Source organism: Somniosus microcephalus, chromosome 6, assembly GCF_052327205.1.
Source record: "Somniosus microcephalus isolate GS21.2 chromosome 6, FLI_Smic_1.0, whole genome shotgun sequence".
In the NCBI taxonomy this organism is placed as follows: domain Eukaryota; kingdom Metazoa; phylum Chordata; class Chondrichthyes; order Squaliformes; family Somniosidae; genus Somniosus; species Somniosus microcephalus.
Genome location: NC_140992.1, coordinates 94,948,528 through 95,212,738, shown reverse-complemented (window position 1 = coordinate 95,212,738; position 264,211 = coordinate 94,948,528). Strand labels below are relative to the sequence as shown.

General features: G+C 44.1%; 3 protein-coding genes across 8 annotated transcripts; 1 reads left to right on the top strand and 2 right to left on the bottom strand.

The window, feature by feature from the left end:
• Positions 1-25,311: 25,311 nt before the first annotated feature.
• Positions 25,312-67,582, bottom strand: snorc (secondary ossification center associated regulator of chondrocyte maturation). Its single transcript, XM_085989467.1, has 3 exons — positions 67,483-67,582; positions 41,226-41,399; positions 25,312-25,421 (listed from the first exon to the last, which is right to left on the bottom strand). Exons 1-3 carry the CDS (start codon positions 67,553-67,555, stop codon positions 25,312-25,314), a joined length of 357 nt encoding a protein of 118 aa, XP_085845593.1. The 5' UTR covers positions 67,556-67,582.
• Positions 67,583-107,087: 39,505 nt separating this feature from the next.
• Positions 107,088-263,825, bottom strand: gigyf2 (GRB10 interacting GYF protein 2). Of its 6 annotated transcripts, none has more exons than XM_085990565.1 (30): positions 263,674-263,823; positions 242,076-242,141; positions 239,050-239,179; positions 236,852-236,947; positions 235,846-235,954; positions 226,195-226,303; positions 221,130-221,170; positions 220,271-220,354; positions 205,160-205,336; positions 195,799-195,998; positions 189,506-189,650; positions 188,241-188,345; positions 186,042-186,208; positions 185,442-185,601; positions 169,173-169,339; positions 159,664-159,776; positions 152,591-152,728; positions 145,971-146,071; positions 139,436-139,536; positions 136,097-136,255; positions 134,686-134,844; positions 132,994-133,257; positions 126,874-126,996; positions 124,889-125,071; positions 123,624-123,737; positions 118,301-118,509; positions 116,556-116,710; positions 115,339-115,511; positions 113,026-113,173; positions 107,088-110,709 (listed from the first exon to the last, which is right to left on the bottom strand). In XM_085990565.1, the coding sequence occupies exons 2-30, from the start codon at positions 242,114-242,116 to the stop codon at positions 110,642-110,644; spliced, it is 3,939 nt and encodes a 1,312-aa protein (XP_085846691.1). In that variant the 5' UTR covers positions 242,117-242,141; positions 263,674-263,823; the 3' UTR covers positions 107,088-110,641. The 6 variants fall into 6 exon arrangements, 5 of the variants coding, with proteins under 5 accessions (XP_085846691.1, XP_085846690.1, XP_085846693.1 ...); XM_085990564.1 differs by having other exon boundaries at positions 188,241-188,408; positions 263,674-263,822; XM_085990567.1 differs by having other exon boundaries at positions 188,241-188,408; positions 205,235-205,336; positions 263,674-263,821.
• Positions 212,805-214,502, top strand: kcnj13 (potassium inwardly rectifying channel subfamily J member 13). Its single transcript, XM_085990569.1, has 2 exons — positions 212,805-213,282; positions 213,713-214,502. The coding sequence occupies exons 1-2, from the start codon at positions 212,805-212,807 to the stop codon at positions 214,327-214,329; spliced, it is 1,095 nt and encodes a 364-aa protein (XP_085846695.1). The 3' UTR covers positions 214,330-214,502.
• Positions 263,826-264,211: the final 386 nt, after the last annotated feature.

Below are 264,211 nucleotides of genomic sequence, written 5' to 3'. Positions count from 1 at the left end.
GCACGTGACCCCAGCCTCCATTCCGCCCCGCCAGCCTTCACGTCAGTCAACACTTTCCCCTGTACGATTGGTCAACCATCACGTCACTCAACGCTAATGAGCGGAGTTGTCCGGTTTTTGAACGTTTGTATACTGTCCGAACAATTTTTGTCTGAACAAAAAGTAAATATGCCTATGATGCTCCCCTGATCATAAGCTTTCTTTTGATACAACATATGCGTAGGTACGCTTCATAACTTTTGAGTGTACAGCGTACATATAGACAGACAGATAGACAGACAAACCACCGCTTTATTATATAAGCTGAAGTGCCCGGCGGTGCCGAGGGGATTTTTGAGGGAATGTGTTGTTGGAAGAGAGAGAGAGAGCGCAACTGGGGGGAAGAGAGAGAGAGCGATTGACTTGGGGGGAGAGAGAGAGAGCGAGCGACTGGGGGGGCAAGAGAGAGAGAGAGAGAGCGACTGGGGGGGAAGAGAGAGCAACTGGGGAAGAGAGAGAGCGACTGGTGGAAGAGAGAGAGCGACTGGGGGGGAGGGGGGGGGGGGGGGGTGGGGGGGGAGGGGGAGGGGAGGGGGTGGGGAGGGGAGGGGGTGGGGAGGGGGTGGGGAGGGAGGGGTGGGGGAGGGGAGGGGGTGGGGGGGGAGAGGGGAAGGATGGGGGGAGGGGGGGGAGGGGGAGGGGAGGGGGAGGGGGGAATGGAGGGGAGGGGTGTGGGGAGGGAGGGGGTGTGGGGGGAGAGGGGGCGAGGGGAGGGGGGAGAGGAGGGGGAGGGGAGGGGGGAGGGGAGGGGGGAAGGAACGGGGGAGGTGAGGGGAGGGGGGGTGTGGGGGGAGAAAGGTAGGGGGGAGCTAGCAGACCCGATGGCTCTGCGGAGCTCGGTGCCGCCCCACGCACTGACATGGCTCAGCCTGAGCCCTGCCCTCCTGAGCACCGGCGTCCGGAGCCCCACCCTCCCGCTCTCCGGAGCCTCGCCCTCCCGCTCTCCGGAGCCCCGCCCTCCCGCTGCGCTCTCCCGACCCCAAGCCCCGCGCGCGTGCCCTCCCGAGCTCCATCTTCCCGAGCCCTGCCCCCTGCCCGAGCCGGCTTCAAGACCAGAGAGACGCCGCCGCGCAACCTACCGCGTGAGGCCCGGCCGGACTCAAGTCGCGCTCTGGGCGGAAGATGACGCGGACGCTGATTCCCGCCCCGCCCGCCTTTACTAAGATGGCGGCGGTGGCGACGCTCGTCTCAGGCCCACCCCCTCCAGCCTTCACAAAGATGGCAGCGATCGCTGGCCTTCTGTCGATCGTGACGGGAGGCGCCTAGCTCGGGTGTGGCTGGTCAACAAATGCCCAGGCTTGAGGCCTGGAAAAACGGTGAAAGGTAGAAAAATTATAGCGGTTAGACAAAAGATTTACAAATGAATTAACTTTTTTTTTTTTAAATTTGTCTTTTAAAAGCAACTTTTTTTTTGCTGGAAATGTAGATTTGAAAAGAAACACGCAGAAAGCGGGAAAAAGAAATGAAAAGTTTGGAATCAAGATAGCAGCGACTCACCTCGGTTCAGAACGATAAGGCCCGCCCACACACGCACCGATTGGTGGACCGTCAGGTCACCGAAGCGTAGGATTGGTCAATTGTCCCGTCACTCGACTGTAGGAGGGCCCAGCCCGCACGCGCCAGGAACCCGCCGTACGATTGGTCGACCTCGACGTCACTCTATTGCTAATGAGCGGCTAATGAGCGGAATGTTGAAAGTTTTTTGGATACCGCGGGCGCAATTTTTGTCTTGCCGAAACGTAAATACGCTTATGACGGTTCTGGAATCGTAAGCTTTCTTTCGATATAACACACGTGTAGGTACGCTCTATAACTTTCGAGTTTATTCAATACAGACAGACGGAGTGACAGACAGATCGATCCTTTTATATATATATATAGATAGTGAAGTGCCCGGCGGTGCCCGAGGGGATTTTTGAAGGAATGTTGTTGTTGGACGAGAGAGAGAGAGCGACTGGGGGAAGAGAGAGAGAGAGAGAGCGAGCGACGGGGGAAGAGAGAGAGAGCGAGTGACTGGGGGGGAGAGAGAGAGAGCGAGCAATTGGGGGGGAGAGAGAGAGAGCGAGCGACTGGAGGGGAGAGAGAGAGAGAGCGAGCGACTGGGGGGGAAGAGAGAGAGAGAGCGAGCGACTGGGGGGGAAGAGAGAGAGAGAGAAAGCGACTGGGGGGAAGAGAGAGAGCGACTGGGGGGAAGAGAGAGAGCGACTGGGGGGAAGAGAGAGAGCGACTGGGAGAAGAGAGAGAGCGACGGGGGGGAGGGGTGGGGGAGGGGGTGGGGTGGGAGAGGGGGAGGGGGTGGGGGAGGGGGAGGGGGAGAGGTGGGGTGGGAGAGGGGGAGGGGAGGGGGGAGGGGAGGGGGAAATGGGGGAGGGGGTGGGGAGGGGGAGGGGGTAGTGGTGGGGTGGGGGGGAGGGGGGAGGGGGGAATGGCGGGGGAGGGGAGGGGGGGAGGGAAGGGGGAATGGGGGGAGGGGAGGGGGGAATGGGGGGGAGGGGAGGGGAGGGGGGTGTGGGGGGGAGGGGAGGGGTGGAGAGGAGGGGGAGAGGGGCGAGGGGAGGGGGGAGAGGGGAGGGGGGAAGGGGGGAGGGGAGGGGGAGGAAGAGGAGAGGGGAGGGGAGGGGGGTGTGGGGGAGAAAGGGAGGGGGGAGCTTGCAGACCCGATGGCTCTGCGGAGCTCCGTGCCACCCCACGCACTGACATGGCTCAGCCCGAGCCCCGCCCTCGCGAGCACCGGCCTCCGGAGCCCCACCCTCCTGCTCTCCAGAGCCCCGCCCTCCCGCATTCCGGAGCCCCGCCCTCCCACTCTCCGGAGCCCCGCCCTCCCGCTGCGCTCTCCTGAGCCCCGCGCGTGCGCCCTCCCGAGCTCTGCATTCCCGAGCCCCACCCCACGCCCGAGCCAGCTTCAAGACCAGAGAGACGCCGCCGCGCAACCTACTGTGTGAGGCCCGACCGGACTCAAGTCGCGCTCCCGGGCGGAAGATGACGCGGACGCTGACTCCCGCCCCGCCCGCCTTTACTAAGATGGCGGCGGTGGCGACGCTCGGCTCAGACCCGCCCCCTCCAGCTTTCACAAAGATGGCGGCGATCGCTGGCCTTTTGTTGATCGCGACGGGAGGCGCCTAGCTCGGGCGTGGCTGGTCAACAGATGCCCAGGCTTTGAGGCCTGGAAAAACGGTGAAAGGTAGGAAAATTATAGAGGTTAGACAAATGATTTGCAAATTAATTAACTTTTTTAAAAACAATTTGTCTTTTAAAAGCAACCTTTTTTTTTGCTGGAAATGTAGATTTGAAAAGAAACACGCAGAAAGCGGGAAAAAGAAATGAAAAGTTTGGAATCAAGATGGCGGCGACTCACCTCTGTTCAGAACGATAAGGCCCGCCGACACACGCACCGATTGGTGGACCGTCAGGTCACCGAAGCGTAGGATTGGTCAATTGTCCCGTCACTCGACTGTAGGAGGGCCCACCCGCACGCGCCAGGAACCCGCCCCCGCCACGCAGCGATTGGTCGACCGTCGGGTCGCTCGACCGTACGATTGGCCGACCTCGACGTCACTCGATGCTAATGAGCGGATAATGAGCGGAATGTTGAACGTTTTTTGGATACAGCGGGCGCAATTTTTGTCTGGCCGAAACGTAAATATGCTTATGACGGTTCTGGAATCGTAAACTTTCTTTCGATGTAACACACATGTAGGTATGCTCTATAACTTTCGAGTTTATTCAATACAGACAGACAGACGGTATGACAGACAGAAGAACCGCTTTTATTATATATAATATAGATAGATAGATAGACTAGCTGAAGTGCCCAGCGGTGCCGAGGGGATTTTTGAGGGAATGTTGTTGTTGGAAGAGAGAGAGTGAGCGAATGGGGGAGAAGGGAGAGAGAGCGAGCGAGCGACTGGGGGGGAAGAGAGAGAGAGCGATTGACTGGGGGGGAGAGAGAGAGAGCGAGCGGCTGGGGGGGAGAGAGAGAGAGCGAGCGACTGGGGGGGAAGAGAGAGAGAGAGAGAGCGACTGGGGGGAAGACAGAGAGAGAGCGAGCGACTGGGGGGAAGAGAGAGAGAGCGAGCGACTGGGGGAAGAGAGTGAGCGACTGGGGGAAGAGAGTGAGCGACTGGGGGGAAGAGAGAGAGCGACTGGGGGGGAGGGGGCGGGGAGCGGGAGGGGGAGGGGGTGGGGGTGGGGGTGAGTTGGGGTGGGGGGGGAGGGGGTGGGAGTGGAGTGGAGGGGAGGGGGGGAAGGAGGGGAGGGGGGAGGGGGGGGAGGTGGGAGGGGGAAGGGGAAGGGAGGGGGGAGGGGAGGGGGGAATGGGGGGAGGGGAGGGGGGGAATGGGGGGAGGGGAGGGGAGGGGGTGTGTGGGAGGGGAGGGGGAGGGGGGGAGGGGAGGAAGGGGCGAGGGGAGGGGAGGGGGGTGTGGGGGAGAAAGGGAGGGGGGAGCTAGCAGACCCAATGGCTCCGTGGAGCTCCGTGCCGCCCCACGCACTGACATGGCTCAGCCCGAGCCCCGCCCTCCCGAGCACCGGCCTCTGGAGCCCTGCCCTCCCGAGCACCGGCCTCCGGAGCCCCGCCCTCCCGCTCTCTGGAGCCCCGCCCTCCCGCTGCACTCTCCCGACCCCTGAGCCACGTGCGCGCACCCTCCCGAGCTCCGCATTCCCGAGCCACGCCCCACGCCCAAGCCGGCTTCAAGACCAGAGAGACCGCCGGCGCTCAACCTACCGCGTGAGGCCCAGCCAGACTAAAGTCGCGCTCCGGGCGGAAGATGATGCGGACGCTGACTCCCGCCCGCCTTTACTAAGATGGCGGCGGTGGCGACGCTCGGCTCAGGCCCGCCCCCCTCCAGCCTTCACAAAGATGGCGGCGATCGCTGGCCTTTTGTCGATCGCGACGGGAGGCGCCTAGCTCGGGCGTGGCTGGTCAACAGACGCCCAGGCTTTGAGGCCTGGAAAAACGGTGAAAGGTAGGAAAATTATAGAGGTTAGACAAAAGATTTACAAATGAATTAACTTTTTTAAAAAACAATTTGTCTTTTAAAGCAACTTTTTTTTGCTGGAAATGTAGATTTGAAAAGAAACACGCAGAAAGCGGGAAAAAGAAATGAAAAGTTTGGAATCAAGATGGCAGCGACTCACCTTGGTTCAGAATGATAAGGCCCGCCCACACACGCACCGATTCGTGGACCGTCATGTCGCCGAAGCGTAGGATTGGTCAATCGTCCCGTCACTCGACTGTAGGAGGGCCCGCACGCACCAGGAACCCGCCGTACGATTGGTCGACCTCGACGTCACTCTATTGCTAATGAGCGGAATGTTGAACGTTTTTTGGATACCGCGGGCGCAATTTTTGTCTCGCCAAAACGTAAATATGCTTATGACGGTTCTGGAATCGTAAGCTTTCTAACGATGTAACACACGTGTAGGTACGCTCTATAACTTTCGAGTTTATTCAATACAGACAGACAGACAGACAGGCGAATGACAGACAGAAGAACCACTTTATATATATAGATACTAGCTGGAGTGCCCGGCGGTGCCGAGGCTTTTTTGAGGGCATGTTCTTATTGGAAGAGCGCGAGAGAGAGCGACTGGGGGGAAGAGAGAGCGCGACTGGGGGGGAGGGGGAGGGGGGGTGGGGGAAGGGGCGGAGGGGGTAGGAGGTTGGGTGGGGGGAGGAGGGAGGGGGGAGGGGAGGTACGGGGAGGGGTGGGGGTGGGATGGGGGGAGGGGGGTGGGGGGGAGGGGAGTGGGTGGGTGTGGGGGGTAGGGGAGGGGGGCTGGGGGTGGGGGGGAGGGGAGGGGGGAAGGGGAGGGGGGAGGGGAAGGGGGGAGGGGCGGGGGAGGGGGGAAAGGGGTGGGGGGGAATGGGGGGGAGGGGAGGGGGGAAATGGAGGGGGGGAGGGGAGGGGGAGAAGGGAATGGGAGGGAGTTGGGGTCCACTAGAGGGAGGTCGCACGAAAGATGAGCTGCTGAGTTTTAATGTTTTTTAGTGTTTAAAGGGGGAAAAAAAGTTATATTTCAAGTTTTAAGAAGTATAAATTCTAGCTAAGTTAGTTCAGTTTAGTTTAGTTTAATCTAGTTTAAGTTTAAGGTTAGTTTAACTTAGTTTAAGCACAGAAAGAAAAGAAGAAAAAGCCTGCAAAAAAAAAGAGCGCCAAAGACTGGACCCCAAAAAAAAAACCAGAGGAAAGTAGAAAACAGAAAGAAAAGCCAAAGCAAAAAGACAGAAGGAGAGGAATATACAGACCAGGGAAGAATCCGAACGGAGGCCGCACGGGGCCAGAACGGAGGCCGGACAGCGAGACTCCTCAACAGAGGCCGCACGGGGCCAAAGCAACAACCGGAGCGCGAGGTCTGAACAGCGGCCGCACGGGGCCAAAGCAACAACCGGAGCGCGACTCCTCAACAGAGGTCGCACGGGGCCAGAACGGAGGTCGGAGCGCAAGTCCTGAACGGCGGCCGGAACACATACCGTAAACCAGGGAAAGGCCAGAGGAGCCGGGCCGAGACAGAGGTCTGGAGACCTCTGAGGGAGAGGGGAGCAGCCCGAAGGCACCGTGAGGCAGCGGCTCCCAGACGCAGACAGTGAGTACGGGTCCTGGGGAGGGAGCCTGAAGCCAGGGAAAGGCCCGAGGAGCCGGGCCAAGACAGAGGCTCAGAGACCTCTGAGGGGGAGGGGAGCAGCCGGGAGATACCGGGAAACAGCAAATCCCAGACGCAGACCAGGACAGTGAGTACGGGGCCTGGAGAGCGAGCGAGTCCGGGGCCTGGGAAAGTTCGCGAGCCGGGAGAGGGAAACACCAAACCCGGGGCCCCAGAAAAGCATATTCTAAGGTCAACAATAATTTCTACCTCAACAATACTAAAAATGAGCGAATCGGAGGAGCCACAGCAGCTCCCGAGGCACACTGAGAGCAACCTCTTCCAGATTCCCCCCAACACCAAAAAAAATGCTAAAAAAATCGCTCAAGCAACACCAGCTGAGAGAAAAAACAGAAACTCTGTTTGCTGACTGGTACAGCACTGGGAAAAAGTGTAATCTCATTTTTTACTCAGATCAGTCAGCGGCTTGGATCACAGCAATAAAATCACACTATACCAGGGTTAAGCAGGAAAGAACCGCTAATGGGTCCAAACTGAAAATTAAGAAACCAGGGGACCCGGACAGTGCAACCACGACTGTCAACATGTACGATAATGGAACAAAATTGGTGCAAGGCAACCTCGACGACTTTGAAACGGCCTTCAAGACACTGAAAGAAATAACTGAGAGGGGAAGGAACAGCCCCAGAGTGGCTAACAGGGGAAAAGCGACTCACACGCCCCCCACCATTGACAACTCACCAGGAGTAAATCAGCCTGGTCAGGAGGTGAACGAGCCACACAGTTCTAACCAGACACTCACCCCGGGGCCCCACAGCCACATGGTACAGCTAACCAACCCCAGCGTAATTACCAGGGAGGAAGCCACACATACTCCCCCTACCACTTCCAGCTCACCAAGAGAAGAGCAGCCTAGCCAGGAAGTGAGTGAGCCCTCCAGCGCCGACCGGACACACACCCCGGGATCACACAGCCAGATACAACTAAAGGATAAATTTAACCAGTTGGAGACAGAGCTGGTTAAACTTAGAGAGGAGGTCCTTAAACTGAAACATGAACAAAAGCAAGAGAGGGAGAAATACAGGAGAGAGCTGAATCTACTTGGGAATCAGGTGAAAGAGCTGCAGAAAAACAAAGAGAGCCATAGACGAGAGATAGCACCATTAGACCAGCAGCCAGAGGCTAGAGATAAGACAATACAGAGCCCGACTGAACAGCTGCACTCCCACACTGAACAACAGCAGCAGACACACAATACAAGGGGTGCCACACAGACCGACCAGCATACTGAAGCTCAGTCTTCCCCCACCACTGTGGAACCACAAGCGAGCCGCTCACAAGAGGAGCGCACACACCAGACACAACCACCCCAGTCCAACACACACCCTATGAGTCCAGGCGAAAGCCACCAGACAGTAAACACCAACAAGGCTGACATCGTAATACTCGTAGACTCAAATGGGAAATTTCTATGGGAGAAAAAGCTCTTCCCTAGACATATAGTAAAAAAGATCCGGTGCCCAACAACAGACAGAGCCCTGGAATGGCTGACCAAAACCCGATTAGGCTCCCCCCAACACATAATAATACACACTGGCACAAATGACCTAAAGGCCCAGCAGAAAGGGGTAGCAACATCGTTCAGAGCAGTGATTGAGAAGGCAAGCAATACATTCCCAAACACTAGAATCACTGTTTCCACAATATTGCCGAGAACAGACTTTAACAACAAAACAATTCGTGAGATAAATGCCAGCATAGCAAGAGACTGTGAATTAAAACACAACGTGCACCTGGCCCAACACCCCACCCTCGATGTGGAATGTCTTCATGACCGCGTCCATATCCACAGGAAACAAATACCGATCTTTGCTAAAGCCCTGAAGGATGTCGCTTTTAACCGGGTCCATACCCAGACTCCAAGAGGACCCCCCCTGACCACCAGAGATCAGCGGGGTACATACCAGGACTACTACAGAGACCACCACCACACCAACCGGGACCAGAGAGGATCCCCATGCACAACAACAATATCAGACCTGCACCACTCCTGTCCTTCAGGGGAACAGGACCGCCCCCAGCCAGACAGAGGGAGAGATGCACAGGGCGTACGCAATACCTCAGGCAGAGACAATCCATTAAGAGACACTAGGCAGACGTGCAGCATCATCTACTTCCGCCTTATGATCAGAAAATGAAAAAAAAAATTTAAGGACTAATTACTAGAAAGAGTTGTAACCAAATAGTATTAGCATTTATAGACAATTGAGATGATCTTTTTTTCCCCCATTCAGACACAACAAACACATATCATTCTTTTAAACTATCATAGTAAAAGATCAAACTTAACATGAAATCCTTATATATTTCGACCTGGAATATCCAAGGTCTACGCTTTTCGGTTCTCGACGTGAAGAGTAGGACCCCAGAGTTCATAGATGAAACTAAAGATCTGGATATTATCATTTTACAGGAAACTTGGTATAGAGGAGAAGGACACACTGGCCGTCCCCAAGGGTACACAGAGCTGGTGGTCCCCTCCAATAAATTGCCAGGAGTAACCCAAGGCAGAGACTCTGGAGGCATACTGATTTGGTTTAAAACAGAGCTTAAGAATTGCATCAAATTTATAAGAAAGGGCGAAAACCACATGTGGCTCAAAATTGAGGGGGGGATTATCTCTAACACTCAAGATGTTTTCATTTGCGCACTCTATATCCCCCCCAATGGAATCCCCGTACTTTAAAGAGGACACCTTCTCCAACATTGAGAGGGAGATTACCCAATTCCAGGCCCAGGGGAACATGTTGATCTGTGGTGACCTCAATTCAAGAACTGGCGAAGAACCAGACTTCACCAATAATCAGGGAAACAATTACATATTCGGGAATAACCACTTCAATATCCCTTCCCATCCATACAGGCATAACTGCGACAAACAGACAAATACTAATGGAAAACAGCTCCTGCAGCTCTGTCGAAGCCTGGGTCTGTACATTGTCAATGGTAGGTTCATGGGAGACCTCCTAGGAAGATCGACCTATTGCTCACCTCTTGGCTGCAGCACCATAGACTATATGATTACGGATTTGGACCCATCCTCTTTCAGAGCATTCACAGTCAAACCACAAACAACACTGTCAGATCACAGTCAAATTACTATGTATCTTAAAAAGACAGAAACAAACAACACAGAAGCACAACCCAGTAAGCTGTACAACACCAAAAAATCGTACAGATGGGCCAAAAACGACACGGAAAAATACCAGAAAGCAATTAGCAATGAATCAACTCAAGCTCTCTTGGACACCTTTCTGGATAACATATACACTCACAATAAAGAAGGCGTGAATAATCTAAACAATATTTTTGATAATTTGGCAACAAGGTCAAAATTGAAAGCTCGCAAGAACAAACCCAAAACAAAAAACTATGAAAAATGGTTTGACCCAGATTGCCATAACATGAGGAAAAAACTTAGAAAAATATCAAACCAAAAACACAGACATCCAGAAAACGAGGAATTACGCCTTACTTATTGTCAGACACTAACACAATACAGAAACACACTCAGAACCAAAAAAGAGCAATATATTAAGAATACACTCAGCTCCATTGAGGAATCCATTGATTCCAATTGTTTCTGGGACAACTGGAATACATTACACAAAAAACAACACGATGAATTGGCCATTCAAAATGGAGACACATGGGAAAACCACTTTGAAAAATTATACCAGTAAAACACACTAAGGCCAGAGCAACACCAAATATGCAAAAAACTGGAAAAGCTCAAAATGGCCATAAAAGTTAACCAAAACCCGCTAGACTCCATAATAACAGAAAAAGAACTTTTTGAAAAACTTAAGGACCTGCGACCAGGAAAAGCTTGCGGGGCAAACGGCATACTAAGCGAGATGATTAAACACACAGACGATAAAATGAAACTGGCTATCCTAAAACTCTTCAACTTGGTTCTGAGTGTCGGTTACTTCCCTGATATCTGGAACAAAGGACTCGTAACACCCATATACAAAAGTGGGGACAAAGTCGACCCAAATAACTATCGAGGCATCTGTGTAAACAGTAACCTGGGGAAGGTATTCTGTAGTATCATAAACAAAAGACTTATAAACTTCCTTGAGGAGCACAATGTCTTGAGTAAAAGCCAAGTTGGATTCCTGCCAAACTATAGAACATCAGATCATATCTTCACCCTACAGACCCTAATTGACAAACACGTTCATCAAAACAAAAGCAAAATCTACGCATGCTTTATAGATTTCCAGAAGGCTTTCGATTCCATCTGGCACGATGGTTTATTCCTGAAACTTATCGAAAGCGGGGTAGGGGGGAAAACATATGATGTAATTAAATCAATGTATACAAACAACAAATGTGCAGTAAAAATTGGAGACAAACAAACAAAATACTTCCCACAGGGGCGGGGGGTGACGCAGGGCTCGCCAATCTCACCGACACTCTTTAATATTTACATAAATGAATTGGCAAAACTACTTGAACAATCTACAGCACCCGGCCTCACCCTATATGAATCCAAGGTTAAATTCCTCCTCTATGCAGACGACCTGGTTCTGCTGTCACCAACTAAGGAGGGTCTACAGCAGAACCTGGATCTGCTGGAGTCGTACTGCCAGACTTGGGCCCTGACAATAAATCCCCAAAAAACCAAAGTCCTTGTGTTCCAGCAAAGATCCAGACATCAGGGACCCAAAATAAATTTCACACTAGGAACAACCAAAATTGAACAAACCACTAACTACACATACTTGGGCTTAAAAATCAGCTCTGCAGGAAATTTCAAACTGGCTGTGAATGAACTGAAAGAGAAAGCAAGAAGGGCTTTCTATGCCATTAAAAAATCAATCCAAATAGAAATCCCAATTAGCATTTGGCTCAAAATTTTAAAATCAGTAATTGAACCAATTGCACTCTATGGCAGTGAAGTGTGGGGACCGCTAACACAACAAGAATTTGCAAAATGGGACAAACACCCAATTGAGATCCTACATGCAGAATTCTGTAAAAGTATCCTCCGGACTCAAAGTAAAACCGTAAACAATGCATGCAGGGCAGAACTAGGCCAATATCCATTAATAATCACTATCCAAAAAAGAGCCACCAAATTTTGGAAACACCTAGAAATGAGCAACCCCCAATGCTATCATTACGAAGCCCTGAAATGCCAAGAGAGGACCATAAAGAAGAATACCCTCAGTCAACTAGTCCTGGGACTCAGTGAAGTAACTGCTAACACTACTAACAATAACCAGCCCCAGGACAGTGACAGCATAACACAAAGAATTCGACCCAACACAATCGTCACTAAGCAAAAGGAAAAATATCTGTCATATTGGGCAGAAACAACAAAAACCCAAAACAAACTCAATTGCTACTTGGCCCTAAACAGACAATACAACATGGCTGATTACCTGACCATGGTAAAGGATAGCAAACTGAGAAAAACCTTGACAATGTACAGACTTAGTGAATATAGCCTGGCGATCGAAAAATGTAGACACAGGCAGACCCGGCTACCAAGAGAGGACAGGATATGCTCTCACTGCAGTCAGGGAGTGGTGGAGACAGAGATGCACTTCCTCACAGCTTGTAGAAAATATCAGGGAATAAGGGAGAATTTCTACCCAAAATTCACAAAAATATGCCCGGAATTCAGAAATTTGAATGACGACCAAAAACTCCCATACCTACTAGGGGAAGAGAGAAATTGTGTAACACTAGCGGCACACTATGTTACAGCTTGCCATAAACAGAGGGACAACCACTAAATATAAGAAAAGAGTATATATAAATTATATGAAAATATATTTGTACACTCAGGGATATATCTGTTTATACACTGTATGGATAGAGCTGTATTTTTGTGTACAAACATGAATGTTTTTTGATGCTTTGGCAACATAAGATGTAATTTCTCATGCCAATAAAGCGATTTGTATTGAATTGAATTGAATTGAATTGAGAGAGCGACTGGGGGGGAAGACAGAGAGCGACTGGGGGGGGAAGAAAGAGAGCGACTGGGGGGAAGAGAGAGAGCGATGGGGGGAAGAGAGAGAGCGACTGGGAGGAGAGAGAGAGCGACTGGGGGGAAGGGGGAGGAGGGGGGAGGAGGGAGGGGGGAGGGGGGGAGGAGGAGGGAGGGGGGAGGGGGGGAAGGAGAAGGGGGGAAAGGGGGAGGGGGGAAGGGGAGGGGGGAGGGGGAGGGGGAGAGGGAGGGGGGAAGGGGGAGAGGGGGAGGGGGGAGGGAGGGCGGGAGAGGAGGGGAGGGGGGAGGGGGAGAGAGGAGGGGGAGGCGGAGGGGGGAGGGGGGAGGGGGGAGAGTGTGGTGTATGTAACCGTTCCACCTTTAAGAGAACTATTTTAAGAGATGCACTACTTTATCTTGGCTGCTGTATACTCTAATACCGGTGGTGACCACACCGGTATATAAGTGCTGTGTAATGATTTATTGGGCTAGTAAAGACCTGTTGAATTTACTCTTGTGGTCTGTGTGCAGTGATTCTTATTAACAATAACTAGAACACACAGACTTAACAGTGGCGACGATGACGATCTTACCCTGCGGCAGAGATATATCCAAGGCAGTTTAATGGGCGTCGCGAAGAGGCATCCGCCCTCATCATTCTGCTGAGAAAAAACTCGGGTCTGAAGAGCAAGGAAGAATCCTGACACGAAGCCTTCCATCAGCAACAGGCAGTGATCATCCCTTCTATCACGGTGGTGGGTAAGCCGATCAGCGACGAGCAGCAAGTCGGCCACGTTGGCTGTGAAGTAGGGGAGGGAAAAACGGAGGATGTAAGGGCGGAGAACTCGACCACGGCCGGGGAAAAGAGCCGGACAGAAGTCGGGGCCAGAGGCGCTGAGACTGGGGCAGCGTAAGGCACGGGAGCCGCGGTGAATGCAAACGCAGCCGGTGTAAAAGACCGGGCTGCAAGCGGGCTGGGAGACGCAACAGCGTCGAGAGAGAGCTCGACCGCGACTGGGGAAAAAGGCCAGGCAGCTACCGAGGCTGCGAGGCGCGGGATAAAATAAAATAAAAAAACCACGGAGAACTCAGCCGCAGCCGGGGGAAAGGACCGGACTGCAAGAGGGGCTGGGAGGCACGATTTGAGAACCGCTGGGGAGGGCGAACGCAGCAATACAGCAATCGCCATTACAGCCAGCGGGGGAGAAAGGCAAACGCGGGAAGCTGCCATTTTCGTAGGCGGGGGAAGAAGACAAGCGCGGGAAACCGCCATTTTGAAAAAAAAAATAGAAGAAAAATTTCTTTTTGTTTCTCAAGAAGATTGCGAGGATGCCTAAGCGTGGTAACATCAACGATTTTGATCCCGATGTTGAAGATTGGGCCACGTATGTAGAACGCATAGAGATTTATTGTAAGGCAAATAAAATATCAGATGAAGATAAAGCACAAACCTTACTAAACTCAATGGGTGCGAAGACATACGGGCTATTGAAGCATCTTCTATCACCAGCTAAACCGGCAGATCAGGCTTTCGCTAATATTGTTGCTGTCCTGAGAAATCATTTGAACCCCACACCGCTGATGTTAGCGGAACGATTTAAATTTTATGCGAGAACGCAACTGAAAGAGGAAAGCAACGCGGAGTATTTAATTGAACTGCGTAAGCTAGCGAAATACTGTCAGTTTGGGGAAAGACTGACAGAGGCACTGAGAGACAAATTCGTGTGTGGATTGTCGAAAGAAGGAACACAAAAGCGGCTGCTTGAAGAGAATGATCTTACATTTGATAAGGCTGTCACTATTGCAGCATTGCACAAAGCCGCAGCGAGAGGCACTGCGGAAATGCAGCTGAAGGCAGCGGTACTCAGCGTAGATCAAATGGCTTTGGGTACAGCGAAATGTTATCGTTGTGGAAAGACAACACACGATCAGAACCAATGCTGGTTTAAAAATCAGGAATGTAGAAAATGTGGCAAGCTTGGTCACATAGCTAAAGTATGCCGGTCAGGAAAGAAGACCAGCAACAAAAAGTCACCGCAGGAAAAGTGCAGAAAGGTACATAAGGTGGCTGAGAAGAGTTCGGATGAACAGAATTCGGATTCAGACTCCAACAGCAAGGAACTGGGTAGTCTGAGAATTCACAATGTGAGTAAGGAAGCTGACCTACAAACTATCTGGGTCACACTTCAGATAGCAGGAGTCCAAGTGAAGATGGAATTGGACACCGGATCGGCGTTGACGGTCATGAATAAGCAAGATTACAAAAGGTTATTCACACATATTCCCCTACGGGATACGGAGATAGTATTGCAGACATACACGGGGCAAAGAGTATACCCCATCGGAAAGATAAAAGTCAAGGTGGTACACAAGGGCAAAGAACACCAAGGAATGGACTTATATGTACTACCTGAGGGAGGTCCACCACTTCTGGGATGGGAGTGGATCAGGAAAATAAATATAGACTGGCACTCCCTAAAAGCAATAACGGTAGATTCCGGGAAAAAAGATGTCAAACCTGAACGATTGTCCAGAATATTGGATGAGGCTAAAGAGGTGTTCCAACAGGGACTGGGAACACTGAGAGGAATTACGGCAAAAATCAAGATTGCAGAACATGCAAACCCGAAATTTTTCAAAGCCAGACCGGTACCTTATGCGATACGACCTGCTGTGGAAGCTGAGCTGGAAGAGCTAGAACGTTCAGGAGTACTGTCTAAGGTGGACTGGAGCGAGTGGGACACGCCCATTGTTCCCATCATGAAGCGTTCATCGAGTAACAAGCCACGGGAACCGGGGAAGGTCCGCATCTGTGGAGACTTCAAGATCACGGTTAATCCGGTGCTTCACACGATGCAATATCCGCTTCCGCGGATTGAGGATATCTTTGCTTCATTGTCTGGCGGGAAACACTTCACCAAGATAGACCTGGCGCAAGCGTACTTACAGATGGAAGTTGAGGAAGAGTCGCGCCAGTATCTCACAATCAACACGCACAGAGGCTTGTATCGATATAATAGACTGGTTTTTGGAGTGGCTTCGGCTCCAGCAATTTGGTAGAGGGCCATGGAGCAGGTATTACAGGGAATTCCAAGCACTCAATGTTACTTGGACGATATCCTGATTACAGGAGATGACGATGAGGAACACCTTGCAAATTTGAAACTGGTGCTCACCAGATTGAAGGAATATGGACTTCGAGTTAATCGCCAGAAATGTGAGTTCTTTCAGAAATGGATCTCGTACTGTGGTCATGTCATTGACCAGGAGGGGCTGCACAAGTCACCTGACAAGATCGAAGCTGTTGTGAAGGCTCCCGCTCCGGAAAATGTATCCCAGTTGAGGTCGTTCCTAGGGTTGATTAACTATTACCATAAGTTTCTGCCAAATCTATCCACGGTGCTGCACCCGCTGAACGCTCTTTTGCAGAATGAAGTACCATGGAAGTGGAGCGAGGACTGTAAGAAGGCCTTTCGCAAAAGCAAGGCATTGATCACCTCAGAGGAAGTGTTGGCTCACTTCAACCCAACGCTACCTATTCGTTTAGCTTGTGATGCTTCTCCTTATGGTATTGGAGCAGTACACTCACACAAGTTGCCAAATGGCTTGGAAAGGCCAGTCGCATTTGCATCCAGATCATTGACCTCCGCTGAGCGCAACTATGCTCAGATAGATAGGGAGGCTCTCAGCCTTGTGTGGGGAGTAAAGAAGTTTAATCATTACCTGCAGGGCCAGAAGTTTACACTGCTGACAGACCACCAGCCGTTGGTATCCATTTTTAACCCTAAGAAGGGTGTTTCGGTGATGACAGCACAGAGGCTCCAGAGATGGTCCCTTTTCCTAGGGGCACATCAATATCAGATAGAATTCAAAGGTACAAAGCAGCATGGTAATGCTGATGGGCTGTCGCGCCTGCCACTACCTACTGAGGAGGAGGCACCGACGGTTGACCCGGTGGAGTTATTTCACTCGACCATCATCGAATGTTTACCTGTCACCAATGCAAATATTGAAAGGGAGACTAGGAATGGCCCGACACTGTCCCGGGTCTACGAATTGACAGTAAAGGGATGGCCAGCCCATGGTGATCCACTGTTACCGGCATTCTCAGCAAGACGAGAACAGCTGTCCATCTGTCAGGGAACATTGATGTATGGAACAAGGGTGATTATCCCTCCTAAGCTAAGAGAGAGAGTTCTAAAAGAACTACATGAAGGTCATCTGGGGGGGAGTCAAGATGAAAAGCCTTGCTAGGGCTTATGTGTGGTGGCCGGGTATCGACCAACAGATAGAGGATCTGACGAAAAGCTGCTCAGGGTGCCAAAAAGTCCAAAATGCACCTCCAATTGCACCGCTGCATCCATGGGAATGGCCTTCAACCCCATGGCAACGTGTACATATTGACTTTGCTGGTCCATTCATGGATTCCATGTTTTTAATTGCGGTGGACGCCCATTCTAAATGGCCAGAAGTGATTAAAATGACTACCACTACCTCAGAGAAGACGATCGCGGTGCTAAGAACGATATTTGCAAGAAATGGATTGCCAGAGCAAATATGTTCAGACAACGGACCACAGTTCGTGTCAGAGGAATTCTAGAAATTCCTGAAGAAGAATGGGGTGAAACATTGTACCTCTGCCCCATATCATCCAGCTACAAATGGGCTGGCCGAGAGGTTTGTACAGACGTTCAAAAAGGCAATAAAGGCCATGAGTGAAGATCAGATTCCACTGCAACACAAGGTGGACAATTTCCTACTGGCATATCGAAACGCCACCCATGCAACAACAAACCAAAGTCCTGCCATGATGTTCTATAACAGGAGGTTGCAGTCCAGGTTGGACTTGTTAAAACCAAATGTGCGGAGGGAAGTCAAAAACAAACAGTTCCAGCATATCAATAACAAGCCCACTCAGAGTTTTGAAATAGGACAACCGGTGTTAGCCAGGGACTATAAAAACGAGAAATGGCAATCTGGAACAATTTGGGCCAGACAAGGACCCCTGATGTACACGGTAGATGTTGGTGAAAATGTAATGCGACGTCATGCTGACCAACTGGTGGGATCGAGAACAAGGGTCGAGCCCATGGTTACGACAGAGACAACCGTGGAGGAAGTTAGTGAACCTGAAGCATCTACCTCAGAAGTGAATATACCTGATGATGATGTCCTATCCATAGGGGATCAACTAGATGAGTCACCCCAGCAACGAGAACCAGAGACCCCTGAAAGGTGTTATCCATCTCGGATCAGGAGGCCTCCTCAGAGACTGAATCTGTGAACTGTTTTTACATGAAGTTGTGTATATATGTTATTATGTTATGTTAATGGGGAATATGTACTGTTAAGCTAAAAAGGGAGGATTGTGGTGTATGTAACCGTTCCACCTTTAAGAGAACTATTTTAAGAGATGCACTACTTTATCTTGGCTGCTGTATACTGTAATACCGGTGGTGACCACACCGGTATATAAGTGCTGTGTAATGATTTATTGGGCAATTCAGCCTGACCTCCGACTAGTAAAGACCTGTTGAATTTACTCTTGTGGTCTGTGTGCAGTGATTCTTATTAACAATAACTAGAACACACAGAGAGGAGGGGGGAGAGGAGGGGGGAGGGGAGGGGGAGAGGAGGGGGAGGGGGGTGGAGGGAGGGGGAGGGGGAGGGGGGAGAGGAGGGGGGAGGGGGGAGGGGGGGAGGGGGGAGGGAGAGAGGGGGAGGGAGAGGGGGGAGGGAGGGAGAGAGGGGGGAGGGAGGGAGAGAGGGGGGAGGGAGAGAGAGTGGGGGGGAGGGAGGGAGAGGGGGGAAGGGAGGGGGGGGCAGGGAAGAGGGGGGCAGGGAAGAGGGGGGAAGGGAGAGGGGGGTCAGGGAAGGGGGGCAGGGAGAGGGGGGTCAGGGAAGGGGGGCAGGGAGAGGGGGGGAGGGAGAGGGAGGGGAGAGAGAGGGAGGGGAGAGAGGGGGTGGACAGAGAGGGAGGGAGGGGAAGGAGAGAGGGAAGGAGGAAGAAACCGGGCAGCCCAGACTAAAGATGGCGCTGTTTGGGCCCACATTGTAGTTCCGCCATGATCAAAGATGGTGTCACGAGGAAATTGCTGTGCCGCCAGGATCAAATATGGCGCTGTGGTGTCGCTGCATTGAACTGCTGCCAGGATGAAAGATGGCCGGGCCCAGTTGCCAGGGTAACCCTCCTCCCCTCCCGATCTCCAGAGCCGGTTGCCGGGTTAACCCTTGAGAGGGGGGGGGACCAAGGAGAGGGGATAGGGGGCGGGGGCAGAAAGAAAAAAAAGCTGTCTGCCAGCCTTCAGGGCGGGTGCGGCCAGCCTTGAAGGTGCGTGAAGAAGCCGGCGGCCATTTTCTCATGTCGGTTGGAAGCACGGGAAAAAAAAATTCTTAATTAAAAACTGCAACATTTCTTTACTTTTAAAAAAAAAAGTAGCTGCAAGGTACAAAATCGGAAATCTTCTAACTTTATATGTTCTTTTCTTAAAAACTTTCGGCTTTTGTATATCTTCTAACTTTATATCTTCTTTCGTGAAAAACTTTCGGTTTTTGTATATCTTCTAACTTTATATCTTCTTTCCTTAAAAAACTTTCACCTTTTGTATATCTTCTATCTTTATATCTTCTTTCCTTAAAAAACTTTCGCCTTTTGAAAACCGAAAGTTTTTTAAGGAAAGAAGATATAAAGTTAGAAGATATAAAAACTGAATTATTTATTCTCTATCTCTTCACTTACGTTGCAATAGTTGCTGCAGTCACTCCAGTGCTCGCGAAGACTAAAGTAACTTTTATTTATTCCGTCTTATTAAGCATCAGGCCCCGGCCACACACGCCATAGGATTGGTCAACCATCACGTGATGGGGGAGACCGAAGGGGTGGGGGGTGAGGGGTGGGAGGAGCTTGCCACAAAACAATTGCCTAGGGTCCAGCATGGCTGGCAACAGACGCCCAGACTTAGAGGCCTACCTGCAAAAACGGGGAAAGGTAGGAAAATTAATGAGATTAGATAAAAGATTTAGAAAGTAATTAACTTTTTTTTAAAACAATTTCTGAAATTAATTAACTTTTTTAAAAAAGAATTTCTGTTTTAAAAGGAACTTTTTTTTTTAAAGACGCAGAAAGCGGGAAAAAGAAATGAAAAGTTTGGAATCAAGATGGCGGCAACTCACCTTGGTTCAGAACGATAAGGTCCGCCCACACAGGCACCGATTGGTGGACCGTCAGGTCACCGAAGCGTAGGATTGGTCAATCGTCCCGTCACTCAACCGTAGGAGGGCCCGGCCGCACGCGGCAGGAACCCGCCGTATGATTGGTCGACCTCGACGTCACTCGATGCTAATGAGCGGATAATAAGCGGAATGTTGAACGTTTTTTGGATACCGCGGGCACAATTTTTGTCCAGCCGAAACGTAAATACGCTTAGGACGGTTCTGGAATCGTCAGCTTTCTTTCGACGTAACGCACGTGTAGGTATGCTCTATAACTTTCGAGTTAATTCAAGACAGACAGACGGAATGACAGACAGAAGTATCCTTTTATATATATAGATAAGATAGATAGATAGATAGATAGATAGATAGAATAGTATAGATAGATAGATAGAATAGATAGATATAGAAGATATAGATAGATATAGATAGATAGATAGATATAGATATAGATAGATAGATAGATACATTATTATTATATATATAGAAGATATAGATAGATAGATAGATAGATAGATAGATAGATAGATAGATAGATAGATATATATAGATATAGATATAGATATATAGATATAGATATAGATAGATAGATGGTGTAAATTATATTGGCCCGGATTTTGCCATCGGCACCGAACAAACAGCGCTCGCTGTTCATTACTCTTACACTTGGCCACAGAAATTCTGTGGGGTTTTACACTGAAATTTGCAGTTATCAGGCAGTTATCCCACTACAGGGGATCTGGGACCTGTATGAACAGGGAAACCAACTGCGCGTCTCCTCAACCATCTTTCACTTGGAAATGTACTGTTAATAAGGTGATTGCCGAGAACGCTCCACCTATTCTTTAGACCCGACCTTCGGCCCGCTGGTGATGTTACCGCCGTAAAAAGCATGTTGCACGGAAGCTTCTGCAGTGCGCTCATTTAAATCAGCAGGCAGCACCAAAATGCCGGTGCTGCCTGCGCTCTTTTTGCAGGTGGCCGTTAAGCTTGGCCTGCGGTGGCACCGCCCGTTTTCTGCCTTAATTAAATTTCTAGTCCGCAGGGTCTAAACCAGGAAGTGTCAGTTCAATGTAATTCAATGTAAAATCATATACAGAAAGCGAAATAAAGAGAGAGGGAAAGTAAGATGGGATTAAGAGGGGGATAAAAGAGACTGAAAGAAAAAGTTAAAAAAAAGTTATTTTTTTAATTTAAGTTTTTTTAACAATCTCCAACACTAATTAAAATCTGAAGGAATGAGACTCCACACTTGTAAAATTTAATTTTTGGTGCCAGAGAGGTTGTTTGGCAGTAATTAAGACTTACCACTCCATTAAAAATCCACTTACACTTGAATGGACAAGCCCTAACTTTTTTGGTGCATTTAGTGGGGATCTAGGGGGTAAGTACAACAACTTCAAGCCCTTCGAGTGTTTGAATGCCGAGTCTCTTGGTGAGGTATCGGTGTAGCGAAGTTTATGGAAGAGCAGGGCAAATCGGTCAGCAACTTCCCGATTTCCGCATTTAACTGCACATGTGCGGACGCCAGATTGTTGCTGTCCAATTTACTCTTTAATAACAGTGAGCACTGATAGCCTCACCATCAATCTTACTGCAAAATCCAGACCATTAAAATGTTTCTATGAAGTTAAATTTAGCTCACAAGGGGCCAAATTCTAAGACCCAGAAAGAATATATAAATTTTTAATATGCTCCCCTTGTCATTGAGTCAACTTTTGATTTAACAAAGTTTAATCCATTAAAAAAAATTGTGTTGCTGTTTTAAAGTAGTTCAAAAGCATTTCATAGGAATGCATCAACTATTTTTTCTATTAATATCACAAGGCACAATTTCAATCCCAAAGACTTTTTTGAGGAGTGTTAAAATCCTAACAGTATTCCACTCAGCTTGTGCAAGTTGAGTTAGAATGCATTTTAGATTATGCAACTGCAATATGAACCTCTGCACATCTCACCTGGGAATATCCTGTGACATGTTGTTTGAATCTCAGTAGTATCTGTAAAGAATGCTTTTCATTAGCAGATCGACAGTTTCACAGTAAAGACTGTGTTCTACTAGAAAACTGAAACATTTTAATGGGGGGACCCCCCAGCTCTGTCTAGACAGTAGACATTGTAAATCGGACAGACCTACACAAATTGGCATTATAGTATTTGGATATTAGATTACTACAAAGGGGCAAGGCCCTTTGAGGTCATTTAAAATTGTTTAGCAAAGATTCTTTTTTGTTTGTAAAATACTCAATGCGATGACACAACGCACTTTGTACAAATATCACTGAGAAACTTGGGCAAAGGACCAAGTCCCATAGTGCAGATCACCAACAGGATTAAGATTAGGAGAGGAGAGTAGCGGAGCTAAATCAGGATGTAGTGATAAGATGGTGCCAAGCCTGGGTTTTAAAAGCTTGAATATTATAGAAGGAAGGGAAGAATCAGGCAGTAAGGAGTTCCTCAGTTTTGAGTTACTCGAAAAGAAGGATGCATGTGATATACTGATAACAAAGTTAATGCGACTCTTCTGATTAATCTTCCCATCCAGTTTTAAAACAGATTTCCCCCTTTAACCAAATTAGTCACGTTGACTAATTACTGCATAAGAAATTATACAGTACCACAGAAAGGAAGTCACGCTTGTCAACATTTACTATCGTGTTCGATGACAGTTCAACCCTGCATAAGATAGTCAATTATAAAGTACATCACAGGGCATGACAATTACATCTGTGTGTTTAATCACTGTCTTTACTGTTCACTTGCATATTATATGTAACAATATTTACAAACATATAAAAATGACAAGCAGGGAAAGACCAGATGGTCCATCAAAGCTGCCCCAAACTCAAAGATGGCTGAAGCACCATGACCAGACATTTCCAACCACCCGCAGCGCCCGCATTCCCGCTCCAACCCCCCCCCCCCCCCCCACCATCCCCATCCACAGACAGGTAACCTCTGGGGAGAGGCAAAAGAAACAGAGAAAACCCAGAGCCAGTAAGGGTAAAAATAATCTGGAAAATTCCTCTGACCCCCTCAGGCGGTGGAAACCAGTCCAAGAGATCACATGGACCATCTAATTACCAGTCACATGGTTGGATAATCACATGATCAGGACAGAGATTTTGGTTTGTTGAATACCCACTAGAAACATAGAAGATAGGAGCAGGAGTGGGCTATTCGGCCCCTCGAGCTTGCTCCGCCATTTAATGAGATCATGGCTGATCATCCAAATTCAGTACCCTGTCCCTGCTTTCTCCCCATATCCCTTGATCCCTTTAGCCTAAGAAATATATCTAATTCCTTCTTGAATATATTTAATGAATTGGCCTCAACTGCCTTCTGTGGCAGAGAATTCCACAGGTTCACCACTTTCTGGGTGAAGAACTTCCTCCTCATCGCTGTCCTAAATGGCTTACCCCTTATCTTTAGACTGTGACCCCTGGTTCTGGACTCCCGCACCATCGGGAACATCCTTCCTGCGTCTAGTCCTGTTAGAATTTTATAAGTTTCAATGAGATCCCTTCTCATTCTTCTAAACTCCAGCGACTATAAGCCCAATCGACCCAATCTCTCCTCATACGTCATTCCTGCCATCCCAGGTATCAGTCTGGTGAATCTTTGCTGCACTCCCTCCATGGCAAGAACATCCTTCCTCAGATAAGGCGACCAAAACTGCACACAATACTCAAGGTGTGGTCTCACCAAGGCCCTGTACAACTGCAGCAAGACATCCTTGCTCCTGTACTCGAATCCTTTCGCTATGAAGGCCAATATACCATTTGCCTTCTTAACCGCCTGCTGCACCTGCATGCTTACCTTCAGCAACTGGTGCACAAGTACACCCAGGTCTCATTGCACTTCCCCTTCTCCCAATCTATTGCCATTCAGATAATAATCTGCCTTCCTGTTTTTGCCACCAAAGTGGATAACTAGCATGGCTGTTGCCTTTATTTCCTCTATTTTGCAGACATTTTTTCTCCTATCTTTCTTTTGAAGTCCTCTGACAGCAAGATATTCATCAGCCAACCTATTCCCATTTTATCAACGGCACTCTGGACTTGGTCAGCAGGAAGTGTGCAAAAATGTTGTATGTTAAGCCATCTTCCAATGTTTCAGGGAGGTACTCCAGATCATCTCTAAGTTTCTTTCAAACGTTCTTTCTGAAATAAGGGCTCCACCATGGGAAGAATTATAAGTACAAGACAATTTCCAGTACACTGTCAAAAACCACCACCATCAAATGGCGTTGCATTAAATTATAAACTTGCTTTAACATATTCCTCTGTCTCCTTCAAATCCCTACCTCAGATGACTCTTATCTTTTATATTAAGATTATTTTTTACTGGGGGGAGAGAAAGATAATTTAAGCACCAAAGAAAGCTTTGGGTATGCAGGGAGGTTATACTTCAACTGTATAGAACACTGGTTAGGCCACAGCTGGAACACTGCGTGCAGTTCTGGTCACCACATTACAGGAAGGCTGTGATTGCACTAGAGGGGATGTAGAGGAGATTTATGAGGATGTTGCCTGGGATGGGGAATTTTAGCTATGAGGAAAGATTGGATAGGCTTGGGTTGTTTTCTTTGGAACAGAGGAGGCTGAGGAGAAATCTAATTGAGGTATATAAAATTATGAGTGGCCTAGATAGAGTGGATAGGAAGGACCTATTTCCCTTAGCAGAAGGGTCAATAACCAGGGGGCATAGATTTAAAGTAATTGGTCGGAGGTTTAGTGGGGATTTGAGGATAAATTTTTTCACCCAGAGGGTGGTGGGGGTCTGGGACTTACTGCCTGAAAGGGTGGTAGAGGCAGAGACCCTCATCACATTTAAAAAGTACTTGGATATGCACTTGAAGTGTCGTAACCTACAAGGCAACGGACCAAGTGCTGGAAAGTGGGATTAGGGTGGATAGCTCTTTGTCAGCTGGCATGGACAAGATGGGCCGAATGGCCTCCTTCTGTGCTGTAAATTTCTATGATTCTATAACTCTCTATTGGATTGAATAGCAGACACCTAATATAAATTAATTACATAGATCCAAGGAAGCATGTCTAACAGACTGAAAAAAACTGTAAAATCCATAATTCATCCAGCCTCACTGGAGCTGCTATTGTGCAGCAGAGGCTCAACCAGTAAAGGAAATTATTACAACGTTATTAACAAATCAAATAGTAATCTAATAATAACAATGAACTCAAAAATTTGCATTCCTTTTGGGTTCTAATAAATGAGTGCCTGTTTTTGTGCTGCGCTTCCCTCATACCTAATGATCCTTTGTGTACTAAAATCTATAATGAGCACATCGTTTCTGCTCATTACTGTCTGTTAGAAATATAGCTATGAAGAAATATGTTCTGAAAGCAATTGGGTTATTTCAGTTAATAAAACGAGAAGTAAAGGCCAATAAAGTAACGGCAGTGTCTATTTTTAATCATTTATTAAGTCTAAGACGCTGACAGCTTTCTCACGGTGATTATGACCAGGCTGAACAATACAGACACTCCAAGAACAGCAGCAATTACAATGGCAGATATTGCTCCAGGTCCCAGTGATCCTGCAACAGAAAAATCAGTGTATCAGTATAAAAGAAAGAACATGCATTTATGTAGCGCCTTTCACAGCCTCAGGACGTCCCAAAGTGCTTTACAGCCAATGAAGTACTTTTGAAGTACTTTTGAAGTGTAGTCACTGTTGTAATGCTGGATACTCAGCAGCCAATTTATGCACAGCAAGCTCCCACAAACAGCAATGTAATAATGACCAGATCATTTGTTTTTAGATGATGGTTGAGAGATAAATATTGACCAGGCCACTGGGGATAATTTCCCTGCTTTTCTTCAAAATACTGTCACGGAATCTTTTGCGCCCAGTTGAGAGGGCAGATATGGTATCGGTTTAACGTCTCATCCAAAAGACGGCACTCTGACAATGCAGCACTCCCCCAGTACAGCACTGGAGTGTCAGCCTAGATTTTTGTGCTTAAATCTCTAAAGTGGGGCTTGAACCCACAACCCTCTGATTCTGAGTGCTACCCACTGAGCCACGGCTGACACATAACATAATGGCCCTGAATTTGCGGTCAGAGGCTTCCTGCGGAGAAATGCCTCCGATCCACAAATAACATCCGCGCCTCCCTGGTGGTCCGGGAGGTACGGACACTTGCGGTTCTGGGCCTCTCTGGGTACCCACGGGTAGAGGCCCATATACCCCAGGGCCGCAGGATCACGTGGGCTGGTCCAACAAATGACAGAAGGGGGATCCCCATTTATGCTTACAGGGATTCCGTATGTATGGAAACCCCATAAGTATGAATGGAATACCCCCAATAATACTTCTACACTTCAAATTTTAAAAAAAGTCACACATTTAAAAATAATTAAAATGGCATTTAGTTAAATATTTAAAACAAAAATTAACTTTTTTGATCAATATATTTACATGTTTAAAAGGGACTAAAAATAAACTTACAAGTTTTTAAATGCATAAATTATTGATAACATTTTATTTTTCTGTTTTTAAAAATTCTTACACTGGTAAAGCAGGCCTTACACCTGCTTTTACCAGACGTAAAAATTTCACGGGCATTCTCTGGCAGAAGCCCAACTCTCCGCCCGTGGATGCCCTTTCCCTGGGGATGCGGATGATCAGATCGCCAGTTCTAGGTTTTAGCGCATGTGCAGCACATGCCTAAACCCGGAACTTGTGCGGCCATTACGGGCGCATGCGCACCTCGTACGCACTCGTCGGGGCCGCAATTTACGGCCCAATAATCTTGATAAAGCTGCAGGACTTTGAGGATTATTACATTTGTGCTTTGATCAGTCATGGAATTTTTATTCTGTTTTCTATTTACTTTCTCCCAACGCATTCCATTTGCAAACTGTTTCATTACACGTTGCATTCTCCACCTTGGAGGCCTGGGCCATGTATGTTTCGATGCTGCTCTGCAATCAGTCAGTGAGAGGCAAGATTTGAGCAGGACCAGTCAGGCAGGTTGTTTTCTTCCCTTCTGCATGGTGTTCCTAAAGGAACTCCTTCCCAATTTCAGTTGACAAAATACCTTAAACCATCTCAGCGACTGCAACTTCAAGAAGTAGAGTCTTTATGAAAAACTTTGTAGCCATCTATTTTTCCCCTAAGGGAAGGGGAGCAATAGAGATGTGCATCATTTTGACAATGACATTACTCACAAGGAACATGCCACGTCAGTGTGATTACTATCGTAATGATACGTATTTGGAATCAGATAATTACAGCTTTACAAAACAATTTTTCATGACGATAATGAATGCCCTTTTAACTATCCAACAGGCATCTCTTCAACATCACCATTGCATCAAGGGATTTGTAAAACATTGCCGTATTTTTATTACTCATATCAAGATAAAGACCAATCATTTTTCTCTAGTGTGCCAATCACTAATTTATATGATTTAATCATGATTCGGGACTAAGACTAATTTCAAACAATCATTCAGTCGCCAGAACTGCCTCGGTTAATACTCCAAAAAATAATGGGCCAGAATTAGCTGTAGGAGTGAATCTAACGGCATCTGCCATTGGTTAGACTTGCCCTTGCATGTGTTTGTTTTTTACATTTTTGCGTGACAAGCTGCTGAAAGTGCAAGCTGATAACATCGCAGCGAAGGGAAACAGCGCCTGGGACCGGATACATAGGATACGCAACTGTGTATCTCCATAACTAATCAGATTGAAGGATTGTGAAATTAACAGTGCAAGGACTGAGAAGGAGGGTGAATTCAATAACAAATCAGATAAATAAAGAGGAGAAAAGAAAGATTGGAGTGAGAGTAAGAAAAAAGAGACAGAAAGGAAATGTATTAAAAAAATGTTTTAATCTTTACATTTTTTAAATCTCCAACAACAATTAAAACCTGAAGGAATGAGACTCCACACTTGTAATAGTTAATTTTCGGTGGCAGAGAGGTTGACTGGCAGTAATTAACATTTATCACATTGTTAAAAGGGTGCTTAGACTGAAATGGACAAGACTTAACTTTCTATGGCGAGTTTAGTTTGTCACTACCATGCAAATACAGTAACTTCACACCGTTCAATGCATTTCAATGGTGAGGCAGGTGGCGAGATGCCGTTTTTGCAAAGCTAATGATGGTACAGCACAACTTGGATACTCTTGGCTAACTGCACATCTGCCCTCATCTGAAGTTGCTGTAGCATTTGTGCATAAATAACCCTAACCCTAACCCTAAATAAGCTCAGGTTATCTTGACAGCAAATTATGGGCCATTGTGTTCTACTAATTTTATACTAGTTAGTCTAGATCTGTATCTCAACTTATTGCCATTAAAGAGGTAATTTTACAAATTAGTGCAGAAATGCAAATTTGTAAAGTTACCCCTTGTAAATATACATGGAATTGGCAGTTCATGAAATATTTTAAACAGGAGTATGTCTCTGTAACTGCTGATCACATGCGGACACCAATCAAGCTCATTTATAATCTTGTTAATAATTGCAGGACTGAGTGCTGCAGTGGGTTAGACTTTCAGGGTTAAGGACATCTCCTCTGGGCTGGAGAGAAACTTGGAGTGGGAGGGGGAGGATCCAGTTGTCATGGTCCACATAGGTACCAATGACATAGGTAGGACAAAGAAAGAGGTTCTGCTGAGAGAGTATGAGCAGCTAGGAGCTAAATTAAAAAGCAGAACCACAAAGGTAATAATCTCTGGATTACTACCTGAGCCACGAGCGAATTTGCATTGGGTAAATAAGATCAGAGAAATGAACGAGTGGCTCAAAGACTGGTGTGGGAGAAATGGGTTTCGATTTGTGGGGCACTGGCACCAGTACTGGGATAAGAGGGAGCTGTTCCATGTGGACGGGCTTCACTTGAACCATGCGCGGGCTAGAGTCCTGGCGAATTGAATAACTAGGGCTGTAGAGAGGGCTCTAAACTAAATAGTGGGGGGAGGATCCAGGTGAGCGGGAATTTAAAAAGTCAATGAGAAATGAGAAAGCAATAGAGCAGGATAGAGATGGGGGAAATAATAACCAGAGTGACAGGAAGGGACAGAATGTTTAAAAATAAGAGTGCAACAGAAAATGGGGCCAAAACAAGGAGGAATGGTAAAATGACAAAGTTAAAAGCTCTATATCTGAATGCATGCAGCATTCGTAACAAGATAGATGAGTTGACGGCACAAATAGATACAAATGGGTATGATCTGATCGCCATTACAGAGACATGGTTGCAAGGTGACCAGGGCTGGGAACTGAATATTCCAGGATATTTGACAATTCGGAAGGATAGACAGAAAGGAAAGGGAGGTGGGGTGGCTTTGTTGGTAAAGGATGGGATCAGTGCAGTGGTGAGAAGTGATATTGGCTCAGAAGATCAAGATGTAGAATTGCTTTGGGTGGAGATAAAAAATAATAAAGGGAAAAAGTCTCTGGTGGGCGTAGTCTACAGGCCCCCAAACAGTAGCAATACTGTTGGACAGAGTATAAATCAACAAATAATGGAGGCCTGCAAAAAAGATACAGTAATAATCATGGGAGATTTTAATTTCCATATTGATTGGACAAGTCAAATTGGCTATGGTATCCTTGAGGAGGAGTTCATAGAGCTCATCTGGGATGGTTTCCTAGAACAGTATGTAATGGAACCAACCAGGGAGCAGGCTATCTTGGATCTGGTACTAGGTAATGAGACAGAATTAATAAATGATCTCATAGTAAAGGATCCTCTAGGAAAGAGTGATCATAGCATGGTTAAATTTCAAATTCAGTTGGAGGGTGAGAAAGTTGCATCTCAAACCAGTATCCCGATTTTAAACAAAGGCAATTACAGTGGCATGAGGGCAGAACTGGCTAAAGTGGACTGGAAAAATAAATTAAAAGGCAAGACAGTTGAAATGCAGTGGCGGACATTTAAGGAGATATTTCATAACTCTCAACAAAAATATATTCCAGTAAGAAAGAAAGATTTTAAGATAAGGGAGCACCATCCATGGCTAACTAAGGAAGTAAAGGATGGTATCAAATTGAAAACGAAGGCATACAGGGGGAGAAATTCAGTTGGTTGCGCCACCCATTAGTGCCTAAAGAGGCCAAGAAGTGGGGCGGTAACTAACTAGCGCCCGGGCGCAGCGAACCATGCACCTCTTCCCATATTGAGCGGACATTTAGCGCCGGCGCCAAATCTTAGCGCCCGCTCACGGGCGCAGGCAGATCATGACGTCATTTCAGTGTGCAACGCCTTTTGGGCGCCCCGGACCGGAAATTCAGTGGCGCCCCCCTCCGTTCCGCCTGGCGCTAACAAGGACAGCTTACCTGGCACGTTCCCCAGTTGCTGTCGGGCTGGGGTGACGTTCTTTAAAGGGGACTGCTGTGGTATAAAAGCGGCAGCCATTTTTGGAGTACAACTTCTTCGAGAGTTACAGAGAGTTGCTGAGCTGCACACTGAGAGCCATTTTACCACTGAGCCAGCGCTGGCAGAAGAACTTCAGCCTTCTGACCATCACCTTGCTGTTGGTGAGCATTTCAAACGGGGAAACTTTCTGTGCACACTTATTATGGGGGCTGGATTGGAGGGGAACGTCCTGCTGCTGAATCATCTGGAAAGGGCACAGAGATGCAGGGAGAGAGGGGCAGGCATGGCCAGACGGAGGAGGGCCAACAGACGTCGCCACACCAGACCTTATGCTGCCAGGGTTTTCCGACAGCAGTTTTCCTACATGAACATGTCGGAGGAGCAGTGTATCAGAAGGCTGCGCTTTAGAAAGGAGGTGGTGACTGAGCTGTGCCACCTGCTTCAGCCAGATCTGCAGCCTCAGATAAGATGCAGGACATCTCTGTCGGTGGCTGTGAAGATGACTGTTGCCCTAAACTTCTACGCAAGCAGCTCCTTTCAGGCCGCAACTGGGGACATAGCCAACATCTCGCAGTTTGCGGTGCATTGCTGCATCCGTCAAGTGACTGATGCCCTGTTTAAAAGGAGGCGGCAGTACATCTCCTTCCCAATGACCCCAGACAAGCAGCGGGAGTGCGCAGAGAGCTTCGCAGCAATAGCGGACTTCCCCATGGTGCAGGGTGCCATTGACTGCACGCACGTGGCTTTGCGGGCGCCTGTATTGAATCCGGAGGAGTTCCGCAACTGCAAGGGGTTCCATTCCTTGAATGTCCAGCTGGTCTGTGACCACTGACAGCTGATCCTCGCAGTGAATGCGCAGTTCCCAGGCAGCAGCCATGACGCCTTCATCCTGCGCCAGACTTCTGTTGCAGACCTTTTCGAGGCCCTGGCTCACCCAGGAGGCTGGCTTCTCGGGGACAAGGGCTATCCTCTGTGCCCGTGGCTGATGATCCCGCTCCGTTCGCCCAGCACCCCTGCTGAAGAACGCTACAATGCGAGCCATCAGGCGACGAGGAACATTGTGGAGCACACAATTGGCGTGCTGAAGCAGCGGTTCCGCTGTCTGGACCATTCCGGAGGAGCCCTGCAGTACTCGCCTGAGTGAGTCTCCCACTTCATGGTTGTATGTTGCATGCTGCATAACCTCGCTATCCTACGTACCCAGCCAATGCCACCAGACATTGAAGCACCAGCAGAGGAGGAGGAGGAGGACCAAGATGGGAGGGAGGCACAAACTGGAAGGGCCGTCCATCAGAGGCTGATCAGAAGTTGCTTCTAGGCCCCTCTCACGGAATGCTTGCTGCCATTCCAAGAACAGGAATGGAACCGTTCTGATATCCCAAAGCCTGTGAAGGGCAAAATGCATGTAAATAGCAGACATGGCCATTGTAAATAAAGAAAGTTGTTTATTGTACAAAATGTGCTTCCTTCCAACAAGACAAAGCAATGGCAACAGAAAGCAAAACTAACACACTGACACATAAGTGCATCGCACACCCGGGAGACTGTCCAAAACATAACTAACATTCAGACCAGCATCCTCGGCCTTGATTTCTACAAATAAGACGTTTCAGCAGCACCTTCTACTCTTTCCCCCTTGATGGTGATCTGCTTCTCTTGCGAGATTGGCCCCTTCCCTCCCTGCAGCTCCTCCGTAATGTGACCCCAGTGGCTGCAGCAAGGCTGGGGGAGGCCTGCTAACTGTCCGAAAGCGCAGATGCCCCTGAGGGACGGCCTGGACGACCTCTGGGCCTGGAGGGCCCGGCGGCTGACTGCTCCAACTGTGCATGGGTGGAAGCAGTCTGTTCTGCAGGTGCTGGCAGCTGCAGTGGAGACGTGCCAGCGGTGGCATCAGGAATGCTGTCATCCTGAGAGCGGACAGCAGCTCCCTGGTCAGCTGACACATTGGCACTCTGACGGGGCAGCACCGCAGCATGCACAGCAATCGGATGGTCCACAGATTGCTGGCCTGCTGTGGTGCTGCAAGGGCCCCGGGTAATCCTGCCTGATCCAGCGAGGGTGGCAGCAGTCAGTGGTCGCGTGGCCTCAATCTGTGTCTGCATGAAACCAGCGAGTGACTGCGTGGCAGCACTCAGCAGTTGCGTGGCAGGTGCCAGTGCTTCGGTGAAGCCCTGGACAGTCCTTTCCAGTGCTGTCCCGAAGCCCTGGACAGTCCTTTCCAGTGCTGTCCCGAAGTCCTGCGCGCTCCTTGCCTGTGCTGCGTCGAAGTCTTGGACACTCCTTGCCAGTGTCTCGATGGATTCAGGCATCCTTGCCACTGCAGCCATGAGCTCAGTGTGCCTCAGCCCAGCCTGGGCGCTCATTTCTGCGAGGGCACGCGCCTCTTCTGCGCTCTGTGCAGCAGCACTCGCGGCCTGACTCGCCCTCCGGGGAGACGGCCCCCGAGCTTCCCTACCCCCCTTGCGTTGCTGCAGCCCGCTGGTTCCTGGAGCTGGTTCCTCCTCAGAGCATTCCCCCCCCGCTCCCCTCCAGGGAAGTAGTCTCCCCAGTATGCAGATGGGCTGGCTCGCCTGAGGGTGGTAGGGATGGTCCGGATTCCTCCTGCTCATCGCCTCCAGAGTCAGTGGCAGTGGCAGCTTGAGGGCCCGGCTCCCGAGCTGGTGATGCAGCATCTGAAAGCAGGGAGGTTGAAGAGTGGCTTTAGCGAAAGGACAGGGTGGCAGCAAGGGATGCATGAGTGCTGCAATGCACTGACTTGGGTCCAAAGTGAAAAAGCATGCTGGTGGGGGGAACAAGTGGAAGGAGTGAGTTCAAAAAGGTGATGACCTTACCATCGCTGTGCACAATGGGGTCGGCAGCTCCAGAGGTGACAGGACCACTCATCCGGCTTCCAACAATCTGGTGGACTCGCTCTTCGAGGTCTGTGAGGGTCTGCAGGTGAGGCCGGCCTCCTCCGGTACGAAGCTGCTCCCTACGGTTCCTGGCCAGCTTGGCCTGCAGGAGAAAGGACGGGAAGTGATGAAACATGCCCCCCATGGTAGAATAGCCCTTACATTATGCACTGAGCTGAATGTGCATGTGTGTTTCCAGAAAGGGCCATGGGTGCTGGCTGGCAGATGGCCATTGGGGCTTCGCGCACTCTCTGGCCATAAAGTCAGGTGCAGATGGAGGGATGAAGATGATTGTGAAAAAGGCACTCACCCTAACGACCCGAGTGAGGTCGTTGAACTTCTTCCTGCATTGCGCAAGAGTCCTGGGCACCATGCTGCTGGAGGTGACTCTTTGGGAAACATCCCTCCAAGCTCTGCGGTATTCGCTCTGATGAGGCCTCCTGCCATTCTTGGTGTACAGCACAGCTCGCCGGCACTCCACTGCGCCAACCAGATCATCCAATGCCCCATCGCTAAAGCGCTCCGCTCTCTGCCTGACCCTCTCCATGTCTTGGAAGTTTTGAACACCACAGGTAGGTCACTGCCGATTTTGAGGCTTACAAGGCGCAGAGTGTGACTGCTGATGTTAATTGACGCGTCCCTTTAAAAGCTGGCCGGCGCCAGCGTGTCTCGGGGAAATTGATTATTAACAGCACCTGCGCTGCGCCCGGCCGCCGAGAAATTGAGAAGCGCCGCCGGGTTAGCGCCTTAAGAGTACCGTGCAGCGCCTGATTTAGCGCCGCAATCACCTTCAGGGGCGCTGCAACCCAATATCGCTCGAGGTGGCAATAAATTGCGCCTGACGCTAAACTTTGCGTACCGCCAATACTAGCGCCCCAAACGGGGCGATACCGAATTTCTCCCCCACAATGTTGCCAAGATTGGTGGGAGACCAGAGGATTGGGAATTTTTTTTAAAAACCAGCAAAGGATGACTAAAAAAATAATGAGAGAGAAGATGAATTATGAGAGTAAACTGGCAAGAAACATTAAAACAGATAGTAAGAGCTTCTACAGGTATATAAAAAGGAAGAGGGTAGCTAAAGTAAACATTAGTCCCTTAGAGGATGAGACTGGGAAATTAATAATGGGGAACGGGGAAATGGCAGAGACTCTGAACAAATATTTTGTATCTGTTTTCACAGTAGAAGACACTAACAACATCCCAATAATGGATAATCAAGGGGTCACAGGGAGGGGGGAACTAAAGACAATCACTATCACTAAGGAAATAGTACTTGGTAAAATAATGGGACTAAAAGATGACAAGTCCCCTGAACCAGGTGGCCTGCATCCCAGGGTCTTAAAAGAAGTGGCTGCATTGGTTGCAATATATCAAAATTCCCTGGACTCTGGGTATTGGTGAGACTACACCTTGAGTACTGCATACAGTTTTGGTCTCCTTATTTAAGGAAGGATATACTTGCATTGGAGGCAGTTCAGAGATGATTCACTAGGTTAATTCCAGAGATGTGGGGGTTTGACTTATGAGGAAAGGTTGAGCAGGCTGGGCCTATACTCATTGGAATTTAGAAGAATGAGGGGTGATCTTATTGAAACATATAAGATATTGAGGGGGCTCGGCAGGGTAGATGCAGAGAGGATGTTTCCCCTCATGGGGAAATCTAGAACATGGGGACACAGTTTTAGAATAAAGGGTCGCCCTTTTAGAACTGAGATGAGGAGGAATATCTTCTCTCAGAGAATCATAAATCTGTGGAATTCTCTGCCCCTGAGAGCTGCGGAGGCTGGGTCATTAAATACATTTAAGGTGGAGATAGACAAATTTTTGCAAGATAAGGGAGTGAAGGGTTATGGGGAGCGGGCAGGGAAGTGGCTTTGAGCCCAAGATCAGCCATGATCTTATTGAATGGCGGCGCAGGCTCGAGGGGCCAAGTGGCCTATTCCTGCTCCTATTTCTTATGTTTGTTAAGTATGTGTATTGTATTGAACAATTAACACAAAGACTTAAACGTATAACTCAAACAGGTCTTTACTGGTTGGAGGTAGGGACTACACGTAGGTCTTTACTTCATGCCCACAGGCGGGAACTGAGGGGAGATCAGTACCCACAGTACTATTTATACCCCTATGGCCAGGAGTGGTACTGCGTATCACTACGCCCTACAAGTAGTGCAGTCCTGTCCATAGGTTTAAAGTAGCACACATATTACATACACAACATTCCTCCCTTCTTAGCTTTACAGTCATCTCCCCATTTAACATAACGTAATAACATATATACATATATAACTTCAGGTTTACATAACAGAATAACATAGATAACTTCATGTCAAAACAGATCACAGATTCAGTCTCTGCGGAAAACAGTTCACAGATTCAATCTCTGCGGAAAATAGTTCACAGATTCAGTCTCTGTGGTGTAGTCGGTTCACGTTGCTGGAGTGACTCATTCAATAGTCCTTCCATGGATTTAACAGCTTGAACTTCCGAACTGATTTGGCTCCGTTCGGAGGGACCACGTGTGTGATCTGGTCGGGGTGATAATGGTTCAGATGGTTATCATCTTCTGCTTCGTCTTTTCCTTTTCTGCTTCTTAGAGACTCTCTGGGCTCCCCTGTCAGCTGCCAGCTGTAGCGCCACCATCTCCCTATGTTCCTTAGACTTTAAGTGATTCATCCTGATTTCTGCACTTTGGGAGTTTTCATCACAAGCTGGGCAGACCAGGTCACTATAATATTCAGTGTCACTCAATAGGTCATGGTAATATTCGGTGTCGTCCTGATCTAGGCCAGCGAGAGGGTCTTCTATTTCCTCCATACCCAGCTGGGCGTTAGCCAGCTTTTGTTCCAAGTCCAGACATCTTTCCTGAAGAGACTTCTTCATGCGTACCTCTTCATCCAGCTTTTTCTGGGCTTTCAGCAAGTCGTTTACTAATGACCTCATTTGAGATTTTACTACTTCAACTTCTTTTGGAGATTGATTGATCGGACTATTCAATCCCTCTACCGTAGCAGCTGTTTCAGCGGTCTGTTGTTCTACGTTGACGTGAGTCAGCGTACTTTTGGCATCCAAGGGCTGCTCTGTTGCAGTCATCTCAGTCTGTGTTGCCACCTCAGCTCTTCCAATAACCTTTGAGAGCTCCGAACCCCTTTCGTTTGAATATTGAAGTTCGTGTTCAAGTTTTTCCCATTTCAGAGTCCTGTCCTTCAGCATATGCAGGAGTTGGCTGACCGTTAACTCCTCTGACATCAGACGTTTTGTGTGCTCCTGCTCCATTTGCTCCAGCAGCTGCTTCTGTTGTCTTTCCAGATGTTCCCACTCTATATCAAAGAACTCTTTCGTCGCATTCATCTCTTGCTCAAAACGGCAAATCATTTGTTCTAATTGCTGTTGCAGTTTGAAATGGAGTTGAGTTCGAGCCCGGTGTCCCTCAGAAATGTGCATGTCAGTAGACTGGACAGACTCAGAATTCTCTATCTCAGTGGAATTCTGTGCTGAAACTTTGTCTTTTGCACACGGGTTGGTCTTACCATCATCAGTTCCAGAGTCTGGGTTGATTATGTTCACCGAGTTCTCACTCGTTATTGTTTGTAGGAAATGCCAGTCGATATTCATTTTCCTAATCCACTCCCGTCCTAGTAGTGGAGGACCTCCTTCAGATAGCACATATAAGTCCATTATTTGACTTTCTTCGCCCTTGTGGACCACTGTGACCTCAATTTTCCCAATGGGGTACACTCTTTGCCCCGTGTATGTTTTCAATATGAGCTCCGTATCCTGTAGGGGAATATGTTGGAATAACCTTCCATAATCTTTCTTATTTATGACCGTCAATGCCGATCCAGTGTCCAATTCCAGTTTTACTTGGACTCCTTCTATCTGAAGAGTGACCCAAATTGTCTGGAGGTCTGCACCCTTACCCACGTTGAGTACCCTTAAGCTAGCCAGTTCAATACTGCTTAAGCCAGCCAGTTCATTACTGCTAGCATCTGAATCGGACTCCTGTTCGGCCACCTTGTGTACTTTTGCGTATTTTCCTTGCGGTGACTTCTTGTTGCTGGTCTTCTTCCCTGACCTGCATACTCTAGCTATGTGTCCAAGCCTACCACAAGTTCTACATTCTTGGTTTTTAAACCAACACTGGTTCTGATCATGCGTTGTCTTTCCACAACGATAACATTTGCCAGAACTCACACCCAATTTGTGTGCACTGAGCTCCGGTGACCGTAGCTGCATTACTGCCGTGCCTCTCGCTGCGGCTTCGTGTGCTGCTGCCATAGTGACCGCCTTCTCAAGCGTCAGCTCATTCTCCTCGAGCAGTCGCTTTTGTGTATCCTGTTTAAATAAACCACACACAAATTTGTCTCGTAGTGCATCTGTCAGTCCCGTTCCAAACTGGCAATATTTCGCTAATTTACGCAATTCCAGCAAATATTCAGCATTGCTTTCATGCTGTAGCTGCCTTCTGTCATAAAATTTAAATCGTTCCGCTAGCATCAGCGGCGTGGGGTTTAGATGATCTTTCAGGACAGTAACAATCTCATCGAACGTCTTATCCGCCGGTTCATCTGGTGATAACAGGTGTTTCAATTGCCCGTATGTCTTCGCACCCATTAAATTTAATAATGTTAGAGCTTTATCTTGGTCACGAATTTTATTGGCCTTACAATAATTTTTTACTCTTTCAACATATATGGCCCAATCTTCGAGGTCACTATCAAAGGTGCTAATATTCCCGTGTTTAGGCATTGTAGATTTGCAATTTCTCAGATTTTCTTTTCTTTACTTGTTATCAAAGATGGCGGCTTCCCGCTCTTGCCATCGTCCTCCGCCCACAAAATGGCGGTTTTCCCGCGCTTGGCGGTCTTCACCCGTCCCCCGACGCCGTCTCCCTTCAGGCCCGAGTGCGGCCCTTATCTCCGCCGCGATCGATGGCCCGCGCTTTTCACCGCGGCTCTCGCGCCTTCAGTGTCTGCCGACGCTGCGCCTTTCAGCCCGAGTGCGGCCCTTATCAGGGATTGCGATCGATGGCCCTTATCTCCCGATCGCGATCGCCCTTGTACCTCCGACTTCCCCCAGCCCTGTCTTTGCAGCCAACGCTGCTCGGCTTACCCACCACCGAGGTTGAAAAAGAAGCTGCAGGATGTCTTCTGTCCTCCAGTTTTCAGTCGCTGATGGAGGCTTCAGGGTCCTAATGCCTGTCGCTTCCAGTGGGGTGGTGCGGTTTGAAACCTCTCTTCAACGTCCTGTCTGTGGACGAAGCCGCCGTGGAATAACTGCCACAGGGTAAGAATCTGACTCGTCGCCAGTGTTAAGTATGTGTATTGTATTGAACAATTAACACAAAGACTTAAACGTATAACTCAAACAGGTCTTTACTGGTTGGAGGTAGGGACTACACGTAGGTCCTACACGTAGGTCTTTACTTCATGCCCACAGGCGGGAACTGAGGGGAGATCAGTACCCACAGTACTATTTATACCCCTATGGCCAGGAGTGGTACTGCGTATCACTACGCCCTACAAGTAGTGCAGCCCTGTCCATAGGTTTAAAGTAGCACACATATTACATACACAACAATGTTCACCTCTGAGACCTGGGTTTAAAAACAGCACAGAGTGTTGAGATAAAGTCTCCTCTGTGTGCTAACTTTAAGGATCCTATGTAAAAGGAGTTCCTACTAGGTAAAAGAGGGCAGCACAAAACTGCTCCTAATTGAGCACTAAATTGGCAATCAATGGTGTGTGCAGTAAAGTGGAAAAACATCACATCAGGACTGTAGGGAGCGTGCTTCTGAGGTTGAGCCGTGTTATTGAATAAAGCAGACAGATCTTTATTAAGTGTCTAACTATACTACACCTGAGCTGACAGTGTTTGATGTTGATACTGAATTACCAAAATGAAAAGTGAAATAGACCTTTACTATCAGCCAACATATTGATGAGCACTAAAATTCACAAATATACTGTTAATAAATCCCAAAAAATCATAGAATTAGAAGTCATCAAATATGAATAATAAGGCAACTAGAAGTTTAAATTAGCTCCTCAGCAAATTATTGATATTTAGGATTTTCTGACTTTAACCAGCAGAGAATTTTAAATTTGAATCCCATCAGTGGGATTCTCAAGATGGCAAATAAATCATCTGGAGAGAGGTGAGAATTGCACACATAGAGATATGGGAATATATGTCAATGGTTGTAGGGCAGGAGGAAGTGACAGATGGGCAGGAGGAAGTGACAGATGGGGAGGAGGAAGTGACAGATGGGCAAGAAGAAGTGACAGATGGGCAGGAGGAAGTGACAGATAGGGAGGTGCAAGGCCATGAATGGATTTAAACATGAGGATGAGAATTTTAACATTGAGGCATTGGGTGACTGGGATCCAATGTACAGTAGATCAGTTTGGGTGAGGGACCAGTAGGACTTGGTATGGAATAGGATACAGGCAGCAGAGTCTTGAATGAACTGAAGGATACCTAGGGTGAAGAATGGAGGTTGTCCAGGAAAGCATTGGAATAGTCAACCCTGGGGGTGACAAAAGCATGAATGAGGGTTTCAACAGCAGATGGGCTGCGTCAGAGGTGGAGATGGGTGATGTAACAGAGATAAAATTAACCAATCTTTGTGATGGAGATGATATGGGGTGAGAAGCTCAACTCGGGGTCAAATAGGATACCCTGGCTGTGAACAGTATGGTTCACAGAATCATAGAATGGTTACAGCACGGAAGACGACCATTCGGCCCGTCGAGCCCATGCCGGCTCTCAGCTAGACCCACTCCCCTGCCCTTTCCCCGTAGCCCTGCAAATTTTTTTCCTTCAGATACTTATCCAACTTCCAACATTGAGTCTGCCTCCACCACCCTGTCAGGCAGTGCATTTCAGATCTTAACCACTCATTATAAAAAACCTTTTTCTTACGTCGCCTTTGGTTCTTTTGCCAATCACCTTAAATCTGTGTCCTCTGGTTCTTGACCCTTCTGCCAATGGGAACAGTTTCTCTCTAGCTACTCTGCCCAGACCCCTCATGATTTTGAGCACCTCTATTAAATCTCCTCTCAATCTTCTCTGCTCCAAGAAGAACAATCCCAGCTTCTCCAGTCTATCAACGTAACTGAAGTCCTTCATTCCTGGAATCATTCTTGTAAATCTTTTCTGCACCCTCTCTAAGACCTTCACATCCTTCCTAAAGTGTGGTGCCCAGAATTGGACACAGTACTCCAGTTGGGGCCGAACCAGTGTTTTATAAAGGTTCATCATAATTTCCACATTTTTGCACTCTGTACCTCTATTTATGAAGCCCAGGATCCCATAAGCCTTTTAACCGCTTTCTCAACCTACCCTGCCACCTTCAACGATTTGTGCATACATACCCCTAGGTCTCTCTGTTCGTGCACCCCCTTTAGGATTGAACCATTTCGTTTATATGTCCTCTCCTCATTCTTTCTACCAAAATGTATCACTTTGCACTTTTCTGCATTAAATTTCACCAGCCTGCCTATGTCTTCCTGAAGTCTATAACTCTCCTCACTGTTCATTATACTTACAAGCTTTGTGTCATCTGCAAATTTTGAAATTTGAGGCAGCGGCCAGGAAGAGAGATAGAATTGGTGGCCAGGTGATGGAGTTTGTTGGGAGGGCTGAAGATGATGGCTTCAATGTACGTGTGCCAGTGCATACGTGAGAGACAGAGAGGCCGAACATACACACCCTGATCCAAATGGTGAGTACCAGAGATGGAGTTAAACTCTTTTTAAAGTATTTGGGGATTGGATCCAGGAATGGACTCTATATCGAGACAAGAGCCAACACAATCTTCTTCAGTTACATAATTTAACAAATCATTTGGTGGATGGGCCTTTACTTGCTGACATCTGTCCCTTGCGTCCTTTTGGCATCTTTTTCTGCTAGCCTAGCTGAAATTAGGAACTCACAAGTGAGGTTCTATTGGCACAAACTCATGCCCTACCACAGTGATATGGCACGTTGGATCAGCAATTCACTCAACATGAGTGTAGGTTCTAAAGCAAAGTGTATTCCATTACAACAAATATAGGTTACAATCATTAACCAATTAAAAAAATTCAAACTGTGATTTCCCATTTTACCTTTCTCCACAGGTTCCGAGTCATCTGGAAAATAGCCATAGTCTGAGGTCATTGAAGTGTCCTCCACTGAGGTTCCAGCTGTGACTGTCTCAACCGCACCTCCTCCTGAGGATGTCTCCAGAGCTTCACTGGGCGGAGCCAGAACAAGAGATCCCTGTATTTCAGATGCGAGACCTGCAAACACACAGTTTTGCAAATCCAGTTCACCATTTTAAAGATGCAATATCCTCCTGTCTCAAACCTTTACCTGGCTATATTGAAAAGTGCAAGCTAGCATCAATTTGTATTTATCACTGCAAAAAATTTATTTTTACATTTTATATTAATTCAAAAATAATGACTACATTTCCCTATGGCAAGCAGACTGCAAAGACAGGGGCCACGATTGCGCCTACCGAGGCAGGTCTGGTGGGGCCGGGGTCCGTGGCGGGGTGTGACCCCACTGCTGGCTCCAGCCCGCTCTGTAGAGTGACCTTATGATGATAGGGCTTGTTAAGCCCGCCCGGCGATGTTCCCAGCCAATTGAAGGAAGTGGGTCTGATGATGTCACTTGATGACCCGTCATCAGCCGGTTTCCTTAAAGGGATCATGCACAAATTGATTTTGACAGATCTGCTGTCAGTGTTCTATAGCAATAAGATGCTGCAAATACTGACAAGCACTGCACAGAGGTGCACGGCTGTACCCAGGTTCTCCCATGACTCCCTCCATATGCTTATGGAGGGAGTCACAGCACGCAGGGAGGTTCTCTTCCCTTCCAATGAGCAGAAGAGATTAACATGCCTGGTTGCATATTGCACAGGAGGACACAAGCAGGGATGTCATTAGAAAGACAAGGCTGCAATGGCGCAAGCCTTTCAATTATCTCAGTAGATCACGAAACGTTACTGCAAAGCCACACTCAACCTCATCCTGCTGTGCCACTCATCACATCCCCAACACTCTGCCTTCCTTACCCTACTCCTGCACATCCTTATTCACACCAACTTACCTTGCACCTCCACCCATCCCTCTCTATCTACAATTTCACTTCCTCATCTCACTAACAACCCCTCACACTCACCATCATCCTAGTGCAATCATACCAAGTAACAACACACAAGGGTAGGCACTTGGCTGTTTTAGCCAATGTTCATGTGTAGTTTCTGTTAATGAGCTGTCAAACATTGAAATCTTTATTTTCAACACTTTGCATTCTTGGACAGATTTGTGTGCATCTTTGGAAGTGGCTTAGTGAGTTGCAGTGAATAGTGAGACATAACGGTACCCTCCGCAATGGTGATGAGTGTGAAAGGAATGGCTTGGTCATTGTAGGGATGCTTTATGGTGTTGGTGTGGGGTGGTACCTGTAATGTATATACCTTTAAGGGGTGAACTACTTTTTACAGCTCATGTATACTGTAGTACCGGCAGTGACCACACCTGTATATAGCACTGAGTAGTAATCTGTACAGGCAGTTGCAGTGTGAGCCACGTTGAGTAAACACCTGTTGTACCGTTCTCCGCAGTCTGTGTCTTATTATACACGGACGCAACATTGGCGACGAGGCAGGTTCGAACCTACCTGCAACCCTGCATCACCTCCCGGGGATTCGTTCCTGGAGATCAGTGGATTGGAGGTCAAGGCCAGAGACTCGGGCGTCGACCACGGGCAACCGCCCAGTCATCCAGCAGAGACTCGAGAATTGCGGGGGAGGCTGTCGAGAGCCAGGCTTGGCTTTCCAGCCGAGGTGGTCCAGCGAAACGGGCTGGCAACAGGTAGTGCGCAGACCCTTCCCGGACAGCGGCGGGCTAGAGCCCAACCAAGCGGCACAGCAAAGGGCCGAGCAGCGTCGACGGGGAGAGAGAGAGAGAGCAGAGCGCACAGGGCACAGCCGGTGTTCAGGGGCCGAGCAGCGTCGGAGAGAGGGAGAGAGACGCGAAACCCGCGAGGCGCCACCATTGCCACGAGGACCGCCGAGAGCAGCATTGGCAGCAGCGCTGGAGAAGTGCACGAAACCTACAGGGCACCGCCATTGCCACGAGAACCGCCGGGAGCGGCATTGGCAGCAGCGGGGGAGGAAGGAAAGCGCGGGAGATGCCATTTTAAACCATTGGGAGACGCCATTTTAAGCCATACCCAAAATGCCGAAGAGTGGCAGTATCACCGCATTTGACAATGAAGTCGAAGATTGGACTACATATGTCGAATGAATAGAGGTGTACTGCAAGGCAAATGAGGTGTCAGATGGCAAGAAAGCGTCGGTATTGTTAAATTTAATGGGTGCAAAGACGTATGGTTTATTACAAAATCTAGTAACCCCAACGAAGCCAATGGAAAAGAGTTTTGAAGACATAGTAACGATACTTGTAGTGTATGTAACTGTTCTACCTTTAAGAGAACTATTGTATGTAACCGTTCACCTTTAAGAGAACTATTTTAGGTGTGGCACTACTTTATCTTGGCTGCTGTATACTGTAATACCGACGGTGACCACACTGGTATATAAGTGCTGTGTCAGGATTTATTGGGCAGATTCGCCCTGACCTTCGAATAGTAAAGTCCTGTTAAAGTTACTCTTGTAGTCTGTGTATTAATTCGCCATAATACCTACAGACTTTACAATACTAAAGGAACATTTAAACCCCACACCGCTGCTGATAGCAGAAAGATTAAAGTTTCACAAACGGAACCAGCATCAGGATGAAAGCAATGCTGATTATTTAACAGAACTGCGCAAACTATCGAAACACTGCCAGTTGGAGCGGGACTGGCAGATACCTTGAGGGGCAAGTTTGTGTGTGGGCTTCAAAGTGAAGGAACCCAGAAACGGCTTTTATCTGAAAAGGACCTTACGCTGGAAAAGGCTTTCAACATTGCGGTATCATATGAAGCAGCAGCACGGGGCGCTGCAGAGATACAACAGAGACTGCAAGAATATGGCACAAACGAAATGTCATATGGAACAGAGAAGTGCTATCGCTGCAGCAGAACAACACACGACCAGAATGATTGCTGGTTCAAAGACAAAGTGTGCAGACAGTGTGGAAAAGTAGGACACATAGCACGAGTCTGCAGGTCGGGAAAGAAAACCAGCAATAAGAAACCTACCAAAGAAAAGTACAAGAAGGTACATAAGATGACGGAGAATAGTTCAGACGAACAAAAGAGTGATAACGACTCCGAAAGCAGGGAACTGAGTTGTCTGAAACTACATAATGTGATCACAACGGAGGATCACCGAACCATTTGGGTCACTCTCAAGTTAGCAGGAGTCCAGGTAAAGATGGAATTGGACACAGGATCAGCCCTGAACCGACGGGACTATGAGCGGCTATTCTCACACATACCCTTGAGAGACACAAAAATTATTTTGAAGACGTACACAGGGCAAAAAGTCTACCCCAAAGGAAAAATAACGGTGACCGTTATATATAACAGTAAGGAAACACCAAAACTAGACCTGTATGTATTGCAAGATGGAGGACCACCATTACTGGGACGTGAATGGATCCGGAAAATACAACTGGATTGGCATTCCATACAGGCACTGACTGTGGCTGACAAAAAGGATGACGACGTCACACCTGGGCGTCTGTCAAAGATCCTAACTGACGTGAAAGAAGTGTTCCAGCAAGGACTCGGAACACTAAAAGGCATGACAGCGACGATTAAAATTGAAGAAAACGCAAGCCCAAAATGTTTTACGGCCAGACCGGTACCTTATGCGATCCGCCCAGCCGTCGAAGCAGAGCTGGAGAGTCTGGAACGTTCAGGTGCACTGTCCAAGGTAGACTGGAGCGAGTGGGCTACACCCATCGTCCCTGTGATGAAAAAGTCGTTGAGCAGCACGCCTGGGGAACCAAGGAAGGTTCGCATCTGTGGGGACTTTAAGGTAACAGTGAACCCGGTCCTTCACACCGTACAATATCCACTTCCGCGGATTGAAGATATTTTTGCCTCGCTATCTGGAGGGAAACACTTCACTAAGATTGATCTGGCCCAGGCGTATCTGCAAATGGAGGTAGAAGAAGCATCAAAAAAATACCTCACAATCAACACCCATGAAGGTCCCTACCAATACAACCGGCTGGTATTCGGGGTAGCATCAGCTCCGGCTATTTGGCAGAGGGCAATGGAACAAGTCCTGCAAGGGATCCCAGGGATCCAGTGTTATTTGGACGACATCCTGGTCACGGGCGAAAATGACAGTGATCACCTTGCCAACCTGGAGCAGGTGCTCACTAGATTGCAGGAATATGGGCTCCGAGCTAACCGCCCCAAATGCGAGCTTTTTAGAAAACAGATCTCGTATTGTGGCCACGTTATCGATAAAGAGGGGTTACATAAGTCCCCAGAGAAGATTGAGGCAGTAGTCAAGGCTCCAGCACCGGAAAATGTGTCACAACTGAGGTCGTTCCTCGGGCTGGTAAACTACTACCATAAGTTCTTGCCAAATTTGTCTACAATACTACACCCACTGAACACCCTACTGCAAACTGGGGTGCCATGGAAGTGGAGTGACGAATGTAGATGAGCTTTCCAGAAGAGCAAAACACTAATCACATCGAAAGAGGTATTGGCCCATTACAACCCGGCATTACCAATTCTGTTGGCATGTGATGCGTCACCCTACGGCATTGGAGCGGTGCTGTCGCACAAATTCTCGGACGGCTCAGAGAGGCCAATAGCCTTTGCGTCACGATCACTAACCTCAGCCGAGCGTAACTACACCCAGATTGACAGGGAGGCCCTCAGCCTAGTGTGGGGAGTGAAAATGTTCAATCACTATCTGCACGGGCAGAAATTCACCTTGCTGACTGATCACCAGCCTCTTGTCTCCATTTTTAATCCGAAGAAGGGCGTTCCGGTGATGACTGCGCAACGACTACAAAGATGGTCACTTTTTCTAGGGGCGCACCACTATGAGATTGAATATAAGGGCATGAAACAACATGGAAATGCTGATGGGCTATCACGCCTGCCACTGCCTACTGCGGAGGAAGCACCAGCAGTGGATCCTGTCGAAATATTCCATTCGACTATAGTTGAATACCTACCGGTAACTAACGCTTGTATCGAAAAGGAAACCCGAAATGACCCGACACTGTCTCGGGTATATGATTTGATGGTGAAGGGATGGCCAGCACATGGCGACTCACTGTTGCCAGCATTCTCGACAAGGAGAGAACAGCTGTCAGTGTGCCGGGGGACCTTGATGTGTGGATCCCGAGTGGTAATTCCACCCAAGTTAAGGGATAGAGTGCTCAATGAGCTTCATGAGGGTCATCTGGGAGGGATAAAAATGAAAAGCCTAGCCAGGGCTTATGTGTGGTGGCCGGGAATCGATAAACAAATCGAGGACCTGACCAAGAGCTGCTCAGGATGCCAGAAAGTCCAAAATGCACCACCACAGGCCCCTCTACACCCATGGGAGTGGCCCTCATCTCCATGGCAACGGGTGCATATTGATTTTGCTGGTCCATTCATGGACTCAATGTTTTTAATAGCCGTGGATGCGCACTCGAAATGGCCTGAGGTCATCAAAATGTCCTCCACCACCACGGAGAAAACTATTGCAGTCCTACGGACCATTTTTGCCAGGAATGGCTTGCCAGAACAGATTTGCTCCAACAACGGACCACAGTTTGTGTCCGAAGAGTTCCGGAGGTTCTTGAAAAAGAATGGGGTAAGGCATTACACATCCGCCCCGTATCATCCAGCCACAAATGGATTGGCTGAGAGGTTCGTACAAACCTTTAAGAAGGCAATAAAGGCTATGTACAATGACAACATTCCACTGCAGCACAAGGTGGACAATTTCCTGTTCACCTACCGGAATGCGACACATGCAGTCACCAACCAGGCCCCAGCCATGATGTTCTTTAACCGAAGGTTAAGATCTCGCCTGGATTTCCTCAGACCAAACGTACGAAGAGATGTTGAGAGTAAGCAATTCCAGCACATCCATGAGAAGCCAACAAGGAGCTTCAATGTAGGGCAACCAGTCTTGGCCCGCGACTACCGAACAGAAAAATGGCAGCCAGGAACGATATGCACACGGCAGGGCCACTAATGTACACAGTGGACGTTGGGGAGAGCATCGTGAGACGCCATGCTGACCAGATCCTAGAGTCATAGGAACAAGTCAACCCCATGCCTCGCCCATACGTACCTGGTGATGAACCCGACATTCAGGTCGCATCTACCCCAGAAACAGTAGCATCGGAAGCTGATGAACCAACCGATGACAGGGGGCCAGAATCGCCTCCGCACCAAGAGCAAGACACTCGGGAAAGGCGCTATCCAGAAAGGATCAGGAGGCCTCCCCAAAGACTGAATATATAAATAGACTATTTTCAGCTAATGTTGCATTTTAAAAGTGTTAATTTTAATTAGTTTGATATTTAATTGTTAAATGAGTGTTATGGTACTGTTAATCTAAAAGGGGAGGAATTGTAATGTATATACCTTTAAGGGGGGAACTACCTTTTACAGCTCATGTATACTGTAGTACCGGCAGTGACCACACCTGTATATAGCACTGAGTAGTAACCTGTACAGGCAGTTGCAGTGTGAGCCACGTTGAGTAAACACCTGTTGTACCGTTCTCCGCAGTCTGTGTCTTATTGTACACGGACGCAACAGTACCAACCTGGCGCATCATGTGGCAGCCAGGGTGTACAGCATCAAGTGGAAGTAAATCTGGCCATGGTCAAATCAAATCAAATCAAATCAAATCAACTTTTATTGTCATTGTTAGTGCACAAGTGCAGTACAACGAAATGTAGGCTTGCGGCTCCCGAGAGTGTACATTTAGATTAAGACATTTAAACATTCAACATACATTTGGCTTGTAATACATTAACATAAACATAACCATAATAAAGTGCATTGGCAGATGTGCAGGCTTTAGAGTTTATTTGTGGAGTTCAGTAGGATGACAGCCCTGGGAAAGAAGAGGCCATCCCTGGTGTCCTGGGCAGCAATGTGGTCGGGTGTTGATGCCCTGTGTCCTGTGTAGCACCAGCTGATTACGGAGAAGGTTGGTGTTGTTGTTGGTGCTGTTGGTGTGCCTTGTGCTGCTGGTGTTGGGGCTGATTGTGGTGGGATTCTGAGGACTAAGGTGAGATATTTTCAAGGGCACTGATGCTGATGGAATAGATGGCAGGTGAGGTTGAGATGACAGAAGCAATCTGTCAATGGTGAGAGAGGTTGTTCCAATGAGGTGTCACTGGATAGTGAGTTTGCTCCAAACACTTGCAAGCAGCATAAAGCTCAATCTGTCTTCCAAATGCAGTAAGTAACAGCTTCTAACCTTGGAAAGTGAACAGCTATGAAATGGGAGCTTTTATAGCTGTCAAGTTAAGAAATCGTCCCATGTTGACACAACGCCCGACCTCCTTACCTGACGTGATCTCCGAGCAGCGGGAAAGCCGTTGGCGAACTCTAAAAATCTAACGGTGAACTTAAAATAGTTTTTAAGTGCCTGTTAACAAGCTCTTAATAATCTAAATTGCCTCCCCCGCCGCTTGGTGTCGGATCTGTTCAGCGATGACAGACCCGACATCTGGGAGACTAGTGTGGAGGAGGGTTGACAGCAAGTTCCTTACCCACTGTCAAAAATAAATTCCCAGCCGACCTGCCACCAAACACGTCTGCTGACCCCCAAAAAATTCCCCCCAGATTATTTGCTGTTAAACAGAGGGGGCTCTCATAGGGATGAATCAGTGCTGAAAGAAAGTAACATTATGAGAATCCCTCATTGGTCACTAAAGAGGTTCATCTCTCTTTATTGCGCTGAGTGTGTGCTAAATGAGAGTTAATTTTTTCTCCCTTGGTTTAGCGCACTCACAGCCGCCCACAAGCTTGCTCGGTGTGTTTTCTTCAAAGGTGATATATAATGTGGCTGGGCAGCCAATCAAAACACATCCGCAATAATGTTACTGAACCCCTCGTTAATCATGCATAGAATTATACACATGCAATCTACAGCACAGAAACAGGCCATTCGCCCCAACTAGTCTATGCCAGTGTTTATACTCCACACGAACCACCTGCCACTTTAATGACCTCGAAACACCCTCTCTCTGTATCCGTCTATTCCCTTCTCCCATATGTATGCATCAAGCCTCCCCTTGAGTGCATCAATGCTACCTGCTTTTATCACTCCATGTGGCGGCGAGTTCCACATTCACACCACTCCTTGTGTAAAGAAATCCACCTAAATTCTTTATTTGATCTGTTAGTAGCTATCTTATATTTAACCCTCCTTGTCCTGGACTCACCAACAACTGTAAACAGTTTCTTCACAGCCGCCCTATCGAACCCCTTCATAATTTTAAAGACCTCTATCAGGTCTCTTCTCAGTCTTTATTTTCCCCCAGAGTAACGAGCCCCATCCTGCTCAATCTTTTCTGACAGTTGCATCCTCTCATTTCTGGTAAGATCAATAGGGATATGGAACAAAATGTAGTCATCATTCGAACCAAATTATTCAATTTCTCAGTACTTTTGAGTGGTATCAAATAATTAGGAATTCCACTCCCACAAGATTCACTCTCAGGTTAACAAAAAAAATGAATTTGTGCCACACTTCCTGGAATCAGTATCCAGGGTCATTCACAACCTTGGTCTCTCAGTAAAGCTCACTCACTACCACAGTGTACCACATGCACTATGCACTGTACACTGTATACTAGGAATGTAATGTATATCAGCATATTGTAGCCAAAGAACAAATGCAATAAAAAAAACATTTTTGCTATGCCACCGACAGTTGAACAACAAATGCGCATGAGCAGCAGGAAACTAGGCTTGGTGTCATCACATCCTTATGCATACAGCACAGAAGGAGGCCATTTAGCCCATCTTGTCTGTGCCAGATCTTTGAAAGAGTTATCCAATTAGTTCTACTCCTCTGCTCTTTTCCTACATCCCAGGTCTTCCATTCATTTTAATCGGGAAGGAGAGGGGAGTCATTTGAAATGATTACTAACAAAGTGATTTCACTGGATTTTTGGTGCAATGATCAGTCATGAATGATTTACTCAGTTCACACAAGGAACGATAAAGTAGGCCACAGGAGGCTACTCTCTAGATAAAATCTACGTCTTCGGTTGATTTGAAACACTCGCACAAACAACAAAGGCTAACACTACTAACACTGCTGACTCTGTTAAGTGCCCTATTTCACCTGGCCTCTTGCATGGGGACGGAACTGAAACAAACAATTGGCACATCTTCCTGTTCACAGATTTCTCACTGAAATCGCTTTTATTTTATTAGAAAGCATACACAGTTTTGTGGAAACTGCGACGTTTCTGTGACAAACTTGCAAAAAATTATTTCAAGTCATGTTCAACTACATATGGCCTTTACTGCAAGAGATCTGGGGAGGGCGATTACACAGATATAGGAAGTCACATCATAGTGAGAGGGCAAAAATGTATGTAGCAAAACAGGATATTGGTACAGGACATTTGCTTTGTTACTTTTGCATCGCTTCTGCAAATTAAAAAACTTAACTTGTTTGATGTTCAAACTGAGTAACACACGGAAATCCTCAAATTTCTACACCTGTTTTGCTAAAGTGTATCAAAGCTAGCTGTTCTGTTCATGTGTCAGCCATTCTTGAGTTAAAGGAACACTCCACAGTAAGGTCCAACAATGACTTCATCCTTGAGTATTCATTCAAAATATGCATCCCTGCAATTTTTTTATACACTTATTTAGAAATTTGAAAAAATAGATTCTGGGGGCAAAATTCAATTTTACTTGAACAAAGTTGCTTTTATGATTGATGGCTGAACTGCCAGATTGAGATTTTATTTCTGAAGCTGGGTTCTGATGTTCTGGGTTCATTTAATTAGCTTCTGATATCTGGAGTAACAAAGCAGTGAGTTTAATAGCACAAAAATAAGAACATTCCACTTCCTATGCTGTTCTATTCTTCTCTGTTCCTAACCCCTTGCTATCTGAAGGAAGTACCCCCTCTACTTTCAGTGAGTCCTGAACTAGCATTATAATGTCATGTATTAGCATAGTCCCATAACCTGAATAACCCTGCAGTTCTACAGGGCTGTAACTGTTTGCCGGTGGTGTATTACCATATGTTAGGAGAACTAAATATGGGCCCGGATACGCGTGCGAAAACATGGAACTTGTGATCTGTCAAGTTTCAGCTTGTTCACATCCCCAAGAAATGGACATTCGTGGGATGGCCAGCTACTGCCCAGCGAGTGCCCATGAAACCAGGTAAAGGCGGACGTAAGGCATTCTTTTACCAGCGTAAGGGTTTAAATAAATAGAAAAATAATTTTTTTTAACTCATTTTCACATTCAAAAACCTTTAAAATTAGTTTAGGTTATTTTTGACACCCTTAAAAATGTTTACATTTATTTTTCAAAAAAATTACAATTTTGTTTTAAATGTTTAATTAAATTGTATTTTAATTAATTTTTAACATGTGATGATTTATTTTTATTTAACTGGTGTGTAATTGTGTTTTTTATGTCATTCCTATTATACTTATGGGGATTCCGTACGTAAATAGAATCCCCATAAGCATAATAGGAATCCCTCTTTGTGATTGGTTGGGCTGGCCCACGTGATCCCAGGGACGCTTGCGGACCGCATGCACCCCTGGGATAGATGAGCCTTTACGCAGGCGTACACCTGCAGACCCAGGACCGCAAAAGTCCAAAGATACGGGGGCACCAGCTAAGTGTGTACTTTTCTTGAGGATCGGAGGCATTTGCCCGCGGGAAGCCTCTGACCGCAATTTCCTGCCCATGGATTTTTAGACGTCCCGAGCAGATTGCTTACAGTCGAAACTGCTCTCTCCAGCATCACTTTGCAGATACCTAATGTGAACAAATCCACGTTGCTCTGCAAACCTATCAAACTCCAGAGCTATGAGATCCAGTATCTGAAATGACCCTTCTGGTGTGGCACTATGTGCAAATGGCAATTTCAGCTGGTCCACAATATCTTGAGATGAAGGCTGAGTCAGCTGTGGTACACATATCAAATGCGAGAAGTATTCTACAACCAAAAACTAAGTGGTACCTTTCCAGTCGAACAGGTCTGTTGCAATTTTCTTGCAGGGTCATTTGAGCAGAGCAGTTGGGATTGACTGAAATTGTCTTGTCCTCAGAACATTCAGATAGTTCTGAACAATGTCTTCAAGTTGTTTACTGAAGCCCGGTGACCATAAAGCTCATCAAGCATGCTGCCTAACATTCCTGATACCTCTCCCTGCCCCTACACTTGCTTAAAAATCTGTAACATCGCTAACTTTTTCCAGTTCTGACGAAGGGCCATTGACCTGAAATGTTAAGTCTGTTTCTCTCTCTACAGATGCTGCCTGAACTGCTGAATGTTTCCAGCATTTTCTGTTTTTAATTCAGATTTCCAGCATCTGCAGTATTTTGCTTTTGTATTCCTGAAACTCGATGCTCAGTGCGAACTTTCCTTAGCATCTTGGGACTCATCGCTGTGAGAGTTACTAGTTAAAAGCAATCCATCTTGTAGCAACAACTCACTTTTCACAGACCAATGCATTCTTTTCTAGCCAGCTCTCCATGTATTTTCCATAATTGGACTATACATTGCATTATGGTACAGCTAGGCCTTCAGTTCATAGCGGTGATTTTCACTTACTCAATAATAAGGTTGACAGGGGCATACACATCTCTATGGAGACTCTGAACTGTTTCAGACACTCCTAATACTTGATGCTTGTGACAGACAATCAGCCAGTACCAGGCCCTTTCCTGGCGAACAAGAGTGATGTGTGGGTTAAGTGAACCCTCTGTATTTGTGGTGCCAATTCATCCACATTTTCAATATCAATAATGATGTGGGTGGCTTTTTATTAGGCTCAGTGTGGAAAATCATCCTGATTGGGCACTTGTTGAATCTCTGCCTTACATCCAAAGTGTCCTTTTCTATTTGTGTTTACCTTAAGTAAATGTTCATTCACGTGTGAGGTGAACATGATAACCACTAGAGTACAGAAACCAGGCAGTCTCCCATCCGAGTACTAACCAGGCCTGACTCTGTTTAGCTTCTGAGATCATATAAGATAGGCTGTTTTCAGATTAAAATATATTACAAGCAGCAACCTGTGTTCTACTGCAGCTTGACCACAACAAAGGTAATACAATAATAAAAACAGAAAATGCTGGAAATACTCAGCAGGTCAGGCAGCATCAGTAGAGAGAGAAACAGAGTTAACGTTTCAGGTCGATGACCCTTCGTCAGAACTGGAAAAAGTTGGAGATGTAACAGATTTTTAAGCAAGTGTAGGGGCAGGAAAAGGGGGGAGGGGAGGAAAGAACAAAAGGGAAGGTCTGTGATAGGCTGGAAGGCAGGAGGGATTAAGAGACAAAAGGGATGATGGTGCAATGCAAAAGGAGATGGTAATGGGACAAGTTAAGAAACAAAAGATGACTCTAGAGTTGTAAATAGCAATGGTAGAGTGATCGACAGCTGTCACGTGAGAGAAAAAAAAAAATTAAATTTAAAAACAAATAAAATAGGGGCAAGGTTATAGTCTGAAATTGTTGAACTCGATGTTGAGTCCAGAAGACTGTAAAGTGCCTAATTTAAAGATGAGGTGCTGTTCCTCGGGCTTACGCTGAGCTTCATTGGAACAGTGTAAGAGGCTGAGGACAGAGAGGTCAGAGTGGGAGTGAAGCGGAGAATTAGTGACAGGCGACTGGAAGCTCGGGGTCACGCTTACGGACTGAACGGAGGTGTTCCGCAAAGCAGTCACCCAATCTGCGTTTGGTCTCCTTGAGGAGACCGCATCGTGAGCAGTGAATACAGTATACTAAATTGCAAAAAGTGCAAGCAAATCGCTGTTTCACCTGGAAAGAGTGTTTGGAGCCCTGGACAGTGGGAAGGGAGGAGGTAAAAGGTCAGGTGTTGCATCTCCTGTGCTTGCATGGGAAGGTGCCATGGGAAGGGGAAGAGGTGTTGGGGATGATAGAGGAGTGGACCAGGGTGTCATGGAGGGAGCGGTCCCTTTGGAATGCTGAAAGGGGAGGGGAAGATGTGTTTGGTGGCGAGATCATGCTGGAGGTGGTGGAAATGGCGGAGGATGATCTGTTGAATGTGGAGGCTGGTGGGGTGAAAGGTGAGGACAAGGGGAACCCTATCGTGGTTCTGGGAGGGAGGGGAAGGGGTGAGAGCAGAAGTGCGGGAAATAGAACGGACACGGTCAAGGGCCATGTCAACCACGGTAGAGGGGAATCCTCAGTTGAGGAAAAAGGAAAACATATCGGAAGCACTAGTATGGAAGGTGGCATCATCAGAGCAGATGTGGCAGAGATGGAGAAACTGGGAGAATGGAATAGAGTCCTTACAGGAAGCAGGGTGGGAGGAAGTGTAGTCCAGTTAGCTGTGGGAGTCAGTGGGCTTATAGTGAACATTTGTCAATAGCCTAACCCCAGAAATGGAGTCAGAGAAGTCGAGGAAGGGAAGGGAAGAGTCAGAGAGGGAAGGGTGGAAATTGGAAGCAAAGTGAATGTAATTTTCTAGTTCAGGGCGAGAGCAGGAAACAGCACCGATACAGTCATCAATGTACTGGAAAAAGAGGTGAGGGAGGGGATCTGAGTAGGACTGGAACAAAGAATGTTCCACATATCCCACGAAAAGGCAGGCATAGCTAGGACCCATGCGGGTTCCCTTTAATTTGGAAGAATTGAGTGGTATCAAAGGAGAAGTTGTTCAATGTGAGAACAAGTTCAGCCAGGCGGAGGAGGGTAGTGGTGCATGGGGACTGGTTGGGCCTCTGTTCAAGGAAGAAGCGGAGCACCTTCAGGCCATCCTGGTGGGGGATGGAGGTGTAGAGGGATTGTACGTCCATAGTGAAAAGGAAATGTTTGGGGCCAAGAAACTGGAAACTGTTAAAGTGACGGAGGGCGTCGGAAGAGTCACAGATGAAGGTGGGAAGTGACTGCACAAGATGAGAAAAAATAGAGTCGAGATAGGAAGAGATAAGTTCCGTGGGCAAGAACAGGCTGAAACGATGGGTCTACCAGGGCAGTCCTGTTTGTGGATCTTGGAAAGGAGGTAGAAGCGGGCTGTGCGGGGTTGGGGAACTATGAGGTTGATGGCCGTGGAGGGAAGATCGCCAGAGGAGATGAGGTCAGTGACAGTCTTGGAAACAGTGGCTTGATGTTCGGTAGTGGGGTCATGGTCCAGGTGGAGGTAGGAGAAGGTGTCGGAGAGTTGGCATTCAGCTTCCGCTAGGTAGAGGTCAGTTCACCAAACAACAACAGCACCACCCTTGTCAGCAGATTTAATGACAATGTCGGGGTTGGATCTGAGAGAATGGATTGCTGCAAGTTCAGAGGGAGGTAGGTTGGAGTGAGTGAGGGGAGCGGAGAAATTGAGACGGCCGATGTCACGCCAGCAGTTTGCAATGAAAAGATCGAGAGAGGTTAAGGGGTCAGAGGGAGGGGTCCAGGTAGAACGAAAATTCTGAAAGCGGGAGAAAGGGTCGACTGTATGGGGGGAAGACTCCTGGCCAAAGAAGTGGGCACGGAGACGAAGGCGGCGGAAAAAGAGCTCAGCATCGTGCCGAGCTCAAAATTCATTGAGGTGGGGGCGTAAGGGGATGAAGCTCAGGCCTTTACTAAGGACTGATCGTTCGGGGTCAGAGAGTGGAAGGTCAGAGGGGATAGTGAAAACACAGCAGGGGTGAGATTTGAAGAAGGGATGGGGTCAGAGGAAAGTGAAGAGGAAGAAGGTTCCGGAGGGGCGTTGGTGTCCAAGAGTTGATGAAGCTTGCGATCTTTGACACCTGAAAGGAACAAAAAAAAGTTTTTTGTTAAAGCGCCAGATGAGGCGAAGAATGAAATGGAACTGCGGACCAGGACAGCTTTGAGATAGAGTGAGTCGGTGCTGCTGAAGAGAGAGGTCAAGAACGTGCATGTGGCGGCACATGGCGTTGAGCGTGGATCTCAGGATACAGCAAGAACAGTGGTTCAAGGAACACTGAATATCTTGGAGATATCTGTAATCCTGGGTGGATCCAAAACATGAAGGGTGGAATTTCAGTTGGAATCCACGTGAAATAAGTCGGAGTCGGAGACAGTTGCTGAGGAAAGAGATGTGGCTGTGAAAGCGAGTTTTGGTAGATACCTGATCAAACACAAGAAGGGAAACAGAAAGTAATGAAGATGAACAAGGTAAAAGAGACAAACAGAATAATACAATGACTGTCTGGAGCACCCCAGCCTCCTCTATTTGGTTTCTTTATGATGAAGCACTAGTCAGAGATGTATAAACAATTTGAATTTCGAGTCCTCTTTAAAAGTACAGACCATTCAGTAATTGGGCATTGCACCTTATTTTGGTTCTTGACAGTGAAATAGTGCCATCTGCTGGCACTCCTGTGTAACACCATAGAATGACAAGCATCTTTGAGATTGTGCAAGCTCGCACTGCCAACATTGGAAGCCTAGCCTGACTGCAACACCTATCAGAAATTCGGGGCATGCTTGTACCATCCTGACTGCACCCACCCCTTTGTCCTGCCTCCACATCCTCCCCGCCCTCCCACTCAAAGAGGGCAGAATAAATATGTTAGCACTATAAAATGGGACCACTCCCAACAATTTAAACAAAGGAAAAGCCACTGGTTGAAAAATAGTGTGCCGCACATGCTTGAATTGCCAATAACTGTTGCCAGCAGGTAAGGTTCACCATCAGTAGCATGGGCTCTAAAAATTACTCCTCCCCTCATGAATGGAGCAACCTTCCTTTTTTTAAAGTGAGAAGCATGCTGTCTATTTTCCCCCAGATTTTACTTGAAATGCAGAATAGAACAGCTTTCACTAAAGTAGAACTCATCTTGAATTTTGTCACTTGTTCTGATGAGGTGACTCACCCTCAGTGAGAGTGCTGGTCACTGGCAAAATAATGGAACTGATCATTCGGAACAAGCTTGAAGATTGCCTGTATGAAAATAACCTATTAAGTGGCAGCCAACACAGTTTCAGAAGGAGAAAAGGAAGTGAAATCATAAGTGGGTGTTGGAAAGCCCTACGGTGTGATGCACCGAGACTTTGATCAAGAAGTTCCGTGTGAAAGCCTGCAACACAAGTTTAAGGCAGTCCTGTTTGTGCCATGAGAGGCCATTCTGATCAGTCACTGGGCTGCAGGACACTAATTTTACCAGGGTCTGGGCTTGGGGGGGACTGTGTGGGGTGGGGGGGGGGGCGGTAGGTGGGGTGCAGAGATAGCTTTAACCAGGCACTTGGTCAAGGAAATTGGGACACCCGAACCAAGCATTGGTACACAGGGCGTACTCAGCGGGCACCAACCCTAAAGTGAATCATGGCACCATGCAGCTAACTAAAGTCAAGCTTATCTGAAGGTAGAATGGAGGATGATCAGACATTGCGGAGAGCTGCCACATTTATCCTGCTTTAAGTACAACACATGCAGAGCCAAATTTGTGAAAGCTCAAAACAACTACTCAATCCGTTCAGAATGTAGCACGTTTAGAATAGAATTATTTCCAAATTCGGTCAGTAGTGTGTGAAAAACATTCGATTTTCAGATATCACCATCCTGAAAAATGTTTTTCAAGGATTGCTCCCAAGATTACAGAAAATACCACTCGACAACATTCTTTTCCATCTAATAGCTTGTGTATACCAAAGAAAAAGTTTACAGAAAATTAATTTCTTGACACTAATCTTTCTCATGCGCCTTCCCCAGGAGGTACCCCACTGTACACCAGGGCAATAAATGGGAGTCACAGGGGAAATTAGCAGATTAGAAGAGGACAAAATAATTGCATGCTACCTGGCATGCTATCAGTTTTTACTTCTCATTTTTAGCACAGAAGTTTAGACCAAGTTGTTTATCTGTTTATTCAGTCCAGCTGCTCGAAGCAGAATGAAAGCCTCGGTGACAAAAGCAGGTCTGTCAAAGTTCCTGGCAAAGATTGCCTAACGTCTTGAGGTTAGATTCCTTGGTACAGACTGGAAACCTCAACATATTTCACACTCACACAGTAGCCATCAGACGCAGAACTGAAAAACAGCCATTCAGTTCTGCTGCTCTTGAAATTGGTATAGCATGACAGGTCTGGAACCGAGGACCTTAAAACTACCAAAAACAGCCAGCACTTATACACAGTCCAAAAAAATATATACTTAGGATATATGCTAGTCTATATGAGTAAGTCACAGATTAAGCCTGGAGCTGGAAATGCGCCGGAATGTGTGGGCCCCCTTCCTGTGTACTCAGTCTACTCAACTATCCCATTCTCCAGTGCTCCACCTCATCTCAGGAAGTCCAAAAGTTACACAGAACTGCTTTACTTGCCCAAACACCACAGTAAACTTCAAACAGTTTCTCTGGCACTGACTCCCAGTAACCACAGTACCCCGATCTCATCTCTTGTTGGGCCTGCTGCCAAATGGAGACCTCAACCCTCGTGTAGCTGTGAATGTCTTATGACTTTATGGGTACCTTGATTTAACCAGGTATTTGAACTTCACAGGCAACAATAAAATCCTTTAAAAAAACATTTTACAAGATTAGAATTTTCCATTTCTACAGACCATTTTTGCAGCAGGAATCTGATGCTCATGACTTCATTTTTGCTGTATTCAATATTACATATCAGAGAAGTATATGACAATTGGTCCACTCCATTCCTGTTTGTGAAGCACCTTTTAAAAAGTAAAAGTGGCCAATCTTTGAAGGTTCCACTGTGTAACTGCAGCCTGTGTAACTGAACAACTAGTTCCCTTCATTTGGAAGGGACGTTTTTATTGCTGAACTTAAATTAAATGGATGAATATAGTTTCTTCAGGGCTCTGAAATACTTTTCTTTAACACTACACTTGACTTTGGAACTGTGAGAGTTTTTTTTGTATCTTACATTTGCATCAAAAATATAAATAGATTTCCTTTGTCCCACCAATTTTCTCTTCTCCTCTCCTGAAATTGGTGGCTGATGTTGGAGTCAGGCTGTACAGGTACTGGCAGCCCTCTGGTACCTTGCTCAAGTGCCCATCCTTTACATGAGCTTAGACATGGAAAGTTGGCAATTGAACTATCTAAGAGGCATCTGAGGACACTGAACTTCTCAACACTGTGTTCTAATGAAGACCCATTGCCTTAGAATTTAGTGTATTGATCAAACCAAAGTAAAGATGCACCGCTATTTTTACAGCTGCTTTCTGAAGATTGCAAGTCCCATTCAAGATTTTCGCATTGGAAAAGGGCTCAAGTAGATAAAACAATAACCTGGCAAATCACCTCAAGGACAAATATAAACAAAGGCTGCAGTTACATTGCAGCTCCCCAATGCATTCGGTAGAGTGTGGTGCATAACCACCAGACGGAAGTTATACTGCTAGCTGTACATCCATCCAGGTCACAGTAACCACAGCCACAAAGGAGCTCTGTACGTACGTGCTTGAAGATATGCCCAGAGCTCTTCTCCTCAGGTGCCTAATGTTTAATTTTAGGGAAGCAAGGTGAGAGATTCCATTCTCTCATAACATTAAAACTATTCCATACAAAGTTTAAAAACCTAACAAACTGTCAGACACCTATGTGGCTTCAAACTGGGCTGGGGTTATACGCACCTGGTGCAAACTCAGCGCAGTGTCAGAGGGCCTCACAGAGAGGGAAGATACTGCTTGGCTTCAGTGTGTTCAGGCATCAGTTTAGGATCAGGCTTGTGAGTTATACTATCACTTTTGCTTCAATGTGTACCCCAAACCATTTCACACTGACATGAAAGTAGCAGTAGAACTGCAGCCCAAATGAAACTATACATCATTCCCTATAGTCACAATTAGCTTTGCATAATTTATAAAAAAGAATGTCGTGCATTTTATAATGCAGAAATACCATTCCAACCTGTTATAATGCAGAAATTCCATTCCAACCTGTTATAATGCAGAAATACCATTCCAACCGGTCAAAGGCTAATGTCAACAAATTCCATTTGTATTGTTGTGATAATCCTCTGCAACAGATTAACCTGCCAGCATGTTAGTCACAAAAGCAAAACACTGCGGATGCTGGAAATCAGAAATAAAAACAGAAAATGCTGGAAACACTCAGCAGGTCAGGCAGCATCTGTGGAGAGAGAAACAGAGTTAACGTTTCAGGTCGATGACCTTTCAGCAGAACTGGAAGATGTTAGAGGAGAACAACTTTTAAGCAAGTGTAGATCAAGGGAAAAGGGGGCAGGAATAGAACAAAAGGGAAATAAAAATAGAAAATGCTGGAAACGCTCAGCAAGTCAGGCAGCATCTGTGGAGAGAGAAACAAAAGGGAGAGGTCTGTGATAGAGAGGAGAGCGGGAGTGATGAAATGACAAAAGTGATGATGGTGCAAGGCAAAGGAGCTGATAATTTCAAATATTGCCAACCCATCCACCACCTTAAACATTCACTCCCTCTTCCACCGGCATACCGTGACTGCAGTGTGGACCATCTACAAGATGCACTACAGCAACTCACCAAGGCTTCTTCGGCAGCACCTCCCAAACCCGCAACCTCTTCCACCTAGAAGGACAAGGGCAGCAGGCGCATGGGAATACCACCACAGCCAAGTTCCCCTCCAAGTCACACACCATCCTGACTTGGAAGTATATCGCCGATCCTTCAGTGTCACTGGGTCAAAATCCTGGCACTCCCTACCTAACAGCACTGTGGGAGTACCTTCACCACACGGCCTGCAGCAGTTCAAGAAGGTGGCTCACCACCACCTTCTCAAGGGCAATTAGGGATGGGCAATAAATGCTGGCCTTGCCAGAGACACCCACATCCCATAAAGGAATAAAAAAAATATAGAAACAAAAGATGTAAAGAAGAGGTGTAAATGGTTACAGCAGAATAGCAGAGGAGGAGGGAACACATGGAAAATCTGGCAAAGAGCAGGCTCCCATGGCTCAGGAACGGTTGCGTTTAGTTCCAACACCAGATTTCTGATTGGTCACCTTGGAGGACAAGGCCTGACTTCTGATTGGTCCCCTTGGAGGTCAAGACACACCCAGCAGTTTATCTGGAATGTGTAATTAGATCCTGCTTCCCTAAGTAATCAAGTGCTTTGCAAAGTGTAATTCGGCTCCAGGATACCGCATGCATGCACAGAAGGCCGCAAAGGTGCTCGTACAGATAATCACAGTGCTCAGGGATATGGCAGAAGAAAGGCAGATAAACCCCAAGGGTGCGGACCACCCTGCCGGCCATGTACCGATACGGGATCCCCATTGTAAGTACCAGCCCAGACCTCCGATACTTCCAGTGGCTCTGGTGCAGCCATCCTCCATTACCAGCACCTGCTGTCTGAGAGAAAATGGGAGCGTTGGTTAAGGTATAGCATATTAGTCACTTCCCTTGCAAAAATCTTTCCCTGGCTATGGTTTCTCTCTCCTCTCCTTTGTCCAATGCCCGCCCCCGCAGAACAACCAGGTAAATCATGTGTAACTTGCAGATACAGCAACATTGGTTGTTTTAACTGTGTAACAGGTATAATACATTCAACTTTCAAACTACTGATGTACAGCTACTGCCAAATTAACCTGTTATAGGACGTAGTGATTTTCCAACATAGCTTATTGGTTCCCAGAATGCATAGAGCAGTGCGAAAAAACAGAAACTTCACATTGGAAATCATGCAATTCCCACGTCATTGGCAATATCAAGTCAACTCTCCAAGTGTCCATTTTGCTCTTCAAGCTGTCTGCTGCTAAGATGTAAAATTGAATTATCACACTGTTTGTATTCAAAGTAAATGAATCAAAATAGTTTGAAGTGTCTGGAGGCAGCTTGTGGAATGGTGTGCCAGGTACTTTCAGCCATTCAAAGACTTGAAGCATGACTACTACATTCTGCCTAAAGTGAACAGACGTCGAGTTGTTTTTTCAGCAGGTTTCACCAATGTCAATTGATATCGACATGAATAAAAACTCCACTGCTGAAGTAACCACTTCTGCTCTCAGAAACACAAGAACAGAAAGGAGTGGAATCAAACACCTCCTGGTGAGTGTGCAGCCCATTAATCAGTGAGGGAAATCAGTGTAAGAAGCCCCCGAGAGAGAGAGAGAGCTTAAGTTTGAAACTGTCACCACATGTTACTTTGTTAATCTGTGTAACAAATTTTCTCTCACTCAGGAATATTCTTTCCAAGATTCAGATAGGAGCTGGGAGGCTAAAAGGCACAAACTGTTGTGATCAATCAATGCTGCAATTCGATCTTAGCACTCAAGCGCAGTAGTTGATTTCCTATTGATCGCTACATTTAATTAATTAAAAAGGGCCTTGCTAGATTGCAACTGGACTATGTGCCCTAATTAATCCATCGCCTGTACTTTGTGATTTTCTGCTGCTGCTAATCCTGTGTTCAGTTATCGAAATTCCCATTAATTATCACATCACCACTAAACTAACTTTCTACCTTCCAATTTGATAATGGTATCCATGTTTTGTGAGAATTTACATTTATAAATTCTGTCTACTTTAAGATTATACAATATAACATCCCAAATATCTTCAGTAACTGAGAACAGTTTTCTTTCCCAATGGTTGAAATTTGACAGGGTGGGTGGGGGGCACCAGGATGTAGCATTAGAGAGGAGATACCAGGTGCACAGAAGACTGGGAGTGATAAACAGCATTAGAATAGAATAGTTCAGAAATAGGAGGGATCAGACAGGGGGAAAATGTGAAACAGACTAAGATGGGTTTAGAGTGCATGTGCGTAAATGCCTGGAGCATGGTATCAATGTGAAGGGCAAGGAGGGGGAGGAATGCAAGAGAACTTTCTTGATCAGCATGTTTCCAGGCCAATGAGGAAGGAAGCAGTGCTGGATCTAGTTCTGGGGAGATAAGTGGGGCAAGTGGAGCAAGTTTCAGTGGGTGTGCATTTGAGAAATAGTGATCACAATATTGTTAAGTTTAGAGCAGTTACGGAAAAGAACGAGGAAAAATAAAATGTGATGGAGGCGGGCTAATATTAGTGAGTTAAAAAGGGATCTGGCCCAGGTAGATTGGAATCAAAAATTGGCAGGTAAAACAGTAAATGAGCAATGCAAGGCCTTCACAGAGGAGATAGTTTGGGCACAGACTAGACACATTCCCACGAGGGGTAAAGGAAGGGTATCCAAAGCTACAACTCCCTGGATGACTAAAGATATAGAAATTAAAATAAAACATAAAAAGGAGCCTTATGATAAATGTCAGGTTCATAATTCAGTAGAGAACCAAACTGAATACAAAAAGTATAGATTTTTTTAAATTCGCTTATGGGATCTGGGCGTCGCTGGCAAGACCAGCATTTATTGCCCATCCCTAGTTGCCCTTGAGAAGGTGGTGGTGAGCCGCCTTCTTGAACCGCTGCAGTCCATGTGGTGAAGGTACAGTGCTATTAGGTAGGGAGTTCCTGGATTTTGACCCAGCGATGATGAAGGATCGGCAATATACTTCTAAGTCAGGATGGTGTGTGACTTGGAGGGGAACTTGGAGGTGGTGGTGTTCCCATGCACCTGCTGCCCTTGTCCTTCTAGGTGGAAGAGGTCGGGGGTTTGGGAGGTGCTGCCGAAGAAGCCTTGGCGAGTTGCTGCAGTGCATCTTGTAGATGGTACACACTGCAGCCACGGTACACCTGTGGTGGAGGGAGTGAATGTTTAAGGTGGTGGATGGGATGCCAATCAAGTGGGCTGTTTTGTACTGGATGGTGTCAAGCTTCTTGTGTGTTGTTGGAGCTGCACTCATCCAGGCAAGTGGAGAGTATTCCATCACACTCCTTACTTGTGCCTTGTAGATGGTGGAAAGGCTTTGGGGAGTCAGGAGGTGAGACACTCGCCACAGAATACCTAGCCTCTGACCTGCTCTTGTTGCCACAGTATTTATGTGGCTGGTCCAGTTAAGTTTCTGGTTAACGGTGACCTCCAGGATGTTGATAGTGGGGAATTTGGTGATGGTAATGCCATTGAATGTCAAGGGGTGGTGTTTAGACTCTCGCTTGTTTGGAGATAGTCATTGCCTGAAGACCTGAAAAAGGAAATAAGAGGGGCAAGGAGAGAGTTTATGAGAATCGATTCATGGGTAATATAAAAGTAACCCAAAAGTCTTTTATAAACATATAAATAGTAAAAGGGTAGTCAAAGGAAGGGTGGTGCCGATTAGAGACCAAAAAGAAGATCTTCTTGTGGAGGCATGGCTAAGTATTAAATGAGTGCTTTGCATCTCTCTTCACTAGGGAAAAGGATGCTGCCAATGTAGCAGTAAAGGAGGAGGCAGTAGTGATATTGGATAGGATAAAAATAGATAAGGAGGAGGTACTTAAGAGGTTGGCAGTGCTCAAAGTAGAAAAGTCACCCGGTCTGGATGGGATGCATCCTTGGTTGCTGAGGGATGTAAGGGTGGAAATTATGGAGGCTCTGGCCACAATCTTTCAATCCTCCTTCGATATGGGAGTGGTGCCAGAGGACTGGAGGACTGAAAATGTTACACACCTGTTCAAAAAAAGGGAGAGAAATCAACCCGGCAACTACAGACCAGTCAGCCTAACATGGGTGGCGGGGGAACTTTTAGGGACATTAATCCAGAACAAAATTAATTGGCACTTAGAAAAATATGGGTTCATAAATGAAACCCAGCACGGATTTGTTAAAGACAAATCGTGTTTGACTAACTTGATTGAGTTCTTTGATGAAGTAATGGAGAGGATTAATGAGGGTACTGCGTTGATGTTGTGTATATGGTACTTTCAAAAGGCGTTTGATAACGTACTACCTAATAGACTTAATAGGAAAATTGAAACCCATGGGATTAAAGAGCTGCGTGGATACGAAATTGGCGAAGGGACAGAAAGCAGAGAGTAGTGGTGAACAGTTGCTTTTCAGACTGGAGGGAAGTGTGCAGTGATGTCTCCCAGGGTTGGTGTTGGGGCCACTGCTCTTTTTGATATATATCTTAATGACCCAAACTTGGGTATATAGGGCATACTTTCAAAGTTTGCAGATGCCATGAAACTTGGAAATGTAGTGAACATTGAGGAGGATATTAACAGACTTCAAGAGGACATAGACAGACTGGTGAAATGAGCAGACATATGGCAAATGAAAGTTAATGCAGAGAAGTGTGAAATGATTCATTTTGGTGGGAAGAATGTGGAGAGGCAATATAAACTAAATAGTACAATCTTAAAGGGGGTGCAGGAACAGAGAGACCTGGGGGTATAATTGCACAAATGTTTTAAGGTGGCAGGACATGCTGAGAATGCTGTTAAAAAAGCATACAGGATCTTTGGGTTTATAAATAGAAGCATAGAGTACAAAAGCAAGGAAGTTATGCTAAACCTTTATAAAACACTGGTTATGCCTCAGCTGGAGTATTGTGGCCAATTTTGGGCTCCACGCTTTAGGAAGGATGTCCAAGCCTTAGAGAGTGCAGAGGAGATTTACTAGAATGGTACCAGGGAGGAAAGATTTCTGTTACGTGGTGGGACTAGAGAAACTGGGGTTGTTCTCCTTAGAGCAGAGAAGATTAAGGGGAGATTTGAGAGAGCTGTTCAAAATCTTGTAGGGGTTTTATAGAGTAAATAAGGAGAAACTGTTTCCAATGACAGAAGGGCCGATAACTAGAGGATAGAGATTTAAGGTAATTGGCAAAAGAACCAGAGGTGACATGAGGAACAAAATTTTTATGCAGCCAGTTATCATGATCTGGAATGCATTGTCTCAAAGGGCGGTGGAAACAGATTCAATAATAACTTTCAAAAGGGAATTGGATAAATACTTGAAAAGGAAAAGTTTGCTGGGCTATGGGGAAAGAGCAGGGGAGTGGGACTAATTGGACAGCTCTTTCAAAGAGCCGATATAGAGCCAAATAGCTTCCTTCTGTGCTGTATCATTCTATGATTCTATAAACTGCTTCTCCATACCCTGTTAATGGCCCAGGCCAGTATCTGGGCATTGCACATGCACTGTTAATGGGCCAGGCAAGAGCAGACAGTATCTGGGCATTATACGTGTCACATTAAATGACGAGCAAACAGTAGCTGGGTATTGCACAGTTCCACCTAAAAACAAATTTGCATCAATCACTAGGTGAATTTTTTTTAAGTGCCAGCTATGGCAAACTATACTGCATGCATTAATCCCATTTGTTGGCCAACAAAAATGTAAGAAGAGGGTGCACTTCATTTAAAAGAGAGTGAAAATTCAGATTTGTTTTACGCCTTTAATTACATCCTAGCAGAAATATACTGGAGGAAGGAGAAGTAACAAGCTCCCTCCAACTAAAATAAGTACACTTATCCCTCCATCTCCAGCCTTCACAGCTTTCCTTCTTTGTGGTTTTCTGCTGCAGCTAATCCTTCGTGACTAGTTTCACCCCTTCCTCAGCTATACCAAAAGCTGTATTCTGTTCCTATTTGGCAATCATTCCCTTGGCTTGGATTAAAGGTTTGAGAGTGAAAGTTTAATTTAGGATAGTTTGAAAAAATTCTAAATTGTTGTGCAACTTGCAAAACATTTCCTCAGCGCTGCTTCAGGTCTGTCTCTAAGTGTGTAGCTCTGGTTTATCCTTTGCATTTATTTGGTATTCTGTGAATGGTCTATACATAAAACAAGTGGAATGCGTTTTTAAAATGTTTATAAAATATCAAATAATCTTTTAAGACATCTACAGTATTGAAAGTACCTAAGCACTTTTATCGTACACATTTTATCTAAAGTTATTGAATTCATTCCCCCCCACCTCCCCACACACACACTTTCACAGATGATGACCTAAAAATAAAAGGAAAATTCTTATTCAGATTAAAGATTAAAATGTATTTGCTGTAAGTGGTTAAATCATTAAAAAAATTAACTATAAGATTTCTAGCTGTGGAATTAGTGACTGCCCATGTATAAACAGCTAAAAGTACATACACACACACAAACCCTGCTCTCTGAAAGCCAGTCCCAATAGCTAGCACTCAGCCCTATTGCTGGATTTCAGGTACATCTGCTGTAGCAAGCCTTCTGTTGCCTGGAAAATTATTTTCATTTTTGCACCCACTTCTATAATTTTATAATTTTCTGTATTAAATCAAACACATGTTTTGATATATTATATATTATACATATAAACACAAACATACTAGAGCAGGTAATATAGGAACATCAATCAATGCACCATTATCTATAAAGAGAAGTGAAGGATGGTGACTCCATGAAGTAATTTGAATCCCCTGAATGGATCAATGTACCTGAAATGGAATAGTAATCCTACCTGTTAATGCTATAAGAATGGTGGTCCCAAAAATTGTCCATGGAAGCAGGTTCCAACGTCTGCACTGAGCCATTTTGTTTGTGAGACTGGAACTATCTGATGTCTTGTGTGGTCTGCGAAGAAAAAAAAGGTCTGGGAGATGCTTACTTCTGAACACACACAAGGGAGGCTTTCTACTGCACCTAAAAGAGCAGCGAGCATCTAACCCTGTCGCCCTAACTGGAGCCAACACCTACCTCCCACATACTAGACAAATATGTTGATATATGAAGTGAAAGGAAATTATGACATGCTATTTGGTGAATTTCCTACAAAGACATAAAATCATATCCTCTAAAATGTTGTAGGTGAGATTTTATACAGGATAATGCTGAATTACAAATAGTGGATTATTTTATTTTACTACATCCCTGTACACAATACCTTTATAATGTACAGTAAGTAGTAATGCTGCTTGCCTTTCATTACTGTCAGCAGTTATGCCCTGTGCCCCACGGCTTTGCAACACTGTCTGAGGTATACACTTGACAGAAGTACTTTACAACAAAACTGTTCTTTCTATATCTTCCTTTCTCTTAAAATCGAGAATACTTAACATTTAGAGTCTCCTTCTCCTTTCATGTATCCCAATAACCCTACCTATAATTGAATGCTTAAAGCTGTTTCCTAAAATAAATTGAGGAACCATATTATTTACATTATCTAAGTTGTATCTTGGAGAGGCTCTATTAAGGGCTCATATGCAGAGACTATTTTGCTGACTGACATCACATGAGCTTCGCCAGCGCTCCTCAGTGTTAGCACCTTAAGAGAGGTGTGAAGTGCCTGATTTAGCGCTCCAATCACCTCCAGGGGCGATAGAAGCCAAGTTTGCAGTCGGAGGCGATAATTAGTGCCAGGCGCTAAACTTTGCGCCCGGCCGATAATTGCACCCCAAACGGGGCGATACCGAATTTCTCCCCCTTAGTTCCTAGTCTTAGCTTTGGGGGGTTTTTTATTCTCAAATTGTTGGGATGATTAAGTCTCAAGGAAAAAAATATATAATTGAATGTTTAGGTTTTGCTTTCCACATTTTCATTTTAGTATTTGCAGGATTATTGTTCAAAATTTATGTTTCAATATTCCCTAATTGTTTTCACTTCTCACACAACGCAGAAGGCCACAAGAAAGAGAGAGAAGAAATAAACTAGTGCTTGAATTATGATTTTTTCTGTTTCAATTTCCAATACCTGTTCCAAAAGTTGTGGGCTACTGATCAGTGTTGTTTTGAGTCCTAGAAACAGTTCTAGTCTGTTCACTTGATCATGAATTTTAGGTCTTTATAAAAATGTGGTTGCTGAAAATACAATCATTTTAGTATTTTCCTCATTTTAATTGACTATAACACTGACATAAATGGTACAAATGCTGCTTTATCATATTTTTCCCAAACAAGACATGGAACTGTTATCTGAGATAGAAAGCCCCAGTTCACTTTAACAATACAAGTGGCCATATTTTGGAATTGTTAAATTAGTAACATGCCAAACAAATCACCAGTAATTCACTCAGCCTCTGTTACAGCTCTATATTATGCAAATTGCCTTTTGCCTCCATTTTAATGGGACATTAGATGGTAAAACAGTGGGATTAATATTACCTTTAAAATGCAGAAAGCAGCATACCATCTGAGGCCAACAATTTTAATGCAGCCAACAGCGATCCAATTATGTACTTAATTTGCTGGTGATGGTACTCAAGAAACTTCATAGGTATATAATAATAAACAACTTTGCAGATCCAGGTCACTTTGTACAATAAGTATAAAACACAAAAAGAGAGAAACAAGAGCATCAACTCACTCAGAAAATTAGGGATTTTTGAAAATGCAGTGCAAGAAGGAAGCAATCTCAACACCTCCAATTTTTGATCTTAGCTCCGAAAATCAAGAAGTAGAATCAGTTTGGGTGGAGCTAAGAAACAGCAAGGGGCAGAAAACATTGGTGGGAGTTGTTTATAGGCCCCCAAACAGTAGCTGTAATGTAGGGCAGAGTATAAATCAGGAAATTAGAGGTGCATGCAACAAGGGTAATATAGTAATCATGGGAGACTTTAATCTACATACAGACTGGGCAAACCAAATTTGCAGTAATAGTGTGGAGGGCGAATTCATGGAATGTATGCAAGATAGTTTTCTAGATCAGTATGTTGAGGAACCAACTAGGGAACTGGCTATTTTAGATCTAGTATTCTGCAATGAGAAAGGGTTAAGTAATAACCTTGTAGTAAAGGGGCCTTTGAGGAAGAGTGACCATAATATGATAGAATTTTATATTGAGTTTGAAAGTGATTTAGTTAAATCCAAAACTAGGGTCTTAAATCTAAACAAAGCAAACTATGTAGGTATGAGGAGCGAGTTGGCTAAGGTAGATTGGGAAACTACATTAAAAGGTATGATGGTAGACAAGCAATGGCTAGCATTTAAAGAATTAATACATAATTTACAACAAATATACATTCCTTTAAGGCACAAAAACCCCACAGGAAAAGTGGCCCAACCGTGACTAACAAGAGAAGTTATAGTATTAGATCAAAGGAAGAGGCTTATAGTGTTGCCAAAAAGAGTAGTAAGCCTGAGGATTGGGGGGATTTTAGAATGCAGCAAAGGAGGACCAAGAAATGAATAAAGAAAGAGCAAAGAGAATATGAGAGTAAACTAACAAGAGACACAAAAACAGACTGTAAAAGCTTCTATAGGTATGTAAAAAGGAAAAGATTAGCTAAAGTAAATGTGGGTCCCTTACAGGCCGAGACAAGAGAAATTATAATGGGGAATAAGGAAATGGCAGAGAAATTAAACAAATACTTTGGGCTCGATTTTCCAAGCCCCGATGAGGCGGGGTTGGAGATGGGAGTGGTGGGAAAATTGCAGAATCGGGGGGCAGGAACCCATCCCACCCCCAACTCGCCTCCATGCCAATGTCCCAGGAGGCGGGTACCCGACCTGTGCTGGGAGCCGCCTCCCTGAGGCGGGAAGGGGATTAGTGCCAATTAACTGCCTGTTAACAGGTAGTTAACAGGCAGTTTTTTGCCTAATCCCTATTTTTAGCCCTGAAGTGTGGGCTGTCCAACGGCTCCAAACCACGCCAAGTTAGCAAGGCGGGCCGTCGGTCTGCAAGGATTGGAGGGGTTGAGATGTCCATTGTGCAGGTGAGTGATTGGTACATGTGTGCAGAGGTAAGTGTGTGAGGTAAGTGTAAAGTGTTTTAATAAGTTTTACTTACCTTTACTTTCTCCTGCAGGCTTCCTCCCTTCAGGTCTCAGGAGTCCCTCAGCTCACCGGCACAGAAAGCAGAATGGCCGCTGAACTGTCAAAAGCTGCAGCCTCTGCTTTCTGGTCTGGAGAGATCTCTAACTGAGCCTGAGTAGAAGGACTCAAGTTAGAAGACAGATTGTCAGCGTTTGACAGCTTCACAGAGCTGTCAAATGCTGATTTTTCATCTGTCAAATCAAATCAAAATCAAATCAACTTTTATTGTCATTGTTAGTGCACAAGTGCAGTACAACGAAATGTAGGCTTGCGGCTCCCGAGAGTGTACATTTGGATTAAGACATTTAAACATTCAACATACATTTGGCTTGTAGTATATTAACATAAACATAACCATAATAAAGTGCATTGGCAGATGTGCAGGCTTTAGAGTTTATTTGTGGAGTTCAGTAGGATGACAGCCCTGGGAAAGAAACTGTTCCTAAATCTGGTCGTACGGGTGCGAATGCATCTGTAGTGTCTCCCAGATGGCAGGAGGGCGAACAGACTGTGGCTGGGGTGGGTAGGGTCTTTGATGATGGACCGTGACCTCTGTAGACAGCGTTTCTGGTATATGTGCTCTATGGTCGGTAGCCGGGTGCCGGTAATGCGTTGGACAGTTTTGACTACCCGCTGCAGGGCTTTCCAGTCATAGTAGCTACAGCTGCCATACCATACTGTGATACAGTTTGTCAGGATGCTCTCTATAGTGCAGTGGTAAAAGTTAGAGAGGATCAGGGGTGACAGGTTACATCCCTTCAGCCTCTTTAGGAAATATAGGCGTTGCTGGGCCTTCTTCACCAGAGAGGAGGTATTGAGGGACCAGGAGAGGTCTTCCGTGATGTGGACTCCGAGGAACTTAAAGCTGTCCACCCTTTCCACCACAGCCCCATTGATGTGGATGGGGCTGTGACTTCCGCCTTTGGACTTCCTGAAGTCCACAATGATTTCTTTGGTTTTCTTGATGTTAAGGGCCAGGTTGTTATCGGCACACCACTTCACGAGATGCTGGACCTCCTCCCTGTAGGCTGACTCATCATTGTTGGTGATCTGGCCTACTACCGTGGTGTCATCCGCAAACTTGATGATGGTGTTGGAACCATTAACAGCCACACAGTCGTGGGTGAAGAGGGAGTAGAGGAGGGGGCTCAGCACACATCCTTGTGGGGCCCCCGTGTTCAGGGTCAGGGGGGGGGAGAGGTGTGGTTACCTAATTTGACAGACTGGGGTCTGTTTGTTAGGAAGTCCAGGGTCCAGTTGCAGAGGGAAGTGTTCAGGCCAAGAGTTTGGTGGCCAGCTTGTTGGGGACGATAGTGTTGAATGCTGAGCTGTAGTCTATGAACAGCATTCTGATGTAGGTCTCCTTACCATCTAGGTGATTCAGTGCCGAGTGTAGAGCAGTTGTGATTGCATCCTCCGTTGATCTGTTTGCACGATAGGCAAACTGGTGTTGGTCAAGAGAGGCAGGAACACTGGCTTTGATGTGGGCTAAGACCAGTCTCTCGAAACACTTCATTATGATGGGTGTGAGTGCGACAGGTCGATAGTCGTTCAAGCACGTCACAGCCGTTTGCTTTGGCACAGGAATAATGGTAGCGGTCTTGGAGCATGTAGGGACTACTGCCTGGGCCAATGACAGATTGAAGATGGCGGTGAAGACATCAGCCAGCTGATCGGCACATTCCTTGAGCACCCGTCCGGGGATGCTATCCGGTCCAGCAGCCTTTCGTGTGTTCACTCTGCGTAGAACACCCCTTACGTCGGAGGTCGACAGAGTGAGCACCTGATCTTCCGGGGGTGGCAGTGCTTTGGTAGACGGCTCCCTGTTGTCCCTGTCGAAGCGAGTGTAGAAGTTGTTAAGCTCCTCCGGGAGGGAGGCATCGCTAACCGGGGGGCTGGTGTTTTTGCCCTTGTAGTCAGTGATGGACTGGATGCCTTGCCACATGCGCCGGGGGTCCGAGTTGTTGCGGAAGTGATCCTCTATCCGCAGTGTCTGTTTCCTTTTGGCAGTCCTGATACCCTTTTTTAGGTTGGTCCTAGCTGCACTGTAAGCCGCCGCGTCGCCAGATTTAAATGCTGCGTCGCGTGCTTTCAACAGTGAGCGGACCTCTCCGTTCATCCAGGGTTTCTGGTTGGGGTATGTCCTGATATATTTATGGGTCGTGACGACCTCGACGCAGCTGTTGATGTAGAATAGCACTGTGGATGCGTATTCCTCAATGTCATTATGGGCAAACATGCCCCAATCAGTGCGTTCGAAGCAATCCTGTAGCTCCGATACTGCCCCCTCTGGCCATACTTTCACTGCTCTCACTGATGTTCTCCCTCTTTTGATGAGCGGTTTGTATGCCGGGGCTAGAAACTGGGAGAGGTGGTCAGACTTCCCAAGGTGGGGGCAGGGAATGGCCTTATAAGCGTCTACATGCTCGTGTAGACTTGATCCAGTGTGTTCTCCCCTCTTGTGGGGCAGGAGACATTCTGGTGGAATTTCGGTAGTACAGTTTTTAGGTTTATGTGATTGAAGTCCCCCGCGACGATAAAAGCTCTGTCTGGGTGCGCAGTTTGTTGTTCGCTGATGGCCCTGTAGAGGTCCTTCAGTGCTAGTTTGGCATTAGCGTGTGGTGGGATGTAGACCGCAGTGATGATAACAGCCGTGAATTCCCGAGGCAGGTAGAAGGGTCTGCACCTTACCATGAGGAATTCCAAATCAGCCAAGTAGGATCTATCGATTATGTCAGTGTTAGTGCACCAGGCATTGTTAGTGTAAATGCAGAAACCGCCTCCCTTGCTCTTACCGGAGTCTGCAGTTCTGTCGGCGCGGAAGACCGTGCGTCCTTCTAGTTGGATGGTGGTGTCAGGGATGCCGTTGTTCAGCCAGGTCTCTGTGAAGATCATGGCGCAGCATTCCTTTGTCCTTTTCTGTGTGGAGAGATCCAGTTTGATCTCATCCATTTTGTTTCCCAGTGACCTGACGTTGGCCAGGAAAATACTTGGGAGGGAGGGTTTGTGTGGGGCCCTCTTCAGCCTGTTTTGGATACCGGCCCTCTTACCCCGCTTCTGCTTGCGTTCTCTGCGCGGTCTGCGTCGACTTCCGGCTGGGGAAGGACGCCACGCTGGTCCCGGGGGTCGGGCGATGTCGGGAGGCAGATCGATGCCGCCGAGTGTGAGCCGCACGCAGTCGGCCCCGATGTCTAGGAGCGTCTGCTGGCTGTACGGTAGGTCAGCCTTTAATTCCCGAATCAGCAGAGTCCAGAAGAGACTCAGAAGGAGGGTGAAAACGCTCAGTCTCGGGAGAGACAAAGCCGCTGCGTCCGTGCACGCCGCCATCTTGGATGTAAAAAAAAGTTTCTGACAGATGAAATGTCAATCGCTGACATCACCAGTAACCAGGTGTCCTTTAATTGGCTTGCTGAGCCCGCTGGGCGGGCTTAACAAGGTCAATCAAGGGAAAATAGCGTGGGTTGGCCACAAGTCGTTGGAGGCGGGACTACAACCCAAAAAGTGGGAGACCCGCCTCCAAAAGCTCCCTATTGGCAAAATCGAGGCAACAATTTCATTATGAGTTAGGACTGAGATGAGGAGGAATTTCTTCACCCAGAGAGTGGTGAACCTGTGGAATTCTCTACCACAGAAGGCAGTTGAGGCCAATTCATTAAATATATTCAAGAAGGAGTTAAATATATTTCTTAAGGCTAAAGGGATCATGGGATATGGTGAGAAAGCAGGGACCGGGTACTGAATTTGGATGATCAGCCATGATCCCATTAAATGGCAGAACAGGCTCAAGGGGCCGAATGGCCTACTCCTGCTCCTATCTTCTATGTCTATGTCTATGAGTTACCTTAGTAACTCATAAATATAGTCTATATTAAATGAGAAACTTTCATGTCCGGCCATTGCTGAAAATCGCAGCTTTCAATGTTCCATTCTACTGTTTAGTGCATATATTACCATCAGGCTGATAATGTTTGCTTTTAACTGATAAACACTATGACAGATGTAACAGTACAGTGGAATGTCGTAAAGGTTTTCTACAGAGCTCTGACATACATATGCCAAAAAATGTGCCTAAGGTTGCATCCGTGCTGAAAGGTTTAAACTAGCTCTAACCTGACTAGCCCATATTTTTACTAAAATTATATGTAACTAAAGAATGAGGAATTAAGCAGCTGATGAATGCTGGAAATTTTCCTTAACACTCCCATTGCTCAATTTGGATATTGAAATTTAGCGCGAGTGAAGACGGGAGGAAGAGGGATGCCAGCAAGGAACGGATTCTTTTGTCTTTGTTAAAGCCCCAACAATCTAATACTGGATTGTATTCCCTACCCACCCCCAAAAAATGCAGTTTCCATTTAATTCTATAGATGCCAAAGTGCGAAGTGCATGTATATTTTTTAAAGGATAAAGCAGATTACTTAAAAGGCTGTGTGCCATGGTGAGAACAGTGGAATGTATGAAGTGCCGCTTGTAGGCGCACCTGAGTAGGGCTCAGGATGAATACATTTTCACTGCTGAGTCACTACATTCAAGCAGCAGAACGTGAGAAGCACCTCATTACATTAACTACACGGGCTGGGAAGACTAACCATTCCATAGCAGGATGAGCCTGGATGAGGAAGGAAAGTCGTTGGAGAGGATGACAGAAGAAGGGGAAGGTGTAGTCAGGGTGGGAGCGCGGACTACACCTTCTGGTTCTCCTCCATTTTGGAATTTGAGAATCAGTCGCTGGAGCTGCAAAAAAAAAAGCATCGGTGGACAGTATGTGGACTACAGCCCTGTGGACCATGTTACTACCAGTGAGCAAATGAGGACACAATTCTTAGTAGTAGGAGATGCATAAATAGGCATGTCTATGGATGCAACTACAATCCAGAACAATATGTTGCCTTCCTGGTGCTAGGGAAAGGACAGCAAGGAGTGTGCAGGCAGGCTTTTGGGAGGACTTGGGTGGGGGCAGCTTGTGGTCGTGATCTATGTGAGACATTGGTAGGACTGAGGAAGAGTCTTAAGCATGGAATATGAGAAACTTGATAAAAAAGGTAAAAAGCTAAACATCAAGGCTAGTATTTTCAGCAGTACAACTTGTGCCATGTGCTAAGCTAGATAGGAACAGGAGTAGGTCATTCAGCCCTTCGAGCCTGTTCCGCCATTCAGTTAGATCATGGCTGATTTGTACCGGAACGCCATTTCCCTGCCTTTGCTCCATATCCCTTGATACCCTTACCCGATCTAACAATCTCAGTCTTGAAAATTTCAATTGACCCAGCATTTGTATCCTTTTAGGGGAGCAAGTTCCAGATTTCCACTACCCTTTGTGTGGAAAAAGTCCTTTCTGACCTCACTCCTAAATGACCTAGATCTAATTTTAAGATTGTGCCCCCTTGTTCTGGATTCCCCCACCAGAGGAAATAGTTTCTCTGTATCTATCCTATCAAATCCATTTATCATTTTAAACACCTCAATTAGATCACCCCTCAACGTTCTAAACTCAAGGACTACAAGCCAGTTATGCAATCTGTCCTCATAATTTAACCCTTTAAGCTCTGGTATCATTCTGGTGAATCTGCACTGTACCCCCTCTCCAAGCCCAAAATATCCTTCTTGAGGTTCGGTGTCCAAAACTGAACGCAACACTCCACTTGGTGTCTGACCAATGCTCTGTACAACTGAAGCATCACTTCCTCACTTCTGAATTTCAACATCTTTGAAATAAAGGCCAAGATCCCAATAGCCTTTATTCGTTACTTTTTATCCCTGTACACTAGCTTTTAGTAATTTATGTTGAACACCTAAATCCCTTTTGCTCCTCCACAGTTCCTAGTTTCTCAGTATTAAAAGATATTCAGATTTGTCTCTCTGATCCAAAGCAAATGACCTCACACTTCCCCACAATGAACTCCATCTTCCAAAGTTTTGTCCACTCACTTAGTCTGTCTATGTCCCTTTGTAACTTCCTACTCCCATCTACACAACTTACTGTGCCTCCCAACTTAGTGTCACCTGCAAACTTGGGTTTACAACCCTCTATTCCTTCATCTAAGTTATTAATATTTATGGTAAAAATTGAGGTCCCAGTACAGATCCATGGAGAACACCACTTGTCACATCCCACCAATCAGAGAAAGTTCCCTTTATCCTTACTCTGTATCCCCTACCTCCCAACCAATTATTGACAAACATCACAAAGTTACCTCCAATTCCATGTGTTCTAATTTTTGCTAATAATCTCGTAGATAATTAGGCAGCTGAATATGTCGTGTCAGAAGGAGAATCTCAAGTTTGTCAAACATTTGGAACAGAAGGTGGCTTTATAGCAGGGCGATTTCTATAAGAACCGAACTGGCACCAATAACAAATATAACTGTGAGTGTGAATTTAAACTAATAACTTATTTAAACTAATAAACTCAGGATGTGGAATGGAAACACTTACCTTAGACCATATTGGAAAGGGATTAAGAATAAGTATAATGAAGGGGCAAAGCAATTTAAAATAGTACGCTCAGAGGTGGAGATATAGCGAGATGTACTTTAGGATAGGAGAGAGGTTAAGGAAGAAGATTGGAAAGGTAAGAATATGGGGACAAAATTGATAAGTAAAATATGAATGGATCAGGGTTGCAATATTCAGATGGCAATCTACAAAGTATTAGAAATTAAGTTGGGGAACTAAAGGCACTTTTTCTTTTAGAATGGAGGGACATGATGGAGCGTTGACAACATGGCCTCAGCTGGGTTGAGAGTGAGAATTAAATATTCACAGCTTTAAAATTTTCAGGAGAGGCAAAAGGGAAAAATTGAAAAAAGGGGAGGGTGGTCTCATTAATTAAGAACGTGATTGCAGCCATAGAATTTGTTTTATTAGTGGTGCTGCTCAGATAGGGTCTGTCTGGGTTGAGTGAAGAAATAATAAGGGATCTATTACAATATTGGGAATCTCCTATAGATTGTCAAATAGTGGGCAAGAAATTGAGAATGAGATTTAATTGCAATTTAAAGAGGTAAGAGAGTTGTAATAATGGAACTTTACCTATTCTGTGGGATGAGACAAGATGTTGTGGGTTAAAATAGGGAACAATTCTTTGAATGCATCCAGAACAGTTTCTTTAAGCAGTATGTATGTTACATGCCCAACATGGAAGGATGCAGTGCTAAATTTGGTTCTGGGTAATGAAGCAAGACACATCAACGGTAGAGGCATACTTGTGAAATAGTGACAATAACCCACGTATGTTTATATTGAAAATAAAGAAAAAAAGTCAAGTGAACTGGAAATTAGTTAATTTCACTGAAAGGATAGATAACTGTCCTGGGGGCTATGCCAAACTGTGAGGAAGAATGCAGGAGGACATAGACCGACTAGCAGTGTGGATAGATGGTTGGCAGATACAGTTCAATGCAGAGGAATGTGACTTCATGTACATTTTCAAAGGAACAGTAAAAGTAAATAGTATGATTTTTTTAAGAGGAACAGATATATTTTTTTTTATTCATGTGGGTGTTGCTGGCAAGGCTAGCATTTATTGCCCATCCTTAATTACCTTGAGAAGGTGGTGGTGTGATACCTTATACAACTGAATGGCTTGCTAGGCCATTTCAGAGGGCAGTTAAGAGTCAACCACATTGCTGTGGGTCTGGAGTCAGACTGGGTAAGGATGGCAGATTTCCTTCCCTAAAGGACATTAATGAACCAGATGGGTTTTTACAACAATCCGGTAGTTTCATGGTCACTATTATTCCAGATTTATTTAATTAACTGAATTTAAATTCCCCAGCATGCCGTGGTGGGATTTGAACTCATGTCTCCAGATCATTAGTCCAGGCCTCTGGATTACTAGTCCAGTAACATAATCACTATGCTACCATACCCCTATCTAGGGCTACAAATACACAAATTTACTGGAAAATGCAATTAAAAAACAAATGAGATTCTGGGTTTTATATAGAGTCAATGGATATAAAAGTAAGGAATTTGTACACATTGGTTGGACCACAACTGGAAAATTGTACAGTTCCAAGCACCCCATTATAGGAAGAATATCAGAGTCACAGAGAGAATACAGCAAAAGTTAATTAGAATTATATGAGGAATAAGTTGCTAAAAAGACTCAAAAAGCAGGTTATTTTTTTCACTGGAATGGAGAAGGTTAAGGGGTTATCGAATAAAGGTTTACGAAATTATGAAAGGTTTTGAGAGGGTAAATAGTAAAAGAATATCAATGGTTGAGTAATCAGTAACAAGGAGTCACAAACTCAGGATCGTCACTGGAAGAACAGCAGAAAGAACAGATTCCCCCCCCCCCGTCAGAGTGTTAGAACATGGAATACTTTACCACAAATGGCAATTCAAGCTGATACTACATCATTTATATTACTTGAAAGTGAAGAATGTAATAAGGTACAGGGAAAGGAACTCAAAATGGGATTAGAGCTGATAGCTCCAATTGAAGGGCTGACACTGGAAAAGACATGATCAGCCAAATGACTTCCTTCTGTGTTGCAATTTTTATGATTCTATGAAGATTTCAGAGAGATTGAGCATACGAATGCAGAATATTCATCTCAAAATAGGTCTTTTATTGTCTTCTCAATTGATGTTTACTCACTGCGGTTAAAAAAAGAACACGTTAATAGCAATTCATATGAATGAAACTACAACAGGATGGTAAAATCCAATATTGAGCTGCAGCAGTGAATTAGCAGACATTGCTATCTTTTTTTTAATCCATTTATTGTGCTTTGTCTCTGCTAAATGGAACCACTGATCTGTTTAAACCTGACGTTAGTAGGTTATTCCAGGCATGTGCTTTAACACCTTTTGTAAATCTCAAAGCCTAGATTTGCAGATATTAACAGACAGTAATACTAATAGAGTTTGAGAAAAGCACCATGTTTAATAGTTTCAAATAATTTTACCCAATGGTAACATGACAGTGACACTACCAAACTAGCAACCTACATTTCCTTATGATCTCCAATCCATATATTGGTTCTAATGTCTTGAAGCTACCATGATTACTCATTTTGATATTGATCAAGATGGTAATATTCTACAGCAGATGATAAGAGGTTATTACTGTAAAAGGAATCAATTAATAAACAATTCTGTCAAGTACTGTAATTTTACTTATACAACTTTCATTAAAATATGCTTATTTCCAGTTTTCGTTCAGATTAAAGACAATTTCAGGGCAAATATATCCCTATCTGGTACACGTATGTACTCATATCTCAGTTTGGGCAAGACAATCTCTTTCTAAACCATTTCCCCACTTTCTTCCACAATTATGCTCTCCACGCTATATACATATATGGGGTGAGAAACCTACTACCACACAACTGAAGATGCTCACTTGGTCAACTTGCTCTTCAAAAGAGATTCCTCCCTCTAAAAGGTCAATAAATATGAGATTCTGATTCTGGCTTGCAAAAAGAACAGGATATCCTGGGCTACAGCTTGCCTTATCACTTTGAGGTAATCAACTGCACATTGATTTGGTCTATGTTAGTTTTTTTTTAAATTTATTCATTCACGGGATGTGGGTGTTGCTAGCAAAGCCAGCATTTATTGCCCATCCCTAATTGCCCTTGAGAAGGTGGTGGTGAGCCGCCTTCTTGAACCGCTGCAGTCCATGTGGTGAAGGTACTCCTACAGTGCTGTTAGGTACGGAGTTCCAGGATTTTGATCCAGCGACGATGAAGAAACGGTGATATACTTCTAAATCAGAATGGTGTGTGACTTGGAGGTGGTGGTGTTCCAATGCGCCTGCTGCCCTAGTCCTTCTAGGTGGAAGAGGTTGCGGGTTTGGGAGGTGCTGCCGAAGAAGCCTTGGCAAGTTGCTGCAGTGCATCTTGTAGATGGTACACACTGCAACCATGGTACGCTGGTGGTGGAGGGAGTGAATGTTTAAGGTGGTGAATGGGATGCCAATCAAGCGGGCTGCTTTGCCCTGGATGGTGTCGAGCTTCTTGAGTGTTGTTGGAGCTGCACTCATCCAGGCAAGTGGAGAGTATTCCATCACACTCCTGACTTGTGCCTTGTAGATGGTGGAAAGGCTTTGGAGAGTCAGGAGGTGAGACACTCGCTGCAGAATACCCAGCCTCGGACCTGCTCTTGTAGCCACAGTATTTATGTGGCTGGTCCAGTTAAGTTTCTGGTCAATGGTGACCCCCCAGGATGTTGATGGTGGGGGATTCGACAATGGTAGTGCCATTGAATGTCATGGGGAGGTGGTTAGACTCTCTCTTGGAGATAGTCATTGCCTGGCCCAAATGTTACTTGCTACTTATCAGCCCAGGCCTGGATGTTGTCCAGGTCTTGCTGCATGCGGGCAAGGACTGCTTCATTATCTGAGGAATTGAAAATGGGACTGGAAAATGTGAAATCACCCACTTCTAACCTTATAATGGAGGGAAGGTCATTAATGAAGCAGCTGAAGATGGTTGGGCCTAGGACACTGCCCTGAGGAACTCCTGCAGCGATGTCCTGGGACTGAGATGATTGACCTCCAACCACCACAACCATCTTCCTTTGTGCTAGGTATGACTCCAGCAAATAGGGAAGTTTTCCCCCAAGTCCCAGTGACTTCAATTTTACTGGGGCTCCTTGATGCTACACTCGGTCAAATGTTGCCTTGATGTCAAGGGCAGTCACTCTCACCTCACCTCTGGCATTCAGCTCTTTGTTCATGTTTGGACCAAGGCTTTAATGTGGTCTGGAGCTGAGTGGTCCTGGCAGAACCCAAACTGAGCGTCAGTGAGCAGTTATTGGTAAGTGCCACTTAATAGCACTGTTGACGACACCTTCCATCACTTTGCTGATGATTGAGAGTAGGCAGATGGGACGTGATTGGCCGGATTGAATTTGTCCAGCTTTGTGTGGAGCACCTACCTGGGCAACTTGTCGGGTAGATTCCAGTGTTGTAGCTGCACTGAAACAGCTTGGCTAGAGATGCGGCTAGTGAGAATAAAAATATATGTTTTGTATGTGTGATGGACTCGAGACTATTAATATAAGATGTATGTAATAAAGATGAATTTGATGTTTATGGATCTCACCTGGGTAAGGCAACGGCGCGAAACTTAACAAAGGAAACCTGCATAACAGGATATCCCCCCACAGAGACACCATCGAAACTCACCATCAAAAGTCAAGAGCCACTAAAAGATGTCAACAAACAATTAACTTAAGCAAGAAATGGCACCAGCCACTGCAGATAGACACATGTTCAAAGGAAAGCCAATCAAGAACTGCCATGAATCTAAGACCCAATCATGGGTTCTTAGCAATTTAGAGTAGAGACAATGGACTTAAACAGATATAAAACAAGGAACCCAAAGGCTCGCTCTTTTTCTCTCTCTGGACAACCACGCGGAAGAACAAGAAGCCCTCCCTCTACAGACCAGATCAAGAAGCAAGGAAAAAGGCCGCATGCATTGCTTGACTCAAGGAAGTACCAGTCTGTGTAAATCTAACCCATTACCTTACGTGTTGTAATCGAGTAGAGTCCATAAATACCAGTAGGCTATTGTTTTGATGTGCATGAGTTTGTGTGTTAAATAAACTTATTCAAAATTGTTTCAAAAGAATTGGTCTTGCTGTCAATGTAATGCCAGTCAAAATAAAAAGCTTACAAAACTGAGGGCTCGTCCGAGATCTGGCGAGACAGCTTTAGATCACTCTTTTAAACAATTGGGAATTTTGGGAGTTGTAATTCTAACCTGTGGTGCGAAGTTTAAAAGTAAATTCAAAAGACACAGGATGAAGGGATTGGGGGCATAAAAAAGCCACAAAAAAACGTAGCTGTAGCCTACCATGAAAAAATATATGAAAAGGTATCCATAAGGGACTTACAAGAGTTACGGCCACAATGCATCTGTAAAGGCCAACATGCGTCCTTTGGGGTGCTCGTGGCAGTTATCCAGGAGAGGGTAGATGAGGGAAAGCTAAGGCCCAAACTGGCAAATGGTCTCTTGGCATTCGGGGCACATTACTGTGCTCGGAGAGATGAGGAATTAATGAGGCAGGATGAAAAGAGATTCGAGATTTAAAGGGAGAGATACAAGATTTAAAAGAACTAAAAGTCAAAGAGATTCAACTAAAAGAAAAGGAGATTCAAAGTATGAAAGAACAGAAAGAAGATGGCATCCAGCTTGTTAGTCAGTTAAAGGAGGGAGAAATCCAGCATTTGAGACAAGAAATCGATCGATTAGGCCACAGTATCAGGCAACTAAAAAGAGGAGCCGAGCAGGCAGCTTCGTTGCTACAGCAACAAAGCCTCTCAAATTTAAATGCAGGAGCAGCAGTCGCCGCAGCAAATGAAACAAGGTTAGAGCTCACAAAATATAAATTGGAAAACCTGGGGCTCCGGCAGGAAGTAGAAGATGTTAGGGGAGCATTAAGGGAAGCAATTAAGAAGCCACATAGGGAGGCAGACCACTCCTGGTGCCACCTAGAAATAGTGCAGCTAAAGAGTAAATTAGAGCAGCAACAGGTTCTAGTATCCGCAGTAACACGGGGAGCCATAACAGAGACAACAGAAGGGGACGAGGGGGAGACAGATTGGGAAGAGGAAGGCAGTCAATATAATCCCCAGGAGGGCAGTTAATGATGGGATACCTTGGAGACACAATGGCCAACCGTAGCAGTAGTGACCACCTCTTTACGGCGTAATGTGCATGGTCATATCACTAGTAACCATACCGACTCATGGCCCATATCTGGAGCTGATGCCATGGCGTGTAGCCACGAGTTGGGGCCCATTAATGATGGGGATGACCCATTGGTAGTTAATAGGAGGTGAGCAGATTTCAGGAGGGGTCACCCCGAGTTAGAAGAGGGAGACTTAACACGAGTCCTCCTCTTGGCCTGTTCCACTTCTTTAAATAATAATCTGCCAGACGCGATCCTCCAGTGTGGCACAGTGACCGATGCAGTCATGACCGAAATCCTAAACCATTTAGAGATTCAAAACTTAAACTTAGTGGCTATGCTTAGTCAGACCAAACAGCGCCCAGATGAGACCCCTAGAGCCTTCAGTAATCGCCTGTACAATATCTATGAACATACCCAGAACCAGGCAAATGCTGCAGCAGGAAAGAATCAGGAATAATTCAAAAGGATGTTCCTGACCCAACTCCACTCTTTAGTTAAAACCACCCTGGGCATAGCCGTGAGACCTGCCAATCAGTGGACAGATATAGAGACTAACGTTCAAAGAGCCTGGGAGATGGTAAAAGACCAGTTAACGGTGAAGTCACCACCCACCGCAAAGAAATCAGTGTCAGCGGTGGAGGGATCTAGGTACTACCCCTTTAGGGGACAGTGCTTTAATTGTAAGAAGAAAGGTCACCTCGCAAAACACTGCAGGAGAACCAGACAGGCACCGGACCACAATGCAACGCATAGATACCTCCCGAGAGACGAACCCAAACCCTCTGGGATGGAACAACAATTGGCTCAGTTAGTTACCCTTCTAAAAAAGGATGAATCCAAGCCCTCTGGGACGAATCAACGATTGATAACCCTCATGAAAGCCCAAATTGTCATGGGGGAGATCCAAAATAATTTACCAGTGCATGCAATCGTCCATGCACAACCATTGGAGCGACACCTCCAAGGATCCACCCTATGACGGGGTTTGGCCCCCAAAGATTGGTCGGAAGTGGGGTTCCGACGTGATGGTAACGGGAGACCAGTAGTCCTTGTTGTCTTAAAAGGGGGCCGGCAGCAGATTATGCTTATAGACACTGGCTCAGCTGTTACCATCATCCACACCCCATACCCTGAACGCCATGCAGCGGCGGGCAAGGGTTGTGCGGCCCTTAAAGGGTTTAATGGTGATACAACCACCGCGTATACAGGGAGGGCCTCTGAACTTCAGTTGGGAGGCCTCACCTGTATGGTCCCAGTGCCGATGCTGATGACCACCCCCGATGGAAGGGGAATTTTAGGGACTGTTGTGTTGGATCAGTATGGCGCGGTAATAGATTACAATCGGGACTGTGTTTGGATGGAATTGAGAAATAATGCAAAAGTAATAGAAATTTCAGATGCTCACTCTGTTTTTGCTATTAAAAAGCCATCCGAGTATGACCCTCCAGGGAGCGAAAATGAAGCTGTGGCAAAACTAATTCAGGAACACCTAGCGGTGTTTGCCACGTGCAAGCACAATTGTGGAAAAATGGCAGGTGAAGAGTCGATTGAGGGACCCCCCCACTCATTCACTAAACAGTACCCCATCCCACGGGAGAGTTACCCTTACATCCGAGACACCATAAAATCCCTAGTCGAGCAGGGTGTTGTTAGGACAGGCACTTTCACAACCAATTCACCCACATGGCCGGTTAAAAAGCCTGATAGCAGCTGACGACTGACTATTGATTACAGAAAGTTAAATTCTGTAACGCCAGCCTGCTCACCGGTGATGAGAGAAGCTCCCACCATATTATCTCAAATTCCTGCTGGTTCCAAGTGTAGGGGGTGGTGGGTGGCACGTGCGCCCAATCAGTTATGCCCCTGACTGCCTGTGAGCGGTTCGAACTGCTCCCACACCCCTGGGTTCTAGACACCGGACTTAGGTACAGGTGGCGATACAGAAAACTCGAGTAGACAGGTGGTTTGGTGTAAGAAAACCAGGATTTTATTAAAACGGAAATGAAAATGCAGTCTTGTGAGAAATTACTGGTAGAAAAATTACAGGCATATAACAATAATTATACTTATACAGGGAATGGGGAACACACGGCACATCGAGGGAAAAACAACTGCTTTAACAATCCCCTTAACCTTATCCCACCCCGATACCTAACTAGATTAAGCTATGAGGGACAAGGAATTCATGCTCACCAATACAAAGCAAAGTCTGTTGTTTTAGCAATTGCGAGTTTTGAGTTCTGGTCTCCTGTCCTTTGGGGTATTCCGTCGCCACGTGGTCTCAGGGCGTGGTGCTGGAGCTGTTGCTGTGACACACCTTTCTTCTCCTCTGCTACCGTCGTCTCGTCGCGATGGGTTCTCTTCTTCTTCTCCCTCGGACGGTCGTCGGCGGTAACGTTGCGGCAGCGAGACGGTTGGCAGTCTTCACTGCTTAGATTTTACTACCCAAGCGTCAAACGCCGGTATGGCATGGACACCTGCTTTTAACACCTGCTTAATCAGTGTTTAACTAGCCAACTTAGTCTCACTGTTCATATATTTTCTTCCCCCAAGCGCCAGCTTATAACTAGGTGCTCGGTCTTAATTAATCCGTCTTCTGCTGCCCTTCTCTGCTCTTGTCGGGTCTTTACCTTTTTCTTCGTTTCGTCTCGTTTCATCTGCCCCTTTTTGGTGGCCTGGGTGTTCTGTATAACTTTGGACTCGAGTCTCGTTCCCCTCTCCTGCGTTTGGTATGGATGTCCTTGGCTGTTAAACCCAATGTGGGGAGCGAGAAGAGAACCTGCCACGAGGCCAGGGCACGAGTACGGGCGGCAGCAGCCCAAGACTAGACAAGAGGTCAGAGTGAAGAGAAGAGCAAGAGCGCACAGTTGCTACTGAGGGCCTACAATTATACCCATTTCTTCAATCTTTAGCTGCACGCCAAATCAGGTCAGTCCATTGTTTGATTTTGCCGGGCTGTTTTAAACGATTATACCAATCTAAGTTAACTGATGGCCGTTTATCGCACCTGATGGCCCGATGTCCAGGCTGTATTGTCAGTAATGCATTTTAATCGGCCTGTTCAGCCTTGGTGGCTTCCTTAAGCTGTTTCCGATTATTTATGCGGACAAACTAATGGCCTTATGCTTAGGCCTAACTGGGTTGATCTGTTTCAATCTGACGTAATGCATAATCAATCTTTGCTTAGCTGTCTGGCCCTTCAAACACAAAGTCCTTTTCACAGAAATGCATTTTAAGTTTCAATTTCCCAAAGCTGCCTGTTCTGTGCTGCAGAGTCCAAGCTTATAAAATTTTACAGGCTTTTGGTCACGAGGTGCGGACGCCATCTTTTGGGTACCCTTTTTAAATTGTCCATACAGGGTCCCTTTTATTAATAACCTTGGGGGAATGTGGGAATTTTGCAAATCCTACACTCCCCCGTGATGCTAAAACTTGCTTGAAGTATCATCCTTACAAGGTGAGCAAAATTTTCCGACCCTCCATAGTCAACCTTCCCCTGTAATTACCTATCTAATATACCCACGACACATGCACTTCCCATTCCGCGAAAATGTAGTGTACAGAAGCATACACAGAATAACTACAGTCTTTTACACACATCCAAGCATGGAGGGGGTCCAACACCCCTGCACCATTTGGTACACACACATCTTTATTAACAATGCGTCGCAATAACTTTATTAAAAACAACAAACACAAAAGAACAACAATCTCTAATCAAAAATACAAGGAAAACTCAAACAGGGGTATCTCCCTCCACCTTCACATAATGTTCCTTCCAGATCCTCTGGTTTCGGAACTCTAACAACTGACCTTTTCCCTTGCACTGGATGCAGACTAGATACAACACTATCCCTAACTGGCAAACCACGAGAATGTGGGAAGCCAGTCTGATCCACGAAGCGACCTCTATGTTATTGAAAATGTCCCACCAGGGTGGAATCACAATATCCAATATCTTAGCCCCTATCTCTACTGTTTTCTGCTCTAGAGTGTAAAAATGTTTCTGTGAAACTATAATGGCCTTGAGTATTTTGGTAAGGTGTTCAGGGAGAGGGGGAATTTCGTAGCCAAAATGCACTACATACTTCTGCAAATTGGTGAAATTCTCCTTCACAGTGAGGTGAACAGTGGAGGGTTCAGGAATGGGGACAATTCGCTCCTGGGCCACTCGAACTTCTGCCTCAGGTTTAAAGCAGAAACTGCTGTCACTAACCGGACACCAGCTATGCTGTCCATGCTGGTAGTGGGACGCACCTGTGGTGACACAATATGTCCCACCTCCTATATATGCTACCTGCGGGGGAACATGGCCTTGTGCCATTGTCTCCATGGTAAAATTTATAGGTTTCGCGCCAGCAGCTCTGAACCCACACTGTGGTTTTGAATAGGCATTCAAGTGCTGGGGACACAGGATTATGTGTGCTCCCCGGCTCCGGCACCCTGAGAGGTCAGTACCTGTCATAGCGTGCTCCCACTTTATGACGTAAGGTGGGACCGCTGTGAAACGAACGTGTGCACCCCCTTGAATGACTCCAATGTTCTCTACCCTGTATCCCGGCACGGGTCGGGCTATCCTACCCATGACCGGCATTCTAACTACTACTCCCATGATCGTGTGGTTGGTCCGCCCACAATCCACTGGGACTGGGTAGGCTTCGGAAGCTAGCCGGAGTTGGCACGGGCTTAATGCATTCTCAAATGGATGGAGGGCTGCGAGGTGTTTGTTGCTGATCCAGGAGGGGACTAAACCCTGTTTTAAATCCTCCAGATTACTGTGGCCCTCGCCCAGAAACCATGCCCCGTATAGCACGCACACCTCGTTCTGCGCAGCCTGGTCAGAAGCATTTCTGTCCTCCCTTATGAGGGCATTTACCATCTTTGCCTGCTTCTCCAACTCCGCTATGATCTCCGTTAAATGGACCGTCATGGCCTGGCCCTCATGCAACTCCGAGCCCACTACTTTGACTACTCCCATTAATATCTTCCTTAACTGTTTTTAAACCGTTTATCTGGGTCTGCAGCGCTATGTCAACCAAACTGTTGATGACAGAGGACCCAGTGTTAAACACAGTAAAAACATCATTCCATACTCCCCTTCTTTGTCTCCCTGCATTACCCAAAAACTCGCGGTGTGTGGTGTACAGTTCGGTTTTGTCGACATTGGCGAAATCGAACTCATAAAACTCCCTGAACATGTCCTTCAATAGGACCTGGTATAGCTGCTCTGTTTCTTTGGGACTCCACTCCGGTAAATATACCTCGGTGAGATTTAAAATCACGGAGGCTACCGCGTAGCGTACCCCCTGGTACAGCACCTGATCTGTAGGCACTAGTACCAGCCCATTCCCTGGTCCCTTGGTGGTGGTGGGGCACCCTTCCCTGTGTATCCTCACTGCCGGCGCTGTGGGCGGGGGCTTACGGGGGCGGGTTACAAGCTCAGTGGCATTGACTGGGATCGGGGTGAATGGGACTGCGCATGCCTTCAGGCTGATATCCCACTTCATTCCCTCCCCGGCGCCTTGCCACTGTTGGTGGAAAATAATGGATATGCCTGCGGGGCAGACTCTCTCTGACCCCCACATACAGATATAAATCCCTTGGTCCGGTTCCCACCACTTGTCTCAACACACACTTAATCCTCCATGAGTCCCTGTAATCGTCCGATGGGTATTGTTCCCCAACCGTTCCCACTCGACTGCGGGGTTTCTCATATCCTTGCTCAGTTTTCTGAGCCACCACCACCTATCCAGAGGAATGTGTCCCTTGCACGTTAGACATATACGTTTCCCTACGGTGACGCTGACCCTTGTGGTAACGACCCATACCCTGGGGCACAGGAGGGAGGCCTTCCCCTACGTGAATCCGGTTTGGCTGGAGTACTGAGACGAATTGGACCCCAGCCATCCTGGCCACCTTCCCTCGTGGACGTAGACAGCGGTCTCCTCCGCATCCCGTTCGCCGCTTCCGTCGGTTGCTATAGGTACCCTATCTCCGGAGCGCCCATAGATGTGAGATTCCTCTACGTCGCCCCTCTTTCCCAGGCTCAGTCCCATCAGGGCGAGTAGGATTACGATCCCCTTCATCCCGACAGTCTTTCTGTAACAGATGCAAAAACATACAGCCAGGTCCCCAAGAGATTCACTGGCTTGGGTGAAGCATGGTCGGGTCTCGCGACCTCGGCCCAAATACACACACTCTTAGCAGATTACTACTTCTCTCAAACAACCCATCACATTGCTTAACTTAAGCTAAAACACCCGAACTTAAGCTAAATACTTAAACTTAACAATAACCTTACGTTACCTAAACTATATACATCCGCCGCCCGTCTCCAGGCAGCCAGGCTAATTTCTGGTTGGGCTGCGGCACACCGCTTCCTCCGGCGTGGCCACACCGTCCTACACTGTTGGTCCCTCGCCGCCTGTGGCGGCTAGCTGGGGACCTCTGTCCTTTGACTTTCCCCTGACTCGGGAGGCTGTCCCTTTAAACTGGGGAGCTGGTGACCATGGCTTTTTCGTCTGGGGCGTCCGTGGGGACCTTCTAGGGACTTTGGCGGGTGGGGCTTTCTTGCCCGATGGGCCATTAACCCGGACCGCTGTCCCCTCCGGTGCGGCCTGTGAGCTAACCACTGCTGCTGGCCGGGGATGATTTTCCTTAGGCTTGACCTCTCCCGAACCTGGGCTAGGGGCAGGTAACTCTTCGCAGCCTGTTGCTGTAGGCTGAGAGTCTCCGCCCCCAGGTCCCAAAACTGGGTCCGGGGCGCGGTCTTCGCCCTCAGGTCCCTCCTCCTCTACACCTGGGTTAGGGGCAGGGTCTTCATCCTCAGGTCCCTCCTCATCTGGAGCCCAGAAGAGTGGGGGGGGTGTCCCAATTGATGGGTGGGATGGCCCCTCCCTTTAAGCAAGCCACAGTGCCTGTCTGTGCTGTCCGTGAACTCGCTTCTGCTGCAGGCTGAGGATTTTTATCCTCAGACCCCACCCCAACTGGCTGTTTTCTCTTTCAGGTTGAAACAGTTTGCACTGGTTGATATGAAACCATTTGGTACGCCGGGGCATCATCACGGCGTATACCATGGGGCTGGCTTTATCTACAATGCTGTAGGCCCCATGTATAATGGTTCCAAACTTCCTGCTCGGGCATAGTTCCTCACCATGACCTGATCTCCTACCTCCCACTCGTGGTGCTTTCGGGGTTCGAGCAGCAATCGGTTACTCCGATGCTGCTTTCCCATGTTCCCAGCCGCCTGCTCGTGGACCTGTTTAAGGTGCTCAAAGAGGTTTCGGGCGAACCTGTCCCGGTTCACCTCCCTGAGCTGACCCTCCGTGAGCACCGGGGCTAGTACATGGGTGGGGGTCCGCATAACCCTCGTGCTTTTCGACTGGCTGGCCCAGATTCCCATCAGAACAAACGGTAGGACCTCGGCCCATTTACGGGGCGAGTCCACCGTCTCCTTCCTCAACCTTTCTTTTAGGGTCCTATTCATTCTTTCCACAATCCCTGAGGACTGTGGGTTGTGGGCCACGTGCCACTTCCCCTCAATGCCTAGCAGCATAAGGGTGTTCTGCATCACCTGTCCGGTGAAGTGACTCCCTTGGTCGGACTCCACATACTGTGGTAGTCCCCACCGCGAGAACACTTCCCGGACTAGGATCCTGGCAGTACCCAGAGCTGTGGCTGTTCTGCAGGGGAAGGCCTCTACCCATTTGGTGAACACATCCACCAGGACTAGGCAGTACTTATAGCCTCCCTGGGCGGTGGGCAGGGGCCCGATGTAGTCGACATTTATCGACTGCCATTGTCCCTCTACCCTCCTGACGTGTCCCATAGGTACCTTCCTTTTGTAGGGGTCGGGGTTATTCGCAGCGCACACAAGACAGCCTGCACAGAACTCGCGGACATATTCCCTGAGTCCTGGCCACCATCCCGCCTGCTCCACCCGCTGCCAGGTGGTCTCAGGCCCGGGGTGTCCCGCTCCTGGACCAGTTGAAGGAATTCCCTCCGGTGCTGCTGCGGCACGACCCACTGTTCCCCCCGGAACAGCATGCCCTCTTTTACGGAGAGGGTTGCTGTGCCATACGGACTCTGTACCCTTTTTCCCTCAGTCACTGCACTGAGGACTGCCTTGAGGATGGGGTCTTGGGCTTGGACCATCTTAAGGTCCCGGGCTAAAGCTACCCCTCCACCCCCTTGGGTCCCGTCCCTACCTCTGACCGCCGCCATGGGTCTGGACCCAAATGGGTCCCAGAAAGTGCTTGTGCGGGCACCCTCCTTGGCGAGCAAGTCAGCCTGCTGGTTGCCTTGGCTGTGGGGTTCTGTGGAGGAATGGGCCTTCACCTTGTGGATGAAAACTTCCCCTTCCTCCCCCACTGCGGCTAGGATCTTTTTCAGCAGGGGTTTTACTGTGAGGGGTCTCCCATCAGCGGAGGTGTATCCGTGGCGGGACCAGATGGCCAGGTACTTCGTACACGAACTGCACGTGCACATGCTGTCCAAGCAAATCGTGTAGGGGATGGGGAAGGTTTCAGGGTGTGTAACAACGTACACCACTGCAGGCAGTTCAGCCTGCTGGGCGCTCATGGTGCTGGGTGTTAAGTCTGTGTGTTATATTGCGAATTACTACACAGACCACAAGAGTAAACTTTAACAGGTCTTTACTGGTTGAAGGTCAGGGCGGAACTGCCCAATAAATCATTACACAGCACTTATATACCGGTGTGGTCACTACCGGTATTACCGTATACAGCAGCCAAGATAAAGTAGTGCAACCCTTAAAATAATTCTCTTAAAGGTGGAACGGTTACATACACTACAATCCTCCCTTTTTAACTTAACAGTATATATATTCCCCATTAAACATAACATCATAACATATATATACACAACTTCATGTAACAACAGTTCACAGATTCAGTCTCTGAGGCGGTGCCTCCTGCGCCTCCTGACTCGGTCCGAATAACGCCTCGGTGGTGTAGTAGTTTTCAGTGGTGTAGTAGGTTCTTGTGGCAAGGTCGATTCGACTTGAATGCCAGTGTCGGGTTCATCTGATTCCAGTATCGCCGGATCGGAGGTAGATACTATGGGTATCTCTGCTTCATCATTAGGCGTATAGAGTTGTGGAGTAGGTTCTCCCTTTTTGGATGACTCTATGATCTGGTCAGCATGGCGCCTTTCAGGGGTCTCTGGTTCTCGTTGCTGGGGTGACTCATCTAATGGTCCTTCACTGGACTTAACAGCTTGAACTTTCGTAACTTCAGAACCAGCATTGTTGACTTCTAAAGGCTCGAGTACCTTGGGAAGTTTTTCTACTTCCAGACTGATTTGGCTCAGTTCGGAGGGACCACGTGCGTGACCTGGTAGGGGTGATAATGGTTCAGATGAGTCATCATCTTCTGCTTCCTCTCTATTGTCTTCTATTTCCTCCATCACTTCAGCTTTTGCCTCTGCCACCAATTCCCTGAGTGGCTTATTACTGTTGACACTGCTCACAACAGGGTGCTCTTTCTTCTTAGCTTTCAACTGATCGATGAATTTGACATATTCCCTTTCTTGCTCAGCTTTGATTCGTTTGGCCTCATCGCGCAGACGGTTTGTGTGTTCCTGTTCCATTTTCTCAATCAGCTGCTTCTGCTGTCTTCCCAGATTCTCCCACTCTGTGTCAAAGAACTTTTTCTTTGCATTCATCTCTTGCTCAAAACAGCGAATCATTTGTTCTAATTGCTGTTGTAGTTTGAAATTGAGTTGAGTTTGAGCCCGGTGTTCCTCAGAAATGTGCATGTCTGTAGACTGGACAGACTCAGAATTCTCTGTCAAACTATGTTGTTGTTGTTCAGTGGAAGTCTGTTCTGATACTTTGTTCTCTTCTGCAGCATTTATGCACTCCTTCGTTTTTCCATCATTAGTCTGCAAATCCATTTTAGACTTGTCTTTTGCACATGGGCTGATCTTACCATCATCAGTTCCAGAGTTTGAGCTGATCCTGGGTAGGCGGCAATCTTCCTCGCCGTCAAAGAAACTGCACGGCTCGAGTCTTCCCTCGCGATCAGACGTGATGACAGTTCTGGTGAAATTGTAGTAGTATTCCATATCCTCATCAGAAGACGTGCTTGGATCATCGGCTCCGTCTACCTGCCCTTGAGTTGACTGCTCTCCTCTTTTCTTCCCCGAAGGATCTCGGTAGAATGGAAAATCCTCTTCACCAAATGACTTGCCACCATAAAAGGGAGTCAACCCGAAAAATGTAGTTGAGCGGGCCCGGGCACTGCATTGGGGGTACCTCCTTTTGTTTGAATCATTATCCTGGGCTTTGTACCCGTCACCATCCTCCTGTGAAGTCTGGTTTCCGCACTGCAGCACGTGCTTCTGAAACAGGTTTTTCACCCTTTGTTTGTAGACTTTGTTGCACATTGGACACCTCAGGACTTCCCGCTCATTTTCTGGACTTTCCGTCATTGCTTTTAGGGGGTGCCAGTCCATATTTATTTTCCTGATCCACTCCCGTCCCAGAAGTGGTGGACCTCCCTCAGGTAGTACATATATGTCCATTCCTTGGCGTTCTTTGCCCTTGTGTACCACCTTGACTTTTATCTTTCCGATGGGATATACTCTTTGCCCCGTGTATGTCTGCAATACTATCTTCGTATCCCGTAGGGGAAGATGTTTGAATAACCTTTTGTAATCTTGCTTATTCATGACCATCAACGCCGATCCGGTGTCCAATTCCATCTTCACGTGGACTCCTGCTATCTGCAGTGTGGCCCAGATAGTTTGTCGGTCAGTTTCCCTACTCACATTGTGAATTCTCAGACTACCCAGTTCCTTGCTGTTGGAGTCGGAGTCCGAATTCTGTTCATCCGAACTCGTCTCAGCCACCTTATATACCTTTCTGCACTTTTCCTGCGGTGACTTTTTGTTGCTGGTCTTCTTTCCTGACCGGCATACTTTAGCTATGTGACCAAGCTTGCCACATTTTCTACATTCCTGGTTTTTAAACCAGCATTGGTTCTGATCGTGGGTTGTCTTTCCACAACGATAACATTTCGTTGTACCCAAAGCCATTTGATCTACGCTGAGTACAGCTGCCTTCAGCTGCATTTCTGCAGTGCCTCTCGCTGCGGCTTCGTGCGATGCTGCAATAGTGACAGCCTTATCAAGTGTAAGATCATTCTCTTCAAGCAGCCACTTTTGGGTTCCTTCTTTCGACAATCCACACACGAATTTGTCTCTCAGTGCCTCCGTCAGGCTTTCCCCAAACTGGCAGTATTTCGCTAGCTTACGCAGTTTAGTTAAGTACTCCGCGTTGCTTTCCTCTTTCCGTTGCGTTCTCGCATAAAATTTAAATCGTTCTGCTAACATCAGCGGTGCGGGGTTCAAATGATCCTTCAGGACAGCAACAATATTAGCGAAAGTCTGATCCGCCGGTTTAGCTGATGATAGAAGATGCTTCAATAGCCCGTATAGCACCCATTGAGTTTAGTAAGGTTAGTGCTTTATCTTCATTTGATATTTTATTAGCCTTACAATATATCTCTATGCGTTCTACATACGTGGCCCAATCTTCAACATCGGGATCAAAATCGTTGATGTTACCACGCTTAGGCATCTTCGCAACCTTCTTGAGAGACAAAAAGAAATTTTTCTTTTATTATTTTTTTTTTTCAAAATGGCGGTTTCCCGCGCTCGTCTTCTTCCCCCGCCTACGAAAATGGCGGCTTCCCGCGCTCGTCTTCTTCCCCCGCTGGCTGTAATGGCGATTGCCATATTGCTGCGTTCGCCCTCCCCAGCGGTTCTCAAATCGTGCCTCCCAGCCCCTCTTGCAGTCCGGTCCTTTCCCCCCCGGCTGCGGCTGAGTTCTCCGCGGTTTTTTTATTTTCTCCCGCGCCTTACGATCGTGCCTCCCAGCCCCTCTTGCAGTCCAGTCCTTCCCCCCCCCCGGCTGCGGCTGAGTTCTCCGCGGTTTTTTTATTTTCTCTCGCGCCTTACGATCGTCCCGGTCGCTGCGCCTCGCGGCCTCGGTAGCTGCCCAGCCTTTTTCACCAGTCGCGGTCGAGCTCTCTCTCGACACTGTTGCGTCTCCCAGCCCGCTTGTAGCCCGGTCTCTCACACCGGCTGCGTTCCCGCTTGTAGCCCGGTCTCTCACACCGGCTGCGTTTGCATTCACCGCGGCTTCCGTGCCTTACGCTGCCCCAGTCTCAGCGCCTCTGGCCCCGACTTCTGTCCGGCTCTTTTCCCCGGCCGTGGTCGAGTTCTCCGCCCTTATATCCTCCGTTTTTCCCTCCCCTATTTCACAGCCAACGTGGCCGACTTGCTGCTCGTCGCTGATCGGCTTACCCACCACCGTGATAGAAGGGATGATCACTGCCTGTTGCTGATGGAAGGCTTCGTGTCAGAATTCTTCCTTTGCTCTGCAAACCTGAGTCTTTTCTCAGCAGAATGATGAGGGCGGATGCCTCTTCTCAACGCCCGTTAAACTGCCTTGGATGTATCTCTGCCGCAGGGTAAGATCGTACTCGTCGCCACTGTTAAGTCTGTGTGTTATATTGCGAATTACTACACAGACCACAGGAGTAAACTTTAACAGGTCTTTACTGGTTGAAGGTCAGGGCGGAACTGCCCAATAAATCATTACACAGCACTTATATACCGGTGTGGTCACTACCGGTATTACCGTATACAGCAGCCAAGATAAAGTAGTGCAACCCTTAAAATAGTTCTCTTAAAGGTGGAACGGTTACATACACTACACTGGGGAGCTTAATCGCCAGGGCAATGTTCGCCGCTGGGTCATAAACTCCGCACTCCGTGAGACGCTCGCCAGCAGATATCGTGCTGGAATCGTCTACATAGATCTCACGGCCCATAGGATGTATCCCGGCCCGTAAACCTATGTTCACTTCCCAAACCCCTTCAATGGAACACCAGTGGGCTGTTCCAGGATATACCAGGTTGGCTGCGAGCTTTGGCTCACTAAGGCCCTTCACTCTAAGCTCCATCTGTGAGAGGAGCAAGGTCCAGCGGGCAATGCGTGCACTGCTCACTGTTCCATCCTTGATCCTCCCATCCAGAAGCATCTGGGCGGGTGTGTGATGGGTGAGGAGGGTGATGGGAGAGGTGCCTGTGAAGATCAACAATCTTTTCACAGCCCAATGTGTGGCCAAGAGGTGCCGCTCACGGAATAGCTCCTCTCCACATTCGTGAGTATCCTGGAGGAGTAGACCACTGGCCTCAGCCGGCCATGCCGCTCTTGGAGCAGCACAGCACTCAGGCTGTCCCCGCTGGCTGCTACCTCCAGGAAAAACTCTTTCCCCCCATCTATGGCCCCTAGAGCTGGTGTGGTCTGCAAGTCTTTCTTGAGCCTGACAAATGCTGCCTGGCAACCCTCATCCCAAAGTCACTCCACTCCCTTGTGTAGGAGTCGGAGCAGAGGAGCTGCGGTGGCTGCATAGTCCTCAATAAAGTCTCTACAGTACCCAGTTAGCCCTAGAAACGACCTCACACCCGTTACTGTGTTGGGGACTGGTAATTCTTGTACAGCTTATCTCCTAGCCTTATCTATGGCCCTTTCTCCAGCGCGTACGGTCAGACCCAGGAATTTCACCTCCTGCTGGCCGATCTGCGCTTTCTTGGGGTTTACCTTAAAACCCTTTTGCCCAAGCAACTCCAGCAGTTCGGCCAACAGTGGGCCATGCTCCTCTTTTGAATCAGTGAACAGGAGCAGGTTATCCACATATTGAACCAACTGTCTGGGCTGGCTAAAATCCTTTAAACTGTTTGCCATGCACTGATGGAAAATGCTGGGGCTGTTGTGGAAGCCCTGAGGCAAGCAGTCCCACGTGTACTGTTGCCCTTTAAACGTAAAGGCAAACTTGTACTGATCCTCCCTCCTTAAAGGGATGGACCAAAACCCGTTGGAAATATCCAGCACTGTGAAAGTGGTCGCGGATGCTGGAATACTCCCTATCAGGTTGGCAACTGCTGCTACTGTGGATGCACAGGCTGGGCTGTTACTATTTAGCACCCGATAGTCCACCGTGGCCCTCCAGGAATTGTCTGGCTTTCTAACCGGCCACAATGGAGAGTTTTCGTGGGTGGCTATCGGCCTCAGCACACCCTGCTGTACTAACGAGGACATGGCTGCTTCCATGTCTGGCTCCGCTTCCCTGAGGAAGTTATACTGTTTCTGTGGTCGGGCCATGGGGTCCCCGTCTATGCTGACCTCAAACCTGTTGACCCTCCCGCAGTCGTGTTTGTGCGTGGCAAATGTGGCCAGGTGCGCCTGCACAAATGCCTGGAACTCCTGTGGGGTGTTACTGACCATAAGCTCGAGGTTGTAACCCTCTTTGGGCTTCATGGTGCATAGGGTCCCCTTCCCTTCCTTTCCCGGGATCACTACTATCTCACCATTCTTTACTTTACCTGCCCCCCATAGGCAATGATTTCTCAAATCTACTAGGATCCCGTGGCCTACAATAAAGTCGGCCCCCAGGACCCCTCTTCCACCCTCCACTTCCCATTTCATCAGGACACAGGTCCACTTGGAGCGGAGCGGAGCGGTCCTAACCGAATGGCGAGCGGGATGGAAAACGAGCCTGCCTGTTCTTTGCCTGTGAACCCCGACAGACTGTATGGGACCCCGTTAGATAGAGGCGAGGTGGTGGGGTTAGCTGAGTAGACCACGGTGCATGATGCCCCCGTGTCCAACAGCTAGGTCCCCGTCACCTTTTCTACCTCCATCTCCAAGAGGGGTCTTTTCCATTCATCATACCGGAGAGAACATAGGTAAGCAGGCTGCGCTGGCTCTAGTCAGGGCTGTGGGTTGGATGGGGCTGACGGGGTCAGAGCACTGGTAGCAGCTGCTACTCTCCCCTGGTCAGTCAATAAGGACCTCATGGTGTCCAAAAGTGACTCGATCTCTGCGGGAGGGATTCCTGCCCCCGCCCTTTGGGCTGGGGCTGTGGCATTCTTTCCCTTGTTATCTTTCCAAGGGTTTTTGCACTTCTTCCGCCAGTGACCATCCTTCCCGCACCCGTAACAATTCGTCTTTGTGTTGGGGGGGTTATTCCCTTCCTGGTGCCACTCTTTCCTACCCGGTCCGGGTTTTACCTCGTGCACCTTCCCCTTGGGTGGATGTGCATCGGTTCCCCTACCGTTTTTATAGGCTAGAGTCAACTGTCTGATCACCGTAAGCTCGGTGGTCTGGGGATTCTTGGGGTCGAACCAGACTTCTGCCTTGGCCCGGACCTGTGGCAAGCTGTTCGCCACCAGGCAACGGAGCCAATGGGCCAGGGGATCCCCGTTGAGGAACACCCAGTTCGGCGCCCCCGGGCAGGCCCTTCGGTACACCGGCCATAACCGGTCCACGAAAGCCTGCGGGATTTCCCCTGCGAGCTGGACCATCTTCTCCACCCGGGAGAAAGGACTTCCCTCATTCATCCCCATGGCCTCCAGAACTGCATCTCTGAGCTCCTCATACCCACTCTGCCCCCTCTTACACTCGTCAGAGAGGGATTGGAGGAGACTACTCTCCAGGGAGAATAGCAGCATCTTGGCCTGCTCAGCGCCATTGCAGTTGTTGACGCTGGCTGCCTGCTCTATGTCCCTGAAGTGGATCGAGGGGTCTCCCTTTTCGGAGAGTTTTGGGATATGGTTGACCATAGCCCTAAGCTGTTGGGTGCTATAGGGTAATACGAACTGGTTTTGGAGGGGTCCCTCATCGTCGCCATTGACGGGTGGGCCAAACCTCTGATGCCGTGCTGGGCACATCGGTCCCGGCTCCGACCTCTCTGGCGGGGGTTGCTCCACCTCCGCTCCCACCTCTGGCTCCACCCCCCCTTGCTGCCAAAGCTCGCTGAAACTTGGCGCTACGGGTGGTGGTTGTGAGATCTCCTGTCCCTCAACTGGGTCGTCCCTGGGCACTACCAGTGACGTTGGAACTGTCCTCCCCTTAAAATCCGCCTGACCTGCCTTTGAGCTTATGAGGCATACCATGCCTTTTGCCTTCTGGAGGGCCCGGCTCAGATTTTCTATCTGCTCTTTACAGGGGCCGTGGTCTGCCTCCTCAAACCCCTGCTCGCTCGCTAGCTTGTAAGCGGCCTTTACCTCCTGTACTTTCTCTTCCTGTTCCCTAATCTGCCTTGCCAAGCAGGCGTTCTTCTCCCGCAACCTTAACTCATTTCTCTTGGCTTCGGTGACTTGGCACCGTAGGTATTCCAACTGGGCCTTGTGTTCTCCCATTAAATGCACTCTCTCCTGATTCAAGGCCTGCAATGCTACCAATAACTTCTCCCCTGCTAGAGCCTTATCCTGGATCTCCAGGGCTGACTCCCTTAACTCGACTGCCTGTGCTGCAACGAGCCTGTCCAAAAGCTGGGCCTGCTTTTTGAAACACATCAGCCAAACTGCCTTCTCTAAGGACTTCTTGTGTTCCTTTCCCTCTGTCCACTTAGCTGCTGCATCTACTGGACGCCCAGCCCTTAACAGAGTGGTGGTCCACTTCTTAGTGATATTCACCTTGCTAAACACATAATCAGAAATCCTTTCCTCCATCATGGTTTGCTCATTGTCTACTGTATCGCATCCCTGTTGCCGGTGTCCTGCCGCGGTCGCCATTTTCTGTAGGGGGTGGCAGGTGGTGCGTGCGCCCAGTCAGTTATGCCCCTGACTGCCTGTGAGCGGTTCGAATCGCTCCCACATCCCTGGGTTCTAGACACCGGACTTAGGTACAGGCGGCGATACAGAAAACTCGAGTAGACAGGTGGTTTGGTGTAAGAAAACCAAGATTTTATTAAAACGGAAATGAAAACGTAGTCTTGTGAGAAATTACTGGTAGAAAAATTACAGGCATATAACAATAATTATACTTATACAGGGAATGGGAAACACACAGCACATCAAGGGAAAAACAACTACTTTAACAATCCCCTTATCTTTATCCCACCCCTATACCTAACTAGATTAAGCTATGAGGGGCCAGGAATTCATGCTCACCAATCCAAAGCAAAGCCTGTTGTTTTAGCAATTGCGAGTTTTGAGGTCTGGTCTCCTGTCCTTTGGGGTACTCCATCACCACGTGGTCTCAGGGTGCAGTGCTGGAGCTGTTGCTGCGACACACCTTTCTTCTCCTCAGCTACCGTCGTCGTCTCGTCGCGATGGGTTCTCTTCTTCTTCTCCCTCTGGCGGTCGTCGGCGGTAACGTTGCGTCAGCGAGACAGTTGGCAGTCTTCACTGCTTAGATTTTACTACCCAAGCGTCAAATGCCAGTATATTCGTTATGGCGTGGACACCTGCGTTTAACACCTGCTTAATCGCAGTGTTTAACTAGCCAACTTAGTCTCACTGTCCATATATTTTCTTCCCCCAAGTGCCAGCTTATAACTAGGCGCTCGGTTTTAATTAATGCGTCTTCTGCTGCCCTTCTCTGCTCTTGTCGGGTCTTTACCTTTTTCTTCGTCTCGCCTCATTTAGTCTGCCCCTTTTTAGTGGCCCGGGTGTTCTGTATAACTTTGGACTCGGGCCTCGTTCCCCTCTCCTGCGTTTGGTATGGATGTCCTTGGCTGTTAAACCCAATGCGGGGAGCGAGAAGAGAACCCGCCACGAGGCCAAGGCATGAGTATAGGCGGCAGCAGCCCAAGACCAGACAAGAGGTCAGAGTCAAGAGAAGAGCAAGAGTGCACAGTTGCTACTGAGGGCCTACAATTATACCCGTTTCTTCAACTCCTTATCTGCGCGCCAAATCAGGTCAGTCCATTGTTTGATTTTGCCGGGCTGTTTTAAACGATTATACCTATCTAAGTTAACTGGTTTTAGATGGCCATTTATCGCACCTGATGGCCCGATGTCCGGGCTGTATTGTCATTAATGCATTTTAATCGGCCTGTCCAGCCTTGGTGGCTTCCTTAAGCTGTTTCCGATTATTTATGCGGACAAACTAATGGCCTCATGCTTAGGCCTAACTGGGTTGATCTGTTTCAATCTGATGTAATGCATATTCAATGTTTGCTTAGCTGTCTGGCCCTTCAAAGACAAAGTCCTTTTCACAGAAATGCATTTTAAGTTTCGATTTCCCAAAGCTGCCTGTTCTATGCTGCAGAGTCCAAGCTTGTAAAATCTTACAGGCTTTTGGTCACGAGGTGCGGACGCCATCTTTTGGGTACCCTTTTTAAATTGTCCATACAGGGTCCCTTTTATTAATAGCCTTGGGGGAATGTGGGAATTTTGCGAATCCTACACAAGTATTTCTCGACCTTCGACATCGCCTATGGATTCTGGAGTATCCCTGTTAAAAGAGAGGACCAGTACAAATTCGTGTTCACATTTGAGGACCAGAGCTACACCTGGACATGCCTGTCTCAGAGGTTCCACAATGCCCCCATGATCTTCCACAAAAGAATGGCTGCAGTTTTAAAAGACTTTTCCCGCCCTACCTGCTTGCTACAGTTCGTAGATGATCTACTGCTGGCAACCGATAGCATGGAGGAGCATCTGTCCCGTTTGCATGAACTGTTGACATTGTTGGCTCAGGTGGGACTAAAAGTGAATCCCCGTAAGGCTCAGTCGGTAAAGGAATGGGTCACCTTTCTGGGAGTGTTCATTTCTCCAGAGGGATCATCTCCCAACTCCCACAAGGTGGAGATAATACAGCGACTACCATTAGCCACTTCCAAAACAGCCCTACGATCATTCTTGGGTTTGGTGGGGTACCAAAGGAACTTTATCCCAGGCTTTGCAGAGTGTGCAAGGCCCCTGTATGATTTGATAAAACTACAGGGTGATGACATACGCCGGGCATGGACTGATGCTCACACCCAGTCCGTGGCCAAATAAAAAATTGCAGTGATACAGGCTGCATGTCTGATTCCACCAGATTCCACGCAGCCCTTCCATTTGGAGGTTGGGGCCACAGAACAAAGCCGCGCCGCAGTTCTTTGCCAAACGCAAGCTAATCGACTCTTCTTCTTCTTAGGCAGTCCCTCGGAACCGAGGATAACTTGCTTCCACATTAAAAATGAGCTCGCAGGTGATTAGTCCAATGCGGGACCTACAGTCTCTGTCACAGGTAGGGCAGATGGTGGTTGAAGGGGCGGGTGGGTGGGGTGCTTGGGTTGACGTGCGCTCCTTGCGCTTGGCTTCCGCTTGCTCCCGGCGAAGAAACTTGTGTTCGGCGCCTTCCCAGATGCTTCTCCTCCATTTTGTGCGGTCTTGGGCCAGGGATTCCCAGGTGTCGGTGGGGATGTTACACTTTTTCCAAGGAGGCTTTGAGGGTGTCCTTGAAGCGTTTCCTCTGCCCACTTGGGGCTCTCTTGCCGTGCCGGAGCTCCGAGTAGAGCACTTGTTTTGGGAGTCTCGTATCGGGCATGCGGACAATGTGACCCGTCCATCGGAGCTGATTGAGCGTGGTCAGAGCTTCGATGCTGGGGATGTAGGCCTGAGCAAGAACACTGACATTGGTGCGCCTATCCTGCGACTTCAGCCCATTGCATATGCGTCTCGAATCCTGCAGGGGGCAGAAAAAACATATAACGTGTGCGAGCGCCACCTGCTGGCCGCCTTCTGGGCAGTACATCATTTTACCTTTATTTCTGGGCTACAAGCGACCATCCTTCACAGCGCTCACACACCTCTAAACCTACTGCAGTCTATATGTGGCATGATGCCTACCGTGCCTGCAGCACAATCCTCCCGCATGCACTAACCAAACCTTGCTTCAAAGCACGCCCCCACCTCAAGGGCCATGGACTCACCTCCAGATAGACTTCATTGGGCCACTTCCACAGGCACAAGGCAATTTTCAGCATGCCCTAGCGGTGGTGGATCAATTCACTAAATGGATCGAAGCATTCCCCTGCCGCTCCAACACCGCAATCACAGCAGCCAAAACACTATTAAATCATGTGTTTTGTAGGTGGAGAGTACCGGTACAGGAGAACGGTGATCAAGGTTCGCAACATTTTTACCCACCTGCAGGAAATGTTGGGGATAAAACACAAACTACACATTGCTCACCACCCCCAGTCATGCGGCGGGGTTGAAAGGGGTTAACATTTAAAAAATTGTGTGCGGACCACCCCACTCAATGGGCTAACATGCTGCCAATGTGCTTAACGGCAATGAGGTCCACACCTCATTAAACAACAGGAGTCTCCCCATATCAGGCCATGATGGGGAGACTCCTGAGAATGCCAGGCCAGCTAACACTAATGGGGATGAGCCCCTTGACAATGGAACCATGTAGTTTCAAATGGCTGGAACAAGTGGTAGATCACACCGATCAGATGAATCAATTTGTGGTCACGAAATTGGGGAAGGCAAAAAGACAAATTAAAAGGTACTTTGACAAGAAAGTACGTCCCTTTGAGTATCAGGTGGGGGACACTGTAATGATTCCAAATTATGGGAAAAAGCAGCGTGCCTTTGAGCCCAGGTAGTGGGGACCGCATATGATTATAGACCAATTGAACCCTGCGGTTTATTTGATTCAGTTACCGGGGAAAAAGGGTGTTAAGTACAAGAAATAGTATCATATTAACCAGTTAAAAACTGCCAAAGAGTAAATACTACACTGATCTTGTTTCCCACAGGACCATGATACGGATACAGGTGACACAGAACAATGCCATAAACAGCAGAGCTATGCAAAAGCTAGGAGCCAGCCCATGGTGGGAAACAATGTATAATGTAGGACAACACCCCTGGCTCAGAACCCCCTCAATGCTTATGATACTGGCACAAGCCATAATTGTAGTGGTGGGGAATCATCATGAGAAAACTCCTTAAGAAACTGAACCACCATATGCGAGCCCTGAGGAGATAAACCAAATGTGGGGTCAATAAGGATATTTCCCCCTCAAGGCATGGAATCTGTAAGAATAAAAATATATGTTTTGTATGTGTGATGGACTCGAGACTATTAATATAAGATGCATGTGATAAAGATAAATTTGATGTGTATGGATCTCCCCTAGGTAAGGCAACGGCACAAAACTTAACAAAGGAAACCTGCATAACAGGATAACCCCCCCACAGAGACACCATCGAAACTCAAGAGCCACTAAAAGGTGTCAACAATTAACTTAAGCAAGAAATGGCACCAGCCACTGCAGACACATGTTCAAAGGAAAGCCAATCAAGAACTGCCATGAATCTAAGGCCCAATCATGGGGTCTTAGCAATTTAGAGTAAAGACAATGGACTTAAAAAGATATAAAACAAGGAACCCAAAGGCTCTCTCTCTCTGGATGACCACGCAGAAGAACAAGAAGCCCTCCCTCTACAGACCAGATCAAGAAGGAAAAAGGCCGTGTGCATTGCTTGATTCAGGGAAGTACCAGTCTGTGTAAATCTAACCCATTACCTTACGTGTTGTAATCAAGTAGAGTCCATAAATACCAGTAGGCTATTGTTTTGATGTGCACGAGAGTGTGTGTTTAATAAACTTGTTCCAAATTGTTTCAAAAGAATTGATCTTGCTGTCAATTTAATGGCAGTCGAAATAAAAAGCTTACAGCTAGTTCTGTAGCACAAGTCTTTAGCACTACAGCCGTAATGTTGTCAGGGCCCATAGCCTTTGCTGTATCGAGTGCGCTTATCCGTTGCTTGGTATCATGTGGAGTGAATTGAATTGGCTCAAGCCTAGCAACTGTGATGGTGGAGGCCTTAGGAGGAGGCCGAGATGGATCATCCACTGGGCATTTTTGGCTGAAGATGAGAACGCTTCAGCCTTGTCTTTTGCATACAAACCCCATACATGAGTAAGTTTCTATGGCAACAATCTGCACCCTTTCAAGTGTACCACAAGCAGTGAATAAAGTGAACTCACTTGGAGGATTCCTAGGCTCATTCCCTTCCACAACACAAGGCATCCAATGTTTTGGACTCAAGAACACAGCCCTTTTCTGCTTCACTTACACTCGAAATATGACAGAAATTTATAATAGGTGAAGTAAAAGGGGCGTCTTTTGATGAAATAGAGGCTTCTTCCAACCTGGTTGGAGCCAAGGGAAATTAACCTATTTCTTTCAACACTTTTTCATTGTAGATGTATTGGGGGGGGCGGCAGAGGGTGTTGGGGAAGTGAATAACTTGCATTTATATAGCAATTTTAATGTAGAACAAAACATCCCAAAGTGCTTAAAAGAAGCAAGTACCAGGAAACTAGAGGTGAGGATGGTGTCTTAGCTCATGGCCTCATGAAAGGACAGTGATACTCTACAGAATGTGGAACTATATTTATGAGTGGATTTACCACTGAATGGTGGGCAGGGACTGAATTGTTCCCTTCCTTCCTGTGGCTGCAAACTTCATTATCCAATTCTGATTCATGTGCTCGTTTCACTGAATTTGTAACTTTAGTATGGTCTGAAATTTATTTATATGGCAGACAGCTGCTAGCAGCAAGAGTTGATGGAAAGAATACAGTAAAAGACAATGCACTGCTCCAGGATGGCAGTGAGTTTCAAGATCCCCAATGATTAGTTAAAAGCCATTCAACATTTTTAGAAGAGGGGAATTCTCATCTAACATTCCACTGGACACTGGTCATGATGTGCTCTGGTGTAGTTCAATGTGAGTCAAGACAAAGTATAGGATAGAAAGGAACGACCTTGATGTTTGGAGCCACTGAATTGGAGCCAGACCTTAATTGGTGCCATGCAACTGGTGGAGGCACTTGAAAGTAACATGGCAACAGCTGAAGTGGCTTTTACTGTTCGCCCAATATACACATCTGCATCCCAAGGAAGACTGAAGACTACTGCTCTGGGGCCAGAGCTATTCCATCAACAAATTACTTTTTGCTAAACTTGGCTAAAAACAGCTATGACTGCAGTGGATCACCCAGCTCTTCATTGCCTCCCACGACATGTCATTTGAAGCAATTTGACTCATCAGCAATCAATTATTAGTCTACAGTCCAAATTTAAAACCTGGGATTACTTTGAATAACGTGCTGGAAATAATTCTATAGTATGGAGTGAATGTTCCTTTTGTTTTAAAAGTACAATTGAGACAAGCTCTACATTAGTTCATGGGACCAGCAAGTATCAACCTTTTCCACAACCTGGCAGGCTTTTCCTGGCTTGTTCCCCAAATCTTTGCCAGACAGCCCTGGTGCCATGTAGTGTTGGATCATGTGTCTGTATAGCATCTAGGTCAAGGGCACTTGTAGGTCTTCCAATTTGCACCTTGGTTAGGAAGTTGTGTGTCAAAACATGAACCTATGATGACTAGTTAAAATCCTCTTTCAAAGTTTTTAGAAAAGGGAACTCAAGTGACAGAAATTTAGCTACTCCAACTGGCACTTAATTGATACCCATTATATGCTATGGCATGACAAATCACATATTCCCACACATATTTCCGGATGTCACACAGGCCATTTGAGACAGCAAGTTCAGGTGAAACATTCATCTGATCAGAGGGAGGGAAGAGCTCACCTGTTTCAAACTCCTTACTTCCCAGCAGCTGTTTCAAGAGCAGAGACTTAGGAATGGATTACCCATCTACCACTACTTCCACCTCCCCCAAATTCCTGTCATGGAATGCTTTATTGTGCAGGAGATAATCGAAGGAAGTAGGAGAAAATTGTTTACAACACAGCACAAGATAGCAATACCATCGAACAAGACATTAAATATGTCAAATTAAAGATCAAAGCATTATACTCTTAGAATTCATTTGTTTATTTTTTGTAACTTATTTACACATTTTTGCATCTTAATGAAAATACCAATCTACGATTGTAAATTCACTAAGACCCCAAGAACAGGAAAAATGACCTCTTCTGTCTTCCATCACTTTCACGCAGTTTGGCTTGAAGAAATGAGTGATCTTCTCTGATATAGTACAAACTATATATTTAAGTTTTCACACTGGTTTGTTTGAAAGTCTGGTCTTTTATCACACCCTCCCCTCCCATTTGCACAGCAGCTGTACAAGAAACTCAATCCCAACCAGTATTCCTGGGTCAAAGGGATCACAAATGTACGACTCATTTTAACTGTACATATTCAAAAAACAAGTCTGGGCTCTTTGAGACAGTATGCCTTACAGAAAATTAAAATGTGAAAAATCAAACCACTATTAATGATTCTGTTTTGAGGGACTATTTTCAAAAATAGGTTTGCTGTTTTGTGGTAGTTAAATCCTGATTTTTTTTTTTAAACCGATTCAGATTTCTATAAAGTAATAAAAACTAATTTGATTGTCAGAACCAAAATAACTAAACCAGCAACTCAATTGGAACAAAATGAAAAAGCCAACAGGAAACCAATTCTTGTAAAATACAGTGCTGTTTCTAGGTGATATGTGGCAGCAGATTGGCTATATTCATTTGTTTATAAGAAAATATCTGCTTGGATTGGAATAGTAGTTACATGTTGCATTTCAGTGTGAAAGGCACTAATGCACTGAACACAGCAAATTCCTTTTGGAAATGCAATGGCCTGTGTAAAATTGGAATTTGGTATTAAGTGTTACTAGTCAATGTGAAATTCTACGCAACAGAAACGAACAGGAAGGAGTTTGATACATTCAGCACTGTAGATGGGTCAGATTTACTTTTATCTGATGGTGATGGTACTACAATAGCCTTCAATATCTGGCATCAGTGGCACTAACAATCTTTCAACAGTGTACACAGTTTAAGCAGTTATATTTTGGGAATAATAGTATGTGCACATTCAACTCTAACTACACACCTTCATTTGCTGAAAGATGAACGATGAATTGCAAATAAAACAAATAGCTAGGGTGGCTGCATATTCATCCTATCATAGCCACAGTGCAGATCTGTTATAAATAGCACATCACTAGTTAACTTTATAAATAAAAGTACAAAGTGGTTGCATTCCAGTAACTTATTTTAAGATAAGAAGCTTCAGCGTAACCAATTTCCAAACTGACTCTCCTTTCCTCCAAATAAATATACCTCTCAGCCCTGGACACATGATCTATTTATACTTGACCACCTTCAGGATTTATACATTAGCTTTTTGTGCATTGTGAATTTTATATGCTTTAATTCCCCCCAAATACTGATTATAGTTTAATCCAAGGGAACGTATCACTACTATGACATCATAGTATCCGAGGATACACATCTGAAAATGAACTTTGAACATTAAAAAGGGGGATGAGGATACATCGACTGTTAACGTAAAAAAATCCTTTGCGAGTCAAAGTATTAATCCAACATTGTAAAAAAAAAATCTTTAGATAAATACTTGGACACTGCAGCTGCCATACGGAGGGGTGCAGATGGGTGCCAGTAATATAGATATCACAAGAGAATCATTTCAAAACCGGCATACAAATTTTATTGTACAGAATATTTTTTCAATGTTTTCAGATTTCAATTTTTAAATAAATCATGCATTTAAGGAGATGAAATAGGATGCAACGTAAAGACAATTAGTGCGCACTCCAATATGGCGAAACAACTGGGGTCCTTCACTCCAGTAGGACATTCTAAACATTGTCTCAACACAAAAGTAGAGGGTTCCTGTTACTGTCACTGTATCAACAAGCTAAATAATTAACTGTAATCATTAGCGTGTCACTAACAGAAGAAGAACGTCTTAATAAAATTAAGGGCCAACTGCAGCATTTGTGGAGATTTTGATTATGCTGCCTTCTCCCTTTGAGCTGCAAACATTTGTATCTGCCTGGGACAAGTAAATGTTCATAAAGTGTACAGGTGCATAAAGCAAACAAAGGACAACAGGAAGTGGCATGTGGTGGAGCTCTAACTTGTTGTGTCAGAGTGGTGGGACTAAGTTTGTATCTATAGTCCATCCCTCACCCTCACCACCACCACCACTTAGCTGCCAATTTTATCCATGCCACTGTGGGCAGTAGGGAAAGAGGGAGTGCCCCAAGTGTCTTTTTTTAAAAATAAAAATAAATCCAAATTAATTAATTTGAACAGAATCGGAAAACTATTAAAACACTGGCTTTAGAAAAGTGACATGAAGCAAGCAGTGACAATAAGTAGGATCCACTGCATTTTTTTAAAATTCAGAATGTACTCTAGAGACATGTTCTGTGTATATAACTCTTCAGTCTAATATTTAGCATTACGTTTTTACAGAATCTTTTTTTTTAAAAAGTGATTCAAAACATGTTTCTCAGAAACTAAAAGAGTCCTTCAGTCACCAAAGGGTCAATTACCCAAGTTCCCTTTCAAAGGGAATCTTCTGTACACCTAAATACAGTAAGTAAGCTGCAAATTCAATGTTGCACTATAACTGGTGGCATACAGTAGCTGCAGCATTTTTTTCCTCATAGCCATCTTTATGTTGTAAAAACAGACTTTGATTAGGCCAAGATGCTGTAAAAGATTGATTTTGAACAATTTTAAAATACAACCTGAACAAGAAGTGGATACAGCCCCTTTAAGAGAGAAAGCTCCTTTTTGGGCATTGGCCTGCACATGCGTGCTTAACAGTACTGGAAAATAAAATATCTTACATGTCTCTAGTTACACATTGCAGCCTTCATGCAGCAACTGCATAACTAAGAATACCTTGATTTCTACAGTCCCAGAAATATTTCAACCAACTTTTTTCATTGGTTATAACTACATATTTTGAGATGGCTATAGTGTATTGAATATTGTAAATATATTAATTTCAAAAGACTGTACAAGGCCAAAAACATTAAGTCTACAATCTCTTTAAAAGGGGCTAGAGCAGATTAGATACTTGTCCTTACAAAAACAGAATGGATATCCTTACAATATCCAAACCACCTTTAATACATCTCAGTACTAAAGCAAGCACTTCAACACAAGTGTATTATAGAATTAGCTTATAAATACATTACTGACAGGATTGTTCTGTAATGTTCAACCAAAGAATGGATGTTAATATGACCAACATTGAATAGACCCGTTAATCATGTATTCTGAATAAAATCCAATAATAAAGTGATAAGGAAACAAGTGTTTATAGGACATAGGCACCATTAATATTACACTGGAAAATGTGATTCTATGCTCAAAAACATGCAGGTTGGTGCAGAGGCCTTTGAAGTGGCTGCTTTGTACTTGAAACATGATTGCACTATGTAGTGAAGGGGCCATGACAAAGTGTGTTGAAGTTACAAAGACAGACATGAACTCAAGGTGATAGATTTTTTTTAATTAACTGATATTGGTTGGTGCATTCAGAATTCATGATTAACAACTTTTTTTTAAATAAATCAATTGTTTGCTTGTGTTCAGTAGTCGTCGAGTGTCTCAATTTCTCCCATGTTCAGGCGCTCTGATGAAGCATTTACAGAAAAACCTGGAAGGGGTGGGGAAAAAAAGGCAACAAATTTATTTATCTCGACATCGTTAGCCTAAAACTAGCAAACATATTTCTGGCACTTCAGTTTTTAAAACTTGTCTTTCTACTGTGCACAGCAGGTTCATATTTGAACTAAACCCATGCTAACTCAGTAATCATAATACAGGGTAAGCTATTCTCAGGCAATCTTAAGAAAAGATGCTGAGCATTTTTCCAGGATATTTGGTGCATTCTACACATCGCCAGTCACTACAGTTAAATTCCAGGAAACAGTATAATTTAAATTCTCCACCCGTAGCAAGAAAAAAAACTACAATTTTTAAAAATATGTACCCATCATGTCCAGTTGCAGACTTGGTACAGCTTCAAAAGCAGAGACTGAGGCATTTTCCATGGACAGCATGCTGCAGGTTAAGACACCAATAACATAGCAATGTCCTTGTCGGATTTAAATCTTCTAATGCCCCCAAGTAATAGCACGATGATGAGCATGTTTAATTTTTTTTAAAGCCAGAATTGTACCTTATTCCTAAGAAAGTCTTCAGTGTGTAATATTAAATGCATTTCCATACAAGTGCATAATTTCTCATTCAACAGACTACCAAATTGCACCTTTGCAATAAATGCACTTTTGCAATCCAAAGCAGCTAGTTTGAAGTGGATACCTGCTTATTCACCAATGTGTTCTATTACAGTAATTGCAAATATGCATCCTTCAAATTTTACATTACATTATACAGACTGATAAGTGTACAAAGAAAGCTATGAGAAAGAAGAATCTGCTAAATATTGGCTGGTTATGAGCCCAGGCCAATACTGCTACTGTCCAAGTGAATGCTGCAACCTATTACTTAACTCCCAAAATTAAATGTTTATTGTAAGAGTCGAGAACAGACAGTGTGAATGTGTTAGTCGTTAATCATCCTGAAATATAAAACTGGAAGATACTGAACTCGGGTATCCTGCTGAAAAGGACTGAATCATATAGTTCAGACATGGCTGACCTTTCAAAGCTCAAGAGGCAGAAAAATAAACTGAATAATGACAAAGGGCCACATGTCTTAAATATGGTATACTGGCGCTCAATGACATTCTCACTATTTTCTTTTTGTGCCTGGCAGATGCAAAAATCCGAAACCAAGCTACTGAGACATTTAAAGTTTGTTCGCCCAGTATGGACATCACTCTCTCTCCCTATGGGGACACATTTAATTTAACCAAGTGTAGAGTGCTTAGGCACAGGATGATCAATTGAAACTACTCAAGAGAACTGCCGGAGTTTAACCAGCTAAAACTGTGCAGCTCGCAAGTAGAAAGCACTGGTAAGCTTTCCACTGCTTGGTCAAAAATGACCACCCTACCTATCAGGGCACTGGCTTGCAGGGTCATCTCAAACAGGGTGGAAAGAATCCCAGCCCTTTGTGCTAACTTTATCCTGCCAGGTACCATTAGTGAGTCAGACTAGTTGGTCTATCATCAACAGTGTTGTGGAATATAGTGAGCATGGATGATTCAGGTGCTCTGCGGTAGGTTAGTACGTTCTCTGAAGCACTGTGTAAAGGCTGAAGTTGGCATCCAGATACCAATGAACAGATACCCGTTCCCATCATTGTAAATACAACTAGCACAAGTAGACAAAGAAAATTTGAAACCTGGTTTTTGACATACTTGGATGCCAAATTCTTCCTTGAAATTTGGATATTTTCTCATGCCCCCCCCCTCATCTCCCCTACCCTACCCTACCCCACCCCACCCCCATGCCAACTTCTCAGTTAATGTCAGCAGTTCTTTGTTCAGTAAACCCCAAAGTGGCACCTGCATTCCAGGTAACACCATCTGACTTCTTTTCCACTGCACAGGCAGGTAGCATGCTTGAAGTTTGTGCTTGTTGCACTGGTGGTGTTACTCAGTTTGCTTTGCTGAGCTCTGGGCTGGTTTATTATTTAACTACAGAGTTATGACCCTCAGGCCCCACCTAAAATGGCAATGCATTCAGGCTAAAATTAGTTCATAAATTCAAAATATATTTTTTGACAGGTCAGAATGAAATAAAGGTTGCCCATTTTACTACTGCTGATTGTGCCCTTTTCGTTATTCTGCATTTCTCACTTCATGATTGAAAATGGTGCAACAGGACTGCAGCTGGCTCAGGAAATGCCAGCTGACCACCACTGGTCTTGTGCGTCAAGATTCAGTGCAGTACTCTGCTCAGATCTAGACATCATGAAATTTGTTGCAAGCTAAATGGGAAGAGTACCAGAATATTTTCTGTGGTCTCAGTTTCTAATATGGCTGTGAAAACTGCACACTAACCTAAAATGCTGGGATCAGCACGTATCATCTTCTGTTTTTTCTTCCTCTTCCCAGACTGTACAGATTCAAAATTAGACTGTTGATTTCTGCTGTGATTTGATGGATAGATGGACTGCAGACCCGTTTGACTCCCAGCCCATGCTGAATCCTAAAGCATATAAAACACGACAAAATCAAATTAAGAAAGAAAATCTTGTCCAAAAATATACCAATTAAAAAGTGCTGATTTTAGACAGTAACTTACAAGTTATTGGTAGTCAACAGCAATAACCCTTAGATTTTTGCCCCTTTTGAGGGAGTCCAATTTGGAATACTTTTTTTTTTCCTATTTCAACAAGTTCACTAAATATTTTACCAACTTTCCCCTTCTGTTGAAGCCCAGCATTCTTTTTCTCCCCTTTCTGCAGAAATCAACAAGTGGAAAATTACAGGATTAATGTTACTGCAAAATACTGCTTTTTTTTTTTTTTTAAATCAACTATTGCCAAAATAAATCACATTATGCTGACTGCTGTGAACAGGGGGAAGGAGACACTTAGACCAAAACTCATGAAATTATGCTTGTAAAGAGAGAGTGGTAGTGTGTTAATTTTACAATCAAGTTTTATTTTGCTTTATAAGCAATAAAACCTTGAGAAGTTGCTACAATGAAAATTTAATTTTAAAATGACAAATTCAAGTAACCTCAACTAAAAGAAATAAAGAAAGAACTTGCATTTATATAGCACCTTTCACGACCTCAGGATGCCCCAAAGCGCTTTACAGCCAATGAAGTACTTTTGAAGTGCAGTCACTATTGTAATGTAGGAAACGCAGCAACCAATTTGCTCACAGCAAGATCCCACAAAGAGCAAAGTGATAATTCAGGGCAAACTGGGAGCCAAGGTAGGTCAGCAAGGGCAGGGATGTTGATGAATGGGACTACGTGCAGAAGATATGGGCAGCAGAGTTATGGATGAGCTGAAGTTTACGGAGGGTGAAGGATGGGAGGCAGGTCAAGAGAGCATTGGAATTGTAGAGTGTGGAGGAGACAACGGCTGAGATAAAGATGGAAGCATGTAACATTACAGAGGTGGAAGTAGGTGGTCTTTGTGATGGTGAGAATATGGGGTCAGAACCTCAGGTTGGGATTAAATAGGATGCAGAGGTTGTGAACAGACTGGTTATGCCAGAGACGGTGGAGGGGGATGGAATTGGTGGCAAGGGCACAGAGTTTGTGGCAGGGCATTAAGACAATGGCTCACTCTTCCCAATGTTTAAGCGAGAGAAAATTGCAGCTCATCCAAGACTGGATATTGGAAAAGCAGTATGATAGTACAGAAGCAGTGGAGGTGTCGAGAAAGGTGGTGAAGAGGTACAGCTTGGTGTCATTAGCATATATGTGGAAGCTGACCCTAGGTCTGCAGTTGGTGTCACCAATGGACAACATGTAGATTAGGAGGAGAAGGAAGCCAAGAATAGGTCCTTGGGTAACTCTAGAGGTAACAGTGTGGGGACAGGAAGATACCATTGCTGGAGCTACTCTGGCTATGATTGGTTGGTAAGAGTGAAACCAAGTGAGGGCAGTCCCACTGAGCTGGGCAATGGAGGACAGGTGTTGGAGGAGGATTGAGAGATCAACCATGTGACTGGCTGAAGATGATCAAGGAGGTATAATGCAGTCAAGGAGAATGTTGGTTGGAAGAGAGAGAGACAGACAAAGAAAGGAGATAAGTTAAAGAGAGAGACACAGACAGAAACCGAGGCCACGAAAGAGAAAAAAAATCATAACCGTGGCAAATAAACAGATGGTCTCTATCTTAGTGACAAAGAAGTCCATGAGCTCCCAGCAGTTGTTGGTGGGGGTAGAAGAGTTTAAGGAGATTATCGTTGCTCTCCAGGATAATCCTGTAATAGTGGGCGGTTTTGGCAAAGGATAATGAAGCTTGGCAACAGTTGATGTGGTTCAGTCCGATCTGGGTGATGGATAGCTATGCCAGTTGTGTGTCAAATACACACAAGTCTATTTGGACTGGAAGGAGTGAAGATGGGGTCCATACCAGGGGGAACAACCAGATTGGGAGATGGTACAGATACTTAAAAATAAGACTTCATGGCATCATGCAACATATAATTAAAATTCCATTTCAGTTTAATTTGCACAATGTGATGCTATGCTCAACTAACAACTAGTGCGGAATCCACGCCTGCACCAGCTGGTTTGGTAAGGCGGTAAGTAATTAGATGACTGATTAACTGTCAGTGAAAAGTAAATTACTTGTATGTAGTCACGATAACCCATACAATTTTAATTGCAATATTTCATGCACCAACCTGCTGCTGCTGTAGTTGCTGCTGTTGCTGATTGGCTCTCTGTTTGGCACGTCGGTCTAGAAACTGCTTTGCAAATTCCTTTGTTTCTGGAGTGTCACCAAGGTAAGCTCGGACATAATCATGAACTTCATAAGGAGAGTCAACTTCTTTCAAAAATGAGACAAATGTAGGGACTACAGAAGGATAAACATCAATATTTAAGTTGATGTTTAGAGAAAGTTGGATGCATTTCTGTACAAATACTGTAACATTAGCTATGCCATACTTGAAATCCTGAATGGACCTGTATTCTTCATCTTGATCCTGATTTTATTTTTGGTTGAGAAGGTAGATCTATATTATTTTAAATGAACTTTAGGATCAACATATTCAACACTAATTTCTTCACTGATACTCAAGGCTTATTTAGCAGTAAAATTATTTTATACAGCTGTAAAAAGAAAATTCAAGTCTTTAAAAAAAGGCACAGACACGGTGGGCTTCAATCTTTGGAGTTGGGAAACCAAAAACTGGATTCTGAAAACAGAGGGACAAAATCGAGATGGAAAAATTGTCAGAGCTATGGGGTTAAGAATTAGATTAATGGTCAGAAACTGCAAAGCAATTAACCCATCAGTCTGAGCTTTCAGTATAAACTCTTAATCTTACTTATAAACAAAAATAGGTGAGTTACACGAAACAAAATCATGTCTAATTCAAAGGATTCAGGCATGTAGGAGATTATAGGACTGCCCAGAAAGTGGTTTATGCTGATAGTCACTCCCTCCATGTACCATATTTAGACCATGCATACAATTATTTTTTGACTTATGAAGTGTTTATACAGGAAGAATATAATTTTAAGTGATAGCTTTACCAATGTTGTTTGAGGCTTTTGTGCAAAAGATATTGTTTGAGATCCTTTGACTTGGTTCAGCTGTGGAGGTGCTGATCAGAGATGGACTAAAGTTACTTCAGTCAGTAGACAGGAGGAAGTGAAATGAAAACAATCCTGATAAAATGCTATATTGTGAGTGTCAATATTAGCACTCTTCAGCTCCTCCATAGGGAGAAAGGAAGTTGCCTTTGGAATGTGCTTCTTCCACACAGCTATCATTAAACCCTTTACAAAACAAGGTAGCTCACAAGTCTGTGTACCACTGATGCCACATTTATGCATCACGAAAAAACGTTTTAAAGTTAGAGTGCAAAACTTAACTGTGCAAACTGGTTCTTACCATCCAAGTTGTTAGCTGTGTTGAGAACATGTAACATCTGTTCACACCACAAGGTAAATCCATCCTGTGCCTTGTTCACACCCTGAAACAACTTCATAAGCTTTTCTTCCTCTTCAGCCTTTTTATTTGGTTTGTTTTGAACTCCATGCGACTTTCTGAAATAGCAGCAAATTGTTTCATATTAAATCTTGTACAAAGAAATCATTTTTTACAGATTAAAATAGTCCAGACCTTAAACATGTGCTGTGAATTTCCCGGTTGGCTGCCATAACTTCGATGGAAGATTGACAATGCCATTAATGTGGTGCGTTTCAAAACTGAGATGAGGAGGAACTACTTCACTCAGAGGGTGGTAGGTCCATGGAATATGCTGCCCCAAAAAGCTGTAGAAGCTGCATCATTACATAAATTTAAAACAGAAATAGACAGTTTCCTAGAAGTAAAGGGAATTAAGGGTTACGGGGAGTGGGCAGGAATTTGGACACGAGTCTAGGTTCGGATCGGTCATAGCCCTGTGGGTAGCGGAGCGGGCCCAGGGGCCGTGTAGCCTGATCCTGCTCCTATTTCATGTGTCTAATTCTGTTAGATTCAGGAGATAGTTCTGTGATAGTGGATTGGCGGTTAGAATCAGATCAGCCATGATCTTATTGAATGGCGGAGCAGGCTCGAGGGGCCGATTGGCCTACTCCTGCTCCTATTTCTTATGTTTCCGTGCAAGTTATGGTGGCCAGGGAGCCTGAGGAATTCCCGACAATGGAGTTGGGCAGGGTGATTTTTTTTTTTTAAAAAGCTTAAACTTTACTGGGGAAGGACAGGGGCGGGGTGGGGGAAGAGCAGCAAGTCATACTGGAAACTTCAGATACCTTTCAAAGTCTGAAATGTTAAGCTCCCATAGGTAACAGCATGACATTGTAGAAAAGGTCACACACCACGATGCAAAACAAGTGTAAATGGAACACAGAAAGACAGATCCTATTCATTTACTTACCCTAGAGCTCCATTACTGATGATTCTAGTCTAAGTTTAAGAGATTTGCACTCCACACTGACCAAAGTTGATTAGACTGGGCCATTGTTGTTAACCAATGGTTTAAGAGATGAGGAAGTTAGATATTGCTTTAATATTAAACCACTGCTCCACAGTCACCTACATTGTCCACAGTCATCTACAATGTAAATACCACACTTCGATATAGGTTGAACAAAACACCATGAAAAATACATTTTAAATAACTCATGATTCACCAACCATATATATATTATATATTTTTTTTTAAACAGTAATGTCCAGAGCCCATGTTCTGGTTTTTGGCAGAGGTTTATAGTGTCAAAGAAGCAACAAGTGTGAATAGCACAAGAAAAAGTACTTACGGGAGTCTGCCACAAACTGCAACAGGGCTCTACTGGACTCTAATTAAAAAGTTTCCTAGAAGCAAGCGTCCCTTGGCTTTGGATAAACTATTAGGGTGTGTGCAGTATTATTGTTGTTGCTGAATGACTTCCAATATTAAGCTAAGGGAGAAACCTGCCCCAAAGACTACCCATCTTCAGTGACTCCTAATGTTAGTCACATAGGTAGCTATTACACGAAACTTGGCAAAATGCTGGCTTAGATCAGGTTTTTGCACAAGTGGATTTTGAACTGTTTTGAAAGTTTTTTCCCCAATTATATTAACCATGTTACAGTACAATAACATCAATTACACCAGGATTTCTTTTTGAGATTAAAAGAGTTGGTTCTCTTACCCAGGGTTGGAATTGTTCTTGTTACTTTTGGAGGTCTGGTTTCTTGTCGGAGGCCCCATTTCTTTCACAGCCTCATCCCAAAAGCCCACATTTGTGTTCTTGTTATCCGGAGCACCCCAGACACTGCTAATGTCTGCTCCCCACTGGTTTGTAGGACTGGTGTTTACGGAGCCCCATACAGAAGTAGTGCTAACTGGTAAACTGGAATGCTAAATAAAATAAGCATAAAACATCAAATAATGGGTTTGCTTTTTTAAATATGAAATACCTTTAAAAATTATACTGCCAAACACTACACAAGTTGAATAGCTGGTGCAATCTGTCTGTTCTCTTATGTCTCATTAAAGTTCCCATGTTAACTGATGTGTAGTCTACCAGCTTGTTTAAACTAAACTAAAATGAGCATGGTCCATGAAATCTCAACTCTCCATGCACACAAAACAAGTTGGCGTTGACCAAGTGTCATACAACGTCACACGAACGCAAGAGGCCGACTTCCACAAGTCCGGTGCGAGTGTCATCTTGTATACCATGCCACACTCAACATGACTTTTTTGTTTAAAAGTCTTTTCTTTCAGCTTGCTAGTTATAACAGGCTGACAGAGATCATATAATACAAACTGGAAGGAAAATGCATACATGCATTAACTGATCATTGAAGATACAGCGCCATCATCTCATCATAGGCCAGAATAATTGCTGCTGCTGCTAAAGCAGGTTGCTTTTCACAATTGTGACCAGTTTCAGGATCCATTTGGTGAAGAGAGCTGCAGATCAACCCTCCCCCACAGCGCCCCTCCCCCCACCCCCCACAACTGTGAGGAACTGTGAGACCATGGGGGCAGGAGGGCTTTACCCCTCCTAACCAGAGGGGAATTTCCGGCTCAGGTTGGGAGAGATGTTTCATCTCAGCACTACCCCATCCCCATTGAGAAAAAATACTGAAACCTCAAGGAGAATTATGGGGTGCAATAGAGGGAAGATTTATTGTACCGCCTCCTTTCCCCCCAAATGAGGAAAAACGATGGTGCATGGTAGTTACGATCCTTTAGTGCCACCCCCTCCAAACTCAGAGGATATCCTCACCAGTGAGGAATTACGGAGCCTGGGAGGGGCAAAAATTTAGCTCACCACAACTTTCTCCCACTTTCGCCAAAGGGAATTTTCAGGGTGGGGTGAGGATGATTTTATCTAACTTCAAACAATTCCCCTTTCTGGCCTCTATTTTAATTCTTCCAAGGTATATAACCATCTCACCCTTCGTTGGAGAGAGAGCAGAGATTAAGTCTTAGAGTTGGAGAGTACTTGCATTCATCCCTCACTGGCAATGTGGGGACAAGAAACACAAATTGATTCATCTCTTGAACATCCATTATATTGTGTTACATATCTGTGCCACATACTTTTTCTCCCTTCATTTTGGGTATGAAAATGGTCCACAGCAGCAGCTCACAATGTGCTGGCTCCACAGGTGAAGGTGGTACTGACGATGAGCATTTGATGTTCGAGTTGCAAGACTTGCAGAAAAATAATTTGTACATCCTGATGCATGAACATGCAGTTTACAACAATGCTTTTCAGAAAATGGAGGGAGATGAATTATTTTGTGTTCGCTGTTGTGTAATTACTTTTTAAATTGTTGGAAAGCATGCTAATATAGCATCAAATACTATTTTATAACCGATGCTTAAAATGGAATGTTACCAATCTTCATACTATAATGCACATACATACACACAAACAAAAAGGAAACAATGAATGCAATGCAAAGCAAGTTTAGCAAGAATAACAATCTGCACTAATGATTTAGTGCAGTCCTACAGTTTCTACCCCAGGGAGTATCAGTCACCTTTTTCAGTGTAATTGCTTTAAATGAGCTCGCATTCTTTCATGCAGGCTACAATGAATGCATCAGTGGGCTTTTTTGGGAAAAATTCTTTTCACTTCACTAGATTTGAGGCGACAAAAATTGAAGGTGATTTGCACAAAAGGTAACTTGAAGAAAAAAAAGTTAATTGCAATTTAATTGACCATGCTTAGACTAACCTGCAGTCAATTTTAATATTGACGTCAAAACATTCAAATTTAATTTCCATTAATTAAGAGCTGAAATCTGGGACTTGAACTGTGAAAGCATTACTGTAATGCATATTATTCCTTTGAATCAGTTATCAAAATAAAAACTGAATGAGGGAAGGAACATAAGTTGTAATCGTTTTTTTGTTAGTATTTTTCCATAATACTTTAGCATCTGAATTGCATTAGAACCAAGACAATTTTAAAATCAAAACATATTAACTTTTAGGAGGCAAAAGAATGTCCCTCCATCCCACTGAGCTGCCACTCTTCAATACTAAGAATCAGACACAATAATCTATTTTCTGATGAAGCATCACAGAACTGAAACATTGACTCTGTTTCTCTCCACAGATGTTGCCTGAGCTGCTGAGTATTTCCAGCATTTTCTGTTTTTATTTCAGATTTCCAGCATCCACAGTATTTTGCTTTTACAATAATCAATTTATCTGGTTGTTAAAATGGGCAACTTAGTGTTGCAGACATATTTGAGATATTTATCTGCAGACAACTAGTCATGCAGTTGACATTAAATGGCAAAATATTTTTTTCTTTTTAACTAGGCAACAGACACACATTAGTTGAACAGCCTATTCTGAATGAGCTAGAGCTTAGTTCAGCCTAACAACACATTAGCCAACAGGGACCATAATTATTATTGGGATAAATAAGGCAGCTGTCACATCTCTCTCTAGTTTCTCTCCAATCTCCTCTCATGCCCTCTACGAGCTCATCTCGTTCACGAGATCCACCTCCTGCACCAGAGATCCATATTTCCACTGAATGCTGACCATCAATATTTCCTTTCCTGGCCCCCATGCTAGCTAACATTGTAAACAGTTCCCTCATCTCAGGTACTGTCCCTGTCTCCCTTTCAAAACAACTATTCACCCCTCTGCTCAAAATAAAAACACCATTGACCCAACATTTGGAGAAAAGTTGCTGAATCTGGGAATACGGGGGGGGGGGGGGGGGGGGGGTGCTGGGAATAGGGATGTGATTGGAGTTGGGGAGGGGTCTAGAGGTTTGGAATCAGTGGGGGGGGGGGTGACAAGGGGAGAGAGAATCCAGTGATGTTGCAGTGTCAAGGGGTCTGAAAGCATTGGGTAGGAGGAAGTCCACTGAGTTTGGGAGAATTAGGTGCAGACATTCTGGTATGTCTGAGCATTGTGAAGAATGTCCCAGCATCAGATTACTAAGAGGTGCTGCAGGATCTGAGAGTTTTTGAAGTGTGTTTCCAAGATGCAGAAGTACAGGAAACTTTGTGCTATCCGGAGGTTGAATGTCCGGCAACTTTGATCTAACGGCAGAAATCAGCAGCCGTTTTGGTTAGGTTTTTTTTCTTCTCCTAGCATTCTTTTCACAGGCAGGCTCTGGAAAGCATCTTTGTAGCTTAGCAACAGCTTCAGAGACGCTTCCAAGCTACTGGGCCGAGTGTTTACAAGCTGTTGCTGAGCAAGTGTTTGTGGTCAGATACGGCAGGCTCTAGAAAGCGTCTCTGTATCTTAGCAACAGCTTCAGAGATGCTTCCAAGCCACGGGCCGAGTGCTGACAAGCTGTTGCTAAGCAACAGTCTTTGTTGTCAGATACGGAGATGAAAAGCTCCTATCTGATAACATTGACGCTGGTCTATCCGGAAGTTCTGAGGCAACGGCAGTAGCTTGGTCCCGTGGGTGCCGGATAGCACAAAGTTTCCTGTAATGTGAGGAGAATGAGGAGGAGCTGGTGGGTAGGTTGGGGGTGGGGGGAGGGGAGAAGAAAGAGGAGCAGCAGATAGCAGGCAACATGTAGTCTTTGAGGTTGGAGAGTGTGGAGAATAGTGGCACCCATCTTGGAGATGGAACAGTGATATCTCACAAAGTAAGCAAGCAACAGTGCCACCTAGCTTGAAGGATTTAATCAGAGGCAAGTAAAATGAATAGGCAAGTTTAAACATGACAGGAGGAAGGGATTGTTACTTGATGGGAAATACATGCATACACACAATTTTTGGTATATGTATAAACCTAAATCCCTGCAAGGGATTTAAAAGAATCAAAAATTTATATGCCAATTTGTAAACCCTGATCAGTCTTTAAAACCACAGCATAAAGAGCACCAAAACAAATTGCTAAATCCTTTATGGATGCTGCGGAGATAGTCGGTACTGTGATGAGACATCTTTGCTGAATATGGCCCTTAATTCTGCGGATGACTGCACAGTGTTCAGTGCCATTCGCAACTCCTCAGATAATAAAGCAGTCCATGCCCACATACAACAAGACCTGGACAACGTTCAGACTTGGGCTGATAAGCAGCAGGTAGATTTCGCGCCACACGAGTGCCAGGCAATGACTATCTCCAACAAGCGAGAGTCTAACCACCGCCCTTTGACATTTAATGGCATTACCATCACTGAATCCTCCACCATCAACATCCTGGGGGGGGGGGTCACCGTTGACCAGAAACTTAACTGGACCAGCCACATAAATACTGTGGCTACAATAGCAGGTCAGAGGCGAGGTATTCTGTGGTGAGTGTCTCACCTCCTGACTTCCCAAAGCCTTTCCACCATCTATAAAGGCACAATTCAGGAGTGTGATGGAATACACTCCACTTGCATGGATGAGTGCAGCTCCAACAACACTTAAGAAGCTCGACACCATCCAGGACAAAGCCCGCTTGATTGGCACCCCATCCACCGCCTTAAACATTCACTCCCTCCTTCACCAGCGCACCGTGGCTGCAGTGTGTACCATCTACAAGATACACTGCAGCAACTTGCCAAGGCTTCTTCGGCAGCACCTCCCAAACCTGCGACCTCTTCCACCTAGAAAGAGGAGGGCAGCAAGCGCATGGGAACACCACCGCCAAGTCACACACCATCCTGACTTGGAAGTATATCGCCGATCCTTGATCGTCGCTGGGTCAAAATCCTGGAACTCTCTCCCTAACAGCACTGTGGGAGTACCTTCACCACACGGACTGCAGCAGTTCAAGGCGGCGGTTCACCACCGCCACCTTCTCAAGGGCAATTAGGGATGGGCAATAAACGCTGGCCTTGCCAGCAACGCCCACATCCCATAAACAAATATTTAAAAATTGCACATCATCTCTTCCCAGGACAATCCAACAGTAAAACACATTTCTTCCCTCAGATCCACACTCTACATAATATTACAAAACTGAGTCCATATGGTGGAAGGGACTACAAGTTGGGGCAGAAGGGCACTTGCTCCCCCAAACTGTTCTTTTTTACAAAACCTACCTGGCTCCTCTCTGCTCCTACTCGCTTAGTTGATGGTTCCTCTCTTTTCATTGCTGTGGTGTTCTTGAATGAATCCTCATGGCTGCCAGACAGATTAAGCTTCACTGCTGCTGACTTATTTTTTGGGGGGTGGGGGGGAGGGGAAAGATGAAAGAGAGAAAGTCACAACATCAGAAACTCATACAAGGCAATACTTTATTTTAAACAATTAAGCTTAAGAGTCACGATTCACATTGAATACTGCAAGCTGGATAAAAATAGGATAAAATTTTGATGGCATGCTCCCAATCTCCTGCTGTAACTTCAGTGGAAACCATAGATAAACAGCCACATACAGTGTTTCCACCCAAGTTACAGCATGTGATCGGAGATTACTCAGATTATAAAACAATTGGTTATTTATTTTGCATTTGGTGGCACGGCGGCAATGATTTACAGGAATCACATGCTGTGTTATGGAGCAGCAGGATTCGGGTTTGCACCTACCATCCAAGTATCAACTGTGCCACAGTTAAGCAAGAGCCAGGCATTTCCTCATGGTGAGGAACAGAGTCACCAGAAGCCTGGAGAATACTTGCTACTATTTGTAACGTCTCAATATATTTTCTAGCTATCAGCTCCTGATAGTGAAATTCATGTTGTGACAAATGCACTCCAAGTGTCCTACTGTACATTGTTGCACTGCAGAACTACTTATTTCCAAAAAGTTTAACAAAGAAAAAAAATATTCAGGCTGATGTTCTCTGCAATTAAAGCAAATTTTATTTGACTGAGATGATAATCAATTCTACATTATAAAAGTGTGGTATGTGGCCAATGACTCAAGAGTTAATTTTGTTTCCTAATTTATTTATTCTAGATCAGCAAAAGTTTAAAGTTAGCATTGCAGAAGTCTTTTACTGCTTTGTAAGTTCCGATGTAAGGAATGGTGCCAGCAAATACTGTTACAAATGCTCAAAGCGGTGTTTTAATCAAGCTAGAAATATTGCGCACAGTATGGTTTGATAGCTCGGACTTATTTTTCATTTCCAGTGAAGATAGGAGGACAATTCGATGAGAACTCAATTTTTCCAAACATCACAACATTACTTTTGAAGTATTCAACCCTCCTAACCTTTGGCTGTGATTTGGACAAGACTAAAATTTGAAATCTTTTGGGATCTTATTCTAATCAGATGTTCAGTTAAAGTTTAAAAAAAGTTAGATTGCAACAGCTAGCAATAAAAAAATTCATCACACACCAATTATGTTTTTAGAACACTTACTGCTCTTGTCTGCGTCCTGTTCTCCTGCTGTTTCTGCATTTGCCTGAATTCCTCTTGCTGGATCTCCAAAAGTGATTTAGTAGTGACCGAAGCTTTGGGAATATTGCCCCACCCTGACAGTTTCTGCTGCTGGTTTTGCTGTTGTTGCAAGACTTTCATCAATTCCTGCTGCTGCCGTCGTTGCTATTGGCAAAGAAAAGCACATGACTAAAAGAATGAGTAAAATATTTTAAAGTATAAACACAAACTTGTGTTCATCTAGAAGCAGATAGGAGTGTTGCCGAGTGATTATTTTTCTGCTGGGTATCCTATGTTTGCATCAAGCACTCCTAAGGTCAAGTGCACAGTAGACTGGTGTAAAGTTACCTCCAGGCTGCTCTTACATAATGGCCCAGAAATTCGGTCGGGGGCTTCCCGCAGGTGCAAGCCCCCGACCTGCACTTATCTAGCGCGCCGGCCGTTGTGCTGTGCGCCCCCGTGGAATTCCGATCCGGGGCCTGCTCCAGCTGTCAGCGCGCAGTGTTTGCGTATCCCAGGGGCGCAGTTAGTTCGATGCGTCCCCTGGGATCACGTGGGCCATGGGGAGCCAATCGGAGCAGGGAATGCTCCATTCATAAGTCTGACAGGAAGACCCTTCAAAACTAGAAATACTACAGACCCCATAACATCACTAAATCTTCAAATACTTTTTTTTTTAAGCATTTTTTAAATAAACTATAAATTACATGAAATAACTACTTTAAACAATTTAAATTTTTGAAAAAATTATTTTATTTTCTAACGGGGCTAAAAATAAACTTACCTTTCTTTAAAGTATTTAAAAATAATAAACCTGTGGAAAAAATGTTTTAATTTTAATTAATTCACCACTTACCTTGTAAAAAGCAGGCCTTACGCCTGCTTTTTATATGTCTAACTTCTGGAGACTTGGCCTCCTGGGAAAACCTGTAAAAAAAAAACGAAGTTCGATGCGCACGCGCAGCCTCTCCCGCGCACGCGTTCGACCTCTGAACTCCTGCTTTCAGGGGAACGGAAGTGCCGGTTTCCCGTGCATGCGGGAAACCGGCACTTCCATTGGGCTTATGGGCGAGTACCCCGTGCGTACTCACCCGTGGAGACCCGAATTTCTGGGCCCATATTTTAATCTCGAGCAAATGATGTCTGGTGCAGCTAAGTTCACACAGTGCAGCAGTGACTGCTTCTGCGCCTACCTTATTCCCACTGTCACTGAAGGCATTATTTATGCTTTTTTGAGCAGCGCAAGGGCAACTGAATGCTGAGCAATTTAAAGTTTATGGAGAGTGAAGAATAACAGGCTAGTAAGGAGGACAAGGGAGAAATTAAAAGCTGACAAAAGCATGGATAAAGCCTTTAGCTGCAGTAGGAGTAAGGTAGGAGCGGTGTTATGGAGGTGGAAGTAAATGGTCTTGGTGATGAATAGGGCATTGTGTTTGAAGTTCAGCACTGGGCTGAATAGGATGCCAGGGTTTCACATGGCCTAGTTCAGCCTAAGAAAGTGGCCAGTAAAGGGGGAGGGCGGTGGGGAGATGAAGTCAGTGGCAATGGAGCAGAGTTTATGGTGGGAGCCAAAAAGGATAGTTTCTGTCTTCCCAGTGTTCAGTTGAAGGAAATTCTTACTCATCAGGTGGCAAACAGGCAGTCTGACAGCAGAGGTAATCATGGGATCAAAGGAAGTACAGATACAGAGCTGCAGTTTCTTCCATTGCTCAGTGGATATTTCAAAAAAAAGCCAGGCATAGAAGCAAAATAATTTTTGCAACTTTTGAAGGTGGGAAAGAGGTATTTTTGATATTCTAGATGTATGTCTTGTCAATTGTGTTCCAAAGGAAGCTTTTACAGTTGGCACAATGTTTAAAAGCAGTTGATAAGTAGTAGAACATGGACAAAGAAGTGCCGATTCTTATAAAATCCATTCAAGATTTAGATCAAAGCTTCAATATTCACCTTTAAATATATTGCATTACCTCTTCCCGTAGCTGCCGCTCTCTTTCCTCCTCCAATTTCTGTATTTCAGCCAATGATAGTGCACCCTGGGTTTGCGCTGAAATTGAAGACGACTGCTGGCCCCATGTTGAAGAGGAAGGAAGCTGAAGAAAATTTGGACTAAATTAAGATTAAACTAGAATAAAAGCTACAGAATAGCAGATTCAGCAGTTTTGGTTCCAGATGGAAACAGCTAATTTCCTATTTATGTTAAATAAATAACCAAAGATCCTTAAGTCAGTAGTGCTGATCATTTTACCAATTAAAATGTTACCTGTTAAATGCAGTTGTTCAAAGTCTAATTCTGGCTTTTAAAGTCACAAAGGCAACAAATTATAGCTTTAGACAGGACCGTAACAAATTCCTCTCCTCCAGCAGAGAGGACTAAAGAATGCTTTGGAAGAGAAAATGGGAAACAAATTTGAAATATCAATTGATCATTCAGGTCAACATTATAGGCACAATATTCTGCAAACTGGATTTCATTATTCAAATCGCACTGTGTAGAAGACTGCTGTAAAATCCCCAAATCTGCACTCTTCATTATCTGAGAAATGTTGAGGTACTGGAAGAGTCAGGATGACCTGAATTTTCTCTTCACACACCTCAGCCAGTCTGTTCTGACTGGCAAGAGTAATTGCCACTTGAGGAGCTAATGCACTGGTTTCAAAGCTCACACTGCAACCGCCAGAGTCTGACAGCCCAATGCCATCATTTATAAAACCCCAAATGCACTCCACTAGTTTCCATTATCTTCCCTGGCTTGGTGGGGGTGGGGGGGGCGGGTGGAGAGAGATGGAAGGAGGACGAGAAATAGGGGGATGAGAAATAGGGGGAAAGAGCCGCTCCATTAAGTCAGATAATTACAGTTGCACTGTAACATTGGTGCTACACAGAAGGTGTTTGTGTGTGCTAGGCCGATGTAGCAGAGCCTGGTCTCCAATCGTCTTGGTGTGGAGATGCCGGAGTTGACAAATGTAAGAAGTCACACAACACCAGGTTATAGTCCAACAGCTTTATTTGAAATCACAAGCTTTCGGAGCGCTGCTCCAAAAGGAGCAGCGCTCCGAAAGCTTGTGATTTCAAATAAAGCTGTTGGACTATAACCTGGTGTTGTGTGACTTCTTACATTTGTCCAATCGTCTTGGATCCCCTTGCCACTGGACGAAGACCTTGCTCTATCAAGCCCATGTGGTAGCTGGTGTGCAACCCCCACGATAAAAGAATTCGCGCACAGGCATCTTCCACCCTTTATAATGAAGTTTGGCACCTGGAACGTCAGGACCCTCATGGACAACCCCAACAGCGACAGGCCGGAACGCCATACTGCTATCGTTGCCCGGGAGCTCAGACGTTTCGACATAGACATCGCCGCCCTAAGTGAGACCCGGCGGGCAGGGTAATACCAGCTCAAGGAGCAAGGCGGTGGTTGCACCTTCTTCTGGAAAGGCAAACCATAAGAACGCTGCCTCCATGGGGTAGGCTTCGCCATAAAAAATGAGCTAGTTGGACATCTCACTCTAGCCCGGAACCAGTGCGCTACGGTCATCAGTGTGTATGCCCCAACACTGGAAGCCACAGGCGAAACCAAAGAGGAATTCTACTCCAGCCTCGAACAATCCCTGTCCTGAGTCCCAACGGGTGACAAGCTGATCCTCCTTGGCAACTTTAACGTCAGAGTTGGAAAGGACAGAGCTCTGGGGAGGTGTGATCGGCAGAGAGGGGGTAGGGAAAGCCAACTCCAACGGTACCCTCCTCCAGACGAAATGCTTAGAACATGGCCTTGTCACAATTAACACCTTGTTTCGTCAGTGAGACAAGTATAAGGCTTCATGGCAGCACCCTCGCTCCAAACACTGGCATTTGCTGGACTATATCATCGTCCGAGCGACAGACCGCAAGGACGTCGGTATCACCATGACAGGAGCTGACGACTGCTGGACAGACCACTGCCTAATCCGCTCTGTCATCTCCATCAATGTAGTCCCAAAACAGCGGCAGCAACAGAAACAATGCCACAGAAAAATCAATGCTGGCGCACTCAAAGACCAAAAGCCTTATTCAGCCTACGCCTCACAACCAACCTGACGACTCCCAGTGATTCAGAGGCAGTGTCCACAGCGCCTGGTCTGCACTCAAGGCCTCCATAATCAGCACCTGTGAAGAGACGCTCGGTCACTCGACCAGGAAACACCAAGACTGGTTCGACGAGAACGACCAGGAGATCCAGGAGCTAATAAGCCGCAAGCACATGGCATTCCTGATCTGGAAACAGCAACACAACTCGAGAGCAAGAAAGCAGCTCTATAGATGCTCTGAAGGCAGAGGTCCAACAAAAAACTTGCGACTTAAAGAACAGGTGGTGGGTGGAGAAAGCGCAGGAGATCCAGCAGCTAGCCGACAACCACGACGTGCGTGGATTCTTTAGCCCAGTCAAGACCACCTACGGCCCTACCCCACTGCGGGCCAAGAACAGAAAGGCACTCAAGGACAGAGAGGCAGTCAGTGCCCGCTGGAAGGAGCACTTCGAAGATCTCCTTAACCGAGACTCTGTCTTCGACGTGAGTGTCCTCAACTCCATCCCGCAGCATGCTACCTGCCACCAACTCAGCGCAACCTCAGCCCAGCATGAGGTTGAAAAGGCCATCCGACAACTGAAGAACAAGGCATCAGGAGCAGATGGAATCCTCGCTGAGGCACTAAAGCATGGCGGAGAAGCACTATTGGCACAAATACATGAACTCATTTATTTGGAAGGAGGAGAGCATGCCAGGGGATCTCAGACACCGTAATCGTGACCATCTTCAAGAAAGGTGACAAGTCTGATTGCGGTAATTACAGAGGAGCTTCCCTGCTGTCTGCCACAGGGAAAGTCAGCTCAAGAATCCTCCTCAATCGCCTTCTCCCAATGGCTGAAGAGCTCCTCCCAGAGTCGCAATGCGGATTCCTCCCACTAAGGAGCACAATGGACATGATCTTCACCGCACATCAAATACAAGAGATATGCTGTACATGGCCTTCTTTGACCTCACAAAGGCCTTCAACACTGTCAACCGTGAGGGATTATGGAGTATCCTCCTCAAATTTGGCTGCCCTCAAAAGTTTGTCACCATCCTTCACCTGCTTTACGACGACATGCAAGCTGTGATCCTGACCAACAGATCCACCAAAGACCCAATTCATGTACAGACCGGGGTCAAGCAAGGTTGTGTCATCGTACCAATGCTCTTCTCGATCTTCCTTGGTGCAATGCTCCATCTCATCCTCAGTAAGCTCCCCGTTGGAGTGGAGCTAATCTACAGAACAAACAGGAAACTGTTCAACCTCCTTCGCCTCCAGTCCAGATCCAAGGTTGTCCCATCCTCTGTCATCGAATTACAGTATGCAGACAATGCTTGCATCTGCGCACAGAGGTCGAACTCCAAACCATTGTCAACACCTTCACCGAAGCGTACGAGAGCATGGTCCTTACACTAAACACCCGTAAGACAAAGGTCCTCTACCAACCTGCTCCCGCCACACAGTACTGCCCCCCCGATTATCAAAATCCACGACGAGGCCTTGGACAACGCGGACCACTTTCCATACCTTGGGAGCCTACCATCAACAAGGGCAGACGTCGATGACTAAGTCCAACACCGCCTTCAGTGTGCCAGGGCAGCCTTCGCTCGCCTGAGGAAGAGTGTGTTTGGAGACCAGGACCTCAAACCCGGCACCAAGCTCATGGTCTACAGAGCAGTAGTGATTCCCGCCCTCTTGTATGCTTCAGAGACATGGACTATGTACAGCAGGCACCTCAAAGCACTGGAGAGGTACCACCAATGCTGCCTCCGCAAGATCCTGCAAATCCATTGGCAGGATAGGCGCACCAACTTCAGTGTTCTCGCTCAGGCCAACATCCCCAGCATCGAAGCTTTGACCATGTTCGATCAGCTCCGATGGACGGGCCACATCGTCCACATGCCCGATACGAGACTCCCAAAACAAGCGCTCTACTCGGAGCTCCGGCATGGCAGGAGAGCCCCAGGTGGGCAGAGGAAATGCTTCAAGGACACCCTCGAAGCCATGAAAAAGTGCAACATCCCCTCCGACACCTGGGAATCCCTGGCACAAGGCCGCTCAAAGTGGAGGAGAAGCATCCGAGAAGGCACTGAACACCGAGTTTCTTCGCCGGGAGCAAGTGGAAGCCAAGCGCAAACAGCAGAAGAAGCGCACGTCAACCCAAGCACCCCACCCACCCGTCCCTTCAACCACCGTCTGCCCCACCTGTGACAGAGACTGTAGGTCCCGCATTGGACTCATCAGTCACCTGAGAACTCATTTTTAGTGTGGAAGCTAGTCATCCTCTGTTCCGAGGGACTGCCTAAGAAGAAGGCGACACAGAAGATAGCAATTTTGATATTTAATTAACTGGAGGATTAAAAACTACATAATGAATAAAGCCAAATTATGTGACTGACTTGGTTTGAGATGTGCAAGTTTTGGAAGGCACAACTAGAAGTTCATATACAGGTTAAATTAAACTAAAATGAGACCCACATACATGTCGAATTCACACAGATTTTCTTACTCTGTCTAGGACGCATCAAGATATCTTGAATTTGGTGCATGAAAAAATGACGCTGTTATTGCCCTCATGAGTGGACTGCACAGGTTATGTGCTGTCAAAAAAAGCAAGTAGCACAATTGCAGAAAGACTATAGGAAATATTGTTTTTAAGATGGCAGCGAGTTAGAAATACCATATACATTTTCTAAACTGATTTTTCTCATTAAAAGTGTCATTCTTGTAAAAAGAAATCCAACAAACCACACATCAATCTACATTTGAAAGGACAAAGATGCTACTAGTAGGAATCTGTGAACTAAACCTGGGGAGAGTGGCTGCTTTACAGCGTGAATCAACACTGCAGCAAGAGCACTGGATATGAAGCAATCAATTGGAAGATACTAGATTGGTCAGATAAGATTAGATGTTTTTCTTTTTGTTTTTAACAACTGTACCAAGATAAATGCAAAAGATCTATGTAAAACATTTTTCTCCCCCAGCTATCCCCCATGTGGCATAAAAAACATACTAAAATTAAGGTGCATTTAAATGTAACAATATTAGAATTTCACAAAGCATTTCACTTTGTATTACTGCCCTCTTAAACCCATTTCTCTAACAGGTTAAAGGTCCAGGTATTTCCTTACAAAAAAAGAGCTGATCTATCATTTACCTTATCCAAATGATGAAACTAGATGATTGATAGCACTGAACAAACTCCAGACTCAAAACAGCAAAGATAATGCTTTCAACTAACACCAAGCCAACTGGACTATCAACAAAATTCTGATGTTACAGCCACTAATGTTTGCTATTTTTAATATTAATTCTGTCCACATTCCCTACTAAGTATAAATTGACTTTCCTCGTCCATATCTATCTTGTGATCCTCAACAGAATCCTTAATCCACATTCATTCAAAACATGGAAGCATTTGGATACGGCAAAAAAGTTAGATTCGTATATGACAAATATTCAAAACAGCAATACTTTTAATTAATCATTTTCCATCTTTATTGCAATGCTACGAGATACTGTCCCACATACAGGGAACTCTCGTTTAACCGGCACAATTCCCACTCCAAAAACTACAGTATACACAGTCGTTTATAAGTTTTGTTTTACTGTTAAGTAATTAAAGAGTTATGGATTACCCTCAACTGGCATTACTGTATTTAATCAAGCATCTTCCACCATCCATTTAACACAACATTCTGTAGCTGAGTATCCAATTATACTGCACATTTCTTGATTTTTTTATTTTTGTGTTAAAAATAGCCTCGGTAGATATACCTCTGTTATCCGGAATTTTTTATCAACTGGCACCATCCCGATACCAAAGAGTTTCCTGTACCACTTTGTTTCACTCAGTAGAACACATAAATACCCATGCAGCATCTGTCTAAACTAGCTATTCCTGGACCCACAATATTAATGACATTGACTAAGTCTGGTAGTCACTAATTCCTATCTTGTGTTTCACATTTAAACAAGTTTTTTCGATCTCTGTTTCCAGAAAATTCAAGCATACAATACACCCTTCCAATTCTTACCTTCATTTGTGCTAGCTGTTGTTGCTGTTGCTGTTGTTGTAAACGTCTTAGTGCCTCCTGCTGCTGTTGTCTCTGTCTCATAACCTCTTGCTTCTGTAGCTCTTTATAACGCTCCAGATCTTTTCGTTTCTGCTCCTCTTCCTCTAGTCGAAGCCGATTCTCCTCCTCCATTCGTAGTCGGTTATCTTCTTCCATTCGTTGCCGAGCCTCCTCCTCCATCACCCACCGTGCTGCCTCTTCATCCTTACGTCGGCGCTCTTCTTCCTTTCGTTAAGAAAAGCAGAATGTGGAAGCTAAATTAAGTCTTCTGTACGGTTATACAAGAACTTTTGTAGATGGAAAACTCTGCAGTACCCCAATGGCAAAGAATGAGTTGCTGTCTTGGCATTGGTGTACACTGATTTTGTTGCAATCAAACCCAACTGAAGTTTCAACGTAATTATTGAAACAAACTTGAAAAGATTTGTGCTGAAGTTTTTACCAATATAAACAAAAGAAACACCAACATACTACAGGAAACTTTGTGCTATCCGGCACCCACGGGACCGAGCTGCTGCCGTTGCCTAAAAAGTGCCGTACTCTCCAGAGTTAATGTTGAGATACGGAGATTCTTATCTCTGTATTTGACAACAAACACTGTTGCTTAGCAACAGCTTCTAAACACTCGGGTGTGGCCCTAAAGCTCTGTAGCTGAAGCTGTTGCTATAGCTACAGACCTTGCACAGCTTGACTGTTCAAACAAAGCAAAAAAAACAAAAACAAAAAGAATAAAAAACGGCTGCTGATTTTTGCCGGTGGCTCCAGATTGCCGGATAGCTCACCTCCGGATAGCACAAAGTTTCCTGTATATCATTAGGTATCAGCCTTGGCTCAGAGGTAGCACTCTCACCTTTATGAGTCAGTAGGTTGTGGGTATAAATCCCACTAAGGCACATAATCCAGGCCGATACTTCAGTGTAGTACTGAGGGAGTGCTACACTGCCAGAGGCACTATCTTTCAGATGGAATATTAAACCTGCCCTCTCAGCTGGACATAAAAGAATCCATGACACTATTCGAAGAGGAGCATGGGAATTCTTCAGTGTCCTGGCCAATATTTATCCCTCAAGCAACATCCCTAAAATAGATGATCTGGTTGCCGCATTTCCCTATATTACAACAGTGACTACAATTCAAAAGTACTTCATTGATTGTTAATACTTTGAGATGCCCTAAGATCATGAAAGATGCTATATAAATGCAAGTCCTTTCCTTTAATGCAAAAATGTTATGTAATAATGTAAATTATTCAAAAAATTTGACTTAATATTCAAAGATAGATCAAATATTTGCTTACATTATTACCTAGAATAGCTAACTGACCCCGCAAAATATCTAACTCAGAGCTCTGCTGACCGCAAAATTATCTGAGCTTTGTTGTCATTGCTTACGTCAAAATCCTCATGCATTTCAAATAGTTTGAGAATGTCATGTATTTTCAACTAGTCAGCAAAATAGGTATATACTTTAACATTTAAAATGATCCAGTAAACAGAAACAACACAAGTGAATCGGTCTCATTTTGAAAAATAAGCTACAAAAAAATTATTCCCGTAAATTCTTTAAAATATCTAGCATGTATGAATAGCTTATAGAACACAATAAATCTCTGCAGTTAAGGTATTTTTTCCAATCTTGTTCTCGTGCAGGTACCTGTTTTCGAAGGAACTCTTCCCTTTGGCGCCTCTCTTCCTCTTCTCTCTGCCTTTCTTCAAGCCGTCGGAGGGCTTCTTCCTGCTGTTGTCGCTCTTCCTCTTCCCTTTGCCGGCGGAGGGCTGCTTCATGCTCTCTTTGGCGTCGAAGTGCTTCTTCCTAAGGGCAAGTAAGTAAATAAAATTCCTTTGATATTGAGATCAAATCAAGTACGCGGAAATTCACCAACTATTGTGTGTTATACCATTATCTATAGTAAAGATATAAACTTAAAGGAAGAAACCGTATTCTTTGCAATCACTGACTAAAGGAAAGTTTGAAATTAAAATTCATGTATAAGCAGTCGTGCCCTCCCTGAATGCCACATAAAAATTTAACCTGGAGAACACCTATAGTTAGCCATTAGCACTCAAAATGAACACAAGGTAAGTAGCTATGTTTTGCAACTTATAAGAGATACCTGGAGCATTCTTCAAATGCTCAGTTAATCCTATCTCCTCTCTCACCAATACAGCATAACTCCTTCAACCAGGCAGAACTGGTCCACATCCTGCACTAGCCAACTGTGTGACATATACTCTGAACTACAGTGGAGGTGCTGGATGGCAAGAATTTTTTTTAATTTTTTACCAGATTTAAATTTTAGATAAACAGAATGTGCGAAAAGTTGAGGCTGTAATGAAGGAGGGAGGAGAAAGAAAGCAGGTAGAAATGGAATATGAAAACTGCCAAAGCGGAGCGTGCTCTAGCAGCCCAGGAATCCGAGAGAACAAAGAAAGCAGGTTGACACCTCAAAACACCATTAACTCATCTGTTTTCTTCGCAGATGCTAGCTGGCTTGTTGAGTGTTCCCGGCATTTTCTATTTTTGTTTAATTCTTTATACATACATAGCATAACAGAAAGCAACCAACGGCAAATTTAATAAGGACAAGCAACTCTCAAAGTTAGCACTAGCAATTAATGAATGCACAAAAGGCCTGTAAAATTCTCACTAGGTATCAAGTAACTAACAGATTATTGTTATTAATGTTTGCTCCAATTCTACTTCAGCTAGTGATGGTGAACTTTTCAATTGAATTGCTACACAATGTGCACGGGGGTAATTTTAACCCCACCCCCAACGACAAGCAGGAGGGGGTCGGGGGGTTAAACTATAAAAGAAATGTGAAAAACCACCCCCAGCCCGGCGTGAACGTGCCTACTTTCCGATTTAACCGCGGCGGGTTAGGGGGCATTAGAGTAACCCACTCTGGAGAGATGGGTCAGTGATTTTAATATGTCAATGAGGCTCCGTTCCTCAGATTTTGGGAGCCATTTAAATTTAATGGCTGGCGGGCTGGGATTCCCAGGGGTCAGGCTGAAGTGTTGGAAGATGTGTTTTTATTTCTAAATTCTGCTCCCAAATGTACCTGTTTCCTCCTCACAAGCTCCTCTTCCTCCCTTCGTTTCCTCTCCTCCTCCTGCCTTCGCAGTAGCTCTTCCTGGTGACGACGGATTTCTTCTTGTCGTTTTCTTTCCTCCTCTTCCCTTTTTGCCCTAATTTCTGCTTCTCTCCTTTCTTGTTCAAGCTAAGCACAAAAACATCAAGACAATCACTGAAAGTTACCAGTAGAACATGGAACAGAAACTAATCTTTCTTTTGAAAAATTATCTGAGGGAAAGACTGCATGTGTGAACCGATGAAACAGATATTTAGTACCAAAAGCACAGGTTCCATAACTTTAGGACCATAAATAGTTTTAGTACCAGTATATGGAGCAGCTTCTAGTGCATTTCGGACGACCTATTCCTTCATGCACGCATGAAAAGTAATGCGAGTGAAACAAACTAGACTGAATGAGATTCGCATAGTATTACAACACAATTGCTGAAAGCAGTTAAGAAAGAACTTGCATTTATGCAAGTGCCTTTCACAGCCTCTGGTCACCCCAAAGCGTTTCACAGAAAATTATTTTCCTTAATTGTTACTAATTATTAAAGTATTTTTGAAGTGTAGCCATCATTATAATGTAGGCAAACATGGCAGTCAATTCGCACACAGCAAGGTCCCACAAGCAGCAACATAAATGACCAGATAATGGCCCAGAATTTCCTTGATCTAATTTATGCTGAAATTACACTGAAATTTATGCCCGTTTCTTCTTGCTGATGGGAACTTACGCCCAAATTTCCTACAGAGCTCATTTGCCTATATCGAAACGTAAAACTGGCATAAAACAAGTGCAAATGCAGCACCACAATTGGGATAATAGCAAGTGCACTGCTGTCCTCTGCCATGGTGCCTCACTTTGAGTCTCTTCCCTCTTCTGCTCCTTTTCCATTATTATCCAGAACAGGGTTAAGGTGCGAGAAGGTGCATAAACACCAGCATAGACCTACTGGGTCAAATGACCAGTTTCTGTGCTGTAAATACCATGTAAGATGCCGATTTGGAAAGCCATTCCAGTTGCTTAGTCTTTCTGATTGCATATGGTGGTGAAGGCAGGGGGGAGCACGGGAGATCCCAAAAAAAATTTGGGTGCACTGAGACTTTGGTTAAGTATAGCGCAGGTCTTGGCAGAAAAAAGACGTGAAAGAAAATCAAATATAGTGTAGAAAATCGCTATCAAACGCCAGAAATGTTAGTTATGCCGATTTCACGTGGCTTTGGGTCATGTGGAGCCTAAATTTTGGGACGAAAATCTATGCCAGCGCATCAGTGGTGTAAATGTAGGAAATTCACGCAAGTTGGTCTGTTGCATGGAGGTGGAACTATGTAAATGAGCGGCAGAAGTTTCATCAGGTGCATCTCAGAAGTGGTGCAAACGTTAAGAGTAAATTCCTGTGTAGCAATGTTTTGACGTAAAACTGGCATAAATTTCCTCGCAAAAAGTTACGTCACTTTTAGGATGTAGTTACACCAAAATGTTCCAGGAGATTAGGAACATAGGAATTGATCGATGAAAAAATACCATGGTCCATCCAGGTAGGCACATGATACAATAACAGAGCTGATGACTAATCTCCACCAATTTGTCTACAAATTCCAGGCCAATATCATTTTGTGGTGTTACTTGAGGGGTAAATGTTGGTCAGGACACAGAACTCCTCTGCAGATCTTTTACATACACCCAAGAGGGCAGACAGGGCCTCAGTTTAAAGTCTCATCTGAAAGACAGCGCCTGACAGTGCGGCACTGAAGTGCTCGTCTAGATTATGTGCTCAAGTCTCTGGAGTGGAGTTCAAACATTATCCAGCACTGGTGTATGTAATTCAACTACATGCAACTTTCCATGTGAATAAGACAAGTGAACAGTTTAGACTGAATTCTTAAAAATGAGCAGGATGTCTCAAAAGATCTTTGTGCCCACTGAATAATATTGCTATTGTGTATCATAAAATATAGAAATTAAATTCTTTCCCAACAACAACTTACATTTATATAGCGCCTTTAACGTAATAAAACATCTCAAGGCACTTCACAGGAGTATTTTCAAAAAACAAAATTTGACACCAAGCCATATAAGGAGACGTTAGGGCAGCTTGGTCAAAGAGGTAGGTTTTAAGGAATGTCTTAAAAGAGGAACGAGAAGCTTAGGGAGGGAAGTCCAGTGCTTAGGACCTAGGCAGCTGAAGGCACAGTTGCCAATGGTGGGGCGATTAAAATAGGGCATGTTCAAGAGGCCAGAATTGTTAGAGCGCAGACATCTCGGTCGATTGTAGGGCTGGAAGAGATTACAGAGATAGGCAAGGCCACGGAAGCATTTGAAAACAAGGATGAGAATTTTAAAATCAAGGCATTGCTTAACTGGGAGCCAATGTAGTTCAGTGAGCACAGGGGAGATGGGTGAGCGGGACTTGGTGTGAGTTAAGAGACAGGCGGCAGAGTTTTGGGTGATCTCAAGCTTATGGAGTGTAGAACTAGGGAAGCCAGCCAGGAGTGCGTTAGAATAGTGAAGTCTCAAGATTTTTCCAAAGGCATGGATGAGGGTTTCAGCAGCAGAGAAGTGGAGGCAAAGGCGGAGACGGGCGATGTTATGATGGTGGAAATGGGCGATCTTAGTGATGGAGCGGATATGAGGTAGGAAGCGCGATTCCTAATCAAATAGGACACCAAGGTTGCGAACAGACTAGGTCAGCTTCAGACAGTTGCCAGGGAGAGGGATGGCATCGGTGGCATGGGAAGAGAGTTTGTGGCGTGTGCCGAATACAATGGCTTCGGTCTGCCTGATATTTAAGTGAAGGAAATTTCTGCTCATCCAGCGCTGCATGTCAGATAAGCAGTCTGACAGTATAGAGACAGTGGAGAGGTGGAGGGGAGGTAGAGTTGGGTTTCATCAATGTACATCTGAAAACTCATGCTGTATCGCCAGATGATGTCACCGAGGGGCAGCATGTAGGTGAAAAATAGGAAGGGGCCAAGAACAGATCTGTGGGGGACACCAGAGGTGATGGTGCAGGAGTGAGAAGAGAAGCCATTGCAGGTGATTCTATGGCTATGGCTGGAAAGATAGGCGAGTGTAGTCCCATCCAGCTGGATGATGGTGGAGTGGCATTGGAGCAGAATTTTGTGGTCAACTGTGTCAAAGCGAAAAAATAGGATACCAGGTGTCCTTCTGACTGCTCCACCAGGTTTATGTTCCAGCTACAGCTTGACCCCATTTCTTAGGCAGTGGATTTTACAGTTAGAAAAAATGAATTCCAGACTGCCAGCTTGTTATTAAGCAATATTTCAAAACAGGTTCCGAAGGATTTTTTTTTTTTTTTACCTTGGCAGCTTTTCCTCTCTCCATCTGCTGGATTTGATCAGCAGAGGCACCCTGAGCTGGAGAATCCACTGGCAAGTCCCACACACTACCACCATCCCAACCTAAGAGAAAATGAGCAGCTATAAATGATGGAAGGAAAAAATTCACTAAACCACAAACTCTAAACATTTTCAACTTAAAACAATATATTCCTTCCTTTCAACAGCACAGTATATATAGATAGGCAAGAAAAGTCAAAATAACCAATCTCATTGGAACCCGCTGGTTAAATCAGGAAGCAGCACTGGTGGCCCTAAGCAGTTTCCACAATTAACACTCCATTTCTGTGAGCGGGGAATTCTGGGAACAAGGAATAACAGGTGGGGAAAGTGATAAAATACGTATTTTAAAAAGGCAAATTGCCCTCCACGCAAGTGCTTTTCATCCTGAGTGACGTGCATCTTCCACACACCGCAGAGTACAGCCTAGTTTAACAGGTTCTGGGGTAACGTGCATTGCCAGGAAAGGTCGACATGACGTTGCAGATATAGGTGGTACCAGAAATGGTCATCTACACACGTCATATAAAGCCTCAGAAACTACACCATTTCCCTTTTCCTCAGCTAAATGTCCTCGCATCAGACCGCTCATCAAAAGTTTCACAAATCTAACCTACTCCTTTAAAGACTCTTCCCAGGTAATAAAACATCAAAAACATTGTTAATTTAGCTGGCCTCTCCAAGCATTTGTCTTTCCTTTTCTAATTTTTGAGGTAACGAAGGTATTAATATTGGCACCAGGTGCAGAACCTCCAGAAAACTGGATATGTTGACCTTATCAGGACAATTATGAAGGCAGTGACTATTCTTAAGCTCCTTAGTTAGCCACTGAGAGAAAATGAAGTCGATAAAAAACAAAAAGCTTTAGTGTACAAGGGGCTAAGGAACAATTTGGTATTTTCACAAGAGATTGCACCCAAGCTGATTTATGGTCCTATGGTATATTCTTCATCTCTGACCCATGCAATACATTGCATTAAAAAAACTAAACGGTTCCATATTTGCACCAACATTTACCAAATTCTTCACAAAATGCAAATTCACAAAATTCATAATCGTTGCAAAATATACCTGCTGCCCAACAAAGCAGGATTTCCAAATTTGTCTCACCATGAAATTCACCCATAAAAAATGCTGTTTCCGAAACAGCAAACCTAAAAAATCCAGCCAGAATTAGGTATCCCTCAATACATAATCAGCAATAACTGAGGAACAACAGCACCAGATGCCAAGCAGTCAATGTCAGGATTGTGCCAGCAAAGGGCCTTTTAGGTCACTCAGTGCCAAGAGCTCATTGGAACCAAGGAAACACCAGCACCAAAAGAACGTCAACACAAATTTACACAGATGTTGCCAGCACCAACTGTCACTCAACTATGGAAATAAAGGGCAATTACAACAGATTCTTCCAATGAGGCAATTATCAATCTTGCAACATTTTGGTATTTTACCTTCCAGAGAATGCACTCAAGCTGATTTATGACCACTTAAACCAGGCTGGGACTGGTGTCCTGGCGAATCGAATAACTAGAGCAGTAGATAGGGCTTTAAACTAATGAAGAGGGGATGTGGGGGAGGGAGATTCAGGAAAGGGTAAATTCAAAAGCAGTAAAAGAAATGTCAAGGCTGTAGAGCAGAGTAGCGGTAGGTAAAAATAAACAGAATGGGTCAGGAAGGGACAAAGGGCTTAACAAAGGTATGACATCAGGGAAAAATAGAAAAAAGTTAAAGCTAAAGGCATTATATCTGAATGTACGAAGCATTCGCAACAAAATAGCTGAATTAATAGCACAAATAAATAAATGGGTTTGATTTAATTGCCACCACGTCTCTGTAATGGCTATGTGACCAAGGTTGGGAACTAAATATTCCAGGATACTTGACTTTTAGAAGAGATAGACAAAATGGAAAAGGAGGGGGGTAGCCCTGATAATAAAGGATGGGATAAAGACACTAGAGAGAAAGGATCTTCGCTCGGAAAATCAAGAAGTAGAATCCGTTTGGGTGGAGCGAAGAACCAACAAGGGGCAGAACCCCCCCCCCTCCCCCAACAGTAGTTGTAATGCCAGGCAGAGTATAAATCAGGAAATTAGTGATGCATGTAACAAGGGTAATACAGTAATCATGGGGGACTTTAATCTTCATATAGACTGGGCAAACCAAATTTGCACTAATAGTGTGGAGGACAAGTTCATGAAAGGTGTTCAAGATAGTTTTCTAGATCAGTATGTAGAGGAACCAACGAGAGCACAGGCTATTTTAGATCTAGTACTGTGCAATGAGAAAGGGTTAATTAATAACCTTGTAGTAATGGAGCCTCCAGGGAAGAGGGATCAGAATATGATAGAACTTTATACTGAGTTTGAGAGTGATTTAGTTAAGTCTGAAACTAGAGTCTTAAATCTGAACTAAGCAACTACAAAGGTATGAAGGGCGAGTTGGCTAACGTAGCCTTCGTCCAAACATGGACAAAGGAGCTGAATTCCAGAGGTGAGGCGCGAGTGACTGCCCTTGACATCAAGGCAGCATTTGACCGAGTGTGGCATCAAGGAGCCCTAGTAAAACTGGTCAATGGGAATCAGGGGAAAAACGCTCCACTGGCTGGAGTCATAACTAACACAACGGAATATGGTTGTGTTGATTGAATGTCAATCATCACAGCCCCAGGACATCGCTGCAGGAGTTCCTCAGGGCAGTGTTCTAGGCCCAACCATCTTCAGCTGCTTCATCAATGACCTTCCCTCCAACATAAGGATAGAAATGGGGATGTTCGCTGATGACTGCACAGTGTTCAGCACCATTCACAACTCCTAAGATAATGAAGCAGTGCATGCAACAAGACCTGGATGACATTCAGGTTTGGGCTGATAAGTGGCAGGTAACATTCACGCCACAGAAGTGCCAGGCAATGACTATCTCCAACAAGCGAGAGTCTAACCACCTCCCCTTGACATTCAAAGGCATTACCATCGCAGAATCCCCCACCATCAACATCCTGGGGGTCACCATTGACCAGAAACTTAACTGGACCAGCCACATAAATACTGTGGCAACAAGAGCAGGTCACCGGCTGGGTATTCTGCAGCAAGTGTCCCACCTCCTGACTCCCCAAAGCCTTTCTACCATCTACAAGACACAAGAAAGGAATGTGATGGAATACTCTCCTCTTGCCTGAGTGCAGCTCCAACAACACTCAAGAAAATCAACACCATCCAGGACAAAGCAGCCCGTTTGATTGGCACCCCATCCACCACCTTAAACATTCACTCCCTCCACCACCGGCGCACCGTGGCTGCAGTGTGTACCATCTACAAGATGCACTGCAGCAACTCGCCAAGGCTTCTTCGGCGACACCTCCCAAACCCGCGACCTCTTCCACCTAGAAGGACATGGGCAGCAGGCGCATGGGAACACCACCACCTCCAAGTTCCCCTCCAAGTCACATACCATCCTGACTTAGAAGTATATTGCCGTTCCTTCATCGTATCTGGGTCAAAATCCTGGAACACTCTACCTAACAGCACTGTGGGAGAACCTTCATCACACGGACTGCAGCAGTTCAAGGTGGCGGCTCACCACTACCTTTTCAAGGGCAACTAGGGATGGGCAATAAATGCTGGCCTTGCCAGCGACGCCCACATCCCATAAGCAAATAATTTAAAAAAAATTGGGAAACTAGATTAAGAGGATGGTAGATAAGCAATGGCAAGCGTTTAAAAACTTAATTCAGAATTTGCAACAAATATACATTCCCCATAGGATTGTTTTTTAATATCATGGGGAAAAACCAAGCATGGCTAACGAGAAGTTAAAGATAGTGTAGATTAAAGGAAGAGGCTCATAATGCTGCCAAAAAGAATAGTAAACCTGAGGATTGGGAGGATTTTAGAATGCAGCAAAGGAGGACCAAGAAATTGATAAAGAAAGAGCAAAGAGAATATGAGAGTAAACTAGCAAAATACATAAAAACAAATTGTAAAAGCTTCTATAGGTATGCAAAGAGGAAAAGAACAGCGAAAGTAAACATGGGTCCTTAGAGGCAGAGACAGGAGAAATTATAATGGGGAATAAGGAAATAGCAGAGACGGTAGAAGACACAAAAACCATTCCGGAAATAGTGGGAAACAAAGGGCCTAGGGAGAATGAGGAACTTAAAGAAATTAGTATTAATAAAGAAATAGTACTGGAGAAACTAATGGTCACCGTGGACTGGAAGGTAGCAAACATAACCCCGCTATTCAAGAAAGGAAGGAGAAAGAAAACAGGGAACTATAGGCCAGTTAGCCTGACATCAGTAGTAAGAAAAATGCTAGAATCTATTAGTTGGGACATGGTAACAGAGCACTTAGAAAATCATGATTGGGCAAAGTCAACACTGATATGTGAACGGGAAATCGCATTTGACAAATCTGTTAGTTTTTTCGGTTGCAACTAGCAGGGTAGATAAGGAGGAACCAGTGGATGTAGTGTATTTGGATTTTCAGAAAGCATTCAATAAAAGGTGCCACACAAGAGGTTATTACACAAAATTAGGGCTCATGGGATTGGGGGTACTACATTAGCATGGATTGGTTACCAGACAGCAAACAGAGAGTAGGAATAAACAGGTCATCAGGTTGTAACTAGTGGAATACCGCAAGGATCAGTGCTTGGGCCTCAGCTATTTATATAATCTATATTAATGGCTTAGATGAGGGGACTAAGTGTACTGTATCCAAGTTTGCTGATGATACAAAGTTAGGTGGGAAAGTAAGCTGGGAGGAGGATGCAAAGGGATATAGACAGCTTAAGTGAATGGGCAATAAGGTGGCAGATAATAGGTAAAATAGAAAAGCAGAATATTTTTTAAATGGAGAGACTAGGAAATGTTGGTATTCAGAGGGACCTGGGTCCTTGTACACGAATTACAGAAAGTTACCATGCACGTACAGCAAGCATTTAGGAAAGCAAAATGGTACGTCATCCTTTATTACAAAGGGATTGGAGTACAAGAGTAGGGAAGTCTTACGACAGCTGTATAGGGCCTTGGTGAGACCACACCTGGAGTACTGTGTACAGTTTTGGTCTCCTTACCTTGCCTTAGAGGCACTAGAACAAAGGTTCACTAGATTGATTCCCAGAATAAGGGGGGATTGTCCTATGAGGAAATATTGAGTAGACTAGGCCTATGTACTCTAGAGTTTAGAAGAATGAGAGGTGATCTCATTGAAACATAAAATTATTAAGGGGCTTGCCAGGGTAGATGCTGAAAGGATGTTTCACCTGGTTGGGGAGTCTAGAACTAGGGGCCACAGTCTCAGAATAAGGGGTTGGCCATTTAGGACTGAGATGAGGAGAAATTTTTCACTCAAAGGATTATGAATCATTGGAATTCTCTACCCCAGAGAGCTGTAGATACTCAGTTATTGAGTATATTCAAGAGAGAGATCGATAGATTTTTGAATACTAAGGGACTCAAAGGATATGGGGATAGTGCTGGAAGGTGGAGCTGAGGTCACACATCAGCCATGATCTCACTGAATGACGGAACAAGCTCTGGAGGCCAAATGGCCTACTCCTGTTCCTATGTTCAATTTTGATTCTTGAGAAGTCTTCAGACAGAGTTTCTGTTATTTGAAACACTTGAAGCTAGAGGTGCCATGACAATAAAAAAGACCAAACAACTTAAATGTTTATATTACAACTCTCAAGCATTGAAATTTGAACAGTGCTGGGGGTGAGTAGCACAAAGATAGCAAGGTGTGAGACCATGGAGAGATTTAAACACAAAGGTGAGAATTACAAATTTGAGGAGTTGGGGATCAGGAGCCAATGTACGCCAGTGAGATCAGGATGATGGGCAAGCGAAACTTGGTTTAGAACAAAACATGAACAGCAGCGTTTTGGATGAACTGAAGTTTATACAGGGTGGAGAATGGGAAGGCTGGGGGCCTGGAGTGCATTGGAATAGTCAAGGTTGGAGATGGATGGAGCAAGGGTATAGAGTTTATGGTAGGGCTGAAGTACACAAATAAGAGGGACAAAAACAGATATAATACATAATATATATTTTTCAAGAGAAAGATTTTGCTCCACAATCAGGTTCAGTACCACAGCAGCTAACAAATCCAAAAAGGAGAGGTTTACAAGTTGGTAATCAAAGAGAGGCAATGTTCAGATACAACTCTTAGATTGTGTTACTAGGAGAACTCTTTCTAATTAGAAACAAATTTCATTAATTATACTGGTTAGGCCTCCAAAATGGTCCAAAATGTTTTATATGCATATCTGGCAGCTGTGTATTCTAGTGATACCATAGTTTTCCCTTTCCTTTCACTCCATGTTTTCATAGGTTGTAATAAATAGTCTCTTATGGTTAAATTATTTTACACAATCGTCCCAGCGATCAGAATCAAGATGTACACTTTGGTTGAACTGTCTCAGTTCTGGTCAACCATTGAAAAAGCCCAATGATTCTTTAAAAGCTGTAAGGCAGTGTGCTTGTTGATAATATTTACCTGAGGGCTGAGGTGATGCAGCTTGCAATTCCCATATTGAGCTACTGTCAGGCACAGTCATGGACCTTGTTACTGGGGGCATCAGACTTTGCTCTGAGGATCTGAGTGTAGATAAAACATTTATTTTTACTACTTTTGGAATCAATTTTGAACTTTGACAATATTGGATACTATATTAAAAATCATTCCATGAAGATAGTTTTGAATGCTTCTACTTAAAACTATTGATCCTTTCCCATAATGAAGTATTAACAGGTATCTGGTGATTGAACTTTGGATGGAACAACAAAGTATGTGATTTAACTGACAAGACATCGGCCCAGAAATTGGGCTCTCCACAGGTGAGTACGCACGGGGTACTCACCCATAGGCCGAATGGAAGTGTGGGTTTTCTGCATGCACTGCGCATGCGCGGGAAACCGGCACTTCCGATCCTCTGAACGAAGGGGTTCAGAGGTCAAACGTGCGCGCAGGGGAGGCTGCGCGTGCGCTTTGAACTTAGTTTTTTTTTGTTGCAGGTTTTCACGCGAGGTTAAGCCTGCAGGATTTACACATTTAAAAAGCAGGCGTAGGCCTGCTTTTTACAAGGTAAGTGGTCAATTAATTAAAATTAAAACATTTTTTCCCCACAGTTTTATTATTTGTAAATACTTTAAAGCAAGGCAAGTTTATTTTTAGCCCCTTTTTTTATAAAATTATTTTTTTCAAAAATTTAAATTATTGTTTAAAATAGTTATTTAATGTAATTTATACTTTATTTATTTAAAAAGTGTGATTTAAAAAAAAAATTATTTGAAGGTTTACTACTATTTTGGGGCCCGTAGTATTCATAAGTTTTGACAGGTCTTTCTGTCAATCTTATGAATGGGCTTTTCCCTCCTCTGATTGGCTGCCCATGGCTCACGTGATCCCAGGGGACGCATCGCACTAACTATGCCCCTGGGACACGCAAGCACAGTGCGCCGGCAGCTGGGCCAGGCCCCGGAGCGGAATTCCACAGGGCCCTACAGCTCAACTGCCGGCGCGCAAGGTAAGTGCAGGTCGGGGGCTTGCACCCGCAGGAAGCCCCCGACCCGAATTTCTGGGCCATTAAGTCATCACTGAACAAACATCAATGGTTGCAGCAATTTTTACTCGGTACAGCTAATATTTTTGTTTTAAGTCATAAAAGTATGACGACTTTTTGGGATCTGGCCTATACGTTTAAATAAGGATCTTGAATGGATTAACATGATGCAATTCCACACCAGCTTTAAAGAGTTGCATATTGCTTCAGTGACTAAAAATACTTTGTTTAGAATAAATAAACTTTTCCTATACATGCATCCAGGTCCCACGGGCCTGTTTTCCTTATGACCCATAGGAAGAAGATAATCCCTGTTCCTATACTGAAAAAGGGAAGAATCTTACTGGATTTTATGTGCAGCACATTTTCAATTAAAAAAAATGAAAAGAAATTAAAACAATAAAACAAAACAGTTGAGCTATAAAGAAAACAATTCAGATCACTAGGCAAGAATTAATCTCATTTTATACAGTTAAACCTGAAAACGTACTGCATGAGCTAACTGAAAGAACAGAGCTGGCATCATTGGGATAATAAACAGGTGCCCGTCTTGTGGTAACTGAGACAATGGCCTAGAAATTCAGTATAGCCACTTTTGGGGCGCTACAGCCGGGCGTTCGCTAAATTTAGCGCCTGGCACAACTTAGCGCCACCTTCGCCGATATTCAGTTGCATCGCCCCAAGAGGTTGCTGCTGCGCTAAAGCAGGCAATGCACGTCTATCATAAGGCGCTAAGCCGGCGAGCTGGGGCACAACCACTGAGGGCGGGCGCAGTGCAGGTGCGGCGAGTTGCTGATTGAAGGCAGACACGCTGGCGCCGGTCAGCTCTTAAAAGGGGGAGGGTGAATTTGTTTGGCTGCCACGCCCTGCACACTGCAGCCCTGAATCAAGGCCTGAACATAGCTGCTTCAACAGTTCAACGCCCACGACTATGGAGTAGGCTAGGGAGCGCGCGCAGCGCTTCAGCGAGGGAGCCCTGAAGGTACTGGTTGGCGCAGTGGAGCGCAGGCGACTTGTCCTCTTCCCTGATAGTGGCAGGAGGCCGCTGCCCAGCGAATATAGAAAAGTCTGGAGGGAGGTGTCAAAAAGGGTGACTTCCCAACAGCATGGTTGGCAGGACTCCTGTGCAATGCAGAAAAAAGTTCAACGACCTCACTCGGGTTGTCAGGGCGAGTACCCTTTCCAGTATCCTCCTCATCCCTGCATGTACCTCACTTTATGGCCAAAGGGACCTGAAAGCCCCAATGACCAGCCCTCATCCAGCAGCTATGGGACTCTCATGAAAATCACTTGCACATTCAGCACTTCAGACACTGTCAGGGCTATTCCACCATGGGAGGCAGTGCAGGCAAGATCAGGGCTTCACACTGTACTTAGAGGCCGTCCTTTCTCTTGCAGGGCAAGCTGGCCCACAACCGCAGGCAGCAGCGACAGGCCGGGGGAGGCCGTCCTGACCTCAAACAGCTCAGCAACCTGGAGCAGCGTGTGGAGCGCATTATGGCAGGCCGGCTGATTGGCCCCGTCGCCAGTGGAGATGCCGACCCTGTTCTGGGCACCAATGGCAAGGTCATCACCTTTTTGACACCTCTCTTTCCACTTGCGTCTCACACCAGCATCCTTTGCCACTATCGAACCAATGCAGAGCATAGCAGCACTCATGCCTCCCTTGCTGCCGCCCTGTCCCAACTCTAAAGCAACTCTTGTGCCTCCCTGCTTTCAAATGGTGAATCGCCAGGTGAGGAGGCGGGCCCTCAAGCTGGCAATGTGTCTGATTCTGAAATCGAGGAGGAGGAAGAGGAAGCCGGCCCATCAGTGACACCCTCAGCCGAGGCAGCCCATGGCCATGATGGGGACATGTCTTCCCTGGAGGGGAGCAGGGGGGAAGGGTCTGAGGAGAGTGGAGCTCCAGGGCCCAGCGGGCTGCAGCAACGCAGGAGGGGTGGGGAAGCTCGGCGGCCTTCTCCTCGGAGGGAGAGTCTGGCCTCGAGTCCTGCTACAGTGAGCACAGAGGAGGTGCGGCTCCTTGCTGAAATGGACACCCAGGCTGAGCGCAGGCACAGAGCTCATGGCTGCAGTGGCAAAGATGCCTGACTCCATAGAGTCACTGGCAAGGAGTGTACTGGAATTCGGGGCAGCACAGGCCAGGAGTCTGCAGGGCTTCGCGGCAGCACAGGCTAGGGGTCAGCAGGACTTCGCTGCATCACAGGCGGCTTCCAGCCAAGTGCTCAGTCGTGCTGTGCATTCACTGGCTGGTGTGATGCAGACACAGGCCAGGGCCACACCGGCACTAACTGCTGCCACCCTTGCTGGATCGGCCAGGCATCGACGGGGCCCTCGCCGCGCCGCAGCAGCCCAGCAGTCTGTGCTTCAGCAGATTGCTGCGCATGCTGCAGTGCTGGCCCGTGCGAGTGCCAGTGTATCAGCCGACCAGGGAGTGCCTGTGCTGTCAGGTTGGCAGCATTCCTGCAGCCAACACTGTCACTCCTCCACATGCAGCTGCCACCACCCGTAGGACAGACTGCTGCCGCCCAAGCAGAGTTGGAGCAGTCAGCAGCCGGCCCCTCCAGGCCCAGAGCTGGTCCAGGCCGACCCCCAAAGGCATCTGCCATCTCACCATCTGACCCTCAGCAGCCTTCCCCCAGCCTCTGAGGTCCCATTGAGGAGGAGCTGCAGGGCGGGAAGGGGCCACTCGCGGAAGCGAGGCGGATCACCCTCGCAGGGGAAAAAGTAGGTGTGGCCAAATGTTTTTTTTATATACGAGGCCGAGGAGGTTTTTTTTTTATATATGAAGGCCGAGACTGTTGTGTTTGTTTGTTTTTTTATAAAGGCCGAGGATCATGGTCATTTTTGTTTAACTGCTTTTTTCATTTTCTGACGGTTGGGAGAGCCAGTTATGTCTCTGACTGTTATTTGGGGGATTTCTCTGAATTAGTTTGTCATGCGGGAAGGGCATAGAGTTTGCACAATAAAAAAGTTTCTTTAATCGCATTGTCCATGTTTGTTTTTGGAACTATTTGTTGCCTTGACCGGCTGAGGGCTTGTGGAGCGGCTCCATTCACCTTCTTTCATTGGCACAAGCCATTCCGAGAGGGGGCCTAGAACCGAGTTGCAATAAGCCGCCGACGGACGGCCCAGCACTTTGTGCCTCCCTCCCGTCTTGGTGCTCCTCCTCCTCTGGTGGTCCTCCAATGTCTGCTGGCAGTGGCTGAGTCCTGAGGATAGCCAGGTTGTGCAGCATGCAGCACACTACAACGAAATGGAAGACTCGCTCAGGCGAGTACTGTAGGGCTCCCCTGGAATGATCCAGACAGCGGAACCGTTGCTTGAGCACGCCGATTGTGTGCTCAATGATGTTCCTGGTTGCTTGATGGCTGTCATTGTATCGCTCTTCAGCAGGGGTGCTGGGCGCACGGAGCGGGGTCATCAGCCAGGTGCACAAAGGATAGCCTTTGTCCCCGAGAAGCCATCCTCGTGGGTGAGCCTGGGCTTCGAAAATGTCTGCCACAGAAGTCTGGCGCAGGATGAAGGCATCGTGGCTGCTGCCTGGAAAGCGGGCATTGACAGCTAGTATGAGCTGCCTGTGGTCACACACCAACTGCAGGTTGAGCGAATGGTAGCCCTTCCGGTTGCGGTAATCCTCGGCATTCTGTAGAGGTACCCGCAAAGCCACATGCGTGCAGTCAATTGCGCCCTGGACCATGGGGAAGCCCGCTAATACTGCAAATCTCATTGCACACTCTTGCTGCTTGTCCAGGGTCATGGGGAAGGAGATGAACTGACGTCTCCTTCTGAAAAGGGCATTGGTCACCTGGCGGATGCAGCAATGTACCGCGAACTGGGAGATGTTGGCAATGTCCCCAGTAGCGGATTGGAAGGAGCCGGTGGCATAGAAGTTGAGAGCCACTGTCACCTTCACTGCCACCGACAGAGACGTCCTGCTCCTCAGCTGTGGCTGCAGATCTCTGCGAAGCAGGTGGCAGATCTCAGTGACCACCTCCCTTCTGAATCGCAGCCTCCGAACACACTGCTCCTCAGACATGAAAACTGCTGGCAGTATACCCTGGGTGGGTAAGGCCTCCTGTGTCAACGCCTGTTGGCCCTTCTCCGTCTGGCCATGACTGGCACTCTCTCACGGCGTCGCTGAGCCCTTTGAATGCAATGCAGTAAGCCAACGTTTCCACCCATGGCAGCCCCCATTATATTTGGCAACTCAAGGCTATGGCACTGAAAGTTAAATCCAAGTGCAAAGCTCTGGCCTGAAGCCAGAAGTACCTGTGCGAGCACTGAGTCAAACCAGAAAGCTCTCTCCCTTTGTCTCTCTCCAAATATCCGTCTCTCACAAAGAAGGAGTGGAACAAAATGGCTGCCACTTATACTGCAGGAGGAGTCCCCTTTAATTAGCGCCCCCCGCAGCGACTGGGAACCGTTCCCCTCTACCAGTTGCTGGGGGTGCCAGGCGCACAGAAGGGCGGCACCACTGAAGTTCCGGTTCGGGGCGCACCAAGGGCGTTGCCCCATGAAATGACATCAGGATCTGCGCGCGCAGCTGAGCGGGCGCTGCGGTTTTGCGCCGCTGCTAAATCGAGTGAAGTTCGCGAGAGGCGCAGATCGCGCCACGCCCGGGCGCTAGCCGCTTAGTGCCCCACTTCTCCTCCTCCTAAGGCGCTAGCGGCTGGCGCTAACAACTGAATTTCTAGGCCAATGTCTTGAATATCATTCAAAATGAGATACTGATGCCATGAAGTGATTGCCATCAAGACTTCATAGCTCTGATAAGAGTTTACAAAATGATTTATCTTTCAGTTGAGAAGAAAGATTCACCTGTACAGTCCTGATACAAGTTGAAGACCATTTTCTTTACTTTCTCCCCAAATAGCCCCATGCCACTGAAAGACACATAAACCATATCTATCACCTTTCTTTTACTGTCAATTTTCTCCCTTGAAGACACTGACTCATTGCTGGGTACAAGACTACAGGTACCATTCACCCTCATGTACTGCGCCTAGGTGACTATTCTTCAAAAGAAAGGTGGTTATTTAACTTCTGAGGGCATCGCATCAGGGTCCAATCCTGTTCACAGCTGCACAGTTCTAGTTGGGACCTTTTAACATCAATCAGGAGCAGGAACCCTGCCCAAATGACTTCTGAGCCCAGAGCTGTTGAAGCCAATTATCACTACCCATGCCTCAACTCCCAAAGGGTGAGGTTTCACTCCAATTTTCATATTTTTCCCTTTTACCGATGGTATCTGGAGTATAATGAGCCTGCTTTTCTACTCGGCTAACCAACTAAAAATCAAAATAAGACTGAAATGGATGGAAAAATTAAGTGGATAACATGAACTAATAAAACTTAATTTAAATACTGACTATAAGCCACAATCATTTGTGAGACACCTATGACCCCAAACGATTTGGATTCCACAGCGCAGATCACCCTTTTCAACCATAAGTTACATAAGCACTTTTGTGCCAATACAGCAGTACCATTCCTCAATTGTGTGAAAGAGCTCCCCTCTCCCCTTAAAGACATAAATCCCACAAATTGTTACCTTAATTTTAAGGCCTGGAACTGCTCTAGAATGACGGCCAGTTGCTGTTGCTGCTGCTGCTGCTGTTGCTGCTGCTGCGACGTTATGGCTCCCACAGCTGCCTTTTGATGGTGTGCTATTGCTTGTGCATACTGTTGCCTTAAAAAACGTTTTAGAACAAACAGCACCAATTTAAACATGGACTGGCATTTCTAACATTAGCTTATAATGTAAAAATAACTGAGCAGTTACAAATCATTTCTCATAAGAATCAATTTAAGTACTGAAACGGAAAAAAAGATTCAAATTTCACAGCCCCTTATTTCATCACATTTCTGGATAGTACAAGTTTAGATGTGATAACTAACCTTAAGTGCCATGAAAACAGTTAGAGCTTTATTCTCCTTATTCTTAATATCATGGACTATGACCATACACAGTTCATTATCATAAAGCATCCATGGAAATGTTTCCCCCCACTACATTTAGCAGTTATCTAAATCTCCTATCTCCTCCCCCTCCCCATTTGTCAATTCCCTCAAACCCTCACCAGGTACTCTGGAAACATTGAATTTTATATATGAATTCCCATCCTCCATAGTTAAAGAAAATTTGGAATGAAGAAATTAAGACCATTTAGAACATAGAATGGTTACAGCACGGAAGGCAGCCATTCGGCCCGTCGAGCCCGTGTCAGCTCCTTGCAAGAACACCTCAGCTAGTCCCACTCCCCCGCCTTTTCCCCATAGCCCTGCAATTTTTCTACTTTCAGGTACTTACCCAACTCCCCTTTGAAAGCAGTGATTGAATCTGCCTCCACCACCCTTTCAGGCAGTGCATTCCAGATCCTAACCACAGGCTGCGTAAAAAAGTTTTTTCTTATGTTGCCTTTGGTTCTTTTGCCAATCACCTTAACTCTGTGTCCTCTGGTTCTCGACCCTTCTGCCAATGGCAACAGTTTCCCTCTATCTACTCTGTCCAGACCCCTCAAGGTTTTGAACACCTTCATCAAATCTCCGCTCAATCTTCTCTGCTCTAAGGAGAACAACCCGAGCTTCTCCAGTCTATCCACATAACTGAAGTCCCTCATCCCTGGAATCATTCTCGTAAATCTTTTCTGCTGCCTCTTGAAGGCCTTCACATCCTTCCTAAAGTGTGGTGCCCAGAATTGGACACAATACTCCAGTTGAGGTCAAACCAGTGTTTTATACAGGTTCATCATAATTTCAACGCTTTTGTACCTCTATTCACGAAGCCCAGGATCCCATAAGCTTTTTTTTTTTTTTTAAACTGCTTTCTCAACCTGCCCTGCCACCTTCAACGATTTGTGCACATATACCCCCAGGTGTCTCTGTTCGTGCACCCCTTTTAGGATTGTACCCTTTAGTTTATATTGCCTCTCATTCTTTCTACGAAAATGTATAATTTCACACTTCTCCATTAAATTTCATCTGCCACGTGTCCGCCCATTCCACCAGCCTGTCTATGTCCTCTTGAAGTCTATCACTATCCTCCTCACTGTTCACTATACTTCCAAGTTTCGTGTCATCTGCAAATTTTGAAATTGTGCCCTGTACACCCACATCCTAGTCATTAATATATATCAAGAAAAGCAGTAGTCCTAGAACCGACCCCTGGGAACCACCACTCTATACCTTCCTCCAGTCCGAAAACAACCGTTCACCGCTACTCTCTGTTTCCTATCACTTAGCCAATTTCATATCCATGCTGCCAACTGTCCCTTTTATTCCATGGGCTTCAACTTTGCTGGCAAGCCTATTATGTGACACTTTGTCGAACGCCTTTTAGAAATCCATGTACACCACGTCAACTACATTGCCCTCATCAAAAAACTCGATCAAGTTGGTTAAACACATAGAAACATAGAAGATAGGTGCAGGAGTAGGTCATTCGGCCCCTCGAGCCTGCTCCGCCATTCAATGAGATCATGGCTGATCATCCAAATTCAGTACCCTGTCCCTGCTTTCTCCCCATATCCCTTTAGCCTTAACTCCTTCTTGAATATATTTAATGAATTGGCCTCAACTGCCTTCTGTGGTAGAGAATTCCACAGGTTCACCACTCTTTGGGTGAAGAAATTCCTCATCGATGTCCTAAATGGCTTACCCCTTATCCTTAGACTGTGACCCCTGGTTCTGGACTCCCCGGCCATCGGGAACATCCTTCCTGCATCTAGTCTGTCTAGTCCTGCTAGAATTTTATAAGTTTCAATGAGATCACCTCTCATTCTTCTAAACTCCAGCGAGTATAAGCCCAATCGACCCAATCTCTGCTCATACGTCATTCCTGCCATCCCAGATATCAGTCTGGTGAATCTTCGCTGCACTCCCTCCATAGCAAGAACATCCTTCCTCAGATAAGGCGACCAAAACTGCACACAATACTCAAGATGTGGTCTCACCAAGGCCCTGTACAACTGCAGCAAGACATCCTTGTTCCTGTACTCGAACCCTCTCGCTACGAAGGCCAACATACAATTTTGCCTTCTTAACCGCCTGCTGCACCTGCATGCTTACCATCAACGACTGGTGCACAAGGACACCCAGGTCTCGTTGCACTTCCCCTTCTCCCAATCTATTGCCGTTCAGATAATAATCTGCCTTCCTGTTTTTGCCACCAAAGTGGATAACCTCACATTTATCCACATTATACTGCATCTGCCCAATCACTCAACCTGTCCAAATCATATTGGAGTTTCTCGGCATCCTCCTCACAAACAAATCCGTGCTGGCTTTCCTTAATTAATCCACACTTGTCTAACTGACTGTTAATTTTGTCCCTGATTATTTCTTCTAAAAGCTTCCCCACTACTGAGATTAAACTGACCGGCCTATAGTTGCTGGATTTATCTTTACACCCTTTTTTGAACAAGGGTGTAACATTTGCAATTCTCCAGTCCTCTGGCACCTTCATTTCTAAGGAGGATTGGAAGATTATGGACAGTACCTCCGTAATTTCTTCTTTCACTTCCCTCAGCGTCCTAGGATGCATCCCATCCGGTCCCGGTGACTTATCTACTTTAAATACAGCCAGCCTTTCTAGTACCTCGTCTTTATCAATTCTTATCCCATCCAGTATCTCCTCTACCACCTCCTTCACTATGTCTATGGCAGCATCTTCTTCCTTGGTGAAGACAGATGCAAATGACTCATTTAGTACCTCAGCCATACCCTCTGCCTCCATGCGTAGGTCTCCTTTTTGGTCCCTAATCGGCCCCACCCCTCCTCTTACTACCCGTTTACTATTTAATATGCCTATAGAAGACTTCTGCATTACCTTTTATGTTAGCTGCCATTCTATTCTCATACCCTCTCTTTGCCCCTCTTGTTTTCTTTTTCACTTGAAAATTGAGAGAGTGGTTAGCAAAGCACATGGGATCTTGGGCTTCATAAATAGAGGTATTAGTACAAAAGTAGAGAAGTTATGCTGAACCTTTATGAAGCGTTGGTTAGGACACAACTGTAGTATTGCGTCCAGTACAGGTCACCACACTTTGGAGGTTGGAGAAGCTGGATTTGTTTTTATTAGAGCAAAGGAGGTTGAGGGGTGATTTGATAGAGGTGTACAAGATTATGATGGGTTTGGATAGGCTAGACAGGGAAAGGCAGTTCCCACTAGTTGATGGTACAAGGACTAGGGGACACAGATTTAAGGTTTTGGGCAAGAGATACAGGGGGGATGTGAGGAAAAACTTTACACAGCGAGTGGCGAGGACCTGGAACTCGCTGCTGGTGGAAGTGGTAGAAGCGGAGACACTCAATGTTTTCAAAGGGAGACTGGATAGGCACTTGAGGGAAATAAACTTGCAGGGCTACGGGGATGGAGTGGGGGAATGGGACTGACTGGATTGCTCTTCAGAGAGCTGGCACGGACTCGATGGTTCTGAATGGCCTCCTTCTGTGCCGTTATGACTATGACTTCTCCTCTGAACTTTCTATATTTAGCCTGATTCTCAGATGTATTCTCGACCCGACATCTTACTCTCAATCTCTTGTCATTCAGGGAGCTCTGACTTTAGTTGCCCTGTCTTTCCTCCTAGTGGGAATGTACCTCGACTGTACCCAAACTATTTCCTCTTTAAAGGCAGCCCATTGTTCCACGACAGTTTTGCCTGCCAATCTTTGATTCCAATTTACCCGGGCTAGATCCATTCTCATCCCACTGAAATTTATCTTCCTCCAATTGAAGTATTTTTACGATAGATTGCTCCCTGTCCTTTTCCATAGCTGATCTAAACCTTATGATACTATGATCACTGCTCTCTAAATGTTCACACTACTGACACTTGCTCCACCTCATTCCCCAGACCCAGATATGCCTCCTTCCTCGTTGGGCTGGAAACATACTGATAAAAAAAGTTCTCCTGAACACATTTCAGAAATTCTTCCCCCTGTCTGCCCTTTACACTATTACTATCCCAGTCTATATTAGGATAGTTGAAGTCCCCCATTATCACTACTCTGTAGTTCTTGCACCTCTCAGTATTTTCTCTGCAAATTTGCTCCTCCATACTTTTCCCACTAGTTGGTGGCCTATAGAATACACCTAGTAGCGTAATTCTTAACTCTAACTAAATAGATTCTGTCCTTGACCCCTCCAGGACATCCTCTCTCTCCAGCATTAATATTCTCCTTAACCAATACTGCCACACCACCTTTTTTTCCTTCCCCATCTTTGCTGAACACCTTATATCCAGGAATATTTAATACCCAATCCTGCCCTTTTTTAAGCCAGGTCTCCGTTACTGCCACAACATATTCCCATGTGGCTATTTGCGCCTGCAGCTCACCAACCTTGTTTGCTATGTTTCGTGCGTTCACATGAGTACACTGTAAACCTATCTTAGACCATCCTGTGTTCTCTCTTAGTCTGACCCCACCTAATACCTTACTATTTCTTGCTTTAGTGCTATCTGTCTCTCCCAATCCTTTGTGCCCTTTGTTTCTCCTTTCTAATGCTACATCCTGGTGCCCATCCCCCTGCCAACTTATTTTAAACCCTCTCCAACAGCACTAACAAACCTCCCCGCGAGGATATTGGTACCGGCTCTGTTGAGCTGCAACCTGTACAAGTCCCACCTCCCCCAGAATCGGCCCCAATGCCCCAGGAATTTGAAGCCCTCCCTCCTGCACCATCTCTCCAGCCACGCAGTCATCTGCTCTATCCTCCTATTTCTATACTCACTCACCGGGAGTAAGCCAGATTAGTACCTTTGAGGTCCTGCTTTTTAATCTCTTTCCTTGCTCCCTAAACTCTGCCTGCAGGACCTCATCCCTCTTTCTACATATGTCATTGGTACCAATATGGACCACGACCTCTGGCTGTTCACCCTCCCCCCTCAGAATGTTCTGCAGCCGCTCAGTGACATCCTTGACCCTGGCACCAGGGAGGCAACATACTATCCTGGAGTCATATAAACATAGAAAAAGTCACGTCTGCAGCCGCAGAACCGCCTGTCTGCTCCCCTAACTATCGAATCCCCTGCCACTATTGCTTTCCCTATCTTCCTCCTCCCCCGCTGTACAGCTGAGCCACCCGTGATGCTGTGGACTTGGCTCTGGCTGTACTCCCCAGAGGAATCATCGCCCTCACCAGTACTCAGAACAGAATATTGGTTGGAGAGCAAGATGCACTCGGGGGACTCCTGCACTACCTGCCTGGTGGTCCTCTTCTGTCAGACGGTCACCCATTCCCTCTCTGTCTGCACACTCCTTAGCTGTGGGGTGACCACCTCCTGAAACGTGCTATCCACGTAGCACTCAGCCTCACGGATGCACCTCAGTGATGCCAGTTGCTGCTCCAGCTCCGAAACCCAGAGCTCGAGCTCCTCCAGCTGACAACACCTCCTGCACACTTGGTTGTCCAGGACACAGGAAGCGTCCTGGAGTTCCCACATGGCACAGGATGTGCATTCCGCTGGACTGAGCTGCCCTGCCATGCCTTTATTTATCGACTATTAACTAACGTTACAGAAACTTAAGACTAAGATGTACCTAATTAAAGTTACTAATTTAATATAGTATTAACAGTTACTATTTAATATATTAACAGCTACTAATCTCCAAGCTCCTCCTTTATTACTAACCAGCTATTTATCCCCTGCCCCTAACTTGAAGAGCAGAAACATCTGTGGTTAGCACTGTTGCCTCACAGCACCAGGGACCCGGGTTCGAATCCGGCCTCGGGTGACTGTCTGTGTGGAGTTTGCACATTCTCCCCGTGTTTGCGTGGGTTTCCTCCGGGTGCTCCGGTTTCCTCCCACAGTCCAAAGATGTGCGGGTTAGGTTGATTGGCTATGATAAATTGACCCTTAGTGTTAGGGGGATTAAATACGTGGGGTTACGGGGATAGGGTGGGATATGTGTTGGTGTAGGGGTTACGGGGATCGGGTGGGATATGTGTCGGGCAGGCTCGATGGGCCGAAATGGCCTCTATCTGCACTGTGGGGTTTCTGTGATTTCTGTGATTTCTGTGATCAGGGTAGCTACTTTCAATTGACCATGTGCAATCTGCAACAAACCTTCCGTAATTTATTTAATCTCCTGTGAAAGTTAAATTATAACTATAACTCCCCAGGAGCTATAATTCTGACATTTCTCCTTGATCTTTGGAGGTAATTGAGTAAAGTTCTACATAAGCAATTACAAACTACATTACTCAACCGTGACCAGCTGAACTTTGTAGTTGACTTTTTTTTAAATAAAAATGGGGCTGGAACTACAATGTTCCACACAGAATACTTAACCTTCAATGTTGTGTCATGTTTGCCACGTTCTAACTTCAATTGAGTAAAATTAAAAAGTGACGATATCTGCATTAGTAGTAATTTGAACAGGTAAGACAGGCAGACATACAACACTTGCTGAAAACCAATAAACAAGGGAGCAAGGAAGACATACCTATGGATTTAAGTGGGGCATTCAGGCAAGTCATATCATAATACATCCCCCAGTAGAAGTTAAAAGCCCTCCTGTAATAGTTCTATGTAATGCCTCAGTTTTTAGTATTCCCATACCAGCTTCAAACAGGTCAGGAATGCATATGCCTTTATAATCTATTATTCTGGGAACTACCTGGTCATAAGCTGAGCCTGCAGAAACTGCTGATACTGTATCTGCTGCATCTGATACAAATTCAAAGTAGCCAGTTCCTGCTGCCTCTTCAGTCTTTCCTGATCCAAGTCACCCTGAAAACAAGATATGGAAAATTAGAGAAAAAATGGGCAAGGGAGAGCCAAAGAAAGCAACAAAATAGCTTAACAAACCAAAGCACCAACTTAAATTTGATTTGGAGAATTCTGTGATCAAAACTGGAAGTAACTGTAATTTGATTCCATAACAGCACAAAACATTCCTAGATTTAGGAAAGAGTACACAAACCATGGGCCATCATGTCCCCACCCCAAAAACACACAAGTCCCTGACTCGTGCAGTACCAGAACTACTTACTGTACTAATTCTAACACTATATTCCTATCACAAATCATTTAATACTGAATTATGGCTAATTGTGTACTGTGGACTTCAGCCCACTTAGCAATGAAGTTTGTCCTGTGTATTCATTTTTCATGTTATAAAGCAGTTATTAAAGAAACAAAGCCAAATCAATTGTCCACCTATTTTTCCATTGTTTCCTTCTTCATTAATTCAAGCCATACCTTCAAAATGACAAACTTGGCTTGAATTTATTCAAATTTCACCACATCCAACTTACCTTTAACATCATTGCCCTTGAAAATCTTCATATACAAGGCCCCATTGTGGAGTTATATTAAAAAAGTTCTAATGCATGGCTGCAGTAAGGTTTAACCTGGCTTTTCAAACCTCACTGAACAGAAAAAGGTCATCTCACAGTTGCTCTGAAAACAGATCAACATTTAATCAGACAAATTGAAGCCACGTAAATGCTTGTGGGAATCCAACTGAACCTGGAAACGTTCTTGCCCGTACAGAACATTTGTAGTTCTACTAACTCTACTGAGATGTCAATGAATTTGTACCTGTCTTCACAGTAGAAGACACAAAAAACATACCAGAAATAGTGGGGAGCCAAGGATGTAATGAGAGGGAGGAACTTAGTCATTAATTAGTAAAGAAAAAGTACTGGAGAAATTAATGGGACTAAAGGCCGACAAATCCCCTAGACCTGATGGCCTACATCCTAGGATTCTAAAAGAGGTGGTTGCAGAGGTAGTGGATTCATTGGTTGTGATCTTCCAAAATTCCCTAGATTATGGAACGGTCCCAGTGGATTGGAAGGTAGAAAATGTCACACCATTATTCAAAGGAGGGAGGGACATCAGTCGTCGAGGAAATGCTGGAATACATTATTAAGGAAGGGGGTAACAGGGCACTTAGACAATGCCAACATGAAAGGGAGATCATGTTTGAGAAATTTTTTGAGGATATAACTAGCAGGGTAGATAAAGGCAAAGCAGTGGATGTAGTATATTTGGATATAAGGTGTCACACAAACTGTTGCACAAGATAAGGGCTTATGGGGTTGGGGATAATATTTTAGCACGATTGAGGATTGGTTAAAGGACAAAAAACAGGAGTAGGAATAAATGGGTCATTTTCAGGTTGGCAGGCTGTTTCTAGTGGGGTGCCACAAGGATTAGTGTTGGGGCCTCAGTCATTAATATAGATTATAAATAGCTTAGATAAAGGGACAGAGTGTAATGTATCCAAGTTTGCTGCTGATACAAAGCTAGGTGGGAAGTAAGCGGAGAGGAAAAAACAGAGCCTGCAAAGGGATATAGACAGGTTAAGTGAGTGGGCAAGAAGATGGCAGATGGAGTAGAATGTGGGAAAATGTGTGGTTATTCACTTTGGTATGAAGAATAGGAAAAAGAGTGTATTTTTTTTTATTTGATGAAAAACTATTAAATGTTGGTGTTCAGAGAGATTTGGGTGTCCTTGTACACAAAACAAAGTTAACATGCAGGTACAGCAAGCAATTCAGAAGGCAAATAGCATGTTGGCCTTTATTGCAAGGGGTTGGAGTACAAGAGTAAGGAAATCTTGCTGCAATTGTACAGGGCCTTGGTGAGACCACACCTGGAGTAGTGTACAGTTTTGGTCTCCGTACCAAAGGAAGGATATACTTGGCTTAGAGGGGGTGCAACGAAGGTTCACCAGATTGGTTCCTGGGATGAGAGGGATGTCCAATGAGGAGAGATTGAGTAGAATAGGCCTGTACTTTCTGGAGTTTAGAAGAATGAGAGGTGATCTCGTTGAAACATTTTAGATTCCAAGAGGGCTTGACAGGGTAGATGTTGAGAGGTTGTTTCCCCTGACTGGAGAGTTTAGAACTTTTTTTTTTTGTTCATGGGATGAAGGCATTGCTGGCAAGGCCAGTATTTATTGCCCATCCCTAGTTGCCATTGAGAAGGTGGCGGTGAGCCGCCTTCTTGAACCGCTGCAGTCCGTATGGTGAAGGTCTTTGTAGCGGTTTGGTACAACTGAATGGCTTGCTAGGCCATTTCAGAGGGCAGTTAAGTCAACCACATTGCTGTGGGTCTGGAGACCAGGTAAGGACGGCAGATTTCCTTCCCTAAATGACATTAGTGAACCAGATAGGTTTTTACAGTAGTTTCATACTAGCTTTTTATTCCAGATTTATTTAATTAACTGAATTTAAATTCCACAGCTGCCAAGTGTTTTGAACTCATGTCTCCGGATCATTAGTCCAGGCCTCTGGGTTACTAGTCCAGAAACATAGCCACTATGCTACCGTACGCGAGTAAACTAACAGAACCCACAGACATTTTCTCAGTGAGATTTTCTTCATTTTGTATCATTAAACTTAAGTTGTGATGATTGAACCAAGTGATACAGATCACAGCTGTGCCTCTAAATCACTTGCTGTGAAATAAAGCAGCTCAACGATTCATATCAGGCCTCACATCACCAAGTATTAACTCAATTCATCTTGAGAGACTGAAGTGCATGTACAAAAGATGTGAATATCTGGATCAAGTCACAGGAGGTGTTATCGTTGCACCCCCAGGTTATATCGTCATGCATGCAGATATACAACAGTGCAAGTTAACTCCTATAAAAAACAAGACGCTCAGAATGCTCACGGAAAATGACAATCGCCACTGAAATTGAGAAGATGCCCATGGTAGATCCAAATTTCTAATGCCAATCAAAGTAACTCCTTGCGCTTTTTGCTAAACTTTTACTTTTTTAATCTCCCTCTTTTGCCTCCCTAAAACCAGGCTCCATCAATATCACTATTCCTGGAAGGGCGTCAAGAGACACACAGAGCAAAAGGTCTGTTGAGGGTTTTAGGTGACCATGAAGTGGACCCCGAGCCATATTATTACCATAGTACAAATCAATTACATACATCCAAAAACTACACTATGCATACTCCAATTAAGTATACAGTACAATATATTAAGGGAATATTCAATTAAAGTTTTATGATATCCTAAGCTATGGAATTCTCTCACTAAACCTCTCCACCTTTCTACCTCTCTTGCCTCCTTTTAAGACGGCCCTTAAAACCTACCTCTTTGACCAAGCTTTTGGCCACCTGTCCTAATCTCTCCTTATGTGGCTCAGTGTCAAACCTTGGTTGATAACATTCCTGTGAAGCGCCTTGGGACGTTTTACTACATTAAAGGTGCTATATAAATACAAGTTGTTGTTGTTGTTTGACAAACCTCATTGCTGCCCAGAGGCCTGCTTTCACACAGATCACACAACATGCTGAGGGAGTGACTAGCAGAAGGAACATGCTGAAGTAGGCAAATGGATGCAGCTGCTGCCTCTCAGGAGAACACATCTGGCCCAGCCCATCCAGGAACCCAACCTCCACATCAAATGACAGGCAATGTCCATATGGGCAAGTGTTAAAAAATGCAAATATCCACTTCATTTTGTCTTAATACTCCTGTGAAAGCACCTTGGGACGGTTTAATACATTAAAGGCGCTACATAAATGCAAATTGTTGTCCTGGAATTTTCTTAATTATAGAACTAAACATTTAATTATATTGACAGAAATTTTTTGGAAGCTTATTTTTTGCTTAAGAAACTAAAAACAGCTTTAAGTTTAGTGACTGTGAAATGCTGCATTGAATGAGCCACAGCAGAAGGAATGAAAAAGGCGGGCACATTCAGCAAGGTGCTTAAAGGCCATTATCACAGGCTCCAACCTCTTCACAATCTAAAAAAAAGAGCAGCAAACCATCTCATTATAAAAGTAGTGATTTTTAAACCTATTTTTAAACTTGGTCAATTAAATACATTTAAATAACATTATGCTATGGTCTATGTCTTCATAGAAGCAGATCGGAACAATTTTAGCAAGTTATCAGGACGAGTGGTTTAATGGCTCAGTAATTCGGGTCCCAACGTGTGAGTACGGACGGGGTACTCGCGCGTGGGCCCGATGGAAGTGCCGGTTTTCAGGGTGCACAGCGCATGCGCTGAAAACCGGCATTTCCTGTCCTCTGAACCAAGGGGTTAAGAGGCGGAACGCATGCGACGTTTCAGGCAGCGCGTGTGCACCGAAATTCCTTTTTTTGTAAAGAGTTGCCTGTGCATAAAGGCCTCCCTCCGGTTTTTACACGTGAAAAAAGCAGACTTAAGTACTTAGTTTTAAAAGGTAAGTGGTCTATTAATACAATTTAGAATTTTTTTTCCACGTTTATTATTTTTAAAGAATTTACAGTAAGGTAAGTGTATTTTTAGACCCGATTTGTTAAAAAATTATTTTTTTCAAAAATTTGAATAATTGTTTAAAATAGTTTTTTTTAGTTATTCATAGTTCATTTATTTAGTGGGATGTTTTTTTAACTTTTATTTGTAGTTTAAGTGCTGTTTTGGGCACCCGGAGTTTTCATGAGTTTGACCGTTCTTACTATCAAACTCATGAATGAACTTTTGCAACCTCCCATTGGTTGCCCAGTGCCCACGTGATCCCAGCCGGCTCATCAAAATAACGACGCTTTAATTCTGTTTAAAACTACTTCACATTCTTCAAAATAATGTAAAAGTATTTAAAACTTTATAAAAGTTAGCAAAAGATTAATAAAAATACAAAAAACCTATTTAAAATGCTGCTCTGCATGTAAAAATGCTTTGCAGCTTATGATAAAAATTGGGGGCGTGTCCTATGGTAAGGAGGCCTCAAGGGGCGTGTCTCACTTACACTCCGCGCTCGAGGCTTCGCGCTGGCTGCACTCCTGGGTGGCGTGACGTCAGACGCTGCCCGTGAGTAATCAACTGAAAAAAGGAATTCCACGCGTCCCGGGAGCAGAACGGCCGGCGCGCCGGGTAAGTGCATATCAGGGGCTTGCAGGCGCAGCAAGCCCCCGAACCTAATTTCTGGGCCAATATTTTTGCCAATCCACTTGCTACATGATCTGTTTAATACAATTACTTTTCCACTTTGATGTACTTTATGCACCATGCACCTCACCCAACTAGCACTATTAAATCTGACTGAAATTTGAGAAATTCTAACTTAAAAAACTAACCTGTTGCACAAATAAATCCCATATTGGGGACCAGTAGTTTATTAAAAAACACAAATGTTAATCAAGTTATTCGAACAGCATAGTTATTTTCCATAAATCACCAAACCCCATTGTGTCCTCTTTTCATTTGTTTTTCTTTAAAAAGTGTCAATTTTAAAACTAAAAAACTCGGTTACATGGAGTCTACAGCACAGAAATAGGCTACTATGCCCAACTGGTCTATGCCGGTGTTTATGTTCCACAAGAGCCTCCCGTCACCCCTCTTCATCTAACCCTATCGGCATATCCTTTTCCTTTCTCATTCATGTGCTTATCTAGCCTTCCCTTAAAGGAATCTATGCTATTCACCTCAACTACTCCTGTGGTAGCAAGTTCCATTCTTATTCTCTGGGTAAAGACATTTCTCCTGAATTCCCTATTGGATTTATTGGTGACTCTTTTATTTAGGCCTAGTTTTGGTCTCCCCCACAAGTGGAAACATCTTCTCTATGTCTACCTTATCAAACCCCTTCATAATTTTAAAGACCTTTATTAGGTCACCCCTCAGCTTTCTCTTTTCTAGAGAGAAGAGCCCCAGCCTGTTCAGCCTTTCCTGTTAAGTATAACCTTTCAGTTCTAGTATCAGCCTTGTGAATCTTTTTTGCACCTTCTCCAGTGCCTCTATATCTTTTTTATAATATGGAGGCCAGAACAGTACTAAGTGTGGTCTAACCAAGTTTCGATACAACGTTAACAACCGCTGCTTTTCAATTTTATCCGTCTAGAAATGAACCCCAGTGCTTGGTTTGCTTTTTTTTTTAAATGGACTTATTAACCTGTGTCGTGATGTGTGTATTTGCACCCAAGATCCCTTTGCTCCTCTACCATATTTAGACTCGTTATCCAAGCAGTTTGTGGCCTCCTTATTCCTCCTATCAAAATATAACACCTCACACTATCTATATTGAAATTCATTTGCTAATTACATATGCGTTCTGCAAGTTTATTAATGTTGTCTTGTATTTTGTCGGTCTTCCTCAGTATTAACTATAACCCCCAATTTGGTGTCATCCGCAAATTTTGAAATTGTACTTCTGATTCCCAAGTCCAAATCGTTAATGTAAACTGTGAACAACGGTGGTCCCAGCACCGATCCTTATGGAACACCATTTCCCATTCGCTGCTAATCTGAGTAGCTACTCTTAGCCCCTACTCTCTGTTTTCTGCTCTGTAGCCAGCTTGCTATCAATTCTGCTTGTCCCGACTCCACATGCTTTCAATTCAATTCAATTACATTTTTTATTTGTCATATATGCAGCAGACGTGTACTGCACAATGAAATGTTGATTTTTACGAGTCCTCCCAACATTGGAATAAATGGCATAACAGTGATAAAATACTAATAGAAATACAGTAATAATAAATAAAACAGTAATAAATAATAAATAATAATAAATTATACGTTCATGAGTCTTATGGCCTGGGGGTAGAAGCTGTTTCAAAACCTGCTGGTACGAGACCGTATGCTTTGGTATCTCTTACCGGACGGGAGCAGGGCGAAGAGGTTGTGGCTGGGGTGGCTCGCGTCTTTAATGATTCTCAGGGCCTTCCCCCGGCACCTCTCGGAGTAGATATCCTGGACAGCAGGTAGTTTAATTCCTATAGTATGTTGTGCAGCTTTCACCACCATCTGTAGAGCCTTGCGGTCTGTGGCGATGCAGTTGCCATACCAAGTAGTGATGCAGCCGGACAAGATACTCTCGATGGTGCACCGGTAGAAGTTGGAGAGAATCTGGGGGGGGCATTCCAAATTTCTTCAGTCTCCCGAGGAAGAACAAGCATTGGCATGCCTTCTTCGTTACGACGTCGATGTGATGTGACCACGTTAAGTCCTCCGTAATGAATACACTCAGGAATTTGAAGCTGCTGACCCTCTCCACCTCAGCCCCTTCGATGTAGATTGGGGTGTGTCCCTCCCCCTGCCGCTTCCTGTAGTCCACGATCATCTCCTTTGTTTTGCTGATGTTGAGGGAGAGGTTGTTGTACTTGCACCATTCTGCTAGAGCTCTTACCTCCTCCCTGTAGCCTGTCTCGTCACCATCTGTGATCAGGCCTACAATGGTAGTGTCATCAGCAAACTTGATGATGGAGTTGGAGTTGTGCGTGGCCACGCAATCGTGAGTAAACAGGGAGTACAGAAGGGGGCTGAGCACACAACCCTGGGGAGCTCCCGTGTTCAGGATCAGTGTTGAGGAGGTGTTACTGCCCATTTTCACCACCTGGGGTCTGCCCGTCAGGAAGTCCAGGATCCAGTTGCATAGGGAGGTGTTAAGTCCTAGCTCACTGAGCTTGTTGACAAGCTTGGAGGGGATAATGGTATTGAATGCTGAACTATAATCAATGAACAACATTCTCACATAGGTGTTCCTCTTATCCAGGTGTGATAAGGCAGTGTGCAGTACAGTGGCGATGGCATCATCCCTAGATCTTTTTGGGTGGTAAGCAAATTGGAGTGGGTCCAGTGTGTCAGTTAGTAAGGAGTTGATGTGGGTTTTGACCAGCCTCTCAAAGCACTTCATGATGACAGAAGTGAGTGCTATGGGGCGGTAGTCGTTTAAACAGGTTACTTTTGTTTTTTTTGGGGACTGGAATAACCGATGTCATCTTGAAGCAGGTGGGGACTACAGACTGGTACAGTGAACGGTTGAATATATCCGTAAACAAAAAATATATATGCTCCAACCTTACTCATGAGTACTATGCGGTACCTTATCAAAGGCCTTCTGAAAATCCAAATATATTTCACCTACATTACCCTTGTCTACTCTGTTACTTCTTCAAAGAATTCAATAAGGTTGGTGAGCCATGACTGCCCCTTTTGAAATCTGTGCTGATTATTATTTATTACATTTTCAATTTCTAGATGTTTTCTATCGCATCTTCAGTAAATATACCATTATTTTTCCTACCAACGATGCTAAGCTAACTGGTCTATAGTTCCCTGGACGTGTTCTATCTCCCATTTTAAATACAGGTATAAGATTAGCTGTTCCCCGTCCTCTGGCACTATTTCCTTTTCTAAAGAATTTTTATATATATGTGCCTCTGCTAGCTCTTCCCTAAATTCTTTTAATGTGCGCGGATGCAATCCAGCTGGACAGGGGTTTAATCCTCGCTACATCTGATTAGTTTATTATCTCCCCCCATTCTGTCTTAAATGTCTGTATCTTTTTTTGATGATCTCTTCTAATGCCATTTGTTAGTCTCCCTGGTAAATATGAAGTCAAAATAACTGTTCAATATTTCTGCCATTTCGCTGTCATTACCTGAGAGTTTATCCTGTGTATCCCTTAGTGGTCCTATCCTGATTTTCTTTTGTTATATGTGTCTGTAGAATGCTTTACTATTTCTTTTTATATTCCTTGATAATTTAATTAGTTCCTCTTTGCCTTCCTAATTGTTTTTCTGACTTCTTTCCTAACTTTTTCATATTCCCTTTTGCCATCATCTCCTTTATTGTTTATGTACTTAGTGTATGCCTTTTTCTTTAGTTTAAATTTTGACCTCTCTTCATCCATGGTGTTTCATTATTGGCTAGTTTGTTCTTGTTTTTTTTAGCGGAATGCATTTCTCCTGTACTCTATTGATTACCATTTTAAATGTTTCCCACTGCTGTTCTAACTCCTTTTTTACCAATATTATTTTCCCTAGTTCCATTCTCATCCCCATGAAAGCAAATCTATTACTTTGTGCTTTGTCTCACTTACGTCCTTCTCAATCCTTATTATGTTGTGATCACTACTACCTAGATGATCCCTTGTGCTTACTTCTCTTATCTGCTCTGGTTCATTTCCCATTACTAGATCCTCTCGTTAGGCTTCTTACATGCTGGATAAGAATAAATCAAACATTAACGTTATTACAGAGCGCTATCCCATGGAGAATATGTCTTTACCAACTTTTGCTGTGCAAATCCAAATAGGCATGGCCAAGCTACACTTTCAATACAATTCCTTTTTGTTTTGGGTGTGAAACAATACCTTGATTATCATGCACATAAATTAATATTTATGCATTTCTCATTGTAACTTATGCAAATCCTCTTACCAGCAATGGAGGAGGAGAGGGTCCTGGAGCAAAAGGTACTCTGCCCCACATCTTAATAACCTCGCCCAATGGCTGGAAACCCTCATCACAGCCTCTCTTTACAAGTAAAGACATTGTGAAGTAGCCCGCCTGGAACCATTCTGCCATCTCTTGGTTAGTGAAAGGCCCTAGAGAGTGTTTAACATATTTAACAAATTAACATATATTTAAAATAATCTACAATGAATAGTCTGCTCAGTACATTGGCATTTGATCCTCAGGTACTATCAAATCAAACAATTTCCACTTCATCCTCAAAAGATCATGTACTGACCGGATGACAATGCCACTTATCTAAAGATTGAGAACATCTTCTACCTTTTGAAATAAAATTAGTATTGCAGTACCTAAGTACCAAGATAATTAGTAAAGCCGCATATTAGTGAACTTCCACATTTCGTGTTTTCAACAGCACTTATGTGAGACTATAATTTTCAAAAAAATCTACTCTTAGTGAGACACTTCAGATCTTTAACATTCTTAACTAGTCATTCAGAACTAAAAACACAGTTCCTGGGAATATTTATAGATTTTCTTTAAATTTATGATTTCCATACAGACACTAGTAAATTCACAAAAAGTGTCCAAAACTTCAGTGCCTCAGAAAATTGGAGATCAAGAATATATATGGGTTACATTTGATGCTAACCATTGTAGCAAGAGGTGGCATACAAAGTGAGATTGACTTCTCATTCTGTCCACTGTTGTTGCCTTCATTTACTGTTGCTATCCTCCATTTAGTTATATTAATTAAATATTAGTAGCCCTAGCTTAAACCTACAAAATCACCTTTTCAAGTCAGATTAAAAATGCGTATCTGTAAATGTTAAAATGTACAATTTTAATGGTCACCAAAAAAACTGCACTGAAACTTAATTACAGAATGAAAAGACTCGGTGGCAGACATTAACTGTACATCTATAATTGCTTCCAACCTTTTTGATTAATCTCCAACTGCACTTTAAATCAAATTCCTTTCCCTGTTACATGACTATCAATGTTTAGCTTCTCAAAATCTAAATTTATAAAGCACTGGGCTAGAGTTTTCATGGGCCTCTTCACAAGTATGATAGGCACAGGAAAGATGCTGCTGTGAGAAGTGAAACTTCTACATTTCTGTACCAAAAGACTCAAGGCTTCCGGCTTATACCTTTCTCAAATCAAGTGAGAATTTTCACCTTCATAAGATGGCAGGACATACTTTTACTGGGGAAATTAGGTCAAAGAGTACTTTTTAACCCACCTAAAAGGGCAAGATAAATTAAGATGGCAAAGTTGTAAGTCAGAACTAAGTTGTCTCTGGTCTTGGTGAGGCTGAATCTGGAATGCTATGCTCAGTTTTACTGTGCATATATTAGAGAAAAGATGTAGATTTATTGGAAGGGGTCTAGAAAGCCATGAGGTAGATTTCTATATTTAAAAGTACTGAGTTATAAGCACGCTGGGACTTTACTCAATGGAGAAAAGGAGGATGAGGGGAAACTTGATAGCTTTTAAGATTTTCAAGGGTATGGGGGAACATGAATCTAAGAAAAGTTTTGTATTAGATACAGGATTAAAGGGTGAGGGAAAACAGTTCAAAGTTATGGGCATTAAAGAAAAATAAAAGAACGAACTTGCATTTATAAAACACGTTTCACATCTGTAGGACATCCCAAAGCTCTTCACAGCTGTCGCATTTGACTTATTGGCCTAGAAGGGATTTTTGGTTTAAGCTATAATATAGTTTTGATATGAAACCAAATTCAACACTCAGGATGAATTCCCCAAAGGTCCAGCATTTTCAATATCTTGATTTTTAAAAAGCTAAAAGCGCAAAGGGACATGAAAGGCGCTATATAAATACAAGTTTTTTCTTTTTCCTTTAAGTTTACTGCCGACCAATTTCAGCTTAACTACTGGTCAGAAAAGTGCAATTAGTGAAGAGGTTTGAATAGGAGGATGAGTTTTAAATTGGAGGCGTTGGGGGACTGGGAGCCAATGTATGTCACCAAGAACAGGGGTAACAAATGAGTGGGTTAGGATACAGGCAGCACTGAGCTCACATTATGAAGGGTGGAGGAAGGGAGGTCAGTCAGGAAAGCACTGGAATAGTCGAGTCTGGAGGTGACAAAAGGCATCGATGAGGATCTTGGCCATAGATGGGCTGAGGCAGAGGCGGTGGCAGCAGTTATGGAGGTGGAAGCAGGCAGTCTTTGTGATGGAGAGGATATGGAGTAGGAAGTTCAACTTGTGCTCAAGTAGGACACGGGGGTTGCCAACAGTCTGCTTCAACTTGAGAAAGTGGCTGGGACGGAAGATGGAATCTGTAGCAAGGTGTTTGTGATGATGTCTTTGGTCTTCCCAATGTTTAAATAGGAAGAAATTGCACCTCATCCAATACTGGGTGTCAGACAAGCAGGCTGACAACAGAGGCAGTGGAAGGGTCGAGAGAGGTGCTGCCGAGATCAAGCTGGGTGTCATCAGCGTACATGTGGAACCTGATGCCTTGTATTCAGATCCTGTCGCCAAGGGGCAGCATGTAGATGAGGAAGAGGGGAGCCAAGGGTATAATCCTTGGGGGTCTCCAGAGATAATGATGTGGGAGCGGGAAGAGAAGCCATTGTTGGAGGTGCTCTGGTTATGATTGGATAGGTAAGAGTGGATGAAAATGAGGCAGTCCCACTGAGCTGGATAACAGAGGAGAGGCACGGTCGACCGTATCAAAGACTGCAGAGAGGTCGAGAAGGACCAGGAGAGATAGTATACCAGAGTCACACAGGATGTCATTTGTGACTGATTAGGGTCATTTCAGTGCTCAGACAGGGGCAGACATCTGAGGGGAGAGATTGCAGGAAAGATGGGCATGGATTTGGGATGCGACATGTTCAAAAACTTGAGAGGAAAAGGAGGTTTAAGATGGGGCGATGGTTTTCAAGAATAGAGAGGTAAGTGATTATGTAAGGAAAATTAGATAAGTGGCTAGTTAATATTTTTGGACGGTGTTGGTTGAGGGATAAATGTTAACTGGAACATCAGAACTATTCTGCTCTGCTCTTTAAATCGTGCTGTGGAATCTTTTATGTCCAACTTAACAGGCAAACAGAGCCACAGAATCACAGTAAGGAACCTAATGGGATCTTGGAAGGTCAGACTAGATGGACCAATGGTCATATACTCAAAATATTACATTGTTACTATGTAACATGGTGCCCTTCTCGTCGCTCAAGGATAAGTTTCACAAGTGAAAATTACTAATTGCTTACTTGTAAATCATCTGATGTCAATTTTTTTTGCACCAATTTCCCAATTTGTAGTGGTAATTATATTGTTCAATTCAAATTACTGGATAATTTAAATTTTTTGGTACAAAAATTGGCTAAGCTATGAGGAACAGACTACTGCGGTTACTATTTTTGATACAAGTAAGCTGACATTGTTGTGTCATACCACCCCTCCATGCAATGTATAGCCAGGGTAAATAGAGCTCTGCACATGCATATTTAAATGCCTTCAATGGTGTGTGTCAAAGATTCCTTGACAGGACATGCAGTTCCTTCCTAACATTATAAAGTTACTCGCAGCTCAACAGACCAATTGGCTTCTTTTAAAACTCTAGTTTGCCAATATTCAATGGGTTACAAAAATACTTCTGCAACGCCATTTAATGCCCAACACAAAAAGCCAAACCTTTTGCAAGTTTGGATTCAGTCATATTGTGATTGAGTTACGGAGCAACAGAAACCACTTCAGGTGACATAAAATGTGCAGTACAACTGCATGATAGAACAGAACAGACGCAATGGTACAGACGCAATGGTACAATCATGTGCAAGTGCCAGTTATGAGGCTTTCCAGATATTCTGAATAGAAAAATATTCCAATAATAAAGGATAATATGGAGTATTTTGCACAAACACCTTACCGATAGCAAGATACTTGGAACCAGCCTTCCAAAGAGAAAACAGCTCTAAAGGGTTCATTAATACTAACAGCACTGAAGAGAAGGCATATTTGAAGTGAAAGGGCAATGTGATTGGTTTTAATCGAGTGATCAACCTCTCTCACCACCTCAAACAAAATCATGCAACATAGTAACAAAAAAATGTCCATCAATTTAGTGGAGCCTGCAAAGCCTCCTGCACCACAAAGCAAAAATGACAACAAGCTGCATTGATATAGCACCTTGACGAGAGAAAGCCCAAAACGCTTCACAAGTAGGCATAAGGAAAACAAAGACCGAGCCAGAAAGGAAAGATTTGGGCAATAAGCTTGGTTAAAAGGAGGTTTTCAGAGGCGAAAAGAGAGGCTAAGAGATTTAGGGAGAGAGTTCCAAAGAATAGGACCGAGAGGGCCGAACCCTCAGCCACCAATAGTGAGGCAGGAGGGAAAGTGCGTAATTTCACGAGGAACAGAGCATTTGAGGGGGGATCCGGGACTGGAGAACATTGCACAGATAGGGTAGGCCAAGGCCGTGGAGGGATTTACTGACAAGGCAAGGATTTTAAACAGTGTGTTAAGAGACTGGGCACCAATGTAGTAAGTCAGCAAAGACAGAGGCGATAGGTGACCGAGACACAACGGAACAGGATATAGAAGGCAGAATTTGGGAAGTTAGAGTGTGGAGGAAGGAAGACCAGCAAAGAGAGCAATAGGAGTAAGAGAGTCTGGAGAGGATGATGGCATGAATGAGGATTCAGGCAGTTGGTGCACTCAGATAGGTTGGGGGGAGAAAATGTTATAGAAGTAAGCAATTTTGGTAATGGACTGGATGTGGTGTTTAAAGCCCAGCTCAGGGTCAAACATATAGAGTCATAGAGTTTTACAGCACAGAAAGAGGCCCTTCGGCCCATCGTGTCTGCGCCGCCCATCCATCCCTGTCCAGTCTAATCCCATTTTCCAGCATTTGGTCCATAGCCTTGTATGCAATGGCATTTCAAGTGCTCATCCAAATGCTTCTTGAATGTTGTGACTATGGATCTGATTTTGCCTGAGAATAGAATCAGTGGCTAGGGACTGGAGTTTGAGGCAGTGACTGACACAAGTGCTTTGATCTGCACAATGCTGAGCTGGAGGAAATTATGAATCAACCAAGATAGGCAGTCTGACAGCATGAAATTAGATGAGGGCTCAAGGTGGTGGAGATGTAGGCTGGAATTTTCCAGGGGGTCAGCGAGCAGGGAAAGTGCTTTTTATTGACAGCAGGTCGAGACCCCGCTGTTAACCTGTCGCCACGCACCTTTCCCAATGTCGGGTCTGTCAGCGCTGAGCAGACCCGATACGCAGCAGGAGACCCAATTAATTTCATTAACATCTAGTTGACAAATCATTAACAGGCTTTTTTAACTTACCTTTTCACTTTAACTTCGTGGCCACGAATACCACGGCTGTCAACCGGTATTGCTCCAGCTGATTACTTGACAGCTTCAAATGTACAGTAAAAGCTCCCACCTGACAGATCATCACTTTCCTCAGCCACAAGCTGCATTTCCCAGCACAGATTCTGCAGGCTTTCCACTTTCCATCCAGTATCACCTTATTGGAAGAACTCTCTCACCAGTGACAGAATGCTTCTGTCATCTCTACTTCACCGGCCATCTATTCCATCAACATGGTTGTCCTTTATACTCTCTCGCCTTGGTCCTCAGAATCCAACCGTGATCAGCCCCAACACCAGCAGCACCAACCTTCTCCGCAATCACCTGATGCTGCACAGGACAGAGGGCATTAGCACCCGAGCACATTGCTGCCCGGGAGGCCAGGGATGGCCTCACCATGTCCAGATTTACTTTACTCGACGCTATACACCTTAGCTGCCACATGATGCGCCAGGTTGGCACCACCCCACATCAACACCATAGTGCATCCAAGCCATTCCTTTCCCACTCGCCACTATTGCCGGGGGGGGGGGGGGCGGTACCGTTATGTCTCACCGTTCACTGCAACTCACTAAGAAACTTCAAACGGTGCACACAAATCTGTCCAAGAACGCAAAGAGTTGAAAATAAAGATTTCAATGTTTGACAGCACATTAACAGAAACTTTACATGAACACTGGAGAAAACACCCAAGTGGCTACCCTTGTGTGTTGTTAGTTGGTATGATTGCACTAGGATGAGGGTGAGTGGTGGCTAATGAGATGGGGAAGTGATAATGTAGATAGAGAGGGATGGGTGGAGGTGCAAGGTAAGTTGGTGTGAGTAAAGATGTGCAGGAGTAGGGTAGGGAAGGCAGTGATGGGGATTTGATGAGGCACAACAGGATGAAGGCGACTGTGGCTTTGTACTAACGTTTCGTGATCTAATGAGATCATTGAAAGGTTTGCACCACTGCACCCAGGCCTTCCCGACGACATCCCTGCTTGTGCCCTCCTGTGCAATGTGCAACCAGGCTGTGTTGGTCTCTTGGGGAGGTGTCTTCTGCCCAGCGGAAGGGAAGAGGACCTCCCTGCATGCTCCGACTCCCTCCGTAAGCACATAGAGGGAGTCATGGGAGAACCTGGATGTAGCCCTGCACCGCTGTGCAGTCATTGTCGGTGTTTGCAGCACTTCAATGCTGTAGAACACCGATAGCACAAATGTCAATATAAAGGTGGCCATGGATCCTTGAAGGAAACCAGCTGATCACGCATCATGAAATGACGTCACCAGACCCACTTCCTCTAATTGGACCGGGAAATGCGCTGGACGGGCTTAACAAGCCCCATCAAGGGAAAATCATTTTGGACAGCTGGATGGAGCCAACAGTGGGGTCGGGACCCGCCACCTACATCACCCATCCTGGTGAGCAAAATCCCGGCAGTAGAGTTCAATAGTATCAGCATACATATTCTTGCAGATAAGGAGGAGGACAGGGCTGAGGACAGATCCTTGGGGGCAGGGGAAGGAAGAGGCGATCTTATCGAAACATATAAGATTGTGAGGGGGATTGATTGGGTGGATGCGGTGAGGATGTTTCCACTGATGGGTGAGACTAGAACTAGGGGGCATAATCTTAGAATAAGGGGCTGCCCTTTCAAAACTGAGATGAAGAGAAACTTCTTTACTCAGAGGGTAGTAAATCTATGGAATTTGCTACCCCAGAGAGCTGTGGAAGCTGCAACATTAAATAGATTTAAAACGGAGATAGACAGTTTCCTAGCAGATAAGGGAATTAGGGGTTACGGGGAGAGGGCAGGGAAGTGGACGTGAGTCTAGGTTCGGATCAGCCATGATCCTATTGAATGGTGGAGCAGGCCAGAGGGGCCGTATGGCCTACTCCTGCTCCTACTTCTTATGTTCTTATGTAGAAGCCACTGTTTGAGATGCTGATTTTGGATAGGTGGGAATGGAATTGAGAGGACAGTCCCTTGGAGCTGGATAATACAGTAGAGGCAATGGAGAAGAAAGATGTGTTCAGCCATATCAAACGCTGCAAAAAGGTCAAGGAAGGACAAAGTATCATAGTCACAGAGGATATAAATCACAGCTTTGACATTGAGAGAAGGGCAAAAGCCAGACCGGAGGGATTTAAACAGGAAATTTCCGAAAAGATGCAGAGTTGCAAATCAATGATACGTTCAAGGACTTTTCAGAAGAGTTTGGATATAGGATGGTGACTGGAGTGGTTGGATAGTTCAAGGATTTTTTTCCTGAGGGAGGCGGGTGAGGATTATGGTTTTGAATGGGAGAGGCAGGATGCCTGATGAAGGCATCTATCGATTATGATAGCTGGCATGAGGTTAAGAAGGGGAGCTGAATGGTCAAGAATTGAGTGGGATGGGGATCGAGGGAGCAAGACATGGGTCTCAAGAACAAGATGAGCTCTGAGAGGGTGGGGCAGAAATAATTGAGAAAACGCAGCCCTGGGCTGGAGCAGAATACGCTCGATGGACTACAAAAATCCCAACTTCGGTATAGTTTTATCAATGAATGCTATTGTAGATAGATTTTATGTGCTTAACCATGTAACAGTTTATGGCTACTATGACAGTCAATCTATCAGCCTACAATTTGACATCCAAGTTGAAAACTTAACTGAAAAAGACAGTGAAAGAACAGGAATAAATATCAATACAGGTTATAGAGTCATAGAATGGTTACAGCACAGAAGGCCATTCGGCCCGTTGAGGCATTGCCGGCTCTCTGCAAGAGCACTTCAGCTAGTCCCACTCCCCCGCCCTTTCCCTGTAGCCCTGCAAATTTTTTTCCTTCAGGTATTTATCCAATTCCCTTTTGAAAGCCACGACTGAATCTGCCTCCACCACCTTTTCAGGCAGTGCATTCAAGATCATAACCACTCGCTGCGTAAAGAAGTTTTTCTTCGTGTCACCTTTGGTTCTTCTGCCAATCACCTTAAATCTGTGTCTTCTGGTTCTCGACCCTTCCGCCAATGTGAACAGTTTCTCTCAATTTACTCTGTCTAGACCCGTCATGATTTTGAACATCTCTATTAAATCTCCTCTCAACCTTCTCTGCTCTAAGGAGAGCAACCCCAGCTTCTCCAGTCTATCCACGTAATGAAGTCCCTCATCCCTGTAACCACTCTTGTAAATCTTTTCTGCACCCTCTCTAAGGCCTTCACATCCTTCTTAAAGTGCGGTGTCCAGAATTGGACAAAATACTCCAGTTGAGGCTAAACCAGTGTTTTATAAAGGTTCATCATAACTTCCTTGCTTTTGTACTCTATGCCTCTATTCACGAAGCCCAGGATCCCATATGCTTTTTTAACCACTTTCTCAACCTGCCCTGCCACCTTCAATGATTTCTGCATATATGCCCCCAGGTCTCTCTGTTCCTGCACCCCCTTTAGAATTGTACCCTTTAGTTTATATTGCCTCTCCTCATTCTTCCTACCAAAATGCATCACTTCGCACTTTCCTGCGTTAAATTTCATCTGCCACGTGTCCGCCCATTCCACCAGCCTGTCTATGTCCTCTTGAAGTCTATCACTAGCCTCCTCACTGTTCACTATACTTCCAAGTTTTGTGTCATCTGCAAATTTTGAAATTGTGCCCTGTACACCCAAGTCTAAGTCATTAATAGATCAAGAAAAGCAGTGGTCCTAGTACCAATCCCTGTGTACCTTCCTCCAGTCCGATAACCAACCATTCACCACAACTCTCTGTTTCCCGTCACTTGTTAATTTCGTATCCATGCTGCCACTGTCCCTTTCATTCCATGGACTTCAACTTTGCTGGCAAGCCTATTATGTGGCACTTTATCAAAAGCCTTTTGGAAGTCCATGTACACCACGTCAACCACAATGTCCTCATCAACTCAACTGTTACCTCATCAAAAAAATTCGATCAAGTTCGTTAAACACGATTTGCCTTTAACAAATCCATGCTGGCTTTCCTTAATTAATCCACACTTGCCCAAGTGACTGTCAATTTTGTCCCTGATTATTGTTTCTAAAAGCTTTCCCACTACCAAGGTTAAACTGACTGGCCTGTAGTTGCTGAGTTTATCCTTACACCCTTTTTAGAACAAGGGTGTAACATTTGCAATTCTCCAGTCCTCTGGCACCAGCCCCATATGATGAATATAAATAGTAAACGGGTAATAAGAAAGTGAGGCCGATTAGGGACCAAAATGGAGGCCTACGCATGGAGGCAGAGCACATGGCTGAGGTACTAAATGAGTACTTTGTATCTGTCTTTACCAAGTAAGAAGATGCTGCCAAAGTCATAGTGAAAGAGGGGGTAGCTGAGATACTGGATGGGATAAAAACTGATAGAGGAGGTACTAGAAAGGCTGGCTGTACTTAAAGTAGATAAGTCACCAAGACCGGATGGAATGCCTCCTAGGATGGTGAGGGAAGTAATGGTGGGAATTGCGGAGGTACTGGCCATAATCTTCCAACTTCATCAGTGGTATACATCAGCTATGATGATGATATATATCTACATACAGGAAACTCTTTTTTATCTGGCCGACGGGACCGGCGTGGTGCCGGTTGATCAAAAAGTCCGGATTACAGAGAGGTATACTTACTAGGGTATGAGAACCCCGTACACGGCCACAGATCCAGGCGTCCCTGTTGTATGGCAACAGGTGCAGGAACCCCGGTTACACGGCCACTAATATGAAGTAAAACTTACCTGAACCTACTCCTGAATTTTGCCGGTTAAGAGAGATTTCCGGTTATTTAGGTGCCGGTAAAGAGAGTTTCCTGTATATTGAATCGAAATTCAGAAAAGTTAATCGGCCTATATTTTCCTATTATAACACCAACGGTAATCAATTTAAAATGAATGGATTACCATCAGCATGACTACTGTAAAATCTAAGCTAATATCGCTTCCTCATCTTAGGCATTCATATAGGAGTATTTGAAAAAATGTTTACAAACTGTCTGCTGAGAGTAGAGTATATTGACTCAATATATTTTTATTAGGAAAATCCGATACCAGCGCAAGGGTCATTTAGCATTTACAGTAGAAACTTCATTATCTGCACCCCAATTATAAATGTGCAATATCCCTGGAGTATGAAAGATAAAGATACAACGCTCAAATTATGTGTTGCATAAACAAATCACTACCAATGTTATTGGATAGAAGTGCTCCACTATTTAACACAATACATTTGCACTCCAGCCAGTACATTTTAATGACACGCTGATCTTCTTAACTGCTCCCACCATCAGTGACAGCTTTGCATCAGTACATCACTGTAATATTATATAGGTCAAAATGACCTAACCAGCTAAAGCTTTCTATAAATAATACATTTGGTTTCCACTTCCAAAACAGAGGATGGGCCCATGAGGTGGAAGAAACTTAAAAATAGTATGGAGCAGCTAGTTTAGGTTCAGATTAGACACAAAAAAGTAAAATTAAAATATTAAAAATCATTTCATCTTGATTTTTATAGCATACGGGGAATATATGTGAAAAAGCTACACAAATGTTCTCCCACAACTTCCTTTCCTTAATTAGAATTCAAGCTTACTGACAAGCAAAATCGGCTGCAGTACTGGCTCCATATTCACAGGGGAAAACCATTATTTTTATTTCTAGCACATCAATAGAAAGTTGGGGAAATCAGATCGTTGTTTATGTTATGATTTGGGGAAGTCAAAGCTCTGTGCATATCGTTATAATGTTGGTAAGTAAGTAAGATCTCTGTGCAAGCACTCAAGTACATGGCTAGAGCACTGCACTCTAGAGTGATCAGTGACATTTTGATGACCTGCTGTCTCAGGACTCATCAGTTCTTCTTCTCCAGTTCCCAATCCTCAATGTAAATGACAGTCCTGTAGGCCTTCACAGTTCATTTTTGAAAAGATTACTTTTGGTGCAGTTTATGATCTGCTATTTTATCCCGCAGCCAGTTTATGTTGTTACCGGTACAAAGAAACCTCTCCTCCCCATCAGTAAAGAAAGAAACAAACAACTGCCCCTTTTATATTGCACTTTTGAGTTGGGTCAACACTAAAGGTATGCCACATTAACACCAGTGCAATTGAAAACCAGCATACACCAAAACTTCAGATTCCTCAACAGGAATGCATGCTGAGAGAAATAATATAGCAATATACACCATCTGATAACTTGGAGGCATGGAATATTGGAATTCAAGTTCAATACCTGAATTCTGCTCCCATACCTGGGGAGCTCTGATACCTCTCTTGCACTCCTGGAATGGATACAAGAAAAAGTTGGTTATCCAACAGGTCATTTCTCGCTCACCTCAAATTTTTTTTTTGGGTCACAACCATTTTTGTGTATTTTATTAGAGCCAATTTAAATGAATAGCCATTTTCCAACAAGACTGATAGATTAGCCTGGCTATTTCAGTTAAGTGATTTTCCTAATTGTCCCCCATTGTTACAGTAATGTTCCACCAGCTCTTTCAATCTTCTGCTGCCACATCATGTTCTACTGGGATGCGAGGCAAACTAGCCCTGACTTAATTCAGCCATAATAGTTTACCTTTTCATTTAGGACAGCAGTATATTAGGAGGCAGTGGGTGGTAACATGGCTCACTTTAAGGGATAGCCAATTCACTTAAAATGATTGAGATTATTAGGAGTTATAATAGAAGGATTTTTATACTAAAACTTCATTCCCTTAAGCACATTTTGCTCTACTGTTAGCCATTATTTCTTTCAACTTTCTTCTCTCCCAAGCTAAAAACATGCTTCTTTACACACTCTTCCTCTCCACTGCACCTTCAATGTTGAAATCCTTGCAATGTCAACTACTGTACTTGCATATGCTTTCCTACTACCTCAAAACTTTTGAATTTCTTTGGAAGAGTTCTGCCTATTTAAACTTGCCACTCTAATTGCATAATCCAGTCACTGGGTCCCACAATTCTCTCAAAATGCTTGCCTAATTTTTTTTTTTTTTTCCCACCTGCCACTTTTTCTCTCTCGGTAACTGAAATTTCTAATGTACAAAGTAGAGGTTTAGATAACAAAATAAAAAGAAACATATTTCACAATAGCAATTGAATTAATCCACAGAATTGCCTTTTATCTCTTTTAATGTCTTAGTTTTAACTGAAGGCCTCAGCCCCTTCCAAAAACCTGGCTTGAAGTGAATATTGTTGCCCAGAGCTGTGATGCAGTGAGCTGAATTTAGACTATGCAGTCAGAACATGTGCAGTGCACCTAATTTTCCAGGCTGCATCAGTGCCAGTCAGCAGTACTGAAGGATACATTTTCGTTAACTGCTAGTAGGTACTGCTCAAATATCTTTCAAAATTATTTGAAGAAAAGCTAGAAGACAAACTTGAAAATCTTTATTCAAGTAAAATTTATATTGAGTTTAAAAAAAATAGCAAATGCGCAGGCTTCTGAAAAAATATACGGATTAAGCACCTGTTGTAGCTTTTGTTTCACGTTTACACTTTTTTCCAGAAAGTTTATTAAGCTCAGAAAGAGTGTTCTTGCTCAACGTCATGGAGTTCATTTTTTTTTTAAATGTTTAGTTTTGAAGCAAACAACCAAACTGTCCCTAGTTATCACCTATCATACAGTGACAAGTTATTGGCCTATAATTATCTAAACAAAAAAAGTTTCAAACACATTATCTGTCAGCGACGCCTCCCTCCCGGAGGAGCTTAACAACTTCTACGCTCGCTTCGACAGGGACAACAAGGAGCCAGCTACCAAAGCCTTGCCACCCCCGGAAGACCAGGTGCTCACTCGGTCGACCTCCGACGTAAGGGGCGCTTTACGCAGAGTGAACACACGAAAGGCTACTGGACCGGATAGCATCCCTGGACGGGTACTCAAGGAATGTGATCAGCTGGCTGATGTCTTCACCGCCATCTTCAACCTGTCATTGGCCCAGGCAGTAGTCCCTACATGCTTCAAGACCGCCACCATCATTCCTGTGCCTAAACAAGCGGCTGTGACGTGTCTGAACGACTATCGACCTGTCGCACTCACACCCATCATAATGAAGTGTTGAGAGAGACTGGTCTTAGCCCACATCAAAGCCAGTGTTCCTGCCTCCCTTGACCAACACCAGTTTGCCTATCGGGCAAACAGATCAACGGAGGATGCAATCACTACTGCTCTACACTCGGCACTGAATCACCTAGATGGTAAGGAGACCTACATCAGAATGTTGTTTATAGACTACAGCTCAGCATTCAACACTATCGTCCCCAATAAGCTGGCCACCAAACTCCAAACTCTTGGCCTGAACACTTCCCTCTGCAACTGGACCCTGGACTTCCTAACAAACAGACCCCAGTCTGTCAAATTAGGCAACCACACCTCCCCCCCCACCGACCCTGAACACGGGGGCCCCACAAGGATGTGTGCTGAGCCCCCTCCTCTACTCCCTCTTCACCCACGACTGTGTGGCTGTTAATGGTTCCAACACCATCAAGTTTGCAGATGACACCACAGTAGTAGGCCAGATCACCAACAATGAGTCAGCCTACAGGGAGGAGGTCCAGCATCTCGTGAAGTGGTGCGCCGACAACAACCTGGCCCTTAACACCAAGAAAACAAAGGAAATAATCGTGGACTTCAGGAAGTCCAAAGGCGGAATTCACACCCCCATCCACATCAATGGGGCGGAGGTGGAAAGGGTAGCCAGCTTTAAGTTCCTCGGAGTCCACATCACGGAAGACCTCTCCTGGTCCCTCAACACCACCTCTCTGGTGAGGAAGGCCCAGCAGCGCCTATATTTCTTGAGGAGGCTGAAGGGATGTAATCTGTCACCCCCGATCCTCTCTAACTTCTACCGCTGCACTATAGAGAGCATCCTGACAAACTGTATCACGGTATGGTACGGCGGCTGTAGCTCCCATGACCGGAAAGCCCTGCAGCGGGTAGTCAAAACTGCCCAACGCATTACCGGCACCCGGCTACCGACCATATATATCAGAAACGCTGCCTACGGAGGGCACGGACCATCATCAAAGACCCTACCCACCCCAGCCACAGTCTGTTCGCCCTCCTACCATCTGGAAGACGCTACAGGTGCATTCGCACCCGTACGACCAGATTTAGGAACAGCTTCTTTCCCAGGGCTGTCATCCTACTGAACTCCACAAATAAACACTAAAGCCTGCACATCTGCCGATGCACTTTATTCTGGTCATATTTATGCTAATATATATGTACAAATGTATGTTGAAATGTTTAAGTGTCCTAATCCAAATTGTACACTCTCGGGAGCCGCAAGCCTACATTTCGTTGTACTGCACTTGTGCACTAACAATGACAATAAAAGTTGATTTGATTTGAAAAAGGAGAAATAACTTCTTAGCAAGAACTACATTTACACTTGCAGGCTAGCTGAATTGATCATGAACACATATGGTAAGGCCCAAAACAGTATTCGTCCAACTAAATAAATTTAATTCAAAATGTTGTGTGTACATTTTACAATGCTATTGTAAAACAGAAGCAAATTCTTTCACAAGACAAGGCACTCACCACAAAACCTCCCACTGTTTTCACACCTTAATCTGGTTTTAAATAACTTCAGAATAATATCACTATGGACTGAATGAAATAATTACAAGCCAAATGAATGTTGAATGTTTAAATGTCTTAATCTAAATGTACACTCTCGGGAGCCGCAAGCCTACATTTCGTTGGACTGCACTTGTGCATTAACAATGACAATAAAGTTGATTATTATTAAAAGGCGAAGATAATTGCTGGGCACTTCCCTCCTATCCGCGTTCTACTACACCCGTCCTCTTGTCTCCACCACCCCCATCCTTTCTCTCTACACCTATTGCTCATTCACCAGGAGGGTGTAATTACATTGGCAAGTTTACACCGGCATTTTCCATTTTAATTGTGACATAGAAATACATTAAAAAGGACAGGATGTGTGACTTCAGAATTGGTATTGAATTATATCTGCGCACTTTGGTCCAATTATTCCGCTACCCTATAACTATTTCAACTGAACACTAAACTTGGTCTTCAGTCCCCATGTGTAACATCACAGAAAATCGACAAGTAATATGAAAATTCGTGTGTCTGCGCACACTTCCCGTCAACTCTTTACATTATAAATTGCTATGTCCACATTTATAATGGAAACTACATATGTGGGGGTGCAGCAGCGCCACCACTGGCATGAGGGTGTATGGGGGATTTACAGTGGCATTTTCCATAGTAGTTTATAATGGAAATAGAAAAATAAGGTCAGAATGTATGACTTTAAAATAGCAGACTGAATTAGGTCTGCATGCTTGCAACAATTATCTGTGTCCTTTATCGCCACTCCATCTGAGGATAACACTGTGCAATGCCACAGAAATTCGACTAGTAATTTATGAAAACAATAATAGTTTTAGGACTTACAGTGGGCACAAGATTGTATTTTTAAGACTAACTGCTACAAGTGACTGGAAATGTATTTGTTGACATTTCCAAACACCTTCCAATAGAAGTAGTGCAATACAAGTTACAGGAAACGTTTGAGTTATCCGGAGGCGAACCATCCGGCAAGCTGGAGCCACCGGCAAAAATCAGGAGCCGTTTTTTATTCTTTTCGTTTCTTTTCTTTGCTTTTTTTTCCCCCAGTCAAGCACTGCAAGGTCTGTAGCTATAGCAACAGCTTTAGCTACAGATGCTTGCAGCTGCACCCGACTGTTTAGAAGCTGTTGCTAAGCAACAGTGTTTGTTGTCAGATACGGAGATAAGAATCTCCATATCTTTCAACATTAACTCTGGAGTGTCCGGCAGTTTTGAGGGAACGGCAGCAGCTCGGTCCCGGATAGCACAAAGTTTCCTGTATTACTTAAATCTGACTGATTGCAAATTTCTGATGTGTATACCTTGTATTTCTCCTTGTGGATCTTTATAAAACCACTTCATAGCAGCATCATGGGACAACGGCAAGGTAGCAGCTTTAGTCCGTTGCTCCTGAATTTGTGTTGACAGTCTTTCGTCATCTAAAGCATTATCCTGCAAAGATGCTACCATCTTCTCGGCTTCCTGAATGGGAAAATTTTTATTCTCATTATATAAAAGTGACTTTCCGAGGATACAATTCAGTTTCATAATCCTAAATGGGCATGCATACTTTTGCTTGTTCAAATCTGGCTGCCTACGCTACCTTTCATCAAAAGCTCTCACATGCACCAATTGGTTTTCTACTGCAATTAATAATTATGTATTTCATGGTAGAACTTTTTTGTGGCTCATAGCTGCAACATAAGGTGCATTATAGAAGTTGCAGCAATATGTAAAGATCATACATTTCTATCATTCTCCAATGTTTTTGTACTGCGAACTGAGTAAATGAGCAGAATTCACAACATGGGATGTACAATAGAAAGAAAAATTCACTTTTGTACACTTTTTATGTATGATTATGGGATAATGGGATTTTATGAATAATTTTGTAACAAATTGTTCCCATTGCTATTGCGTACCTGCTCAAGATGTTTTAGCCCTTCATCATCATCATTGTCCTGAGGTATGCTCCGGTTTGCAACGGTTGGGGTTGTAGATGAGGGAGACACTGGAGTTGCAGCAGCAGTAGTGCTATTACTAGACAGAGCTGGAGATTTCTGTTGAGAAGGGGCTGAGGTATCCATCACTGGAACACAAAAGAAGCAAGCTTATATATAAATGATGCAAGCCCAAAACAAGTAAACTCAGAAACAAGGCATTTTCTGTTGCTACTCTTTCCAAAAGATTTGCAAATGACAAGTAGCATGCATTTGGCAGAATCCTACCAAACAATACAATAATTTCTCTCCACAGATGCTGCCTGACCTACTGAGTATTTCCAGCATTTTCTGTTTTTATTTCAGATTTCCAGCATCTGCAGTATTTTGTTTTTGTAATACAATCATCTCAAAGCTCTATCTGCATTTAACAGACCCAGAGTGCAACTAAGGAAATGTATAATTTTACCTATACACGATTCTCAACTGAAGCATGTTGATCACAAAATAAGCAAAGGTAGAATCATAGAATCTTACAGCACAAAAAGAAGCCATTCGGCCCATGCCGACTCTTGGAAAGAGCTGGCCAATTAATCCCACTCACCTGTTTTTTTCCCCCGTAGCCCTGTAATTTCTCCCCTTCAAGTATTTATTCAATTCCCTTTTGAAAGTTACTACTGAATCTGATTTCACCACCCTTTCAGGCAGTGCATTACAGATCGAAATAACTCACTGCGTAAAAAAAATTCTCATCTCACCTTTAGCGCTTTTACCAATTACCTTAAATTAGATCTACGCTGATGTGCAGAATGGTTCAATTTAGGCAACAACTGACATGCCATAATGCTGCACCTACTTGCCCAGTGAATAGGGAATTATAAAACTTAATTTCCTCCATTCTAGGTCAAATAAAAATGTCCTAAATTTTAGATTAGGTTTCATTTAGGTTGTTACGAGATATCCCACAGGTTGATCACAACCACAATATGCATTTAACTTTCTAAAAGTTAAGTATTTATGACCAAAATTTTGGAGACCAATATAATGTCTTATTGGAAGTAGCTCATTATTCAAGCAGACCCAACAGCATTACACCACTAACTTAAAGCATGAAATACAAAATATCAATTCTTTTTTTAAGTCAAATAATCTCATGCTCAACCAATAGGCAAACTAATCGACTGCTACAAATTACTATTCCAGACAGACTTACTGTTTTATTTACAAAAAAGTGTTCTTGTTAAACAGTATTCACCATTAATTCTTTTAATTCTCCTGTATTAGATAATATATACAGAACAGTTCACATTTCTGAAAAGAAGTCACAGACTCACCATTTGCATACAAAGTACTTCAACAAGAAACAAGTATTTTGTTGTTTATATTCAACCATGATGAAATGCAAAGGGTTCTAGGACGATGGAGTGGGAAATTAGTAAGTACAAAAGCAATTCTTATGCTTCAGTGCACATTTTCTGACTGCAAACAGTACAAACGGAAATTAAAATGAATAAACAGCACAAAAGAAAAGCATGGTATGTGGAAGATGCAGGGTGAAAGAGTTTTTTTGTTTTATCTCTAACAAGCAGGTCATAAAACCATCAAACCAGCTGCCATGAAGTTAAAATTTACATGGCCCACCTTATAATTTGGAAATGTGGAGAATCTGGAGAAATGTGAGCAAAACCAGTTTCAAATAATTTCAAATGACTGTAGATTGCTGTTGAAATCCAAATCCTAGAGACGGCCACCACAAATTTCTGTTTGGTACTGAACTAAAAAAAAATGCCTATCCACGGCATTAAATTATTTTTAAAAATATGTACTTTTTTTTTTTTTTTTTAAATATCCCAGGTTGTTAATTTAAAACAGGATGGTATCAATCCCTGTCAAGGTTTATGGTAGCTGGCTCAAAAAGGACCTGCTGAGAGCAACTTTCGCCCTGATATGGCAGGTCTCCACTGCACTACTTTTATACCAGGTAACAAATACTTTTGAAACGGGAGATGCGCTCTCACAATTATGGGAAGACAGAGGAAAAAAGGAAGAGTTTAATTTAAAAGAACTCTCTCCTATTGTAGTGCTGCTCTCATTAAAAAGGTCAGAATACCAGGATGAAGACCATGCTTTACATATGTTCCGATGCTTCAAAGCTTTTGTTACAGTTATGTACAGTCATACCTTCACTGGCAGATCTACTTTGTTGCACATCCTCAGTTTTGTCAGTTTTTTCTGGTTTGTTTTCTTCCTTTTTGGGTGCGCTGGGAACCATTGCTGTCTGAGGTTCTGAAGGAGATGGGGATGAAGTTGTACAGGAAACATCTTTGGACTCTTCTGTTTTATTTGTTTCTATAATATCATAAATACTGATCAACCCACAGCAAGTAATGAATATTACACAACAGAATCTAAATTCAGCAAGTCATTAAAAAAAATATTCAGGGTTCTTCTTCCCTCTTTCCAGCTTCTTATGCTATGTACTCTTAAGATTTTTACTTAAGGTCCCCCCAGTACAGGTAGACTACCTTTTATCCGAACTTCCGAAAATCTTCTAAAAACCGAAGGTTTTTTCGTTCAGCGTAAGTCGTGCGCACGACATGACCAGAGTGGCGCATGACCCCGACCCCCCGCGCCGACCCCCACCGCCGACCCCGACCCCCCGCTGACCCCCCCGCCAACCCACCCCCGACAAATTTCCCAGTCTTATAAAATACCTTCCGAAATCCGAAATTTTCCAAAAACCGAAACACGGCTGGTCCCGAGGTTTTCGGATAAAGGATAGTCTACCTGTATCACCTTTTACCCAGCTTCTGGGAGGTGAATTAGGCCAACTGAGATGATTGGGCATTAATATTTCCTCACTGAGGAAAGGGAACACAGTCAGAAGCCTCCACATTGCAGCACAATTTGAGATCAACTCATCACAGGTTCCTCCAATGGATGGGAAAAATTATTCAGTGAGTTGCTTGGGCATACAGGCCTGGAAGGTTCGGTGCAATTAGAGCTGATTTATGTTAGGCAGAGTGGCAGGACAATTGGCCTCAGCACCCCACTGGAAGTGTGCATGTGTAGACGTTAGTTAAGGATAGAATCAGCCTTGGTTGCAATACAAAGGTCACTTGGGCGAGGGCACCTGTGAAACTATCCCAGCAAGAAGCTAACGTCTTTGGAGAGGGAGCACAAGGAAAGGAGAGAATGTGGCAGGGAAAACTGTCAAGAAAAAAAACTTGTGGGTACTGAGGAGAATAAGCCATGTCCTACCACTCTATGGCTGAAGGCATCACAGTTCCTTTAATTATGTGTGGTTATACCTGTCAAAAACTAGAGACATACCTGGTCAAAAAAATCAGTGTTATATCAGATAAAATCCTGGAGCTCAAATGAGTTAGAGAAATTTGCATTTATAACTTTAAAAACTTTTGGGTGAAGAATGACTGATAATACACCTTGATCAGCCACTTTCTTGGTTTTCTTGTCAGGCTCCTTAGTTTCTTCTTTCTCGCTGTCCTCTGAATTTGATCTCTCCTCTCCATCCTCCATCTGCTTAAAATCCAATTCCTGTTCCTCTGGAATAGGCTCCTTGGGAGCTTTCTACGAAACAGCATCAAAAACAAAGAAAAACAAGGAAAAGAATAAGATGTGCAGTTAAGTACCTTCTTTAACAATTAAAATACTTTTTTTGTTTAAACATTAATGCAAGAAATTGAAACTTTGGCAAAATTGTACAAAGATTCAAAAATGCAGAGTATTATACAATTCCTCGGACATGAATATTCTCGCTTTAGGTTTCAGCTTTGGCTCAGTGGTAGCACTCTTGACTCAAAGTCAGAAAGTTGTAGGTTCAGGGCTCACTCCAGTGTTGGGCACATAATCTAGGCGGACATTCTGGTGCAGAGGAAGTTCTGCATCGTTGGGAGTGTTGTTTTTCGGATGAGATGTTAAACTCTCAAGTGAATGTAAAAGATCCCATTGCACTATTAAAACAAAAGCAGGAGAGCTCTCTGTGTCCTGTTCAACTTTTATCCCTCAACCAACAGACTGTTGTAAAAACCTAACTGGTTCATTAATGCCCTCTAGGAAACAAAACCTGCCATCCTTACCCAGTTTGGCCAATGCAACTTTAGCCCCACACCAATGTGGTTGACTCTTACCTGCCCTCTGGCCTAGCAAGTCACTCACATATCAAACTGCGATCAGCAGTTCAAGAAGATAGCCCACTACCACTTTCCCAGCAACTAGGGATGGGCAATAAATGTCAGCCTCGTCAGTGATGCCATCTCTAGAATGAATAACATTTCAAATATTCAGGTCTGCACAACTTGAAATTTATGGTGTAATTAATTGCAATATAACTTGATGTGAATTGATAGTAACTTCACACCATCAAGCTTTAGCTGTTTGCTTAACCAATGCACCTGCCACTGGACTCGATATCCCCTCTCCATCACCACTGCACTGCGGCTGCAGTATGTACTATCTACAGGACGGACTGCAGCAACTCACCAAACTTACTTCAACAGCACTGTCCCTCCCGTGACCTCCAACACTGAGCAGGAGAGGAGCAATATCATGGAAACTCCATCACTCTAGATTCCCTACCAAATCACACACCATTATGGCTTGGACATATATTCCCATTTCTTCTTCCGAAATGCATCAAAATCCTGGAATTCCCACTGTAGCAATCAAACAAGGTACAGGAAACTTTTGATTAACCGGCCCCGAAATAACCAGAACACTCTATCCACCGGCAAAATTCAGGAGTCGGTTCAGGTAACTTTTTTTACTTTTAGTTACTTTTTTTAATTGATTTGTTGCTGTGCAAGGGTGTAGCTGAAGCTGTTGCTAAGCTACAGAGACGCTTGTTTTGAAGCTGTGAGCAACAGGGTTTGTTACTTTATACGGAGCTCTGAGCTCCGTATCTTTTACTATAGCGTTCGATTATCCGGAATTGATGAACCGGCAACACGTCGGTCCCGTCCGTGCCGGATACCAGAAAGTTTCCTGTAGCTCACCATCTTCTGAGAGCAGGAAAGAAGAGGTCAAAAATGGAGCCTTGCCAGCATCGCCCACATCCCATGAATAAACTAAAAATAATTAGCCACTCTACCATCACAGGCTATGGGGCAATTTTCTAAATTAACTGAAACCAGCCACAATTACAGCAATGAATGTGTATTTTGTGAAGTGTTGGATACTTAAGTTGAGCGATTTTTGTTTAGAGGTTCAACCGAATAATTCATCCCTTCGTAGAGCAGGATACCAAGTACCTTCACCACACGGACTGCAGCGGTTCAAGGCGGCGGCTCACCACCACCTTCTCAAGGGCAATTAGGGATGGGCAATAATGCTGGCCTTGCCAGCGACGCCCACATCCCATAAACAAATAAAAAAATCAAATCACACATGTAAAACAGGAGCAATTGTTCACTTATATTGCAGCCAACTGAAGGATTGTTATCCTATCTTAATGCCATAGATGGTAATAAAAAATTTTCAGGAGGAAGGAATGAGAAAAGAAAAAAAGTGAGAACTATTTCCCAAAGTCTCACTAAAAATAGGTCCTTCATTTACAGGAAACTCTATTATCCAGCACCAACGGGACCGGCATGGTGCCGGTTTATCAAAAAGTCCGGATCACAGAGAGGTATAGTTTAAAAGGTACGAGAGCTCCGTACACAGCAACAAATCCAGGCTTCCCTGTTGCTTAGCAACATGTGCAGGAACTCCGGCCACAGACCAAGTGTCCCTGTTGCTTAGCAACAAGTGCACGAACCCCAGTTACACAGCCACAGATCCAGGAACAGCCACTAATATGAAGTAAAACTTACCTGAGCCTACTCCTGAATTTTGCCGGTTAACAGAGATTTCCGGTTATTTAGGTGCCGGTTATAAGAGAGTTTCCTGTATTTGAAAAGTAGGCTGCTTTGTTTGCTTACATAGCAATGTATTTTTGCAAACTTAAGTTAACAATTAAAAGAATGACTTGAAAGAACTTGCATTTATGGAACATCTTATCACATCTCAAAGAAATGTGCAGAATAAATTACGCTGTGCAGTTATTACATGGGCAACTTTGGCAGCCATTTTGCAGAAAGCGTGGCACCAAGGAGCCCTAGTTAAATTGAAATCAATGGGAATCAGGAGGAAAACTCTCCACTGGCTGGATTCATACCTAGAACAAAGGAAGATGGTTGTGGCTGTTGGAGGCCAATCATCGCAGCCCCAGGACACAGCTGTAGGAGTTCTTTCGGGCAGTGTCCCAGGCCCAACCAGCTTCAGCTGCTTCATCAATGACCTTCCCTCCATCATATGCAGTGTTCATTTCCATTCGTAATTCCTCAGACAATGAAGCAGTCTGTACCCACATGCAGCAAGACCTGATCATCATCCAGATTTGAGCCGTTAAGTGGCAAGTAACATTCACGCCACACAAGTGCCAGATGATGACCATCTCCAAAAAGAGTGTCTAACCACCTCCCTTTGACATTCAATGGCATTACCATCATCAAATCACCCACCAACATCATCCTGGGAAGGGAGGGTAGGTCACCACTTGCCAGAAATTTAACTGGACCAGCCACATAAATACTGTGGCTGCAAGAGCAGGTCAGAGGCTGGGTATTCTGTAGCGAGTGACTCACCTCCCGACTCCTCAAAGCCTTTCCACCACCTACAAGGCACAAGTCAGGAGTGTGATGGAATACTGTCCACTTGCCTGGATGAGTGCAGCTCCAACAACATTCAAGAAGCTCAACACCATTGAGGACAAAGCAACCCGCTTGACTGGCACCCCATCCACCACCTTAAACATTCACTCCCTCCACCACCGGCGCAATGTGGCTGCAGTGTGTACCATCTACAAGATGCACTGCAGCAACTCCCCAGTTTCTTCCAGAGCACCTCCCAAACCCGCAAATTCTACCACCTAGAAGGACAAGGAAAGCAGGCGCATGGGAACAGCACCATCTGCAAGTTTCCCTCCAAGTCACACATCATCCTGACTTGGAAAAATATCATCGCTGGGTCAAAATCCTAGAACTCCCTATCCAACAGCACTATGAGAGCACCTTCACCACACTGACTGCAGCGTCTCAAGGCGGCAGCTCACCACCACCTTCTCAAGGGCAATTAGGGATGGGTAATAAATGCTGGCCTTGCCAGCGACACCCATATCCTGTGAATGAATAAAAAAAATCCCCCAAACAGCAATGAGATGAATGATTAATTAATCTGGTTTGAGGGAGGAACGTACGATGCGACCTTCAACATCCACCCGAAACACCAGAACAGGTAGGTGTCCTTGACTTAACATCTCATCCAATGGAAGGGTGCATTGAATTAGTATGACTTTACAAAAATCAGTTTCCCCCTGAGGATATTAATCCAAAAACTGGTAATTAGAACATAATTTTTGCTATAAATCATGGTTTAAGCTGCCAAGTAGTCCACTGATTCACTTCAAATTCTCTAGATTATAAAGGAAGTAGACATACACTTAACTACCATCTTTTAGTCACGTCTTGTTAACATATAGCACTGTGAGTTGGACACATACTCTTACTAGGAGGCAATTATTTTGTGCAGACCTCTCCCTTGCATGACATTGAGGTAGGGAAGGAGGTTGGACTCCTGTGTGTTGGAGGAACAGAGGCAAAGGTTGCACTGGAGCAAGGGAATGTAAGGGGGGGGGGGGGGGGGGGGGGAGGGGGCTGGAGGAGTTTTGTTGCCAGATTGCCTCTAACCACCAGTTTTACAACACAGGATAACTGAAATTCACAAAGGTATGTAGACACCGCCTATTATGCAAGATCAAGAAGTTAATTACAAAAATATTCTTTAAAAGAGTTTTAAATTTGATGTGATAAACCACAGTTTGAAGCAAATGCAAGTAGCAGCAACATTTTAGGGCTAGAGAAAGTTTTGTGACATGCAGATCATATATTTATGATATATTGAGGTGGCAATTACTATAAAAGGATTACATAGGATATACAGCACAGAAACAGGCCATTCGGCCCAACCAGTCCATGCCGGCATTTATGCTCCACATGAGCCTCCTCCCGTCTTTCCTCATCTAAATCTATCAGCATAACCCTCTATTCCCTTTTCCCTCATATGCTTGTCTAGCCTCCCCTTAAATGTATCTATACTATATTCACTTCAACCACTCCCTGTGGTAGCGAGTTCCACATTCTCACCACTCTTTGGGTAAAGGAGTTTCTTCTGAATTCCCTATTGGATTTCTTGGTGAATCTCATATCGATGGCCTCTAGTTAAGCTCTTCCCCACAAGTGGAAACATTCTCTCTGTATCCAATCCATCAAAATTTTTCATAATTTTAAAGACCTCTCTTAGGTCACCCCTCAGCCTTCTTTTTTCAAGAGAAAAGAGACCCAGCCTGTTCATCCTTTCCCGAAATGTATACCCTCTATATGGATAGACCAGTACAAGCTGAAAGAAACTGCTGAGAGTTCTGAGCAACCCGTTCCCACAGGACAGACCAAGCAATAGAAATTACCTATGAAGTTCGGTACAGTTTTGAATTTCGTGTAAGTTATTAAGGAGACTTTACATCGGTTAGGCATGGGGGCGAATGGATGGTTCCCAGCTTGTTTTTTTTTTGTTTTTTTTAAAAAGCGAACTGAACTGAGGAAATCATATTTGATGCATTTTAAGTTACTGAGATGATGGGGGGGAAAAGAGTGGAAAGGAGAGAAAAGAGAGGAAGCTTAGCAAAGAGTATCTTTATCAGCCTTGTCTCAGTGGTAGCGCTCTCGCAATAGTCAAAAGGTCATAGATTCAAACCCCACTCCAGAGACTTAAGCACCTAATCTAGGCGGACACTTCAGTGCAGTACTAAGCAAGTGCTGTGTTCTCGCAGGCACCGACTTCTCATTCAAGCAGACGTAAAAAATCTCATGACACTGTTTGAAGAGCAGGGTTGTTCTGGTGCCCTGGCCAAAATTTACCCTCAACCAACATAACTTAAAACAGATTATCTGGTCATTTATCTCACTTCTGTTTCTAAGACTTTGCTGTGCACAAATTGGTTGCCACATTTCCCTACATTAAACAGTAACCACAAATCAAAAGTACTTAATCGGCTGTGAAGTACCGTGGCACATCCCAAGGTCACGAAAGGCACTATATAAATGCAAACTGTTTCTTTCTTTACCGTAAGGACATATTTAAACCCATTAGTAATTTTGTAGTACTTGAACATGAAGAATGACAGTGTAAGAAATAGATATTCCGCCTCAGCCACAAGCACTCCCAATCATCAATGGCATGTTAACTGCAGTCAAAGTTTTTTGTACGCTGCCAAGAAAATATCCCTCCGTTCCAGACTCAAAACAATCTTAGTACACTATCACACTATTTCTATTTTGTTTTAGGAGCAGGTACTTTGTATCATTCTTCTGAATTTGAACCAAATCATGGTGTTTAATTATATCCACTTTAAGCTTACTCAAAAAATGCCCTGCTGATTTTACTTGAGTATTCAATGGCCAGGAAGTCATTTTCATCCTCATTTGCGCAGTCATGAGTTGGATCCAGTGTTGAGATAGAGGTTTCAATCACCACTGCTTTAGATAGAAGCCAACACCAACACTATTACAAAATATAGCTATCCAAACAAGTGGCCTGAATAAGGTTACATACCATTCTACAAAACTCCATCACGTGAAGTGACTTACACAAATTGAGAGATCTAAGAAATTAGAAATACCCCCACCTTTAAGGACATAAATGCTCCAGAAGAATCAAACGTTCCCATCTCTTCCTCTGCATCCTCTAGACACCATTCTGGCAAGCTGTCCTTTTCGTCATCCATACTACCACTACCAGAGCGCACTCGTCTGTACCCCCGTTCATCATCTCGATCTCGGTAATCAAATTCAAACCGTCTCCTGCGCTCCACGGCTTCCCGCCAACCTGTAGAACAAGGCCCATCTGTTAAAAAGTTCAGAGAAAGTTTGAACACAGAAAGTAGCTAAAACCATGTAAATTCTCAAAACCAACAATGCTATTAACAGTAAGGGGCATTAAACACAGACCAAAAAAAGTCCCAGGTTCAATGTCCATTACATGCTGAACTAGTTGATCTCAACAGGGTAAGTGCAGTGCCATAATCAGCCTTAGTACCCCAGTTAGGAATGGGGAAATTGGCCTGAGCTCCCATTTCTGACCACAATCCAGTAAGTCTTGCTGAAAATGCACGTACGCATTACAATCAAACTCAACTGCGGTGTGTCCCATAGTCTAATAACCTGCTGGCACTCAGCGCCAAAGATTATTCATTGACGACAGCCACTTCATATGTTGAAAATAAGATTCAAATGATATGGTAATTGTAATTGCCAATGCTTTACCCATTTCTCTGCCTTAACATATTCATACATTTATAGATGTTTTCCACGGATCTTCATTTAGAAATGTCTTCACTGGATACAATAATTGTTCAACTGCGTGACATATACCCTATAACTATAAACAGCAAGCAAGAAAACAGGTCAGAATTCTCAATACTTAATGTCCATTCAGGTTCCTTTTAGACAAAAACTACCTGAACTGTAAGTCTCCTACTTTTCCTCATATTTCCTACCTTAATACCTAATTTTAAATACAACCCATGAAACAAGCTGTTTTATGCTCCAAAAAATATGGCGGCCAGTTTTTTAGTTGCTGTTCATCAAGTACAGCCTGGGGATTCACTGACATTTCTCTACTTAAAATGACCAATTTACACCAGACATGAGTTATGCAATATTTAGATCATGTGATAAATTCGGACCAGGAGAGCACCGAGGCGGAGTACAAAAGGAGGAGCGAGGCGAGGCCCGACCAGATCGGACCAGGAGAGCACCGAGGCTGAGTATAAAAGGAGGAGCGAGGCGAGGCCCGACCAGATCGGACCAGGAGAGCACCGAGGCCGAGTATAAAAGGAGGAGCGAGGCAAGGCGAGGCCCGACCAGATCGGACCAGGAGAGCACCGAGGCCGAGTATAAAAGGAGGAGCGAGGCAAGGCGAGGCCCGACCAGATCGGACCAGGAGAGCACCGAGGCCGAGTATAAAAGGAGGAGCGAGGCGAGGCTTACCAACTCAGCAGCGGGGAGAGAGGTAAAAAGTAATCAGAGTGTGACGTCACCAGGGAGCAGGTAAGTGATTGGTTGGTGAGTATTTCTCTTTTTTAAACTTTAACTCTGTGGTTTATAGTTGCTAAAATCTTTTCTGGTGTAGCGGGGACTGTTGGTAAACCATACAAGCGCCTTAGAGTTTATCTTTAATTGGTGATAGTGAATTAAGTTAAATTAATTAAAGGGTAAGTCATGCCAGGAGAGCCCAGCCCCGTGTTATGCTCCTCTTGCTCTATGTGGGAATTCAGGATGTCCCTGATGACATGTGCCAGAAATGCATCCAGCTGCGGCTACTAGCAGACCGCATTGCGGCGCTGGAGCTGCGGATGGATGGGCTTTGGAGCATTCACGATGCTGAGAGGGTCGTGGATAACACGTTTGATGAGGTGGTCACACCGCAGGTAAGGGCTGCACAGGCAGAAGGGAAATGGGTGACCATCAGGCAGAGCAGTAGAGGCAGGCAGGTAGGTAGTAGTGCAGGGGACCCCTGTGGCCATCCCCCTCTCAAACAGGTATACCGATTTGGATACTGTTGAGGGGGATGACTTACCAGAGGAAGGAAGCAGCAGCCAACTTCCCGGCACATGGGGTGCTTCTGCTGCTCAGGAAGGGAGGAAAAAGAGTGGGAGGGCAATAGTGGTAGGGGATTCTATCGTAAGGGGAACAGATAGGCGTTTCTGTGGGCGTAGACGTGACTCCAGGATGGTTTGTTGCCTCCCTGGTGCCAGGGTCAAGGATGTCACTGAACGGCTGCAGGGCATTCTGAAGGGGGAGGGTGAACAGTCAGAGGTCGTGGTTCACATTGGGACCAATGACATGGGTAGGAAGAGGGATGAGGTCCTGCAGCAAGAATTTAGGGAGCTAGGTAGCAGATTAAAGAGGACCTCAAAGGTTGTAATCTCTGGACTACTCCCGGTGCCACGTGCTGGTGAGTATAGGAATAGGAGGATAGAGCAGATGAATGCGTGGCTGAAGAGTTGGTGCAGGAGGGAGGGCTTTAGTTTCCTGGATCACTGGGCCTGCTTCTGGGGAAGGTGGGACTTGTACAAGTCGGACGGGTTGCACCTGAACCAGAGCGGGACAAATATCCTTGCGGGGGGGGTTTGCTAGCACTGTTCGGGGGGGGGGGGGGGTTAAACTAAAATGAAAGGGGGTTGGGAACCTGAGCAGGGAGACAGAGGAAAGGGAAACAGGGATAAAAGCAAAAGATAGGAAGGAGAAAAACAAAAGTGGCAGTCAGAGAAATCAACGGTTTAAATCAAACGTGGCCACAGTAAATAATAATTCTAATAGGTCTAAGAGCGTTAAAAAAACAAGCCTGAAGGCTGTGTGTCTTAATGCGAGGAGCATTTGTAATAAGGTGGATGAATTGGCTGCGCAAATAGAGGTAAACGAATATGATTTGGTTGGGATTACGGAAACGTGGCTCAAGGATGGCCAAGACTGGGAACTCAACATCCAGGGGTATTCGATATTCAGGGAAGATAGGCAAAAAGGAAAGGGAGGTGGGGTAGCATTACTGGTTAAAGAAGGGATTAATACAATTGTAATGAAGGATATTAGCTCTGATGATGTGGAATCTGTATGGGTAGAATTGAGAAATACTAAGGGGAAAAAAACATTAGTGGGAGTTGTATATAGATCTCCCAACAGTAAGGCGGAGGTTGGGGATGGCATTAAAAAGGGAAATTAAAGAAGCGTGCAATAAGGGCACAGCAGTCATCATGGGTGACTTTAATCTACATATAGATTGGGCCAACCAAATTAGTAACAATACTGTGGAGGAGGAATTCCTGGAGTGTTTACGGGATGGTTTCCTGGACCAGTATGTCAAGGAACCAACCAGAGATCAGGCCATCTTAGACTGGGTATTATGTAACGAGAAAGGATTAATTAGCAATCTTGTTGTACGAGGCCCCTTGGGTCGGAGCGATCATAATATGATCGAATTCTTCATTAAGATGGGGAATTAAGTACTTTACTCAGAGACTAGGGTCCTCAATTTAAATAAAGGAAACTACGATGGTCTGAGGAGCGAGTTGGGTAGGATTGATTGGGGAATGGCACTCAAAGGGTTGACGGTGGATACGCAATGGCAAACATTCAAAGACCGAATGGATGAGCTACAGAATTTGTTCATCCCAGTTTGGCATAAAAATAAAACAAAAAAGGTGACTCAACCGTGGCTAACAAGGGAAATTAGAGATAGCATAAGATCCAAGGAGACGACATATAAATTGGCCAGAAAAAGCAATAATCCCGAGGATTGGGAGCAGTTTAGGATTCAACAAAGGAATTAATTAAGAAAGGGAAAATAGAATAGGAGAGTAAGCTAGCAGGGAACATAAAACTGATTGTAAAAGCTTTTATAGATATGTGAAGAGAAAAAGATTGGTGAAGTCAAGCGTAGGTCCCTTGCAGTCAGAATCAGGGGAATTTATAATGGGAAACAAAGAAATGGCAAACCAACTAAATTCATACTTTGGTTCTGTCTTCACAAAGGAGGACACAAATAACCTCCCAGAGATGCCGGGAACATAGGGCCTGATGAAAGGGTGGAACTGAAAGAAATCAGTATTTGTAGGGAAATGGTGTTAGGAAAATTGATGGGACTGAAGGCCGATAAATCCCCAAGGCCTGATAATCTACATCACAGGGTACTTAAGGAAGTGGCCCTAGAAATAGTAGATGCATTGCTGGTCATCTTCCAGAACTCGATAGACTCTGGAACAGTACCCATGGATTGGAGGGTAGCTAATGTTACCCCACTATTCAAAAAAGGTGGTAGAGAAAAAGCAGGGAATTATAGACCGGTAAGCCTGACATCGGTAGTGGGGAAAATGCTAGAATCTATTATAAAAGATGTAATAGCAGAGCACTTGGTAAGCAGTGACAGGATCGGACAAAGTCAACATGGATTTACAAAAGGTAAATCATGCTTGACTAATCTACTGGAATTTTTTGAGGATGTAACTGGTAAAATAGATAAGGGAGAACCAGTGGATGCGGTGTATTTGGACTTTCAGAAGGCTTTCGATAAGGTCCCACATAAGAGATTAGCGTGCAAAATTAAGGCACATGGGATTGGAGGCAAGGTATTGACTTGGATAGAGAACTGGTTGGCGGACAGAAGGCAGAGAGTTGGAATAAACGGGTCGTTTTCCGAGTGGCAGGCAGTGACTAGTGGGGTACCACAAGGATCGGTCCTAGGACCCCAGCTGTTCACAATATATATTAATGATCTGGACGAGGGAATTGGATGTAATATCTCCAAATTTGCAGACGACACAAAGCTGGGTGGGAGGGTAAGCTGTGAGGAGGATGTCGAGAAACTCCAGTACGATTTGGACAGATTGGGTGATTGGGCAGAAACATGGCAAATGCACTATAATGTGGATAAATGTGAGGTTATCCACTTTGGTGGCAAAAACAGGAAGGCAGATTATTTGAATGGCAATAGATTGGGAGAAGGGGAAGTGCAGAGAGACCTGGGCGTCCTTGTGCACCAGTCGCTGAAGGTAAGCATGCAGGTGCAGCAGGCGATTAAGAAGGCAAATGGTATGTTGGCCTTCGTAGCAAGAGGGTTCGAGTACAGGAACAAGGATGTCTTGCTACAGTTGTACAGGGCCTTGGTGAGACAGCACCTTGAGTATTGTGTGCAGTTTTGGTCGCCTTATCTGAGGAAGGATGTTCTTGCCATGGAGGGAGTGCAGCGAAGATTCACCAGGCTGATACCTGGGATGGCAGGAATGACGTATGAGGAGAGATTGTGTTGATTGGGCTTATACTCACTGGAGTTTAGAAGATTGAGAGGGGATCTCATCGAAACCTATAAAATTCTGTCAGGCCTGGACAGACTAGATGCAGGAAGGATGTTTATGATGGCCGGGGAGTCCAGAACAGGGGTCATAGTCTAAGGATAAGGGGTAAGCCATTTAGGACTGAAATGAGGAGGAATTTCTTCACCCAGAGAGTGGTGAACCTGTGGAATTCTCTGCCACAGAGGGCGGTGGAGGCCAGTTCATTAAATATATTCAAGAAAGAGTTGGATATATTTCTTAAGGCTAAAGGGATCAAGGGATATGGGGAGATGGCAGGGACAGGGTACTGAATTTGGATGATCAGCCATGATCTCATTGAATGGCGGAGCAGGCTCGAAGGGCCGAATGGCCTACTCCTGCTCCTATCTTCTATGCAGTCTATGATTATTATATTAGTCAATCGCCTGTGTAATTGGACATGGGGAACCAAGTGCAGTATTCAAGTCAAGCAGTGTTAGAAGGTGGGAGGATAAACGAACCGAGGTGGTACAGGGCTAAAGAAGCTAGCTGCCAGACTGCGCTTGCGGCAGGTGACGAGATCCAACACGAGGGAAAAACCTACTTGACCTCGTCCTCACCAATCTGTCGCAGATGCATCTGTCCATGACAGCATCAGTAGCAGTAACTCTGCACAGTCCTTGGAGAGACGAAGTCCCGTCTTGTGATGTGTGGCACTACCACCGTGCTAAATGGGATAGATTCAGAACAGATCTAGCAGCTCAAAACTGGGCATCCAAGAGGCGCTGTGGGCCATCAGCAGCAGCAGAATTGTATTCCACCACAATCTGTAACCTCATGGCCCAGCATATCCCTCACTCTTACCATTACCATCAAGCCACGGGACCAATCCTGGTTCAATGAGGAGTGCAGAAGAGCATGCAGGAGCAGTACCAGGCATACCTAAAAATGAGGCGTCAACCTGGCGAAGCTGCAACAGGACTACATGCATGTTAAACAGCACGCTATAGACAGAGTTAAGCAATCCCACAGTCAACGGACCTGATCAAAGCTCTGCAGTCTTGCCGCATCCAGTCGTGAATGGTGGTGGACAATTAAACAACGAACAGGAGGCGGAGGCTCCACGAATATCCCCATCCATAATGATGGCAGAGGCCAGCACGCGAGTGCAAAAGACAAGGCTGAAGCGTTTGCAACCATCTTCAGCCAGAAGTGCTGAGTGGATGATCCATATTGGCCTCTTTCGGAGGTCCCCACCATCACTGAAGCCAGTCTTCAGCCAATTTGATTCACGTCACGTGATATCAAGAAATGGTTGAGCGCACTGGATACAGCAAAGGCTTTGGGCCCCGACAACATCCTGGCTGTCGTGCTGAAGACTTGTGCTCCAGAACTAGCCACGCCTCTAGTCAAGCTGTTCCAGTACAGCTACAACACTGGCATCTACCTGACAATGTGGAAAACTGCCCAGGTATGTCCTGTTCACAAAAAGCAGGACAAATTCAATCCAGCCAATTACCGCCCTCAGTCAACTCTCAATCATCAGCAAAGTGATGGAAGGTGTCATCAACAGTGCTATCAAGCGGCATTTACTCACCAATAACCTGCTCACCGATGCTCAGTTTGGGTTCCGCAATGACCACTCTGCTCAAGACCTCATTACAGCCTTGGTTCAAACATGGACAAAGGAGCTGAATTCCAGAGGCTAGAGGAGAGTGACTGCCCTTGACATCAAGGCAGCATTTGACAGAGTGTAGCATCAAGGAGCCCTAGAAAAACTGAAATCAATGGGACTCGGGGGAGGGGGGGGGACTCTCCACTGGCTGGAGTCGTACCTAGCACAAAGGAAGATGGTTGTGGTTGTTGGAGGTCAATCATCTCTGCCCCCAGGACATTGCTACAGGAGTTCCTCAGGGCAGTATCCTAGGCCCAACCACCTTCAGCTGCTTCATCAATGACCTTCCCTCCATCATAAGGTCAGAAGTGGGGATGTTCACTGATGGTTGCACAGTGTTCAGTGCCATTCACAACTCCCCAGATAATGAAGCAGGACCTGGACAACATTCAGGCTTGGGCTGATGTGTGGCGCGAATGTTACCTGCCACTTAAGTGCCAGGCAATGACTATCTCCAACAAGAGAGTGTAACCACCGTCCCTTGACATTCAACGGCAATACCATCGCCGAATTCCCCACCATCAACATCCTGGTGGTCACCATTCACCAGAAACTTAACTGGACCAGCCACATAAATACTGTGGCTACAAGAGCAGGTCAGAGGCTGGGTATTCTGTAGCGAGTGGCTCACCTCCCGACTCCCCAAAGCCTTTTAACCATCTACAAGGCACAAGTCAGGAGTGGGATGGAATACTTTCCATTTGCTTGGATGAGTGCAGCTCCAACAACACTCAAGAAGCTCAACACCATTGAGGACAAAGCAGCCTGCTTGATCAGCACCCCATCCACCATCTTAAACATTCACTCTCTTCACCACCGGCATCCCATAGCTGCAGTGTGTACCATCTACAAGATGCACCGCAGCAACTCGCCAAGGCTTCTTCAGCAGCACCTCCCAAACCCATGACCTCTACCACCTAGAAGGACAAGGGCAGCAGGCGCATGGGAACACCATCACCTCCAAGTTCCCCTCCAAGTCACACACCATCCTGACTTGGAAATATATCGTCGTTCCTTCATCGTGGCTGGGTCAAAATCTTGGAACTCCCTCCATAACAGAGCACTGACTGCAGCGCTTGAAGGCGGCGGCTCACCACCACCTTCGCAAGGGCAATTAGGGATGGGCAATAAATGCTGGCCTTGCCAACGACACCCACATCCCAGGAACGAATAAAAAAAAGTTAGGAGGTAGAAGATGGACATTAGGAGTGATGCCGGGGGAGTGTGGGGGGGGGGGGGGGGGGGTGGAGGAGGAGGAGGGAAGAGATAGCATGAGCAACATCTCATCTTAGGTTGTGGTGCCGGGGGAGGGTTAAGTCAACCAGAAAAGATTTTCAGCTGTGAGGAAGGGGGTAGAGAAGAGAGCCGGCAACCACTCTCTGTGGACCTGCAACAAGGCAGTAAATAATCCCAGCGATTAGTTACCTATTGCAGCGGCCAATTTCACAGGGAAAAAAAAATCGATATTCAACCTGATGCTACGAGATTTCTCAGCCGGGAAAGCTAAAATAGCATACCGGTCCCCCAGTTGAGCCGACACCCCTTGGTCCACAGCTCAGCTAAATGCTGCTCCCTGCTGCCAATTCATGCGGGCACAAGTCGGACGCTTCCTTTGGCTTTCTGCAGGCTGTGCTATAGCAGAGTTCCCATCCCTGCTCGGCAAGTGGGCCAATGCTTCCATAGCTTTGCAGCCAACTGACCAAACTCTCAACAGGCCGCAGGAGTTCTCAGGTAGACCTTCAAAAATAGGCATGCAACCAGAGACCCAATTTTTTTTTTTTTTTTTTTTTTTTTTTTTAAGTGTGACCTTGAAACTTAATCACTGCAGATACTAAGCCTTTGTGGTAAAGCAAAGGAATTGGTGCAGAGCCATCAAGTGGTAAAAATTAGCAATAGCATGTAGAATTAAACCTATAGTTTAACACTACAGAACATCAGGTAACATTTCCTCAGCTCCATTACAGCTAGCCTACCACGCGACATCACAGCACCACCTACAGGTGTAATTCCAATGACGTGTTGCAGTTCACTCAGTGGTATTTTACATTACTAAGCTGGAGCTACCATATTTGCAGTAAGACTTAACATCAAGCCCCTATGTACAGAAAGCTAGGAGAACTAAACTAATTAGAATGGTCCATTACCTTCCTTGCAGAGTATAAAACAATATTTTACATAGAATAATTTGATTGTAAATGACTAGCACATTTGACTTTGGCATAGTATATATCATATAATTTGGATAATCTAGTTATTTCTATCTGGTTTTAAAATGCTACCTTTAAATTTATTCTATCATTCATAAGTTATAAGTCTTCTCCTGTGCCGCCATTTCACCCCCAACTACCCCCCACTTTTTTGGGGGGGGGGGGGGTCACCCCCAACTACCCCCCACTTTGGGGGGGGGGGGGGGGGGTTCAGAAACCCACTTCTACATTTTGCATTAAGTACAGCGTGACAGATAGCGGGCATTAGCAGGCCAAGAAACTTATTTGGCTCTCACACCTGGGCTGTGAGGTTGCCACCTGTCACCTTCTCGACGAGGCCCAACTAAACGCCAACCTCCATCGTCATCCTCACCGTTCTGTTCATCTCTACAGACCCGCCAGTTCTCACTCTCTGAACGTATGAATTCATGCTTTCTTGTTGACGACGATCCCATTTCTTCAAAAGTTGGTCTCCCTAGATACAAGAAAAATAAGTTCTTTAGAGTCTATATAAATGCAAAACTTGATGGGATTTTATTTAGGTGGGATCCTCTTTGCTGATAGGAGCTGGCCGATGATGTGCATGACCACAGTGCACCACATCATTAATATAGGTGGATGTCCAAATTGAATTAGGATTTATGTGGTTAATACAAGTTTTACAAAGCAATGATTAACAGGTAACTCAGCAACAAATACTGTCCCCCAGTTACAATATTTTGTCATTCATAATGTACAGCAGACAAGGTTCAATGTCCATAGTGTAGCTTGGCATACAGATGACAGAGAAGTGGTAGCTATCTTTATGCTATACTTGCTTAGATTCACTATCCAGTGCAGTTTGATTGCACCGTCAACATTTTATGAGGGGGGGGGGGGGGGGGGTCATGTGCCCTCCCCACCGCGAGGTCAGGAATGGAGAACAGATCAATCCTGGTTTCGCATCCATGAACACACAATTTTCAGATTTACCAATTTTCCCATAGTGCCTCAAACACACTTAAAATAGAGTAGAGTTTCTGGTCACCACAGTACAAAAAGGATATTACAGCTATTGAAAGGATATAGAAGAGAGCAACCAGAATGATCGATGGGATGAAAGGATTGGAATATGAGAGATTATGTTAATTGGGCATGTTCTCAATGGAAGAGAGAAGGCTCAAAAGATGATTTATTGCTGTTTTTAGGATTCTAAAGGGACTAGATAATGTAGACCAGATAATGTAGCCCATGATGAGCTATTTCACCTGGTCCAGAACCAGAGGGCACTTGAATTCAAAACTAATCTGTGTAAACAGTATTTCAGTGAGTGAGTAGTCAATCTGTGGTACAGGCTCCCTAGGGATACAATGGAAACAGTTAGTATTGATTGATTCAAATGAAAATTAGATAGATTTCTTTCAGAAAATAACATTTTGGGATACAGTATGAGTAATTTGACATGACCTGTGGCAAGTGTAGTGTGCTTGGGAGGTGCAGGGGTCTTTGGACCTATGGCTTCCAAAGCTCTCCGCCACTGCGATTTTCCTCACGTCATGTCTGGGTCTGTTGTAGACTAATTGATAGAGGTTGATTGCCATGATTGGCCAACAACTCCACTAATATAGCATCATATGACAAGAATGGTAGGTGAACTAAATGGTGTATTTTTGTCTAGACATTTCTATGTTCTAAAGAAATGCCAAAGGAAAAATAACACCCACTCAGACAGACAGAATTTGCTGTCAAAATAATGGCAAGGCTAATGGCGCTTGCCATTACTTATGGGTAAATGGCATAGCAACTTCAGGCCAAGAGCAGATACGCAGTTAAATGTCAAGATCCAAAAGTTGCTGTCCAAGTTGCGCCACTCCACCATTAGCTTCGTGGAAACGACATCTCATCCTTAGCCTGCCTTTTTTTTTTAAAACAAGAACTTGCTGTATTTGCCCATTAATCTCGCCACAGAAAGTCGTCATTACAAGCATAAGTACCCCTTTAACAACTTGATAAGTGTTAATTACTGCCAATTAACCTCCCTGGTACCAAAAATTAACTGTTACAAGTGGGGATTCTCATTCCTTCAGGTTTTGAATTTTTCAGGGAGATTTTAAAAATGTCAAATTTTAAAATGTTACTTTTGTCTTTTTTCTCTTTCGTAATCCAATCTTTCTTTCCCTCTCTCTATTTTGCTTTCTGTACCTGATTTGACATTGAATTCATCCCCTTCTCAGTCCTTCCTGTGTTTATTTCCTAATCCTTAAATCTGATTGGTTAAGGAGATACTCTGTTGGTTGCCCTGTTCACCCAGGTCCCAGGTGTCCTGTTTCTCTCACTGAGCCGTTATCAGCTCACACTTTCAGCAACTTTGTGGGCAAAAAGTTTGAGCTGAATTCAGGCTGCAGGGGCAAGTCTAACTAACAGCAGAATCTGCTGTAGCAAATTCTGGTACATTGTATTAATCCAATCCACTGCATTCAAAGAAAAGTTGAACAGAATGCTGCTTTTGTTATTCTTAAATTAGAGGTTAAAGTACACTCTTACAATGCATGTAGCAATCAATATGAGCTAGAATACCCAGAATGCTTACTAACAGATTGTTAGTAGGACTAAAGTGCTAGGGTCAATAACCCAAATTATCAGTGAATGCTTATACAGTAACAGAAAAACAAACAACATTTTACAGTCTTATTATAGGCTTGTGTACAAAGCTTCCTTCAAGCAATTGCTTCTGTTTTGGCTGAACACACAAAGCAATTTTAACCTAGATTTATCCACGCACAAAATAAAAGCAAAACTGGATTATTTGTTATAGCAGCTTTCTGCTTAAATTATACGTATTACTCAACTTTGGGTGTAGTAGTGAATATTTTTTGAATGAAGATACACACTTTGCAGACTTATAGGTATCTTATCTAAGCAAGTTAGGATCACGAAAATCATTGGCTATTTAAACAGCTTTTTTCCCCCCCCATAAATCTTCCTGTACCTTATTGCAGATATTGTGCAAAGCTGTGATGCAAGTTAGCTCATGTACTGGACCCAAATGTTGCCCAAAAAATCCATCAAACATGCAGGTACCAAATATGAAAGTTATTTGTGAGAGATTAAATAACTCCAATATGCCAGCCACACAAAACAAAGGGTCAGACTGAATCGTGAAGTCTTTGCTCTCCTCAGTCTCAGCTAGTCTATTGGCCAGTCAAGTCTTTAAGCCCAGGGAAAGAGTATTTCAGTTTATATTTGTATAGTCTCCAAGTGGGAGAACTGCAGGATATTATGTTTTACACAGCACAAATCGTACCTTGCAATTTTAACCAAAGCTTCTGGCTCAACAGATTCACTATGACAGAACAAAGAGAAAAAAAGCAGGGCCAGGTGGTCTAGAGTTCTGTAAGACCACTATGCTTTGAGAATCACCCTTACTTTGTCCTTCTTCGTCTTCATTATGACCACGTAAAGCAGGGAAATTGTGGACTTCAGAGAAATACTGGAACTGTCCCGATGGGGAATTTCCAAGACCAACAGCAAAAGGCAGATGTCCTTTCTGAGGCATTGCCACCAAGTCCATGGGGTAGATTTTAATTTCCACCACTGGGCGGTAAACTCGGTGTTGCAGATCAGCTACCCGTTATATCCCTGCCGGATTTTCCTTTCCACTGACTTCAATGGAAAAAAATCAGCAGTGTCTCTCTAACGGCAGATAATGCCAGTTTTCCAGTAAGTTACAATCTACCCAATGTGTCCTACACAACCAATTAAGGTTACTGCCACAAGTACAGGCTACGTACAAGGCTGAACCATGTCCTTGCTAATCTAACAACTTCTCAACTTTGTATAGCTTTTGAACAGCCAACAAGGTCCTGTGACTCCTTCATTAGTACCATATTTCAAATAATACCATCACTGTACAATACTAAAGGAGTTAGGTGCCTCAGTTTTCACAGAAGAATGTGATAATGGGAATGAGAGCAATTAGATAGGATAAATATAAATATAGATAAAGAAGTAGTACATCAAAAGTTGGTGGAACTCAAAATGGAAAAGGCACCAGACCCTGATGGCATGAATCCTGAAATGTTGAAGGAAGTCAGAGAGGAAATAGCAGAGGTTCTGCTCACAATTTGGCATCCTTGGATATGGAAGTTGTGCCAGAGGACTGGAAAGTTGCCAATGTAGCACTCCTGTATGGGCAAGGAATAAACTAGGTAACTATTGACCAGGCAGCCTAATATCAGTAGCAGGTAAGCTTCAAGAAGCCAACATGAGATAAAAGTAGTCAGACTCACAGGCTTAGGAGCATTGCTCTTTTCTCTCTACATGTATAAAAAAAATTATCTAGTCATTTATTTCATTGCTGTTTCTGGGAGCTTGCTATGCACAAATTGGCTACCGTAGTTCTTACATTAGAATAGTGATTACACTTCAAAAGTAATTTATTGGCTGTAAAGCACTTTAGTGCGTTTGGAGGCAGTGAAAGGCGCTATGTAAATCCAAGTCTTTCTTTGTACTGTATGTTAAATTCAGTAAATATACCACACACTCCGTGTGTGAATGTCGCCTTTTCTACCATTCCGCTATGTTGCGCCTCAATAGGATTTTCCATTATTAAGTGAGCAGCTACCATCTGTTATCTTGCACCTGAAACTTCACTTTTACCATCATATAGTGCTTCAGAAGCTCCAGTTCCCCACAGCTAAAGCACCAATACAGCGTCAAAGTTTTCACAAACCTAGAACAAAACCAACTGCACAGCCTTCCTGTCATAATAGTACATACAGGCATGAAGATGACTAGCCCATCTCCAGTGACATAGCCCATGGGAAATTATGACCAGACAAGGTAACTTTGTTAAGATCATTGCTGTAACTCTGGTCCAATCTCAACTGAGATTAGATCCAATTTAATAGTTGAGAGTAGTACAACTGACTATTGTAAACTATACAATATTCTACACTCGAGTTTGAATTTTTAACTGTTTGATTTAACAATGGTTATATAGATACCCATATACATGTAGCTTATTTCTTGCATTTACATTCTTTTCCCTCCGTTTGCTGACCACTTATACAATACATCCATTCCAACTAGTAGAACAGAGCAATACAGGCTTCCAATTTCTCAACAGCTATCAATATTGCTTCACAATTGCAGTCAGGAGGCATGGTTCAATAACAAGGAAGGGAGGGAGAATGAAGTTTGACAGTGTCCCTTTGTTAAGTGCCTTGTGTGAGAAGCTGTACGCCACAACCCATTAAATTGTATCAAGCATTTTTCTTTAACTGAAGTCATGCGGATACATTCCACATACCCAAATGCTATTTAATGAGCCGAGGGTATTATAATAAATCCTAACAAAAGCCGGAAAAGATCTCTGATGGGAGCATATTTTACCAAAAGTAATCAGGATACTGCATCTCTTGGCAGGGGTGGTGGTGGTGGGGGGGATGAAAGTTTGAAGTAATTCTCCAATAAACATATGTGAGCCACCTAACATCATAAATAGAACCTGACAAGTCTCTCTATTTGAGGCCTTTTAATTGGCCACCTGTAGGCAAACTGACCAATATTATTAGTCCTAAAAGGAAGCAACAGATCATATTGTACATACCCACATTACTAACCCGTGTAATTCTATAATAAAGATTACCACAAGAGTGTACACACAGCCTTATCTTCAGTGTCCACTGCAATAAACATATTCGTACTCATCCGCAAAGCAGCAACCCAAATTTACACACGGCAAGAAGAAACCTGTAAAACGTCCATATTCTGGTAAGTGCCTGATACTATAAAATGTTATTTATTGAAGTATAACTCATTTCCTAAGACTGCATGGCACGACCTAACAGACGTAATCATTTGCGTGTATGCACACATGACTAACTTTAAGATACCATGTTTATAAAATAATTCATTTTTTTGTGAGGCTTTAAAGCTTCAGTTTAAAAATTATTTCATGCAATTTATTAACTTTATAAATGCAAATTTTAAGAATCAAGAATTCATATTTAAAGCTAGATTAATAGCATTTCATAGTTTTTATTTTGTTTAACATTCCAAGTACCATTTTAAGTAACTTTTAAAACAAAATTCTACTCGTAATTTAGTGTAGAAAAAGTTGACAGTTTGTAATTTTGAAATTGTCATCTTTCACCCATTCAAAATCTCAGCAAGATTAATCAATTTACAGCATTTACTAACTTTAATTGGTTAATATAATGATACCGTTAAAGTCAATTTGATTCACTTACATATTACACTAGCTGACATGCAGTTTTCAATAGAACACATTTGACTAGGAAATCAAAACAAAATTGTAGCTACTCAGCTAAAACTGCACTTAATGTATTAAGTGGCCACATGAATTGTATGTGCATCACTGTTCAAAGCAAGAATCCTGCAGTTCAAAGTAAACTTGGAAATCTAGTTTAGGAAAACAATTGAACTTTGTTTGTATTCAACATACTTCAATAGAATGAACATTTTATGCACAAATGACTCAAGTCATAATTTTACACTATATGAAAAGTTGCTAACAAACATAATTGCAAATGTACCATTTTTCTCCAATATGATCTTTTTTGAAGAAGCAAAAATCAAATGTCAATTTTTATTATGCTAACCTAAAAGCCTTGCAATATTATCAGGAACCTAATCCAAAAAGGATTTTCCATGCACTTCTCCAAATTGAAGGAAAGAAAAACTCAATATTAACTAAAAGATTCACACCAAGTCTTGCCAATCTCTTACAGCGCAGTGTAATTGCAGGTAATCCACATAAATTCGCGATTCAATTCTGGATCAGAGACTACCTCAGAGCTGTCTGTGGAGTTCTTTAACTAGCATTAAAAAGTTCATCTGTGCTTGTAGCTTTTCTCTAATTTGAGCCATATGAAGCCCTCTAAACTACTACCTGCATTTTAACCGGATCACTAAACTTGACATGAAAATCACAACTGAATTATTAGAGACCCAAGAAACATCGCTGATTTTTAAAACAGAATACGGGAAACTAATTTTTTTACCAACTAAGTCAATAGGGAAAATGTAATTCTGAAATTAACCATTAATCTGGCCTTAAACCACAAAGCAAATAACAAGTTTGACCATCGTGGCTACTTTAGTGAATAAAAACCAAGACTAGCAGGTTAAGGAATGGTCACCAGTCAGGTTCTTATCCTACTCATTGGAAGTGAACTGTAAAAAAAATGCTTTGCGAAGTGAACATGTTTATTACTTTTCCACCAGATTAAAATACTCCCATGAATACTAAATCAGATTCTGACTAGATGAATTAAGGAGGGTGCAACCCAAGCTGCAAACTAGGCTGTACGTATATTTTAATTTGTCACAGTTCACTTAAATCGTGACATACCATCTATGTCTTACATTGAATTACTGTTGCACCTCTCCACTGTGCGTTTGAAACTCCAGAGACTTAGTGTCAAACCGATGTATACAAAAAGGATCAGTAAAAAATTGAAAAATTACACTCTAAATCTGAACACCTGACAACTACAATATTGATGTGTACCTTCCCAAACACATCAAAATGCCATTGTAGAAAATTAACTAGTTTGCTAAAAATTAACTTCCTTTCTTACACATGCACTGTTTCTTAAAAGATTACAATGAGACTTCCAAGGAGATGCAAGTCTCTGCCCCATCAAAATATCCAACGTGGAAGACAGAAACTTCTCCGATGCTTTAATTAGGAACAGAGAGAGAGCATGAGATCTACCTTTTAAGATGGAGTCGCTTGCTTAATAGTAAAAGACTAAAGGTTAATCAATCAGTTAATAGGTAAATAAGTAATCCTGCAAATCCACAACACAAACATGGAGTTAATTGCTAAAAAAAAGACAAATATAGATAATGAGGAGAGAATTAAGCCTCCACTGGTTGCAAACACTAACATTCTGACAATATGTTCGACAGCTAACCCAACAGGGGAGCAAATAATGGGCATCGTTTTCAACGATAGTGACGAAAAGGACACTGCGCCACTTATAGCCCCACGGTACAGAAGAATTGTCACTAAGGATGGGCACAGCAACCTCAAGATAGAGGCCCTCCCCGGAAAAAGCATCGTATACCTAAAAGATATCTGGTCGCTCTTAGTGGAAATGAGATGGCGCTGGATGTTACTGACTTTCTCAGGAGCTTTTGTTGCTCACTGGCTCTTCTTTGCTTGCTTTTGGTATTTATTGGCATATACAAATGGTGATTTAGATGTTCTAGATCATAACAATCCTCCAGAAAACCATACTATCTGTGTGAAATATATCGACAGCTTCACAGCAGCCTTCTCGTTCTCACTGGAAACTCAGCTTACAATTGGTTATGGAACCATGTACCCTGATGGTGACTGCCCAGCCGCCATTGCTCTCCTCGCTGTCCAAATGTTGCTAGGACTTATGGTGGAAGCTTTAATTACAGGTAATTGTTGTTCAAGGGAAATACTTCCCTGAATTTTATTGTATTAGCTTGGTAGATTTTGGGGCAGTCTGAATAACTGAATTGTCTGCAGCTACCAAACCATTTTAAAGAATTGTGAATATGCAACAAGGACATTTGAGGGCTTATAATAAAATAGTATATATCAGCTTTAAACAATGAAAAAAAAATGCTTTACAGTACCTTATATATCCTACCCTCATTTTAAATAGTTTGAAAGTTATTGGTTGGTAGCGCAGTTACTTTATATTGCGACTATGTCATGGGACATTCATTAGAATGTTTATAGAAGGATGGAGCATAGAATATTGGAGTCATGATGTTTAATGTCCTTTAACACTAATATATGCTAATATCTAGTACTGAAAATGATTCTTCCAGTAAGTTTACTTATAACAGTTTATTTTTACAGGTGCCTTTGTGGCAAAAATTGCCAGACCAAAGCTTAGAGCGACTGCAATTAAATTCAGCTACTTTGCTACTGTGGGACATCATGAAGGGGAACCATGCCTGATGTTTAGAGTAGCCAACATATGGCAAAGTCCATTAACACGTGTTAAAGTAACTGCCATTCTATATCGAGAGTACAAAAACCAACACCTTCATCAGACAAACATTGACTTCCGCATCGACCACTTGAACTCAAACGAGTGTCCATACCTTGTCTTTCCACTTATGTTCTACCACACCATCAATCAATACAGCCCTCTTTATCCACTGATTCAAGGAAAAATGCCTCCCTACTACGAGATTGCAATTTTTCTGTCAGCAGAACAGGAAGGTACAGGAGAGACTTGCCAAAAGAGAACCTCATATATTCCTGAAGAAATCAAACTCAGTCAACAATTTGCCTCTGTAATAAGCTGCAATTCCAAAGGGTACTACAAAATTGCCATGGAGAACTTTGACAAGACAGTTCCAGGATTTCCTGTGCTATTTAATCCAAAGGATGCAAAGCAGAATGATTTTGTTGTCAGCATCAACGGGGATCATGCTGATACTATATTATTCCGAGATAGTGCTGTCTGAATAATTACTAACTTTTTCCAAAGTAAAGGCCATCTGGAATACCCAATGTCAAATTGCTGCCATTGTTAGAAAAAGCAAAGTTTAAGATCTGCAAACTGAATACGGTTTAAATATTACATTTTTCAAAACAATTGCCTTAAGTTACAGTCCTAAAACAAAACCAAAGATCTGTGTCTTTCCGAGGACAGTTATGAAAAGTGGGACAAGAATATATGTGATCACCGCCTAAACATAAAATGGTACCTAGGATGAAGACTGCAATTAACCGATCTTGAAATGCAATAGTCAACCTTATATACAGTTTATTTTCCATAATATTATTTCAGTCACCTATTTTCACGATTCCATTGGTCAGAACAGTGGAGCTTTATTGTGCACGTGCATATGTGTTGGACTGTGGGGAAAGGCTCGAGAAAGAAGAAATAGCTAACAAATACAGTTTTACCATACTTTGGGTGGGGGGGGGGGGGGGAGCTCATTTTAGTAGTGTGGTACACAATTGTTGCCACCAGAATAAGGCACCTATAGCAATTGCACAGCTTACTTAAGATATGAAGGCAAAAGTCAAGCATGCATACTTCAATAATACACCAGAGACCTGGGCCTAAACTATTATATCAGTTATAAATATGATAATTTACTGATTATTTGTTATGATTTTTGTCTTTGGTATGAAAGTTTAATTAAAAATTGACAGTGTATCAATAATTACACCACTGTGCAACTTTTCAAAATAGAAAGTTTAGCTGAATTATATTATAATATATAATAACAATGATCCAAAAATTGAGAGTATTATACAACTCTTTTGCCTTGAATATTCTGGCTAAACAGTTAATATTTACACAAGGAGATTCAGTGGTACAGTTGTTTAAACATAATCCTTTTACCAGAGGTCTTTACTCAATCCAGTCCAGAATTTGGTTGGGATGGGGGTGGGAAGAGGAAAAATGAAAGATTCCTTTCTCGAATGGCTCCAAGATTCTTATGCAAAGCTATTTCAATCTTAATCCATTCCCAGCCCAAAGTATAAATCTGCCCACAATTCAGCAGAAAAACAGAAATATTACTCAGTGAAGCCATAAGTATGCGGGAAATGAAAAAAGCTCAGGTGCAGTAGGAACCGTTTTGCTGAGGTTGCAGGAGAGGGCTGGAAGTTTTACAGAATCACAATGACAGTCCAGAGGCCAATGGTGCCTTTTTTTTAAAATTTAGTTTATAGGATGTGGGCGACGCTGGCAAGGCCAGCATTTATTGCCCATCCCTAATTGCCCTCGAGAAGGTGGTGGTGAGCCACCTCCTTGAACAGCTGCAGTCCGTGTGCTGAGGTACTCCCACGGTGCTGTTAGGGAGGGAGTTCCAGGATTCTGACCCAGCAACGATGAAGGTTCGGCGATATACTTCTAAGTCAGGATGGTGTATGACGTGGAGGGGAACCTGAAGGTGGTGGTGTTCCCATGTGCCTGCTACCCTTGTCCTTCTAGGTGGAAGAGGTCGCGGGTTTGGGAGGTGCTGCCGAAGAAGCCTTGGCGAGTTGCTGAAGTGCATCTTGTAGATGGTACACACTGCAGCCATGGTATGCCAGTGGTGGAGGGAGTGAATGTTTTAAGGTGGTGGATGGGGTGCCTATCAAGCAGGCTGCTTTGTCCTGGATGGTGTCAAGCTTCTTGTGTGTTGTTGGAGCTGCACTCATCCAGGCAAGTGGAGAGTATTCCATCACACTCCTTACTTGTGCCTTGTAGGTGGTGGAAAGGCTTTGGAGAGTCAGGAGGTGAGACAGTCGCCACAGAATACCTGGCCTCTGATCTGCTCTTGTTGCCACAGTATTTATGTGGCTGGTCCAGTAAAGTTTCTGGTCAATGGTGACCCCCAGAATGTTGATGGTGGGGGATTCGGCGATGGTAATGCCATTGAATGTCAAGGGGTGGTGGTTAGACTCGCGCTTGTTGGAGATAGTCATTGCCTGGCACTTGTGTGGCGCGAATTTTACCTGTCACTTATCAGCAAAAGCCTGAGTGTCATCCAGGTCTTGTTGCATGCGGGAATGGACTGCTTCATTATCTGAGGAGTTGGGAATGGCACTGAACACTGCAGCAAACATCCCCATTTCTGACCTTATGTTGGAGGAAAGGTCATTGATGAAGCAGCTGAAGATGGTTGGGCCTAGGACACTGCCCTGAGGAACTCCTGCAGCGATGTCCTGGGGCTGTGATGATTGACCTTCAACCACCACAACCATCTTCCTTTGTGCTAGGTTTGACTCCAGCCAGTGGAGAGTTGCCCCCCAACCCCCGCCCTCGATTCCCATTGATTTGTTTTACTAGGGTTCCTTGATGCCACACTTGGTCAAATGCTGCCTTAATGTCAAGGGCAGTCACTCTCACCTCACCTCTGGAATTCAGCTCCTTTGTCCATGTTTGGACCAAGGCTATAATGAGGTCGGGAGCAGAGTGGTCTTGGCGAACTCAAATGAGCATCAGTGTGCAGGTTATTGGTGAGTAAATGCCGCTTGATAGCACTGTCGATGACACCTTCCATCATTTTCCTGATGATTGTGAGTAGACCGGTAATTGGCCGGATTGCATTTGTCCTGATTTTTGTGAACAGGACATACCTGGGCAGTTTTCCACATTGTCGGATAGATGCCAGTGCTGTAGCTGTACTGGAACAGCTTGGCTAGAGGCGCGGCTAGTTCTGGGGCACAAGTCTTCAGCACGACAGCCGGAATGCTGTTGGGGCCCATAGTCTTTGCTGTATCCAGTGCGCTCAGCCGTTACGTGATATGACGTGGAGTGAATTCAATTGGCTGAAGACTGGCTGCTGTGATGGTGGGGACCTCAGGAGGAGGCCAATGTGGATCATCCATTCGGCACTTCTGGCTGAAGATGGATGCAATCGCTTCAGCCTTGTCTTTTGCACTCACGTGCTGGGCTCCACCATCATCGAGGATGGCGATATTCATGGAGTTAGCTGTTAGTTGTTTAATGGTCCACCACCATTCACGACTGAATGTGGCAAGACTGCAGAGCTTTGATCTGATCTGTTGATTGTGGGATCGCTTAGCCCTGTCTATAGCATGCAGCTTCTGTTTTTTAGCATGCACGTAGTCCTGTGTTGCAGCTTCCCCAGGTTGGCACCTCATTTTTAGGTACACCTGGTGCTGCTCCTGGCATGCTCTTCTACACTCCTTATTGAACCAGGGTTGGTCCCCTGGCTTGATGGTAATGGTAGAGTGAAGAATATGCTGGGCCATGAAGTTACAGATTGTGGTGGAATACAATTCTGCTGCTGCTGATGGCCCACAGTGCCTCATGGATGCCCAGTTTTGAGCTGCTAGATCTGTTCTGAATCTATCCCATTTGGCATGGTGGTAGTGCCAAACACGATGGAGGGTGTCCTCAGTGTGAAGACGGGACTTCGTCTCCACAATGACTGTGTGGTGGTCACTGCTACCAATACTGTCATGGACAGATGCCTCTGCGACAGGTAGATTGGTGAGGACGAGATTAAGTAGGTTTTTCCCTCATGTTGTTTCTCTCCTCACCTGTCGCAGACTGGCAGCTATGTCCTTCAGGGCTCGGCCAGCTCAGTCAGTAGTGGTGCTACCGAGCCACTCTTGGTGATGGACATTGAAGTCCCCCACCCAGAGTACATTCTGTGCCCTTGCTACTCTCAGTGCTTCTTCCAAGTGGTGTTCAACATTGCGGAGTACCGATTCGTCAGCTGAGGGAGGGCGGTAGGTGGTAATCAGCAGGAGGTTTCCTTGCCCATGCTGGACCTGAAGCCATGAGACTTCATGGGGTCTGGAGTCAATGTTGAGGACGCCCAGGGCCACTCCTTCCCGACTGTATACCACTGTGCCGCCACTTCTGGTGGGTCTGTCCTGCCGGTGGGACAGGACATACCCTGGGATAGTGATGGAAGCGTTTGGGACACTGGCTGAAAGGTATGATTGTGTGAGTATGACTATCAGCCTGTTGCTTGACTAGGCTGTGGGACAGCTCTCCCAGTTTTGGTACAAGTCCCCAGATGTTGGTGAGGAGGACTTTGCAGGGTCGACTGGGCTGGGTGTGCTGTTGCCTGTGTTGACCCTTCAACTGAAGCCATCTACTCTGACGTAATTTCCCTGCCCTTTCCTGGTAGCATCTACTTTTTATTCTGCATGTAGTCCATGATGTACCTGGTTTGAGTGCATGTGGTGTTGACACTGGGGTACCAGAAGTAGAAAAACAATTCTGTTCCTCAACACCATGATCCCTCTCCACGAGCACAAAACATTCAAACACGTCTGCCAATTAGAGAAGTAGGAATTGGGATAAAATGTTACCACATTTCGAAGGGTGCTTCTGTAATTCATGCAAACTACCATCAATTCACTTGCATCTATATTCCTCAAAAACTTACTGGTACTTCACACATACAACAAACTTAAATTGCTCAATGGATTAATTGCCTTACAGTCAAACGCAAGTTCTTTAAATAAAAATGCACGACAGAAACTGAACACAATACAGGAAACTTTCTGGTATCCGGCACTGACGGGACCGAGCTGGTGCCGTACCATCAAAACTGCCGTAGAAACCAGTGCTAATGTTAAAACATACGGAGCTTTTGAGCTCCGTGTGAATCAACAAACCCTGTTGCTTAGCAACAGCTTCAAAACAGTCGGCCGCAGCTTAAAAGCGTCTCTGTAGCTAAGCAACAGCTTCAGCTAGACCTTGCAGAGCCTGACTGGAAAAAAAAGCAACGAGAAGTAAAAAAACGTATAGGAAACGGCTCCTGAATTTTGCCAGTAGATAGAGCTTTCCGGACATTTAACCTCCGGTTAAACGAAAGTTTCCTGTACCAAGGTTACAATCAATAAAAGACTGATTTATTTTTATATGTCTTCTATTGTTGAAAGCCTATAAATTAGCCTTGTAGAAAGAGCGCAAATACAGCTTTCTCATTCTTGCATCGATATTTAAGGCTTGTTTGTGCACATCATTTGGAATGTCTCAAGCTTTATACACATTTGAAAAAATTACTCGGGATCTAGATAAAGATAGTTATACATGACTGAAAGACATTTTCTTTTAAACAACTTTTCAGTAACAAATAATTAACACAATTAAGAATGAATATATCTATCGGAGTAAACTCAACCTTCAAAAAAAAAAAGCAGCCTATTGTCTACAAAGTGCACTAATAATCAAGTGATAATCTATTAACTATTTTGGAGTTGTTTAATAGTGTGCTACAAACACGACAACCCCAGCACGTGTTCCTAAGTCATGGGGGCACAACGGTCCTTTCATTAGACTCACTGTTGCTGGTTTGAAAAACCACCTGACTAGATGAAATGAGACAAACGGTACCTGCTTCCTACAAATAAGGCCCGATTGATACCAATTTTATAACACATCAATGGATCTTTCAATCTCCCCATTGCAACTTCAGTGACAGAAAGTTCAAAAAGTGAAACATGTAAATAAAACCATGACACAAAATGCCAACTCTCACTCAGTAGGCTAACTGGAGAACAAACATTGTCAAGATTTTGCTAAAGATCACAAGTCAATTGAAACAAAAAAATCAAACCAGAAACATGACATTTTTGAAGTATAAAAGCATTTATCTTTGAGCTTGCATGTTGTTTTTAAATCTGTTTTGTGATAGTTCTGTCTTTAGCTATTTTCTGCACAATGCAAATTTTACATCTCAGAAATATAGATACACACACACATATTGTGAAAGCAAATTACTTATGAGTTTGATTAAAACCTAGTGATGTTTTTGGAACTTCACCACAAGACTTAGTTTATAGGCACAAATACTTGGGGCAGTTTCCAGCTTACCCAAAGAGAGACGTTTCTTGAACTGTATCAGTTTAAAGTTATTTAGGTGAAACATTAGTTTTGAAATCCACAGCATTAATGTACAGATAGACCCCCTAGCATACCTGATTTTAAAAGGAACCCAGAGGATGAGAGGAAATCACTTGGAGTGCCCAGGTTGGGATGTTGCTCCTTGGGATGACTCAAACCTTAAATAAACAAAGTGTACAGAATTTAACCTGCTACTCTAGAAAATCAAGTAATTAAGGTAACTCGTTGCTTCTTTGCAAGATGAATGGGACATGTGTACAGTTCACAGCATGACTATTTCTGAAATGCTATGCAGTATTGAAAGTATTTATGACGTTTGTTTGAAGACTGATGCAAAAATTCGAAGTTGATGTAACAAATGTGTGTTCAGATGTACTCCAACCATGGGGGGGGGGGGGGGGGGGGGGGAGAGAGACATTAGCAAGAAAATTAAAAACATGATATATTTTTAAGAGTGGCTTCAAAAATATCAAACTGGAAAATTCTGATGATCTGTATATCATGATGTTGCAAAGTTTGTGTGTTGCAAATGTTCTGGTCATCAATGTGAAGATCAGTGCTTAGAAAAAAGAAAATTTTCCCACATTTCACACCTAATATGAGCACAAGCCAGGTGCAGAGTAATGTACCACCTAAACTGTTCCAGCAGAATGTCAACCCCAGCCACCAAATACCCTATACTTCATTGTGAAAATTCCCATTCTGCCAGAAACTAGACAGACTGCTCCAAACTTCAGTTCACTTAGTAATCTTACAGCCTTTGAAGACACTAGACTGGATTTCAACCCAGGTCCTACAAGTGAAAGAGCACTCTTTCACATTCAATCCTACTTTAAAACCACAAAGTGAATCATGCATGAGGAGATAGCATATATCCTTCTGGAGAAATTCAACATAGCAAATTAGTTAATATTTCAAATTTGTTAAACTGACCTGGTTCTTTTCGCCCTGGTTTTTCAAACCGTCGTTCTCCCCTATTAAAAAAGTAAAAACAACTTAAATTTCCTTCTAGTTAAGAGCCACAGGGCTAGCACAATGAGAGACTATTCAATATTAGAATCATTTTAGGAATCTGGCCTAATCCAAGAAATGTTTTTATTAAACCAAAATTACTTTGTTTTAATCTTATTTGGCATTCTCCATAAGGAGTCTCAAATCTATGCAGTATGTAAAGGAATATCCATGGGGTCCAAATATCAACTCCTGCAATCAAAGACTTTTTTTTGTAATCAACAATATTGTACTTACTACTGATGTCCCTGTTGAAATCAAAATATGCAGCTTTGCTTTTCTGTACTTACTAGCGCATCTCCCATGGTATTGCTAATGGGGAGTCAACAGAAATACTGTTTTATAAGCAAAGGAGGATGGATGGATAACAAATCAATAACATAAGAACACAAGGAATAGGAGCAGGAGTAGGCCAATCGGCCCCTCGAGCCTGCTCCGCCATTCAATAAGATCATGGCTGATCTGATCCTAACTGCCAATCCACTATCACAGAACCATCTCCTGCATCTAACAGAATTAGACACACGAAATAGGAGCAGGATCAGGCTACACGGCCCGCTCCGCTACCCACAGGGCCATGACCAATCCGAACCTAGACTCATGTCCAAATTCCTGCCCGCTCCCCGTAACCCTTAATTCCCTTTACTTCTAGGAAACTGTCTATTTCTGTTTTAAATTTATGTAATGATGTAGCTTCTACAGTTTTTTGGGGCAGCATATTCCATGGACCTACCACCCTGAGTGAAGTAGTTCCTCCTCATCTCAGTTTTGAAAGAGCAGCCCCTTATTCTAAGACTATGCCCCCTAGTTCTAGTTTCACCCATCATCAGGAACATCTTCCCTGCATCCACCCGATCCAACCCTTTCACAATCTTATATGTTTCAATAAGATTGCCTCTCATTCTTCTGAACTCCAATGAGTAGAGTCCCAATCTACTCAACCTCTCCTCATATGTCCATCCCCTCATCCCCGGGATTAACCGAGTGAACCTTTGTACTGACTCGAGAGCAAGTATGTCCTTTCTTAAGTATGGACACCAAAACTGTACGCAGTATTCCAGGTGCGGTCTCACCAATACCTTGTACAACTGAAGCAATACCTCCCTATTTTTATATTCTATCCCCCTAGCAATGAAAGCCAACATTCCATTGGTCTTCTTAATCACGTCGCTGAAGGGAAAGTCTACAAGAAACAGTGAAGTTGTAAAGTTTTTTTTATTGTTTCCTGGGAATGTAAAGCAACTGCGTAAAATGTGATGCAATTACAATTTGTTTCTGTGATGGACAATGTTGATGTGATGAATGTGCACTAGGTGTGATCTTTTCTTAATGTATGGATATGTTCTGAATGTGATTATATAACTTTTTTTTATTATTGTGCAGTAACAATGTCAATAGAACTCGATGCTACCATTGGTTACCCTCCTCCTTTTAAAACAGCCCTCCCGTATGCAATACAGATATACTGCAATACGTTGGGAGTTCAAGAATTTTATGTATTTTTATAAAAATGCTTTTCAGCTTTTTCCAGAGTACAATTTTACAACAATGGAGTGGAAACAAAAAGAACAAACATGCATTTATGTAGCGCTTCTCACATCATCAAGACGTCCCGAAGTATTTAACAGCCAATTAAGTTTTTTTTTTTTTTTTTTTTTTTTTTTTTGAGTGCAGTCATTATTGCAATGTCGGCAAACAAGTGTAAAACAATCTTATGTAGTGTAGTGCTTAATGAAGTGCTGCAAATTGATAAATGTTGCAATATAAATACAACCTTCTCAATATACAAAAAAAATCCATCAAACTCAAATAGGTATTGATTGCAACATTATCAGCATCAGTCCTGAACTCCTACGTTGCCATCTTAAATGTTCAGACATTTAGAAGAATAGCTAGTTATAATGTGGCAATCCAGGGACTGTATATTATTGCATTATTTTTCTATACCTCTGCAGGCTGAAACATAGAAAGGGAACTGGCAACCTTGTCTTTTCTACAGCATGGCAGCAAAAACTTCCAGTTTGAGCTAAAATTGAATAGTAAGTCCAACACTCACTAAAATAAGCCCTTCGTGAATAACTTTAAAGGGGAAAATTTCAAATCTGTTCACTATTCCCTATACAATTCTTTAAAGCTAAGTTCAACATAAACCTGTTAGAAATGTAAGTTTAACGTTATTACTGAATTCAAGGTACTGACAGAACTGAATGGCAGCAAAAATTCAACCACAAGAGCTTCAGTAAATACTAAATATTACAAGGCATGTGATTGAGCTTTAAGATTAACTGAGAAATGAATCATAGTCATGTTGAACCTGTTAGCTACTTGGTTTCTCACATTTTTCAAGTAAGCTATTTTCCCCAGTAGTAGCATAATGGAATTGCCATGACCCTTTTTTTTTATTATAAAGGAATGTGGGTAAACTAATTTGTCCCCTCCATCTCTTTGGTGTGCTTAAAAAAAACGCACGCACATATACACTTCAATATTAACATAAATCTGCTGTACATGTATTCTGCTTCTCATCTACTTTGTGGGCTGGCTTGTCACTTAAGATATGTCAAAGGAAAAGAGAGTTACTTAGAGAGTTTTATTTTAAAGGTTAAGGCTTACAGAAGAAGCCACACTTCACAGTTTCAATTTTACTGCAATAATAGTGCAGACTATATCAACCGTAAACTAATTTGGACAGAAAAAACAAATTTTAAAAATCATTCTACTATATCAAAAGTCATGCAACACTATGATACTCTTGAAGTGCTGCAACAAGCAGTTTTTGATGAAAAGCTTTGGACAGATCCTACGGTGCAAGTTCAAAGCTCTGAATGCTTGTGCATTTGGAGCTGCAGGTAGTAAGTAGTCTGGGAAGCACAATTTGGTCTAATTTGTAAATGTCAATTTATTCTGATAATCCGATTAGAACACACTTTTAATTTTCGAAAAAACATTTCATGGTTCTGTAGATTTGACTTAGACAACATAACCATCATCACTGTACCTTAAACATTACATACCGTTAAAATAATTATAAATATAAATAAAGCTCTACATCACAAATTCAAACCCACAGCCTTTTACAATATTACCAATTGTGCACTTCAAGCAAACAGGTACAGTCACCCTTTCACTTCGGAGTCATTAATTGCAAACTAGTCTCAAAACTCCATGCTAACTGCTTGGGTGCAAGTGATAAAATATTTTTCTGAAGTAAATGTGCTCATTCCTCTGAGAAATCAAGATCTACTACCAATAAAGTTCAAATATATACTGCTGTAATCTACACAATATGACCTTCATATAACCAGTAAAGTTGAAAAGTGCTTGCTTTACTTCATGACTTAGAGCAGGGGAGTGAGACTAATTGGATAGCTCTTTCAAAGAGCCGGCACAGGCACAATGGACCAAATGGCCGCCTTCTGTGCTGTATCATTCTATGATTCTAAATTAAGGGCTCCAACAAACCTATGATGGTGGGCTTGGGAGCGCTCTGGGTAGATCTGCAGCACAGATTCCACTTAGGCACCATTATGGAAGGAAATGCTTACTGATGCAAACAGTAAACTTAAAAAATACAAGTACAGCACATTCGGACGCATTGGAATGCATGCAATATGAGAAATAGATTAAATAAGGATGCTCCGCACATACCAAAATGTGGTTTTCCAGTACTATTTTGGGGAGCATCTATTTTCTGCATCTGCTGTGATAAATTGCTATTGTGGTAAGTATGCTATTGCAATGAAAATAATGCAAGTTCAAAATTATCATATTAAACATTAGGAAACAAGAGAGCAGCAACAACAAATTGCATTTATATAGCATCTTTAAATTAGAAAAACGTTCCAAAAACACCAAGCCAAAAGACAAAAGATTAGGTGGAGTGACCATATCCTTGGGTCAAAAAGAGGTTTTAAGGGGGTCTTGAAAAAGGAGAAGGGGAGGTTTGGGAAAGCATTCCAGAGCATAAGACCGAGATGGTTGAATGCACAATAGCCAATAATAGTTAGGGCAAAGGTAGGGGGAGTGCACAAGAGGCCCATATCAGAGGAATTAAAGAGTTCAACGGGGATGTGGGTAGAACTGGGGAAGTTATAGGAGATAGAGAGGGGGTCAAGGTCATAGATGGATTGGAGAAAAAGGGAGATAATTTTAAAATTTGCGGCACTGGGGAACCAGGGGCCAACCTAGATCAGCGAGGGCAATGGTGATGGGCAAAAGATACTTGGTGCAGGATAGGATACATGCAACAAAGTTTTGGATAAGATGAAGCTTGAAAGAGAATGGAAGATGGGAGGCTAGCCTGGAGAGAACTGGAATAACTGAATCCAAGGTGACAAAGGCACAAATGAGGATTTCAGCAGCAGATGGGTTGAGGTTAGGGCGGAATCAAGCAACATTATGGAGACTGAAGTAGAAGGTTTTTGTGATGGAGAGGATATTGGGTCCAAAATTCAGCTCACTGTTGAACAGAATGCCTAGTCTGGTTCAACCTCAGACAATGCTGGGGAAAAGGATGGAGCAGATGGCAAGCTTATGTAGTTTGCGCTGGGGGTCGAAGACAATGGTTTCTGTCTTCCAGGTGTTAAGCTGAAGGTTCAGAGACTGAATATCAGACAAGCAATTTGATAGCACAGAGGCAGTGGAGCTTAGTATCAGCATGCATGTGGAAGTTGGCCCCACGTCCTAGGATGACAACACCAAGAGGTCAAGGATAGATCCTTGGGTATCTCCCAAAGTGACAGCGTGGGGTGGGAAAATAAACTGTTGCTAGAGATGCTCTGGTTAACAACTGGATATGTAGAAGTGGAACCAAGACAAGGCAGTCCTACCTAGCAGGATAATGGAGGCGGCTGTGTCTGAGGCTGGAGAAAGCATGGGAGCATCTAATTATATTATAGTTGTTAATACCATTGAAAATATTAACCGCTAGAGAATTAATTGAATTGGAACTAAGCTACCACAGTAATACCTTAATGCATCAACTCACCTTTCTTCCCAACTTTGCGATCTATGCATTTCTCGAACCCCTCGACCAAAACCCCCTTCACCTTCATCAAAACTTCTTTGGTAAAAACCACCTTCACCTCGTCCTCGACCTGAGGAAAAATTTAAAAAAGGCTTGGGGATTATATAAAGAAAAAAGTTTGTATCAAGCTTCCTATTGTTTATTCAAGATGTATTTAAATATGCCACATTTCTCAACTTCCATTGTTAATTCCCCAGATAAATGGAGATTGGCAGAGTTATTACTAAGTACTGGACAGATATATCGCACAAAGAAAAGTACTGCAGTATACCAAGAAACTCCTCAATCTGGGACCAGGAATTTAATTCAGCCCAGATGGATAAAAAGATAAAAGTTCTACCAATCAGAAATGTTCTATATGAAGTGAGTTTTTGATAATCTCAACCAAGTTCCTTAAGGATATGTACAAAACTGATCATAATATGGCATGACATAGGCAGAATTCATCAGAAGATTCACACATCTAGATAGCATAGAAAATGGAACTATTACATGGGTCCAGTAGAGTTGCTTTGAAGTACTAGATCCAACATTCCACTTATTGCTGGATCTCCCAGATCAGCAATCTAAATTGGTCCATCCTCTGCTGTTGGCAATCCCTAGTCTAAAACAGGGTTTTGGGGTCAATTCCTCCACATACTGTTGCCTACCCTAATCAGACTAAAGGATCTATAATCACTGCTCCATTTCCAATGAAACATCTGTTCCTGTGAATAAATCCATTGCCATTTGTGATCTCAATGGATGATCGCATTGATATCACTGCACACACAAACATGGCTCCGCAATTCCCTTACAATCACACACTCAACTCCCAATTTTCACAAGTTGGTCCTCCAGGTATTGTGTTGTATCCGCGACTATTGATTTATTTAACTGCTCCCTCACCTGCCTTTGCTCCCAAACCAATAGTTATTTTGCACCCCCATTGCTCCCACTGATGCCAACCCCAACTTTTCTTCCTCAAGAGGAAACAAAGTAGGAGCGAAGGGCCTTTTCTCAGAGTGGTTGGAAGTGGGTGATGGTGTCCCACAGGGTTTTGCTGTGGGACCGCTTCTGTTTACTGAGTATATCAATGATTTGGATATAGGGCTAGAGAGTGTGATGTCCAAATTTACAGAAAATACTGAATTAGTATGCATAGTAAATATTTTGGCTGGAAAAATAAAAGTAATTATACTTTGAATCAGGCAAGATTGGGTGATGTGGGAGAAAAGGATTTGGGGTACAGGTTCAGAGCAGCACCTCAAAGTGGACATGGCTTAAAAATGCTAATGGAATATATGGTTTTAAGGCAAGAGATATAGAATATAAAAGTCTAGATGTAATGGTGTATTCATATGAAACCTTAGCAAGACCACTAGTGTGTAATTTTGGGCTCCACACAAAGATGTTGAGGTAACAGAGGGGCTAGCACAGATTCACTTGGAGGAAACACAAATACTCGCCTCCCAGCCTTCTCCTTTCATAAACTGTAACTGATCCAATAATCTACCACTCGTTTCCAGTCCAGCGCTGTCTCATTTGTCCATTACCATCTTCACTGACTCACCCCAGCCCATTAGTTTAAAAACTTAATCCTTGTCCATAAATCCCTCCACAGCCTTGCCCCACCCTATCTTGCCAAGCTCCTACAGCCATAAAACTTCTCTCAAATGCTCTATTCATCGAATTCTAGCTTTATATTCACCCCTTTCCGCCCACTAATGATGCTTTCTGAAACTCTGCCTAGAACGCTTCACTTCTTTCCACCATTAAACATCTTATCTAAGCCCATTCATTCATCCAAGCTTTCCACCTCATCTCTTGATCTCTCGCTTTGACTTGGCATATCCACATAAATTCGAGTTGCTGTCAATGCGAGGTAATCAAAGTTAAAATTAGTATTCCATTCCCTGACCATGACATTTCTCACCAAGGGAACAATGTAACCAGAAAGAAACAAAACTAAACTCTCTCAAATATCTATCTTCAAATAAAGCACAAGTCAGCCAGAAATATCAAAAAGGAGTTTAAAATGTACCCACAAGTAAACCATCACAACAATCCTTTCTGCTTTGCTAGAAGATTTAATGAAAATTATAACAGCTTGAACACATTCAAACCATTCTTTATGATTAAAAAAAAGTGAAGTTTAATACCTTCTTTTCCTCCTTCCACATTGTTACCTCTGGAGAGACCCAAAAATTTAGCCTCAGAACAGGCCTGGAATCATTAGTTACACCTTTTTAAAAAAATGTCCATGGGAAAAAAGTTCACAACACAATGATGTATGCACAATTGTGTTCTTATTATGAAACTCTGCTCCCAAGCTCTGGGTTGGTCATCATTGCTCACTACAGGCTTCAATACTGCTATTTAATCCACTTTCAAGCTCATTCACACGCAGAGATTCAGAGTGAGCAGTAGAAGCAATCAGTTGCTATTATTTCTGCCCATTTGATTTCTTCTCTGCATCATGTTCTCACATGCGGTAGAAATAAATCTACCTGCTAGGGTCATCTAGATTATTCAAATCAAAGCTTCATATTGTGGTAGCAAGCTCGAGTCACCATAAGACAAAGGGAAGAAGGCAATGACCATCACCTGCTCGGACAGGATGAAATCCCTGCTTATTGGACACATCTGTTGAACTGGAGACCAGCTCCAACAGATTCAGTCTTAAGAATTCTTTACAAAAGTATACTTAGTGATCCAGTGACTGTTTTTAGAAACTTTCAAATTGAAGTTTGAGCAAATCCATGAGGTCACTCACCATCAACCTCACAGCTTGCCCCAACTTCGCCTGAAGATCCTTAGTCTGCCAGATAGACAACGCATTTCACAAACTATTTCCACCAATATCATCCAATGATTGCTGACCATAGGACAGAGTCTTGTGATCCTTGTGGACAGATTTTACCCAATCCACGTCAAAAGCACCATGCAAAAGCAACATTCCAGTTTTGACCAGTAATGCCGAAGGTAAGAAAAAAAGGGACAACAATGACCTAATGAAGGTAAAACATGAAGCTATTTTGGAAAGAAATTTAGTAAGCCTTACATCATGGCCCACATACCAAATGAGATAAGCTTCAATCACCAATCTGATTAGTCTTTCCTGGCTGAAACTAAAGATATTATTACAAATAAAAACAAGTGATTTAAAAAAACAAATAAATGTACTGTAGTATTTAATGTAGAAATGCTCCCCGCAATTTTTCCTTCTCCTTGTTGCGTTTTTTAGGTCACAAAACCGCTAGAGGTCCTCAGAGCATAGAATTCTCTGCTGCTTATACAACTGTACTTTCAAATAACCAATTCATCAGAAAATAGCTCTCAAGTGAGATAGATAATCAGCATTGTAATGTCATAATGACTGCAAAGTGACCATGGAATCATTTGAAAAAGGTCCACAGTAACTTGTATTGGAAGTTCTTTGAGGATGTAACGAGCAGGGTGGTTAAAGGGAAACCAGTAGATGTAGTGTATTTGGATTTCCAGAAGGCATTCGATAAGGTGCCACATAAAAGGTTACTGCACAAGATAAGGGTTGGGGTTAATATATTAGCATGGATAGAGGATTGGCTAACTAGCAGAAAACAGAGAGTCGGGATAAATGGGTCATTTTCAGGTTGGCAAACTGTAACTAGTGGGGTGCCGCAGGGATCAGTGCTGGGGCCTCAACTATTTACAATCTATATTGGTGACTTGGATGAAGGGACCGAGTGTAATGTAGCCAAATATGCTGATGGTACAAAGATCGGTGGGAAAGCAAGTTGTGAAGAGGACACACAGAATCTGCAAAGAAATATCGATAGGCTAAGTGAGTGGGCAAAAATTTGGCAGATGGAGTGTAATGTGGGAAAATGTGAGGTTTAGGAAGACAAATGGAACGTTGGCTTTTATTGCAAGGGAGATGGAGTATAAAAGTAGGGAAGTCCTGCTACAATTGTACAGGATATTGGTGAGACCACACCTGGAGTACTGTGTACAGTTTTGGTCTCCTTATTTAAGAAGGGATATACTTGCATTGAAGGCAGTTCAGAGAAGGTTCACTAGGTTGATTCCTGAGATGAAGGGGTTGTCTTATGAAGAAAGGTTGAGTGGGTTGTGCCTATACTCATTGGAGTTTAGAAGAAGTGATCTTGTTGAAACATACAAGATGCTGAGGTGGCTTGACAAGGTAGATGCAGAGAGGATGTTTCCCCTCGTGGGGAAATCTAGAACTAGGGGGCATAGTTTTAGAATAAGGGGTTGCCCATTTAAAACGGAGATGAGGAGGAATTTCTTCTCTAGAGGGCCATGAATCTGTGGAATTCTCTACCTCAGAGAGCTGTGGAGGCTGGGTCATTGAATATATTTAAGGTGGAGATAGACAGACTTTTGAACGATAAGGGAGTCCAGGGTTATGGGGAGCGGGCAGGGAAATGGAGTCGAGGCCAAGATCAGATCGGCCATGATCTTACTGAATGGCGGAGTAGGCTCGACAGGCCAAATGGCCTACTCCTATTTCTTATGTTATTATGCAAGTTAATTGGAAAACCATTACCAGATTCACCAAAAAACAAAAAGGAAACAAATGAAAAGAGACAACTTGTATTTATACAGCACCGTTCATATCCTCAGGTTGTCCTAAAGCACTTCACAGCCAATTAAGTACTTTTGAATTGTAGTCACAGTTGCAAAATAGGGAACTATGGCAGCCAATTTGCACACAGAAGGCAGCAAGATAAAGACCAGATCATTTGCTTTAGCAGTGTTGGTTGAGAAATAAGTGTTGGCCAGGACACTGGAAAACTCATCTGCTCTTCTTCGAATAGTGCCATGGTGTCTTTTACGTCCATCTGAGGGAGCAGATAGGGTCTTGGTTTACCTTCTCATCCATAAGACAACACACCTCTGACAGTGTAGCACTCTCTCCGTACTGCACTGAAATATCAGCTAGATTATGGCTTCAAGTCTCTTGAGTAAGGCTTGATCCCACAACCTTCTGATTAAGAGGCAAGTGCTACCACTGAGCCAATGCTGACACGTGTATAGTTAAAAGTAACATTTTTTTTTAAATCCTGATAAGCCACTTTAAAATCTTTGTTGAGGACCTTTTAGCATCCTTTTAATGTGAATTTAAGTCTCATGTTCTGTGAATCATTCCAATGATGACACCTAGTGACATTACATTAGTACTACATATACACAGCTTTGTAACATACATGTAAGTGAACAGGAAGACTGAAGATAACGGCCCAGAAATTCGGGTCTCCACGGGTGAGTACGCACGGGGTACTCACCCGTGGGCCCGATGGAAGTGCCGGTTTCCTGCATGCACTGCGCATGCGCGGGAAACCGGCACTTCCGTTCCTCTGAAAGCAGGGGTTCAGAGGTCGAACGCGTGCGCGGGGGAGTCTGCGCGTGCGCTTTGAACTTACGTTTTTTTTTTATTACAGGTTTCTCTGGGAGGGTAAGTTTTAGAATTTAGAAATGTAAAAAGCAGGCGTAAGGCCTGCTTTTTACAAGGTAAGTGGTCAATTAATTAAAATTAAAACATTTTTTCCACAGGTTTATTATTTTTAAATACTTTAAAGCAAGGTAAGTTTATTTTTAGCCCCGTTAGAATATAAAATTATTTTTTTCATAAATTTAAATTGTTTAAAATAGTTAATGTAATTTATAGTTTATTTAAAAAGTGATTTTTTTAAAATTTATTTGAAGGTTTACTGCTATTTTGGGGCTGTAGTATTTATAAGTCTTCCTGTCAAGATTCATGAATGGAGCATTCCCTGCTCTGATTGGCTGCCCATGGCCCACGTGATCCCAGGGGACGCATCGAACTAATTGCGCCCCTGGGACACGCAAGCACTGCGCGCCGGCAGCTGGGCCAGGCCCCGGATCGGAATTCCACAGGGCCCTACAGCTCAACTGCCGGCGCGCAAGTGCAGGTCGGGGGCTTGCACCCGCGGGAAGCCCCCGACCCGAATTTCTGGGCCAATATTTTACAGGGAGTAGACAGAGCAGCTAGAATTCTCTGCCAGGGCATCTGCTGAGCATCTCCACCTTTCTTGGTGGTGTCTTATTTGCCCTTCGGCTTTCCTCTCATTCCTTTATAATTCCTGGTATCGTCCTTACTGTTCTCACGAGGAAATTTCTCTAAATCAAGTTTATGAATGCAGGTACAAATCAAGTTTATGAATACAGATACAATCAAGTTACCTCAGCATGCCAGAAGTAATCAGGTCTATTCTTGCATTTTTGTTTTGATAGGAGAGGACGAGAAGATTGTGGAACAGACCTTGCAGTGCAAGCTATCTAACATGAGAGGACATTACAAAACAACCAATGATAGGAATGTGCTGCTGGAAAGAGGAGTCTATTGCAGCCCTTAGGATCAGAAGAACAGTGAATTGACATGACTTGATCACAGAATAATGTGGAAAATAAATTGTGACTGATAACGGAGTATAAATATCAATACAGTCCCCACTGCTTATAGCAGGCGCAATCGTGCGAACACGATTTGCCCGCTATACGCAATGGCCGGTATTACACAGCAGTATTAATAAAATTTAAAATCATTTTAATTCGTTTGATCCCAATACTCCTTGTTTCACCTATTCTTCTCTGTTGCAGACAAGATACATATGAGCTATTTTAGGGTTTACAGAAAAGAGTTAGCGGCAGAAATGAACACATTCATTTATTTTCTATTCCTGAGCAATCAGAATGTGCTCCGTCGGTGTAAATACTGGAAACTATTGAATGTTTCTTAGAGTATTTCACTCATTGTAGCATTAATACCGCAGAGAGTATCATGACTCGTATAAGCAACATGAAATTAGGATACCAGAAAGACGTTTAAAGTCAGCTGCCAGTTTTCTACTTTGACTCGAAAGCCGGTTAAGTGCTTGGACTTAATTGGTGGAAGAATTGCTTTTTGCTTTTCTTGGGAGGATATCAGTGAATAAAAAATACATTTAGACCAACAAAAAACCAGCAGTTTTTATATCATAATTTAAAAAAAATCCTGTTTGAGATTATAACTGAAGCATTCTTGTTTTTCTTGATAAGCCCAGCCTATGTGATCGAGGAATCTGAGTGGGTAAGCACAGTTGTTTCTGTCCAAAATAAACAGAGCACTTAAGACGCTATAACCGGCAACTTTGAAACTGACGTTAATGCAAATGGATAATGTTATTGCTTTTTGGCCAATATAAGCGACTGCTCATTTTAATCATGGATGTTTTAAGTGCTGGGGACTGTACTGTAATTCAGGAATTAAGTTTTTAAGAGCTGAACAAAAACAGCTACTAAATTAACAATGATGATGAATAATGAGGCAATTAACCAATAAACAGCAAGATGAAGAACCTTTCTGGCATGAGACAGCAGGGGGAAAAATTTGGTTGATTAGCATCTCCCATTAGCGCCTGTCGTTTTGCGGCAGCGCTAAACACTACCGCCACGATCTCCTGCGCCTACAGATCATGACGTCAGCCGAGCATGCAACACCCCGGGCTGAATATTGAGTCGCGCGCCCTGCCTCCGCGCCTGCCTCTAGGAACAACAGGTAGAGGGGAACGTTTTCAAGTCGGGAAGGGGCTGGGGGAGTGCTATTTAAAGGCGGGCGCTTCCTGTCTTTTGTCGGCAAAATTTTTGGTACACGCAGGTTGAGAGGGAGAGAGACGTCCGGAAAGATTTAACGCTATCCTAAGGAGTTTTGGCCCTCAGCACCTTTTTTGAGGTTCCTAAGCGCCAAGCTCTTTCCCTGGGCTTATCCATTAGTGCTTCCAACACAATTGCTTTAGAGGTCTCTCCGGGCCGAGATTCAAGGCTGCAATGAGCAGGATGTGGCTGGCCAGCAAGATGGCCCCTCCCCTTTAAGAACTGGACAGCGCCAGTCTGTCTGGCTTCCATGGTAACTGACATCACTCGAGCTTCAGTAGCGTTCTGAGGTAGCGCCTCGCTCCCTGACGTTTGCGCCTTGAGAGATGTGTAGCACCTGATTTAGTGCTCAAATCACCTCCATGGGCGATAGAGGCTAATTTTGCAGTCGGAGGCGATAATTAGCGGCGGGCGCTAAACTTTGCACCCGGCCGATATTAGCGCCCCAAAATGGGCGATACCCAATTTTTACCCCAAGATCTCTTGTTGACGTGTTAAAGAGAACCAGTACCAGAATACAGGCCGAGGGAAGAGATTACGAGACTCCCACTTCAAGGAAGAAAAGTTGTTTACAGCATCCGTAGGATTTCTTCCAATTAGGGTGGTACCCCTTCAGTGGGGTGTGGAAAAATAATTAAGAATGGCAATTATACACTGGTGCAGCGTAACATTTTCATGGCACTCGTGTTCTAGAGAGATTGGGGATATGGCACATTTGGCAGGAGAATGTAGAGCTAGAGCATACTGCAATGGCTATCCTGCAGATTTCTTTAATAAGTGTAAAAATATGGTGTTCACACAATTTCATTAGCACCATTTTATTCATACCGATATATGTAGACAACTTTCATGTGGTATATAGTTAAAAAAAAATTAAACTTTTGAATGGAGTTGTGTTCTATTTTTGCTGCATCATACGGAACACTATGTAGTTGCACTGGAGAATCCTAAGGGGAGAAGTAATCACTCTGCTGCACAAAACATCAACTGCTTTTTCATCAAACTGAAAGTAGTACAGGAAACTCTTTATTATCCGGCACCAACGGGACCGGCGTGGTGCCGGTTTATCAAAAAGTCCGGATTACAGAGAGATATAGTTAAAAGGTACAAGAGCTCCATACACAGCAACAAATCCAGGCTTCCCTGTTGCTTAGCAACATGTGCAGGAACTCCGGCCACAGACCAAGCGTTCCTGTTGCTTAGCAACAAGTGCACGAACCCCAGTTACACAGCCACAGATCCAGGAACTGCCACTAATATGAAGTAACTTACCTGAACCTACTCCTGAATTTTGCTGGTTAACAGAGATTTCCGGTTATTTAGGTGCCGGTTAAAAGAGAGTTTCCTGTAATTTTATCCCATAGGTGGGAGTACATGTGTAGTGGTTACTAGGGCCTGACCTCAGTGGAGGAGTTTGTTTGGTTCTAGTTTATGTAAGTTTATCGTGAATCAGGATGGCACCAGCAGGTTTGACTTCTACAGCTGACGGTCCAGAATACTATAGGGCAATGAGAGCGTGGGCATTGTAACCATGTGCTTGCTCACAGCAATTTGTTTTAAACTATCAGAAACTCACAGGAAAGTAGTCCAGATTTGGTTGCTTAGTCACATGTTGAATAAATACCATATTCGCTCAGCATGAAATAAAATATGTCTACCTCTCATGGTCCTGGCCCATATATATGTTGTACATGGTCCTTTACTTTGCATCTGGCCCATGCTGTACCTCACCTGGGAGTACTTGATGTCAATACTGGGTATTAAAGTAGAAAAACAAAAAAGTTTTACATTACTCCCGAAGCCTTTTAATGGAAACACACTTGTGGCAAATTCCTTTCTTATTGCAATCATTACTAATCACTCTGAAGCATATGTACACTTTGGCACTGATGTCTTTCAATTGCTGAGCCCAATAAGCAGGTATCTATCAAGTAGCACACTCAAATATGGGATGCTTAAATTTCTTATGCTTACCTCGACCTCTTGAGGAACTTCTACCTCTTGGCGCCCCTACCACTGTTCCTCCACCTCGTCCCATTAATCTTAGGACAGCTGCACTGTTTACAGACATGGAAAAATTTCTCTGATGGGTTTAAACAAAGAACAATAGTGAACCAGTTAAAAACAGTCACAAAAGAAATGTAACAACATGTAGTAACAGAGTGAAATCATCCACTGAGCTGCAGGAGTTCAATGAGCTTTTGAGTCTTCCACACGCAAGACACACCTGAAATCTAGTCAATATGCCATGTTATGTTGCAAAATTCCAATTTATAACAACATAATCATTCATATTCCATGAACAAAAGGGCAGATTTTCATTCTGATAACTAGCCTAATGTTATAACTCATCTGAGACAGCTCCCTAGAAATCCCATTTCTCACAAATTGTATTTAACAAGTAAATTATTAATTCTAGATAATGTCATTTTTGGGCACTTTTATAGGGGGCAAGAGATGCAATACAGGGCACATTCACTGTAAAATGTACTGAATATATTTTTGACCAGGTTATAAATAGATGTTAATAGCTAACATTTAAACAATAATAGGGTTAGATAGGAAATGGATTTACAGATTCCAATTTCTACCCAGTTACTTAGTTATTTAAATTAAAGTGACTAAAAAAGTACTGTAATATGAAAAATATATTTTAAAAAGATTTACTTCTACACCATAAGCAGGTCTGCCAGCTTGAGATAAGCACCACTGCAAAATGTAGCTTTGTGGTCATCATCCCTCTTTCCTCCATTCTGCTCATTATGTAAAGAGAGCCAAAAGGTTCATTACTATTTGTGTAACTAATATGACCCAGGATAAGCGTGGAACACTATTGGATCGACTAAATTAACTGGACACTATCTTTAAAAAGTTGTATGAACAAAATTATAAAAATGTTTGAAAAAGTCTCCCATAAATAAAAATGGTGTCTTTCCTCTAATAGGAATTAATATTTGTTTACAAAATTATAGTCACCCACCTGCTCTTCTTCTGTAAAAGGTACAAGTGCTAAAGGTGGCAGGGGCTCCTCTTGTAAAATAGGAAGAAACTCCTTATCAGTTAGGTCTACGGGAATCTAAATTACACAAGAAATAGAATTAAAGTGGTCAAACAGAGTGAAATAGTAACAGTACTCTAATTCATCTACTTTAACTATTGCAGACAAAAAAATACTACAAGAGTTGAGCCAGCACAGCTACTCAGAGTGCGTCAGTCTCCAGATTTTAAATAGTGAACAAAATTCAATGGTAATACAGGTTGAGCGCCCTGAATCCGGCAACCTCGGGACCGAGGCCGAGCCAGTTTTCGTGTTTTTCCGGACTTCGGAACGTGTTTCTGATGTCCGAAAATATCGCAACCTGGGCTCGGGCGTTTCCGGACTTCGGACATCAGAAACACTTCCAAGTCCGGAAATGCCTAGGCCCGGAAACAGGGTGTCCGGATTCTGGAACATTTTACAGATTCCGGACGACCCTGCCACCAATCGTCCCGGAGTCCAGAACTCTGGGTTTTGGACGCTCAACCTGTATAACACTGCTCAAAATGCTGCAGACATTGGTGACAATATCAAATCTGAGCCAACCTATTATCCTTGAATAAACTATCATACCCAGGGACTCCGTTGAACTATTTCTTTAAAAAAAATTATAGAAAAATAATATTTCATGTCCATTTTGGCAGTGATTTAGTATCACTATTATACTCACGTGCATTTTGTTTGTAATACTATCAAAATACTACGTTTAAAACACTAAACATTTTTCTGTTTGCTTCTACTAGCTAACTAGCAGTATGGGAAGAATGCAACTAGTGAACAAGTTCATAGCTCATGAATGCTACCAAGATTTTTAAACAACTCACCAGATCAACTGGCTACTGGAATGCAATGCAAAATTTACTGCAAAAAATTGGGCGGGATAGACTTTAGGCTATAGCCCTAATTTAGACTTTGAGATTTTGTCTGTTTCTGGTGAATAATTATTCCAGCTATAGCACAAATTTGATCCAATATTGCAGTTAGCCAAGAATCTTTACTTTCCTCAATAAAGTCAAGAATTCCTTTATTTTCTTGCAACAGGTGCCCTAGTTGTTATTTATATTTACATCCAAGTCAATTACTCCATTCTCGTCTTTCCCCGAGGCCAGAAGGGAAGCAATGTATTCCAAAATGTAAGGCACACTCCCTAAAGATCACTTACTCAAGATGTTACATAGAATTGTCACTTCTCAACTCTATATGTATTTGTGGACTGGCTCTTAAATGCAGAGTCATGAAATTCCTAAGTCACAAAATGAATTGAGAATGTTTCCAACCAATTCTATCGGAAGAATTTAAACAGCAAGTAACATTCGCACCACACAAGTGCCAGGCAATGACCATCTCCAACAAGAGAGAATCTAACCACCTCCCCATGACAATCAACCACATTACCATTGTCAAATCCCCCACTATCAACATCCTGGGGGTCACCATTGACCAGAAACTTAAACTGGACCAGCCACATAAATACTGTAGCTACAAGAGCAGGTCAGAGGCTAGGTATTCTGCGGCAAGCAACTCACCTCCTGACTTTCCAAAGCCTTTCCACCATCTACAAAGTACAAGTAAGGAGAGTGATGGAATACTCTCCACTTGCCTGGATGAGTACAGCTCCGACACTCAAGAAGCTCAACACCATCCAGGACACAGCAGCCTGCTTGATTGGCACCCCATCCACCACCTTAAAACATTCACTCCCTCCACCACCGGCGTACCATGGCTGCAGTGTGTACCATCTACAGGATGCACTGCAGCCTCGTCAAGGCTTCTTCGACAGCACCTCCCAAACTTGCAACCTCTACCACCCAGAAGGGCAAGGGCAACAGGTGCATGGGAACATCACCACCTCCAAGTCACACACCACTTTGACTTGGAAATACATCGCCGTTCCTTCATCAACACTGAGTCAAAATCCTGGAATCCTACCTAACAGCACTGTGGGAGTATCTTCACATGGAATGCAGAGGTTCAAGAAGGCAGCTCACCATCACCTTCTCAAGAGCAATTAGGGATGGACAAAAAAATGATGTCCTTGCCAGCAACACCCACATCCCATGAATGAAGAAAGAAAAACTTTGTTCAATGACAACAGTTTCTGACAGGCACCATGCAATTTACTAAGTCTTGCCAAGACATACCTTAAGGTCCTTTACATAAAGTGCTAGCATTTCTTCCCTTCCATAACGGTAATCTGCTAACTTATACTTTGGCAATGCTGGCGAGAGAGGAGGGGAGGTAATACTCCCACCGCTTGACAATGCGCGAAGCCTGCAAGAAAGGAGAGCATATTTAAACTCGTCACAGTCCTTGGTGTGGACACAACACACTATTATAATGATTTCAACAAGCAACAATGAATAGTCTTTGAGCGAAATTACATGACTACACCAGTGAAGAGACTTGGTTTATTAAAATTAAGTCACTGCAGCCCAAAGATATCCAATAATTCAAGGTTTACAAAATTAGTTTCACCACTCAAAAAACGCTATTTATTCACTACCTGAAAACCTTGGTTATCCACTGCTGGTATTTCCTATATAATGTTTCCCTGGTTGTAACAGAAATGGGAATCTGTCCCATTTCAAATTATAATATTTCTATGTTATACCTTTTCATTCCAATTTTAATTAGGCCCAAATTGGCAAATTAAAGCGGCTTCTGCTAATTGCTTTCTGGATCAAATTTATATTGTACTCATGCATTCAGGGGAAGGGGCTCAGTGGCCGTGAAAGCTTTCATCAACCCACTGACTTCTGAACTATAGCTTACCAAACCACAATGGCAATGAAAATACATTGGCCCTGAATTTCCGATTGGAGGCTTCCTGCAGGTGGATGCCTCTGATCAGCAAAAAATCTACGAACCTACCTGCTGGTCCCGGAGGTACGGAGGCTTCCGATCTTGGGCCTCTCCTCTTGGAAATGCGCAGAGCCCCACGTATCCCAGGGGCACATGCAGTTCGCAAGCGCCCTTGGGATCACGTGGGCCAGCTCAACTAATGGAAGAAGGGAATCCCACTTCATACTTTTGACAGTTCCGTACGCACAGAACTGTCAAAAGTATGAATGGGGGTTGACTACAAAAATGCACCAACACACAAGTAAATAAAGAAAAACCATTACATATATAAAATGGCATTTAATTAAATGTTAAACAAAAATTAAATTTTTTTTAAATATATTTTAACGGGGCTTAATATAAACTTACCTTATTGGACAGGGTTTTTAATTTATAAGTGAATGCTAAAATCTTATTTTCTATTTTTTTTTAAACACTTATGCTGGTAAAAGCAGGCCTTACTCCTGTTTTTACCAGGCGTCCACGGCCTTTCAGCAGGCAAAGGTTGAGCAAAAAGCGCAACTCTCCACCCGCAGAGGCACTTTTCTTGGGCATGCGTTGGATCTGTCAAGAGAATTCTTGACAGATCGCAAGTGCCAGTTTCAGCGCATGCGCTCACATGCCTAAACCCAGAACTTGCGCGGCCCCTTTGGGCACGTACACACCTTGTACGCACCTGTGGGGGGTCAGAAAATATGGGCCAATATAACTTCAATCACCAAGACAGATTAAATCTGTTTTGCAACATATGAGCAAAAATGTGAAATAGTTCCAAGTTGTTCATCAAAATTTACAAGCTGAAGAAAAACACTACAGCTACATTCTTAGCGTAAGTGGGAGCAATGGAAATCACAGCCATTGCACAGAAAATGAGTCACACAATGGCAAGACACAACACACCTAAAACTTGCTATTATGCACACTAGGAACTAGAACATCTCTGAATTCAGCCCATATCCAGTTTACAAAGTGCAGTACAATACTATACAAATAGGCCAAGGCATGAACTAAACCAAACTATGCAACACACTAGTTGGCATCTCTTCTGCACACATTTAGTATAATATGAACAGCTAGCTGGTTTCTGTTTCGGAATTGATGCGACATAAGCCATTGCTTTTTGAAGCTTTACAATTGTTTGAATCTTTAGTTTGGGGCTGCATGAGACTATGGCTCAACTCACTTCCTTTCCCTATCAGTTTGGTTACAAAATACTCCATTAGGTCTTTGCTAAGATGAAGATTACCTTCTATGCTACACTGCAACAGTCAACACTGCATCCCTTTTTGGACCAAAGTACAGAAACAGCGAGTATTGATTTTTGAAGTTGCACTGCACCATTAATACACTGGACTTGTTATGAAGTGGCATGAATGCTCAGTAAATGCTTGTTATGCAAATGTTCAAGGCCACACTCGTCTAGTTTTGTAAAGTACTAACTAGGATATTAAAAAAGCACAAAAAGAATCTTTCTGTAGGGTTAATAACTTGGAGAATACCTATGGTGAAGAAAGCACAAAGAAATAAGGACGGGGTAGAAAGGGATTAGAAGGGAATCTACAAAATCAACATTATTATTGAGTTATGTGATAACAAATCAATTTAGACTACTGGACAGTGATACTGATTATTTCTAGCATCAAAAAGTTACAGATTAATTAGGCTGTCCATTGCAGGTTTCTCGTAAGGCTACATTGTCAGCTTGGTCACATTATCAATTAATGTTCAGAGCGACTGATCAGTTACATTGGTAAGCTAGCGCAATGTTAGTTAGGTCCCATGTACTACAATACAAGTTAATCATTTTGAAGATTCGTGAAAGTCAATTTTCTTCAAACGAAACAGAACGCTGCACCCGGGGCCATTCTATTTTCTTGGTTGAAGAAAAAAAGCATGACTTGAAAAAAGCAGGGGCCCACTCAGTATGTTGGAATTAACAGAAGTTAAGCATGGTGTTGCTTTCTTTAAAACCTGCATCAAGGTTATCTGGTTCCTGCACCTCCAAAACAATAGAAGCTCTTTCACTTAGTTTGGCTCCAGCTCTTGGTCAGTTGAAGACCAGCCATTGAGATGTCCTCTACAGGATAGGCGATCCCAAAACATTAAATTCTCAAATTCCATCAACACTGTCAATCTGAACAAATTATCTGCTGCATGTTGAATATACATATAGACCCAACTTTTTCAGCTTGTGAACATTTTGCAGTTGAAAATGTAATATTTTTCACTACAAAAAACAAATGAATTCTCCCCTTACATTGAGACTAACATGCACCAGGTTAATAACTGCCACATTTTCAGCATTTATTAAAGAGAGATTTCTCACCACTCAGGTCCAAAGTTAAGTGTCTGTGTTTCTGCTGCCATTTTTCTCTTTTTTTCTCTCAATTCACTGTTGAAATAAAAATAAACAAACTAAGTTTACAAGTTAATTACAATTTTTTTTCTAATTAAGAGTCAGCCTGGTCGCATTCTTGCCGCTAGGTCAGAAGTTTGCATAAGTCCCACACAAGATTAAGCCAATTGTTTACAGTGCAATACTGAGGGAGTGCTATATCGTTGGCTGGAGGTGCTGTTCTTGGGATTAAACATTAAATCCTTCTGCCTGCTCTGGTAGTGCAGGTTGATAAGATCTTTATGATACTATTTGAAGGGCAGGGAAGTCACTAGTTATCCTGGCCAACATTCCTCCCAATGATTCTGAAAGGAGAAGTTCTATGATTCTGAAGAGGGGTTAGAGAAATTCTTACACAGGGTGTTGGGAAATGGAATGCCCGAACAGAAACAGTAGTGGAAGAAGCCATAAAGGAAGCGGATAAATATTGAAAAAAAAGGACAGGGGAACTAAATTAAATGGCTAGCTGCCAAATTCTAGTTAGTTAAGTATTGATATTTGCTGGATTTTGCTGTGCGCAAGATGGCTGCTATGTTTGCCTAAGTAAAACCACTGACTTCAGGAGTAATTCATTGTATATGAAGCAATTCAGATGTGAAAAGGTGCTATGTAAACACAAGTCTTTCTTTCATACATTTTAACTGGCAAGCTTGGCCTAACTTTCACAAAAAGGCTGAGAGTTTAACAATTTTATAATAGTTACCAGTTAGCATACTGGCAATTTAAAAATACATCTCATTTGTTACAAATGAATACTTTTAAATGCATACATTGAAATATGTACAATATTTACAATACAAACTAACTTAGCTGAAAAGCTATAGCTCAAAGCATTGTATTAGCAGGTTTCTGTAGCATTTAAGGGAAAACATAGGAAGTCGAAGTTAAACTTGATATCATTAAACAAATGTGAGTAGCTATTGTTTTAGTGGTTCTAGTCTCATAATTGAAGAATGGTCAATTGGCAGAGGTACCAGAGGAATGCCAGCAGCCTTGGAACTGTAGGCTACCTATAGTTTCTGGGATAATATACTCCATAGTAATAGCAAAAAGATATTAGACTTCCCACAGTAATCTAAATGCAGGCCCAGTATGGTCAAATCTGGAACATTGTCTGATGTTGTTCCCCTCACATGACAGGAAAACCATGGCAATGTAGAAGGTCCAGAAAAAAGCAACTAGAATGATTCCCAGTGTTGGGGCTCTCAGCTATCAGGATGGGCTCAAGGAACTAGGGCTTTTTTTCCCCCCCACAGGAGAAGCATATTACTTCAAGAAAATAGGATTTTTTTTGGAGGAAGGCTTACACGTGTACTCATGAGTATAACTTTAGAATGTAACTTTAGTTGGTTATTCTAGCACATTTGTGAATATTTAATTTTCATGTATTTACCATAACCATTTTAGTTGAGCCACAATTACTACAAGATCACTTCATATAGAAGTATTGCCAGATTCACCAATACAGATCACACAAACTTTCAAAGACTTAACATGGAAAACAATTTTCACACAATTGCCATACAAAGAGATACTTTGCTGAAATATGCAATGCCAGCTCTCCCAATAGTAAATGCACTATTCATGTAAAGATTCAAACTCAGACAAAGCTAACACAATAGTGGAACACTACAATTGAGTTGTGTTCTGTGCCAGAAAAAGAATGGGGGAAGAAGAAAATTAGCCAAGATTTCTGCTCCTGATTACGATTTGTGACCTCTTCTGGAAAGGGTAAGGATATCAGACATGGCACTGGGTTCAGCTATTTCTCTTCCTTCCTCCCCAAAGACCCACCATGTTCAAACTGCTTGCACAACACATTGTCTAGGTTCTAAGATCATACACCAAAAATGGGCAGTTAGGCAAGGTATGTCAAGACTGAACTGCAGCTATGCAACACCCTCACATGGAGCAAATGTCAAAAAAGTACATGTTAAACATAGCTTCCAAAGTTACTAAAGAAATTGTTCACTAAGAATCTGCAAATTGCTTGTTGGATGTGAAAGTGAAATTTGAGAGGGGCTAATGGACTCCATTTCCTTGAAGGAGATCTGTTTTTATTTTGTTGCCCAGTATTTATGTTGATAGAAATCAAGTCAATAAAGGAGCACACTCTTAGCTCAGTCAGCTCCCTCCACCAAAACACTCTCAGGGTCAGCTACAAGAAGGCAGATATGCTGCCGAGGAAACTAGGTGAAACTGCAGATGGCACAGTTCCCTCAACCTGATGACATTCAAAATAATTTCCTAACGAAGAAGCAAGCTAACTTTTTTTGATTTAAAAAACTATTTGTCAAACTGTTCTAGGAACATAGGAACAGGAGTAGGCCATTCAGCCCCTCGAGCCTGCTCTGCCATTCAATGAGATCATGGCCGATCTGCGACCTAACTCCATATACCGGTCTTTGGCCCATATCCCTTAATACCTTTGGTTGACAGAAAGCTATCAACCTCATTCAAAATTAATTGATCTAGCATCATTTGCAGAAGAGAGTTCCAAACTTCTATCACCCTTTGTGTGCAGAAGTGTTTCCTAATTTCACTCCTGAAAAGGTCTGGCTCTAATATTCTATGTCCCCTAGTCCTAGAATCCCCAACCAGTAGAAATAGTTTCTCTCTATCTACCCTATCTGTTCCTCTTAATATCTTGAAAACTTCGATCAGATCATCCCTTAATAATCTTCTAACATCTAGGGAATACAACCCTAATTTGTATAATCTCTCCTCGTAACTTACCCCTTGAAGTCCGGGTATCATTCTGGTAAACCGACACTGCACTCCCTCCAAGGTCAATATATCCTTCCTAAGGTGTAGTGCCCAGAACTGCTCACAGTACTCCAGGTGTGGTCTAACCAGGAGGGTCTTGTATAGCTGCAGCATAACTTCGAACCCCTTGTATTCTAGTCCTCTGCATATAAAGGCCAGCATTCCATTAGACTTTTTGATTATTTTCTGTACCTGTTCATGACATTTTAATGATCTATGTACCTGGACCCCCAAGTCTCTTTGGCCCACCAGCTTTTAGCCTTGCACCATTTAGAAAGTGCCCTGTTCTATCCTTTTTGGATCCAAAGTGGATGACCTCACATTTACCTACATTGAAATCCATTTGCCACAGTTTTGCCCATTCACTTAATGTCGGTATCCCTTTGTAATTTTATATGGTTCCATCTACAATGCCACCTATCTTTGTGTCATCAGCAAATTTGGATATATGAATTCCAATGCCATCATCTAAATCGTTAATAAATACTGTGAATAGTTGAGGCCCCAACACAGATTCCTGCGGGACACCACTAGTCACCTCCTGCCAATTGAGTACCTACCCATTATCCCTACTGCCTGTCTCCTGCCGCTCAGCCAATTTCCTACCCAGGTCAATAATTTGCCCTTAATTCCGTGGGCTTCTACCTTAGTTAACAGTCTCTTATGTGGGATTTTATCAAATGCCTTCTGGAAGTTCATATAAATAACATCCATAGACATTTTCCCCTGTCCACTATTTTAGTCACCTCCTCAAAAAATTCAATCAGGTTTGTCAGGCATGACCTACCTTTTACAAATCCATGCTGGATCTCTGGTCAACTGAAAATCTGCGAGGTGTTCAGTCACTCTATCCTTAATTATAGACTCTAGCAATTTCCCAAAACAGATATTAGGCTAACTGGTCTATAATTCCCTGGTTCCCCTCTCACCATTTTTAAATAGCGGAGTGACATGCGCAATTTTCCAATCTAAAGGAACGGTTCCTGAATCGAGAGAACTTGGGAAGATTATAGTTAGGGCACCTGCAATGTGCTCACCTACTTCCTTTAAACCCTGGAATGGAAACCATCTGGTGCTGGGGATCTGTCACTCTTTAGTGCCATTATTTTCTTCATTACTGTTATTTTACATACATTAATTTTATTGAGCCCCGTCCCCAATTTAGTTTCCTTGGGATTTCTGGTATGCTATCCTCTTCCTCTACTGTAAATACTGATGCAAAGTAATTATCCAACATGTCCACCATTTCCTTATTATCGCTGATATCACCACTTTCAGTTTTTAAGGGGCCAACATTGCTCCTGACTACCCTCTTAATAGAATTGTAAAAAAATTTAGCGCTGATTTTGATATCCCTTGCAAGCTTCCTTTCATACTCCCTTTTTGTAGCTCTATTTGTTTTGTGACCCTTTGCTGTTCCTTGTACCTTTCCCATTCCCCAGGATCTGTGTTACTTTTTGTAAAACTTCTCTTTTAGTTTTATGCGGTCCCTTACCTCCTTAGTCATCAATGGCTGGGGTTTTTTGGCAAGTCGAGCTCTTGCCCGAGGGAGTAGAAGCTAGTTCTCTATCACCTTAAATTCATTTCTGAACATCTCCCACTGATGATCTGTCATTTTACCAATTAACAAGATTTGCCCAGTTTACTGTGGACAGTCTCTGTCTCATCCCTTTGAAGTCGGCCTTACCCAAATCTAAAATCTTAGTAGCGGCTTTGCATTTCTCCCTTTCAAACGCTACGCTGAACTTGATCAGGTTATGATCGCTATTGGATAAATGTTCACGCACAGTTAGGCTGTTTACTAAATCTAGCTCATTACTAAATCTAATATGGCATGCCCCCTTGTTGCCTCTGGAACATACTGTCGTAGAAAACTATCCCAGACACACTCAAGAAATGCACTACTTTTCTGACAGGTGCTAGTCTGCTTATCCTAATCTATATGAAAGTTAAAATCCCCCATTAAAACCACTCTACCTTTGCTACACGCTTGTCTAATCTCTGCATTTATACAATCTAGCACTTCACGCTGCTACCAGGGTGGGCCTATACACAACTCCCACTACAGTCTTAAATCCCTTCCTATTTCCTAATTCTACCCATAAAGTCTCCACTGCCTGCTTACCTCTCGTTATATCCTCTCTAACAAGTACTGCTTAAAGTTTGCTGCTTCTTTAAAGAAGAAATATGTTGCTCTTTTGGACTGAAAACCTGCTGGAAGTACTTACTACAATGTTGGTTCCAGGCACCTCTGCTAAATACCCTTTATTTTTAGTATCCTTCTCACTCAACATCTGCATCCCTAAAGTCTTAGGTAGACTGGATGCTCAACATGTTCAACCAATGCAGAGTCGCAATCAACAAAACCAACAGAATGTTGAACTACATAGCCAAAAAAGTACACTACAAGCCAGTGTATGGTCACACTACATCTTGAGGGCTATGATCACAGAGATAACAGTGATATTCAAGCCCTTGTAGCAATGCAGAGAAGAGCTACAAGACCGATCGCTACTGTTAAAGGTCAGAGTTATGAAAAAAGACTGGGGAAAGGCATCTCAGAGGCGATACTAGAGGTGTACAAGATAGTTAACAGAATGGAAAAGGTAAATCCAGATTATTTTACATACAACAGAATTTCAACCAGCAAAAAGGTAAATTCAGGACTGATATTAGGAAATTCTTCACACAGTAACCAAAGTACAGAATAGACTTCTAGATAAAGTAGGGAAGAAGAAAACCATGGATTATTTTATCAAATAACTAGATGCTGAAATTGGGAAGAGAACCTTTCTGAATGGATGAATTAATATGAGCCAAAAAGAATTCTTCATGTGTAACTATCTTGTGATTCCATCTCCTTAACCTTCTCCCAAGTTTCTCATTTGCTCTCTGCTGGGACAACAGAATAACCACTCACTAAAAAGTAATTGATGTAAAGCACTTGCAGGTTTTTCGCCGAGACATGCTAAGGATCTAAATAAATGCAAGTCAGTCCATCTTTCATCCCTGTGTGGTGAATCCGTCAGTCCCTTCTTCAGAATTCGCAGCCTATCCACTTCTAGACATACCTCCCAGGTTGTCCTGCATTCCACAGGTAAAATATCATTGTAAACATAGTTTTAAAAATAAAAGCTGTAGCATTAAAGGAACTAAGTTCTTTTAAGTCACTTATTTTTGTTGTATTTTCATTGGTTTTCAGTTTAATTCTCCCCACCTATGATGTCAGTTAGCAACTAAAGCATTTGAAAAGATGACTGCACTTTAAGTCGCATGGACAACTCCACAACAATCAGCCTACATGCATGAATTGCAATGATTTTATGAAGGACAACATTAATGCTCAATTATTTTTTTTCACCTTTCTTCTCGTTCCATCTCACCACCCAGTAAAGTGCCTTGATGAATTTCCTACATTAAAGGTGCTATATAAATGAAAGTTGTCAGATACTTTATTGTCTGAAGATAGCCCGATTGACAGCTCTGTGATTGGAGACATCTTCAGGATGTGTTGGCTAATTCGAGTTCACTCAGGTCATTCCAGTGAGACAGGGCTCTATGAATGCCAAGGAATGTGCTTATATAAAAGCTCATCAAAAGATTCAGTTAAAAGGATTGAGAATCTCAAAACAATTTATGTTGGACTCAAAACAGTTTAATGCACCAATTAACATTAAGCGCTCTTGGTTCAACTTGCTACTGTGTATATTCCTTTCGCAAAACAATTTTGAGCTGCGACTATGTGTTTCAGGCTATCAGTGTGAAGATTCTCCACCAACCGAAGAGATCAGGAGTATGCATACAGTGAGCACCCCACAGGTTTCCCTCCCTTTTCAGAAGTCATGGTTCACTATTGGAAAGAATAGGATGGAGGTTTTGGAGAGTGATTGAGACGACCTCCAGGATAGCAATCTCGGAATTACTCAGTGCCATGTGCTACACAATTTAGGGAGAAGCTGATTAAACAGGTCAATGCATGGCTAGAAAAATGGGTGTAGAAGGGAGGGTTTCCGATTCTTAGGCAATTGGGACACATTCTGGAGCAGGAAAAAGCTGAACAGACAGGTTATGCTTCATCTGAACTGGTACCAATATCCTTGCAGAGTGGGGAAATAAGGTAGTGGGGGAGGATTTAAAGTACTGCAGTGGTATAGGAGCAAGCAGAGCAGACTTATTGGTAAAACAACTTGCATTTATATAGCACCTCCAAAGTAGTAAAACGTCCCATGGCGTTTCACAGGAGCAATTATCAAACAAAATTCAACACCAAGCCACACAAGGAGACATTAGGGCAGGAGGTAGGCTTTAAGAAGCATCTTAAAGGAGAGGTAGAGACACAGAGGGGGGCCAGGGATAAAAATTCAGAGCTTAGGGCCAAGGCAGCTGACAGGCACAGCCGCCAATGGTGGAGTGAAGAAAATCGGGGATACGCATTAGAGTGGTGCAGAGATCTTGGAGGGTTGTAGAGCTGGAGGAGGCTAGAGATAGGGAGGTGCGAGGCCATGGAAGGATTTGAAAACAAGGATGAGAATTTTTTTAATTGAGGTATTGCCAGACCAGGAGCGAGCGTAGGGGTGGTGGGTGAACAGGGACTTGGCGCGAGTTAGAATAGGGGCAGCAGAGTTTTGCATGAGCTAAAGTTTACAGAGGTTGCAAGGTGGAAGGCCAGTCAGAAGAGCATTGGAAGAGTCAAGTTTGGAGGGTTTCAGCAGAGGAGATGGGGCAGGGGCAAAGACGGCCAATGTTACAGAGGTGGAAGTGGGCAGTCTTGGTGATGGCGAGGATATGGGGTCGGAAGCTCAGCGTCAAATAGGACGCCAAGGTTGCAGACTGCATGACAGCCTCAGACAGTGGCCAGGGAGAGATGGAATTGGTGGTTAGTTTGATAGAGGTAGAAAGGGTTCAGAAGCTAGATGTTATCGTACATAGCAGGAACTGTGCAAGTGCAGAAAGCGGTAACAGGTGTGCACGTGCAGTATAAAGACATAACCATATAAGAATTACAAACAGCAGTGATAATGACCAGATAATGTTTTTTATTGATGTTGATTGAGGGATAAATATTGGCCAGGACACCAGGGATAACTCCCCTGCTCTTCAAAATAGTGCCGTGGGATCTTTTACGCCCACCTGAGAGGGCAGATGCAAAAGACGTACTAAGAAATAATGAAAAAATAAACACATATGACTTGCACGTTTTGTTTTTAGGAACAGCTACTATATTTTGGCTTGAGCAGGTCATCGGAAGGCAGGCTTCACCTTGATAGTTGACAACCCACGGCATCAAAGTAAGTGCTTGGTGAGAAAAGTAACTGGTGCATAAGATGCTAGTATGCTGTTTATTTTGGATCTTCTGCAGGCAATCCACATGATCCATTCATCATGGGAGGACCAGAAAGCAGAATCCATTGCCAATTGATTTCAGCAATGTAAATTCATTCCACCAGCCGAGGAAACAGTTGCAAGTCATGACCACATACAGGTACCAACAGCCAACTCTGAAGGAGCAAATCTCTGAGCACAAGTTATCGGTTACAACTACCAGCAGATGGAAATGGCAAAGAGGCCCAAACGAGTGGGTCCAGCGAAGAGAGAGAGAGATAGAGAAACCATCACAGTTGTTAGCCCAATGGAATGTTTTCTCTGTGCAAAATAGAATCAACAGTTTTGTAGATGACTATGTGGTCAACAGAAAGCAACTCCCAATTAAGAGTATTGGGAAATGACTGAACTTTGCATTGTGCAACTTGTACAGTGCTCAAGTTTCAATCAACTACATTATAATAGTTGCTTTGACGTTTTATGCCAGGGTGTATGTTCTGCTGAGCCACTTCATTAAAATTGCTTAATTTAAACTCCTGGATCATTCTGATTTTTGCTGAGTACAAAATGACTGATTTAACAGGAGACTTAGTTTCACTGGCCCTACAATATATTGACAAGTCTCCACTTAACTGTAAATACTATTGTTTCCCTATACAACAGTGAATATACTTCAAAAATACTTAATTGGCTCTAAAGTGCGTTGGGGTATTCCGAGATTGTAAAAGGCACTATATAAATGAGAGTTTTTTTTCCTGTCTTTATCTCACTCAAAGAGAATTACTTCTTAATCAGTCGCTGGTGATGTCCTGTGGCATTACTCTCAGGTAAAACTGGGTTTAGTACTCGGGGTCAAAGCAACTTTGTCCATACTTGTCTGATTTCTCCTCGCCCCAATCAATTTATATCTAGGCTGCACTACTCAGTCCAAGCACCAGTGCTTCACCCATGTAACTTAAATCGCAGACTGAACCAATGATGTTACAGAAGCTAGGAAATATCACAGACACTAGTCAAATTTTTCCTCCTCCTGTTCCAAGACACTACAGTGCTTCCCCACTCAGGAATTCTACAGTTGTGGAGTTCAGAGGTAATGGCACATCAAATGGACTGCTTTGTCCCAGATTGTGTTGCATGAGTGTTTTTCCGGCTGCATTCATTTATGCAAATGTTGGATACTCCATCACACTCCTGCCTTGAGCCTTTTAGATGGTACAGAAGCTTCTCGGGGCGGGGGTGTCAGTGTCAGGAAGTGATCCAGCTTCTATGCTGCTCTTTTAGCCATGATTTTGATATGACTAGTCCAGTTAAGCATCTGGTCAATGGTGATCCCCAGGACGTTGATGGTGGGGGACTCAGTAATGGTGGAGCCATTGAAGACTGGGGAAGTCTTGTTAGGCCTTTTGTTAGGGATGATTATTGTGGCATGAATGTTATTTGTCACTTGTCAGCCCAAACCCAAGTAATGAATATGAAACCAATATCTTTCTGCAATACATGAGTTATAAAATAACTAAACCAGTGAAATCTTAATTTTTAGTTATCAGCATTGTGCAAAAGAATCAGTTTGCTGGACAAAATAATAATAATTCAACTTTGTCATTGTACAATGCACAAGTACATGAACAACGAAATGTGATCTTGCAAGCTCCCATGAGTCCAGTACAAATAACATTAACATTAAACGTAAATAGCACCGTCCTGGGAGAAGCAAAGCCGCTGCGTCTGTGCGCGCCGCCATTCCATTTCCACCATTCCTCCTGTCCGACAATCTTCAGCCCAATGCCCGGGCCTGCTCACCAGCCGCCCCTCCCGGGGCTCCTTCCGTGACCTTCTCACCAACCGCCCCTCCTCGGGGCTCCTTCCGTGACCTTCTGCACCTGGTCTTCCCTGATGGTCACCCCTCCAGTTACTAACCAGGCCTGGCTCTGCTTAGCTTCCAAGCCTTGCCAGTGACCCTGTCCCTAGTCCCAGGATTTTGCTACTGAAATAACATTATCCTGGAAAGTGATCCATACACCACGGGAAAGTAAACAGTACAATAATAAAATTATATTAAACACTAGAAGCGCTGGCAAAAGTACAGCATTCTATGTACAGGAAACTTTGGTTTATCCGGAGGTTATATGTACGGAATACTCAATCCAACGGCAAAAATCAGGAGCCGTTTTCTATAAGTTTTTTTAGTTCTCGTTCTTTTTTTTTCCCCCAGTCAGGCACTGCAAGGTCTGTAGCTATAGCAACAGCTTCAGCTAGAGATGCTTGCAGCTGCAGCCGACTCTTTAGAAGCTGTTGCTAAGCAACAGTGTTTGTTGTCAGATACGGAGATGAAAACCTCCGTATGCTTCAACATTAACTTTGTATGTCCGGCAGTTTTGATAGATCGGCAACACTCCGGTCCCGTCGGTGCCAGATATCACAAAGTTTCCTGTAATGCAGTTTGGGCAGTTACAAATTGAGTACCACATTCATATAATATACAAGCAGTGATCGCTACCAATGTATCCTGCTGTACAAGGTGTCGTTTACTGTCCTAGGAAACAATAAATTGCACTAAGCTTGGGTTGGATACCATGGTGTAACATTAGATAAATATAAAGAGCTGCACATGGTTACTTAATTTACAGCTTAATGTAAATTTAAAAAATCTGCACCCTTTGATAGCTGGATACTCAGAAAAATTCCAGGCCATTAGTAAGGTACAAGTGCATCAATCACTTTTTAATTTACAACCTAGAGCTTGCCACTGGGACCACTAATGTTTCTAATTTACATTACCCAGAAACTCAAGTAAATTGATCAAACTTGCAAATACCAAACGGCAACTTGCATATATATTTTAACACAAAACATCCCAAGGTGCTTCACAAAAGCACAAGAGGTCGGTTTTAAGGAGGGTCTTAAAAAGGAGAGGTAGAACAGTGAAGAGGTTTACAAAGGGAATTTAATAGCACAGGTGGCTGAAGTAACAAAGAAACATAGGAAAAATAGGAGCAGAAGTAGCCCATTCGGCCCTGCTCCGCCATTCAATATGATCATGGCTGATCCTCTATCTCAATACCATGGCCCAGAACTTCGGGTCTCCACGGGTGAGTACGCACGGGGTACTCACCAGTCGGCCCAATGGAAGTGCCGGTTTCCTGCATGCACTGCGCATGCGCGGGAAACTGGCACTTCCGTTCCCCTGAAAGCAGGGGTTCAGAGGTCATATTAATTGGACAAATCAAACTGGGCAGGGCTGCCTTGAGGATGAGTTCATTGAGTGTATTAGGGATGGGTTTCTTGAGCAGTATGTAACTGAACCGACCAGGGGACAAGCAACCTTAGATCTAATCCTGTGTAACGAGACAGGATTAATTAAAAATGGCCTAGTAAAGGATCCCCTTGGAATGAGTGACCATAACATGGTTGAATTCCATATTCAATTAGAGGGTGAGAAGGTTGGATCTCAAACAAGCGCGCTAAGCTTGAATAAAGGAGACTATGAAGGTATGAGAGCGGAATTGAGTAGAGTGGATTGGGAAAATAGATTAAAGGGTAAGACGATACATGATCAGTGGTGTACATTTAAGGAGTTATTTTACAACTTCCAAAAAATATATATTCCACTGAGAAAGGGTGTAAAAGAAAAGACAGCCATCCGTGGCTAAGTAAAGAAATTAAGGATAGTATTCGACTAAAAACAAGGGCATATAAGGTAGCCAAATCTAGTGGGAGGATAGAGGATTGGGGAAACTTTAAAAGACAGCAAAAAATATCAAAAAGATTGATTAAGAAAGGGAAGATAGATTATGAAAGTAAATTAACAAAAAATATAAAAACAGATAGTAAGAGTTTTTATAGTTATATAAAAAGAAAAAGGGTGGCTAAAGTAAATGTTGGTCCCTTAGAGGATGAGACCGCGAAATTAATGGTGGGAAATATGGAGATGGCAAAAACACTGAATGAGTATTTTGTATCAGTCTTCACAGTAGAGGACACTAAGAATATCCCAACACTGGACAAACAGGGGGCGATAGGGGGGGGGAGGAGCTAAACACGATCAAAATCACTAAGGAAGTGGTACTCGGTAAAATAATGGGACTCAAGGCGGATAAATCACCTGGACCTGATGGCTTACATCCTAGGGTCTTGAGGGAAGTGGCGGTAGGGATTGTGGATGCATTGGTAATAATTTTCCAAAACTCCCTGGACTCGGCAAAGGTCCAGGCAGACTGGAAAACTGCTAATGTAACACCCTTATTTAAAAAGGGCAGTAGACAGAAGGCTGGAAACTATAGACCGGTTAGCCTAACATCTATGGTAGGTAAAATGTTGGAGTCCATTATTAAGGAGACAGTAACAGGACATTTGGATAATCATAATTTAATAGGACAAAGTCAGCATGGTTTTATGAAGGGGAAGTCATGTTTGACAAATTTGCTGGAGTTCTTTGAGGAAGTAACGTATAGGGTGGATAAAGGGGAACCAGTGGACGTAGTGTATTTAGACTTCCAAAAGGCATTTGACAAGGTGCCACACAAAAGATTATTGCTTAAGATAAAAAATCACGGGATTGGGGGTAATATTCTGGCATGGATAGAGGATTGGCTATCTAACAGAAGGCAGAGAGTTGGGATAAATGGTTCGTTCTCAGACTGGCAATCAGTAACTAGTGGTGTTCCGCAGGGGTCAGTGCTGGGTCCCCAACTCTTTACAATCTATATTAACGATTTGGAGGAGGGGACCGAGTGTAACATATCAAAGTTTGCAGATGATACTAAGATGGGAGGGAAAGTAGTGAGTGAGGAGGACATAAAAAACCTGCAAGGGGACATAGACAGGCTAAGTAAATGGGCAGAGATTTGGCAGATGGAATACAATACTGGAAAGTATGAGGTTATGCACTTTGGCAGGAAAAAATCGTAGAGCAAGTTATTATCTTAACAGCAAGAAACTGGAAAGTACTGAAGTACAAAGGGATCTGGGGGTCCTGGTGCACAAAACTCAAAAGGTTAGTATGCAGGTGCAGCAAGTGATTAAGAAGGCCAATGGAATGCTGGCTTTCATTGCTAGGGGGGATAGAATATAAAAATAGGGAGGTATTGGTGAGACCGCACCTGGAATACTGCATATAGTTTTGGTGTCCATACTTTAAGAAAAGACATACTTGCTCTCGAGTCAGTACAAAGAAGGTTCACTCGGTTAATCCCGGGGATGAGGGGATGGACATATGAGGAGAGGTTGAGTAGATTGGGACTCTACTCATTGGAGTTCAGAAGAATGAGAGGCGATCTTATTGAAACATATAAGATTGTGAAGGGGTTGGATCGGGTGGATGCGGGGAGGATGTTCCCGATGATGGGTGAAACTAGAACTAGGGGGCATAGTCTTAGAATAAGGGGCTGCTCTTTCAAAACTGAGATGAGGAGGAACTACTTCACTCAGAGGGTGGTCGGTCCATGGAATATGCTGCCCCAAAAAACTGTAGAAGCTACATCGTTACATAAATTTAAAACAGAAATAGACAGTTTCCTAGAAGTAAAGGGAATTAAGGGTTACGGGGAGCAGGCAGGAATTTGGACATGAGTCTAGGTTCGGATCGGTCATGGCCCTGTGGGTAGCGGAGCGGGCCCAGGGGCCGTGTAGCCTGATCCTGCTCCTATTTCATGTGTCTAATTCTGTTAGATTCAGGAGATAGTTCTGTGATAGTAGATTGGCGGTTAGGATCAGATCAGCCATGATCTTATTGAATGGCGGAGCAGGCTCGAGGGGCCGATTGGCCTACTCCTGCTCCTATTTCTTATGTTCTTATGAACGTGTGCGCAGGAGAGGCTGCGCGTGCGCATTGAACTTACATTTTTCTTGCAGGTTTTCCCGGGAGGGCAAGTCTTCAGAAGTTAGCCATTTAAAAAGCAGTCGCAAGGCCTGCTTTTTACAAGGTAAGTGGTGAATTAATTAAAATTAAAACATTTTTTCCACAGGTTTATTATTTTTAAATACTTTAAAGAAAGGTAAGTTTATTTTTAGCCCCGTCAGAAAATATTATTTTTTTCAAAAATTTAAATTATTGTTTAAAATAGTTATTTCATGTAATTTAGAGTTTATTTAAAAAAATGTGATTTTTAAAAATTTATTTGAAGATTTAGTGATGTTTTGGGGCTTGTAGTATTTATAAGTTTGACAGCACTTCCTGTCAAACTTATGAATGAAGCATTCCCTGCTCCGATTGGCTCTCCATGGCCCACGTGATCCCAGGGGACGCATCGAACTAACTGCGCCCCTGGGATATGCAAGCACTGCGCACCGGCAGTTGGAGCAGGCCCAGGATCGGAATTCCACAGGGGCCCAGAGCACAACGGCCGGCGCGCAAGGTAAGTGCAGGTCGGGGGCTTACACCCGCGGGAAGTCCCCGACCCGAATTTCTGGGCCCATATTCCTACTCTCACCCCATACCCTTTGACGCCTTTTGCGTCTAGAAATCTATCTCCTTCTTAAATATATTGTGACTTGGCCTCCACAGCTGTCTGTGGCAAAGAACTCCACAGGTTCACCACCCTCAGTGAAGAAATTTCTCATCTCAGTCCTAAATGTCCTACCCCGTATCCTGAGGCTGTGACCCCTCGTTCTAGACCCACCCCAGCCAGGGGAAACATCCTCCCTGCATCCAGTCTGTCTAGCCCTGTCAGAATTTTATACGTTTCAATAAGTTCCCCTCTCATTCTTCTAAACTCTAGCGAATACAGGCCTAGTCGACCCAATCTCTCCTCATACGACAGTCCTGCCATCCCAGGAATCAGTCTGGTGAACCTTCGCTGCACTCCCTCTATGGCAAGTATATCCTTTCTAAGGTAAGGAGACCAAAACCACACACACTACTCCAGGTGTGGTCTCACCAAGGCCCTGTATAACTGTAGTAAGACATCCTTGCTCCTGTACTCAAATCCTCTTGCAATGAAGGCCAACATACCATATGCCTTCCTAACTGCACCTGCATGTTTGCTTTCAGTGACTGGTGTACAAGGACACCCAGGTCCCTTTGTACATCAACATTTCCCAATCTATCACCATTTAAATAATACTCTGCCTTTCTGTTTTTCCTACCGAAGTGGATAACTTCACATTTATCCACGTTATACTGCATCTGCCATGTATTTGCCCACTCACTCAACTTGTCTAAATCACCTGAAGCCTCTTTGCATCCTCCTCACAACCCCACCTAGTTTCATGTTGTCAGCAAACTTGGAAATATTACATTTTGTTCCCTCATCCAAATCATTGATATATATTGTGAATAGCTGGGGCCCAAGCACTGATCCCTGTGGTACCCCACTAGTCACCACCTGCCACCTCAAAAAAAGACCCATTTATTCCTACTCTCGGTTTCCTGTCTGTTAACCAATTTTCAATCCATGCCAGTATATTATCCCCAATCCCATGTGCTTTAATTTTGCACACTAACCTCTTATGTGGGACTTTATCAAAGGCCTTCTGAAAATCCAAATACACCACATCCACTGGTTCTCCCTTATCTATTCTACCAGTTATATGCTCAAAAACTCCATCGAGGTTTGTCAAACACGATTTCCCTTTCATAAATCCAATAGAAAATATCAATGGGATTAGACAATTGATTAAGTGTCCTGTTATCACATCCTTTATAATAGACTCTAGCATTTTCCCTACTACTGATGTTAGGCTAACCAGTCTGTAGTTCCCCGTTTTCCGTGAAGACAGAACCAAAGTATTTGTTTAATTGCTCTACCATTTCCTTGTTCTCCATTAGTGAGGCAGGGAGGATGCACAAGAAGCCAGAATCAGAGGAACGGAGAGCTCTGGAGGGGTGTGTCGGGCTGGAGGATGTTACACAGAAAGGGAGTGTCAAGGATATGTTGGGATTTAAGCACGGGGATGAGAATTTTAAAACTGAAGTGAAGGGGGTCCAGCAGCCAACGTAGATCAGTAAGGAGAGGGGTGAGGGGCGAGCAGGCAGCGTGGGATCGAAGCTCAGCTCAGGATTGAAAATGACACCGAGGTGGCAAACAGTCTAGTTCAGCCAGGACAATGGCCGGGGAAGTGGATGGATTTGTTGAAAAGGGTACAGAGTTTGCAGTGGAGGCTGAAGAGAATAGCTTCCATCTTCCCAATGTTTATTTGGAGAAAACTGCACATAATCCAAGACTGGACAGCATAAAGGTAGAGCTGGGTGTCAAACACATACACATGGAAGATGGCCCCATATCTATGGATATCGTCCTTTCGTCAGGTCATCGAGCTGAAACGTTAACTCTGTTTCTCTCTCCACAGATGCTGCCTGACCTGGAGTATTTCCAGCATTTTCTGTTTTTAATATTGCACTATTACACTTTTGTGTTAAACTGTATACTATTTGTGCATATCTTTTACCAATCAACAAGTGATTTTATTTATATGAGTATTTGTTCAGTCCGCCATTTGAAGAGACTAGAATATTCACTGGGTGGCATGTGATAGTTTTTATTGATTGTTAAAGATTGTTTTTATCCACACTTTGGTTGACAGCAGCAATCTAAACACTGCCGCTGGCCATGCTATTCTTTGGCTTAATCTAGCATACAGGCCAGAAATGCAATTTTCCCATTGCTGGCCTGTACGCACTTTCCCCAGCCAGTGCAGTGGATCCAGCTCCCAGAAAATAAAGTTGCAACGTCCATGACAGAAGCAATTATTTGTATGGACTGCAACACTTAGTCCATTCTAAACAGCCTGCATACTCAAAAAAATGATTAACTAGTCCGCTCTTTTCTAACACCACAAACACATAAAATGGTACTCCTGCTGATGACTAAAATTTAATAAGTTAGCTCCACACTGACTGCAGTTATACTGCAGCACTAATGTCCTAAAGTCATCTCTTCCAGCTAGTCTCACTACCAACAACCCTCAAGGATGCTGCACATTTGCTGTCATCATGCTGCACAAACAGGCAGTGTAACTGCCACACTGTCTCCTGACCTCTTGTAATTAATATAAGCCCAGTGGATCTCCTGTGCTGATGCTCCCACTGTCAGAGTACACTATAATGATAGCAGCCAAGAAGTAATATAGATATTTGGCTGCTGTGTAACCTCTCAAATGGGGATCTCTTACTAATTTGGATGCTGTAGTAGTTCCAGGAGCAATTGTATTTTTGTATATACACAAATTAATTACAAGAATACAAGAAAAGCTGTTCTGCTTTTCCTGTCACTTATGTCAAATTATTTTTGGACAGGTGGCGGTAGGTCTGTGTGCATAAGCTGAGGCTGCTCGGATGACGGTTACTTCATGTGGTTGAGGCTAAGAGCAGAGCCACATTCTGTCTCCCAAAGGTTCCTCTCGTATCTTGCTGTTACCTAGATTGTTTTTATCTGCTTTATTTTCCCTTCGAGATGTGGAGGCCATAGATGAAGCATGGGACTGGATTACACAGCAGCTCTACGTCACTATTTATGACACAGAATAAAATCACCCTGGAATTGGTTTACAGCACAAATAATGCGTGGAACTCTAGAACCAACACCTTGAGCACAAGCCCGAAGCAACCAGAGACAAATGCAGCAGAAGCAGCAGCACTGAGATGAAGGTGCCACCTTCCACAGAAAACCATGGAGCTCAACAAGCAACAAGGTTCATCTGTAACCTGCTGACACAGAAGTTGGCATGTGGGTCATATTGCCTGGACCAGGACTACTACTTAAGTGGCTGTGGCTAAAAAGAAAGGCCAGCTTATGTTGTGCGCACATTCTTAACTGTTACCTTTTTCCACATCACTAGTGTCTCACCTCTGACGGTAGTAACTTTTATGTGGTCAGATCACCACCACCTGATGCTTTTTATGGTGCTTTACATTCTTAAACAAAAAGAAATACGATTGGCCCAGGCCCTCACCCAGAGAAAGCACCTTATAGCCGAACAGTAATTTAAATACATATTATCCCAGAGTAAACTTAATAATCCGAGTAATAATGTTAACTGCAAGACAAAGAAACAGATCCAGGGAAGAAATTACATTGCAGTAACAGATGAAAAGCAGATCTCGGGGCCCCCCAAAGAGTTGCAGTGTAATCCAGTCCCATGCTTCATCTATGGCCTCCACATCTCTGAAAAGAAACAGTAGTATAGGAATATGGGATATTATAGAGGGAAAAGTATAACGATACTGGTCATGATTTTAAGGAGAATTGTTATACATTGTGTTTATGTTATAAATATTACTTATATATGGCTATATGTATATATTGATGGGTCAGGAATAAAAATGGCAACTGGAACCACTGAAAAAATTGCAGCCTTTTAAATAGTTGCTTTCCTCTGGAGTCTTAGCAAACCACCATGATTAAGCTGTCTATCTAATCCAATGAACATTGTGACACTCGATTTGTTTTTGCTACAGATTTAATGTACCACCCCCATATTTCATGTACAATATGCCATACGCAAGACTTCCAAATAGATATATATGAAGCATTTTAGTTTAAATTAAATTGCAGCATACTTTGAAAGTATGGCACAAATTTTCCAAATGTTCAATTTAAAAAAGCAGAAAACCTAATGCAAGCATATTTCTCAATTGCTTAACCTTTTATCAATATTCAACTGTGCTACAAGATGCAATGAAATTTAATAATGACAGCTGTAATTGTTATTAAACCAAGATCTTCCCAATTACAAAAACGTAAATTCAAGCCTGTAAGAGTTCATTGTACTCTTGGAGAGTACAGAAGAGATTTACCAGAATGATACCAGGGATGAGGGACTTCTATTATGTGGAGACTAGAGAAGCTGCGATTGTTCTCCTTAGAGCAGAGAAATTCAAGGAGAGATTGAAGAGGTGTTCAAAATTATTTCACCTAAATCAGTGATTATATTTCAAAAGTAATTCATTAGCTGTAAAGTACTTTGATATGTCCTGAGGATGTGATGTGCTATGTAAATACAAGTTCTTTCTTTAATAAAAAAATCTTCAAATTTTACAAGGAGTTACTTAGACATGTCAAATTTGTCTATTAGCATATTTTATGCTTTAAAGCTATAAATTGCATGCTTCAGAGCAGACATTTAACATAGAGCCCGCTGTGACATTATAGTTCTATTTCAGTAACATCACAAATGAATGTTGGCCTCAGTCCCATTATCTCCATTCACAATTTCACCAAATATATTTGTGCAATGGGAGGGGGTACATAAAATGTCTTCCCAGGCTGCCTGTAAGAAAGCATAAAGCACAATAGCACTAATTTCTAGATTTGTCAGCTAAATTTCTCCCCCTCCCTACTACTAGTTTGGTTAAAAGTGGTGGATTAGGTTTAATAAAATAATCTTGTGTTAAAAGAGAGTTCTCCTTTATCAGGTTTTATGCAACCTAATCCACTACTTTTAACCAAAATAGTAGGGAGGGGGAGAAATTTAGCTGACAAATCTAGAAATTAATGGCTCTAGAAGCAGATAAATAAACTTTCAATGAACAAAAAGGAATCTCAACATAATTGCATTCCAGACTTATTTATCATTGTATGTACAGTAATTTTAAAACACTGCTCATAGTTAAATCCATGTTATGAACCTTTGACTGCAACATAGCAAGGTTAATGAAAATTGCATATTGCAATGCTTTACACAAGCATGATTTTCAAAATCTTTAAAAAGTTTGCACCTGTAAGGTCACAAATAAACGAGACGCCGAGTTAAGCAACTCAAAGTGATGGAATTGTTTAATGTGTGACTTATTCTGTTTGTATATACAATGATTGTGTTAATACCATGCATCAGATACTTCACAACATCCAACCAACACCATAGAAACAAAATTATTTACTGAAAATACCTACATGACTAGCAACTTGTATTTATATAGCACCTTTAACGTAGTAAAACGTCCCAAGGCACTTCACAGGAGTGTTATAAGACAACAAATTTGACAGCCACATAAGGAGAAATTAGGGCAGATGACAAAAAGCTTGGTCTAAGAGGTAGGTTTTAAGGAGCATCTTAAAGGAGGAAAGAGGTAGAGACGCAGAGAGGTTTAGGGAGGGAATTCCAGAGTTTAAGGCCTAGGCAACTGAAGGCACAGCCACCAATGGCTGAGTGATTAAAATCAGGGATGCTCAAGAGGGCCGAATTAGAGGAGTGTAGATATTTCGGGGGGTTGTGGGGCTGGAGTAGATTACAGAGAGATAGGGAGGGGTGAGGCCATGGAGGGATTTGAAAACAAGGATGAGAATTTTAAAACTGAGGCATTGCTTAACCGGGAGCTAATGTAGGTCAGCAAGCACAGGGGTGATGGGTGCACGGGACTTGGAGAGAGAGTTAGAACACGGGCAGCCACGTTTTGGATAAGCTCAAGTTTACGTAGGGTGGAAGCTGGGAGCCAGCCAGGAATGCGTTGGAATAGTCAAGCCTAGAGGTAACAAAGGCATATGTATGCAGGTAACTTCATACAACAGCCCTGTTAGCCACAGAAAATAATGCATACCAAATGTCAATGTTATACTATAAGTCAAGAATTCAGATAATGACAATACAGAACAATTAAGTTCAACCAACATATTAAAAGGAGTTACATCAATGCAGACACCAATCTGATGATTACTAACAATTGTGACATCATTGCCATAATTAAGAGCTAAATATTGGACAATGTTACTGACTGTGTAAATAATATTTCATTAAGTAAATGGCAGAGAATACATTGGACACCAAGAAATTACTCTACAAAACACTGCGATTCCATTCCTCCATCTCCCATATGGATATTAGAACCATAAGAAGTCTGAAATTTTAAAACAGGTACTGTAATGACTGAGTGGCAACACACTATCACAGGACACGATGGTTCCATAAACTCCTGATATAAAAAGGCAGGAAGATCAATCATAATATCCGCATTTTATTGTTGGGGGTGGAGGACATCTTCAAGAAGACTTGACTCAACACTAAATATTGCCCCAGAACTTCAGTGTAACCCAGAGAGCAGCTGAAACTGAACCCGGCCCAGGAACTGCACCCTCTTTTATCACAAATGACGAGATGATCAGGGGTCAGTGTGGAATCATCAATACCGCCTGCCAGCAGCAGGCGCCTTCAAGTCCTAAAGCCTGCTTCAGGAGGCCGCTTTCCTACGTGAGGTGTCGGTGTTGACTGCTTCGACATCGCCTGCGGCTTCCCTACTCGAGGGCGCGGTTTTGCGGCCTGTCTTTCGGCGGGGGCAACGAGGCTCGGCCAGCTCAGCAGCCGGGTTCTCCGGCTGCGCCATGTGCTGATGTCGGCTTCCTCCATCCCCCCCCCCGGCCTGACCAGCTGCTCGGCCGGGGTGAGAAGGGAGGGAGGAAGGGTAAGTAAGGCAGGAAGAGAGCACGGTGTGAGGTGGCTGACCTAGGCCTGAGCCCTCTGTCCGGGTGGTGACCAGGGGCTGTCATGTCCTCTCTTTGTGCCGCTCCCTTACCTGCGCTGATGGCGATCAAGAAGGTTTCTCACAGCCACGCTCCCAGCGTCTCTCCTCGGCAACAAGATGGCGGAATAATAGTCGTCACGTGACCTGCGCCACAGCTCCACGTTCCCGGATGCACAGCGGGCTGGGCGTCCCGACAGCGAGCTGTGCGCATGCGCCGTCGGGACAGAAGCAGCAATTCCACCTTCATTTATTCGGAGACTCAGTCACTTTGGTTTAAAAACTGATCTTATTTCGACGCATCACACTTTTTTTAGAAAAATGATTAAACACAGCTCTATTAATTTAAATGTGTTTGATCTTGATCAAAATGATTTTCCTAACATTTATCTGACACAGATAGCCTTGGATTATATTTATTGCGTCGAATTTTTTTTTCGTTCCCGGGATGTGGTTGTCGCTGGCAAGGCCAGCATTTATTGCCCATCCCTAATTGCCCTCGAGAAGGTGGCGGTGGTGAGCCGCCTTCTTGAACCGCTGCAGTCCGTGTGGTGAAGGTACTCCCACAGTGCTGTTGGGGAGGGAGTTCCAG

Coding starts and splice junctions, on each gene's coding strand:
- snorc (XM_085989467.1), bottom strand. CDS start 67,555: ATGGCTCAGTGCAGACGTTGGAACCTGCTTCCATGGACAATTTTTGGG. Junction 41,400..67,482: donor CATTCTTATAGCATTAACAG/GTAGGATTACTA, acceptor GTGTGTTTGCAG/GTCTCGCATCTGAAATACAG. Junction 25,422..41,225: donor CTCGGAACCTGTGGAGAAAG/GTAAAATGGGAA, acceptor TTTCTGTTGCAG/GATCACTGGGACCTGGAGCA.
- gigyf2 (XM_085990564.1), bottom strand. CDS start 242,116: ATGGCAGCAGAAACACAGACACTTAACTTTGGACCTGAGTG. Junction 188,409..189,505: donor CAAGAAAGTGGCTGATCAAG/GTGTATTATCAG, acceptor ATGATATTATAG/AAACAAATAAAACAGAAGAG. Junction 116,711..118,300: donor AAGAACAATTCCAACCCTGG/GTAAGAGAACCA, acceptor CTGCTATTTCAG/AAAGTCGCATGGAGTTCAAA.
- kcnj13 (XM_085990569.1), top strand. CDS start 212,805: ATGGGCATCGTTTTCAACGATAGTGACGAAAAGGACACTGCGCCACTT. Junction 213,283..213,712: donor GGTGGAAGCTTTAATTACAG/GTAATTGTTGTT, acceptor TTATTTTTACAG/GTGCCTTTGTGGCAAAAATT.